Raw genomic sequence first — 288358 nt, 5'->3', positions numbered from 1 at the left:
TGTTACGTATCGTCAAGAACGCAGCTTCACCTTTCTGCACATTTAAGACCTGGTGGCAGGCTCATTCGGAGGGCTGATGTTTCACATAAATTGCTTGAATCCTGCTGTATTACGTAAAATCTCTTTGTCTGTGACTTGCACTTACTGAAAGGGATAGAAAAATTGTTGAGTGCTTAGTGAGACAAAAATAACAAATTCGAAAATCACATAAGCCAGCAAATTGAGGATGATTCTCGATGGAATCTATGGACGCAGCACACGAAAAAGCTTTACGTTAGCGAGAGAGGTGGGAACGGGCTATTTTCTAGTGACATATTTCATAATATTGGTTAGTTACCTGTCTCGCTTTAGAGCGGCATGGAGGAGGCTCCTCTGATGAGCTGACCTGTAGAAAACTATTGTTCCTTTTATGTTTTGACAATAAAATCGGAAAGTTAAAGACTGCAAGCTCATGAAAAGAGTGAGAATTACTCTCTTAATTTTTAGGTATAGGGCAAGCGGCCATTTTGCCATAGTCCAAGCCTGGGTAGCTCAGTTTGTAGAGCTCTTGCCCGCGAAAGGCAAAGGTCCCGAGTTCGAGTCTCGGTCCGACACACTGTTTTAATTTGCCAGGAATTTTTACACCCCACATTTCCATTAATAAGTGTATTGATACTTTGATCAGATAGTGTGGTGGAAGAAAGCCTCTCCGAGTGGGTGACAGATCATAGCCTCGGGGTCTTCAAGCCTTAATTGAGATACGACCATTTCTTTCCTTTATTGTTACATTTTCATCTGCTAACAATTTTTTTTTTTTTAGCAAATGGCCGTGTAACTTGTGAAGTATGAGATTAAAATCTTGAGGCATTCTGAGCCGATATTCACCGCTATAGTTAGAAACAAAACCTTTTTCTAATTTCAGTCGGCGAATTAAATGGTATAAAGTAATTCACCATCCTTACCACCTACAAACCCACCGGAGACGAAGAGGCTAGTGCAAGGCAGAGTACCGTGGTGAGCAGCATCAAAACAGCCTTTGGACTGAAGCCCATAACAACAACCGCGGAATACGATTTCTGGTTGTCAGTATCTTCGTATCCATAGCGAAGCCTTAGTTGTATTTTACGTGTGTTTTTACATCTTTATTTCGTAAGATATCAGACTTTCAGCTCTCAGTATTGTGTCCAGTGACGCAGCAGCATTCGTCAGCAGGTGGTCACACAGTGACACTGTAACAGACCAGTAATTCCGAAGTCCGTCTATCGAACAGACTAATAACGACGAGGTTTGCCCAGACCTCACGGCGTCCTTCCCGCATTTTTTCGTCACCAACCGCTGTCACGCTAATGCCTGGTACTGCTGCTATAAATCTCTCACTTTCCCTCTCTCGTGTGGAATTAACAGCTATAAAGAGGGGGAAAAAACAAGAGTTTTCTGCAAAGCGTGGGAGGGTGGGCAGCAAAGCGGAGAGCAGAGCAGGCGGACGCCGGCCATTCATCAGGCACGCGCGAAGAACTTCCGAGGCGCGTGCCGCGCACGGAAACTTCGGTCCTCTCCACACGCAAGAAATGCCCTCCAGCAACTGGGTGGAGGGTGACACGAGTGTCATCTCTCAGCGGTCATCCAGGCATGGTACTGTGTTGGTTAACTTGGCTGACGCAACGTAAGATAATTACTCTCAGAGCAAACGTAGAGCTGAAGACACAATGAAAGTAAAGCGAGAGTACCGCTTCAGCTTCACATCCAGTGGAAAGCGGTTTCTTAATGTTGTAATGTAGAGAGCAGTTCAAAATCATTCATCCGATTTCACAAAACTGTATCTTCTACACGAACGATGATACGAGCTTACAGTAGATTTTAATATATGGCTAGGACTACAAAAATATTATATTTTAAAAACATACCACCCGACTTTCCAGTGAGGTGACAAAGGCCATGGAACAACGACATGCAGATATTCAGATTATGGTTGTATCGCGAACACAAGGTAGTAGTCATTCTTTATCAGGCGAATCACGTGAAAAAATGTCCGATGTGATTATTGCCGCAAGATGGGAATAAAGATTTCGGAAGCGAAATGGTAGACACATGGGAAATTCCATTTCGGAAGTCGTTAGGGAATTCAATACTCCGAGATCCACAGTGTCAAAAGAGTGCTGACAACAACAAATTTCAGGCATTACCTGCCACTACAGACAATGCAGTGACCGGTGGTATTACACTACTGGCCATTAAAATTGCTACACCACGAAGATGACGTGCTACAGACGCGAAATTTAACCGACAGGAAGAAGATGCTGTGATATGCAAATGAATAGCTTTTCAGAGCATTCACAGAAGGTTGGCGCCGGTGGCGACACCTACAACGTGCTGACATGAGGGAAGTTTCCAACCGATTTCTCATACACAAACAGCAGTTGACCGGCGTTGCCTGGTGAAACGTTGTTGTGATGCCTCGTGTAAGGAGGAGAAATGCGTACCATCACGATTCCGACTTTGATAAAGGTCGGATTGTAGCCTATCGCGATTGCTTTTTATCGGATGGTGACATTGCTGCTCGCGTTGGTCGAGAATATGGAATCGGTGGGTTCAGGAGGGTAATACGGAACACCGTGCTGGATCCCAACGGCCTCGTATCACTAGCAGTCGAGATGGCAGGCATCTTATCCGCATGGTTATAACGGATCGTGCAGCCACGTCTCGATCCCTGAGTCAACAGATGGGGACGTTTGCAAGACAACAACCATCTGCACCAACAGTTCGACGACGTTCGCAGCAGCATGGACTATCAGCTCGGAGACCATGGCTGCGGTTACCCTTGATGCTGCATCACAGACAGGAGCGCCTGCGATGGTGTACGAATGGCAAAACGTCATTTTTTCGGATGAATCCAGATTCTGTTTACAGCATCGTGATGGTCGCATCCGTGTTTGGCGGCATCGCAGTGAACGCACATTGGAAGCGTATATTCGTCATCGCCATACTGACGTATCACCCGTCGTGATTGTATGGGTCCAATGGTTACACGTCTCGGTCACCTCTTGTTCGCATTGACGGCACTTTGAACAGTGGACGTTACATTTCAGATGTGTTACGACCCGTGGCTCTACCATTCATTCGATCCCTGCGAAACCCTACATTTCAGCAGGATAATGCACGACCGCATGTTGCAGGTCCTGTACCGGCCTTTCTGGATACAGAAAATGTTCGACTGCTGCCCTGGCCAGCACATTCTCCAGATCTCTCACCAATTCAAAACGTCTGGTCAATGGTGGCCGAGGAACTGGCTCGTCACAATACGCCAGTCACTACTCTTGATGGACTGTGGTATCGTGTTGAAGCTGCATGGGCAGCTGTACCTGTACACGCCATCCAAGCTCTGTTTGAGTCAATGCCCAGGCGTTTCAAGGCCGTTACTACGGCCAGAGGTGGTTGTTCTGGGTAATGATTTCTCAGGATCAATGCACCCAAATTGCGTGAAAATGTAATCACATGTAAGTTCTAGTATAATATATTTGCCCAATGAATACCCGTTTATCATCTGCATTTCTTCTTGCTGTAGCAATTTTAATGGCCAGTAGTGTAGTTAACAACCGAAACAAGCGATATTTGCGAAGAGTTGTCAGTGAAAACAGACAAGCGACACTGTATGATATAACCGCAGAAATCAATGTGGGACGTACGACGAACGTATCCGTTAAGACAGTGTAGCAAAATTTGGCGGTAACGGTCTATGGCTGTGGACGAGCGACGCGAGTACCTTTGCGAACTGCACGGGGTGACCATACAGCCTGGACCATAGACGGCTGGATAACCGAGGCCCGGTCAGGTGACCCCAGATTTCAGTTGGTAAGAGCTGACGGTAGTGTTCGAGCGTGGTGTAGATCCCACGAAGCCACAGACCGAAGGTTTCAACAAACCATTGTGGAAGCTGGCTGTGGCTTCATAACGGTATGGGCTGCGTTTACATGGAATGGACTGGGTTCTCTGATCCAACTGAACGGATCACTGACTGGAAATGCTTACGTTCGGTGAGTTGGAGACCATTTGCATCCATTTATGGACTTCATGTTGGCAAACAACGATGGAATTTTTATGGATGACAACGCCCCTTGTCACCGGTCCTCAACAGTTCGCGACTGATTTGAAGAACACTCTGGACATTTCGGTCGAATGATTTGGCCGTCCAGATCGCCGTACATGGATCTCATCGAACGTTTATGTGACATAATCAAGAGGTCAGTTTGTGCACAAACTCCTGCACTGCCAACACTTTCGCAATGATGGACGGCTGTAGAGGCAGTATGCCTCAGTATTTTGGCAGGGGTCTCCCAACGTCCATGAAACGTCGAGTTGCTGCACTACGCCAGAAATAGGAGCTCAGGCACGATATTAGGAGGTACTGACCTTTGACACATCAGTGTACAGGGATATTTGTTTTGTAGATGCAAACTTGCTCTGCTATTTGGAATTACGTTTAGGATCAATGTTTGCATTCGCCTTAGGAAATGCTCAATGTTCGGTGCACTGGACGCATGATGAAGACAACCGCAAATTCGGCCCATACATTTCCGAGTATCTGCTATTGGATATCGGTATGCCCCTTACGGTGTAGATGTTGCAGCGCCTTACTCTCGGGAAAATTCACGGCTCACAGGTGCTGAAAAGCAGAACACAAAATGCCTTTACTTGCTGCACAACTCCAAGGGTAAGAACAGCAAGATCAACACCAGTACCAGCATTTACACCAACAACAGCATCTGCTGCAGATGCTACAGCACCGACAGCTGCACAGTATCACAGAGGTAGTGTACATGTTAAACAGTCTTACGGGAATAAACTAACGGGAAATGTTCCTGTTTTAAAAGAGCGGTGCTATTTGCTAACAATGACCAGTAAGTGGAGGCAGGAGATGACCTGTCAACGCAAAATATTGAGCAACAGCATCTCCTCAGCCCTCCTAAGTCCAGTTCTAACACCTTACACAAATTAACTAACTAGGGATATTTTTGCGTTTATATCGAGAGTAGATGGAACAAAGTAGAATGACTTCTTCGGATGAAAAATTGGAAGTTAGTCCATAACTCAGTTCTAAATACGAAAAATGCTGTCATTAATATTCTTTCAGTTAACAGAATTCTAGTTAATGTAAAAGTGATGGGGCCTGAGGAGACGAACAAACTTGTGACGGTAAACAAATTTATGGCACATAGACTTCGAGGCTTACATAACTGGACAAGAGAGATATAGTAGAGGCTACGAATAGCCAATAGAAAATAAACAGGAGTCCAGCGATTTATACCAACGATCATACAAGACGGTACTCGAAATTACACGGTACTGTAAACTTGTCTGTTAATATTTGATTCACAACTGCTGCCTCTATTTGCACCCACCTATGGAATGCGATACGAAGTTCAGTCTTAGCTACCGCCAGTAATATAAGAATACAATACTGTTTAGGTTAGCACACGCTAACAATCAATACGACAGTCTTGTTCGTTGAAGAGTATCGTCAGACATAAAATTGCGCAGTACAGTGACCAACAAGTATCCATTGCCAAGGGAAACATTTAACTACCGACAAACAGTGTAAAACATACATCAAAACACGTAAAGTGTGCTAATTTGCAATGTACAGTAACACAATAATCACAAAGACACAGTCACTAAAGAACTGTGGACGAGAGTGAAACGCCTATGACACAGAAACTTCAAAGCTAAGTGTGATTCTGGAGACGTATCATGGGTATATCACTTCCTAGATAAAATAGCAATTACATTTGTCCCTTCTCCATAACTTGGATGTGGTAGAGCAAAGGGCCAATACCGGTTTCGGAAAGTCAGAGGTTAAATTTTTCAGAATAGATTTGTATTCCCGCTACACTTGGATGCATATTAACTTAGTGAAAATGTGGGAAAGAGCATAAACATGCTACGATCTCCGTCATAGACGTTGTGGCGATCGGAATCCATACGTTTTTATTTATTTCTAGACTGCTTGTCTATCGCCATCTTGAACTGACTCACACTGGATAATCAGACAGACCCCAACGAAAAATTAAAACTGTCGTCTGGATCGTCTTTTAGTCTCGATGCACAAGTAAAAATTGTCCCCAACTTAGAATCTTAATTTAAGTCTATTATACAGTCGTATGAAACATCGTCTATCACGAATTTTGTATCACTGCATGATTTCCTTTACATAGTAAAATAAATGAGGTTTTGATTTCAGAATGTCTTGGTAATCCTTTCTCAAGGGTATGAGTGCTAGAGGGTAGTCAAGGCAATTCATTTTACACTACAGGAACTAATAAAGAGACGAAGCAAAAACCTGTGGAAGTATTATTAGATTTTGCCATTTGCCCGGATGTCTTGTTGCCAGAGGTCCGTAGCCCAAAGGCAGAGCCAACGAACAGAGTCACATAGTATTAAAGTTTTATTAAAGCATCGGTATTAAGACGAAATTTTCGTTCCTACGTATGAAGGTCGTCATAACATAGACAAACCTACCAAATAAATTACTGATGACGTGGCAGGCGAGTTACTAATATTAACTATAATTAGAAGTGTAGGCCCCTTAGTTGGGAAATACTAACTGTGTACAGTTTTCTAAATACATAAACTATATTTTTCAGATTACTAGATTGTCAAATGCATATATATGTAAATCACCAAGCAAAACGCTTCGGTAAACAGTGTGAAGCTAAAAAGTACTTACGCTCACGCCAGAACATTTAATTTTTAAGAAATCTCGCACACACAAAAGCAGCGATTGTTGGACTGCTCCATGTATGAGAGAAACATAAAATTGTAAGTTTTGTATTGAATGTATATTTGTTAATGTCTATTAGTTTAACGTCTTTGTTCTTTGAGAATATATCGATGGTTCACTTTACAGAAAATCTCTGCTTATTCTTTTCTTTAAACTCACCATGATTTTTCAATGTATGTAAGCTTTGTTACAGGTGCGCTCTTCATCGCGGTATTTCGATTGTATTCGGGAGGCCATTAATGTGTTCGATTTCCGATCTGATAACTTTTTTACAAAATTTCACTGTTTTGCATTCATTTCCATTTTTTATATTATTCAGATAGGTCTCTTAGGAATTTTCATCGAAGATTCCGATTGCATGAAGGCAATCCGGGTCAAAGGTCAGTCAGGAAACCACCTTCGCGTAATCAAATCTTACGTCTCCTGAACACAATCGAGAACCGACGCTTCGGCGATCACCCATTAATTTTTCTCTCTTTCCAAGTCGTTCCAAAAACGGCAGAGCAGAACAGCCCTGAGTATGCAATCTAGTGTTATAGGTTGCATTATTTATCTTGTCAACAAACATTGCCAGATATTACCATCATTACTGTTATATTTGATTAAATGTATGTGAATAGCAAAATCTATAACAATACATGTATATAAGCCCCAAAGAAACTGGTATAGGCGTACAACAAGTGTCTGGCGTAGTTGTTAGAACGGCTGCTGCTGCTACAATTAAAGGTTATCAAGATTTAAGTGAGTCTGAACTTGGTAATATAGTCGGTGCCCGAGCGATGGCACAGAGCATCTCGAGAGAGCGATGGATTGGGGACTTCCTCGTACGACTATTTCACGAGTGTACCGCGAATATCAGGAACCCTGTAAAACATCAAGTCTCCTATATCGCTGCGGCCTTAAGAAGATCCTTCAAGAATAGGATGAACGACGACTGAAGATAGTCGTTCAACGTGACACAAGTGCAACCCTTCCGAAAATTGCTGCGTATTTCAGTGCTCGGCCAACAAGTGTCGGCATGCGAACCATTCAACGAAACATCATCGATAAGCACCTTCAGAACCGTAAGCCCTTCGTGTGTCCTTGATGGCTGCACGACACAGAGCTTAACGCCTCGCCTGGGCCTGTCAACAGCGACATTCTACTGTTGATGACTGGAAATATGTTGCCTGATCGAACGAGTCTCGTTCCAATTGTATCGAGCGGGTGGGCGTGTATGGGTATGAAGACAATCTCATTTATCCATGGACCCTACGTGTCAGCAGGGGAATATTCAAGCTGGTGGAGGCTCTGTAATGGTGTGGGGCGTGTGCCGTTGGGGTGTTATGGGACCCCTGATACGACTACACTTGATTGATAGGTGACACGTACTTAAGCATTCTGTCTGATCGTCTGCATCCATTCGTGTCCATTGTGCATTCCAACGGACTTGAGCAATTCCAGCAGGACAATACGACACACCACATGTCCAAAATTGCCACAGAGTGGCTATAGGAACATTCGTCTGAGTCTAAACACTTCTGCTGGCAACCAAACTCCCCAGACATGAACATTAATGAGCATACCTTGGATTCTTTGCAGCTTGCTGTTAAGAAGAGATCTCCACCCCCTCGTACGCTTACGGGTTTATGGTGTCAATTGCCTACTTCGGAAATTGGTTCATTCCATGCCACGATGTGTTGCGGCCCTTCTGCGTGGTCGCGGGGACCCTACACGATATTAGGTATGTGTACCAGTTTCTTTTGCTCTTCATTCTGCTTAATTTACACATATTTCTTCCGTATTTCTAACGAATTTCGCCCTGTTGTTTCATCTGACTTCTGAGAAATCTTGTAATTCTGCCAGTAGCTTACTATCGTTTCGAGAAAAAAAGACTTTCGCTGTAGACTGAGTCTACACTGTTTTCCATCATACGACCGTAGAGAGGACGTAAAATGTGTGTGTGGTATTGCACCGTGTGGCCCTGAAACACTATGTGGTTTACGCACTGAACAACGTAAATGTGAAACACACTGGGGTCATATTTTCAACGTAATCCAAGTCAACTAATACAAATACAGGGCTATTACAAATGATTGAAGCGATTTCATAAATTCACTGTAGCTCCATTCATTGACATATGGTCACGACACACTACAGATACGTAGAAAAACTCATAAACATTTGTTTGGCTGAAGCCGCACTTCAGGTTTCTGCCGCCAGCGCGCTCGAGAGCGCAGTGAGACAAAATGGCGACAGGAACCGAGAAAGTGTATGTCGTGCTTGAAATGCGCTCACATCAGTCAGTCATAACAGTGCAACGACACTTCAGGACGAAGTTCAACAAAGATCCACCAACTGCTAACTCCATTCGGCGATGGTATGCGCAGTTTAAAGCTTCTGGATGCCTCTGTAAGGGGAAATCAACGGGTCGGCCTGCAGTGAGCGAAGAAACGGTTCAACGCGTGCGGGCAAGTTTCACGCGTAGCCTGCGGAAGTCGACGACTAAAGCAAGCAGGGAGCTAAACGTACCACAGCCGACGGTTTGGAAAATCTAACGGAAAAGGCTAAAGCAGAAGCTTTACCGTTTACAATTGCTACAAGCCCTGACACCCGATGACAAAGTGAAACGCTTTGAATTTTCGGCGCGGTTGCAACAGCTCATGGAAGAGGATGCGTTCAGTGCGAAACTTGTTTTCAGTGATGAAGCAACATTTTTTTTTTAATGGTGAACTGAACAGACACAATGTGCGAATCTAGGCGGTAGAGAATCCTCACGCATTCGTGCAGCAAATTCGCAATTCACCAAAAGTTAACGTGTTTTCTGCAATCTCACGGTTTAAAGTTTGCGGCCCATTTTTCTTCTGCGGAAAAAACGTTACAGGAGACGTGTATCTGGACATGCTGGAAAATTGGCTCATGCCACAACTGGAGACCGACAGCGCCGACTTCATCTTTCAACAGGATGGTGCTTCACCGCACTTCCATCATGATGTTCGGCATTTCTTAAACAGGAGATTGGAAAACCGATGGATCGGTCGTGGTGGATATCATGATTAGCAATTCATGTCATGGCCTCCACGCTCTCCCGACTTAACCCCATGCGATTTCTTTCTGTGGGGTTATGTGAAAGATTCAGTGTTTAAACCTCCTCTATCAAGAAACGTGCCAGAACTGCGAGCTCGCATCAACGATGCTTGATGGGGACATGCTGCGCCGAGTGTGGGAGGAACTTGATTATCGGCTTGATGTCTGCCGCATCACTAAAGGGGCACATATCGAACATTTGTGAACGCCTAAAAAAACTTTTTGAGTTTCTGTATGTGTGTGCAAAGCATTGTGAAAATATCTCAAATAATAAAGTTATTGTAGAGCTGTGAAATCGCTTCAATCATTTGTAATAACCCTGTACTATCACGTCGTTCTCGGACTTTTCAGAGTGTCACCCCATTTCAGCATCATCCCGAAGCCTAGTGGTAATTTGGGTATCCTACACCAAAGTATTTTTATGCAGATAATTAGCCATGAATCCATTGTACTAAATTTGGTTGAAATTGTTCGAGGCGCTCCGGAGTTATTCATTTATGTCACGACTTTTCACTGCAAACTTTCAGTCATAGCGGTGCTAGGGCGGCCATGCTGCACAGTTAACTGTTATAGACAGCAAGTGATACGTGTGCCAATTTTGGTAGAAATTTCTTTGGGTATTACACAGATATAGTCATATGACGCCAGGTTTTTAAAAATTCTTATAGTTTTCAAAAAGTTATCTTTTCTTTTACCATTGTAGTTTCTGATGCTGGCCAATAGATGTACAAAACCGGTGACGATTAAAATCGTCTTTCTTCCTGTGTGTGTGTCCGGATATTGTCTAGAATTAACCACTGTTTAAAGTTACTACAGTAATGCGGAGCATTTTAGGAGCCCCTACTTATTACGTGGCAAAACATCTGGCTTCGCTTCTAAGCCCACTGTTAGGAAAACGTGAACATCACATTCGAAACTCAGAAGATTATATACAATGACTGAAGACTTTGCGTCTCGAACCAGCTGACATTTTAGTGAGTTTCGATGTGGTCTCTTTGTTCACACAAGTACCTTTGGTGGATTCATTACAACTCACAGGAACTAAGTTGGAGGAGGACATCTTACATCTTTTGAAACATTTGCTTACCTCGACGAACAATTTTTTGAGCAGCCCCCCCCCCCCGCCCCATGAACCATGGACCACGCCGTTGGTGGGGAGGCTTGCGTGCCTCAGCGATACAGGTAGCCGTACCATAGGTGCAACCACAACAGAGGGATATCTGTTAAGAGGCCACACAAACGTGTGGTTCCTGAAGAGGGGCAGCAGCCTTTCCAGTAATTGCAGGGGGAACAGTCTGGATGATTGACTGATCTGACCTTGTAACATTAAACCAAACAGCCTTCCTATGCTGGTACTGCGAACGGCAGAGAGCAAGGGGAAACTACAGCCGTAATTTTTTTAATTTTTCCCGATGGCATACAGCTTTACTCTGTGGTTACGTGATGATGGCGTCCTCTTGGGTAAAATATTCCGGAGGTAAAATAGTCCCCTATTCGGATCTTCGGGAGGGGACTACTCAGGAGAACGTCGTTATCACGAGAAAGAAAACTGGCGTTCTACGGATCAGAGCGTGGAATGTCAGATCCCCTAATCGGGCAAGTAGGTCAGAGAATTTAAAATGGGAAATGGATAGGTTAATGTAAGATATAGTGGGAATTAGTGAAGTTCGGTGGCAGGGGGAACAAGACTTCTGGTTAGGGTTATACGAAATCAAACAGGAATAATGCAGGAGTAAGTTTAATAACGAATAAAAAATAGGAGTGCGGTAAGCTACTACAAACAGCATAGTGAACGCATTATTGTGGTCAAGATAGACACGAAGCTCACACCTACCACAAAAGTACAAGTTTATATGCCAACTAGCTCTGCAGATGACGAAGATATTGATGACATGTATGATGAGATAAAAGAAATTATTCAGATAGTGAAGGGAGACGTAAATTTAATAGTCATGGGTGACTGGAATTCGATAGTAGGAAAAAGGAAGTGAACGAAATGTAGCAGGTGAATATGGAATGGGGTTAAGGAATGAAAGAGGAAGCCGCCTCTCTGAATTTTGCACTTAATCATAGCTAACACTAGGTTCAAGAATCATGCAAGAAAGTTGTATACATGGATGAGGCCTGGAGATACTGGAGGGTTTCAGATTAATTATATAATGGTAAGACAGAAATTTAGGAACCAGATTTTAAATTGTAAGACATTTCCAGGGACAGATGTGGAGTCTGACCACAATCGATTGATTATGAACTGTAGATTACAACCGAAGAAACTGCAAAAAGTGGGAATTTAAAGAGATGGGAGCTGGATAAACTGACCGAACAAGAGGTTGTAGAGAGTTTCAGGGAGAGCATTAGGGAACGATTGACAAGACTGGGGGAAAGAAATACAGTAGATGAAGAATGGGTAGCTTTGAGAGATGAAATAGTGAATGTAGCAGAGGATCAAGTAAGTAAAAATACGAGCGTTAGTAGAAATCATTGGGTAACTGAAGAAATACTCAATTTAACTGATGAAAGGAGAAAATATAAAAATGCAGTAAATGAATCAGGCAAAAAGAAATACAAACCTCTCATAAATGAGATCGAAATGGAATGCAAAATGGCTAAGCAGGGATGGCTAGAGGAAAAATGTAAGGATGTAGAGGCATATATCACTACGGGTAAGATAAATACTGCCTACAGGAAAATTAAAGAGACCTGTGGAGAAAAGAGAACCACTTGTATGAATATCAAGAGCTCAGATGAAATTTCAGTTCTAAGCAAAGAAGGGAAAGAAGAAAGGTGGAAGTAGTATGTAGAGGGTCTATACTAGGACGATGTACTTAAGGACAATATTATGGAAATGGAAGAGGATGTAGATGAGGATGAAATAGGAGATATGAGACTGGGTGTAGTTCTAAGCCGTACAAGGCCCCCTTGAGTAGACAACATTCTATTAGAACCAGTGATAGCCTTGGGTGAGCCAACCCTGACAAAACTCTACCATCTCGTGAGCAAGATGTGTAAGACAGGCGAAATCCCTCAGACTTCAAGAAGAATATAATAATTCCAATCCCAAAGAAAGCAGGTGTTGACAGATGTGAAAATTACCGAACTCTCAGTTTACTATGTCACAGCTGCAAAATACTAACACGTCTCCTTTACAGACGAATGGAAAAACTGGTAGAAGGCGACCTCGGGGAAGATCAATTTAGATTCAGTAGAAATGTTGGAACACGTGAGGCAATACTGACCCTGCGACATATCTTAGAAGATAGGCTAAGGAAATTCAAATCTACGTTTCTAGCATCTGTAGACTTAGAGAAAGCTTTTGACAATGTTGACTGGAATACTCTCTTTCAAATTCTGAAGGTGGCAGGGGTCAAATACAGGGAGCGAAAGGCTATTTACAATTTGTACAGAAACCAGATGGCAGTTATAAGAGTCGATGGGCATGAAAGGGAAACAGTGGTTGGGAAGGGAGTGGACAGGGTTGTACTATATCCCCGATGTTATTCAATCTGTGTATTGAGCAAGCAGTAAAGGTAACAAAAGAAAACTTCGGAGTAGGTATTAAAATCCACGGAGATGAAACAAAAACTTTGAGGTCCGCCGATGACATTGTAATTGTGTCAGAGATACCAAAGGAGCTGGAAGAGCAGCTGAACGGAATGGACAGTGTCTTGAAACGTGGATATAAGATGAACATCAACAAAAGCAAAACGAGGGTAACGGAATGTTGTCGAATTAAATCAGGCTATGTTGAGGTAATTAGGTTAGGAAATGAGACACTTAAGGTAGCAGATGAGTTCTGCTGTTTGGGGAGTAAAATAACTGACGATGGTCGAAGTAGAGAGGATATACAATGTAGACTGGCAATTGCAAGGAAAGAGTTCTGAAGAAGAGAAATTTGTGTCAGGAAGTCGTTTCTGAAAGTATTTGTATGAAATGTGGCCATGTATGGAAGTGAAACATGGACGATGAATAGTTGGGACAAGAAGAGAATAGAAGCTTTCGAAATGTGGTGCTACAGAAGAATGCTGAAGATTAGATGGCTAGATCGCATAACTAATGAGGAGGTATTGTATCGAATTCGGGAGAAGAGAGATTTGTGGCACATCTTGACTAGGAGAAGGGATCGGTTGGTATGACATCTTCTGAGGCATCAAGGGATCACCAATTTAGTATTGGAGGGCAGCGTGGACGGTAAAAATCGTAGAGGGAGACCAAGAGATGAATACACTAAGCAGATTTTGAAGAATGTAGGTTGCAATAGGTTCTGGGAGATGAAGAAGCTTGCACAGGATAGAGTAGCACGGGGAGCTGCATCAGACCAATCTATGGACTGAAGACAACAACAACCGCCTTTATATCATCTTATTTGTTATTCCCTTCTCCTTCTTACACTCGGTACAAACATTACGCACAACATTACGGTCTTCCACTACAGTACGTGCCACACGCTGGCCCCTGTTATAGACGTGGTCTTCTCTTTGATGGGCTAATGAGTGGCGGTCTCCCACTTGCCCCTAAGATCATCGGGATTAACACACTCCGACATTTAATGTCATCGTGGAGGCTGTTTACGTGCTATGGATGCATTAATTCGCACGGGGTACTGTTATGTGACTCATGGAAGGCTGTGTTGAATGCCTGGCAAAGCCAAGTTAATGATTTGCCCCATTTGCCCTGCAAGCTAGAATGACATATAATCAGAGCAGCTTTCGAATTCCTATTGATCAGTTCAGCGAATGACGTCTGAGGACAGTACGCCATGGTGATAAAATTCCTAACTCTATGACGAAAACACTAACTTCTAAATTCATGGGAAGCATATGCGAATGCCAGGGCGTTATAACTAACCTTTTCTTTAGGTGGCCCAAAGCCGGAAAATATGACGGACGCGTGTTAGATGACATTAGCCGCCTTCACGCCTCGGTTAGGTAACAACCACATGAAGCTGGTAAATGTATCCACAGCCACAAACACATAACGATGCCCATCCTTGGCGTGTGGGAAAGGTACTAAAAAAATCTTCGAAAATTTTATCAAGTGACCAGAATTTCCATCTGGATTACAAGCTGCCAAGCCTGGGGCGGGTCTCCGGTTTTCACATCTTACAATCCCAGCAGCTCCGCTCCAGACCACGGATATCACGTTTCATACCAATGACACACATTTCCGGACAGTAAAATTATGGCCATGCAGTTAGCAACTGCTCAGCTAATGTGAAATGGCCTTCTCTGGGCATATGAGAGATGATAATGACAAAACTAGTTGAAACGATTCCGTTACTTAAAAAGAATGTCTGCACACACCACTTCCTAGCATTGAAATGAAATTCTTGAGATCGATAAAAAGCAAAGCACATCTTCCAACAGATCATGAGGCCTTTATCGGACCATGAATCTCGAAGGCCGTCTCGTTTATTTTTCACGCTGACACTCAGACTAATAGGGACCGCTCCTCAACTTGATTTAACTCAGCACTGAATAACACCAACCGAGAGACTCACATGACAACTCCAGCTGCCCTAATGTTTTCTTATGGGCATTCTATGAATTTGTCACTGTGCAATCTCTGGACTATCATCGAAGTTTGGTTTTGTCAATGATTGCAATTGCTACAATAAGAAGTTTTACATACGTAGCAGTTCTGTCTATTTTGGTGCTCTGTTACACCGATGCATAAATTCTGCAGTGGTTGTTATGTCTTTCAGATTCTGTTATACAGGGTGATTCAAAAAGAATACTACAACTTTAGGAATTTAAAACTCTGCAACGTCAAAAGGCAGAGCTAAGCACTATCTGTCGGCGAATTAAGGGAGCTATAAAGTTTCATTTAGTTGTACATTTGTTCGCCATTTCAGCCAATAAAGTTTTTGGTCCCTTTTTCTTCGAAGGTGCTACTGTAACTGGACTACAGTATCTGGAGATGTTAGAGAATTGGCTGTTCCCTCAGCTCGAACAAGAAGCACAACAATTCATATTTCAGCAGGATGGAGCGCCACCACATTGGCACTTATCTGTCCGTAACTACCTGAACGTCAACTACCCGAGGCGATGGATCGGCCGCCAGGCAGCCCGTGACAGAGCACGTCATCACTGGCCTCCAAGAAGCCCTGATCTTACCCCCTGCGATTTTTTCTTATGGGGGTATGTTAAGGATATGGTGTTTCGGCCACCTCTCCCAGCCACCATTGATGATTTGAAACGAGAAATAACAGCAGCTATCCAAACTGTTACGCCTGATATGCTACAGAGAGTGTGGAACGAGTTGGAGTATCGGGTTGATATTGCTCGTGTGTCTGGAGGGGGCCATACTGAACATCTCTGAACTTGTTTTTGAGTGAAAAAAAAACTTTTTAAATACTCTTTGTAATGATGTATAACGGAAGGTTATATTATGTTTCTTTCATTAAATACACATTTTTAAAGTTGTGGTATTCTTTTTGAATCACCCTGTAGTATGTTATTTGAAAGGGGAGAGCTTGAAACTCTCGACGTCTCCGAAAAACATTACCAAGTGTTTAATTTATACTAATCTTATTTCTTGTTATTTACTTTGTGTTTATGATAATTAAATATAATTGTTTTGGAGTAATTAACTTGTTATTTGATTGCTTCAATCTCATTATTCCAAATGAAAATTTCGTTGCGCGAGAATTGTTTGGATGTTATCATTTCTAAAGGAACTGAACTTGTGCTTGAAGTGATAGTTAACAGGCAAGGTCGACTCGCGATTCTGTGTTCATTTTAAAGCTTAATATGTCGAGATTTGTTGTACTGTGTTTATGTTTTAGAAGTATCCGAAGTATCCGGAGTTATCAGCGCTTGCTGTGTCGCGTCCAGACCATTGGATGACGACCAGGCTTGAGTCCTGTTCCGGTTGCTCTACCAGTCATAGGTGATAGGTTGATTATTTAGTATCTACTCTTGTATTATCGAACTTTTAGTGCCGGCCGATGTGGCCGTGCGGTTCTAGGCGCTTCGGCCTGGAACCGCGTGACCGCTACGGTCGCAGGTTCGAATCCTGCCTCGGGCATGGATGTGTGTGTGGTGTCCTTGTGTTAGTTAGGTTTAAGTAGTTCTAAGTTCTAGGGGACTGATGACCACAGATGTTAAGTCCCATAGGGCTCAGAGCCATTTGAACCATTTTTGAACTTTTAGTTTTGTTGTTAATTCTACACCAGAGAACAATAAATTATTTGTAATGGTGAATGATTTTCAATTTTTCTGATCTAGTCTTTCCCTCTTCAAGTAACCACGAAAGGGTGACTGTGTTTCTGTTACCCAGGTTAACTCTTGGTGATACGACTGTGAAATGGAATTCCAAAGGAAAAACCACAGCTAAAACAAGATCAGGCAAACCCCATGTACAGACGGACAGGAATAGTAGGGTATTCAGGACGGTGGTGGTGAAAAATCGCATGAAATGTGTGGAAGGAATCACTCAGGAACATTAGCACCAGCAATCCAGCTGTTACAGTGACCATGTGTGTAGAATTAGAAATAACGTGGCGCAATGGTCGGGCAGCTCCTCATAAACCACACATAAATGGGATAGGTAAAATAATGTGAGCAGTGGTAGTAATGGGATGATTGTGTTTGACGGTTAACAACGCAGGTAAGGCACGTGTCGCACTGGACTGTGCATGTTCAGTACGGACTAGGCATCAGTACCGATTATTTACGGGTAGTGAACACTTAGTATTTGCATCAGAGGCCGAGGTCGACGTGCAATGAAAGACGTAACAGAGTTCCAAAGAGGGCAGATTGTGGGGGCCCGATTAGCTGGAGCATCAGTAACCAAGACAGCCAACTTATTGAATGTTTCAAGAGCAACTGTTTCAATAGTCATGACAGCCTACACAAAAAATGCAAAACTAATGGTGGGCGCAAATCAAAACTAAATGACAGTGATCGCCGTACGCTAACAGGAATTGCGTCAAAACAGCACAAAATTACGGCTTCTAAAGTGACTGCAGAGCTCACTAGCCTCTTCGTGACCCCGTATCTATCCTCACTGCCCGCCGAGAACTCAATAAAGCGAATATTCATGGACGAGCTGCTATACCGAAACTATTAGGGACGACAACCAACGCAAAGAATCGTAAAACATGGTGCCAGGAGAATAATTCCTGGACGGTTGCTCAGTGGAAACACGTCGTAATGTCTGACGAGTCAACGTTTTTGTTATTTCCAATATCGGGCAGGTTTTACGTCTGGAGAACCCCAAAGGAAGCCTGCAATCTTGATCTCTTGATTCCATCGGATAAGGATGGAGGTGGAAGGGTGATGGTGAGGGCAGCCATATCATGGTATTCTGCTCGTCCGATCATTACTCTCAAATGCTGTGTTTCAGCCAACGATCACGCGTACATTTTACCTAATCAGGTGCACCATATGATTCAAATGTTGTTCCCCAACAATTATGCCATGTTTCATTACGATAATGCACCCATTCACACAGCCAGGACCGTACGATACCGGTATGAGGAGCATGCAACTGAAATGCAGTGTCTTCCGTGGGTAGCACAGTCCCCGGCCTTTAACAGACTCCGGAGTAGATTTCGGTCCCCCTCGTCACTATAAGAGTCAGAAGAGGTTCTGATCGAAGAGTAGCATAACTTTCAAATGGAGACTTTACAGTCATTACATACCAGTGTTCCAAGAATAGTCACTTCTGTTTTACGGACAAATGGGGATCCAACTCCTTGTTAATAAACCATTCCCAAGTAAGTACAGGTGTTCACATTATTTTGCCTATCCCCTGTATCTGTAGTCATTTATAAGCGGTGCCACTGGACAGTGAATCACTGGAACCTAGTGATTTGGAGTGATTAATCACACTGCAGCCTGTGGAAATTCGGTGAAAGTGTTTAAAAGCTTTTCCTGCCGTCATGTTTAGTGCCAGCAGTGAACTACGGAGTAGGTGACGTTATGGTTTGAGGGTGGTTTTCATGGTTAGTGCGTGGTCCCTCTAATGCGATTAACGAATGCTAAAGACGAAAAGTTATGAACACGTTTTACAACATTAGTAAAAGTTCGGAGATGATGACTATTTGTATGAGCAATGAAACTGAACACTGTCATAAAGCATCATCTGGGAGGCAACGATTTGTGCTGAATGACTTTCCGGAAATGGACTATCTGATACTAGCGTCCGATATCACCACTTTCTCTGGTTTCTGCACTTGAGGAAGAATGAGCTGCCATTCCGCCACGGACATTCTGACACTTCATTAAAAGTGCCCCCAGCAGATTTCAAGCCCTCCTAAAGTTAAAGGTAAACTCACCCTATATTAATTCCCGCTAATACAACATCAGATCCTGCAGTGGATGTGAAGGGTTCGACCGTCGTCTGTTTGTCTTGCATTCAGTGGAGGGACCGTCGAACATTTGTGAAACGGTTATGAGAATATAGACCCTAAACGTAAAGTGAAGTACGTTCCCAGAAGTTGTATGCGCATGCGTGCAGAGAAGTACTCCTGTAACTCACGGTGGTCGTTATAAAAACAAAAACTTGGTAACCCAAGTTGCTGTCTTCATCCACGTTCAAAACAGATAGGTATTCAGCGATCGCAGGCCCTGCAGACCACGCGCTGTTTCCACAAACTGCCTCCATTCTTTCCTGTTTTGTGCCCGGTTCCTCCAGCTGTCTTCAGTTCCCAGGGCTGCTAGGTCTTTCGCCAGCTCGTCCATCCAGCGATGCCTTGGCCGTCCAATGGGGCGTTTGGTGTTTGCTTTCCGCGCTAGTGCCATCTTCGCCTGTCTTCCATCTGGCATACGGGCTACATGGCCCACCCATTGTATTCTTTTGCTCTTTATCTTCTGTTGGATAGTTGGTTGTCGCATCAGAAGGTAGATTACCTATTTTTCCCCCTTCCTCCATTCTCCGTTATCTAAAACTGATCCCCATACCTTCCTCATTACTTTTCTTTCAAATATTAATAGTTTTTCCCTTTCTCGCTTAGTCATGCTCCATGTTTCTGAACCATACAAGATACAGTCTTATAAAATCGGATGTACTTTTTTGATGCACCTTGTAGCTAAAAAGCTAGAGTAGACAATATCTGGAATATTCAATATCTCAGCTCAGTGATCCGAACTTCGTCAGGACATGACTACTGTAGCGGAGTAAAAGTCTAGACGCGTCTTTTTGCAATGTCTGTCTGTGGCTGTCAGTGGTCACAGCAAGCGTATTGTGTTTCGCCACCTGCTGCCGCGACTGAGAGGCGCACTACCGCGCGATACGGCCGTCATCAGATCAGAAGCGCCGCCGGGTGTCGGGTTTCGACAGCGATGCATCAGCGCCGCCGCCAACGCAACGGCGGACCGCGCTTTCCGTGCTGCACGCAACCCCGCAGGGCGCGCACGCACGGGAAGGCCGCGGGGGTCGTCAGTCACGCGGAGGAACAAACTCCACCATATCACCTGCCGCCGACGATTCATTGCTGGTCTCTGGTCTCACAACAGTACTGTGCCGCAACGTCAGGCGTCATAGCGCGGCGTTCCTAGGCTTCTTTATCTCTACAGGAGACGAGAGGTTCTTGAGGAAGTGGAGGAATTTTTCTAACTCTGATCTAGAATACATACACTACTGGCCATTAAAATTGCTGCACCGAAAAGAAATGCAGGTGATAAACGGGTATCCATTGGACAAATATATCACACTAGAACTGACATGTGATTACATTTTCACGCAAATGGGTGCCTAGATCCTGAGAAATCAGTACCCAGAACAACCACCTCTAGCCGTAATAACGGCCTTCATACGGCTGGGAACTGAGTCTAACAGATCTTGAATGAGTTGTGCAGGTATAGCTGCCCATGCAGCTTCAACACGATACCACAGTTCATCAAGAGTAGAGACTGGCGCATTGTGATGAGCCAGTTGCTCGCCCACCATTGACCAGACGTTTTCAGTTGGTGAGAGATCTGGAGAATGTGCTGGCCAGGGCTGCATTCCAACATTTTATGTATACAGAAAGGCCCGTACAGGACCTGCAACATGCGGTCGTGCATTATCCTGCTCAAATATAGGGTTTCGCAGGGATCGAATGAAGGGTACAGCCACGGGTCGTAACACATCTGAAATGTAACGTCAACTGTTCACAGTGCCGTCAGTTCGAACAAGAGGTGACCGAGACGTGTAACCAATGGCACCCCATACCATCACGGCGGGTGATACGTCAGTATTGCGATGACGAATACACGCTTCCAATGTTCGTTCACCGCGATGTCACCAAACACGGATGCGACCATCATGATGCTGTAAACAGAAGCTGGATTCATCCAAAACAATGACGTTTTGCCATTCGTACACACAGGGTCGTGGTTGGGTACACCATCGCAGGCGTTCCTGTCTGTGATGCAGCGCAAAGAGTAAACGCAGCCACGGTCTCCGAGCTGCAAACGCCACCATATGTTGACTCAGAGATCGAGACGTGGCTGCACGATGCGTTAGAGACAAGCAGATAAGATGCCTGTCATCTCGACTGCTAGTGATACGAGACCGTTGGGATTCAGCACAGCGTTTCTTATTACCCTCCTGAACCAACCGATTCCATATTCTGCTAACAGTCATTGGATCTCGACCAAGGCGAGTAGCAATGTCGCGATACGATAAACCGCAATCGTGATAGGCTACAATCCGACCTTTATCAAAGTCGGAAACGTGATGGTAAGCATTTCTCCTCCTTACACGAGGCATCACAACAACGTTTCACCAGGCAACACCGGTCAACTGCTGTTTGTGTATGAGAAATCAGTTGGAAACGTTCCTCATGTCAGCACATTGTAGGTGTCACCACCGGCGCCAACCGTGTGAAAGCTCTGAAAAGTGAATCATTTGCATATCACAGCATCTTCTTCCTGTCGCTTAAATTTCGCGTCTGTAGCACGTCATCTTCGTGGTGTAGCAATTTTAATGGCCAGTAGTGTAATAAAGAAAATGCGAATAAAACCACAACGTAATCAGTCAATAATCTAAACCTATTTTGTTTACGACGCGTTTCCGATGCTTCCCTGCATTATCGTGAAACAATTATGACGTGATGCTCAGGAACATTGTTCAAGCAACGTGAGGCAGAGGAGCATTGTCGAGGCATACGTCAAATACTTTTAGCGTCTTCGATAAGGTTTGCAAACAGTGCACGTATAGAAATTTAGTGCAGCGCTCTCTAAGAAACTCCACAACAAAACTGCACAGAACTGGATTTATCTCTTAATAGGTCCCAAAGCATTTCGTATTACTTCTTCACGTGAAGTATACTCTTGAACTGCCCCATGTCGGAGGAAAGGCTCCGAAAAAAAAAAAAGAAATGATACTCGGTTACCACTGAATTTCTTTCTTTATATTTTAAACACCCAGTCACAGGAACAACCTACCAAACATGAGTATGCGTTTGAAAATGAAATATGTAGGAAAAAGCTAAGCGCTTTCTATAAAAATAAAACTACTATAATAATGAAAGATATATGAGACAGGCGAAATACCCTCGGACTTAAAGAAAAATATAGTAATTCCAATCCCAAAGAAAGCGGGTGTTGACAGGTGTGAAAATTACCGGACTATCAGTTTAATAAGCCACGGCTGCAAAATACTACCACGAATTCTTTACAGACGAATGGAAAAACTGGTAGAAGCCGACCTCAGGGAAGATCAGTTTGGATTCCGTAGAAATGTTGGAACACGTGAGGCAATACTGACTCTACACCTTATATTAGAAAATAGATTAAGGAAAGGCAAACCTATGTTTCTAGCATTTGTAGACCTAGAGAAAACTTTTGACAATGTTGATTGGAATACTGTCTTTCAAAATCTGACGTTGGCAGGGGTAAAATACAGGGAGCGAAAAGCCATTTACAACTTGTACAGAAACCAGATGGCAATTATAAGAGTCGAGGGACATGAAAGGGAGGCAGTGGTTGGGGAGGGAGTGAGACAAGGTTGAAGCCTCTCTCCGATGTTATTCAATCTGTATACTGAGCAAGCAGTAAAGGAAACAAAAGACAAATTTGGAGTAGGAATTAAAACCCACGGAGAAGAAGTAAAAAGTTTGAGGTTCGCCGATGACATTGTGGTTCTATCAGAGGAGGCAGGGGACCTGGAAGAGCAGCTGAAGGAATGGACATGATCTTGAAAGGAGGGTATAAGATGAACATCAACAAAAGCAAAACGAGAATAATGGAATGTAGTCGAATGAAGTCGGGGGATGCTGCGGGAATTAGATTAGGAAATGAGACGCTTAAAGTAGTAAATGAGTATTGCTATTTGGGGAGCAAAATAACTGATAACGGTCGAGGTACAGAGGACAAAAAATGTAGACTGGCAATGGCACGGAAAGCATTTCTGAAAAAGGGACATTTGTTAACATCCAGAACAGATTTAAATGTCAGGGAGTCGTTTCTGAAAGTATTTGTATGGAGTGTAGCCATGTATGGAAGTGAAACATGGACTATAAACAGTTTAGACAGGAAGAGAATAGAAGCTTTCGAAATGTGGTGATATGGAAGAATGCTGAAAATTTGATGGGTAGATCACATAACTAATGAGGAGGTATTGAATAGAATAGGAGAGAAGAGAAATTTGTGGCACAGCTTGGCTAGAAGAAGGGTTCGGTTAGTAGGGCATATTCTGGGGCATCAAGGGATCACCAATTTAGTATTGGAGGGCAGCGTGGAGGGTAAAAATCGCAGAGGGAGACCAAGAGATGAATTCACTAAGCGGATTCAGAAGGCTGTAGGTTGCAGTATGTACTGGTAGATAGGGAACCTTTCACAGGATAGAGTAGCATGGAGAGCTGCATCAAACCAGTCTCTAGGCTGAAGACCACAACAACAACAACCGTCTGCTTGGTGGGAATCGTGGCAAAGGGACGCCAGATGAAAGCTTACCGTTTTGTGGGAATCCAACAAACTTTCTTACAATAAACCTAGCAGAGGACGCCAGATGAAAGTTAACTGTGTTATTGTGGAGGAGGGAATACTATACTTCTGCCTGTGCTTTCTTAAAACCCTCTGGCAACACTCGTATTTCTGTTTGGCGCAGCCCTCGTAATTTTTGTGGATTTTCTTGTTTCTATACCTGTCCACAACCAGGCGGATACCTGCGCGTGTCATCGACATCGGCATTAATAAAAGAGGTGGTCATTGCAACTAGCCCTGAATGGAAATGTCGCAACTGATAATTGGGGGAGGGGTACATGAGAGCGTTACCTAGAGAACAGAGCGTGCCCTATTTTGCACGTTACTAAGTAAGAGGCTGAAGGGCTCACACCCTGCGTGCTACATCTTTTTGTTATTTTTTAAAATCATTTCCTTCTATAAATGAATTACCTTAAATTGACTTCATTGAGATTTCAGGGTACGTTAAAGATTGATGATCATTCAAAATCTATTTATTTTAAACATAATCACTCGACTTTACAGCAATTACAGAAATTATTCCACTTTACAGAGATTACGTTTTTACAACTTAGAGCTTGTCTATCTTATATGCTAGTCGGCACGCACGTTTTTATTTTACGGTCAAGACGGAACTGCGTTTGGCCAAATGTGTACCACCAATTCTACCATAAATTCACATAGAACATCCACTGTATGAGAGGAGGATAACGGACAAACTGGGGACCAGACACATTGACACAGGGGTCGAAGGAGATGTAACTCGTGCTCACCGGCAACGAACGACCACGTGGAACTACATTACATCTGACTAGAAGTGGAGTGGAAACGACATTTAATTTAACTATGCCGTGAGGCAGCGAATTACGATGTGACCGTTCGATGTTATAATTTGGCTACCCAACGATCAACCACGTTCACTATTACTGGCATGGGGCACACCACGTGTTCTGAGACCCCTTCGCACAAAGACACAGTTCAATTTTTCGACCAAAATAAATCACTAGCGTTTGAATGTACTACTTTGAACTCGATTTGTGCGATAGATTTTATGCATTGGAACTACTGATGAGACTTTGTAGCTTACGACACCAAGTGGCTTTTTACATAGGATGGGAGCCTACTCTGTTTCCACACAAAATTTCCGAAATAAACGAGAAAGCAATCATTACGTATATTTATTTCCCTACATAATCTGTAGCTGGAAATAAAATAGTGTTAGTTCAAATATTCTAAAACGTTTCTTCCTGTGAACACCGAGACAGACCCACTGAGGGCACATCTGCTCACTTACCTGTTTCCTGTAGAACTAGGGAATATGGCGGGGACCCGGAGGTCTTCCTGGGCCCCGGTGGAGGGGATGGTCGAACCACATGGCCGTGACCAACCTCTCCACCCCAAATCATATGATACTGAAACGTCTTTGACTTCGACCTCGCCGGCCGGTGTGGCCGTGCGGTTCTCGGCGCTTCAGTCTGGAACCGCGTGACCGCTACGGTCGCAGGTTCGAATCCTGCCTCGGGCATCGATGTGTGTGATGTCCTTAGGTTAGCTAGGTTTAAGTAGTTCTAAGTTCTAGGGGACTCATAACCACAGATGTTAAGTCCCATAGTGCTCAGAGCCATTTGAACCATTTTGAACTTCGACCTGCCTGTGCTGTATCTCTAGCTCCTACCCAGGAGTAAGGTTGTCACTACTATACTACAGAACTACTTCTGCTGTTTCCCAACTAGTATTTGGCGACGCTTTATGGAATGGTGGGAGAGGGATTAGGAATGTTCACGTGCATGATATGCATTCAAGTACAAGTAAAACATGATAGCCGTCATATGGAAACATGTATAATGAAACCTAACACATTCTCCATCCGTCCACATGGGGTTCCGCTGCGCCCACGGCCGACCGCGTCGTGCAATAAACTGGCGGCCGAGCCGCTTCACTTTGTATTCCCGGTGTGAGCGAGCCACGAAACCTGCTGCTTATGGAGCGGTAACTACTGTACCGTTTCAATAGGACAAGACAACTGTGTAAAACAAGGAAAATGAGGAAGGCAAAAATAAAATCACTGGCGGTCTCTGAAGGCCGTGGAAGGTCAAATGTATTGATGGAATAAGAAATAATCAGATTCTGTAACGCGACGGCGAGAGAAAATGCGTTATAGCGAACGTAATGAATCGCAGAGATAGAACGGACGAACAAATATTACTACAACAGTCTTTGCAGAATAATGTAACTCAATGGATGGTTGAAGGAAATAGTTGCTGGAGAAGGCTTATATATCAATATTTTGGGTAAACATGAACTGCACTGACGAAACTTCAGAGGTTGTTCAGAGATATTTTCTGGGTACTTTGGTATAGCAGATCTGTGGTCTCTGCTGGTTCTCTACAGAATAATAACCCAGTTGCGATTTATTCCGTTTCGTTAACTCATTTACTTCTGTTTCTGTGAAAATATATTCATGACAGTGATAACGCCTGTAGTAAACAGTCACTATACTATACCAAACAAAACACAGAGTAATGTAACAACATTGTCCGGAAAACAAACCGAGACGCAGAGCCGAGCATTACTGAATGAAAACTTGAGAAACTAGACCCTTATGTTATTAGCTACTAGTATCGTGAAGGAACAACTTTGTTGTCAAACAAAACACAGCACATACCATCTACAATTCTGCTGTTGTGTGGGCGTTTTCAGTGCAATAGAGGTACAAAGATTACTCTGAGTAAGGAATCATACGAAATACAATGACTCTAACGAGCCACAGGTGACCATGGGTTCATTATAAATGTTAAGAAAGATACAGCTGAAAGTCCTGTCAGGTCGATCTACAAAGATCTTTTTCAAGGACGAACTTCATGCACATATTAGGCTTGTTATCAGTACGTCTTTAAAAGAACCGAGTGTCTCACTCAGTTTCCACTGATAGCTCTTCGTCGTTTTCAGATGATGCAACTGCCATGTGTTTGTTGCAGTAACAGAGATGTTATCAGCCTTGCAGCCGTCATTCATTTTGAAATACTGGGTGGTCACAATTAAACTGACCTTGTCCCGCGTGTTGCAGTGCGCTCGCTATACATCGCAGGACGCGGAAACCTCGTAGGTACGTCCGTCAATTGGTGCACTCGCGAAGAATGTTGAATAATATAATAGTTCCACTTTCTGCCATCAGATAAAAATGTGGTGCTGTAAACAGTAGGAACGTGAAATCTTTCATGTCCTGACGTCGGTGTGCTGTTTGTCGCTTAGCGACGCGTGCTGATTTCTTTTGTGAACTGACTTGGTATATGACCTGCTTCGAGAATCCTTCACTAACGGTTGCATCAGCTCTATAAAATTTCAAAACGTGTTACCAGCTAGATCCTCCGACAATCATAGTGACTTCTGGTGGTGGGAATAGCTGAAAGACCGTGGCTGTGAGGGATGTATCCGGACTCTTTCTGATCTGAAGGATAACATAGAAAGACATATCGCTCTGATTACACCGGATGAGTTGGGAACATGCCGCGTTAGGTGTACAGCATGTTGCTGATTTGGGAGACCGTACTGAACACATTAAATTTATTCGCAATCGCGAATATGAGCAATCATCAGTTCTAGAATGGAATGACGACAATAGAATTTTGGTGCCAGACCGGGATTCAAACCCGGATTTCCCGCTTAGCGCTATCCGTGCACTACTGATGGACAGATCCAACTTCCATAAATCGTCGAACATTTGTGTCGGCAACCTGTACTCGTACAGCCAATATGTATATTTCCGTACAGGCGAGACATTTTAAATGAAAGTATACTTATATGGATATGGTGTCTGTTCTTTCGGACATGTCCGAAAGAACAGACACCATTGATGACCTGCAGCCATCTAGAACGAAATTAGAATTATATATTAATACCTTCAGCTGCTGATAGGCATTGATATATATCAACTGGGACAGGTGAAAATGTATGCCCCGACCGGGACTCAAATCCGGCATCTCCTGCTTACATTGCAGATGCTCTATCCATGTGAGCCACCGAGGGCACAGATGACAGTACGACTTCAGGGACTATCTCGCGCACGCCTCCCGCGAGACCCATATTCTCACCTTATATGTCCACACATTAGATTCGTAGTGTCCCTACCCAACATACTCATTACTCGTGGAAGACATTCTTACCGAGTCCCGTAAGAGTTTGGGTAATTAGTGTGCATCCGCACAGAAGAAGAAGGTCATGGCGGGCCGGCCGTGCACAGCTGTGACTCCTGCAATGGCGGAGCGTGCGAACACACTCGTTCGAGATGATCGACGGATCACCATCAAACAACTCAGTGCTCAACTTGACATCTCTGTTGGTAGTGCTGTCACAATTGTTCACCAGTTGGGATATTCAAAGGTTTGTTCCAGCTGGGTCCCTCGTTGTCTAACCGAACACCATAAAGAGCAAAGGAGAACCATCTGTGCGGAATTGCTTGCTCGTCATGTGGCTGAGGCTGACAATTTCTTGTCAAAGATTGTTACAGGCGATGAAACATGGGTTCATCACTTGGAACCTGAAACAAAATGGCAATCAATGGAGTGGCGCCACACCCACTCCCCTCCCAAGAAAAAGTTTAAAACCATACCCTCAGCCTTAAAGTCATGGTTACAGTCTTCTGGGACGCTGAAGGGGTTATTCTGTTCGATGTCCTTCCCCATGGTCAAACGATCAACTCTGAAGTGTATTGTGCTACTCTTCAGAAATTGAAGAAACGACTTCAGCGTGTTCGTAGGCACAAAAATCTGAACGAACTTCTCCTTCTTCATGACAACACAAGACCTCACACAAGTCTTCGCACCCGAGAGGAGCTCACAAAACTTCAGTGGACTGTTCTTCCTCATGCACCCTACAGCCCCGATCTCGCACCGTCGGATTTCCATATGTTTGGCCCAATGAAGGACGCAATCCGTGGGAGGCACTACGCGGATGATGAAGAAGTTATTGATGCAGTACGACGTTGACTCCAACATCGACCGGTGGAATGGTACCGTGCAGGCATACAGGCCCTCATTTCAAGGTGGCGTAAGGCCGTATCATTGAATGGAGATTACGTTGAAAAATAGTGTTGTGTAGCTAAAAGATTGGGGAATAACCTGGTGTATTTCAATGCTGAATAAAACAACCCCTGTTTCAGAAAAAAATGTGTTGCATTACTTAATGAACTGCCCTCGTACACTGAACACATCGTGTAATTTGCGACCATATCCTAATAAACGAGGCAAAACTACCGTTATCAACTGCTTGATAGTTCCTTCCCTTTTCCAGCGCCCTCACTACATTCTGACTTCTTACAGCGCCATATTGTCACCTTGTGGCAGGAAGTGGTTCTACTATTTTCTTCAGTATACTCCATCAGCGCTCCAATTAATGGGCATATCTAAGATTTTTCAGTGTCCTGTAATGTATACAGATCGCAGTGCAGCACTATAAACACCACCTGTTTAATTATAACCACCCGGTAGAAATCGAATTCCATGCACTTTTACTCCTTCGATGTTCTCTATAATTGACTGAATTTTGCAGGTACATATCGCTGCAAGGATGCCTCAGACGGATGCAAGGTGGCAGAAACAAGTTAGTACATCTGGAAGTACGACATTGAGTTTGATCCGATGACGGCATGTGCCACCTGCGTGGGTGAGGGTGGGGCGGCTATAGTAGATGTACTGATAATAGTTCCAAGGTCGTAACGTAGTGGCATAGCTACCAGAGCGCCATCTGTGTCTGTCCTTTAGTAGGGAATGCTCACAGTCAGAAGACTCAGTGTGGTGCAAACGTACGAATGAAGCAGGCAACCATACCATGGAGAGATGCACTCGTGCGTCCTACAGCCAACCGAACGAGTTTCTCAGGAGTCAGATTGTGTCCTTCCGAGTGGCGTGATGGCACTTTCGGAGAACTGGCACACAAGTTGGCCGTGCTGCATCTGTTGTGGATCAGTCCAGGTATCAGAGATCATGTGAACATTCTTACATCTGGAGACAAGCTTTTGGACGTCCACGCAGCACAGTCGCCCGCCAGGATCGTCGTCTCGTAATGGCAACAGCTAGACTCACAGCTACCACAGCTTAGATACGAGGTGCATTCAAGTTCTAAGGCCTCCAATTTTTTTTCTAATTAACTACTCACCCGAAATCGATGAAACTGGCGTTACTTCTCGTCGTAATCGCCCTGCAAACGCACACATTTTTCACAACGCTGACGCCATGATTCCGTGGCAGCGGCTAAGGCTTCTTTAGGAGTCTGTGTTGACCACTGGAAAATCGCTGAGGCAATAGCAGCATGGCTGGTGAATGTGCGGCCACGGAGAGTGTCTTTCATTGTTGGAAAAAGCCAAAAGTCACTTGGAGCCAGGTCAGGTCAGTAGGGAGCATGAGGAATCGCGAAGAAACTGTTGCGTAATGTAAGCTCGATGTGCGGGTGCATTGTCTTGGTGAAACAGCACACGCGCAGCCCTTCCTGGATGTTTTTGTTGCAGTGCAGGAAGGAATTTGTTCTTCAAAACATTTTCGTAGGATGCACCTGTTACCGTAGTGTCCTTTGGAACGCAATGGGTAAGGATTACGCCCTCGCTGTCCCAGAACATGGACACCATCATTATTTCAGCACTGGCGGTTACCCGAAATTTTTTTGGTGGCGGTGAATCTGTGTGCTTCCATTGAGCTGACTGGCGCTTTGTTTCTGGATTGAAAAATGGCATCCACATCTCATCCATTGTCACAACCGACGAAAAGAAAGTCCCATTCGTGCTGTCGTTGCGCGTCAACATTGCTTGGCAACATGCCACACGGGCAGCTGTGTGGTCGTCCATCAGCATTCGTGGTACCCACCTGGATGACACTTCTCGCATTTTCAGGTCATCATGCAGGTTTTGTGCACAGAACCCACAGAAATGCCAACTCTGGAGGCGATCTGTTCAACAGTAATTCGGCGATCCCCCAAAACAATTCTCTCCACTTTCTCGATCATGTCGTCAGACGAGCTTGTGCGAGCCCGAGGTTGTTTCGGTTTGTTGTCACACGATGTTCTGCCTTCATTAAACTGTCGCACCCACGAACGCACTTTCGACACAGCCATAACTCCATCACCACATTTCTCCTTCTACTGTCGATGAATTTCAATTGGTTTCACACCACGCAAATTCAGAAAACGAATGATTGCACGCTGTTCAAGTAAGGAAAACATCGCCATTTTAAGTATTTAAAACAGTTCTCATTCTCGCCGCTGGCGGTAAAATTCCATCTGCCGTACGGTGCTGCCATCTCTGAGACGTATTGAAAATGAACGCGGCCTCATTTTAAAACAATGCGCATGTTTCTATCTCTTTCCAGACCAGAGAAAAAAAGTCGGAGGCCTTGAATACACCTCGTAGAAAGGCTTGTGAGATCATATGTGTCAACACGAACTTTTTCGAAACTGTTATTATCAGTGGGACCATGGGCACGCACACATCTAGTCCGTCTCCCATTCACGCCACAGCGAGACGTGCACAAGTCGACTTCTGCCGTGAGAGGATGGCTGTGAAGATCGGATGCCGCGCCGCGGTCTTCAGCGATGAAAGCAGGTTCTGCCCGAACGCAAGTGAAGGTAGTTTGCGCGTCCGGCGTAGATCTGGTGAGGGCTGTCTCGTAGAGTGCATTCGTCCTAGACACAATCGCCATATCCAAGGCCTTATGATCTGTGCTGCTCTAGCCTACAACTCTCGTTCACCTTTTGTGTTTCTGGAGCGGACACTGACCAGCGCTCGATAGGTGCAGAGTGTTCTTAGACTCATTCTTTTGTCATTCTTGCAACAGGAATGTGATGTGCTGTTGCATCAGAATAAAGCTCGCCCACACAGTACCCGTGAAACTCAATGTGTTCTGCAAGAACTGCCGCTGCACCTCTGGCCAGCACGCTCTCAGGACGTGTCTCCACTCGAGCACGTGTGGAATATGATGGGACGAGGTGTGACACATGCAGCTCGTCAACCAAAAACTCTTACAGGACTATGTGAACATATCGAGCAGGCGTGACGTATCTCAGGCCAGTATTCGCCATCTGTACGATCGACTGAATGCCAGAGTAAGTGCCTGCATTGGCGCCCGTACAGGCTACACCACGTACTGATATGAGTGTTTCAGCGCTGGTCCATACGTGGTCCCTCTGAATCTCTTGTGCTATTGATCTGTAAATGTAATCATTTCATGTACTCTATATGCGTTGTTGCAACAATAAATCTTGAGTGAGATGGAAATCCCTACACTTTCGGCAGTGTATGTAATTTTGTGCACTGAAACGCCAGAAAGGGAACATGGCGAAGAAATGTTACTTATTGAGCATATGCGGTCTACTAGGCTATAGCCATTGAAAAATATGTAGACGATTTCGGGGTGTACAGAGTACGAAATTTAGTACACAGTTCTCATCTCTGGTAGCAAGAATGACTATAACCCAGACGGGCATCGAGCCTGGATGGTAAAGTTTCCTGACCTGCCATAACGATGTGTAACTTACTTTCTGAAGTCACGACAATAATAAATGTGGGAAAAACGTGAACAGTAACTGTTGGTAAGGCTGCTTGCCGTTAATATGTTGCTGAATAGGCTCATACAGTGGCAGAGTGAGGGAAGCAGGTAATTGATTGGCTTTAGCAACGCAAAATCTAAGCATATGATAATCTTGAAAACATGAAGTTTATGGAGCTAATAGCTCTTCACTAACCTTTGTTCTCAGATACAAACTCGACGAACTGGCAAAAACAGATGAGTATACAGTCATTAGGCTATCACGTTACCACTACCACCTGGTCCCAATACTGCTGATTTTGGCCGAAGTTATACGATGGATTTCCCAGAATAATAAATAAACTACCCAGTCTGCATGTGAGCAGTCAACAACTAATCTGTTCCGGGAGTTATCTCAGACGTGGCTCTATCTCGAAGAGTAGAGTGCATGGTTTACAGTGGTTAGTAGCTGCATAGCAAAATTATATTTGTTTGAGTTTAGTCAGCTTGATAAAAAGAACGTCGCCAACAGCTGCACTCGGATGTAGTTATTGTCAAGAATTTATTCTTAACAACAAAATAATACCAAAGAAATCTCAAGATTTATAACACAGTTGCTGCAGTAGTAAGTTTCTAGTTTGGTATTGCTATTCTTCTGACTCTCAATCCATGTTCGCCTGTTGGAAGTATGCGTTTTCACTACCATTAACACGTATAAATCTGATTCTTGTGTTTGAAATAATATTGTTCATCATAAAACGTAATAAACGGTTCATCATATAACTAACGATTTGCTTCTCCATGAAGCGAAATGGGCGACAGCTTAGCTCTTTTGTTTGAGATCTCTGATAGAGCTTTGCTTCGGAGTCTCAACTCAATATAAAAAACGGTTCCTGGTTTTTCAGAATTTTGTGACTCGTTCAGGAAATGCATTTTACTAAACTTTCAGCATTTCACTTTAAAAATTTGCTACCGTTAATAAAAGTAACCTGAAACAGAAAGCAGACATTCTGGAACACATTACTGCCGTTCCACATTTGTACAACAGACTGTTTAGCAGTAAGACTGTGTTGAATGAAGTGTCAGGCTACAGACAGGTTCTGCCCAGGATGTGATAACTCTGTTGTACGCCTGCACCTGCCCTGCTGCCATGTCAGCCCTAACGTATTGTTAAACAGAGCGCATACATACCTTACACTAAGAAACCCCGTAGGTCGGGCCTCCGAGGTGTTATCCATGTCCAAAAACAATTGAATGACGTAATTTTATGAAATTTTATTCTACTGTAATGCTACTATTTATTACAGCATAACCTTAAATATTAACTTTAAGAGTTTAGGTGAAGATGATCCTCAACAGAGGAGAAACAGCTACCAATCAAAAAATTACTTCAATTCACTCTTTAATTCCCATGCTGTCTTAATGGTATTTGGCAGGTTAAATATATCTACGAAAAAGCATATGACTCCATTCTGAATTAATATTAAATATTTAACTTCTTTGTGAACGTTGGTTTTCGTCCTAGTATTACAATTTCGTGCTTTGAAATACTGCAATGGCAATGCAAGTATACAATGTGAAAAAGTAGAAAACTTTCGAGTTTCTCTAACGAGTCCCTACAAGATGCTCTCTAATACTAAGTATAATTTCTATAATCCACCTCAGTATTATGAATATACTATCACTGTAAACCGGGTTTTCACAAATAATAAAACTATAACCCAATGAACCACGGCCCTTGCCATTGGTGGGGAGGCTTGCACGCCTCAGCGATACAGACAGCCGTACGGTAGGTGCAACCAAAACGGAGGGGTATCTGTTGAGAGGCCAGACAAACGTGTGGTTCCTGAAGAGGGGCAGCAGCCTTTTCAGTAGTTGCAGGGGCAACAGTCTGGATAATAGACTGAGCTGGCCTTGTAACACTAACCAAAACGGCCTTGCTGTGCTGGTACTGCGAACGGCTGAAAGAAAGGGCAAACTACAGCTGTAATTTTTCCCGAGGGCATGCAGCTTTACTGTATGGTTAAATGATGATGGCGTCCTCTTGGGTAAAATATTCCGGAGGTAAAATAGTCCCCCATTCGGATCTCCGGGCAGGGACTACTCAAGAGGACGTCGTTATCAGGAGAAAGAAAAGTGGCGTTCTACGGAACGGAGCTTGGAATGTCAGATCCCTTAATCGGGCAGGTAGGTAAGAAAATTTAAAAGGGGAAATTGATAGGTTAATGTTAGATATAGTGGGAATTAGTGAAGTTCGGTGACAGGAGGAACAAGACTTTTGGTCATGTGAATACAGGGTTATATATAGAAAATCAAATAGGGGCAATGCAGGAGTAGGTTTAATAATCAATAAAAAATAGGAGTGGGGGTAAGCTAATACCAACAGCATAGTGAACGCATTATTGTGGCCACGATAGACACGAAGCCCCCGCTTACTACAGCAGTACAAGTTTATGTGCCAACTAGCTCTGCAGATGAATAAATTGATGAAATGTATGATGAGATAAAGAAATTATTCAGATACTGAAGGGAGACGAAAATTTAATAGTCACGGATGACTGTAATTCGATAGTAGGAAAAGGGAGAGAAAGAAATGTATTAGGTGAATATGGATTGGGTGTAAGAAATGAAAGACGAAGCCGCCTCCTAGAATTTTGCACAGAGCATAACTTAATCATAACTAACACTCGGTTCAAGAATCATGAAGAATTTTGTAAACATGAAAGAAGCCCGGAGATACTAGAAGGTATCAGATAGATTATATAATGGTAAGACAGAGATTCAGGAACCAGGTTTTAAATTGTAGTAGATTTCCAGGGGCAAATGTGGACTCTGACCATTATGTATTGGTTATGAACTATAGAGTAAAACTGAAGAAACTGCAAAAAGGTGGGAATTTAAGGATATGGGACCTGGATAAACTGACGAAACTAGAGGTTTACTGAGTTTCAGGGAGAGCGTAACGGAACAATTGCCGGAATGGGGGAAAGAAATACAGTAGAAGAAGAATGGATAGCTTTGAGGGATGAAATAGAGAAGACAGCAGAGGATCAAGTAGGTAAAAAGACGAGGGCTAGTATAAATCCTTGGGTAACAGAAGAAATATTGAATTCAATTGATGAAAGGAGTAAATATAAAAATTCAATAAATGAAGGAAGCAAAAAGGAATACAAACGTCTCAAAAATGAGATCGACAGGAAGTGCAAAATGGCTAAGCAGGGATGGCTAGAGGACATGTAAGGATATAGAGGCTTATCTCACTAGGTTTAAGATAGATACTGCCTACAAGAAAATTAAAGAGACCTTCGAAGAAAAGAGAACCAATATCAAGATCTCAGATGAAAACCCAGTTCGAAGCAAGGAAGGGAAAGCAGAAAGGTGGAAGGAGTATACAGAGGGCCTATGCAAGGGCGATGTACTTGAGGACAGTATTCTGGAAATGAAAGAGGAAGTAGATGAAGATGAAATAAGAGATATGATACTGCGTGAAGAGTTTGACAGAGCACTGAAAGACCTGAGGCGAAACAAGGCCCAAAGAGTAGACAACATTCCATTAAAACTACTGACAGCCTTGGGAGAGCCAGTCCTGACAAAACTCTACCATCTGGTGTGCAAGATGTATGAGACAGGCGAAATATGGCTCTGAGCACTACGGGACTTACCTGCTGAGGTCATCAGTCCCCTAGAACTTAGATCTACTTGAACCTAACTAACCTAAGGACATCACATACATCCATGCCCGAGGCAGGATTCGAACCTGCGACAGCAGTGGTCGCGCGGTTCCAGACTGTAGCGCCTAGAAACACTCGGCCAATCCGGCCGGCTACAGGCGAAATACCCTCAGACATCAAGATCAATATAGTAATTCCAATCTGAAAGAAAGCAGGTGTTGACAGATGTGAAAATAACGGAACTGTCAGTTTAATAAGTCGCGGTTGCAACATACTAACGCGAATTCTTTGCAGACGAATGGAAAAACTGGTAGAATGACCTCGGGGAAGAACAGTTTGGATTTCGTAAAAATATTGGATCACTTGAGGGAATACTGACCCTACGACTTATCTTAGAAGATAGATTAAGGAAAGGCAAACCTACGTTTCTAGCATTTGTAGACTTAGAGAAAGCTTTTGACAATGTTGACTGGAATACACTCTTTCAAATTCTGAAGGTGGCAGGGGTAAAATACAGGGAGAGAAAGGCTATTTACAATTTGTAGAAAAACCAGATGGCAGTTATAAGAGTCGAGGGACACGAAAGGGAAGCAGTGGTTGGGAAGGGATTGATGCCGGTTTGTAGCCTCTCCCCGATTTTATTCAATCTGTATATTGAGCAAGCAGTAAAAGAAACAAAAGAAAAATTCGGAGTAGATATTAAAATTCATGGATAAACTTTGAGGTTCGGCGATGACGTTGTAATTCTGTCAGAGACAGCAAAGGACATGGAAGAGCAGTTGAACGTAATGGACAATGTCTTGAAAGGAGGATATAAGATGAACGTCAACAAAAGCAAAACGAGGATAATGGAATGCAGTCCAGTTAAGTCGGGTGATGCTAGGGGAATTAGATTAGGAAATGAGACACTTAAAGTAGTAAAGAGGTTTTGCTATTTGGGGAGTAAAATAACTGATGATGGTTGAGGTAGAGAGGATATAAAATGCAGACTAGCGAAGGTAAGGAAAGCGTTTCTGAAGAAGAGAAATTTGTTAACATCGTTAAGTGTCAGGAAGTCGTTTCTAAAAGTATTTGTATGGAGTGTAGCCATGTATGGAAGCGAAACCTGGACGATAAGTAGTTTGGACAAGAAGAGAATAGAAGCTTTCGAAGTGTGGTGCTACAGAAGAATGCTGAAGATTAGATGGGTAGATCGCATAACTAATGAGGAGGTACTGAATAGGATTGGGGAGAAGAGAAGTTTGTAGCACAACTTGACTAGAAGAAGGGATCAGTCGGTAGGGCATGTTCTGAGGCATCAAGGGATCACCAATTTAGTATTGGAGGGCAGCGTAGAGGGTACAAATCGTAGAGGGAGACCAATAGATGAATACAGAAAGCAGATTCAGAAGGAAGTAGGTTGCAGTAGGTACTGGGAGATGATGAAGCTTGCACAGGATAGAGTAGCATTGAGAGCTACGTCAAACCAGTCTCAGGACTGAAGACCACAACAACAACAACAGCAACCCAATAGTGTTGGAAAACACAGACGTTAAACTGGTTTTATAATTTTTAAATAGTGTTTAGCAGTAAAAAGTCACACTGGAAGTGTAGCTCAACTTAGGTACTTCGATACTACCAGGATATCGTTTCCCTAATTCCTATTGTTATAGGTCACATGCAGTCAAAGATGTTCAACAGCGGAAGAAATTTAAAAGTGCCTACTTCTCGGTTTCATTGTTCAAAGACGCTAGATTTATAGCTTAGGGAGATCAGTCATGAAAAGTGGAATGTGTGTTCAGAGTCTTCTAAAAATTTAATGGTATCCAGTTTGACTTGAACCAAGTGTTAATGTTCCAGATTTTAACTGCCATTACAGTAATCTTTCAATGCAGTTGTAGAAATGAAAGAAGAAACAGATGAAGAGGGGATGAGAGATAAGATACTACGAAAAGTATTTCACAGAGCACTAAAAGACCTTAATCGAAACAAGGCTCGAGAGTAGACGACATTCTGTCATAACAGCTGATAACCTATGGAGAGCCAGCCATGACAAAACTGTTCCATTTGGAGGGCAAAGTAGTGTGAGACAAGTGAAATACCTTGGACTTCAAGAAGAACATAATATTTCCAAGTCCAAAGAAAGCAGTAGCTGACATATGTGAACATTACCGAACTATGAGTTCAATAAAGTGGTGGTAAGTTCCTATGGGACCAAACTGCTGAGGTCATCGGTCCCTAGGCGTACACACTACTTAACGTAGCTTAACCCTACTTGCGCTAAGAACAACACACACCTGTGCCCGATAGAGAACTCGAAACTCCAACGGGGAGAGCCGCGCGAACCGATTGAATGCACCCGAGTTTAATAAGTTTTGGTCGCAAAATACTGATAGGAATTGCTTTCAGAAGGATGAGAAAAGTGGGAGAAGTCGACCTCGGGAAAGATCAGTTATCTCGGAAAATGTAGCAATACTCGAGGCAATACTGACCCTGTGACTTATCTTAGAAGATAGGTTTAGGAAAGGCAAACGTACGGTTATCGCATTTGTAGACTCAAAGAAAGGTTTTGACAATGTTGAATGGAGCACATTCTTTGAAATTCTGAAGGCAACGGCGCTAAAATGTAGGGAGCGAAAAGCTGTTTACAACTTGTACAGAAACCAGGCTCCAGTTATAAGAGCCGGCCGCGGTGGTCTAGCGGTTCTGGCGCTGCTGTCCGGAACCGCGGGACTGCTACGGTCGCAGGTTCGAATCCTGCCTCGGGCATGGGTGTGTGTGATGTCCTTAGGTTAGTTAGGTTTAAGTAGTTCTATGATCTAGGGGACTTATGACCTGAGATGTTGAGTCCCATAGTGCTCAGAGCCATTTGAACCAGTTATAAGACTCGAGATATATGAAAGAGGAGCTTTGGTTGAGAAAGGAATGAGTCAGAGATGTAGTGTATCACCGATTTTATTCAATATATGCACTGAGAAAGCAGTAAAAGAAACCAAAGAAAAACTTGGACTAAGAATTAAAAATCAGGGAGAATAAATAAAATCTCTGAGGTTTTCCAATGACATTGTAATTCTGTGGAAGACAGCAAAGAACTTGGAAGAGCAGTTGGACGGATGGACAGCATCTTGAAAGGAGGATACAAGATGGACATCAACAAAGGCAAAACAAGGATAATGGAACGTAGTCGAATTAAATGAGGCGCTGCTGAGAGATTTAGATTAGGAAACGACACACTTAAAGCAGTAGTTGAATTTTGCTATTTTGGCAGCAACATAACTGATGATGGCTGAAGTATGGAGGACAAAAATGTGGACTCACTGGAGGAAACGCTTTTCTGAAGAAGTGAAAATTTTAACATCGAATATAGTTTTAAGTATCAAGATGTGTTTTCTGAAAGTATTTGTATGGAGTGTATCATGTATGGAAGTGAAACATGGACAATTAATAGTTTAGGAAAGAAGGAAATATAAGCTTTTGAAACGTAGTGCTACGGAAGAATGCTGAAGATTAGATGCGTAGATCACGTAACTAATGAGGCGGTACTGAATCGAAGTGTGGTGAAAAAAAATTTGTGGCACAACATGGCTATAAGATGGGACCGGTTTATACGACACATTCTAAGACATCAACCGCTCGCCAATTTGGTACTGGCAGGAAGTGTGGGGTGTGGGGGTGGGCGTAAAAATCGTAGAGGGAGTTGTTGTAGTTATTCGGAGATGAAGAGATCTGCACAGGATAGATGCATCAAACCAGTGTTTGGACAGAAGACTACAATAACAATAACAGCAACAACAACAAGGCAAGTGGAAGAAAACTTTCGTACAACTAAACAACAATAAATCGAAAATAGAAATATGTGGTACACCACAAATGATTTCTACGAACTATGAGTGCGAATTGTTATATGCTTGATGTGGAACACTCATTTTTCTTTCAGTTATGCAGATAACCTAACCTATAAACTAAGTCTAATAGCTATGGTGACATGTCTTGAGCCGGTGTCTTCCTGACGGCCGTGTCTTTCTTAGTCATGGCTCTTAAGCATTATTTTCTTCTACTGGCCATGGTGGATGATTCAGTATGTATCAGCTGCTCTGCCATCTTCTGCCAATGGCGTCCTTCCGATGCTTCACGTTCAAGAGGCTCCTCAATTCGATCCCGAGGTCGAGTGCACTCCGTGCCAGCAGCGCTACTATCGAGGAAACATCCTTGGTATCAACGGGAATCGAAGCTCTGTCGTCCACGTACTACTCACTCACGCTGACCACTTAGCTACGAGGGGAACTTATTTGTGCTTGATACATGTAATATTACCAGGCGCCTTGCCCGTTTTTTTTCCAACTTACTGCCTTTCGGGCCGTGTCCATCCAGGCACCTCAACAGTAATGTCAATTATGGCGATAAGAAAGTAAGGACAACACAACTTCCAGTCCTCGAGAGGAGAAAATCTCCTAGCCGGGCTGGAATCGACGCCTGGTCCCTTTCGCTTAGCAAACCGCCGCGCTGACCGCGCAGCTACCGGGACGGACATTCGCGTATGTTCCTGCATTATCACCATGTTTCTAAGGATGTCCACACTTTGTTCCACTCTACACTATGGGAGGTTTTCACTAGGTTTACAAATGCTATGTACGAAGCCCCATTATTCATTATTTTTCTCCAATTACTAATCGCAGGTCAAAATTAATTCACATGGTTCAAATGGCTCTGAGCACTATGAGACTTAACACCTGTGGTCATCAGTCCCTTAGAACTTAGAACTACTTAAGCCTAACCAACCTAAGGACATCACACACATCCATGCCCGAGGCAGGATTCGAACCTGCGACCGTAGCAGTCGCGCGGTTCCAGACTGAGCACCTAGAACCGCTAGACCACCGCGGCCGGCTCAAAATTAATTCTTCAGTACCTCCCTTCTCTCTTACCACAAACTTAGGTTTATCCTATATCCCTTCGGCCTCTCTTGCGTGCTTCATTTAGCTGTACATTTGTACTCCGAAGGTATTTTACGGCGTGTTACAGAGGGTACATCTTCCATCACAATCATTATTATCCACTTAGATTTCACCTGAATCACATACGGAAGAATGTCTGTTGGTAGGCTTCTTTACAAGGTAGGATTTATCTGAATACCATAGAGATCATTCGTGAAATCTGTGTGGCAAAATGTGGTCTGCTACTAGATGTTGCTTTGAGCGTGAGCTCTCGGACTTCTGAACAGTTGGCTTCTCCTCAGTATACAGGGTGAATCAGCTAAAAACTGCACCGTAAATATTGCAGAAATGGAATTTGCTGTTGAGGTGCGGTTCTCACATAATAGATTGTTCGTCAGGGGTTCGTATTTTTACCCAATAAATAGATTGTAATAACACTTGGAAAGTGTATTTTTCGTGCAAACATGTACACTTCTCAATGGAACTATGCCTATTAACACTAACAAACTAAAAATATGGTGAATTAGAATGGCAGTGGTTTTTTTTTTGTAGAATTCTAGTGCCAGTCGTTTAAGAGATATCGTATTTTGGAAAGTTTCCACAAGGACACTTGTTTGTGCAATTCAAAAAATTGTTCAAATGGCTCTGAGCACTATGCGACTTAACTTCTGAGGTCATCAGCCACCTAGGACTTAGAACTAATGAAACCCAACCAACCTAATGACATCACACACATCCAATGCCGAGGCAGGATTCGAACCTGCGACCGTAGCGGTCGTTCGGTTTCAGACTGTAGCGCCTAGAACCGCACGGCCACTACGGCCGGCTGTGCAATTCAACCTGCGCAGTTGATTACAGTGTGCTTCTGTGTTCCTTGGATCTCCTGTTTACATAGCAGACGCTCTATCCATCTGAGCCACCGAAGGCACAGAGGATAGTGCGACTGCAGGGACTTATCCCTTGCACACTCCCCGTGAGACCCACATTCCCAACTTAATGTCCACACACTACATTCGTAGTGCCCCTGCCCATTACACTCATCACTCGCGGCAGACAATCTTACCGAGTCCCGTAAGAGTTCGGGCAATACGTGTGCATCTGCACAGAAGAAGGAGCTCAATGGCAGCTTAGCTTTAACTATATGAAGGTGGTATCTATTCTTTCTGACATGTCCAATAGAACAGATACCATCTTCATATATTCAGGCAAGTGTACTATGCACTCTCCATCGGCACATATTCTATCCCTATCACATCTCTCTCCGACAATACCTGCGTGGAAACGATTATGAGAATCGTCTTAACTACTGTACGTGTGCATTAAGACAAGATACTTCAGATCTATCATGTATCTTGTTTTGTGATGAAGCCACATGTATCTATCGTGGCCACGTAGACCGAAGAAACGAATTATCGATCTGTTGAAAGTCCTCGTCGGATTCGTCAGGTGAAACGCCAGGGTCCATGCGTTATAAACGTGTGGTGTGGGATAGTGAACCATCAGCTCATTAGGTCGTTTTCCATAGCCGGAACATTGAACCCCCACAAGCGTCGCAGCTCCTAACGGACCACCTTCTACGAATGCTAGAAGACGGCCTTCTGCAAACTAGGAGTAATCTGTTGTGCCAACATGATGGCTGTGCAGCTCATAGTGCATGAAGTACGACAGCATGTCTTCACTAATTGCTTCCAAATCATTGGACTGGACGCAGAGGACCTGTACCTTGGCCGGTCTGTTGCCCAGATTTAACGCCTGTAGTCTTTTTTTCTGTGGAGAGCCATGAAAGACACTTTCTATAAGGACATACCAAGAACACACGATGATATGCAATGACGTAGTACTACAGCGTGCTCGGTCATACCCGCTGAAATGCTAGCACGTGTCCAGTATTCGTTCCAGTCCGGCATAGAAGCGTGTATTCCTGCTGCCGGTGGTCATTTTGAACACAACCTATGTTGGTCAATTATCTCGTTTAAATGATAATTAATTGAAACCCTCAGTTCCCGACAGGTGTTGTTGATATACCTCGATGGGGACAGCTGAAAATGTGTGTCCCGACCGGGACTCGAATCGGGGTCTCCTGCTTTCAAGGCAGACGCTCTATCCATCTGAGCCACAGAAGACACAGATCAATAGCGCGACTGCAGGGACTTATCCCCTGCACGCTTCCCGTGAGACCCACATTCCCAAATGTCCACAATTCTACATATGTAATGTACCTAATAGATACTTTCCCATCCACTCATTACTCGGGCACAGTTTGGCGATTCCCGCCAGAGTTCGGGCAACCTGTGCACATTAGCACAGACGAAGGTCAATGGCTGGGAAGCCTTTAACTATATATATGAAGATAGTAACTGTTCTCGAAAGGACAGATACCACTGATGACCGTTCAGCTTCTCTAGAATAAATGATAATTAATTGAAACCCTCAGCTGCCGCCAGGTGTTGTTGACATACCTCGATGGGGACAACTGAAAATGTGTGTCCCGACCGGGACTCGAATCCGAGATCTCCTGCTTTCATGGCAGACGCTCTATCCATCTGAGCCACAGAAGACACAGATCAATAGCGCGACTGCAGGGACTTATCCCCTGCACGCTTCCCGTGAGACCCACATTCCCAAATGTCCACAATTCTACATATGTAATGTACCTAATAGATACTTTCCCATCCACTCATTACTCGGGCACAGTTTGGCGATTCCCGCCAGAGTTCGGGCAACCTGTACACATTAGCACAGACGAAGGTCAATGGCTGGGAAGCCTTTAACTATATATATATGAAGATAGTAACTGTTCTCGAAAGGACAGATACCACTGATGACCGTTCAGCTTCTCTAGAATAAATGATAATTAATTGAAACCCTCAGCTGCCGCCAGGTGTTGTTGACATACCTCGATGGGGACAGCTGAAAATGTATGCCACGGCAGGGACTCGAACCCGAGATCTCCTGCTTACATGGCAGACGCTCTATCCATCTGAGCCACCGAGGACACAGTTGAATAGCACGACTGCAGGAATTTATCCCTTGCACGCTTCCCGTGAGACCCACATTTCCAATTAATTTTCAATTAATTATCATTGACTCTAGAGAAGCTGTACGGTCATCAATGGTATCTGTTCTTTCAAGAACAGTTACTATCTTCATATAAATTATATCGTTAATGGTGAGAATCCACTTGACTAGTGTATGCACTTGCCTTGTTCTGTAGTGTGGGCAACCATAGGTATTGTACAAGTGTCGATGTGGCTGCTTTTCAAAACACGATAACTCATAAATGGCGCACACTACAGTCCTGCAACAAACACCACCGGCGTTCTAATTTATCCTACTTTTAGTTTGTTGATATCAGTAGGCATTGTTCTATTTAAAACAGGGTATGTTAGCACAAAAAATACGCTTTATAATGATTATTGCAATCTGTTGGCTGACCTGCGACTACCAATCCACTCTGAGAAAACCCCAAGTGTATAGCAATTTTCCATTTCTGCAATATTTTCGGTTAAGGTTTTGGGTGATTCATCCTGTGTAACGTCTCTGTTGTAGCGACGGCCTCCGGAGTTAGTTAATAGACCGGCACATTAACAAGAGATAGAATAGCCGTCTACCCATTCGAAAAATTTTCTGAAAGTCAATAAAAATTATCCTTGTCACATAAAATGATGACGTAGTAGAACATAGACGTATGAGAGTAATCTTATAATATCAGTCCAAGAACAGTAGGTTGCTACGAAACTGTTTAGCATCAGGTCTCTGTGAAGATCTGTTCTTACCTGTGATGTAGTGGACAATTGGTCTTCATGTGTTAAGAAGATGGTATATGGCACGAGCTGTTCTGGATTTATAATTCTGCACTATTATTTCTTAGTAGCCACCTACGGAAATGTTCATGCTACGGCCAGCACGTTCGGTATTCCTACCACGTCTGACTCATGAGGTCTGATCCAATTCCTTCAAGGACAAGACAGATAGGCAACTTTTCTGAGAAAGGGAGACGCATTGCCATCAATACGTCACCAGGAAAACCACTTTGCTCAGACGTCGCCTCTCCCCCGTCCCTACGTCCCTCCCTTGAAACAAATAGCCGTCTGAAGAGGAAAATCCCGCTGTACAACGCTCCATGCTGTGATGAACTACAAGTAGATTATTTTTCGCAGAAATCTGCGATTCCAGGTTAGTAACTCAACAAATTATAAAACTCATTATTAATCTAACTTAACCGAAAATGGTGTTGTTTACTTAGGCATTCGTTACATTTCGTCATATCTCTCTCTTTTCTTATAACATGATTCTTTATTTATTGATGTGTCCTAATTTGTAATTTTCCGACAGTGTCCGCTGAGGAAGTGGAAGGTTGCTCCGAGGTAGTATGAGTTTAATACCCACGTTTTCAGAGAAATATCATATATTCACTCCCATTTTGAAACTGATACCTGACAGCATTTGAAAGATACTAAAAGTTGAATAAACACGAAATTATGTGACGTTTCTGTCTCCGTACTGCGTATCGGTGAACTATCTATGTTTTAAACTCGAAGGTGTTCCGTAATCAAAGATTATTTTAATAAATAACGGATATAATAATAATAATAGTATAATAACATATAGAACCCAAGGTCTATATTCAGGCTGAGTTAGGTTACAGGACAGTGACAGTTAATTATTTCATTCTTACCTCATTTTGTAGACTTGTCATTCATTTTAATATATTTTTTTAAATGTAACACATACACTACACACATGTGCAGCGCTTTCAGTCCAGGTGAGAAATGTAACAATAGGAAATCCTAGAGTACAGTGACTTCGTTGATTGTTCCGTATTGTAAATCAGTGTCATTATACACAGCTTGGGAGAAACTATACGTACGCAATGGTACTTACCCGCTTGCAGATCACATTGCCCTCGTAGGATGGCAGCTGGCCTGCCGCTGTAGCCGAGCGGTTCTAGGCGCTTCAGTCCAGAACCGCACTGCTGCTACGGTCGCAGGTTCGAATCCTGCCTCGGGCATGGATGTGTGTGATGTCCCAACGTTAGTTAGGTGTAAGTAGTTCTAAGTTCAGGGGACTGATGACCTCAGATGTTAAGTCCCATAGTGCTTAGAGCCATTTGAAACATTCTGATGGCAGCCGCAGTGGATACAGTACCCCCGCATTTGCTTTATGCAGTAATGGCTACCCGTCTTCTGAGAGGCTCCACTGCCTTCATCTACATCAACGCCTATCCTCCGCAAACCACTCTATCATGAGTGGTGGAGAGTGGGTACTTCTGGCACGATTATGATTATCTACTTTTCCAGTCAGCCGAACCTAGTGGCAATTGTTGGTGATAAATAGTGTATATATATTTTCGCACTGATAGGGCTATTACTCGCATGTAATCAGAAGCGTTTATGTGGTGATCTTTAGTTCTTTTCAGTTATTCATGAAGTAATGAAAAATTGTTATGAAGAGTCATTTGATATACTTACGGAGTCCGGAGAATTCGCTACAGGTAGAGCGGGAATTACGCAGATCGATATCAAAATTGTCAGAATCGGTCACGATATGTTTTTCGGCGATTGTAGGGAAGGGTTCGCAATAGCGACCAGGTGCAACCGATTCAAAACCGCAACAAACTAGTCTGGTGTCGAGTTACAAATTATAGAAGTGCGGGTAATGTTGCTCCAGTAAATGTCGCTTCCCATATTCCTACATGAGTGTCTGATCATCAGAAACACAGTGTGAAGAATTCTGCATTGTAGTTGTTTGCATCGGATTCACATCCGTATTTATCAGGGATTAAAGCGAGGATTATTGCACAAGAATCACATTCTGTAGATGGTTTCAAATAAAAATTGGACTTCATGTTGACGCCATTAGGATGACAATCACGTCTGGCGTGGGTTCATCCATTAGAAAGTTAGTGAACATAGTTTTTTATGAATAATTAAATGGTGAGCGGTATGCTTTATTTCTGCTACACGTACGGACAAGGTTGCCAGAAATATTCCACTAGAAACACTGTTGTTCATATTGCGGCACCAAGACGGGAGCACAGCAGATTTGCCCTTCGAGGCCAGGCGCATCGTAAATCACATGGCTAGGTTATCGTGGACATCATATTTAACTGCTCTCAATTATTTCTTTCGGGGATGCATCAAAGACACACTGCATCAACAGTGTCGCAAAACACGAGATTGCATGAAAACAGAAAACGAAAATTAATAATCGCGAATATATCAGTTTTCCCAGATGGAGATATTCTTTATGGTACTCAACGTATACAAAAGTAGATACGTTTTTACTTAGAACAAGGCGAAAACCCTTTGGACACGTATTTCCGGAAACAGAAACAGAAAGGTTACTACAAGTTTTAAAACCCACAAAAAATTTTTTTCGAATTAAAACTATAAAGCCAGTCTTTCCTCACTGTAACATTAAAAACACTTCAAGAATCCTGCAAATATTTTTTCTGTTCTTAAGAGTTATTCCGTTCGTCAGCTTCAGGAAGAGTTTTTGATGATATAGTCGCCACAAAATAGAATTGATGTATATATGGCAAAAATTCTTTTTAGACAAAATTATTTTTTCTGATAGCCTTCTTAAGAGGTTTTAGTGTTTTTCGTGGCCTCATTGGATTTTTCCGGCACGTTGGTCGTAATTTACCGAGCGAGGTGGCGGAGTGTTCAGCATACAGGATTCGCATTCTAGAGGGCGACGGTTCAAATCCCCTTCCGCTCATCCAGCTTTACATTTTCCGCGTTTTCCCTCAACCACTCCACTCAAATGCCGGGATCGTTCCTTTATAAGGCCAATACCGATCTCCATCCCCTAATCCGAGCTCGTACTCCGTCTGTCATGACCTCGACGTTGACGGGACGTTGAACGCTAATGTGCTTTTCTTTCTTCTTCTATGTAATTTAATGTTCACCTTTACGTATAGGATCGTCTAAAGCGCATTACACCAGAAGAAAGAAACGGACGTATCTCGCTTCAGGGTAAGAAACAGGGGCCCTAAGGCACGTCTGAAACACCGTGTATAGTGAATAGTACGTTCGTCGGAAGAAAGGATGCTTTGTGTGAGCCGACGAAGACACTTGTGGGAAGGGCCGCGAGGGCTGATACTACCTCGAAGATACTGTGGTAGCGCCGACAGGTGCAAGGAACAATCGGCGCCGATGGGACAACAAACAGGCTGTGTTGCGGAAAGGCGGAACACCGGCGAAAAGACTGGACTGCGCCTGGGGAGGCAGGAATAGATGCGGATGAGACGTAGACAGAGAGAGAGAGACAGAGAGGGAGAGAGAGAGAGAGAGAAAGGGGGTTGGGAGGGATGGAGGGACGGAAAGAGAGAGAGAGGAAGAGGGGCGAAAGGGAGGGAGGGAGGGATAGAGGAGGTTGCGACACTGAGCCCCAGACATAAACGGGGTTACTTGTCCGCCGTCGGAACGATTCTGTTTCGGCCTTACAGGGCCCTACCCTACTACACGCCGCAGAAAGCCATGTCGACGGGAAATCTAGTCTACGCAGAATATTGTTTAACAGAGTGGCAGAGATCTTGCGGAACTATCTTCGCTCTATCCCATCGTCTTACAGGCATGCATGTGGGTCAGTAGTTCTTTTCTTTACCATAATTGATCTCATAACGATACAGGCGTCATGAAGCTGCGTCAGGGACTGAATTGAAACTGCTTGACGCAATGATATTCTGAGGTGTAAATGCGTGCACGTCAGAATAAGACAGCCGGCCTATGGTCTCAGTCATCTAAAACTAAAATATAACAAGCTGCAAGTCTCTAAATCCACGGTGCTTACAGATAATGTGGTAGTTATTAAGCTGAACGGCATGTATTGTAAATATAGACCACAAAATTCGGTATTTTAGTGAGCACATCAAGGGAGTATCACAGGGCCAATACTAAGTGCAACATACGGGGGTTTCCATAAGTGTTAAAATACATGGTGAAACCTTCAGCTGTTACTTATTACGCCAAATTCGCTACTAGTCAAAAACAATGTCATCTCAGAGATAAAGGTACAGTACATGCTAGCCATTGCAGTATCAATTTACTACGAGGCACATTATAATCTTTGGTTCCAGGTAACCCCTGTGCATTAATGAGCTAGATCGCGAAATTCCATATTTACAAACGAAATACACCAATAAATGACGCATTACATATATATATATATATATATATGGGATCTCAGGATCCAATTCACGTTCTAGCTCACTAATGTACAGTGGTTACTTGGAACCAAAGATTACAATGTACCTCGTAGTAAACTGATACTGAAATTGCTAGTATGTTCTGTAGTTTTATCTCTGGCGTGGCATTGTCTTTGACTGTATCCTTGACTGTTTGGCCTAGTTACATCCGTCAGTGCGTTACAAGCTGTCGATGGGGACTTGTTTCTTGACGAATATTATCGTATACGGTGACTATTGTGAGAAATTTTTTACATACTATGGTGGGCTTAAAAGAGCAACTTACTTTTGTTCAATTTATGGTAAACTTTCCTGCCGTTTATGCCAGTAAGCGAAATAGTATTTTAACCTCATATTTGCCAGTGAACTGTATAATCTCTAATGGTTTGATTTAATCGTTATAGGCTAAGCTTGATAACGGTCATTGACCGAAAGTAGTAGCGTATTGTACATAATAAACGACAGCTGAAGGTTTCACTATGAAGTTTAACAATTATTTGGCGAACATACACAGTTTTAATAAGTGGCTCCTGGGTTACAAGAAACGACTACACGAAAACTAGAAGACGTAGAAGAAAATGACGCACACCAGTAGATAGGGTTTCTCTAGTAGTTTCGATTCGTAACATGCGTTGTGGCGTGGTTGCAAAGCAAGCGCACCGCGAGAGGGCTGGCGCGTCAGAATGTGCAGACAAATCATTGCCTCCATATTGCCGCACAATGTCGAATTTCTCGAAGTGGAAACTTAATGAACAGATGTGCAGAGTGGGCTGTTGTAATAACTGCGTCTGCTACTTGCATGAAATGGCTCTCACTTGCTGTCCCACAAGTACTGAAGTTCGCCACATAACAAATGATGTCCATATTGAGCACCTTGTAATCTGAGTTAAAAGCTAGGAGAGATGTTCCGTCCACTGATGTGTGTCTATTTTGTGAACGTTGAAAGGTCTCTGTTGGATTCCTTTCATGTTAATTTCTTAAATCTGTTGTCATTTACGGCATAAATTCCTCTTCTAAATTTACTGTGGTGTTTCTGACTCCATCTGGGAGGAGACTGAGCAGTGGAACGCGTTACTTATACACATAAACAAGAACGATCTGTCACACTACTACACTTTGAAACACAGTTTATATGTAATTCATGTCACACAGTCTCATACGGAACCTACATCCACTTTCTTTTATATACTGTATATGATAAGATACTGTCATCCCCCTTCCCTTCTGTGTGAAAGGATGAATGAGCAAATGTATTTCTAGTTGCATGCTTTATGGTAGCAGACAAGCCTGTCGGCTAGAGAACAGTAGGACGAACGCTGGAACAGGTAGCTACGCTTTCTAAAAGCAGAGAGGTTTCTATTCTTGGTATGGTCCTGTCCATCCCTTGTCATTTTTGTATAGGAAGCGACCTCTTTCGTCACTTCCGTTTGTGTCTGTGAGGTACCCTCGGTAGGGGCCCAGGCCACGCTGTCCGCAGCGAGTGTTTGAAGTGGTAAGATCTCTGTCTAAGCGTGTCTCTGCTAAGTCCGTAGGACAATGGATTCCTTAAGTTCAGCCTAACTGAAAATTTAATCACCTTTATTTCAGGTTTAGAACTAAAATATCTTATGTTTCTTAAATTGCAACACAGTGTAATTCGAGTGTGAAGTTCAGAATATCTTCCAGTAGTTACTTTGTCACTACTTTGTGAGTAAAGTGGAAACACGTGTTGATGATCCGTAACTCTAACTAAGATCATCAATCTTAAATGCGAATGCGCGTGAGATTATAACGTCTCGTCTTGACAATATTTTTCAATATAGCAACTTTTCTTTATCTTCAAGCCACATGGGGTGTACTTTGTGAGATCAGTACCATGTGCTTATACAATTGTTTGACCCATCAGGTTAATAGTAAGACGATAGTAACCACTTAGAGGTTTTTCTTTTGTAAACTGCGTTTCGATGGAATTTATTTTTATTATCAAAATTATTGTGGAGTTACACTCTTTGTGTAAACCAAGTTGACCACATGAAGCATGTGGTGTAAGCATCAAAGTAGCCCTCAGCCATTCTTTTCTGGAAGATTTCACAGAGAGTTAGTATGAATTTAGTATACCAGTGTGTGGTAATTTTATGACGGACAGGATTGCGCTACGAATGTAACTTCTTTGGGTGAAAATCGAATCGGTTGGGTGTGGTTATTTTCCTCTTGCATATGTTTCAAGGTTCTTCGTGTGTTATTTTATAAATGCAGTGTTGTATGCAGTCTCCCAATCTTGGCTCCATATTTGATGTGTTCCGTAAGATTACAAACTCACATTTTCACAATCCTAGATAAGGCACCAGTTTACTTATGAATCAAGTTTAATATGCTGAAATTTTAACGGAACAATGTTAAAATAAATGTCCAAATATAAACTGATTTATTTCCTTTTATTTAAATTCTTTATATATATATTATCGGTTGTCGTGAGATGACTATTAAAAGATTATAATTCACGTTAGTCCGGTTGGGAATTTGGTAAGCTAGACTGGATACCTGGTGAAACAGTTGCTCAGTAACGCAAGGTTATCTTCCCCAGATAGCTCATAGCTTTTAACGCGCTTTTATTGCCTTGAATATCAGCACCGCTTTCAGAACAACTTAATGTATCAACATTACAGCGTCTTGCAGTTTTCAAGCATGCGTCTTCTGAAACACTAGAAGTAATCATGAGTAGCTGCGCATGTTAAGCATCTGCTTTTGAAATCCCTTGTCAATGTGATTACAGCTACACACCATAAACCATGCGAACTATACAAGAAAAGTGCATCGAGACACATCTTCCTTCTGCAGCCCAACAAATAGGCGGCCACTGAGCACAGCATATCTACTGGCCATTCTATGGATTAAGGGAAAGTCGAGATACTGGCCACAGGTTCATCCAGTTGGGATCATTGGTCAATGAAGCAGTGGGAACAGAATAACCAGAAAAACTATTCAAACGAGACGAGGCTCTCCAGTTCGAGAAATCGTGGAAACCGCTCGCTTCACTTCTGTGTTGTCAGAAGAATAATTCTTGAAAGACATCGCTGCCTGGCATTCCAGTGTACGATACCCATACATATTTTGATAATTAATCGAGAAACTCGTAAGTCGGATGCACTGACATGGTGCTTCCTATGTTTCATTTTTAGACCCAAAGATGTAACCTATGACTGACGCTCTCTAGTGCCGACTGTCTTCTCTCTGACGCAGACACATTTCTTTGACGGTATATAATTTCGCCCAGCGGTTTCAGTTCAAGCACCAACTCATCTTGGAGGTGACTATACGGCTATCAACAAAAATGTCGAATAAAAAATATTGCTATTCGGAATGCATCCCCGAGAGATGATGGGACACGCCATCCACCATGAAAGCTTCAATAACCGCATTAATTCGCTCTGTTTTTCTAACAGGCCCAGATCACCATATACAATGGCGCCCACGTTGATGCTGTGTTGCACCACTTCACGAAAGCATTCGATACAGTTCCGTACTATTGTTTAGTGAACAAATTTTCAGTTTACCGAATACAGGATCAGATATGTGATTGGATTCAAAACATCCATGTTGATAAAACCAAACACCTCGTTCTAACGGAACAAAATTGACATATGTAAAAAAAATTCGTTTAGAATACACAAGGTATAAAAAACTCCTTATACAAACTTTCGCAGTGTCTAGAGGAGACAAAAATTATCACTTTTATAAGTGAAGAAAATGCCACATGTGCACCGCCTCCCTGCTAGGGTTCTCATGAATGTTTAGACGCTAGGGACGTTTCGAGATCTTGTTCAGCCAGCCTCGTGATATGTTGTTTTAGAAACGTTGCTGAAAATGTCGTTCCTATACATTAATGCACAACTGACATCTGTATGCTAATCATTGCCTAACACATTCGAAACAAACAGGTGTTTCACAAATAATGACAGCAGTTTTAGCCAAACGTTTGACCAGCTCCTCTGGAGTGTCTGAAGGTGTCTCATACATCAGATGCCCGCAGCTCGTGGTCGTGCGGTAGCGTTCTCGCTACCCGCGCCCGGGTTCCCGGGTTCGATTCCCGGCGGGGTCAGGGATTTTCTCTGCCTCGTGATGGCTGGGTGTTGTGTGATGTCCTTAGGTTAGTTAGGTTTAAGTAGTTCTAAGTTCTAGGGGACTGATGACCTTAGAAGTTAAGTCCCATAGTGCTCAGAGCCATTTGAACCTTCATACATCAGATGCTTCACTTTTCTGTCCCCCTGCCCCCACGCCACATATACATACACACACACACAGTCCACAACAGTGAGGGCGGGAGAACGTGATGGCCATGGTACTGGCCCACCCTTCCCAATCCAACAACTGGAGAAACAATTTTCTTCGTGTCCTCTGACGTCTACGGTAATGAAACTGTCTGGCTCATTAATATTGTGTGCGGGACTAATATTCCAATTCGGGATCTTTACCTTCGGCAGGAAAGTGCTTTTGAGATGAGGTACTGGCGGAAGTAAAGCTGTGAGGAGAAAGACAAGATAGTTTGAGTCTCAATACAGCTCACAGTTTTAAACTGCCAGGAAGTTTCATATCGGTCCACACTCCAATGACAAGTGAAAAATCTCAATCATTGGCAACGGAAATGTTTGGTTGTCCCCATCATACCTCACAGAACGATATGGTGATGCAGGTACATTCAGTGATACATGTAGATATTGTCTGCAAAGTGTGCTACTAACAACGTTGGTAATAAAGAAGCAATAAATGAAAACAACATGTCCGATGCTCAAGCCTGACTGCATGCACAGAGAAAATATAGAAACCGATAATGTTTTGCTTTCATTGTTTTGTGTATGTGTTGGGGAGGGTGGAGTGTCAGCGATGAAGTGTTTCATGAATGTTTGAAAGTACTTGTTAAGTATGCTGAATGTCGCTAAATGATCTAATTCTCAAATACTGGGTGAGTATATTCCAATTATTTGCACACAATGAGCTACGGAACTCAAGACAAACACACTGCTTCTGTGTGTAATTCTTCTGTTATTGCATTAAACTTTCAGCGTAAGGTAGTACCTCCCAATAAGCATATTGTGACGGAATTTTAAATTTTAAAACTTTGGTGAATAATTACGCTAATTAAGCTAATTATGTAAGTGTAGACAGGATATGGCTCAAATTCAAAGCTACAGTATCGACAGCAATAGATAGATTCATACCACATAAGTTAATAAGAGACGGGACTGATCCACCATGGTACACAAAACACGTCAGAGCACTGTTGCAGAAGCAACGAAAAAAAGCATGCCAAATTCAGAAGAACGCAAAATCCCCAAGACTGACTAAGTTTCACGGAAGCTCGAAATTTAGTGCGGACGTCAATGCGAGATGCTTTTGATAGTTTCCACAATGAAATATTGTCTCGAAATATGGTAGATAACCCAAAGACATTCTGGTCGTTTGTAAAGTACACCAGTGGCAAAAAACAGTCAATACCGTCAAAGCGCGATAGCGTTGGAAATGTTACCGATGACGGTGCCACTAAAGCGGAGTTACTAAATAAAGTTTTCCGTAATTCCTTCACAAAAGAGACGAAGTAAATACTCCAAAATTCGAAACTAGAACAGGTGCTGGCATAAGTGACATAAAAGTAGATATCTTATATGTTGCGAAACAACTCAAATCCCTTAAAAAAGGCAAGTCTTCCGGTCCAGATGGTATACCAATCAGGTTCCTCTCAGAGTATGGACACACAATGCGCCTATCTTAGCAATCATATACAACGGCTCACTTGACGAAAGAGCTGTTTCTAAAGACTGGAAAGTAGCACTGGTCACACCAATATTCAAGAAGGGAAATAGGAGTAACCCATTGAATTACAGGCCCGTATCACTGACCTCAATTTGCAGTAGGATTTTGGAGCATATACTGTACTGGAATATTATGAATCACCTCGAAGAAAATGACTTACTGATACAAAACCAACACAGACTCAGAAAATATCGTTCTTGTGCAACACAGCTAGCTCTTTATTCACATGAAGTAGTGAGTGCTGTCGACAAGGGATCTCAGATCGATTCCATGTTCCTAGATTTCCAGAAGGCTTTTGATACGGTTCTTCACGGACAACTATTAATCAAACTGCGTGCATTTGGGGTATCGTCTCAGTTGTGTGACTGGATTCGTGATTTCCTCACAGAGAGATCACAGTTCGTAGTGATGGACGGTAAATCATCGAGTAGAACAGAAGTGATATCTGGCGTTCCGCAACGTAGTATCATGGGCCCTCTGATGTTCCTGATTTATATAAATGATCTACGTGATAATCTGAGCAGCCCCCTTAGATTATTTTCAGATGATGCTGTAATTTACCGTCTAGTAAAATCATCAGACGATCAATTCGAATTACAAAACGATCTAGAGAGAATATTTGTTTGGTGCGAAACGTGGCAATTAGCACTAAACAAACAAAAGTGTGAAGTCATCCACATGGGTACTAAAAGAAATCCGATAAATTTTGGTAATACGATAAATCGCACAAATCTGAGGCTATTAATTCTATTAAATACCTAGGAATTACAATTACGAGCAACTTAAATTGGAAAGACCACATAGATAATATTGTGGGGAAGGCGAAACAAAGACTGCGGTTTGTTGGCTGAGCACTTAGAAGTTGCGACAAACCCACTAAAGAGACAGCCTATATTACACTTGTCCGTCCTCTGCTGGAATATTGTTGCGCGGTATGGGATCCTTACGAGGTAGGATTGACGGAGGTGCCGGCCGGGGTGGCCGAGCAACCAGGAGCTGATTTGTACATAAGGAGCACACGAACCATACCCGAGTTACGTGAGTACTCGCTTTTGGTGTGACAATGCAGATATTTGAAGGAATGTTCTCTCCTCATAGGTTTGCAAACGCTGTTATCTTGTTACTGTTGAATCACGTTTCACAAGTGTTGTGTCAGTGAAGTCCTCTTGGGTAGCTCTTTCCAGTGTCACAGAGAAACGTATAGAGTTCCATTCACAAACATGCCGGTGTCATAAATCGACAGACATAAACGTTAAAAATTACTTGCATACAAAAGTCACCTTTATTTTCCTTCCTTTCTTTTTGAGTCTCAACTTTCTGGCTGGTTCGAAGCAGCTCGCCACAAATTCCTCTCCTGTGCCAACCCTTTCATCTCGCAGTAGCACTTGCAAACTACTTCTTGAATTCAGAAAGAGATTTTCACTCTGCAGCGGAGTGTGCGCTGATGCTGATATGAAACTTTCTGGCAGATTAAAACTGTGTGCCGGACCGAGACTCGAACTGAGGACCTTTTCCTTTCGCGGGCAAGTGCTCTACCATCTTTTTTTTTTTTTTCGTTGCATCTGCTTGGGGCGGACGTCGTAAGACATCCATTGAAGTTCGTTGACGATCGATTAACTCAGTTTTTTTTTTTATTACAGGGGTCACGTAACCCTCTGACCGAACACGCTGAGCTACCGTGCCGGCTAACCATCTGAGCTACCCAAGCACGACTCACGCCCCGTCTTCACAGCTTTACATCTGCCAGTACCTCGTCTCCTACCTTCCAAACTTTACAGAAGCTCTCCTGCGAATCTTGCAGAATTAACACTCCTGAAAGAAAGGATATTATGGAGACATGGCTTAGCCACAGCCTAGGGGATGTTTCCATTCTCTGCACCGGAGTGTGCGCTGATATGAAACTTCCTGGCAGATTAAAACTGTGTGCCGGACCGAGACTCGAACTCGGGACCTTTGCCTTTCGCGGGCAAGTGCTCTACCATCTTTTCCTTTTGTTTAATTATTTATTTATTTTCAATAAAGATCACTCTGTTAAAAGGAACATGTAGATCATTTCATGGTATAGTGTGCGCATTACATATTGAGTGGTGAGAGAAGCATGAGGTTCTGAGCTAGACAAGCACGACTCACGCCCCGTCTTCCAGGAGTGCTACTTCTGCAAGGTTTGCAGGAGAGCTTCTGTAAAGTTTGAAAGGTGGGAGACGAGGTACTGGCAAATGTAAAGCTGTGAGGGCGGAGCGTGCGTCGTGCTTGGGTAGCTCAGATGGTAGAGCACTTGCCCGCGAACGGCAAAGTTCCCGAGTTCGACTGTCAGTCCGGCACACAGTTTTAATCTGCCTGAAAGTTTTACTTCTTGAATTATTTGCTGTATTCCATTCTCTGTCTCCAGACATAATTTCTACCCTCTTCAACGTAATGAAACTCTGAAACTCGCACATCGATATATACTTTAAAACAGAAACAAAAGACGCACCACGGAGGAATCATCCGTATGGGAGGATATCAGTAGACGTGACGAACATTAACAGACAAACAAATAATTACAGTTTCACAAAGACTTGATGATTTACTCAAGAGAAAAAGCTTCACAAATAAAGCAAGTCAATAACTCGTTGATTTACCCTGCCTCTAGGCAAGCAGTTATTCGCCCTGGTATTAATCGATATAGTTTTTGGATGACCTCCTCAGGGATATCTTGCAAAATTCTGTCCATCAGGCTCGTTACATCATAAAAATTCCGAGCCGGTAAGAGGACCCTGCCCACAATGCTACGAAGTTTCTCATATACAGAGAGATCGACCGAACTTTCTGGTCAAGGTTAGTGCGGCAAGCACGAAGGCAAGCACTAGAAATTCTCGCCGTCTGTCTGCGAGTATTATCTTGCCGGAGTTTAAGCCCAGGATATCTTGGGATGAAGGGCAACAAAACGGGGAGTAGAATATCGTCGACGTACCGCTGTCGACGTACCACGGATGTCAACCAAAGAATTTGTAGTGTGAAATGAAATGCACCCCTGTCTATGACTCCTCGTTGTCGGGACCTATGGTGGGGTAGAGTCAGGTAAATATACATACAAACAACCGTTAACTGTAAAAGGGAATAATGATTACGACGGGCATGCATGTCCGAATGAATAGTGCATAGTTGTTCTCAACAACACAGGCACGTCAATATCGTATTTATCCGAGACTTCCAATTAAAATGTCCTCCCCTGCAGGGGAATTACATTATGTGTGTACGAGTACAGGTTGTGGCGGGTGAACGAAGATGTTTGACAGTTTGGATCTGGTAGTGTGTCGTGCACGGATAGCCAAAGCGCTTAAGGCGACCGCTCGCGGGAAGACGAAAATCCGGGTTCGAGTCCCTGTCCGGCACAAATTTACACTGTCGTCATTCCTTTATACAGCTGATGGTTTTCCGTATTCGCAACTGCGAATACATCTGGGATATTTGATAACGGCTATAATCGGCGCAGTGTCCTATCCTTCAGATATGCACGCAAGTCCGAAGGAGCGTTGCATCGTTCTTAACAAAACAAACAGTGCAATATCGTAATCAGGCTGATATCCTATCACTGTCCGGGGCGTCTCTACATGCATCTTCGGCCCGCAATTTCATTAGATGGGGTAGACTTGTCTTCCGTGATGAACCTCGCTTCTACATCTACATCTGAGTCACCTAACGTTACTGCTGGATATATTTCGTAAACCATATCAAATACTGACGAACCGATTCCACAGACCTTACGAAAGGAGATGGGCTAGTGTAATTGTTTAATACAAACCATACAAAAATGCACGGAAGTATGTTTTTTAACACAAACCTACGTTTTTTTAAATGGAACCACGTTAGTTTTGTTAGCACATCTGAACATATAAACAAATACGTAATCAGTGCCGTTTGTTGCATTGTAAAATGTTAATTACATCCTGAGATATTGTAACCTAAAGTTGACGCTTGAAACCTCCGACGTTCAGTTGCGTGTTGTAACAAACAGTTGCAACATACATAGCGTTTCTACAGAATGATCTGCCAACGTTGCTCGAAAATGTCCCACTGGAAACGCGTCGACGTATGTGGTATCAGCATGATGGTGCACCTGCACATTCCGCAATTAACACTAGGCTGACCCTTGACAGGATGTTCGACGGGCGTTTCATAGGACGTGGAGGACGCATAAATTGGCCAGCCCGTTCTCCTGATCTTACACCTCTGGACTCCTTTCTGTGGGGTACGTTAAAGGATAATGTGTACCGTGATGTGCCTACAACCCCAGAGGATATGAAACAACGTATTGTGGCCGTCTGCGGCGACATTACACCAGATGTACTGCGGCGTGTACGACATTCATTACGCCGAGATTGTAGTTGTGTGCAGCAAATGATGGCCACCACATTGAACATCTATTGGCCTGACATGTCGGGACATACTCTATTCCACTCTGTAATTGAAAACGGAAACCACGTGTGTGCGTGTACCTCACCCCTCATGGTAGCGTACATGTGCGTCAGTGATAAAGACCAATAAAAAGGTGTTAGCATGTGGACGTAATGTGCTGTTCCAGTCTCTTCTGTACCTAAGGTCCATCACCGTTCCCTTTGGATCCCTACGTAATTCGGTGCTCTCCGATACACACGATCGAACAGCGGAAGAGTGGTACTGAAACGTCAACTTTAGGTTACAATATCTCCGGATGTAATTAACATTTTACAATGCAACAAACGGCAATGATTACGTATTTGTTTATATGTTCAGATGTGCTAACAGAACTAACGGGGTTCCATTTAAAAAAAAACGTAGGTTTGTGTTAAAAAACATACTTCCGTGCATTTTTTTATGGTTTGTATTAAGCAATTACACTAGCCCCTCTCCTCACGTTCGGTCTGTGGAATCGGTTCGTCAGTATTTGATGTGGTTTACGAAATACATCTAGCGGTAATGTTAGGTGACTCACCCTGTATACTCCGCTAGCACAAGCTGCAACAAAGTCATATTCCCCCTCCCCCTATGTTCCACTTGCGGATCGAATGAGGGAAAAACGACTGTCTGAACGCCTCAGTACGAGCTCTAATTTCCCTTATCTCTGAATGGTGATCATTGCGCGATTTGAAAGTTGGTGGTAATAATATATACTCTACGTCCTCGGTGAAGATCGGATTTCGGAATATAGCGAGCAGCCCCTTCCGTTTAGCGCGCCGTCTATTTGCAAGTGTGTCCGTCTTCAAACTTTCTATGAGATTTGTAACCCTCTCGCGATGACTAAATGTACCAGTCACGAATCTTGCCGCTCTTCTTTGGACCTTCTCAATCTCTTGAATCAGACCCAACCGTTAATTGTCCCATATAGACGAACAATACTCTACGACTGGTTGAACTAACGTATTGTAAGCTATTTCCTTTGTTGAAGGACTGCATCGCTTCAGGATTCTACCAATAAACCGCAATTTAGAGTTCACCTTACCCGATACTTGTGTAATCTGATCATTCCATTTGAGATCATTTCGAATAGCCACACCTAGATACTTGACGGATGTTACCACTTCCAAAGACTGGGCGTTTATTTTGTACTCGTACATTAATGGGGATTTTCGCCTTGTTATACGCAGTAGGTTACACGTACTAATATTTAGAGCTAACTGCCAGTCATTACACCACGCATTTATTTTCTGCAAATCCTCATTGATTTGTTCACAACTTTCGTGTGATACTACTTTTCTGTAGACTACAGCAACATTGGTAAACAGTCTAATGCCGCTGTCAATACCCTCAACCAGATCGTTTATATAAATAGTAAAAAGTAGCAGTCCTATTACGCTGCCCTGGGGCACACCTGGAGTTACGCTTGTTTCTGTTGAAGTCACCCCATTCAGGACGACATACTGCTCTGTGTCTGTTAGAAAACTTTCTATCCAACCGCATATGTCATCGGATAGACGGTTAGAGCGCACTTTTTGGAACAAGCGACAGTGCGGAACTGAGTCGAACGCCTTTCGAAAGTTGAGAAATATGGCATCAATCTGGGAGCCGGTATCTAGAGCCTGTCGTATATCATGCACTGAGAGGGCCAGCTGTGTATCGCATGACCGCTGTTTCCTAAAGCCGTGCTGGTTTCTGCAGATGAGCTCCTCAGAGTCTAGAAAGGTCATTATGTCTGAACACAAAATATGTTCTATGATTCTACAAAAAACCGATGTCAGTGAAATTGGCCGGTAATTATGTTCATCCTATTTTGTACCCTTTTTATAGATTGCTACGACCTGCGCCTTATTCCGGACTGTGGAACTTTCCACTGTTCCAATGATCTCTGATTGATGATGGATAAGAATGGTGCTATATTTGTAGCATAGTCAACATATAATCTTACGGGGATACCGTCTGGGCCAGATGCCTTCTTGGCGTCTAGGGATCTTAACTGTTTTACAATCACAGATACACTAAACGCTATGTCAGCCATCCCTGCATTTGTTCGATGATTGAAAGTGGGAATGGTGCTGCAGTTTTTGAAAGCTAGGTTTAGAATTTCGGCCTTTTATTTATCATCATCAGTTACATTACCCGAACTGAGCCCCACTGACCAGCGAAGACGTGTCTGGGAAGGTCACGTGCAATGGTGGGATACCAACGTAACTGTCGTCTACCATATGTCCCAACAACGATTTGTTCCATTTGTTTTTACAGCAGAACACCTTTGGTTTTCATTCGCGTCACCCTAACAGTATTGCGGTACGTCGACGATATTCTATGTCTCGTTTTCTTGCGCTCTACGCCAAGCAATCCTGGGCTTATATTTCAGCAAGATAATACCCGCTTGCACACGGTGACAGTTTATACTGCTTGTCTTTGTGCTTGCCAAACTGTACTTTGTCAGGTAAGATAGCCGGATCTCTGCCCAATTGAGAACGATCGGAGTATCATGGGCAGGGGCCTACAACTACCTCTGGATTTTGACGATCTAACGCCCCATTTGGACAAAAATTGGCACGATATCGCACAGGAGACAACCGAACAACTCTACCAATTAATGCCAAGTCGAATAAGTGTTTGCCTATGAACAGGGTGGACCAACGCGTTATTGGATTGCTCAAAAAAAAAAAAAAAAAAAATGCACTGAGCGCTATGAGACTTAATATCTGAGGTCATCAGTCCCCTAGAACTTAGAACTACTTAAACCTAACTAACCTATGGACATAACACACATCCATGCCCGAGGTAGGATTCGAACCTGCGACCGTAGCGGTCGTGCGGTTCCAGAATAAAGCGCCTAGAGGCGCTCGGCCACAACGGCCGGCTGGCTTGCCCAAATTGTGAAGTTATTTATCTTGAATAAATCATCCAATTCTTTTGAAATTGTAATTATTTGTTGGTCTGTACATGTACATCACATCTACCGAGTTCCGTCCCAGACAGATAATTCCTTCTGGTGCGTCACTTTTCTTTTTTTTACAATTGGAGCGTATTTACTCTTTCGTTATGTACATTGGTGTCCCCAGTTAGTTTCCACATGTTGAATGCATTATGGAATACCACGGCAATGCCAATTTCTTAAAGTAATAGAGTGTTTCACATATACTGTTTAATGAGGACGTTTCTAAAATGAGTCGTAATGTAAATGCCTAGCTGCAGTGCTCGCAAAACATTAATATAGATTGAAGCCACTTTGTGACAAATGCTCCACCTCCAGTCTCCTTCATTGAGGCGGTAGATTCCATACTGTTCACTCTCACACCCTTATACATTTGTACTGATTCGAGTACTCACCTTAGAGAAATCACAAAAAATTTTATACTTATAGGTGGGAGAGGGTATATCTTTAGTGTCACAGACTATACACTGTGGAAGTAATGAGAAAATATGTAAAACACTCGCTTGGTATTATGAGAATATGTATTTTTGAACTTGTACAAAATATATGTGTGGAAACAAAAATAAATACATCTCTGTGGCAATGCGGTGCAGGATTTGTGAAGAGTCTGTGTGAATACCGCATGCAGCGGGTGTGGAGGTCCGGTGACGGCAGAAGCGGCGCCCGGCAGCAGCTCCCCGCTCACTCCTTCTGCCACTGACAGTACTGAAACACGACAAACAGCAGGCGGGTTAGCCACTCAGCTGCCGAGGACGCCCTCAGCACAGTTGTCGGTGAAACAGTTAACTCGCGCGTCAGGGCGTTGGTTACCTGGGGCACTACTACTGTACGTAGCGGGTCAAGGCCATTCATCGAATAGTGACATAAATACACTCCTGGAAATGGAAAAAAGAACACATTGACACCGGTGTGTCAGACCCACCATACTTGCTCCGGACACTGCGAGAGGGCTGTACAAGCAATGATCACACGCACGGCACAGCGGACACACCAGGAACCGCGGTGTTGGCCGTCGAATGGCGCTAGCTGCGCAGCATTTGCGCACCGCCGCCGTCAGTGTCAGCCAGTTTGCCGTGGCATACGAAGCTCCATTGCAGTCTTTAACACTGGTAGCATGCCGCGACAGCGTGGACGTGAATCGTATGTGCAGTTGACGGACTTTGAGCGAGGGCGTATAGTGGGCATGCGGGAGGCCGGGTGGACGTACCGCCGAATTGCTCAACACGTGGGGCGTGAGGTCTCCACAGTACATCGATGTTGTCGCCAGTGGTCGGCGGAAGGTGCACGTGCCCGTCGACCTGGGACCGGACCGCAGCGACGCACGGATGCACGCCAAGACCTTAGGATCCTACGCAGTGCCGTAGGGGACCGCACCGCCACTTCCCAGCAAATTAGGGACACTGTTGCTCCTGGGGTATCGGCGAGGACCATTCGCAACCGTCTCCATGAAGCTGGGCTACTGTCCCGCACACCGTTAGGCCGTCTTCCGCTCACGCCCCAACATCGTGCAGCCCGCCTCCAGTGGTGTCGCGACAGGCGTGAATGGAGGGACGAATGGAGACGTGTCGTCTTCAGCGATGAGAGTCGCTTCTGCCTTGGTGCCAATGATGGTCGTATGCGTGTTTGGCGCCGTGCAGATGAGCGCCACAATCAGGACTGCATACGACCGAGGCACACAGGGCCAACACCCGGCATCATGGTGTGGGGAGCGATCTCGTACACTGGCCGTACACCACTGGTGATCGTCGAGGGGACACTGAATAGTGCACGGTACATCCAAACCGTCATCGAACCCATCGTTCTACCATTCCTAGACCGGCAAGGGAACTTGCTGTTCCAACAGGACAATGCACGTCCGCATGTATCCCGTGCCACCCAACGTGCTCTAGAAGGTGTAAGTCAACTACCCTGGCCAGCAAGATCTCCGGATCTGTCCCCCATTGAGCATGTTTGGGACTGGATGAAGCGTTGTCTCACGCGGTCTGCACGTCCAGCACGAACGCTGGTCCAACTGAGGCGCCAGGTGGAAATGGCATGGCAAGCCGTTCCACAGGACTACATCCAGCATCTCTACGATCGTCTCCATGGGAGAATAGCAGCCTGCATTGCTGCGAAAGGTGGATATACACTGTACTAGTGCCGACATTGTGCATGCTCTGTTGCCTGTGTCTATGTGCCTGTGGTTCTGTCAGTGTGATCATGTGATGTATCTGACCCCAGGAATGTGTCAATAAAGTTTCCCCTTCCTGGGACAATGAATTCACGGTGTTCGTATTTCAATTTCCAGGAGTGTAAAAGGAAAATGGAAATGTGACAAGACTAGCTATAGGCTGATTCTCGCGCTGTCTACTTCGGGACAAACTTGTTGATCAAAGCTACATCCTCTGTCAGAAATTTATGGTTCTTGGTCGCTCTTGTCAATGAACTAGTCATTGCTTCCGCTCTTTTTGCATTCTTAACACTCTGCCGGCCGCACGTCTCGTACAAATTTATTCGCTTGGCGGCTGCAGCACTAATTCGGGTTATTTGGCTTGTCGCCGGCTGCTTGTCACCTTTCCGTTGATGACAAGCTTCAAACACATTGACTTTTGCGCCATTTAATTTTCCGGAAATCCGCTATTTTGCCATATCGTTCCACAAACTCGAATTTTCTTTTCAAGTAACTTCTGTGCAAGCTACACTGTTACAATAAGAAGGTGTCAATATTTCCGTCATTGTTTCCGCTAAAGGCTATCCAGCGCCGGAATATATCTTGAATGAGGAAATGCATCCCGTACTCGAATCACACAGAATCCGAATGAGTGTGCCGTATTTCGCAATTTTCGACAGATTGTGAACTTTAAAATTTATTCGTCCACTCCACGGTATTATTCCTTCATCAGATGAGATGTTTTGACTTAGATTAAATGTTTCTTTAAACTTTTTGGAAAAATTATCAGTTACGAATTACACTTTGACAAGCCGGCCGGCACTATCCAATTTATTGTTGCTGTTGGAAAAATGTAAAAATGATAATATTTGTCTGAATCGACTGCGGGACATCGTTTTGCGAAATATCGGTGTGTCTATCAACGGATTCGTAGACTAATAAACATTGATCCTTGCTTTCCTTACAATTCCAGTTCTCGTCCCGTAACGTTAACAAATTTGGCAGTTTTAATCCACTTCCCTTCTATTGCAATTTTGAATGTAGTACTTTTTGGTTTCGTTGCAAATATATTGAAATAGATCGTTCCCCATATATAATTGTACGATATCCTCGACGCTCTGTGTATCTTTGAGAAATATGTTTGGACCCGGGGATCCTTAAAATTTATTAGTGGTCCTCGGTAAATCAAAGTCTGACCACTGTGCACCGTCTTCTTCGTCTGATTCAGCAGAATCAGTTGACAATCGTAGCGTTCGCCGAATTCTTCTTGGACGTATTTCACTATCTTCCTACGATTCTGTTTCACTTTAATTTTTTTCATATCCAATGTCTTCTTGTCGTACGGAACGTCAGACATGACCTCCGCGCATCCATCGTAAATAATCCTATTGTTTATTTCGTCCGCCATAATGAAAGTGTACAATTACTTATAAAAACAAAACACTTGTTGGCGTGTGTAACTTACTGTTACCTAAACAAAATACCAACAGAATGCAAAAGATACTAACGTGCTGTCGCCGGTCACTGCGCGTTACCATGTCCACGACACCACTCCTGTGTCGTCGGCAACCGCGCGATACCATGCAGACGACACCACTGTGGTGTCGCCGGCCGTTGACCGCTATTTCGCGCAGGACACCATTGTGGTTTCGTCGAACGGCATAGTGTTAAGTCAATCTGTGTTCTAAATTCAGGAAGAAAATGTCCTGTTTCCTAAGCATTTGTTACAGTAGACCTAAACACGGATAATAGTTAACAGTATCCTATTCGCATCGACAGCGCTTAAACCTGCCATAAACTTTTTTCTGCGCACGGCTTACTATGTGTTCACCTGCACTGAGTAAGGCGCTGCAGTTGTATAATGGGCGTTCAAAAAGAAATGAGACGGAGGCATAATTACAGAAACTAGAAGCTGAATGTTAGATTGACCCTGGTTGTTGAGACACTTGTCCCACTGTGACACAAGGCGGTGAATGGCTGTCTCATAAAATTCCCGGGGCTGTGATGTTAACCAGTTACGCACGTTCAGCAGGACGTCGTCGTCCGAGGTGAATCGTTTGCCCCTCAGATCGTTTGACCAAGATGGCCCCCTTCTGATTCAATTCCTGCAGCACGGAACAACAGTGAATGCCCAGCGTTGCTCGCTTACTGACCACCCTTCGCCAAGCGATCAAATTAAGACGACTAGGCAATCTCACCCCTGGGGTCATTCTGCTTCACGACAATGCAAAGCCTCATACGGCCAACAAAGTCGCGGCACTCCTGCAGGTATTCAAATGGGAGGTTCTCTGCCACCCTCCATACAGTCCGGACCTCTCTCCCTATAACTGAGCCATTTTTCGTCCCCATAGAAACGCTTTGAGCCGCAAACGACTCACCTCGGACGGCGACGTCCAGTTGTTCGTGTGGCACTGGTTAACAACGCAGCCCCGGCATTTACCGCCTTGTGTCCAGTGGGACAAGTGTCTCAACAGCCAGGGTCAATCTAACATTCAGCTTCTAGTTTCTGTAATTATGCCTCCTGCTCGTTTCTTTTTGAACACCCCTTATATTTCTGTACATTGTTGTTGTTGTTGTCTTCAGAGACTGGTTTGATGCAACTCTCCATGCTACTCTAACCTGTGCAAGCTGCTTCTAGTCCCAGTACGTACTGCAACCTACATCCTTCTGAATCTGCTCAGTGTATTCATCTCTTGGTCTCCCTCTACGATTTTTACCCTCCACGCTGCCCTCCAACATTAAATTGGTGATCCCTTGATGCCTCAGAACATGCCCTACCAACCGACCCCTTCTTCCAGTCAAGTTGTGCCACAAACTCCTCTTCTCCCAATTCTATTCAGTACCTCCTCTTTAGTTATGTGTTCTACCCATCTAATCTTCAGCATTCTTCTGTAGCACCACATTTATTTCTGCACATATATTTTTAGTAATTCGAAATATATCTTTGTAGATGGTAAAACTATTCACGTAGACTCAAACTGATATCTCGTTTCTGTGGACTTCAGCACGATGGACGCACCTTTCCATACTAGTCTATCCTAAGCAAGCCTCCTCATGTCTGCATGACTACCTCAGTCTTTATCCATTTAAACCTGCTCACTGTATTCAAACGTTGGTTTCGCCCTACAGTATTTGCCCTCACGCTGTTCTCTATTGCCAAACTGACAGTACTTTGCTGCCTCAGGATTCCCATCACCGATTTCTGATGACGATGATGGCAATGTTTGGTTTGTGGGGCGCTCAACCAAACGTTTATTAACGCCCGTAAAAATTCCTAATCTTTTCTCGGTGCAGCCATTTTCCATACGCCGTACGTCAAATGAAGTTGACAGAAAGGGCCAAACGGCTAAGCAGGAATAGCGAAAGGTTAAATGCAAGGTTGCAGAAGCATGAAAACTAGGAGAAAAATGGATGCTACCTGTGGAAAATTGAAGAGGTCTTTGGAGAAAAATGAAGTAACTGTATGAGTATCAAGAGATCAGATGACAATATGGTGTTGATCAAAGAAGGGAAAGCAGAAAGGTCGAAGGAATGTAAGGGGGGGCCAACACAGGGCAACAGGCCTCAGAACAATGTGGTAGAAAGAGAAGAGGAAGTAGGTGAGGATGAGATGAGGCATATAATACTGCGAGAATAATTTAAAGGAGTACTTAAAGTCCTGAGTGGGAGCAACGGACCTGGAATAGACGCGATTCCCTCAGAATAATTGAGATCCACAGGGGTGAGAGCCAACCATGACAAAATAATTCCACCTTGTATGTAGGTCGTAAGAGACAGACAATTTACTATAAGACTTCAGGAAGAATGAATAGCTTCAATTTCAAGCAAGGCAGTTGCTGGCAGGTGTGAATACTATCCAACCATAAGGTTAAGAATTCTAGGAAGCTAATTATCGACAAAAATTACATATATAAGACATGGCTGACGTTGGAGAAGGTCGCTTTGGGTTCTGGAGAAATGTAGAAACATACAAGGCAATATTGACTAGCGGGGGCTGTATGAGGGTACTGGGTGGTTTTGTAGGTTAGAGGGTCTCAGGAAACCACATAAAGGACGTCCATCTAAAAGGGGGCCAGTAAAACACAGTGAGGTAGTTGTAGAAACGATCGGTATTGTAGTTGTAAATTGTTGCGGCTGTGTTGGGAAAGAACCAGAGCTCCAAGCCCTAATAGAAAGCACTGAAGCTCAAATAGTTGTAGGTACAGAAAGCTGGCTTAAGCCGGAAATAAGGTCAGGCGAATTTTTTTCAAACGATCTAACAGTGTTCAGAAAGGGTAGATTAAATACAGTTGGTGGTGGAGTATTTATTGCTGTCACAAGTAGTTTACCTTGTAGTGAAATTGCAGTAGATAGTTCCTGCGAATTAGTATGAGTAGAGCTTGTACTTGGCAATCGGACTAAACTGTTAATTGGATCGTTCTACCGGCCCCGACTTAGAAGATGTAGTTGCCGATCAGTTCCACGAAAACTTGAGTCTCATTTCAAATAGGTACGCCACTCATACAATTATAGTCGCTGGCGGCTTCAGTCTACCCACGACATGCTGGAAAAGTTATACATTTAAAGCCAGCGGCAAGCATTAAACGTCATCCAAAATTATACTGAATGCTTTCTGAGAAAATTATTTTGAACAATTAGTTCATGACGCCGCTCGAAACGTAAATGGTAGCTAAAACATACTTGACCTCTTAGCAACAAATAATCCTGGACAAATACGGAGTATCATGGCGAATACAGGGATTAGCGACCACAAGGCAGTTGCTGCTGTGCTGAATACCGTAACACCCATAACCATCAAAAAGAAGCGCAAATAACATCTATTTTAAAAAAGCTGAGAAAAATGATCTTAACGCCTTTTTAAGAGACAATCTCGACTCGTTCCGATCTGATCACGTAAGCGTAGAAAAGATGTCAAATGATTTCACAGAGATATTATCGACGGCAATTGAGAGATATATACCCCATAAATTAATAAGTGATGGTACTGATCCCCATGGTACACAAAACGGGTCAGATCGCTGTTGCAGAAACAACGAAAAAAACATGCCAAATTTAAAATAACTCAAAATCCCGAAGATTGGCAATGTTTTGCATAAGTTCGAAATATAGTGCGTGCTTCAATGCGAGATGCTTTTAGTAAATTCCACAACGAAACTCTGTCTCGGAATGTAGCAGAAAACCCAAAGCGCACCAATGGCAAGACGCAACAATACCTTCACTGCGCGATAACAACGCTGAAGTCACTGATGACAGTGCCACGAAAGCAGAGTTATTAAACACGGTTTTCCGAAACACCTTCACCAAAAAAGACGAAGTAAATAATCCCGAATTCCAGTCAAGAAAAACTGAGAAGATGAGAAACATAGAAGTAGATATGCTTGCTGTTGCAAAGCAGCTTAAATCACTTAATAAAGGCAAGGCTTCCGGTCCACATATTATACCATTCAGGTTCCTGTCAGGCTATGCAGATGCAATAGATCCATAATTAGCAATTATATACAACCACTCACTCACGTTAAGTTCCGTACCTAAAGACTGGAAAGTTGCTCAAGTCACACCAATACCCAAAAAGGGAAATAGGAGTAATCCGCTGAATTACAGGCCCATAACACTAACTTCGATTTGCAGTAGGCTTTTGGAACATATATTGTATTCCAACATCATGAAGTACCTCGAAGAAAACGATTTACTCTCACATAGTCAGCACGGATTCAGAAAATATCGTTCTTGCGCAACACAACTAGCTCCCTATACTCATGAAGTAATGAGAGCTATTGACAGGGGATGTCAAATTGACTCCATATTTTTAGTTTCAGAAGGCTTTCGACACCGTTCCTCACAAGCGTCTTCTAATCAAGCTGTCTGCCCATGCAATAACACCTCAGTTGTGTGACTGGTTTCGTGATTTCCTGCCAGAAAGGTCAGAGTTCGTAGTGATAACGGAAAGTCATCGATTAAAACAGATGTAATATCCGACGATCCCCAAGGAAGTGTTATAGGCCCTCTATTGTTCCTGATCTACACTTCTGGAAATGGAAAAAAGAACACATTGACACCGGTGTGTCAGACCCACCATACTTGCTCCGGACACTGCGAGAGGGCTGTACAAGCAATGATCACACGCACGGCACAGCGGACACATCAGGAACCGCGGTTTGGCCGTCGAATGGCGTTAGCTGCGCAGCATTTGTGCACCGCCGCCGTCAGTGTCAGCCAGTTTGCCGTGGCATACGGAGCTCCATCGCAGTCTTTAACACTGGTAGCATGCCGCGACAGCGTGGACGTGAACCGTATGTGCAGTTGACGGACTTTGAGCGAGGGTGTATAGTGGGCATGCGGGAGGCCGGGTGGACGTACCGCCGAATTGCTCAACACGTGGGGCGTGAGGTCTCCACAGTACATCGATGTTGTCGCCAGTGGTCGGCGGAAGGTGCACGTGCCCGTCGACCTGGGACCGGACCGCAGCGACGCACGGATGCACGCCAAGACCGTAGGATCCTACGCAGAGCCGTAGGGGACCGCACCGCCACTTCCCAGCAAATTAGGGACACTGTTGCTCCTGGGGTATCGGCGAGGACCATTCGCAACCGTCTCCATGAAGCTGGGCTACGGTCCCGCACACCGTTAGGCCGTCTTCCGCTCACGCCCCAACATCGTGCAGCCCGCCTCCAGTGGTGTCGCGACAGGCGTGAATGGAGGGACGAATGGAGACGTGTCGTCTTCAGCGATGAGAGTCGCTTCTGCCTTGGTGCCAATGATGGTCGTATGCGTGTTTGGCGCCGTGCAGGTGAGTGCCACAATCAGGACTGCATACGACCGAGGCACACAGGGCCAACACCCGGCATCATGGTGTGGGGAGCGATCTCCTACACTGGCCGTACACCACTGGTGATCGTCGAGGGGACACTGAATAGTGCACGGTACATCCAAACCGTCATCGAACCCATCGTTCTACCATTCCTAGACCGGCAAGGGAACTTGCTGTTCCAACAGGACAATGCACGTCCACATGTATCCCGTGCCACCCAACGTGCCCTAGAAGGTTTAAGTCAACTACCCTGGCCAGCAAGATCTCCGGATCTGTCCCCCATTGAGCATGTTTGGGACTGGATGAAGCGTCGTCTCACGCGGTCTGCACGTCCAGCACGAACGCTGGTCCAACTGAGGCGCCAGGTGGAAATGGCATGGCAAGCCGTTCCACAGGACTACATCCAGCATCTCTACGATCGTCTCCATGGGAGAATAGCAGCCTGCATTGCTGCGAAAGGTGGATATACACTGTACTAGTGCCGACATTGTGCATGCTCTGTTACCTGTGTCTATGTGCCAGTGGTTCTGTCAGTGTGATCATGTGATGTATCTGACCCCAGGAATGTGTCAATAAAGTTTCCCCTTCCTGGGACAATGAATTCACGGTGTTCCTATTTCAATTTCCAGGAGTGTATATTAACGACATGGGAGACAATCTGAGTAGCCCTCTTAGATTATTTGCAGATGATGCTATCATTTATCGTCTTGTAAAGTCATACCCCCTTGTAAAGTCCTACCCCCATGAACCATGGACCTTGCCGTTGGTGGGGAGGCTTGCTTGCCTCATCGATACAGATGGCCGTAGCGTAGGTGCAAACACAACGGAGGGGTATCTTTGAGAGGCCAGACAAACGTGTAGTTCCTGAAGAGGGGCAGCAGCCTTTTCAGTGTTTGCAGGGGCAACAGTCTGGATGATTGACTGATCTGGCCTTGTAACACGAACCAAAACGGCCTTGCTGTGCTGGTACTGCGAACGGCTGAAAGCAAGGGGAAACTACAGCCGTAATTCTTACCGAGGGCATGCAGCTTTACTGTATGGTTAAATGATGATGGCGTCCTCTTGGGTAAAATATTCCGGAGGTAAAATAGTCCCCCATTCGGATCTCCGGGCGGGGACTACTCAAGAGGACGTCGTTATCAGTAGAAAGAAAACTGGCGTTCTACGGATTGGAGCGTGGAATGTCAGATCCCTCAATAGGGCAGGTAGGTTAGAAAATTTGAAAAGGGAAATTGATAGGTTAAAGTTAGATATAGTGGGAATTAGTAAAGTTCGGTGGCAGGAGGAACAAGACTTTTGGTCAGGTGAATACAGGTTTATAAATACAAAATGAAATAGGAGTAATGCCGGAGTAGGTTTAATAATTTATAAAAAAAATAGGAGTGCGGGTAAGCTACTACAAATAGAATAGTGAACGCATTATTGTGGCCAAGATAGACACGAAGCCCATGCCTACTACAGTAGTACAAGTTTATATGCCAACTGGCTCTGCAGATGATGAAGAAATTGATGAGATAAAAGAAATTATTCAGGTAGTGAAGGGAGACGAAAATTTAATAGTCATGGGTGACTGGAATTCGAGAGTAGGAAAAGGGAGAGAAGGAAACATAGTGGGTGAATATGGACTGGGGGAGAGAAATGAAACAGGAAGCCGTCTGGTAGAATGTTGCACAGAGCATAACTTAATAATAGCTAACACTTGGTTCAAGAATCATAAAAGAAGGTTGTATACATGGAAGAATCCTGGAGATAATAGAAGGTATCAGACAGATTATATTATGGTAAGACAGAGATTTAGGAACCAGGTTTTAAATTGTAAGACATTTCCAGGGGCAGATGTGGACTCTGACCACAATCTATTGGTTATGAACTGTAGATTAAAACAGAAGAAACTGCAAAAAGGTGGGAATTTAAGGAGATGGGACCTGGATAAACTGACTAAACCAGAGGTTGTACAGGGTTTCAGGGAGAGGATAAGGGAACAATTGACAGGAATGGGGGAACGAAATACAGTAGAAGAAGAATAGGTAGCTCTGAGGTATGAAGTAGTAAAGATGGCAGAAGTTCTAGTAGGTAAAAAGATGAGGGGTAGTAGAAATCCTTGGGTAACAGAAGAAGTACTGAATTTAATTGATGAAAAGAGAAAATATAGAAACGCAGTAAATGAACCAGGCAAAAAGGAATACAAACGTCTCAAAAATGAGATTGACAGGAAGTGCAAAATGGCTAAGCAGGTATGGATAGAGGACAAATGTAAGGATGTAGAGGCTTATCTCAGTAGGGGTAAGGGAGATTCGGCCTGCAGGAAAATTAAAGAGATCTTTGGAGGAAAGAGAACCACTTGCATGAATATCAAGAGCTCAGATGGAAACCCAGTTCTAAGCAAAGAAGGGAAAGCAGAAAGGTGGAAGGAGTATATAGAGGGTCTATACAAGGGCGATGTACTTGGGGACTAAATTATTGAAATTGAACAGGATGTAGATGAAGATGAAATGGGAGACACGATACTGCGTAAAGAGTTTGACAGTGCACTGAAAGACCTGAGTCGAAACAAGGCCCTGGGAGTAGACAACATTCTACTGGAACTATTGACGGCCTTGGGAGAGCCAGTCCTGACAAAACTCTATCATCTGGTGAGCAAGATGTATGAGACGGGTTAAATACCCAGAGACTTCAAGAAGAAATTAATAATTCCAATCCCAAAGAAAGCAGGTGTTGACAGATGTGAAAATTACCGAACTATCAGTTTAATAAGTCGCAGCTGCAAAATACTAACGCGAATTCTTTACACACGAATGGAAAAACTGGTAGAAGCCGACCTCGGGGAAGATCAGTTTGGATTCCGCAGAAACATTGAAACACGTGAGGCAATACTGACCCTACAACTTATCTTAGAAAATAGGTTAAGGAAAGGCAAACCTACGTTTCCAACATTTGTAGACTTAGAGAAAGCTTTTGACAATGTTGACTGGAATACTCTCTTTCAAATTCTAAAAATGGCAGGGGTAAAATACAGGGGGCGAAAGGCTATTTACAATTTGTACAGAAACCAGATGGCAGATATAAGAGTCGAGGGGCATGAAAGGGAAGCAGCGGTTGGTAAGGGAGTGAGACAGGGTTGTAGCCTGTCCCCAATGTTATTCAATCTGTATATTGAGCAAGCAGTAAAGGAAACAAAAGAAAAATTCTGAGTAGGTATTAAAATCCATGGAGAAGAAATAAAAATGTTGAGGTTCACCGATGACATTGTAATTCTGTCAGGGACAGCAAGGGACTTGGAAGAGCAGTTGAACGGAATGGACAGTGTCTTGAAACGAGGATATAAGATGAACATCAACAAAAGCAAAACGAGGATAATAGAATGTAGTCGAATTAAGTCGGGTGATGCTGAGGGAATAAAATTAGGAAATGAGACAATTAAAGTAGTAAAGGAGTTTTGCCATTTGGGGAGCAAAATAACTGATGATGGTCGAAGTAGAGAGGATATAAAATGTAGACTGGCAATCTCAAGGAAAGCATTTCTGAAGAAGAGAAATTTGTTAACATCGAGTATAGATTTAAGTGTAAGGAAGTCGTTTCTGAAAGTATTTGTATGGAGTGTAGCCATGTATGGAAGTGAAACATGGACGATAAATAGTTCGGACAAGAAGAGAATAGAAGCATTCGAAATGTGGTCCTACAGAAGAATGCTGAAGATTAGATGGGTAGACCACATAACTAATGAAGAGGTATTGAATATAATTGGGGAGAAGAGGAGTTTGAGGCACAACTTGACAGGAAGGAGGGACCGGTTGGTAGGACATGTTCTGAGGAATGAGGGGATCACAAATTTAGCATTGGAGGGCAGCGTGGAGGGTAAAAACCGTAGAGGGAGACCAAGAGGTGAATACACTAAGTAGATTCAGAAGGATGTAGGTTGCAGTAAGTACTGGGAGATGAAGAAGCTTGCACAGGAAAGAGTAGCATGGAGAGCTGCATCAAACCAGTCTCAGGACTGAAGACAACAACAACAACAAAGTCATTAGATGATCAAAACGAATTGCAAAATAATTTGAAACAGATATCTGTGTGCTGCGAAAAATGGTAATTGACTCTGAGTAAAGAAAAGTGTGAAGTTATTCACATGAGTACTAAAGGAAATCCGCTAAATTTCGACTATGCGATAAGTCACACAAATCTGAAGGCTGTGAATTCAATTAAATACTTAGGGATTACAATTACAAAAAACCTAAATTGTAACGATCACATAGATAATGATGTGGGTAGAGCAAACCAAAGACTGCGTTTAATTGGCAGAACACTTTGAAGGTGCAACAGATCTAATAAAGAGACTGCTTACACCACGCTTGTCCTTCCTGTTCTGGAGTATTGGTGCAGTGTGGGATCCGATTAGTTGGGACTGACGAATGATATTGAAAAAGTTCAAAGAATGGGCAGCTCGTTTTGTATTATCGTGAAATAGAGGAAATAGTGCAGCAGACATGATACGTGAATTGGAGTGACAATCATTAAAACAAGGCGTTTATCGTTGTGACGGGATGTTCTCATGAAATTTCAATCACCAGTTTTCTCCTCCGATTGCGAAAACATTCTGTTGGCACCCACCTGCGTAGGGAGAAATGATCATCACGATAAAATAAGGGAAATCAGGGATCGCACTGAAGAATGTAAGTGCTCGTTTTTCCCTCGCGCCGTTAGAGAGTGGAACGGTAAGAGATAGCTTGAAGGTGGTTCATTGAACCCTCTGTCAGGCACTTAATTGTGATTAGCAGAGTAATCACGTTGATGGAAATGTAGACTTTATGGCTTATGCTATAAGATAGGGTTAAGGAAAGGCAAACCTACAAAGATAGCATTTGTAGACCTAGGAAAAGCTTTTGGTTGTGTGCACAGGAATAAATCTCTTGAAATTTAAGGAGGTAGCAGGAATGTAATACAGTGATCGAAAGATTATTTACATCTTGTACAGAAACCAGACTTCATTTATAAGAGTTCAAAGAACGTAAAAAGAAGCCACAATTGAGAAGAAAGTGAGATTTTTAGCCGATCCACCAAGTTATTCAGTCTATGACACAGGAATCTGTGAAGGAAACCAAGTAGACATTGAAAATTGAATTAAAGTTCATGGAAAAGAGAAAAATATTATTGCAGTTTGAAGATGAATCTGTAATTCCGTTAGAGGCAACTAAGGACGTGGGAGAGCAGATGAACGGAACGGGTTTTGTCTTGAAAGAACATTGTAAGATTGACATCAAAGAAATAAAGAAACGGTTAATGGGATTTAGTTAGCTAAATATAATCAGACTATGCAGAAAGTATGAGATTGGAGAATGAGACACTAAAAGGAGTAGACGCGTTTTTTATTATTTGTGCAGCAAAATAACTAATAATGGACGAAGAAGGGAAGACGTAAACTAGAAACTGGAAATAGCAAGAAAAGCATTTCTGAAAAAGAGGAATCTCTTAATATCTAATAGAAATGTAAGTGGTAGGTAGTTTTTTTTTGGTGTATGTCAAGAGCTGACATATGACGCTACAGCAGAGCGCTGTAGAATAGGTTGGCAGATCGAATAACAAATTAGGTATGTATTCCTTTTCGCCTGCTTCATTTTCTGTATTTATATATTTTCGCCTTTCTTCAGTTGAAGTCAATATCTCCCGAGTTCACCATGGATTTCTACTAGGCCTTTTCTCTTTATCCTCATGATCCTCTGTCGCTTTCCCTATTGCATCTCTCAAAGCTACCCATTCGTCTTGTCTTGTATTCCTTTCCTCTGTTTCAATCTGACTTTGCCTCCTGTTGCCTCTGAAACTCAGTTTGTATCTCCTTAGGCTCATCTACATCCTGTCTCCTTAATTTCCTACCTTTTTTCAGTTTCAGTACAGTACTACTTTTACACTGACTTTGTCGTCTCATGTGACACGTAGTGGTCACCTCCACATTAGACAGTAATTCTGGTTACCTATGATCAGATAGTTACCTCTCGACGAGGATCTAAGGTTAACCTAATAGTAACTTCAGTACAGTACTCCTTTCACACTGGCTTGTTCGCCTCACGTGACGTGTTGTGATCAACTCCACATTAGATAGTGATCTGGATATCTTTGACCATATAGTTTACCTCTCAACGAGAAACTAAGGTTAATCTAATAGCAACTTCGGTACACTACTCCTTTCACACTGGTTTGTTCGCCTCACGTAACATGTAGAGGTCATCTCCACATTAGATAGTGATACCGGGTACCTTTGATCAGATAGTTTACCTCTCAACGAGGAAGTGAGGTTAGTCTAACAGCAACTTCAGTAAAACACTATATTTTTGCCGTCCCCGTATCCCACGCCATTCATGCATAACTGCTTCACATCTCAACCCATATATCATTTGACGAGAAAGGCATAACTATTTGCTGTTACGTCACCAACACGGGTATATTCCATATTCTTTCTACGACCAAGAGCGATATAGGAAAGCTTATCAATTTGATACAGTTAGAGCATCGGCCAAAACCAGTTCGTCCAACATAAGACTATCGTTTCAACTTCTCTGAATCATACGTACCTCGGTGATCTGGTCGCTGACGCACTCGAACATGAAGAATCCCAGTTCGCACTCATGACGTGGTCCTGCAGATGAAAGAATGAGACATGTCAAAAAGTAAATGTTCGTACTCTCTCGTCATTAACTGGATTGCTTGAAGCTAACAGAATAATTTCATTAAAAACATCACTTCAGAAGTTGCAGCTGTGAACTTTAGGATTACAAACGTTTTCACACAGTTTTAAACTAAGGAAGGCCACATCAGAGGAAACTTCTAAAATAAAAGTCATGTGTGTTCCGGAGCTTTTCAAGTTTATTTTTAGGCTAATAAAATTCTCGCAGGGTGTGCTAGTGGGCAGCTGTCTGGATCAGCGAACGATGGGAAAAGCTTTCGTTTTAAAAACACAGGAGAGATAGGGGCATCTGTCGAAATTTAACCGCTCTACGTGAAAGATTTCAGTTTGCAGAACTCCTCATGGAAAGCAGATTACTGTCTGATATTACAAAATCAACAGTCGGTCGAATCTGTCACCTGCCTTAGCAGCAAGCAGTTGCCTTAACATGATTGTAGATCCCAGCATGGTCTACAGGTAAGCGGTTCACGTTTCTTGGCCTCACCTTTGCAAGTCTTCCCGTATTACTAGCTTCTAAATAAATATACTTTTGCACGGAATACCTTCACCGTCTACAGCAATTCAAAATTTCCTTAAAGCCTTAACAGAAATTTTGAACTGCGCAACGAAACAGCGGAAAGCATGACAAATTGTTAAGATTCGGTATACCATTTCAAAGCGTGTCTTAGACATTGTACAACCGGTCTGTAATAGGCTACTCACGTTTTCTTCCAATAAAATCTCTGTCGATTCTTCCACTAATTCGTATCTCATTTAGAACTACGTTTTTAATAACCTCGACGTCAGTTATATTACATAATTTGTGTTGCTCCACTTTCAGGGTGAATATAGGTGGACCGAAGACCTCTCGTAAAAAGGACCACAATATCATATTGCGTTGCTTGGTTTTTTGAAGTACACAGCTTCACGTTTTTGAACATTCAAAGCTAGTTAACAATCACGATATCACTTCGAAATGTTTCCAGTTTATAAGTGAAAATTTTTACAAATATTTTCAGACATTACTTGACTATAGAGAATTAAATCATCCGCAGGAAATCTGAGGCTACTATTAACATTGCCATTGATGTACAACATGAACAGCATGGGTCCAGCACACATCTCTGGTCACATCTGAAGTTACTTATACATGAATCTCTCTCCAAGAAAGCATGCTGCGAGATATCTTCAGCCCAGTCTCAAATTTTATTCGTTACCCCTCACGACTGTTCTCTCGTTAGTAAGTGTTAGTGTAGTACTCAGTGAAAACCTTTTAGGAATTCAAGATCTGCCTTGATTTATAGCTTTCAGAATGCCACGTGAAGAAATCGCGTCACTAAAGTTTCTCAGATTGTGCTGTCTTTCGCGAAGCATGCCATACTGTTTTAGCTGCTTCTTTACTTTTAAGTTCAGACTGAACAACAGATGGATCGAGAGATATAGGATAGTATGTTTGTGAATCAGTTGCGCATCTGTTCTTGCAGACGAGTATCACCAGTGTTTGTTCTGAATTATGGGGCAAAGTTCATTGTTCGAAATATCTACAGCATACGGAGCTCAAGAGGACATAGTCACAAAGGAACATGTTTAAAAAAAATGAAAAAAAAATAACTGTACTACAATGGGCATCCTTGAGGTACGCTTTCTGAAGAAACTAGTGGAGATAAAGACCTGAAACTGTTACAGTGTACAGATGAAACATCATCCGCAAATCACATAAATATTTGTTACTGTACTTTATACGCTTTAAGTGCAATGATTTTTTGTTCTAAAAGAGAAAAAATTATAACTTCTATACATACCTTGGAGATTGTAAATTTGTTGTTGTTGTCATTACAGGTCCCATGTTTTATCTGATTAGTAGTTTTATTAAGAAGAGATTCTGAAAGTCTGATGTCTTAATCAATATTAGTTTTGAGGAAAGTGTACCAGGAGATCAAAAAATGTAGTTTTAAAAAACTGTATTAAAGTTTTAAATGCAAGAAACTAATGTACATTACCATATACAGACACTACTGAAACATTCGAGGACTACACTGTGACTCAGCTTCCACCTTTTTACTTTCTTTTCTTCTTTTCTTTGGTCGTATGTCTATACTGGCCTCCTTGGTACCAATTTCTTGCAGAAGTTTCAGTGCAACGGATAAGGCCCATGCCGAAGCTTTTTAGTTCTTTTTCGGTATTGATGCCGCCCTGTGTTCCCAAGAGTCTTAACACATCAGCCTTCTTTGACACGACAGCATCAAAGCACATCACTGTATCATAAACACCAAAGTTTAATGTTTCTTTTCTAACAAAAACACTTTTTGGTACCCTTGTCCAAATGACAGAATTCAAACTTTCACTCGGGTTCTGGGGTTACCATGGAGACAGTTTTCTGAGAGATCTTGTTAACTAATGTCTCTGAAAATGGGCTTCACAGAAAGCTGGATATTTTCGGAATTGAATGTTTGTTATTATAACTGGAGGCTGTAGCAGGGTTGTTGAATTTGCACCAGCTGTCAGGTCCCTGTTGGCAAAATTCCTGTTGTGGTTTCTCATCCTTAGGAATTTTGTGAAAGAATATGGCCCAGATAGATTTTCTCATTGCTTTTACATTGTTGCAGTTATTCCTAATTCTCATACCATAATAGTTCTGGATCCTGTCTATTTAATCCCTTGTCAGGGAACCTTTACCACTTGGCTTCATAAGTCGTGATCCCATTCTTTTCTGTACATGCACATTATACTCAGGTTTATTAATTTTCACTGTTGGCCCGTAAGTTTTACTTACTACCATTTTCTGATTAAGCCTTACGTCCCCTCCCCCAGATAATCTGTATACAGGACACGTCTTGGCTCAAAAAATGGCTCTGAGCACTATGGGACTCAACTGCTGTGGTCATTATTCCCCTAGAACTTAGAACTACTTAAACCTAACTAACCTAAGGACATCACACACATCCATGCCCAAGGCAGGATTCGAACCTGCGACCGTAGCAGTCGCACGGTTCCGGAATACGCGCCTAGAACCGCGAGACCACCACGGCCGACGGACACGTCTTGACTGCATAGACCTTTCGAAGATGTTGGCAACACAGCCTCCACTAGAACCATCATAGTCTTTTTTGCACACCTGTTGTGCAGTGGGATTTTTCCTACAGATGTCACAGATTATTTCAGTAACTATAACCTTTCTGGTATCAAAAGCAGTGGCTGACACAATGCTACTTAGGGATTTACGCCCACGGAATAACAGAGAATTGTGAAGGTGGTTCTGTGAACCCTCTGCCAGGCACTTAATTGTGATTTGCAGAGTATCCACGTAGATGTAGATGTATAAGTTTCTGCCGACTGCCATCAAAACCGGCACCAGTATGCCTTGGATCAGATTTCACATCATTCAAGTTAAGTACTTCTTTTGCTGCTTTCAACGTTGTAGATTCACTCACATCATGTACAATTGCACCAATGGTCTTGTTCCAAACATCAAACATTCTGGGTGGTGGGGGAATGTTCATCAATGCACAAAGAACTGCACCTGAACTTCATCCTTTCCCAACAGGTCTAAGTGCTTACGCAAATCTTACATTGTTTTCATACAGTCTGCTTCTGGTTACGTGAGAGGACGCTGTATTGGCAATAAATTTATATGTCAAACATTTTAAAACTAAATTATAAACAATCCCCTTGGTTTCCTCCACATCTTCGTGCAAAGTTACGTTTCCTCCACAGTTTTCACAACTGTGTTTTTCCATATGGTTATTTAATGACCTAACGGAAATCAGAATATTTGTGTCAGCAGAAGCAGAAACGCTATTCACACCATGTATTTCGCTGTCACCTGTTTGAGTGAGACTTGGAAAACCGTTGTCACCTCTCTGTTCATAACTAGCAGTTTAGTTGTTTACTCTTACATATTTATTTCTAAGAAACTAGGGCTTATATCCAAACTTCCTTATTCTAAAGCGTTACACAATTTCTTATTTACAATAGCATTACATTTCTATCGTCAAAACGTAGAAAACAACAAAGATGAAAAGTTGACAAACGACAGTCTATAATGCAAACATGCAGCCAAGCATCAAAATAACAACCGTCTCTTGCATTCCAAATAAGAATATCTCTGGACCATAAATGTTTGCTGTACTGTAGCCAACGCTCAGAAAGACGGAGCAAAAATGGGTGTGGCACTGGTTACCACACATACGAAAAAAGTAATATCTCGAAGCGAATCGTCAAATAAGCGCGAAACGAACGTCTTTTTGTAGCTAAATAATTGGTGCACTGAACAAGACTAAAAAGAACGATTTTTTTATTATGTTTGCGACTAAGTCCTCTTAAAGCAGAGGACAACTCAGACACTAATTTTCGCGGTTACATAGGCAGAGGAGCTTATATATATTTGTGCAGTTTGCGTTACTACTATTTCGTTCAGTACGATAACCTGTCTGTACGAAGCAAGAGAAGCGCTATCAGACTTGCGCTTTTCTGTGCAAAGTAATATAATTTTGACTCTCACAGATTCGCATCCAACATGCGTATAAACTACTTTAAGTCTAAGATCTAATGGGCATTGAGTCGCTTTTGTTTGGAAACAATAAAGCTGAAGATGCTACACAAATTTTCATAACGTGATTTTCAATGGAAAAAATAATTCTGATAACACAGGTGAGCTCTATTGCACTTGTGTCTTTAGAAGATAGTAAATGATACAGAATGCTGTTGTACTCATGAGAAAATATAAACGAAGTGCGAAAGAAATCGGGATATTTAGATTTGGGAGAAAGCAAGAGAAGTGGATCTTGAAGCTACTGTGAGGCAGGATGAAGTTAACGGTAATTGTCTTTCGCCTTGGTTTAGTTACTTAAATGCCCCATGGCTCGTCGTTATCGTCATCATAGGTAAGCATTTGACAGACACTGATGTCAGTCCTGCTTGACATTTTTCTATACATTACGATCTTCTGCTGTATACATCCATATAACTCCTTCATCACACCACTCCATCTATCATTAAGGTATCACCTCCGAATTTTCTTATTTCATGGTGTCCACAAAAGAGCTTCCAGCAACTCCTTTGCCTACTATTCCACTTTCGTTCCTTCCCATTCCCTTTCAGTACTCACATGCTTGCTTTCAGATGCTTGCTTTGGAAATCTCTGCTGAGTTTACCAACAGCAATTAGGCATTACCAACAACAATTAGGCAGCAGGTAATCGGTGTGATACACAGCGTGTCCCAGAAGGAAAGCTCAGTATGCATGGATATGACAGAAACGATCATTCGAAGCAAAAAAGTTCAGTAAACATGGCCTCTAAAGGACATGCCTTATGAGCTATAGGCACTGCTAAAGTGGAAGAGATGTGTTTCACAGTAGCAAAGTGCCCACAGCTCTTACGTCATGGACTTTAGAGCCCATGTTCACGTGTCATTTTGTTTTCTTGTTTTGGCCTATAGTACATGCTCTCGAAACATTGAAAGCAAAAAGGTTTGAGTAGAAGGGTTTGTTTCATACTATCGAAGATTAAGTGCTTATAGCCCTTAAAGTATACATTTTAGAGTCCATCTTTGCGCAGACCTTTTTGCTTCGAATCTTCGTTCCTGTCTTACGCCTGGATATGGCTATATCTTCTGGGACACCCTTTATAACAACGACATGGGAAGAGTCAGTTTTTGTGATGTTTAACAGAATTCCTTAATAAGGTGGCACGCTGACCATCCGGAAGTAATTTATATAAAATAAAATGAACTACGTGACAACACTGTGTCCATTGCCTTCTGGTCCACGCATCTCCTTCCCTGAGACAGAGAATCTGCAATACGCACAACTCGGTGCAGTTTTAACGAGGTCCACATGCAGTTTATGCTCTTATGATATACTCTCTAAAACTAAAATGGAACCTTGCTTATTGTGAGGATATAGAAACCAATGGCGAAATACACCGCTTTACTCAAAATATTCGTATAGTGAGCTACTCGTAAAGCGTAGCGCAGAGCCCACTAGTGTGCGAGACAAGGAGGTCAACCTGACACGGATCGAACGTGCGTGTCATATTAACGACCATGGCCTGATACACCGGCCGATCTGAGTGTGGTTTTTAGGCGGTTTCCCAAACTCGTTTAGGCACGCGCTGGGCTCGTCCACAAATTCCGCCTCAGAGTCAGGGAACGGAAACCTGCTACAAAGATAAATAATAAAATAAAGTTTTCCAAATCTGCGAGATAACGGACCCCACACTAAAGGGGATGAAACCTAGCAAAAAGAAAGATACGGGAAAGTTCGTGTAAGCATGTAAATTTGACAAATTGGTATAGTCAACACTTTAAAATATTCGTTATAACCGCTGCAAATTAAATGATGAAAGAAAGTAATAACAAACTGAGAAGCGCCGACAATTATTAGAAAGTATTTTTAATTGCTGGAGAGTCACTTTGTAGTAGATATAGAAGAGACATGCGGTACTTTTATTTAAGTAAGTGACACCAAATTTCAGTTTGGTATGTTGGATGTTTGAAGAAACATAAAGTAATAATTTCTCCGTCTTGTGGCAGCACTTTAGACCAACGGCCTCAATTATTTGTGCGATGTCTTCCAATCTTTGTCGTCCCTATCAGCTGTTACTCCACGACACCTCCGTCTACCGCCATGGAAATTACCTGCTGTTGTCCTACCACATGTTCTGTCATCGTGTTCCTTCTTCTGATCATTGTTCGCCTTACATTTCTTCGTTTCCACTTCTGAGGAAAATCACCTCATTTATTATATTACCAGCACACTTCACCATTAGCGTCCTTCTTTAACGCCACATCTCAAACGCTCCAGTCTGTTCTTTTCCAGTTTTTGAACAGATCATGATTTACTTCCACACAGCCATGAGTACTCTAAACGACTCTAAAATGGTTCTTCAAATTAAAGTTTACGTTTCATTCAGGAAGAGTTCTCTTAAGAACGCAAGTCCACTTTGTTTGTTCCCTTGTTCTTATATTCTCCAAGCCCAGTCCATTATGCTTAATTTGGCTTCCAAAGTGGGGCCTTACTCTTCGTATAGTTCTTACCCCCCCCCCCCCCCCCCCCCCCCCCACCACCACCTATTTTAACCTTATTTTGCCTGCATACTGACCTGCTAAGATCACTTAACAAATTCGGTACTTTTCATGAAGAGTTTATTACAAATCTGTCACAGTTGCGGTACTTCTATTTCGGCGGCTAGTTTCGGACCTACTGGTTCAGTCTCAAGCTTGACCTACTGACGCTGCACTGAAATTGTCTGATCTTAATGACAACCATCTGAATTTGGCAAAGACAGATGCTCCACCGCGCACAGTTCCCGCGTTGTTTGAAGCGCCATTGCGGGGCCCCTCCCGCCGGAGGCTCGAATCCTCCCTCGGCCGTGGGTGTGGATGTTGTTGCTAGCGTAAGTTAGTTTAAGTAGGGTGTCGGTCTAGAGACCGATGACCTCAGCAGTTTCGTCCCTTAGGAATTCGCACACATTTGAACATTTTTGAACGTATGCTCACTATACAAGTCAGAATCAAATAGTTTCATTGGTCTAAATGGCTCTGAGCACTATGGGACTTAACATATAGTTTCATTCTGACTTGTAATGTGAGCATATGTATGTTGTGACATTATCTGCCGTCAATGTGTGATACACGTATTCAGCACTTTTAGATGGTTGTCATTAAGATGAGGCACTTCCAGTGCAGCCTCAAAATGTCAGGCTTGAGACTAAACCAGCCGGTTTGAAATTAGTCGCCAAAATATACATAGGTACTGCAACTATGATAGATTTATAACACACCCTACATGAAATAAAAGGATTACTAGTCATACCTCAACAAAACGTTGAAATTGCATAACCAGATTTTTTGTTTCGCCTTTTTTTGCAATATTCCTTCATTTTCTCTCCGTGTAGGCTTTTGCTTTGATCTCTATGCGTTGTGAAAGGCTACATATATTTTCTGCCGTGAAAGCCTCGTAAATTTGATATTTTATTCTTAGAAAGGCTTTCTTGTGTTAATTACGAGTCTCTAATTATCTTTATTTGTAGTTATTGTCTTATATCTGTAGTCGATGCTATTCGATATTTCTTATTCCACTAATATAGAAATATTTTGTTTCGTTCGCCCGTTATCATTTGTTGCTAAGAGGTGACCAAAGAAGAGTAATCATCAATTTGCCATTACCTATCTCATTTTCTCTGTATTTTTGTAGATCTCTTAGTTATTTCTTATTTTCAAACCATCTGCGGTTTACTTGCACCAGTTACTCTTCTAATAGTCTTTCATTCAACTATCTGTGTTCTGTCCATTTCATAGCTTATAGTTAAGTATTCAGATGCGTGTAAACAATCTGGTGTTACCACTGTGCTGTAGTATTTTAATTCTTTTCTAAAGTATGTATTTCGTCGTCTAGATTTTTTTATGTCTGACCGTATCCTTTTTCCATTTTAAAAAAAACCCACATCTCTTGCTAATTCTTCTAATACACTATGCTGCATGGTTTCGACAAGATATTTAAATTTCCTAAAAGTTAATGTGTGTGAATTGTTAAGGGACCAAACTGCAGAGGTCATCGGTCCCTAGACTCACACACTACTTAAACTAACTTATGCTAAGAACAACACACACACCCATTCCCGAGGGAGGACTCAAACCTCCGGCGGGAGAGGCCGCGCAATCCGTGACATGACGCCTCAAACCGCGAGGCCACTTCTCGCGGTTAATTTTCAGAACTCGGTCTGTTTTACCTGTTGTATTACTACGTATGTTGATGCATTGTTTATATTTTACATGAAATCTGATTTTTGAATAGAAATTCTGTTATCATTTCTACGCGCTGTTATTTTCAGGAGATTTGTTTGAGTAACTGCATCTGTAAGAGTTTGTGACAGTATTGCAAAATGGCATGTAAAAGACAGGCAGCCTATTTTAATTTCATTCGAATTTCTTCTTAGTGGTGATAACCCCCCCCCCCCCCTCCTTCTCTAACACCAGTTCAATTTCAGGTGGCTGAGATACTTTTCCCGCCAACTATCGCTAGCCTGACTTGTGCTCATCCTCGTTACTTTCGCCTATATGTGGTTAACGCTCAGTCCATATTCTAAGCTCATTAAGCCATTCATTGTATTGTGCAGGTCCTGCAGCTCTTTATTACTTTCACTGAGAGTAGCCATATCATCAGCGAATTTCTACCTAGAGAGGTGGCGCAGCGATTATGGCACTGGACTCGTATTCTGGAGGAGGAGGGCTGAAACTTGCTTCTGGTCATCCAGGTTTAGGATTGCTGTGATTTTCCTAAATTGCTTCAGGCAAACGCCGGGATTGCTCCTTTGAAAATACACGACGCATTTTCTTCCCCATCGTTGACAGGATGCGAGCTTCTGCCCCGTCTCTAATGACCTCGAAGACGACGGTAGGTCGTTAAGCCGAATCTTCTTTCCTTCAGCGAATCTAATCGCTTTGGATATTCTTTGCCTGAAATTTAATGCTATTCCTGAACCTGTTTCTTACTTCTGACATTCCCCCCTACTGTTCTGTCTGTATAAAGACAGCATATCCGTGTTGTACAGCTTTCTAATAGGAGAGTTGGGCTGACTATCGCAAATTTTGGAAGTTTTATTTGGAGGCAGAGGGGAGGGTGGTCTGAGAGAGAGAGAGAGAGAGAGAGTGACGGAAAGAGAGAGAGAGGGACAGGGAGAGAGAGAGAGAGGGGGGACGGAAGGGAGGGAGGGAGGGTGGGAACCAGAGAGGGAGAGAGAGAGAGAGATGGGGAGGGAGACGGCAGACTTACCGCCATTGTCGGGCAGCAGCGACCTGCTGGCGGCCGAGCACCGCCTCACCGCGTCCGCCGTGGCGTTGAGGTACCGCGCATCTTTGGCGCCGTCAGAGAACAGCCGCATCGCGCCCAGCTCCGCCAGGGCCAGCTTGCTGCCCGTCTGCAAACAACAACAACTACAGTAACAACAGGTAGTCCCACCACCGCGTAATACTGTCCAGCACACAGTGTCGTAACAACAGGAAAACGTTTCGTAACAACCACCACCAGAAATATGCATCATCTGACCAAAAGTTTCCGGAGTAAGGACATTAGTGTGCGATGTATCCATCCTTCGCTTTATGATGGCTTGAAACCAGCTAGGGACTTTTTCAGTGAGGTGTCTGAGTGTCTATACGAACCGCAGCCCCCGCTTCCTCAAGAGTCGAAAATACACTACTGGCCATTAAAATTGCTACACAAATAAGAAATGCAAATGATAAACGCGTATTCATTGGACAAAAATATTATACTAGAATTGACATGTGATTACATTTTCACGCAATTTGGGTGCATAGATCCTGAGATATCAGACCACAGAACAACCACCTCTGGCCGTAATAACGGCGTTAATACGCCTGGGCATTGAGTTAAACAGAGCTTGGATGGCGTGAACAGGTACAGTTGCCCATGCAGCTTCAACACCATACCACAGTTCATCAAGAGTAGTGACTGGCGTATTGTTACGATTTAGATGCCCGGCAACCGTTGACCAGACGTTTTTAATTGGTGAGAGATCTGGAGAATGTGTTGGCCAGTCCAGCAGTCGAACATTTTCTGTATCTAGAAAGGCCCTTACAGGACCTGCAACATGTGGTTGTGCATTATCATGCTGAAATGTAGGGTTTCGCAGGGATCGAAAGAAGGGTAGAGCCACGAGTCGTAACACACCTGAAATGTAACGTCCACTGTTCAAACTGCCGTCGATGCGAATAAGTGGTGACCGAGACGTGTAACCAATGGCAACGCATACCACCACGCCGGGTGATAACGCTAGTATGGCGATGACGAATACACGCTTCAAATGTGCGTTCACTGCGATGTCGCCAAACACGGATGCGACCATAATGATGCTGTAAACAGAACCTGAATTCATCCGAAAAAATGTCGTTTCGTCATTCGTGCACCCAGGTTCGTCGTTGAGTTCACCATTGCAGACCCTCCTCTCTGTGGTACAGCGTCAACAGTAACCGCAGCCATGGTCTCCGAGCTGATAGACCATGCTCCTGCAAACGTCGTCGAACTGTTCGTGCAGATGGTTGTTGTCTTGCAAACGTCCCCAACAGTTGACTCAGGGATCGAGACGTGGATGCACGATCCGTTACAGCCATGCGGATAAGATGCCTGTCATCTCGACTGCTAGTGATACGAGGTCGTTGGAATCCAGCACGGCGATCCGTATTACCCTCCTAAACCCACCGATTCCATATTCTGCTAACAGACATTGGATCTTGACCAAAGCGAGCAGCAATGTCGCAATACGATAAACCGTAACCGCGATAGGCTACAATCCGACCTTTTTCAAAGTCGGAAACGTGATGGTACGCATTTCTCCTCCTTACATGAGGCGTCACAAAACGTTTCACCAGGCAACGCCGGTCAATTGCTGTTTGTGTATGAGAAATCGGTTGGAAACTTTCCTCATGTCAGCACGTTGTAGGCGTCGCCAGCGGCGCCAACCTTGTGTGAATGCTCTGTAAAGCTAATCATTTGCATATCACAGCATGTTCTTCCTGTCGGTTAAATTTCGCGTCAGTAGCACGTCATCTTCATGGTATAGCAATTTTAATGGCCATTTGTGTAGACAAGGTGGTGACAGTGGAAGCTGGGATCTGGAGTGCGATCTACGCTGTAGTTCATCCCAAAGGTGTTAATCTCAGTTCACGTCTGGACTCTGGGCATCCCAGTCCATTTCAGAAATGTTATTGTCAACAAACCATTGCCCCAAATACGCTCCTTTACGACAGGGTGTATTCTCACATTGACACAAACAATTACTATGTCCGAAATGTTCCTCTGATCTACACAGTACACAACCATGTAAAATGTGTTGATATACTTCCGTCATTAGCGTTTCCCTGAGCGCAATAAAGGGATCACAAACTTATACTAAAAACGCTGCCATACCGTAGCACCACCTGCTCTGTACTACATCGTTGCCACTTCACTTGATGTCAGTTCATGTTATCGTCACACTTGCCAAGCCGAATCACTTCTATCAGACTAACACATGGAATGGCGTGATTCATCACCCCAGATCACTCGTTTCCAGTAGCGTCACACTTTACAGCACCTCGAGCATCATTTACCACTCACTACAGAGATGTATTTCTTCGGAGGAGCTCCTCTATCGTTGTATCCATTTTTTAAACTCTTTGCACATAATCTTTGTGCTAGCTAGACTGCTAGAAGTACTCTAAAAAGCACTAACGATTCCCACCACTGACTTCATGTGAATTTTTACTACCACCATGGCGCAATGCTCGAAGGGCCCTATCCGTCAGAATACGAGGTCTGTTTGGTCTTAGTTCAGCTATGTTTTTTCCTTCGCGTTTCCACCACTTCACATTCACATAATTATTAGTCACCTTGGGCCGGTTTATCAGGGCTGGAACGTCCCTGACGAACGTGTTACTTCCAGCGCATTCCAACGACTAGTCCACGTTAGAAATCACGCTACATTCACCTGTTCTTTTGCTATACTGGCAGCACAATACTCCTCTCCTTCTATGCTGAAGGGTCGCCCTCTCTTGACATGCCTTATCACTTCCGCATTACTTACAGCTGTGCGGATACTTTTGATCACTTGGCATAAGTGCCTAGATTTCCGGTGCTAAAATAACTTAACATATAGAATTTCTGATTTTGGTACTACGTCTCATGGTACGAGCGTTGCTCAACAAGGAATTACCCTGTTCTTTCTTCTCTTTCACGCAGTTCTAACTTGATATTTTTTTCTACTTTTACGGTAGATGGAAGAGCAGTAGTGAACGATAAAAACAGCGTCTATGCGAGGCACTCATTGCGAGGAACGTGCTGTAATTGATTTTTGGTTGCGGGAAACGAAAGTATGCTCAGTATCCATAAACGTTTGTGCATTATTTGGTGGTGACACGGTTCACAGGAGTAGTGTTGGACGGTGGGTAAAGCGAGTTAGTGAATCAGAGACTCAGCTCTATGATCCGCCTCGATCTGGAGATGCAGCACCAACAATACTTCCAACGTGGTGAATCGACCAGCACATTGCAACTCGACAGTTGGGCCTACCGCTATCGATAAACATCGGAAAACCGTGTGCAACAATTCACTTTTGGACATTCGAAGGTATGCAGGGGATGGATTTCACGAAACCTCACGACAGAAACCAATCGTGAGACTTTTCCATCATGAATAGCTACACGTATTGAAAAATGGGTGTGTCACTTTTCGCAGGAATCAAAATGACTGTCGATTGAGCGGCACCGACCGCAATCACCAAAAAGGCAGCTGTCGCTTTTGGAAAAGTGATGGTGAAAAAATTTTGGGACAGTGGTGGTGCCATTGTTGTGGATGTGTTGCAAAAAGGGTCAGAGCATACTCAAAAAAACATTTCTCGTTGTTCGGTCTGAAAAGGATTGAAAAGAAATCTTGCTCCAATATGGCAGTGCACTACCACACACACTTCTCAGGAACGGGGAATACATCGATAAACTGGGTTGGACTCTATTGTCTTATGAACCTAGTGGCCGAGACCTGTGGATCTAAGAATCAGCTGTAGGACCAAACAAATCAAAATTGCGAAATAATTAGCAAAATGGACTGTGCAAAGGAAACAAGACCCATGACATCTGTGAGAAATGAAGAAAAAAAAAAGCGTCTGGAGCAAATATGTGAGGGAAGTACCAATAACCTGCTCTATGTGTGATTTTAAGTTTAGAAACAAACAAGTAAAATTAGTGAAGAAATATTATGGACTGTATAAATAGGTGACTTTTCTAAGTAGACAAGCAACATGTTATATCCTAAGCGATAAGGAATTAGTGATTGAATCCCTGGTAAAGTTTTGACTGAAATGCGTAAGTAACGTTCAAATGAATAAAAAAACATATAGGTCTTCCTCTAGCTATTTTGTGAATTATTTTGGAGTCTCATTAGTGCTTAAACGATCCCCTCCCGCTGCCCTGTGGTAACATTTCTACCACTGTTATAGCGTTAAAATGCGTAATTAACATGTTCTGAGAAAGAACTATTCTAGAGGTACGACAAATGTTGTGAGTAACTCTAATATCAAAATAAATATTCGTAATAACCGCGTCATTAGCAGAACGATTCGCGTCTTGCAAACATTTGCATATGCTACAGTTATGAATATTAGGCTAAACATAATGTAGAGGAGTTTGATAGGTAAGTAACAACTTTGTTTAGAAAAACAAAATAAGAATACCTATCAGTAATTGAATCTTGCTGTCACGATGTAATACACAACTATGTACTACACTGAAGCGCCAAAAAAACTGGTACAGGCATGCGTATTCAAATACGGAGTACAGAGATACGTAAACAGGCAAAATACGGCACTGCCGTCGGCAACGCCTGTATAAGACAACAAGGGCATTGTGCCGTTGTTAAGTCGCTTACTGTTGCGACATTGGCGGATTATCAAGATGTAAGTGAGTTTGAACGTGGTGTTACAGTGGGCGCACGAGCGATGGGACACAGCATCTCCAAGTTAGCGATGAAGTGGGGACTTTCCCGTAGCACAATTTCATGAGTGTGCCGTGAATATCAGGAATCCGGTAAAAAATCAAATCTCCGACACCCATGCGGCCGGAAAAAGTTTCTCCAAGAACAGAACCAAGGACGACTGATAAGAATCGTTCAACGTCACAGAAGTGCAACCCTTCCACAAATTACTGCAGATTTCAGTGCTGGGTCATCTACAAGTCTCAGCGTACGAAACAATCAACGAAACATCATCGATATGGACTGACGGAGCAGAAAGCCCACTCGTGTACCCTTGATGACCGCACGACACAAAGCTTTACACCTTACCTGGGCCTTTCATCACCAACACTGGATTGTTGATAACTGGAAACATGTTGCCTGGTGCCGGCCGGTGTGGCCGAGCGGTTGTAGGCGCTTCAGTCTGGAACCGCGCGGCCGCTAAAGTCACCGGTTCGAATCCTGCCTCGTGCATGGATGTGTGTGACGTCATTAGGTTAGTTAGGTTTAAGTAGTTCTAAGTTCTATGGGACTTATGATCTCAGATGTTCATTCCCATAGTGCTCAGAGCCATTTGAACCTTTTTTTTTTTTATTTTTGCCTGGTCGGACGAGTCTCGTTTCAAAATGTGTCGAGCGGATGGACGTGTACGGGTATGGAAACAACCTCTTTAATCCATGTAACCTGCATGTCAGCAGGGGACTCTTCAAGCTGGTGGAGTCTCTGTAATGGTACGGGGCGTGTGCAGTTCGAGTCATATGGGATTCCTGATACGTCTAGATACGATTCTGACAGGTTTCACGTGCGTAAGCATCCTTTCTGATCACCTGCATCCATTCATGTCCATTGTGCATTTCGACAGACTTGGGCAGTTCCAGCAGGACAATGCGACACCCCACACGTCCAGAATTGCTACAGAGTAGCTCCATGAACACTCTACTGAGTTTAAACACTTCTGCTGGGCGGTGAACTTTCCAGACATGAACATTATTGAGCATATCTGGGATGCCTTGCAACGTGCTGTTCGTAAGAGATGCCCACCTCCTCGTTTCCTTAAGGATTTATGGACAGCCCTGCAGGATTTATGGTGTCAGTTCTTTCCAGCACTACTTCAGACATTAGTCGACTCCATGCCATGCCGTGTTGTGGCACTTGTGGGTGTGCACGGGGACCCTACACAACATTAGGCAGGTGTACCAGTTTCTTCGGCTCTCCAGTGTATACAGCTTATAGCGTCAGACAGAAAATTCATTAAGTTGAGAGTTATTACTTTACAACCGTGTGTCACAACTGAATTACAGAAATTTTTCTTACCATTCGCGTTTGGCCACTATTATTTGCAAAGAATATTCAGTGGCCTGTAATATATACATATGTATGTTTAAACTATTTTGCTTTTGCTTTTGGGCACTTTACACGGTGGTCAGAAGCAGCATGGAAAGCCTGTAAGGGTACAGCAGGGACAACTGTGCTGAGAAACAATTGTTAAAAAGAAGTATCCGATACGTGTTATTTAGCATCGTTGTCAGTCAACCAGGTTGTCGCCCGCGCATATTCACGCACCCTGCCAGAGAGACCGTCGCCTTACGTGTTCGTTTGGTTTCCTCAGATTGATAAAAGCGTCATTTGCTCACCTACCTTCAATATATTACTTCCGAGAAATCCGCATCTTATCTAGTGATGAGCATTCGAACAAATGGTAACTCACGCACACACAGATGTCTGCTTTACCGCATTTTATCGCGTGAAAGTGCTTCATTTGCACGCGAATCGTCCTGATTAGTTAACTTCAATGCTATATAACTCGGAAACAGCACAACGTATGAAATCTTTTTTAAATCATTGTTTCTCAGCACGTGATGGTTGTATTCTGCAGCGCTGTGTTGACTTGTAATTGTTCAAAAAATGGCTCTGAGCACTATGGGACTCAACATCTGAGGTCATGAGTCCCCTAGAGCTTAGGACCACTTAAACCTAACTAACCTAAGGACATCACACACATCCATGCCCGAGGCAGGATTCGAACCTGCGACCTAGCGGTCGCGCGGTTCCAGACTGAAGCGTCTAGAGCTGCTCGGCCACAGCGGCCGGCCACTTATGATTGTATCTGTTAGATGAAGAAAGATTGATGGTAGAGGACAGCAAGGAGGGACAAGATGCATATATTAGAAAGCGAAGAGAATATAAATTTTGAATAAGGTTATTATTTCTTTAAGAGAAGAAGTTTGAGGTAAGGTTGCAGAATTGCTCAGCTAGTGTGTCGGAATGATCATTGTCAGCTAATTAACTTGCTCAGTGTTGAAAGAAAGACCACCCCACTTCCCAGAGCCATGCATCAACATATTAATTGATTAAGGTGCTTGACCTTTACAGAAAATCCCTGTTAACGTTGTACCCTATTTAAATTATAGTTCATGTTGTTAAGCATAGTATTGTTCAGACCTCTATTATGGTTGGTTCATTTGTGGGCTTGAAGGGACCAGACTCCTACATTATGTGTGAAGATCACGCAAAGATTTACTCTGTCTCTTTGAATACATACTTCATTCTAAAATCGTTGTCTTTGAATATCATGTCGTACTAATAGTTACGGACCCCATCCCATTGTTTATCATTACGTTTTACCTCATTGTACCATTTGGTATGATGCAGTTTGAGTATAGTTTGGAAATTTTATCAGGAATAGAAATCTAGCTTAGCCGCTGCTTGCTTGCTGCTTGCTGTTTGCTGTTGTGCTTTCGATAAACCTGCAACAATGTTGTCAAGATGCGAGGTAAGTGAAAATTTTCGGTCGCAGGTTCGAATCCTGCCTCGGGCATGGATGTGTGTAATGTCCTTACGTTAGTTAGGTTTAAGTAGTTCTAAGTTCTAGGGGACTGACGACCTCAGAAGTTAAGTGCCATAGTGCTCAGAGCCATTTGAACCATTTAAGTGGAAATTTTGATTAGGGCCTGGTAACTGTTTTACTTCAGTTTGGCATTAAATATAACGACAAGTTGCGTTCAGAACAGTTACAGTTCAGTTCAAATAACGTTCTGTTTAGGAAAAGATTGGCATACGAGTTTAAGCTGGATAACAGTTCGTGGGTACATAGTTTTGATAATACGCAGAATTTTATAGCCGGCCGCGGTGGTCTAGCGGTTCTAGGCGCGCAGTCCGGAACCGCGCGACTGCTACGGTCGCAGGTTCGAATCCTGCCTCGGGCATGGATGTGTGTGATGTCCTTAGGTTAGTTAGGTTTAAGTAGTTCTAAGTTCTAGGGGACTGATGACCACAGATGTTAAGTCCCATAGTGCTCAGAGCCATTTTTGTAGAATTTTATAGAGCGGGAGGTGAAACTGGACTAACTTTCAGACATAGGTAAATATAGTGGGGAGGTTACACAGTATTCATTATTTTTTCTCGAAAACTATGCAACTGGCAGCTTTGACTTTTATGTCAAAATGACGAGGGCAGTCACGAACGCTCTCCGACTTCCTAGAACAATCAGACGACGGACAGGGATTAAAATTTTGCTAAAGGATAAAAATGTCCCGTCGGGTGTTCTAGTGACCGCAGCCGGACGTAAACAAACAACAGGTGATGAAGAAAGCGAGAGCGCTCCACGCTCGGCGGTTACCTTCGCGTGTCGGCCTTGAGAAGCTCACGCCGTGGAGTGCAGCGGCCCGGCACTCACAGTCACGCAGCAGACACACTCACGGCCTCTCCCCATGCTCTGGCACATCTGAACATCGTAACACAACTCGTAACTAATGATTTCTGCTTCTCGTGCCTCTCTCATCATCTCCGAGAGATAACATATTTGTAGGGAGCTACTTGTGCTTCTTCCGAACTGTTTCCGAAACTGCAAGTAGGACCACAGCGATTGTTTTGAACTAACAAAACACTTCTCTTCTGTTGTTGACGTGCTGAGGCGTCCAGAGCGAGGTTCGTCATAGGCATCCTGTCGGCCATGTTGGAAGAGCTTGTACCACTTGTAAAACTTTTTTTTTTTTACTTAGAGCAGACTCGCCGCATGGCATTGTCAACATTTCAAGTGTTTCATGGCATTTGATTCCACTTTTCCCAGAAAATTTGGTGCAGATTCTTTGCTCCATTTTTTATAATGAACGAAAATAGCCGAGCGCACTAAAGCACGTCTAACCTTTCCATCTGTCAAAAACAAACGAAACGTACTGTACACTTGAAACTGTGAACATACGCTAGGGACATGTGTACCAACTGTGTAAGTAGCTTGAATAAAAGGTCGCTATGTATAAGAAGCGTGAAGCGCACTTTGAATGTATCCTGATGGCTGAAAGAGCCACGCGAACTTTGAATAAGAAAATGCTATCTGACAGTGAAATCAAGGCAAAAGATTGGGTCGCCACCAACTCTAGCCACACGACAAATAGGAGGCTGCGCTGAGTCGGAAAATTACATAATTTATTCATAAAAAAACTCACAAAAGAACATTCATTGTAAAGTCACTGATACAGAATGAGGTGTAACTACTAATATGATCCAGGCATTGTTTACGTGAATCAAATACTGAATAAAGTAAAAAGTGCGTGAACGCTGTGCATTAGCGCAGCTTGTAGCAACATTCCTGGAACCAATATCTATTCCAAAGCACTTATTTGAAATAAAAAAGGGACACTAATTATTGTACCTGTGCGCATGGAAACGCTGTCGATGGGCTGACAAGGAAAACTACAAAGTAAACGGCGTAGGTAACGGAGGTTTAGCATCGGTACACTGGATAAGATTGCAGATAAAATTATTTATTCCTTAAAACAGTGATGCAATGCATCTATAGACAGCTGTTTCCTGGTAACTAAGTACCATTGCTTGTGAAACGCTGTAAATTTCATAACAGACTCGTGTGCACACGTGGTTCGCGGGGACACAACATCTACGTACCGTGGCCAAATTTTAGTAACATCAAACCACGCAGTCGCAAACAATTAACATTTTACAAAGGACACATTTTAATACACAAAGGATAATGGCAGAGGGCCAACAAACTCTAATATTAAACCATGTGGATGGTTTCCATCGGACATAAACTGACGAGACATGAAAATTCACAAAGAAGCAAAAATTACCAGGTTCGTAAAAGATAGAAAGGATACACACGCAGTTGCAAGCACACAAACATTCACACTGAACCGAGGGCGCTTCAACATATGCAACACCTTTGTGCTACGTTCTTCTTACGGATCAAAGTCAAGTCTGCATTAGGAATCAAACTGAAAGTCTGCAAAACCCTTGCATTCCTTACTGCGACACAGCAAATCAATCTTTATAAGATGAAACGCGAGACCAAAAGCTAAAAGCTCCCCTCTTGCTATGAGACAACGCACCACCCGGTTAAGTCAACTCACCCTTCTTCGAAGAATGTTCGGCTGCAGACCCTCGGCGAGCTGGAAGCAAACTGCCCGTCTCACACACTCCCCGTCCCCCACGCGACACCGTGGCCGGGAAAACCCATAGATGAGGATTCCGCCACCAACCTAACACCGGTACCTTCGACACAACTGGAGAAAACCTCTTTGCCTTCCTCAAAACTACAAGGGTTGACCATTCCTTACGACTACCGCTGATTCTCTGCAGCAGACTAAACCACTGTATAGCAAAATGAAACATACCCACATTCATTAACTCACGCATGCCAGAGAGTTCTGTATCATTGTAAAGCAAATAAAATGATAATGAAAGGGGACTACAGGACCCTTTCACAACATAACAGAAAAAAATATCGCTAATGGAATATACGTTGCTCGTACAATTTGAAAACTCATCTCACTTTTTGAACAACCCTCGTAAAAAGGAGGCAGGGTGTGTTGTGTTGTCAGCAGAGAAGCAGTAAAAGCAGGATGAGTCGGTGAGGAGGGCTCACTGGGCTAGTCACCGGATGTCATCTCACTGAAAAAATTATTCTTGGACATTTGAATCCTTCTAAAGCTGCCCGAATGAACTGTTGGCGACGTCATTATGGATACTCTGATGGAAAACGAAGACCAGGTGGCCTACATGCATTCACGTACAGGCATTGTCGAGCATTGCGCAGAGTAATTGTAAAAAATGTCATGAAAATCATCGGAAGGAATCAGTCGTGAGTTCCGAAATGCTGCTAACAGTCCACGAAGCACAATAACTCTGCATAAAAAGATAAACACAGCCTTTCGAAAATCATTCACCAAAGATGACGAAGTAAATTTCCAGAATTTGAATCAATAACAGCTGCCAACATGAGTACTTAGAAGAAGATATTCTCGGAGTATTGAAGCAACATACATCACTTAACAAAAGCAAGTCTTCTGGTCCAGACTGTATACCAAATAGCTTCCTTTCAGCGTGTGCCACGCAATAGCTCCATACTTAACAACCATATACAACCGTTCTCTTGTCGAAAGATCCGTAACCGAAGACAGGAAAGTTGCCCAGGTCGCTCCAACATTCAAAAAAAGTAGTAGGAGTAATGCACTAAATTACAGGCCCATATCATTAAAGTCGATATGTAGCTGGATTTTGGTACATGTATTGTGTTTCAATATTACGAACTACGTCAAGGAAAATGGACTATTGAAGCACAGTCAAGACGTATTCAGAAAACATCGTTTCTGTGAAACACAGCTAGCTCTTTACTCACACAAATGGTTCAGTGTTATCGACAATGGGTTTCAAACTGATTCCGTATTTATAAATTTCCGGAAGGCTTTTGACCTCAGAATCAGCTTGTAATCAAATGGCGTTCTTATGGAATATAGTCTGAGATATGCGACTGCATTCGTGATTTCCTATCAGAGAGGTCACAGAACGTAGCAGCCCAGGGAGAATATTCGAGTAAAACACAAGTAATTTGTGGCGTTCCTCAAGGTAGTCTTATGGGCCCTCTGCTGTTCCTCATCTATATGAACGGTTTAGGAGACAACCTGAGCAGCTGTCTTAGGTTGTTTGCAGATGATGCTGTCGTTGTCGTCTAGTAAACTCCAGAAGATCAAAACAAATTACAAAACGATTTAGAAAATATATCTGAATGGTGCGAAAATTGGCAAGTAATCCTAAATTATGGAAAGTGTGATGTCATCCAAATGAGTGCTAAAAGAAATTCGTTAAACCTCAGTTACACGATAAATCAGCCTAATATGAAGGCCGCAAATTCAACTAAATACCTAGGAATTACAATTACAAATAAACTAAATTGAAATGAAAACGCAGAAAATGTCGTGAGCACGGCATACAAAAGACTGCATTTTTTTGGCAAAACACTTAGAAAATGTAAGAGAGCTACTAAAAAGGACTGCCTACTCTACGCTTGTCCGTCCATTTTTTGGAGCATTGCTGCGCGGTCTGGGATCCCAAAGAGATAGTATTAACGGAGTACACTGTGAAAGTTTTGTATTATCTCGAAATAGGAGAAGGAGTGTCACGGACATGATACAGGATCTAGGATGGACACCATTAAAACAAAGACTTTTCCGTTGCGGTGGAATCTTCTCACGGAATTTCAGTCAGCAAATTTCTCTTCCGAATGCAAAAATTCCTGACCGCGACTAATACAGGGAGAAATGAGCATCATTGTAAAATAAGGGAAATCAGAGGTCGCGCGGAAAGAAATACAGTATGTCATCAAAAGTATACGGACACCCCCAAAAACATACGTTATTCACATTAGATGCATTCAGCTGCCACCTACTGCCAGGTACTCCTTATCAGCGATCTCATTAGCCCTTAGACATCGTGAGAGAACAGAATGGGGCGCTCCGCGGAACTCACGGACCTCGAGCGTGGTCGGGTGATTGGGTGTTACATGTGTCATACGTCTGTACGCGAGATTTCCACACTCCTAAACATTCCTAGGCCCACTGTTTCCGATGTGATAGTGAAGTGGAAACGTGAGGGGACACGGAAATCACAAAAGCGTACAGGCCGACCTCGTCTGTAGACTGACAGAGACCGCCGACAGTTGAAGGGGGTCGTAATTTGTAAAAGGCAGAGATCTGTCCAGAGCATCACACAGGAATTCCAAACTGCATCAGGATCCACTGCAAGTAGTATGAAAGTTAGGCGGGAGGTGAGAAAACTTGGATTTCATGGTCGAGCGGCTGCTCATAAGCCACAAATCACGCCCGTAAGCGCTAAACGACGCCTCGCTTGGTGTAGTGGTGTAGGGAGCGTAAATATTGGACGATTGAACATTGGGGAAACGTTGCCTGGAGTGATGGCGAATCACGGTACATAATGTAGCGGTCCGATGCCAGGGTGTGGGTATGCCGATTGCCCGGTGAACGTCATCTGCCATCTTGTGTAGTGCCAACAGTAAAATTCGGAGGCTGTGGTGTTTTGGTGTGGTCATGTTTCTCATGGAGGGTGCTTGCACCCCTTGTTGTTTTGCGTGGCACTATCACAGCACAGGCCTACATTGATGTTTTAGACTCCTTCTTGCGTCCCACTGTTGAGGAGCAGTTCGGGGATGGTGATTGCCTCTTTCCGCACGATCGAGCACCTGTTCATAATGGACTGCCTTTGGCGGAGTGATTACATGACAATAACATCCCTGTAATGGACTGGCCTGCTCGTAGTCCTGGCCTGAATCGTATAGAACACCTTTGAGATGTTTTAGAACGCAGATTTCGTGCCAGGCCTCACCGACCGACTTCGATACCTCTCCTCAGTGCAGCACTCCGTGAAGAATGGGTTGCTATTCGCCAAGAAAACTTCCAGCACCTGATTGAACATATGCTTGCGAGAGTGGAAGCTTCCATCAAGGCTAAGGGTGGGCCAACACCATACTGAATTCCAGCATTACCGATGGAGGGCGCCAAAAACTTGGAAGTCATTTTCAGACAGGTTTCGGGATACTTTTGTTCGTTTTTTCCGTGAACTGTTAAAGAGTAGCATAGTAGAGAACAGTATCCATGTACATGTAGATATAGGTGTAGAAAAGGAATTGGCCAGAGCGGTCGAGCAGCCCCAATTACGCCAAACGTCTATTTAGTCAGCACACTGCGACGCTTGAGGCGGTGTGAAGATGAAGGCTCGGGACCCGCGGACGACTGGAAGCGAATGATTTGAGGTGATTAGTCACGCTAAGTCTTGTGGCGACACAGTTCAGTGATTTATGTTGGGGGAATCCCTGGAGAACATTCGGTGGCCATTATTTTTAGTATCAGCATGACTGTTCACTCTGCATAAAGCAACATTTGTGAAGCAATACTTTGTGGAAAATAACGTTCCTGAAATAGACCAAGTTGCTCAGGGTCCCGTCTTGTGGGAACGCCTGTATGGTAATGAGAACGTCCAGGAACCCAGCGACCAACATTACAACCTTCTAGGTTTTTGGCTCTCGAGGAAGAATAATCTTCCATGCTACTTATTTATTTATTTACACGTCAAGCTCCGTAGGACCACATTGAGGAGCAAATCTCCAAGGTCATGGAACGTGTCAGTACATGAAACTACAGCATAAAAGTAATAACAGATGAAAATAAGATGTTTATAACCCAGAAAACGTCAATCCATAAGTTTAAGTAAACACAGACAACAATAGAACAAGAATCAGCTTAATTTTTCATGGAAATCCTAGACAGAATAGAAGGTGTGTCCCATGAGGAATCTCTCCAGTTTCGATTTGAAAGCACGTGGATTACTGCTAAGATTTTTGACTTCTTGTGGTAACTTATTAAAATGGATGAAGCAGTATACCGCACACCTTCTTGCACAAGGCTCAAGAAAGTCCGATAGAAATGCAGGCTGGATTTCTGCCGAGTATTAACCACTTATTGCCCGAAACGCCCGTTTCTGAGCCAAAAATATCTTTCTAAGAAGGGAAGAGTTACCCCAAAATATAATACCATACGACATAAGTGAATGAAAATAAGCGTACTAGACTAATTTTCGTGTCGAGCCATCATTTACTTCAGATACCTTTCGAATGTTAACAATGGCTGCATTAAGTATTTGTACAAGATCCTGAACGTGGGATTTCCACGACAGTTTACTATCTATCTAAACACCTTGAAATTTGAACTGTTCAGTTTCAATTATCATATGCCCATTCTGTGAAATTAAAACGTCAGGTTTTGTTGATTCGTATGTTACAAACTGTAAAAATCGCTTCTTACTGTGATTTAGTGTTAGTTTATTTTCTAGAAGCCGTGATCTGATATGATGACCTGCACTATCTGAAAACGAGTCAATGTTGCACACTGCATCCTTTACTATCAACCTAGAGTCTTCAGCGAACAGAAAAATTTTAGAGTTTTACCTGTAAAACTAATGGCAAATCATTTATATAAATAAGGACCAGGAGTGGCCCCAACACAGATCCCTGGGGCACCCTCCATTTGACCATACCCTACTCAGACCCCACATCACTGGGATTCTCAGCACTGTGAAAAATGACCTTTTGCTGTGTGTTGTTAAAGTAAGAGTTGAATAAATTGTAAAATACTCCCTGTATTCCGTAATGGTCCATCTTCTGGAGCAATATTTTGTGATCAACACAATCAAACGCCTTAGTTACACCAAAAAATATGCCTAGCGTTTGAAAACTTTTCTTTAACCCATCCAGTACCTCACAGAGAAAAGAGAATATAGCAGTTCCAGTTGTTAAGCGACTTCTAAAGCCGAACTGTGCACTTGATAGCATATCGTGTGATATAAGATGTCCAATTTTCCTTACATACACAGAATTTTAATAACCATAGCGAACACTGATAGCATAGAAATAGGTCTAAAATTGTCTACATTATGGATTTCTCCTTTTTTATAAACGGCTTTACTACTGAGTACTTCAGTCTTTCAGGAAACTGACCATTCCGAAAGGAAAAATTACAAAACTGGCTAAGTACAGGGGTAACATGTGCAGCACATACTTTAATATGGTGCTAGGCACTCCAACATATCCATTGCACATACGTTCAGACACTTCACTGCAAGCGTCCCCAGGAGAGTTCAAGGCATCATAAACGCGGATGGCAGAGAGACCACTAATATGTGTCCCAGTACATTTGATCAGATAGTGTATATAAGGCACTACATCTCCTGGCTTCCCCTGTTTCTCGTACCTGGATTACCGCACTTGACGTTTGGACAGGTGTGGCGGCAACGTGGTTACATATATGAAAGAGAACACCGATCCTGCCCTAATTCCTGGAACAAGATTTGGCGCTTCCTCTGTGAAAACCATCAGATTTCGTCTCGACCTCGAGAGAATGAAATCGTCTACAATTTGAATGCACGGGAAATAAGTGTTGCATGTTTTTATTCTTCTTACTACATTACGCCATCTCGACGTCTTCCTCATCTTGGGTGTAAGGAATTAGAAATTTTAGATACCTAACTTATGATATCAGTTGGAAGTTACCTTTACTATTAGAGGTGGCCCATTTTGTCATTGACTGTATACAATAACGTTCTTTGGTACATTAACTTTTGATAAATATTTTTGATTACATGGAACTGATTGTCTATTGGAATGCAAATGTCTGGAATACGAATAATTCGATATCAAATATTTAATTTTGCATTAACAAATGGAAATAAACGGAAAAAGGAAAAGGAAACTGCGAAACAGAACTCATTAGTCTCTCTCTCCATGAGAAAAAACAGTGTGTGATATATCTTGACAATCTAGAATAATAAGTTGTGTGTTACAAACTTTAAATAGTATTTACATTACAAATTAAAATATGTTTACTCAGTACTGTCCAGCAGCACCAGCTCAGCTACAGTTATTTAAAAATGAAAATAAATAGTTACAATCGCAAGAAAGTTTTTTTGTGAGGTTACCGGTTTCGGTCTGTTGTAGACCATTTTCAGATCTCACATCTTGATGGTAGATGGCAGCCTTTAACGGAGTAGGCACAACGACTCCACGAATCTGACTGCTCAGCAGCAGTTAGCGTTCGTGGAGTCGTAGGGACCGCTCCTTTAACGGCCACCATCTACCATCATGATGTGAGGTCTGAAGATGGTCTACAACAGGCCGAAACCGCTAACCTCACAAAACAAAACACTTTCTTGCTGTCACGACTATTCATTTTCATTTTTTTAAGTAATAATGAAACCGCTGTGCTCCAAGAGATATGTTCTCAAAAATTAGTTTCATGAAAGTTGATCACGAATGAAGGTTTATTTCGATGGACAACTCGACGGCTGCATGTATTACACGCCGGCCAGTACCCTTCACGTAGCAGCGGCAGGCTGAGGACACTGGAAACAGACGGCATCAGATTGAGGCCGCCTCTGGCGACACCGTTATTAGTCTGTCCAGGTGACCGGGTCCGCGGCCGTCACACAGTTGTCCACTCACCGAGGGCTCTGCAAGAAAAGGACCGCGGCAGGGATCGCACACGCGGCCCCGTGGCCCAGTTGCCTCTGGTTGCAGACATGCGGTGACTTTTCGCGGCGTCCACGGCTGCGCAACCCGCCTGCAGGTGGCACCATTGCGCAACCAGGGACAGCAGCCCACCGACCCGTCCTGCTTGCGCCTGCCTCCCTGTGTTTACCTACAGTGTCTACGCGAGACGCTTTCTCTGCTTACCTGCAGGCGGCCGTGGGGTCCCTTGCGGAAGAGGCAGCTCACCATGCACTGCAACAAAAGAAAGACATGAGTTTCAGAAACGTACATTATCTCCACAACAGACGACCAGAGCAGCGGCTCAGCTGAGTTATTCGCTTAACAGGTAACAAGTTAAAGATTTTCCCAACGCAATAAGAGCAACTTCTGGTAATCCCATCAACGTTAATCGATATACAGGTTGTTACAAAAAGGTACGGCCAAACTTTCAGGAAACATTCCTCACACACAAAGAAAGAAAATATGTTATCTGGACATGTGTCCGGAAACGCTTACTTTTCATGTTAGGGCTCATTTTGTTACTTCTCTTCAAATCACATTAATCATGGAATGGAAACACACAGCAACAGAACGTACCACCGTGACTTCAAACACTTTGTTACAGGAAATGTTCAAAACGTCCTCCGTTAGCGAGGATACATGCATCCACCCTCCGTCGCATGGAATCCCTGATGCGCTGATGCAGCCCTGGAGAATGGCGTACTGTATCACAGCCGTCCACAATACGAGCACGAAGAAAATGGTTCAAATGGCTCTGAGCACTATGGGACTTAACACCTATGGTCATCAGTCCCCTAGAACTTAGAACTACTTAAACCTAACCAACCTAAGGACATCACACAACACCCAATCATCACGAGGCAGAGAAAATCCCTGACCCCGCCGGGAATCGAACCCGGGAACCCGGTCGCGCAGACTCCAGCACGAAGAGTCTCTACATTTGGTACCGGGGTTTCGTAGACAAGAGCTTTAAAATGCCCCCATAAATGAAAGTCAAGAGGGTTGAGGTCAGGAGAGCGTGGAGGACTTGGAATTGGTTCAGCTCTACCCATCCATCGGTCACCGAATCTGTTGTTGAGGAGCGTACGAACACTTCGACTGAAATGTGCAGGAGCTCCATCGTGCATGAGTCACATGTTGTGTCGTACTTGTAAAGGCACATGTTCTAGCAGTACAGGTAGAGTATCCCGTATGAAATCATGATAACGTGCTCCATTGAGCGTATGTGTAAGAACATGGGTCCTAATCAAGACATCACCAACAATGCCTGCCCAAACGTTCACAGAATATCTGTGTTGATGACGTGATTGCACAACTGCGTGCGGATTCTCGTCAGCCCACACATGTTGATTGTGAAAATTTACAATTTGATCACGTTGGAATGAAGCCTCATCCGTAAAGAGAACATTTGCACTGAAATGAGGATTGAAAACATTGATGGATGAACCATACGCAGAAGTGTACCCGTGGAGGCCAATCAGCTGCTGATAGTGCCTGCACACGCTGTACATGGTACGGAAACAACTGGTTCTCCCGTAGCACTCTCCATACAGTGACGCGGTCAACCTTACCTTGTACAGCAGCAACTTCTCTGACGCTGACATTAGGGTTATCGTCAACTGTACGAAGAATTGCCTCGTCCATTGCAGGTGTCCTCGTCGTTCTAGGTCTTCCCCAGTCGCGAGTCATAGGCTGGAATGTTCCGTGCTCCCAAAGACGCCGATCAATTGGTTCGAACGTCTTCCTGTTGGGACACCTTCGTTCTGGAAATCTGTCTCGATACAAACGTACCGCGCCACGGCTATTGCCCCGTGCTAATCCATACATCAAATGGGCATCCGCCAACTCCGCATTTCCAAACATTGCACTGACTGCAAAACCACGTTCGTGATGAACACTAACCCGTTGATGCTACGTACTGATGCGCTTGATGCTTCTACTGTATAGCAATGAGTCGCATGTCAACACAAGCACCAAAGTCAACATTACCTTCCTTCAATTGGGCCAACTGGCGGTGAATCGAGGAAGTACAGTACATACTTACAATGCTAAAATGAGCTCTAACATGGAAATTAAGCTTTTCCGGACACATGTCCACATAACATCTTTTCTTTATTTGTGTGTGAGGAATGTTTCCTGAAAGTTTGGCCGTACCTTTTTGTAACACCCTGTATACCTGCAACAGTATGCTTACCAATATGTTCAACAACGCCGTGCACAAAAACGGGACTTTTCGGCCCTCACATCTCCGGTTTTATTAATGATAGAAAGTTAGGGTCAAGTGTTTTGGATAGCGCTTGGGTTAGGGACCATTTCTATGTCCAACAGCAAATGGAGCTAATCGGTTGATTCTTTTCGCATTTCATGCGGTCTACTGTGTGCTTGATAGGACTGACGGAGGCACCATTAGTTCAAATAGCCCGAAATTAAGCCCATCGAACATTTATGTGGCATAGTGGAGAGATTCGTTCGTGTACAAACTCCTGCCCCTGCAACACTTTCGCAGTTATGGACGGCTATAGAGGCAGCATGGCTCGGTGCTTCTGCAGGGGACTTCCAGCGACTTATTGAGCCCATACCATGTCGAGCTGCTGTACTAAGCCGGTAAAAAGACGTCCGACACGTTACTACGTGGTATCCGATGACTTATGCTATCTCAGTGTATGTTGTCCCCGTGACAATATTCTGGTCGTTGTTGTATTCTGAACTACTCACAACATCTCCTGTTAATGCCGGCCGAAGTGGCCGTGCGGTTACAGGCGCTACAGTTTGGAACCGCACGACCGCTACGGTCGCAGGTTCGAATCCTGCCTCGGGCATGGATGTGTGTGGTGTCCTTAGGTTAGTTAGGTTTAAGTAGTACTAAGTTCTAGGGGACTTATGACCACAGCAGTTGAGTCCCATAGTGCTCAGAGCCATTTGAACCATTTTTTTTGATCAACTATCGTAAAGACAAACGGTGTGAGGTGTATTGGTCTGTTTACAACTCCATTGCATATTGCTAAGTTGGGGATCAATTATTAATCTTTGCATTAAGATATGATGGTCTTCATATTATATTTTGCAAGTAAAATCCGTAATCCTAGTGTGCCAGACGGTGCTCTCGCTCCTGCTGGTACCTCCAGAGGACCACATAGCAGATTTTGTTACCTACGAAATCAGCAGTACATCAGTGTACCTCTCCCGAGATCACGTAAGCACCCATTTTGTTTGCTATCCGCCGTTAGAAAATGCGCCGAAGGATTTCCTAGAGTCCATAATAATGATATGAATGGCAATCCCCTATTATCTAGATCTCGAGTATATCTCTCGAACAAGAACATATGTTTCCAGAATGAGATATTCACTCTGCAGCGGAGTGTGCGCTGGTAAGAAACTTCCTGGCAGATTAAAACTGTGTGCCCGACCGAGACTCGAACTCGGGAGGCAAAGGTCCCGAGTTCGAGTCTCGGTCGGGCACACAGTTTTAATCTGCCAGGAAGTTTCATACCAGCGCACACTCCGCTGCAGAGTGAAAATCTCATTCTGGAAACATCCCCCAGGCTGTGGCTAAGCCATGTCTCCGCAATATCCTTTCTTTCAGGAGTGCTAGTTCTGCATGGATCGCAGGAGAGCTTCTGTAAAGTTTGGAAGGTAGGAGACGAAGTACTGGCAGAAGTAAAGCTGTGAGTACCGGGCGTGAGTCGTGCTTCTGTAGCTCAGATGGTAGAGCACTTGCCCGCGATAGGCAAAGGTCCCGAGTTCGAGTCTCGGTCGGGCACACAGTTTTAATCTGCCAGGAAGTTTCAAGAACATATGTGTCAAATATGATGACAAGCACACAGAAAAGGTTGAGCTGGTTAAATTCTTAATATGTTCGGGGGGAGGGAGTGGGGGAGGGGGGGGGGGGAGAGATACAAAAGAACTGCTGAAACGACTAGACAAACCTTCATTTGCATTTCGGTTCCTGTCAGACTTAGGTGATAGAAAAAGAAAGAAAGCTAACATAAGTCGCTTACTTTCGTTCAATAGTGTCATACAGGGCCATTATTTGACGGTAACTCATCAAGGTAAGCTTGTAATACGACCCATTTTCTTAGTAGTCTCAAGAACGTCGAGCAGAGGATCATTAATGGAGGTGTGGGTACTAACTACAGCTTCCTATATTAACTTTGTCATAAATAATATGTCCCCTCTTCAGATCAATAGCTTAGTGCATGGAATCAATAATAGAAACAAAAATTACTTTCATAAAGATAAAAAATCTCTTGATTTTTTCCACAAATGCGTATGATATTCAGTAACACAAATATTCAATAACTTGGCAGCAGCAGAGAAAAGTGTAGCTACTAATAAAGAGGAACAAAAAGGGTTTACTGGTGGTCAGCTCCTTTTACACCAATCACGAATTTCTTAATAGTATTACCTGATGTGCTTTATTCACGTAAGTATTATCGAAAATCTTTTAGCACATCTTCAGTGCAGTAGTGTGACCATGGAAGTACGTGTTATAAACTGAGTTTCTGTGTAATGATGTGAGGCTGAACTAGACTACGCTTCTGTATATTGCATATTTACGTGTATTGTGGCCAGTTTGCTATTGCCAGTTAAATGAAAAATTTCCAGATAATTTTGCCATCCATTTAACTTTGAGTTTTTATAATCAACATTATTATATCTCCTATCTGGTATATATGCACTCAAAAAAAAAAAAAAGAAAAAAAAAAAAAAAAAAAAAAAAAAAAAAAAGAGCACCACGAAGGAACTGTCCGAATAGAAAGAAAATCGGTAGATGTGACGTACATATATACAAAGAAATGATTAAAACTTCGGAAGAATGGGATGATTTATGCATGAGGAAGAGCTTCACAAATTTAGCAAGTCGATAACGCGGTGGTCCCCCTCTGGTTCTTGTTGTTGTTGTAGTGATCTTCAGTCAGAAGAATGGTATGATGTTAGTGTCCGTGTTATCCTATCCTGTGCAAGCCTTTTCATCTCGTAGTGCAACCTAAAGTCTTTTGAATCTGCTTAGTGTATTCATCCCTTGGTCTCCCTCTACTATTTTTAACCTCCGTGCTTCGCTCCAATACTAAATTAGTGATCCCTTGAAGCCTCAGAACGTGTCCTACCAACCGATCCCTTCTTAGTCAAGTTGTGCGACCAGTTCCTCTTTTCCCCAATTCTATTCCGTACCCCCACATTAGTTACGTGATCTACCCATCTAATCTTCAGCATTTCTCCCCAATTCTATTCCGTACCTCCACATTAGTTACGTGATCTACCCATTTAATCTTCAGCATTCTTCTGTAGCACCACAATTCGAAAGCTTCTGTTCTCTTCTTGTCCAAACTATTTATCGTCCACGTTTCACTTCCATATATGGTTACATTTTATATTAAAACTTTCAGAAAAGACTTCCTGACAGTTAAATCTATACTCGATGTCAACAAATTTCTCTTCTTCAGAAATGCTTTTCTGGCCATTACCAGTCAATATATGAGGGCTATCCACAAAGTACATTACGTTTTGGAATTAAAAATAAATAAAGTATTGGAAAATTTTGTTATTATATACAGATGAAAGCCACACTTAAATACTACATTTCTACATAGTTGCCATTTAAATGAAGGCACTTATCGTAGCGATGGACGAGCTTGGATATTCCTTCGTCGTAAAATTCGGCCGCCTGCGCCTTCAACCACGTGGTTACCTCTTTTGGGACAGAAAAGGTGTGATTTTTGTGGATTTCCTGGAAAGAGGCACTACAATAAACTCTCAAAGGTATTGCCAAACTCTGCACAGCCTCATAAGAGCAATACAAAACAAACGCAGGAGAAAGTTGGGCTCAAAGATCTTGCTGATTCACGACAACGCCCGGGCCCACACGGCAAATGCCACTCGTGAAGTTCTCGAATCTTTTAAGTGGGAGTTGTTTCCTCATCCGCCGTATAGTCCCGACCTGGCACTGAGCGACTTCCACTTATTCCCAGCAATGAAGAAGTGGTTGGCTATGCAGCGTTTTGATGACGACGCACAGCTTCAAGAAGAGATAACCACGAGGTTGAAGGTGCAGGCGGCCGAATTTTACGACAAAGGAATTTCCAAGCTCGTCCATCGCTACGATAAGTGCCTTAATTTAAATGGCAACTATGTAGAAAAGTAGTATTTAAGTGTGGCTTTCATCTGTATATAATAAAAAAAATTCCAATACTTTATTTATTTTTAATTCCAAAACGTAATGTACTTTGTGGATAGCCCTCGTATTATATCCTCTCCACTTCGAGCATCATCAGTTATGTTTCTGCCCAAATAGAAAAACTCATGTACTACTTAGAGTGTTTCACTTCCTAATCTAATTCCATCAGCATTACGTGATTTAATTCGACTACATTCCACCATACTCTTTTTTCTTTTGTTGGTGTTCGGCTTACGAGCATATCCCCCTTTCACGACACTGTCCATTCCGTTCAACTGCTCTTCGAAGTCCTTTGCTGTCACTGACAGACTTACAATGCCATCGGCAAATCTCGAAGTTTTCATTTCGTCTCTCAGGACTTTAATTCCTAGTTCAATTTCTTTTGTTTCCTTTACTGCTTGCTAAATACACAGATTGAGCAGCATCGAAGATAGGCTAAAACCCTGTTTCACTCCATTCTCAACCGCTGCTTCCCTTTCATGCCTCTCGACTCTTATAACTGAAATCTGCTTTCCGTACAAATCGTAAAAAGTCTTTCGCTCCCTGTTTTTTAAATTTTTTTGTAATCTCATTTTGTTTGCTTTTGTTCGTTGCATCTGTTGGGGGCGAACGTCGTAAGACATCCGTTTAAGTTCGTTGATGATCGATTAACCCAGCTTTTTTATTACAGAGGGCGCGTAACCCTATGACCGAACACGTTGAGCTACCGTTCCGGCCCCTGTAGTTGACCCCTGCATCCCGTAGAATTTGAGAGAGAGTATTCCAGTCAACACTTTCAAAAGCCTTTTCTAAGTCTACAAACGCTAGAAACGTTGGTTTGCTTTTCCTTAACCTATCTTCTATGAGAAGTGGAACTGGCAGTTTTTCCTTACGTGTACCTGTATTTCGCAGGAAACCAAACTGATCATCACCGAAGTCGGCTTCTACCAGGTTTTCCATTCTTCGGTAAAGAATTCGTGTTAGTATTTTGCAGCCGTAACTTATTAAACTGATAGTTCGGCAGTTTCCACACCTGTCAGCACCTACTTTCTTTGGAATTGGAATTATTATATTCTTCTTCAAGTCTGACGCTATTTCACCTGTGTCATACATCTGGTATTCATTTATTTATTTACACGTCTAGTTCCGTAGGGCCAAATTGAGGAGGAAATCTCCGAAGTCATTTAACGTGTTAGTTCATGAAATTACAAAATAAAAGTAATAACACATAAAATGAAACGTTTATGTACCAAAAGAAAAGTCAAGTCATAAGTTTAAGTAAACACAATCAACAATATGACATATGAATCAGCTTAATTTTTCAAGGAACTCGATCAACAGAATAGAAGGAGAGACCCATGAGTGAACCCTTCAGTTTCGATTTGAAAGCGCTTGGAATACTGCTAATATTTTTTAACTCTTGTGGTAGCTATTTAAAATGGATGCAGCAGTATACTACACACCTTTCTGTACAAGAGTTAAGGAAGCGATCCAAATGCAGATTGGATTTCTGCCTAGTATTAACTGAGTGAAACTGCTAATTCTTTAGAATAAGCTGATATTGTTAGCAAGAAACGACAGTAACGTATGTATGTATTGAGCGGCCAATGTCAGAATATCCAGACTAGCGAACAGGGGTCGACAAGAGCTTCGTGACCTTACACCACTTATTGGCCGAACCGCCCGTTTCTGAGCCAAAAGTAGCCTTTGAGAATGGGAAGAGTTACCCCAAAATATAATACCATACGACATAAGCGAATGAAAGTAAGCAAAGCAGACTAATTTTCGTGTCGAACGATGATTTACTTCAGATGCCGTTCGAATAGTTAAAGTGGCAGCATTAAGTCTCTGAACAAGATCCTGAATGTGGTCTTCCCACGACAGTTCACTGTCTATCTGATCACCTAAAAATTTGAATTGTTCAGTTTCACTAACCATATGGCCATTCTGTGAAATTAAAATTTCAGATTTTGTTGAATTGTGGGTTAGAAATTGTAAAAACTGTGTCTTACTGTGAGCATTAGTTCATTTTCTACAAGACATGAACTCATGTCATGAATTGCACTATTTGAAACAGAGCCAATGTTGCACACTACATCCTTTACTACCAGGCTAGTGTTATCAGCAAACAGAATTATTTTAGAATTACCTGCAACACGAGAGGGCATATTATTTATATAAATAAGGAAGAGCAGTGGCCCCAACACTGCTCCCTGGGGCACCCCCCCCCCCCCCCCACCGCATTTGACCGTACCCCACTCAGACCGGAAGCGCAGCTGACGGAAGAGTTTTGTCATGGATGGCTCTCCCAAGGCAATCGGTAGGTCCAGCGGAAATGGTCTTTATGGAAGCAGTTATTCGGCTCGGAATTGACTTACAGACGTGTTGGATGTCCTGAGTGATATCGTGCCATGTTCTCTCCGTCTCCAGACAGGTCTGTTCTGCTCATCAGAAGTCAGTTCAAAGTGTGAGTCATCACTGAAGTCAATTCTACTCCAAATAGTGCGATTACTGACCAGAGACGCCAAGACGGCGCTGGGACACCAACCTGACTGTCGCCGACCATACGGCCGGACACGTGGAAGCGACGGTCTGCGGTGACATTTCATTTCATAGAAGGATCCGTTCGGTCGTCATCCACTTTACAGCTCGGTACATCGACGATATTCTACGCCCTGTTTTGCTGCCTCTCACGGTAAACCATCTGGGCTGGCATTTCAGCAAGATAATGCCCCACCCCACACGGCGAAAATTTCTACTGCTCTTTTTCGTGAATACTAAACCCCACCGTGGCCGACAAAGTCGCCGTCTGTCTCCCCACTTGAGAATGTTTGGAGCATTATGGGCAGGGACCTCCTACCAGTTTTGAAGCTTGAGGATCTAAAGTACCAGCTGGAAAGAATTTAGAACTACACACCTCAGGAGGACATCTAACAACTCTGTCAGTGAATGCCAAGCCGAATAACTGATTGCGTATTTGCCAGAGTTGGACCAATGCGATGTCGACTATTTCACTTTATGGAGCTCTTTCTCTTAAATAAGTCTTCCAGTTTTTTCTAAATTTCTAATCATTTTTTTCTGTACATTTACATCACGTCTATCGATTTCCCTCTGATTTGAATAATTCGTTCTTAGAATACTTTTTCTTTTCTTAGGGTGCATATTATGAATTCTTGAGGATCTCCTCAACTTCAGTCTATAGCGCAAATATAATCCAATGAAAAGGGAAAAGTAAGGTTCATATTGCCGATGCCGCTTTTTCTTATTTTCCTTTTTCAAATTCTGAAATTAGCTGTCGCATACAAACACAAACTGTGTACTTCTTTACGTCCGTCGTGCAGGAAGTTGTACTCGAACCTTTCTTCCTTACATGTTTCGTAGACAAAATTGTTTCCCTTTAGAAAGTAATTGCAATTAGTTGTAAAAGAATGTGTTGTATTCAAAGTTTCTTAGGTAATTTATTTATATACTCTTGTTTCTGAATCACATCTATACGAGCTCGAAGTACTTACGTTGCTACAGTACAATACACACACCTATTGAAAGCCGTAGGCGGCCTTACAAAGAAGCTGATATAAATTGCGCTAAACCAATGAAAAGAACAATTTTATTAGAAAAGAGTTGCTTGTATTCATGAAGAACACCTTATATTTATATGTGTGCCCTTCATACTGACGCTTGCGTTGCATTATGGAGTGTGGAAAGACTGTGTTCCCTTTTGGGCTCGTTCGCACTCAAATAGCATTTCAGAATTTCCCAGTAGGTACTCCACCTAATCAGGGAGAGTTATATGTTCATTATATTTTAGCTTGCAGAGAAGCGCTGTATTTAGTCGAAAAACGGGAGGTTAAGTAGCAGACAAATGCCAGCAATTAACGACGCCATTAAGTTACTTGAAGCAGGTAGCAGACTCAAGTTTTACTGTTAGACTGAAACTTTCGATGAAGTTTAATCCGCTTTGGATTTTCCTCCAGCCTGACCGTAAATTAGCGAGTAATGAGCACAGGAGAAGGTCGTAAGCTAGAGAGATGGGGGCATTCCGGTTTTGCAAACCATTTGCGGATTACAGCTCCGATGCGAAAGTCTTGAGCAGTTTTGAACTTGGGCTTTCGCTACAAATATCTCGACGTTTTTATAGTGCCTCTGGATGAACAGTACGTAAATGAGAAGCTGTTAACTCGAATAAGAGAGACAGAAAAAAATCAGATAAACTCTGCACACCAATGTATGATAGCAACCATTTTCTCCTTCTTGAAAACTGTGCAAGAAATAAATCTCATGAAAATCGCTGCAGGTCCATAAATGACTTCAGTGGCTTTTAGATTCAAATTGATCGTCTTACTGCCGTTAGACTCAGTTATAATCTTTAATATCACGTAACAGTACCTAAGGACGGTACTTTGTCGCAGGAGAAGCAAGTCTTACTGTTTTATTATTTTATACGGAAAACATTTGAGATAATTTTTTATGTAATTGTCATTGCCAGTTTCAGTTGGATCAGGGCATCTTCAGATTTACAACTAAAACAACTAAAATACTGGACTGGTGATACCGTCGCTGTCAGCTGTGTGTATCGCAACATCTCAGAAGACACAAAATGTTCCGCAATTATAACAGTATGGCAGAGACTTGACTTCACCGTTATAATACAATGGCAGCGCCATATCATATTCTAATTTATGTGTTCTTTTATTTACTAGTGTCTTGATAGCGTCTGGTATACAGTGTGAGCAAGCCGCCCCTATAAATGGGTTTTATGCTACCTGCAACGCCTTAAAAACCACTGGCTATATTTTCCCTTCTCTCGCTCACTATGTGCAAACTACTAGACCTCCAGGAAAAAAAAAAAAAAAAAACAACAGGACGTCTTTGTACGATACCAGATACTCAAGAAAAACTCATTTGAAGGTCACTTTTTCTTACATTTGAACAATTCGAAAAGTATTGCCTCTAGAGAAAACGTATCCCAGTTCGAAACTCATACATTAAATTTCCTACAAAAACTTCCTGTTCATTCTTTCTGATGAACTAACAGCATGTAGTGAGTGAGAGGGAATGAAAACCTTGCTCGTGATATGTGAAAGCGTTGTGGGTTGCATAAAACCCATAGGTAGGGGCAGCTGAATCATGCTGTATATACAGGGTATAACAAGGGGGATATTACATTTTCAGTTGGTTACACTGCTAAGATACAGACGATCTCGCACTGTCTACCACGTGTGATCGGTCCCACATAGTATCCCATTCAGTCCAAAATGGAACATTGGCAACTGCAGTGGCGTAATGAGGCAGTGGATTAGCCCTGTCATGTGTACAGCGTTGGAGCTGTCCGAAGCGCAATGCGCCTTGAACGGGAGTACCATTTCTGTGTTCCACAAAGTAGAACAATGTCCAAGAGGGTAAAACAGTGGCGTGGGACGGGTTCTGCAAACTGTGTGAAGCACAAGGGTCCTGAAATGACTGTCAGAACGCCGGAAAATATCCCATGAGTTCGAGTTCTGCAACGAAGCCCACAGCGATCTGTCGGACGCCATTCCAGAACACTATCAAACCCGCGCACCCCTCTGCAGAGTATATTATTGTGAAAAAGTATTTAAAATTTCAGCCTTATAAGCTGCAATTGGCTCACCAGTTACGGCCGGGAGGCAAACGGGAGTAAGCACTATTTCTGCAGAACGTTACTGGACGGAATTGACTAGGATGACGTTTTTCTCAAACATTTTTTGCTGTCTTATGAAGCAAACTTCCGTCGGAATGGGTTTTTCAATAATCAAAACTTGCGATATTTCACGGGCACAAACCCGCAGCACATTCATGAGAAGATCTAGGGCAGCTCAAAGTGCTACGTCATATGGCATGCTGCTGAACAGTTTCTTCATTCCACAGCTGCAGGGATATTGCCATCTGAACGGGATCTATTTTCAGGATGATTGGACTACAGTCCATATGGCCTGTAATTCAGTCACTTCTTCATCGATTACTCTCAGATTTGTGAGATATTCCATGGCCAGCGAGGTCAGCTCATGTTTCAGCCCCTGGTTATTTCTGTGGGACCAAATGTTTTTCACTGCTTCTCCAAAGTACCGATGAGTTGAAAGCCGGAATCTAGAAAAAGGTAGAGGCCATTCCTCAAGAAGAGATTGAGAATTTTTCCGAATGTTGACACATTGGTCTTACACTACGAAAATCTTTGACTTGCGGTGGTAGTACCACATGTATACGTTCCCGAAGAGTTTTAGGAGTGAATGGATAAGACAGTGTGTGGTTAGCCGTGAAGCAGTACGTCGCAGAAAGCACTTGTGCTGTGCTGTGGGGCTTGGTTAGCCGAGGCGGCTACGGGAGATGTCTTGCTGTCGTGCTGCGTACTGTACTGGGACCTGGTAGTTGAATGGTATCCGAATCAGCATTACCATGAACAGTGCTGACTGAACTGGAATTAACTACGAAACCTTACTGGATTACATCGGCAGAGTTAAACTTCCAGGAGGGAAGTAGAAAGAACATATACGAGGGTTATTGGGAAAGTAAGGAACGATCGGTCGCGAAATGGAAAAAACAGTGAAAATCTGATGAAGCTTTGCACAGATGCGTTGCGCACTGTGTCTAGTACGTCCGTCGATAGCACCATGTCACTGTTTTCAGTTCTGAGCTCACAGTGAGAACCTAAAGATGGCTGGAAATTAGCGTCTCCCACCAAGTATGAGGGTCTGGCGAAAGATTTCACCTGAAGCTATGCAATCCAAGCAACATAACTGTCCTGCGGTTCGTTCTACACGACAATTCTCGGCCGCACTCTGCAGAGCAATAAAGATGCTCCTGCAGCGTTTTCGATGGGAAGTGTTTGATCACTCACAATACAGCCCGTAATTAGCTGCCCCTGAGGTTCATCACTGCTCAAATGAACTGCTGGCTATGAAGACAATATTTTGACACAGACAACGAGCTGCAGTCCAGAGTAGAAAACTGTGGAAAAGTACTGGCGGCTTTCTTCTATAACGAGGTAACTGAAAAGTTGGTACAACGCTACGACAGATGTCTAAGTCTGAGTGGCGACTGTGTAGAGAAGTAGCTGGAAGGTGTAGCTAACCGTTACAAATAAACCAGTTTTGATTTTCACTGTGGTTTCCATTTCGCGACCTGTCGTTCCTTACCTTGCGAATAACTGTGATGGGGTTTTATGGGACCAAAGACTGCTGAGGCCATCGGTCCCTATGCTTACGCACAACTTAATCTAAGTTAAACTAACTTACGCTAAGTAACACACCCATGTCCGCGGGAGGACTCGAACCTTCGACGAGGGGGGTGGGGGGTGGTGGGTGGGGGAAGCCGCGCTGACCGTGGCAAGACCCTCAGACCGCGCGCTTACCCCGCGCGGATATATATGATGCTATGAACGAAAAATGACGTAAAAACATGACCATAGCATAAGGCAAATGATTCTGTACACTTAATTTAGCTGTGAGAACGACAGGTCAGAATTTGGGTTTTGATACAGCGTGGATCGTGTTCAACTCACCCCAACCAGCAGGCGGTCTTCGTCCGACATTTCTGCACTCCTTGTGCGCCTGGCTGCTACTGACTTGGCGTATTCTGCAACACAGCACGTATACGATCTGTAAGTACTCGAGGAGTAAACGACAAATAATACAGGATAATACATCAGATGTTAAATGTACATCACATTCTTGCAAAGCCTTATTGTTCATATGGTAAGACATTAGATCATTCTCACGTTGCAGCAACACACTGTAAAGAGTCCAAACTTTCACCAGTGACCGTTACTTCTGATCTCGAAGTTTTGCTTAATTACGGCACCTCATGGATAAATCAGGATCCAAACACTTTGTCTGAAGATGACAAAAAATTTGTCGATATCGTGGTTCAAGATGACACTCACACTGGGCCGATAATCAGTGAAGATGCTTTGAGCGTCATTCGCGATAAAACAAACTTTATGATGTATAGTTACAATTGCATCTTAATTTTACTGGCGTAAGATCCATATTTACATCTACCTCCACCGTTTGCGAATTATTGCGAAATCCACGGCAGAGAGCGCTTCTCCATGTACCACTTACTCGGGCTTTTCTCCTTCCCTTCGCATATGGAACACGGGGAGAATGATTACTTAAATGCCTCTATGCGCGCTTTAATCACAGTAAGCTGCCCGGTCTTCTAGAGAGCAATACTTAATGCTCTTTTCTGAATGTTTTAAGTACGCATGGAGAGTTAGGGTTTAACTACAAGCACCTGCCAATTCAGCTTCATGAGCATCTCCGCGAAACTCTCTCATGAGTAAAACAGAGCTGTGAGTGTAGGTGTTGTCCCTATTTGTACACGTCTAGTTTCTCGTGACAGTCCTATGTGGTATAGTTCCCTCACACGTGAGCCATATTATAAGTTAGACCGCAGAAGTGTTTCGTAAGTAGTAACTTTTGCAGATTGGTTGCAGATTCCCAGTATCCTGAAAATGAACAGAATTTTGCCAGCTACCTATCCTGCTATGTAGCCTATATGGCCTCTGTACTTCGTATTACAAGGGGCGTTCAATACGTAATGGAACGCGTCTGTTTTATCGATAAATTTCCAGTGAAAAAAATATGGATTCTATTGTGGAACTTCGGGGGAAACTCCCGCCTGAGCCCCTATGGTTTTATGAGGTTCCGATAGGTGGCGGCAGCATACGTGGCCTTCAAAATGTCTTCTGTCACGGAGATGCGTTCCAGACAGAGAACTGTCACAGATTTTTTTTGGCGGGAAACCAGAACATCGCAGATATTCATAGGCGTTTGCAGAATGTCAACGGGGGTGGCAGTTATCAAAAGCTGCGCGAGCCGTTGGGCGAGGTGTCTGTCATCACTCCAACAATATGGCACAAACCTTTTAGATCTCCCGCACGCCAGCCATGCTCACAAAACTGTAACTCGTGAAGTGTTGGAACGTGCTCTCATTCGGAGTGATTGCCGGATCACAATCAAATACCTCAGCGTTGAACTGGCTGTCTCTGCTAGAACTTCAGACATACTGGTCCACACTCAAAGGTTTGCGCCCTCTGGGATCGTTGCGGTCTAAAATAAGAGCATGAAGAGCAACGAAGGACCATCTGTACTGAACTGCTTGTGCGTTACAGGACTGATAGTGACAATTTTTTGTCCAACGTCGTCACTGACGATGAAACATGGGTTCATCGTTTCGAACCGGAAAGAAAATGGCAGTCCATGGAGTGGCACCACATCGCCTCTCCTACAAAGACAAAGTTCAAAGCCACACCCTGAGCCAGTAAAGTCATGGCGACGGTCTTCTGGGACTGCGAAGGTTTGTTGTCCTCCCGGATGATACAACGGTCGACTCTGCGGAGTATCGCACTATCTTCAGTAAATCGACCATTAGTGTGTTACCATTCGGGTATACATGTCCTTAATGTAAGGTGGAGTAAGGTCAACGCATTTAATGGAGATTATGTTGAGAAAAAGAGTTTTAATGCCAGAAGACTAGGGAACTGTTGTAGAATTTTAGAACATGTTTTTTGCTCGAGTATCATGTCGTTTTTGGAAACCCAGAACCTACTATGTAGGAATCAACATGGATGCCGGAAACAGCGATCGTGTGAGACCCAACTCGCTTTATTTGTTCATGAGACCCAGTAAATATTAGATACAGGCTCCCAGGTAGATGCTATTTTTCTTGACTTCCGGAAGGCGTTCGATACAGTTCCGCACTGTCGCCTGATAAACAAAGTAAGAGCCTACGGAATATCAGACCAGCTGTGTGGCTGGATTGAAGAGTTTTTAGCAAACAGAACACACCATGTTGTTATCAATGGAGAGACGTCTACAGACGTTAAAGTAACCTCTGGCGTGCCACAGGGGAGTGTTGTGGGACCATTGCTTTTCACAATATATATAAATGACCTAGTAGATAGTGTCGTAAGTTCCATGCGGAATTTCGCGGATGATGCTGTAGTATACAGAGAAGTTGCAGCATTAGAAAACTGTAGCGAAATGCAGGAAGATCTGCAGCGGATAGGCACTTGGTGCAGGGAGTGGCAACTGACCCTTAACATAGACAAATGTAATGTATTACGAATACATAGAAAGAAGGATCCTTTAATGTATGATTATATGATAGCAGAACAAACACTGGTAGCAGTTACTTCTGTAAAATATCTGGGAGTATACGTGCGGAACGATTTGAAGTGGAATGATCATATAAAATTAATTGTTGGTAAGGCGGGTACCAGGTTGAGATTCATTGGGAGAGTGCTTAGAAAATGTAGTCCATCAACAAAGGAGGTGGCTTACAAAACACTCGTTCGACCTATACTTGAGTATTGCTCATCAGTGTGGGATCCGTACCAGATCGGTTTGACGGAGGAGATAGAGAAGATCCAAAGAAGAGCTGCGCGTTTCGTCACAGGGTTATTTGGTAACCGTGATAGCGTTACGGAGATGTTCAATAAACTCAAGTGGCAGACTCTGCAAGAGAGGCGCTCTGCATCGCGGTGTAGCTTGCTCGCCAGGTTTCGAGAGGGTGCGTTTCTGGATGAGGTATCGAATATATTGCTTCCCCCTACTTATACCTCCCGAGGAGATCACGAATGTAAAATTAGAGAGATTAGAGCGCGCACGGAGGCTTTCAGACAGTCGTTCTTCCCGCGAACCATACGCGACTGGAACAGGAAAGGGAGGTAATGACAGTGGCACTTAAAGTGCCCTCCGCCACACACCGTTGGGTGGCTTGCGGAGTATAAATGTAGATGTAGATGTAGAACATGATGTATTGGAATCCTGAATAAATCCAACCTATTTCCAGAAGATATTGTGTTGTATTAGTTGTTGAACTCCCTTCGTACTACGAATTGCTGCATCCACGTATTTACTTGTGTTAGCTGTTTGCATTGCCTCATGGGATACAAATTTCCTGCCTTTGGAGAAGCGCAGAATTTTATACATCTTAACACTTAAAACAAGTTGTCTACTATCCACCATTTTCAAACCTTGTCATGATCAGACTAAAAAATACTTAAAATTAAATTTCTACGTAGATTATGAAATTACAAACTAATAGGAAATAACGGGAGGTAGATCAGACCCGTGGAGAACTAGGAAAATGAGCGAGAGGTTAGTAGGTATTTAGCAAGAAAACTGGGAATACTTTACTCCGGACTGTAAGCATCAGTTGAGACGAAAAATGGTACAGGCTATAAACATCGTAAAATAAAAGGTGAACCCCACCTGCACTGGCAGAATTTTAGGAGTTTGTTCATCGATATTTTCTGAGAGTTTTGATACAGATGAAACTTGGTCTCTGGTGGCTCATTGCAGAATACTCCGTTTGGTTTGATTTCTAATCCTCATCTATCTTTGTATCCTCATCGTGTCCCAGAAGGAATGGTAAACATACAAGGATGCGACATGAAAGATTATCTGAAGCAAAATCTTCATATTGTCGGACGCCATATTCCGAATGGTTCTATTCACGGCCGACACTTGCTGTGGACAGCAATAATATCCGCTTTGCTTTTCGCCCTGGAGCATGCATTCAGCACTGTCCGGCTCTACCTTGGTTACGTTTATCCAGCCGTGTTAGTAGTTCACTAACAGTGATACACAGCAATATGGACAGTGTTATTGACGAAGAGGTTGTCGTTATGCAACTCGTGTATGGGTTTCATTGAATGTAATGGAGGCGTACCACAACGATGCTGTGTTGAGCCCTGTTCTCTCACCGACGGCCGCCACAGCACAGTACTTCTGGATCTGTTGTCGCTTTCCTCGCTGTTATATCTCGTACAGTTGGGAGACTGCATATAATAGTCCTTTGCTTTGATATGACGCTATTTTGACAAAAATAAATGTTATGTGGGGTAACAAACTGATTAAACGACAGAAGCATAATTACTCTGCAACGAGCCAGCGTAGACGACGGGTCAGCTCTACGAAAATGTTCCTGAACAATATTTGAAATTCGCCGGTGACGTTCCGGTTTACCGTGTCTACCACAGATAACTGTAGACGCTGGTCGTGCAGAACGAGCACGGAGGGACGCCAGCCGCCGCTAGAACGCCGACTCACCCCTGAGGATGGCGTCCTTGAGCTCCTCGGCGCAGAGCCCCATGTCGTCCTGCACACCGCTGGACGCCGTCGTGGGGCACCACGGCGCCTGCGAAGCGAAAAACAAAACTCTGAAACACTTGGTCACCGAATACGAGGACATGTAGTTCAAATTTCTGTGTCAGTATGCTACGTATTACACTCTATTTTGCAGCGTTAATCAGTTCCACATGCTGTCTACCTAACGATTATTGGCAAGTTTCTGAAGCATTGTTGTGTATAAACATTGTTTAAAAATTTCAGCTCCCATCCCCTCTTCTTGTTGGGAGCACGTGGCATCCCTCAAGACTGAGTGTGTTTCAGTTCCATGTTAGCCGGCCGCGGTGGCCGTGCGGTTCTAGGCGCTGCAGTCCGGAACCGCGAGGCTGCTACGGTCGCAGGTTCGAATTCTGCCTCGGGCATGGATGTGTGTGATGTCCTTACGTTAGTTAGGTTTAAGTAGTTCTAAGTTCTAGGGGACTGATGACCTAAGACGTTAAGTCCCATAGTGCTCAGAGCCATTTGAACCTTTTTCAGTTCCATGTTGCCAATGAATGAATTAAATGAAGAAGAATTTATAGAAAATTTTTCTTTATATCTCAGTGTTATCTAAACAAATTACATGTGTGGCATAAATATTGTCTTTATGTGCAACTCATACCGACGTCCCACCTTAATCTGACACTTTATCTTTTCAACAGGTGGCTCACAATGTGATTCTTAAAGCGACAATGACGTTTACATCATACAGACGACATTACTTATAATATAAGTAATGTTTGGATTATTGTTAAACTACACTGTACTCAATATCTGATTTAGTATTTCGTAATATCAAAGGAGAATAGTGGATCTATGTACGCATGTAGTTCAGGTTAATAATGTATTAACTAACCATCGTATACACGAAGATACCAGTGCTAATGTTGTCGGAGAAGAAACTCAGAAACACAGTCACGGTGGTAAGTTGGTTATCATAGCAGACTGCTACATGGAGGGTCGTGAATTCAAAACTCGCCTGAACTCTAAGATTTTAATTTCTATATTCTAGATATATCCAAAAAATAGTTCAAATGGCTCTGAGCACTATGGGACTTAACATCTATGGTCATCAGTCCCCTAGAACTCAGAACTACTTAAACCTAACTAACCAAAGGACATCAGACAACACCCAGTCATCACGAGGCAGAGAAAATCCCTGACCCCGCCGGGAATCGAACCCGGGAACCCGAGCGTGAGAAGCGAGAACGCTACCGCACGACTACGAGCTGCGGACGATATATCCACAAATGTCAATATATATTGTACTGGAACGTTCTGTAACTGTACATGTACCGTATGTTTCTAGCAGGAGGCAGTTCACTCCGCGACTGCCTTGTTAAAAAGTAAGGAAAAGTTATGATTTTGGTTTCAGGGCTCCAAGATTTTGTCATAGTCTCCTGCCAACTGAATACAATACACACAACGTTCGTGCGGCCGCGTGAAAATATTACAAAAGTTCTTCGTTGGGATGCTGTTCAACACGCCCGTCACATCAACGTGAATGCTGCCGACATGGTCAAAGCCTTCTCCGTTCTTATGAATTTCTGCAATTTGTTGTTTTGTGGTAGGTTCGTGTCGATTACACCACGTTCAGTCACTCGTCTTAATTTTTCCCAGAAAAGAATTGCGCTCCTGTCGAATAGCAGCAGCGTCGACACGTTGTCGTTGTTGCTCGGAAGTCAAAATGTACAAGACAAACTTTTCACACACCTTTATCTTTTCCAAAACATGCTACAGAATGTCGTGAAGACTTCGTCTACAGACGTTGCTCATTGCGATTTGTGACACAACTTTGACACACTACGACCCAACGTCCACTACCTGACACTAGCTCCTCACAGCTGACTAGTCCAATGCCCGTATGTTGTTGACAGTTGTTAGTTAAAGCCGTCACCGTAGACTCTGCGCTGAAATTTGCTAAATAAAATTCATTGTTGGGTGGGGCACTGAAACTCAGGTGTGAGAGCTAAGCTCGCCGAATAACCTTACAACTGCCCTGATTTAACCGCTGAGACGCGTCTGCCCTTGTAGGAATCTGTGACCCTCGACAGTGATTACTTCCAGCAGCACGTTGCTGTTCGCGACAGCTGATTCTGGCAGTGAGCAATTTTTCCTGAACGAGATACACTCGGTACGTGATGCAACTAGAGAAGCCAAGCCATATACAGGGTGAAAAGTATTTAAACCGACAAACTTTGGTAGGTTGTAGGGGGTCTCAAAACAAATATTTTTCCCTAATGTCATTTTTTCCTATGAGGATTATTTAAACCGGTGGAGGCCGTATTACGCTTTTCAGTTGTTAGAGGCTGTAATACGATCTTCAGTTGTTAGAGGGCTTATTATGCTCTTCAGTTGTAGGCAACTGCTGTCCACCAGTGTAGTAGTGCATTGTCTCTGTTTACTAATGGAGCGATACACCTGGAGTGAGTACATCGATATGGTTGGTGCGCACTACGTAGCGCACCACAATGGACGAGCTTCACAGCGGGTTTATCAACAACAGTATCCTAATTGCCGTATCCTGCATCATACGACCTTTGCTGCTGTGTACCAACGTCTCCATGAGACCGGGTCATTTAGCAGATTACTTGGACAGGGATGCTGACACACGGTAAGAACGCTGCAATTTGAGGAAGCTGTCTTGCAGCATATGGAGGGGGACCTTTCAATCAGCACTCGCGCAATTGCACGTAACATGGGGACAAATCAGACGAATGTAAGAACAGTCCTTCGAGAGCAGTTGTTATGTCCATTTCACTTACAGCGTATCCACAACCTGGAACCGCTAGATTATCCACGCAGAGCATAGTTTTCTCAGTGGTGCCTGGAACAGTATGAAATGGATCCTACATTTCCATCCTCTGTGTTCCTTACCGATGAAACAACATTCGGGCGTGATGGAGTTTTCAACATGCACAATTCGCATGTTTGGAGTGAGGATAAACCACAAGCCACAGTTACTAGCGCTCATCAAGTGCGGTTCTTTGTTAATGTGTGGGTCGGTGTTGTTGGGGACTGTTTAATTGGGCCGTATCTGATGCCTAGGCCATTAAATGGCAGGCACTATTACAATTTTCCCTCCAGAGCATCGCCAGAATTGCTGGAAGACGTCCCGCTCCCTGCAAGACAACGCATGTGGTTCCAACATGACGGGGCGCCGGCACATTTCAGTCCTCGTGTGCGTCGATTCCTGGACCTACGGTTCCCACAATCGTGGATTGGCAGAGGTGGTCCTGTACCATGGCCTGCTCGATCCCCAGATATGTCCCTCCTGGACCTTTTTTGTGTGGGGAGAGATGTGCAATCCTGTTTACGCCAGTCATGTTGCATCAGAAGAGGATCTGGTTGCCCGGATAGTAGCAGCAGCAGGAACAATTCAGGATACTCCTGGGGTTTTTTCCCGTGTCAGACAGAACATGATCCGACAGTGTAACCTTTGTTTACGTGTCAATGAAGGCATTTTTGAAAATCTTCTGTAATTGAAAATTGGGTTGTGTTAATGTGTTGTCTCTTGGTCATAAAAATGGAAAAGTATTTGTTGCTTTAATTACTTTGCTGCCAGAGGAATCTTCCTCTACCTTTTTAAATATTCCTCATAGGAAAAAATGACATTAGGGAAAAATTTTTTTTTTGATGTCCCCTACAACCTCCCAGAGTTTGTCGATTTACATAATTTTCACCCTGTAGAAGAAGACACCTAGCAGGCTCTTCCCAGGCTCTTCTATGGGAAGAATGGAAGCAGGACAGTCGCGAACTGATGTGGCCCTATGGCTTAATGTGAATCATTCTGCTGTTTTTCTGATGTGGCGACAGTTTATAGAGATCGAAACTGTATCCCGAAGTCAGGGCGGGGCCGCCCACATGTAACATCAGAAAGAGAGAACAGTTATTTGGATGTAAGGGTCCGGCGGTACCGCCTTAGCACTGCACATCAACTGGTATCTGATCTCGCAGCATGTAGTGGACGCGTTTTAACGCGGCAAACGTGGTGAAGAAGGCTTCAGCAAGTGGCCTGTATTGTCACAGACCTCCTGTTTGTGTACCCGTGGCGTGTCTCCACAGAAAGGGGCGTCTAGAATGATGCCGTCAACATGCCACGTGGGTCGAACAGTGGGCCAATGTTGTTTTCACAAACGAGTTCCGATTTGGTCTGACAGTGATTCTCGGCGGATTAGCATCTGGAGGGGAGGTGCAGCACGATTTCGGGATCCAACCGTTGTGGAAAAAGACCGATATCGAGGAGGATTCATGATGGTGTCGGCAGGGATTGTATTGATCACTCGAACACCTCTTCATGAAATTGTACGGTTAAATCGGCAACGTTTAACTGCTGTCAGTTATCGTGACAAGATGTTCGGATCTCATGTGCGGTTGTTGCGACTTCCTGTGGGTCCAAACTTCGTATTGCTGGTCGATATTGCTCGACCTCATAGAGCACGCGTCCGCAGCTCGTGGTCGTGCGGTAGCGTTCTCGTTTCCCACGCCCGGGTTCCCGGGTTCGATTCCCGGCGGGGTCAGGGATTTTCTATGCCTCGTGATGACTAGGTGTTGTGTGCTGTCCTTAGGTTAGTTAGGTTTAAGTAGTTCTAAGTTCTAGGGGACTGATGACCATAGATGTTAAGTCCCATAGTGCTCAGAGCCTTAGAGCACGCGTTGTTGATGTTTTCTTGAAAACAGATGATATTGAGCGCATGGCGTAGCCTGCTCGGTTTCCATGTTATAATCCCATAGAGTACGTCTGGGATTCACTAGAGACACGGGTTTCTTCACGTCAGCACCCACCAACCACTCTCCAAGGCTTAAGAGCAGCGCTTCAGGAGGAATGGGCGTTGTCGCCTCAATATCTACATCTACATCTACATTGATACTCCGCAAGCCTCCCAACGGTGTGTGGCGGAGGGCACTTTACGTGCCACTGTCATTACCTCCCTTTCCTGTTCCAGTCGCGTATGGTTCGCGGGAAGAACGACTGTCTGAAAGTCTCCGTGCGCGCTCTAATCTCTCTAATTTTACATTCGTGATCTCCTCGGGAGGTATAAGTAGGGGGAAGCAATATATTCGATACCTCATCCAGAAACGCACCCTCTCGAAACCTGGCGAGCAAGCTACACCGCGATGCAGAGCGCCTCTCTTGCAGAGTCTGCCACTTGAGTTTATTAAACATCTCCGTAACGCTATCACGGTTACCAAATAACCCGGTGACGAAACGCGCCGCTCATCTTTGGATCTTCTCTACCTCCTCCGTCAACCCGAACTGGTACGGATCCCACACTGATGAGCAATACTCAAGTATAGGTCGAACGAGTGTTTTGTAAGCCACCTCCTTTGTTGATGGACTACATTTTCTAAGCACTCTCCCAATGAATCTCAACCTGGTACCCGCCTTACCAACAATTAATTTTATATGATCATTCCACTTCAAATCGTTCCGCACGCATACTCCCAGATATTTTACAGACGTAACTGCTACCAGTGTTTGTTCCGCTATCATATAATCATACAATAAAGGATCCTTCTTTCTATGTATTCGCAATACATTACATTTGTCTATGTTAAGGGTCAGTTGCCACTCCCTGCACCAAGTGCCTATCCGCTGCAGATCTTCCTGTATTTCGCTACAATTTTCTAATGCAGCAACTTCTCTGTATACTACAGCATCATCCGCGAAAAGCCGCATGGAACTTCCGACACTATCTACTAAGTCATTTATATATATTGTGAAAAGCAATGGTCCCATAACACTCCCCTGTGGCACGCCAGAGGTTACTTTAACGTCTGTAGACGTCTCTCCATTGATAACAACATGGTGTGTTCTGTTTGCTAAAAACTCTTCAATCCAGCCACACAGCTGGTCTGATATTCCGTAGGCTCTTACTTTGTTTATCAGGCGACAGTGCGGAACTGCATCGAACGCCTTCCGGAAGTCAAGAAAAATAGCATCTACCTGGGAGCCTGTATCTAATATTTTCTGGGTCTCATGAACAAATAAGGCGAGTTGGGTCTCACACGATCGCTGTTTCCGGAATCCATGTTGATTCCTACATAGTAGATTCTGGGTTTCCAGAAATGACATGATACGCGAGCAAAAAACATGTTCTAAAATTCTACAAGAGATCGACGTAAGAGATATAGGTCTATAGTTTTGCGCATCTGCTCGACGACCCTTCTTGAAGACTGGGACTATCTGTGCTCTTTTCCAATCATTTGGAATCCTCCGTTCCTCTAGAGATTTGCGGTACACGGCTGTTAGAAGGGGGGCAAGTTCTTTCGCGTACTCTGTGTAGAATCGAATTGGTATCCCGTCAGGTCCAGTGGACTTTCCTCTATTGAGTGATTCCAGTTGCTTTTCTATTCCTTGGACACTTATTTCGATGTCAGCCATTTTTTCGTTTGTGCGAGGATTTAGAGAAGGATCTGCAGTGAGGTCTTCCTCTGTGAAACAGCTTTGGAAAAAGGTGTTTAGTATTTCAGCTTTACGCGTGTCATCCTCTGTTTCAATGCCATCATCATCCCGTAGTGTCTGGATATGCTGTTTCGAGCCACTTACTGATTTAACGTAAGACCAGAACTTCCTAGGATTTTCTGTCAAGTCGGTACATAGAATTTTACTTTCGAATTCAATGAACGCTTCACGCATAGCCCTCCTTACGCTAACTTTGACATCGTTTAGCTTCTGTTTGTCTGAGAGGTTTTGGCTGCGTTTAAACTTGGAGTGGAGCTCTCTTTGCTTTCGCAGTAGTTTCCTAACTTTGTTGTTGTACCACGGTGGGTTTTTCCCGTCCCTCACAGTTTTACTCGGCACGTACCTGTCTAAAACGCATTTTACGATTGCCTTGAACTTTTTCCATAAACACTCAACATTGTCAGTGTCGGAACAGAAATTTTCGTTTTGATCTGTTAGGTAGTCTGAAATCTGCCTTCTATTACTCTTGCTAAACAGATAAACCTTCCTCCCTTTTTTTATATTCCTATTAACTTCCATATTCAGGGATGCTGCAACGGCCTTATGATCACTGATTCCCTGTTCTGTACATACAGAGTCGAAAAGTTCGGGTGTGTTTGTTATCAGTAGGTCCAAGATGTTATCTCCACGAGTCGGTTCTCTGTTTAATTGCTCGAGGTAATTTTCGGATAGTGCACTCAGTATAATGTCACTCGATGCTCTGTCCCTACCACCCGTCCTAAACATCTGAGTGTCCCAGTCTATATCTGGTAAATTGAAATCTCCACCTAAGACTATAACATGCTGAGAAAATTTATGTGAAATGTATTCCAAATTTTCTCTCAGTTGTTCTGCCACTAATGCTGCTGAGTCGGGAGGTCGGTAAAAGGAGCCAATTATTAACGTAGTTCGGTTGTTTAGTGTAACCTCCACCCATAATAATTCACAGGAACTATCCACTTCTACTTCACTACAGGATAAACTACTACTAACAGCGACGAACACTCCACCACCGGTTGCATGCAATCTATCCTTTCTAAACACCGTCTGTACCTTTGTAAAAATTTCGGCAGAATTTATCTCTGGCTTAAGCCAGCTTTCTGTACCTATAACGATTTCAGCTTCGGTGCTTTCTATCAGCGCTTGAAGTTCCGGTACTTTACCAACGCAGCTTCGACAGCTGACAATTACAATACCGATTGCTGCTTGGTCCCCGCATGTCCTGACTTTGCCCCGCACCCGTTGAGGCTGTTGCCCTTTCTGTACTTGCCCAAGGCCATCTAACCTAAAAAACCGCCCAGCCCACGCCACACAACCCCTGCTACCCGTGTAGCCGCTTGTTGCGTGTAGTGGACTCCTGACCTATCCAGCGGAACCCGAAACCCCACCACCCTATGGCGCAAGTCGTGGAATCTGCAGCCCACACGGTCGCAGAACCGTCTCAGCCTCTGATTCAGACCCTCCACTCGGCTCTGTACCAAAGGTCCGCAGTCAGTCCTGTCGACGATGCTGCAGATGGTGAGCTCTGCTTTCATCCCGCTAGCGGGACTGGCAGTCTTCACCAAATCAGATAGCCGCCGGAAGCCAGAGAGGATTTCCTCCGATCCATAGCGACACACATCATTGGTGCCGACATGAGCGACCACCTGCAGATGGGTGCACCCTGTACCCTTCATGGCATCCGGAAGGATCCTTTCCACATCTGGAATGACTCCCCCCGGTATGCACACGGAGTGCACATTGGTTTTCTTCCCCTCTCTTGCTGCCATTTCCCTAAGGGGCCCCATTACGCGCCTGACGTTGGAGCTCCCAACTACCAGTAAGCCCACCCTCTGCGACCGCCCGGATCTTGCAGACTGAGGGGCAACCTCTGGAACAGGACAAGCAGCCATGTCAGGCCGAAGATCAGTATCAGCCTGAGACAGAGCCTGAAACCGGTTCGTCAGACAAACTGGAGAGGCTTTCCGTTCAGCCCTCCGGAATGTCTTTCGCCCCCTGCCACACCTTGAAACGACCTCCCACTCTACCACAGGTGAGGGATCAGCCTCAATGCGGGCAGTATCCCGGGCAACCACAGTCGTAGTCCGATCAGGGGATGCGTGGGACGAGCTGGCCGTCCCCGACAAACCCCCATCCGGACCCCCCCAGTGATGCCCATTGGCAACAGCCTCAAGCTGTGTGACCGAAGCCAACACTGCCTGAAGCTGGGAGCGAAGGGATGCCAACTCAGCCTGCATCTGAACACAGCAGTTGCAGTTGAGATTGATGGCTTCATTCACAGCATGTCCCGTCGCTTGTCAGGCTTGTATTGCTGCCAGAGCGTACAGCGCATTAACCAGTTGTCGGAATGTGTGTGTAAATCCGTTACGTTGTAAAAAACTAAGATCGTTTTTGTCTACCGTTATGCATGTTGCAGTTGTTTACGTTGTGTATTTTTTCTATTGTTTCTAGTTTACTATCACTTGATTATACTGATTTGTGACAAAATAGCCGGCCGATGTGGCCGTGCGGTTCTAAGCGCTGCAGACTGGAACCGCGAGACCGCTACGGTCGCAGGTTCGAATCCTACCTCGGGCATGGATGTGTGTGGTGTCCTTAGGTTAGTTAGGTTTAACTAGTTCTAAGTTCTAGGGGACTAATGACCTCAGAAGTTGAGTCCCATAGTGCTCAGAGCCATTTGTGACAAAATAAACACAACCTTGGAAAGTTTCCGTTTGTTGCTTTACTTTTGGACAGCAGTGTATTTACATGACGCGCGGAAATATTCTGCTCGCCGTGGTGACAGAACCGGTCTCTCTCTCTCTCTCTCTCTCTCTCTCTCTCTCTCTCTCTCTAGAAATAAGTTCGCATATTACCGAAAAGTTTCGTGTATTTTGCCAGAAGCATCTAATACACGAATTTTTACTTTTAGAGCAGAAAGCTTATTGTAAACCATATCACTGATTTCTGAGCCCAGATAGTACGGGTATTTATTATATTTATGTATCAGAAAGATTGCTGCTTGTCAGAAACCTAGGACTAGTATGTAAGTCCGCGAAGGACCCAACCATCGTAAAAGGAAAAACTGGCATTGTGAAAGATTTTCAGTGAAAGTAACTTCCCTGCAAAGCATAATGGGAATAGAATTGTAGCAGGGGCTGCACGCAATCCCATATATTCGGAAAAATGTTATATGATTTCGACCAGAATGAAATTTAGATTACATTCACTATTCACGCTATGGAAACTAAAATAAAGTTAAAGAAGTTTCTCTGAAAATATTCCTGCTACCTCTCCCTTTACATCATTTGTCAACAGCTTAGCCGGCCGGTGCGGCCGAGCGGTTCTAGGCGCTACAGTCTGGAACCGCGAGACCGCTACGGTCGCAGGTTCTAATCCTGCCTCGGGCATGGATGTGTGTGATGTCCTTAGGTTAGTTAGGTTTAAGTAGTTCTAAGTTCTAGGGGATTGATGACCTCAGAATTTAAGTCCCATAGTACCCTGAGCCAAATAATTACATTAACTAAAAATAATAATATCTATGTAAGCCGCACATCATGTTTATCTGTGTATGCAACATCCAGTTCACCTGAAGATGGCATGAAAGGCCGAAGGCCGGTTCACGAATAAATAAATATAATTTTGCAGCAAATTAGAAAGTGACTTCCTATAGAATATTATTATCATGCTCTGCCAAGCACCGACGGAAAATTCATTTAATATTCTATAAGCTTCATTAGCGTGTACAGCTTTTTAAAGCAGAAGGCGTACATTTTGAACAAAAATTATCGTTTTCTGCTCTTCAACATTAGCCTGTCCTTTATCAAGATGTTAGGTGACGTATTATTTGAAGTAAGTCATTGTAGGAAAGAATTTTCTCTTTAGAATTCCACGATTCAGCCCTTGCTTCGTTGCTTTCCTACCTCTTCATCAGTGATAGCTGAGTCACACTCTTTTTACTTGTATGTTAATCGTATTCAAACGTATGGACGTGATTGTCCTAAGAATTACACTACAGCCATTTCAGTCATTAACGATGACGTTTGTTTTGTGTTAAGATACGTATACGGTCTGCACGTCAAACTAATTTCATAGAATTTGCAGGTAATCGTTACATCTCACGAAAATAATATCAGTCAACATTTTCTTCGATTGAATCCTGTTACCGTATCAAACAGTAAAGTATCTCGCCATAATCTTGGACTGGTCGGAACACACTGTTAACTATGCCAGAGATCCTTCACTTTCTCACATGCAATTAAAGTTTTGAAAAAATATTTCTGCCAAAAATGAAACTAAAATAAGTCTAACCACCTGTTCAATCGAACGTTTACTACTTCTAACTAACTGAAGAAGTCCAACGCACTGAAGCCAGTAGACTACTCGAGCTAACCATGAATGCTTGCATTCATCGTATGTTTTGGCCAGATGAGTCTCCCTTATGGACAACTGTTGTGGATACGATGGGAAAAGTTGAGCGGTTTCTACAAGCGCTGTGTTATCAGTTTCATAGTTACTGGATTGTTAGCTCGAGTGGTCTGACGGTTTCGTTATGTTTGTCATTTTCAGTTATTTCATAGTAGAGGAAATTCTCCTGCACAAGTGATTGTACCACTTTTCGTTTTATTTTAGGTAAAAATATTTTCCCAAATTTTTAACTCCCTGCATGCCAATAAAGGATTTCCAGTCGTATCAGGTACGACAGAACATACCATAATAGCATTATCTGTGCTAATACATGCGAAACCATGTTTGGTCATATTCATAACTTTACATATCCTCTTTCCATTTTAACCATACATCTGTGGAACGAATTTCTCTGTGTCTGACCGAAATCACACTGCGCTCAAAAGAAATTGTTGTTATTATGGGTTCAGCTTTCTTAAATTCAGCTTCAACGTTCTCCCAGCACTCTTTCTCTCTATTTCCTTCAGTTTATTATCGCTTCTCTACTGATTGTTCTTTGTCTCTTCTGCTAACGATTTTCTTTAATAACCTCTCTTCCCTTGACCTGTTTCTTTCTTCTCTAGATATGATTGTTTCTGCACTGTTGCCTTCTATTTCTTTTCCTATACCATTAACTTATTTTTCCAAGAGCGATACATTATGGTATATGCCCTTTTGTGAGTTACAGATGAGAGAGATCTGCTGGGGTGTATCCCACTACTTGGACTTTGAATCTGATATTCACCTGCTGTGATTAAAAGTCAGTTAAGATTGATTTCCATCAGCGATTTCAGCGTGAGCAGAGCAGGAACAATTGCAGCCACCCTCGTAAGTAGCTCATTTAACAGAATTTAGGCGGACAGTTCTATGCTCCTCTTAAGGGGTCAAAAAGCAAGGTAATCAGGTCTTATTGAAAAATAGCAGTTTTTCATTCGTATGAAGTAATATTCGGATGACTTAATTTCACTCGCAAGTCAAGCGCCCCTTCCAGCAAGATGGCCTCGTTGTTTCTTGCGCACTATGGAAAAAGTATTCAGCAGAACTGTTGCCCAGTGCGGTCATTTTTCAATCCCGACAGCGGTTCGTCAAGATTCATTGCCTGCGGCATGCTCACGGACGACACATCACTTACTAACAGCGGAGACACGCCTTTTGCAGACTCGCTGGCGCCAGTCCCAAAAGACAACTCAGGAAGTTGTGAGAGTTTTGCCAGTCGATGGTAGGGGAGAAACGAGTATCTGCTCATGTTTCATAGGCTAACACCAAGACTAGAGTCCTTATTGACCGCTAATATATGACGTGGTCATTTCTGAGACTCGTAAGACGAGAAGAGGGTAGCCGCAAAGAAAATTTCCCTGTTTCGATAGGTAAAACAAATAAGCAGAAGCCCTGGTTGACTGACGCGGGTTTTGGTGGGATTGTTTTTGTTGGGGCGCCAGAGTTAGAGAAGTGAAAGACAGGAGAAGATTTTTGATTTTGGAGAGCGGCACAGAGAACATTCTCGTCTAGAAGGTGGTAGAGATTGGAGTTCATTTCGAAGAGCATCGGACAAGAGCAGCTTTCTGGTTATGAGATTGATGGATAGCAACAGGTCTTTACTTCGAGATCCAAGGTGGCAGGTAGAATGGTTTTTTTCACTACAGTGCTAGGATTTATTGGAAGATAGCATAGAATGAAGTTTAGGAAACATTTGATCATCTCACATTCGTTTCACGTCAGCAGTCACGTTTCTTTATGTTTCATTTCAATTCCTTCGAGATTCGGGACTAATTTTTTGTTACAGTGAATCTTGATTTACCATTGACATGCTCGTTAAGCAGCGGGGTGCACGGATTAATTCTGGAGCAAGTCTAACTTCTCCTCAATACCATGGGTAATACAATTATTTCTGACACTCCATTAAATTCGTGTCAGTCGATTTCTCTGGTAGCGGCGTGTCTTGTACAATGTGTTTCCCAGAATGTTGCAGACCACCAAACGAACATTACTTGTAACTGAGACAGTTTAACACTTCATGTATATCTTGTTATTTTTGAATGGAGACGTCCGTCACGTTAAGTTTATCTGTCTTTCCATGTGTGTAAATTTTGGGAAAATAAATGAACTGTAATCGAATTCCTCTGAATGTCATCCGGTAAATGGTTAACCCCATAGCACTTGTATAAACTCGTAGATTAATCAAGCCCGTCAGCCGAACTTATTTGTGAGGGACCTCGTTTATCATAACAATATTGTGGTGCAAATTTTCTTTTAAATCAAGGGAACTTCACAGCAAACATAAACATAGCCAACGCCTTACAGACAAACAAAAATTACGCGAAGCGAAATGTAATGTAAGGAGGGCCATGCGAGAGGCGTTCAATGAATTCGAAAGTAAAGTTCTATGTACTGACTTGGCAGAAAATCCAAAGAAATTTTGGTCTTATGTCAAAGCGGTAGGTGGATCAAAACAATATTTCCAGACACTCTGTGACCAAAATGGTACTGAATCTGAGGATGACAGACTAAAGGCCTAAATACTAAATGTCTTTTTCCAAAGCTGTTTCACAGAGGAAGACTGCACTGTAGTTCCTTCTCTAGAATGTCGCGCAGATGACAAAATGATAGATATCGAAATAGACGACAGAGGGATAGAGAAACAATTAACATCGCTTAAAAGAGGAAAGGCCGACGGACCTGATGGGATACCAGTTCGATTTTACACAGAGTACGCGAAGGAATTTGCCCCCCTTCTTGCAGCGGTGTGCCATAGTTCTCTAGAAGAGCGTAGCGTTCCAAAGGATTGGAAAAGGGCACAGGTCATCCCTGTTTTCAAGAAGGGACGTCGAACAGATGTGCAGAACTATATACATATATCTCTAACGTCGATCAGTTGTAGAATTTTGGAACTCTTATAATGTTCGAGTATAATGACTTTTCTGGAAACTAGAAATCTACTCTGTAGGAATCAGCACGGGTTTAAAAAAAGACGATCGTGTGAAACCCAGCTCGCGCTATTCGTCCACGAGACTCAGAGGGACACGGGTTCCCAGGTAGATGCCGTGTTTCTTGACTTCCGCAAGGCGTTCGATACAGTTCCCCACAGTCGTTTAATGAACAAAGTAAGAGCATATGGACTATAAGACGAATTGTGTGATTGGATTGGAGAGTTCCTAGATAACAGAACGCAGCATGTCATTCTCAATGGAGAGAAGTCTTTCGAAGTGAGAGTGATTTCAGGTGTGCCACAGGGGAGTGTCGTAGGACCGTTGCTCTTCAAAATATACGTAAATGACCTTGTGGATGACATCGGAAGTTCACTGAGGCTTTTTGCGTATGATACTGTGGTATTTAGAGAGGTTGTAACAATGGAAAATTGTACTGAAATGCAGGAGGGTCTGCAGCGAATTGACGCATGGTGCAGGGAATGGCAATTGAATCTCAATGTAGACAAGTGTAATGTGCTGCGAATACATAGAAAGAAAGATCCCATATCATTTGGCTACAATAGAGCAGGTCAGCAACTGGAAGCAGTTAATTCCATAAATTATCTGGGAGTAGGCATTAGGAGTGATTTAAAATGTAATGATCATATAAAGTTGATCGTCAGTAAAGCAGATGCCAGACTGAGATTCATTGGAAGAATCCTAAGGAAATGCAGTCCGAAAACAAAGGAAGTAGGTTACAGTACGCTTGTCCGCCCACTGCTTGAATACTGCTCATCAGTGTGGGATCAGACCAGATAGGGTCGATAGAAGAGATAGAGAAGATCCAACGGAGAGCAGCGCGCTTCTTTGCAGGATGATTTAGTAATCGCGAAAGCGTTACGGATATGATAGATAAACTTCAGTGGAAGACTCTGCAGGAGAGACGCTCAGTAGCTCGGTACGGGCTTTTGTTGAAGCTTGGAGAACATACCTTCGTCGAGGAGTTAAGCAGTATATTGCTCCCTCCTACGTACAAATCGCGAAGAGACCATGAGGATAAAATCAGAGAGATTAGAGCCCACACCGAGGCATACCGACAATCCTTCTTTCCACGAACAATACGAGACTGGAATAGAGGAGAGAACCGATAGAGGTACTCAAGGTACCCTCCGCCACACACCGTCAGGTGGCTTGCGGAGTATGCATGTAGATGTAGATGTAGATGTAGTTTTCTGTCGGTCCACAAGCCAGAGGATAAAGTCCTTTATATTTATATTGACCATTGGTGTGACTCTTGTTAAGTCATTAGCAGCATCAATGACAACTTACTTTCACTTACTTCCTCCCCACATAGTAGTAGAAAGGTTTCATTCAGTTCACCTAGCCAGAATAACAAATTGTGCATGTCGTTTGATAAACGAGGATAATAGATAAAAAGATTACAAGGTGTATATGGAAAAAGCTGACTGACTGAAAAGTGGAGTTGAAGAAGAATATAACAAAATTCCCACTTAATGAATTGTTAGCAATAGTCTATTTCGCTAATGGCTCTACTTATTCATTTCAGCAAAGAGTTTTCACCGAATTTTGTACCCCAGATTTCTTAGTATCACAAGAATAAGATGAAAAGAACTAACGTGGAAAGCCACACCGATTCCTTTGCAGAGAATTCAATTTGATCTCCATGCTTCTCCCAAATGTGTTCTACATTCAACCACCAAAGTTTTCTGTTAGTAGTCCATCCATCCTTATAAATGTTTCCTCCGGGCTTTCTGGATTTCCCCGATTTACTTCCGGCTAATAAAGGGTGGTTTCGCTTAGAAATACTGTTATCTCTACATCACTAATTGTTTCCAGCTGATTATGATGCCCGTATACAAGGATCGATGTTGAAGTTAAAGTGCGATCATGATTCCATCTGCGGTCTAGAAGACCATCGAACACAGGGAACCATATCAACTTATGCACCGTCCAGTCAGACTTGCTAAATTAATAATAATAACAACACACGATTACCCGATGCGGCATGCGACGACTTCCTGATTCGCATCTTGTTAAGGAATCAATGCAGATAATTGTGTAGTGAAACAAAGACAAAATAAGTACTTAATTGTTGGCATATTGTTGTTATATAATTGTGTTGCTCCTTAACGTTGATTAATGCCAGGACATATGCATATTTTGATGTTTTGTTCACGCTGCATATTCTGTCATTGTGGATCGTACCTATCACATCATAATGAGCACTATGGGACTTAACATCTGAGGTCATCAGTCTCCTAGAACTTAGAACTATTTAAAGCTAACTAACCTAAGGACATCACACACATCCATGCCCGAGTCAGGATTCGAACCTGCGACCGTAGCGGTCGCACGGTTCCAGACTGAAGCGCCTAGAACCGCTCTGCCGCACCGGTCGGCTAAACTATTGACAAATGAGGTAAAGGGAGAGGTAGCAGGAATATTTGCAGAGAAACCTCTTTAACTTTATTTTTGTTTCCACAACGTGAATAGTGAATGTAATCTAAATTTCATTCTGGTCGAAATCATATAACATATTTCCGAATATATGGGATTGCTTATTTTTAAACATAGGCCGCACCCCCTATTGATCAGTTAGAGGAACAATTTTGGTAGAACAACTGCACAACATTTGGTACTGAGTCACTCACACGCTCTTTCTGTACCGTTGCTTTTGTTGATATTCAAACACTTGTGGAGTTAGTGCTACACATTTCGGTTAGTTTTTGTCTCTTGTGTTTCCCACCCAGTCTAACTACAATCGGACACTTAATATATACAATCATCCTGCCTATTTTACTGATAAAGGTTTGTCTTGCATTTCTTACTTTGCGCATTTGTCCGCTGGTCCACTTCCTCCGTTACCTGAACAGCAAATTTAAATGGTTTTCAATAGCCACACGTTGTGAATACTTTCATCATTTTCAATTCGTTTTACGAAAAGTTTTATTTATACAGGATAGGCAAAGTACTCTGGCAAACAATTTTAAAAATCCAGGTAAATGTGAGGAGCTCTTGTACGTCGAGGATTACACACGAACTTAATTATGTATACAGATAGTTCATGCCGAGGATTCCACAGAAACTTAATTATGTATACAGATAGTTAATCCATTCTAATTATCGAATCGAAGATCTAGATGGTTTTTTCTGTTATAAATGTAGATGCTGGCAAGCTATTGATACAGAGAACTCAGAGAGTTCCGAGGATGACAAAAAAATTACAAATTGACAGTTTCGTATTTTTCCTTTCCTTGTGCCGTGAAAACTTGCTTCTTGCCAAATTTCCTGGTTCTAGGTGAAATGGAAGTACCCACTAGGATTTGATGAGTGAGTTTGCGAGTGTAATAGTATGTGACGTATCTTTTGACAGCTCTGGCTTAGAAGCTTCGCTTTCATACACCACCAAGGGACGAAGATCCGTATGTCTATGAAATAATTTTCAACTCCAGACGTGTACCATTTCCTGAGAAAATGGGTTTTTAGCGGTAGCACTGACAGGCAGAGAAACAACAAACTGTTCCTGTAAGGATTCCGGTTTTATCGATGGACATACAGAACCGTAAAAAGGATAATGTGGTCTAAAATATTATTATTACCTAATGACCATGTTATTTTTACCTATTCATAATACGAGCAGAATTTAGAACATACATGCTGCAAAACTTAGCCGTAGATTTCAAGCGGAAGATATCGCATTTAGTTCGTACTTTCAAGCGAAGGACCATTTGAGAACTAAACTAAACATAAATGATGAAAATGGACACCAAAAAGATAAGACAATAGGACATTGAACACTGTCGAGAAATGATTTTTAACACTTGTAGGTTGGGCACTCTCGGATAAAATGACTCGGAAGGAACCGAACGTTTACAATATAGCTGACAGAAAACAGGACAATAAACTGAAATGAAAATAGTATTCAAATAAATAATACGAGGTTTTCAATGTTCTTACTGCTGTGCGAACCAAATGATGAAGAAATGCGTAAGAGCCCTCACTATATGGGAGAAATAGTTCTTCTTAAAGATGGAATCGGCCCACAAGCATTTAATGATGATGATGATGATGATGATGACGACTTAAGAAGTCCTCACCAATGGCAGTGAATTTGTTGTGTTTGAATCATGACACACAAGAGAACATTTTATGTAAAACTTGTATGATGGAGGCACTTCGTGATTACAGAAGCGGTTCTTGGTTCCCACAGTTGAGAAAAGCGAAACTTTCCTACAACAGTTAAGCGTCGCTGCTACTTTAACGTTACAAGCACTAGCCCAACAAGTGTTAGTCACAACTCTCCAGCTTTATGAGATGTACAAGAGTACCAAGGGAAGAAGGTTCACTTCAGTTTTTGTTTCAGAAGTGCCATTACGAGATGCTTCCGACGAGTCTATTCACGAGAGCCCAAGACGTTCGTTCGTTTTTATTTCTCCGGCTGCGGCATCACCTTCAGAGGAGTGACTCCTGGCGAGCGTCGTTTAACTACCTCTAACGTTTACTGGAAAAAGGCCACTTGTTGCGCAATGAGCACACAGTCCGTGGAAAGCCACGGCTCAAAACCGCAGCACCAGCAACAGCGCTGCCAGACGCCCCGGCCTAGAGACAGCCGCAGAATGCTGTGCTGCTTGCTGTTCCGTATCTCCTAATCACATCCATAGACGGGACGAATTTATTGAGAAAAACACGTCAATTTTTATCAGGATAGTTCCTCCCGACTGCAAGTCTCGCTGTAAGACATCGTCGCTTCTGCAGGCAGCTTTGTCAAAGAAGGTAATTTTATTGCTGGAGAACACAAATGAAATGAAATTGAGATTACTTTAAAGACAGTTCTGCGTCTAGCAAAATAGTCAAATAAAGTATTCTTGAATAATATGTGCAGTATCTTAAACGGGATAAGTATTAGCCACAGAAGAGTGATTTATGTGTAGTATCTTAAACGGGATAAGTATTAGCCACAGAAGAGTGATTTAATGCGTGAGCAGGTGGTCATAATAAAATCAGATAAAGCAATGGTGATAAGCATTATATTTCATGTAACTCTTCAGGCTTTCCCTGCGAGATTTTGACATGTGGAATAATCGGGTCTACTGCGAGCGGGCGCGGACGGCAAAGAGAGCACCCAGCGCCCTCTGGGCATAAATACTGGACAAGATCCTCCAACACGACAGTCTCAGGTAGCACCTGAAGAAGGCAACGAGTTACGTGGCCGAAATATAGCGCCAGAGCGACACAAACATCCGGCAGTAGACACGATTATTCCACATGTCATTATATTTCATCATTGTATTGAAAATTAATTAGAGAAATCAAATACAAGAGAAAATGTTGAAAAGTATAGGAAAACAAGTTTTAATGATTTTGTATAGTGATTAATTTTGTTTAAATACACGCTAAGATGAGATAAAAACTAAGCACCAAAGATGGATTATCCGAATGCGACGGAAAACAATACAATGATCCAAATGGTTCAAATGGCTCTGAGCACTATGGGACTTAACATCTTAGGTCACCAGTCCCCTAGAACTCAGAACTACTTAAACCGAACTAACCTAAGGACACCACATACATCCATGCTCGAGGCAGGATTAGAACCTGCGACCGTAGCAGCCCCGTGGTTCCGGACTGTAGCGCCTAGAACCGCACGACCACCGCGGCCGGCAATACAATGATGAACATGTGTAGACAAACTAATGATATCAATCTCACAAAAACTGGATGATTCATTCAACTGGAAGAAAAATTCACAAACTGAACAAGTCTATAAGGCTGTGGTCCATCTGTGCCCTTATGCAAGCAATTATTCGTCCTGAAATTTATTGATGGAATTTCTGGGTCTCTTCCTGAGGGATATCATGACAAATTCTCTCCAGCTGGCGCTCTAGATCGAGAAAATCCCGAGATGGTTGGGAGTGGGCCCTGTCCATAATGCTTCAGACGTTCTCATTTCGGGAGATATACTGCGACATTGCTGGCCAAGGTAGGCCAGACAAGGAATAGAAACTCTCGCCGTGTGGGGACGGGCATTAGCTTGCTGACATGCAAGCCCAGGATACCTTGCCGTGAAGGGCAACAAAACGGGGAGTACAAAGTCGTCGACAAACCACTGAGCAGTGAGGGGCCGCGGATGAAAACCAAAGGGGTCCTGCTATGAAAAGAGATTCAAACCAGACTGTCACTCCTCGTTATCAGGCCGTATGACGATGATATCCCGCCAGTGTCCGGGGTGTCTCCAGACGCGTCTTCAGCCTGGAGTCTCATTGACTGGTGTAGAAATGTCTCCAGTGATGAGTCCAGTTTCTCACTGGGTCCCAATGACCGTACATAACTGCCTTCTGCAGTTACCATCTAATAAAGACATGCAGTTATAGATACTGGATGCTATGTGTTCTTCAGCGCGAAGGCTAGTATGATGCAGCTCCCCAAGCTACTACGAGGGTTGGCACTTTAATAGTGGCAACTATTTTTTTACAGCTCGTACATAATAGATACGTGTTTCAAAGTTCTACTGACCTTCAAAGTAGTCACCAGCATTGTGTATAACCCGTTGCCAGCGATGTGGAAGTCGTAGGATAGTCTCAGCAGTGCCAGCTCTGTTGACAGTTCCAGCAGTGCGGTCTATAGCCCGACGAATTTGTAACAGTTCTAATGCGAATGTCGTGAAGTGTTTCCTTCAGTTAAGAAATCGAGTTGAACTCACGAGGTCTCAAGTCAGGGGAGTGTAGTAGGTGCTATAGCACTTATCAGCCCCATCAGTCAAACAAATCAGTAACAGCTTGCACTTGTACGTTTTTGAGCATTGTGCTGCAAAATGATGGTCAGGCCCTGCAGAAAGTGCCATCACTTGTGTCTCTAAGCTGGCCGTAGGTTGTGTTCCAAAAATGAACAGCATAGAGACAGAAGTGATGACATTTTCTGCAGGGCTTGACAATCATTTTTCAGGAGAATGCTCAAGCACATACAGTGAAAGCTGTTACTGTTTTCAGAATGAGATTTTCACTCTGCAGTGGAGTGTGCGCTGATATGAAACTTCCTGGCAGATTAAAACTGTGTGCCCGACAGAGACTCGAACTCGGGACCTTTGCCTTTCGCGGGCAAGTGCTCTACCATCTGAGCGACCGAGGAACGAATCACGCCCGGTACTCACAGCTTTATTTCTGCCAGTATCTCGTCTCCTACCTTCCAAACTTTACAGAAGCTCTCCTGCGAACCATGCAGAACTAGCACTCCTGAAAGAAAGGATATTGCGGAGACATGGCGTAGCCACAGTCTGGGGGATGTTTCCAGAATGAGATTTTCACTCTGCAGCAGAGTGAGCGCTGATATGAAACTTCCTGGCAGATTAAAACTGTGTGCCCGACCGAGACTCGAACTCGGGACCTTTGCCTTTCGCGGGCAAGTGGTCTACCATCTGAGCTACCGAAGCACGACTCACGCCCGGTACTCACTGCTTTACTTCTGCCAGGATCTCGTCTCCTACCTTCCAAACTTTACAGAAGCTCTCCTGCGAACCATGCGGAACTTGCACTCGTGAAAGAAAGGATATTGCGGAGACATGGCTTAGCCACAGCCTGGGGGATGTTTCCAGAAAACCGGGCGTGAGTCGTGCTTCGGTAGCTCAGATGGTACAGCACTTGCCCACGAAAGGCAAAGGTCCCGAGTTCGAGTCTCGGTCGGGCGCACAGTTTTAATCTACCGGGAAGTTTGTTACTGATTTGTTTGACTGATGAGGCTACTAAGTGCTATACCACCTGTTGCATTCCCCTGAGTTAAGCCCTCGTAAGTTCAACACGATTACTAAACTGAAGGAAACACTTCACGGCATTCGCTTCAGAAATGCTACAAATTAGTCGGAGAATAGACCGCGCCACTCGAACTGTCAACACAACGACTTCCACATCGCTGGCAACGGTTTTCACACAATGCTGGTGACTTCTTTGAAGGTCAGCAAAACTTTGAAACACGTATCTATTATACGAGCTGTAAATAAATAATTTGCCACTATTAAAGTTCCAACCCTCGTACACGTACATCCTCTTCTTTGGAATCTCGGAGATGTGCGATAGTACCAGTGACAGGCGTGCACCAACTTCTGCTAACTCCTAGATTCTACTTTATCTCCGTAATCCTTGCCTTTCATTGTCTTGTAATTGTTGTTGTTTGGCACATTAGTGCTACTGCTGTTATTATAATAAAATAATAATGTTACACAACGTAATCAAACGCACATCAATACAAATTTATAAAAATTATTTCAAGGCTAAAAAATTATATTATGAGACGTACGTAGGTAAGGTAACCGATGTGGGCACTTTCAAATGCCCAGACTAACGTCAAAGCAGAAGGTGTAAAATAAATGCACCTGGAGGTGATATTTCGAACACGTTGCAAGCATTTTTTTCTTGAATTACAAACACAATTTTTTCCTCTCTTTTCTTTTGTCTGTTGCCCTACATAATCACGATGGATATAATCTTACAGTTGTATACTTGCTAATTAATAAAAGTAATAGCACCTTAGTCACAGTTCAGAAAATCTGCTGTCGACTTTTTTGTCAACATTGTGATCTTCAGTGTGAAGGCTTCTTTGACGCAGCTCCCCAAGCTAGTACATCCTGTGCAAGTCGTTCTCAGTTCTCTTGCATCGTACATCCATTTGAATTTTCTTACTGAAGTCATGCCGCAGTGTCCCGCTGCGCTCTTCACTACTTAAACTGAAACATCCCCTTAGAAAAATCTATGAATGACTGTGCTGATAAACCTGTTACATTATTTGCTTTTCGAACTGCTGAGCAAAACTGAACTACTCAGTCATTACTCTCTTTACTTATTCTGATCAACACTAAACTGACACACAATATTTTTAGCGCAACGCAATCTGACTTTTCATAATCCCTACAAAAGAACGGCCATGACTAACAATAACCTATACCTTTCATGAATCACTTATCTCACAAAAATCTTCGTTACTCAAACTACTGCAGTACAGCGAGCGCCAATACTGCCAGCTAAATAAAAGATTCTAACTACCGAAATCACTAACTACTGATAGGCATAGTTAGCAAATGAAAGATTTTGATAAAGAACAAACAATGTATTTATCTTAATAGTGTTCAAAAGCCATAATATATATATCAGTTCATGACATCCAGTCTTACAAATTTACTGTCTCTGATGGACACACGTCCAGATCACCCGCTCTCAAAACTCCGCCATCTCTCTCCCCACATCCACCACTGCTGGCGGCTTCCTCCAACTGCGCAACGCTACGCGCCGTTAACATCCAACTGCCCAACACTACAATAGCGACTATTCCAACAATGCCACACAGCCACAGACTGCACACAGCACAGCCAGTGATTTTCATACAGAGCGCTACATGGCGTTACCAATATAAAAACCTAAACAGTCTACTTACAAAACATTCGGACCATTCCTTGATGTGTCGTATCAAACTATCCCTTCTTTGAATCATTTCCAACCGAAAATTACGCTTCGCTGCACTTTCTATCAGCAACTCTTTAGTTACACTCTGAAGCGGAAAAAAAACAGGTACGGGATAGTGATATTCACATATGCAGATGGTGGTAGTATGGGGTACACAACATATAGAAGAGCAGTGGTGCAGCTATCATTTATATTCAGGTGATTCATGTCAAAAATTACGGCCGCATGACGGAAATTCGAATAGTTCAAACGGCTCTCAGCACTATGGAACTTAATATCTGAGGTCATCAGTCCGCTAGACTTAGAACTACTTAAACCTAACTAACCTATGGACATGACACACATCCATTCCCGAGCCAGGATTCAAATCTGCCATCGTAATAGCAGCGCGGCTCCGGACTAAAGCGGCTAGAACCGCTCGGTCACAGCGGCCGAATGATGGGAATTTACAGACTTTGAACACGGAGTGGTAGTTGGAGCTAGGCGCGTACGTCATTCCGTTTCGGCAGTCTTTAGGAAATTCACTATTCCAAGATCCACAGCGTCAAGAGTGTGCCAAGAATAAAAAATTTCAGGCATTACGTAGAGTTGTCAGTGCTGTCAGACAAGCAAGACTGCATAAAAAAGCCGCAGAAATCAGTGCGGGCCGTATGATGAACGTATCCGTTAGGAGAGCGCGGCGAAAGCTGTCGTTAATGGTCTATGGCGGCACCCGACCAACACGAGTGCCTTTGCTAACAGCACGATATCACCCGCAGTGCTTCACCTGGGCTCGTGGCCATATCAGTTGCACCATTAGGTGACTGTAAAACCGAGGCCTGGACAGATTAGTCCCGATTCCAAATGGTAAGAGCTGATGATATAGATCGGGTGTCGCGCAGACCCCACTAACAAATTCAGATTCGATTCATACTGCGCATAATAAAAGCTCATGGCCAGAGGTGTAATGTGGCAAAGCACCAGAATGCACTTCTCAGCCGTTGTCGAGAAAATCGACAGTTAAGAGAAACTGTTGCAGTGAAATACTCTCTACGATTAATAATTTTCCACAGCGCCGTGGCGCAGCGGTAAGCACTCTGGTTTGTAATCCGAAGGTCTCCGGGTCGAATCTCCCCCACCATGCAATTTTCTTTTTTTAGTATTTGTTTTTTGTAATTCAAATGTGTATACACACACATACACACACACACACACAGACATATATATATATATATATATATATATATATATATATATATATATATATATATTTCCCGGCAATCAGTTGCAACAATTATGCATATAATAAGTTGTTGAATGTCGTTTGTCGTGGAAAAACTGGCGACTTCGAACATCATTATGTTTTCCGCAAATGTTATTAATTGTCTTCATAATGTTAACCACGTATAGTTAACGGAAGACGTAGAAACGATATTCCGAAACGAATACGTATAGCGTAAGTCAGACGTTCGAATTAGAATAGAGACCCCACGAACACAAATTCGCTGTGGCAGGTATGAAATATAAACTCCGTTACTCGCTCGTTACACTTGAAGGACAGATGTTGAATAGGCCGAAACGAGCCACCGCATAACAGCGTAGTTGCCTGCTAACTTTGAAAGAAGGTAGATGCGGCCCCTAGCGCAACTTATAACATCGTCGAAAATCAGTGCGGACGGGAGAGCTTTCGTACACCCTGTTAAAAAAACGGAAAAATGGAGGCGGTACAATTGGAGAGCGATCCGCCTTCACCAACATGCATAAGCAATTCATTAATATATATATATATATATATATATATATATATATTTGAATTACAAAAAACTAATAATAAAAAAATCGCATGGCGCGAGATTCGATCCGGCGACCTTCGGATTACGAACCCAAGCGCTTACCGCTGCGCCACGACGCTGTAAAAAATTATTAATCGTAGAGAGTATTTCACCGCAACGGTTTCTTTTAACTGTCGATTTTCTCGACAACGGCTGAGAAGTGCATCTTGGTGCTTTGCCACATTACACCTCTGGCCATGAGCTTTTATTATGCGCAGTATGAATCGAATCTGAATTTCGCAATTGGCGGCCTCCCCTTGTAAGTCACAGACCCAAGTGGTCAACAAGGCACTTTGCACGTCAGTAGTGACTCCATAATGGTGTGGGCTGTATTTACATGGAATGTATTCGTCCTCTGGTCCAACTGAATCGATCATGGACTGGAAATGGTTATGTTTGCCTACTTGTAGACCATTTTTAGTCAGTTATGGATTTCATATTCCTAAACAATGATAGAACTTTTGCGTACGACAGTGCGCCATGTCACCGGACCATAATTGTCAACGACTGGTTTGAAGAACATTCTGGACAATTGGAGCGAACGTTTTCTCCACCAAGTCGTCCGACATGAATCCCATCGATCATTTGTAGGACACAATCGAGACGTCAGTTCCAACACAAAATCGTGCCCCGGTAACACTTCCGCAGTTGTTGACGGCTATAGAGGCAACATTGCTGTAGGGGACTTCCAACGACTTGTTGAGTACACGCCTCTCGAGTTGCTGCACTGCGCCAGGCAAAAGTGGCCCCGACATGATATTGAGAGGTATCGCACGACTTTTCTCACCTCAGTGTACAATCTGCCCACCTAATTGCCAGTTTTCTCCTGTGGTACCACATTTCAAAAACTTACATTCAGTTCTTGTGCAAACTGTTTGTCGCCCACGTTTCACTTCCATGCAAAGCTATTCTCCACGCAAATATCTCCAGGAGAGACGTTCTAGTATTTAAATTTGTACTCGGTGTTAGTAAATTTCTCTTCTTTGGAAACGATCTTCCTGCCATCGCTGCTCTGCGTCCTATATACATCTACTTCTACCATCAACAGTTATTTTGGTGCGCAAAATGAAAAACCCATCCATTACTTGTAGCATACAACTTCCTAATGTTATTACCTCGTAATAACCTGATTTAATTCGATTTGAGTACATTACCCTTGCTTCAAGTTCGTTGGTGTTCATCACATAAACAATTTTCAAGACACTTTTCACTCCGTTTATCTGCTCTTCAGAGTCATTTGTCGTCATCGGCAAAGCTCAATATTTTTACTTCTTCTCATGATTTTTAATTCCCTTTACAATTTTTCCATCTTTTCCTTTACTGCTTGCTCGGTTTACTGATTGAATAACGTGGGCAGTAGACATAATCGCTGACTCACTCCTCAGCTACTGCTTCCCTTTCATGTCCTCTGAATCTTGTAACTACACATTAGTTTCTGATCAACCTTTCACTCTATGTATCAGATCAGTGGCAAATATAGATTTTAAATCAGCATTTTGATGTCAAAATTGTCGTAATTTTCTCTCAATCTATAAGAGGAAGGCAAATGGAAACCGAACACAAGCCACAACGGTACCATGGAATGGTCCCATTCAAAAGTAACTTCCATACGCGTTAAGACAGTTACCCCACTAGGAAACGAGACAATCAGTTCGCGATTCTCAGAATCCGATGAGCCGCTGACAGCTCTACAACTGCATCCAATCCCGCAGTTCCTCCTCTGACTGAAACCGACGTCCATGCATGTCTTCCTTCACGTCGTCATTTAAGATGTCAAAATCACGGGATTAAGGGTCCAGCCTAGGAGGAACTGGACGAGCAGAGGGCTCCAGCAGTCGGAAAATAAGGTCATCATGACGTTACTGGAAGTTATATGGAGAGCTTTCAAGTTTTTTGGCGGAGGAAGATGATGAATGCTTCCACTGTTGGGTTTGCTGTTTGCCGTCGGGCTGTCAGAATGTTATCGGACTGAAACATCCTGTTATATCCCCACGCTGCCAATCCATCGGAGGCTTCAGCGTTTTGGTAGAGAACCACTGTAAAATCCTCTGTACAGCCCAGATCTTTGACCATGTGACTTACACATCTTTAGCGACCTCAAGAAAGACATGCATTGGCGTCAGTTTGAGTAGAACGATCGAACGAGGAACTGCAAATGTGGATGGCGTTGCGGATCTATCAGCGGACGACCGCATTCGACGGAATAGGAGTTAATCGTCTCATCTGCAAGTACGATAAATGTCTTAAAGCGTATGGTGATTAATTTTGAACGGAACCATTCCATGGTCCGGTTGTGGAAGGTGTTCGATTTTACCATGACAACCCCACATACTCAAACTATACAGGGTGGAGAAAAATTGTCATGAAATTTTGACACTGGATAGCTGATGCCAGTAGGAACCAAACTTCCTAATGTTGTGTAGGTCGACAACGCACAACTTTTAAACTACGGAAACTTGGCGCCACGCGCTCCGATTTGCCGCGGGATTGCCCTATTGCCGAATGCTTTGGACAACGCTTGACCGCGAATGCTTTCCTTGACGGAGATCGCGATGCACCCAAGGCGGCCAGCACTATAGGTGGTAGCGCGCCAGCCTTCCACTCTGGGGGACTGGGTGCGAATCCGCTGGGGTCTCGCCACATCGATTGCAGTTTCATAGTAAGATGTACCGGGAACAAACCTGTCAAAAGATGTTACTTCGCGTACAGAAACTCTTTCACAAATTGTGTCGGCCCTGAAAAAGTTTTATTTTTTTCGTAGTTATGACATTGTTTACTTCAAGCAGGTGCTCGAACTGGCGACCCTATGTCGCGACACCAGCTTACGTACGTCGATCGGTGCTCTGCCGAACTGTTTCAAAGGTTCCTGGCATTGTCCTTATGTCATTGGCGGTATGTTGAATGCCACCCATTATTTCGTCTTGGGTGCTAGGTGGTTCGTGTCTGGGTGGATGAACTAGAACCTTGAAGAATTCCCACAGGGAAAATTCCGCTGGCGTGAGGTCTGGTGATCGCGGGGTCCACGTCCTGCGAGCACCTGTGCCAATTACCCGGCCGTCGAAGAGTTCATTTAAAAATCCGCGCACAGCGCGACTGTTATGAGCGGGCGGCCCTTGCTGCTGCAACATCTTTCAGCAGGCTGGGTAGAGATTCTTGCAAAAAGTGCAGGTAATTTGCCCCGGTAAGTCGAGGAGGTAGACTGACCGGCCCAATCAGATGGTCACCCACAGTCCCTGCTTAAATGTTGAGCGAAAATCGTTCCTGGTGTCTGTGGACGTACGTGATGTGAAGATTTCCCCTTGCACAGTAATGAACGTTTCAAGTGTTGTATAGGACATCCCGATGGAAGGTGCACTCGTCAGTAAACAACACAACGCAACACGCTGCAGAAACCACCGGCAAGCCGGCCGGAGTGGCCGAGCGGTTCTAGGCGCTTCAGTCTGGAACCCCGCCACCGCTGCTGTCGCAGGTTCGAATCCTGCCTCGGGAATGGATGTGTGTGGCGTCCTTAGGTTAGTTAGGTTTAAGTAGTTCTATGTTCTAGGGGACTGATGACCTCAGATGTTAAGTCTACTAGTACTCAGAGCCATTTGAACCAAACCACCGGCAAAACCCTAGCCTGCGTTCATACTCCACCACAGGATTTAGGTCTTGAACAGGGTGGAAACTAAATGGACGCTGGCCGTCATCCATCAAAACCTCCCAGAGTAACCGATCAGTGACACTCATGTCGTGTCCAACCGCTCGAGCACAAGTCGTTGGTGCTTCCTCGTAGCACTCGAGAACAATCTCTTCAAATGCAGTATCCCGTCGTGTTCGAGGTCTTCCAGCATCACCATGATATCCTGTTAACGAGCCTGTTTCTCCAAGTCACCGGTTAATTGCTGTAAACGTTTGCCAGTTCGGTGGCGTCTTGTTGGGTATCGTTCCTCATAGAACTGTCGAGATTCGTGCGCATTACCGTCGGCTAGTCCATTAATAAAAAACATATTTCGTCGTTCTTCAAACGAGTACTGTGCCACCATACTTACTGTATGACTAAATCGCACGTGACGTGTGTGTGCTCCGAAGAGAAGCTTACGTGTGAATGCCTCTGACACGAGGTGGAGACAAACAGCAAGACCTATTCTACACCTGTGCATATCACGTTGGGGCAGTCACGGTGAGAGGGACGTTTGTATGTGTGAACCGACAACCATAGCGCTGCCCGCCAACCGACGAACGGCAACAGAGCAATCCCATGGCCAATCGGAGCGCGTGTCGCCAGGTTTCCGTATTTTAATAATGGTGTTTTATCGACCTACACAACATAAGTAATTTTGGTTCCTACTGGCAGCAGCTATCCAGGGTTAAAATTTCGTGACAATTTTTCTCCACCCTGTGTACGTAGGTTTGCTTTTTTTCAGTCTATGTTCTATGAAGAATTGTTTAGTCCTTGTTAGTATTTTGCAACCATGATTTATTCAACTGATGTTTCGGTGATACGATTAACCACACGTGCCTTGATTCGTGTTAGGTCTTTCAGTAGTCTGTCAATTTTTTTTCTTAGTATCACATTTCCCAACTGATTCACGTCTATTTCCTTTTCTCTTTCCAGTATATTGACCCCAAGTCTGTTTTCTCTGCATAGTGTTTCCATATATTCTTTCATCCTTGCAGTCTCCCTTTCTTTGTTTAATACTTGCTTTCCACCTCAGCTGTTGACAGGAATACAGCTTTTTCTGTTTTCTCCAATCACTGTGTAATGTATAAGTACGATACATCTTCTTTTCCTTATTCATGCTTCGACAGCGTTCCATTTCTTGTCTAGTAATTTCTGCGTTGCCACTCCTGTCTGTCTCATTTTTACACTTCTGCTTTCCTATATGCCTAATTAGTGTTCATCATTTTCGTTATTTCTCCTCTTGTCATGGTGAGCAAGATGTATGAAACAGGCGAAATACCCTCAGACTTCAAGAAGAATATAATAATTCCAATCCCAAAGAAAGCAGGTGTTGACAGATGTGAAAATTACCAAACAATCAGTTTAATAAGCCACAGTTGCAAAATACAACACGAATTCTTTACAGACGAATGGAAAAACTAGTAGAAGCCTACCTCGGTGAAGATCAGTTTGGATTCCGTAGAAATACTGGAACACGTGAGGCAATACTGACCTTACGACTTACCTTAGAAGAAGGAATAAGGAAAGGCAAACGTACGTTTCTAGCATTTGAAGACTTAGAGAAAACTTTTGACAATGTTGCCTGGAATACTCTCTTTCAAATTCTAAATGGGGCAGGGGTAAAATACAGGGAGCGAAAGGCTATTTACAATTTGTACAGAAACCAGATGGCAGTTATAAGAGTCGAGGGACATGAAAGGGAAGCAGTGCTTGGAAAGGGAGTAAGACAGGGTTGTAGCCTCTCCCCGATGTTATTCAATCTGTATATTGAGCACGCAGTAAAGGAAACAAAAGAAAAATTCGGAGTAGGTATTAAAATCCATGGAGAAGAAATAAAAACTTTCAGGTTCGCCGATGACACTGTAATTCTGTCAGAGACAGCAAAGGACTTGGAAGAGCAGTTGAAGGGAATGGACAGTGTCTTGAAAGGAGGACATAAGATGAACATCAACAAAAGCAAAACGAGGATAATGGAATGTAGTCGAATTAAGTCGGGTGATGCTGAGGGAATTAGATTAGGAAATGAGGCACTTAAAGTAGTGAAGGAGTTTTGCTATTTGGGGAGCAAAATAACTGATGATGGTCGAAGTAGAGAAGATATAAAATGTAGACTGGCAATGGCAAGGAAATAGTTTCTGAAGAAGAGAAATTTGTTAACATCGAGTATAGATTTAAGTGTCAGGAAGTCGTTTCTGAAAGTATTTGTATGGAGTGTAGCCGTGTATGGATGTGAAACATGGACGACAAATAGTTTGGACAAGAAAAGAATAGAAGCTTTCGAAATGTGGTGCTACAGAAGAATGCTGAAGATTAGATGGGAAGGTCACATAACTAATGAGGAAGTATTGAATAGGATTGGGGAGAAGAGAAGTTTGTGGCACAACTTGACCAGAAGAAGGGATCGGTTGGTAGGACTTGTTCTGAGGCATCAAGGGATCACCAATTTAGTATTGGAGGGCAGCGTGGAGGGTAAAAATCGTAGAGGGAGACCAAGAGACGAATGCACTAAGCAGATTCAGAAGGATGTAGGTTGCAGTAGGTACTGGGAGATGAAGCAGCTTGCACAGGATAGAGTAGCATGGAGAGCTGCATCAAACCAGTCTCAGGACTGAAGACCATAACAACAACAACCGCTTCTCATTTAACTTATATTTATGTTATCCAACTATTTCTAGAAGTAACTCTCTTTTTTCTCTTCCATTCTACTTCATCTTCACCATTTCATCACTAGCAGCTATTCATTCATCTTAAATTGAACTCCTCTCCACAGTTCCACTCAGTTTTGAAGCTAGCTCCCTCTGAAACTGTAAACATTCTTCTTATCCAGCTCCTGTGTCCTTAATTTCATGTTCAGTGACTGGTTTACCTTTGGTAGCAGTACTATCGAATACTAGAGTGCTGATCATATACGACTGCTCTATCGCGAAAGGGGAACACCACGAAACGGTTCACTGTTGTGCAAATAATATTCCACTCGCGAGCAGTTGTGGCGAAAAGTTTCACTGCCAAATAAACGTGCACGCTCAGGCGGCATTAATCGACGTGGCTCTGGGAACGGCACCTACTAGCCAGGTGTGTGTGTGCTGCTGCCAAAGCGGAAGACACGTTTGCGGAGGACGCGCTCTCCGGGCGATTGCGCCACAACCGTCCCGCTTCCAGGATCCGCCGTTTCCTCCAGCGTACGCACGCTTGGCGAAGCATTGTCCGTCGCAGACAGGGCGTACCGCCTACAAACCTTACGCAATGGCCGCGGCTTTCGTCCGCTAATTAGCGAACTGTGCTCTCTCCCAAGCCACTACTAGCCGAGCATGTTGATAGCGGTGCTTTTGTTTCTCTCAGGAGAACACGTGGCCGGCCACCGCACGTCCGTCCAGAGGGCAGAAAGGGGGAGGGTCAGGGGTCAGTGGCCCCTGTCTCCACTCGCCGCCGTCAGCGACAGGTAATTAGCGCGCTCTGCGGCGACTGCTCCTGACACGCACCCCAGGTGAACTGGGCGCTTGGAACTGAGAAAAGGAAAGTTTCCACTTGTCGCTTCTCAGCTGTTACTTTGTTCGCCTGCAGATTTTATAGTTCATGTGCCTCTGCTCCTCTGTGCACAAAAAGTGCAGGATTTATTTGCAAATTACACGTTAATGTTGTTCTCCAGCTGTGACTCGCAGTGGTGAAGCAACACGTATTCAGTATAAGTTTAATCGTAAAAACGGAGAAAGAGGTCTATCGGTAACATGGACAGAAGAAAAAAATATTGTAATCACTTGCAACTTCGACGAGTGAACAGCGTACGGAGCGGTAATCAGTGTCACCTATGCACTTGCCTTCAGACAAAAGTGTTCACTATTTCTATCGACTAATTACTTATTGATTGTCGTACAGAATATTACATAATATATATATATATATATATAAAATTAGTTAATTTAATTATCGCGAATGGACCCAGAAGGATCACGCAAAGCTTTCTGACGTCGTTTCTTCCATACTTCTTTCATTCGTTCTCCATGTTTTCTTTTTCTTTCTTCTGTCCATTTTGTTCCTGGTCTCTTTAGTGCTTCCTTCTCCGACAATACAATCCACTTTTCCACCTTATTTCTAAAAGTTTTTCTATCTTTGACATCTTTAAGTTCAATATTTGCTTTTTGTAAATCTAATTTTACTTGGCTAATCCATGGTGTTGTTGATTTGACTTTTTCTATGTAAGTGAGAATTCTGTTGGTGAGTCGTGTGGGGGGAAGTCTAGTGACATGTCCATAAAATTTTAATCTTCGTCTTCTTATGTCTGCTGCCAGGTTTGATATAGTTTCTGTGGTTCTTCTTGATTGTATCCGGTATCCTTCTTCTGTTAATTTTGGACTTAAAATCTTTCTCATAATTTTGCGTTCTTCTTTTAGTATTTTTTCTAAATCACATTTTGTGTGGAGTGTGAGCGTTTCACTAGCATATAGTGCTGCTGGCTTGATTACTGCGCAGTAGTGTCTGATTTTTGTGTTCGAGGAGATGCATTTTTTATTGTATATTTCATGTGTCATACCATATGCTCTCTTCATTTTCTGTTGTCTGATCTTCTGTGCAACTTTCTCTCCTCCGGTTGGCTCCAAAATTTCATCTAGGTATTTAAAATGTTTTACTCTATTTATTTTTCCATATTTTGTGTTCAAACTGTGTATATGGAATTTCGTACAGAAAAATTCTGTCTTTTGAAACGAAATTTGTAAACCTACTTTATCCGCGCATTCCTTAAGGATCTCTATTTGTTTGGTGGCGATTTCTTCATCATCTGCAAGTATGGCCAAGTCGTCCGCGAATACTAAACAAGATATCTCCACGTTGTCTTTGGTTCTACCAAGATGGATTGGTTTCCAGTAGGATTGAGTTTTTAATTCTTTTTCCCATTCCTTAATGACTTTATCCAGGACTATATTAAACGGAAGTGGAGATAGCCCGTCACCTTGACGTACTCCAGTTTTTATGAGAAAAGGTTCAGAGATTTCTCCCCTGAATTTAACTTTAGATACAGTGTCTGTCAGTGATTCTTTGATAAGCCTTAGTGTTTTGGAGTCAAGTCCAAGTTCCTCTAAAATGTTAAACAAAGATTGCCGGTCAATTGAGTCATAGGCTTTCTTAAAATCTACAAATGTACAAATTATGGGGGCATTTCTAATTGCTTTGTGTTTTAATATTGTCTTTATATATATATATATATATATATATATATATATATATATATATATATACCGTGCCTGTTCTTTCGCTGATGTCCGAAAGAACAGACACCACATATCGTATATTTATGTATTTCATTAACAGTATAGAGTAATCCACCGCCTTGATATGTAATGTAGATCGGATGCTTCTAAATCTGACCGCAAAGGCTTCTTTTTGTTACAATCTTATTGGTAAGCAGTTGTTGATCCTAGTTTAAATAATATAAAGAACATAATATACAAAAATTTCTATAAGGTTACAGAGAATTGGATGCTTAATAATATATAGTGTATATTAATTAATGGACGGATGACCTATGATCGGCCGGCCGAAGTGGCCGTGCGGTTAAAGGCGCTGCAGTCTGGAACCGCAAGACCGCTACGGTCGCAGGTTCGAATCCTGCCTCGGGCATGGATGTTTGTGATGTCCTTAGGTTAGTTAGGCTTAACTAGTTCTAAGTTCTAGGGGACTAATGACGTCAGCAGTTGAGTCCCATAGTGCTCAGCGCCATTTGAACCATTTTTTTTTTTTTTTTTTACCTATGATCTCTTCAGTGCGGATGCACACCAAGCTCCAACGCTTACGGAAATCGCAGAGATGCCTCGAGTAATAATGAACAGGGCCACTATATCAGTAGTGTATAGTGTAAATCGGGAATTTGGGTCTGACGGGAGGCGAGCTACAACAGTCCGTGCAAGTGTGGTGACCACTGCGTCTGGATGGTGTAGTGGTCAGTGCATCAGCCTAATAAACACGAGATCCGTGTTCGAATCCGGTTGTGGTACAAATTTTTAAATTTCTCAATTATCTAAATGAACGTCCACTGGCGGCTAATGTTTTCAATTCTTTTGCATCTTAATTCAAAAGTACCTACCAGGTTTCAGAAGATGACTACGTATAACTTCAAGCAGAAAGACACATACTAGTGGATTGAGAGTCTCTCAAAGTTTCGATTCGCAGTACATGCAATAGTGTGATTGCAGAGCGCTCATTAGGGGGCAGCCACGTCCGGGCACACAAAAAATCCTGATAAGTGGGAGTATGACTCGCACACCGAGGTTCCCGTTCAAACTTAATCAAATGTATAGATAGTTCACATATCCCAGGAAACATAATTTCGACGATTTAGGGCCATTGTAGATACTGATACAGGCAAGTTATCAAAAAATTGTCACATAAATGGCCGTATCTTTTGATTAAATTAAAGTAGAATCTTAAATTTTTTATAGCGCCGTAGATTTTAGAAGGTAACGTAAATTTAAACTTGACTTGTCGATCCGTTCTTGAGACTCTGATAACAAATGACAAAAAAATCGTGTGATATAATTATAAATTAAAATTTATCGGCATTTTTGACTTTGGTTGTAGTGTGAAAGCTTGCTTCTTGCCAAATTTCATGATTCTAGATAAACGTTAACTACCCTATATGTTTTGATGAGTGAGTGTGCGAATATCAAAATATGTTACTTAAACCGCCGAATCTTTTGGTTACATTGATTGATAAGCTAACACGTATTGGGCAGCCGAGGAACCATAGACATTAGTGTCCGACAAAAAATTTCAACTTTAAAACGTCTAACCATTCCTGACAAAAACGGTTTTTAACAGTCGGTCAGAAAGACAGAGAGACAGACGGTCAATAAAGTCATCCTATAAGTGCGCCGTTTTTACCGATAGAAGTACAGATCTTTAAAAATCATTCGGTCCATACTGATGGATCGAACTAGTTCTCTCCTGCAAATAGGAAACCAAATTTAGCAGACTGACGAAGCAGACCGTGGGTCGTTGCACCTTCCCCAGACGGCAGCAACAGCATCACTGGCTTGATTTTCAGCCCGTACTGAACTTCGCCGCGTCACAAACGGTGCCCACGTTCAGTACCTGTCAAAAACTTGAAGAGAAACTCTACCTACCAGTATGTTTGTATGTTCTGTGTGTCTTCTAATTTTGCTGCAGTTGTCGTCTAAAACTCCAGGAGTACTTACGAATAACCCTGTACAAGATATCTGCTGTATATAGTGTCGACTTACGAGATACTTCGCCTCAGGATGAGAAACACGAAAAAATATATTCCGTCTTCAGAACGTAGGTGCAGGCGCAAAATATTTTGGTGCCAGTTGGGTCTGTCAGCAGCTCAGATTTCACTAGGCTTGCCCTGCACCTCGATAGGTATGGGAAAGGGAGGCTGGCAAAGCTTATAGGTGACAGTGTAGTGGGAAGTGGTGGGATCACTCACGGAAAATTTCCAGTAGTAGTTGGTGTTAGAGGTGCACCTTTTCCAGATTAAAGTCAGCTAATAGCTATACTTGCTTAAAGGAAGTCCCTCTGACTATAGGCTCACCTTCTGAGGATGTCATGATTCCAAGTAGAGAAGGAATTATCATATTTCATCAAAGTATAAGAGGTATTCGAGATAAAGTTAATGAACTGCTTACAGATGTTATTTCTGACATTATTGTTGTGCCGGAGAACCACTTACATAATTTGACAATGCAGAGGCTTCCTTTACCAGGATACAGAGTAGCTGGCTGTTTCTCAAGGAGTTCCTTGTGGGGTGGGGGAGTGACTATTTACGTAAAAAAACAGTATTCCATTTGAGTCCGTAGACCTATCACGGCACTGCACTGAACAGATATTTGAATGTTGTGAAGGGGCAGTTGAATTTAGTGAAACTAAACTTCTAAGTGTTTTTGTTTATAGGTCCCCTAACTTTGACTTCCGAGCATTTCTGCTCAAGCTATGGAGGGCTCTTGATTCACTTTGTAGGAAGTACCAGATATTAGTTATATGTCGTGATTTCAATATAAATTTTGTATATGGTGCTGCACGAAAATGGATGTTGGTAGATGTCATAAATTCATTTGATCTGATGCAGACGGTGTTTTTTCCAACTAGGGTAGAGGGGAACAGTAGCACAGCCATGACAATATTTTTAAACATTCTTTGTTACTAGATGGGCATTCTGTTAGTAAAAGCGTGTTTGGCCTAGCAGACCATGGTGCACAAATTTTAAAACTATATGGCTTTTGTAATCAAACAAGTGTCACATGTAATTACAAACTATGTATGAAAGGGTAAATAGGCTGTTTAGGTTTTTATATTGGTAACACCACGTAGCGCTCTGTATGAAAATCACTACCTGTGCAGTGTGCAGTCTGTGGCTGGTTGGCATTGTTGGAATATTCGCTATTGTAGTGTTGAGCAATTGGAGATGAGCCGTCAGCAGTGGTGGATGTGGAGAGAGAGATGCCAGAGTTTTGAGCGGACGATCTGGACATGTGTCCGTCAGAAAAAGGAAATTTATTTAATTGGATGTCACAAAATTTTGTAAAGATATAATGACTTTTGAACGCTATTAAGGCAAACACATTGTTTGTTCTCTATCAAAATCTTTCCTTTGCTAACTACACCTATCAGTAGTCAGTGCCATCAGTAGTTTGAATCTTTTATTTAGCTGGCAGTATTGGCGCTCGCTGTATTGCAGTAGTTCGAGTAACGAAGATTTTTGTGAGGTAAATGATTCATGAAGGTTATTGTTAGTCAGGGCCATTCTTTTGTAGTCAGATTGCGTTGCGCTAAAAATATTGTGTGTCAGCTTAATGATGATCAGAACAAGTAAAGAGAGAGGTGTCTGAGTACGTTCAGTTTTACTCAGTTGTCTTTGTATAAAATAACGTAGAAGTTTACCAGCACAGTAGTTCATAATTTTTCTAAGGGAACGTTTCAAAAATTAATCCAACAGCAATAGAGAGATTTTTAAACGTTGTCAAGTAACAAGAGTGGCAGGATGTTAATAGGGCCGGTAGCGTAGATGATTAATATAACGCCTTCCCTAACACATTTCTTATACTCTTTGAGAGTTGCTTTCCATTAGAACGTTCTAAACAGTGTACGAACAGTAATAGGCAGCCCTGGTGGCTAACTAGTGGGGTAAAGATATCATGTAGCACAAAGCGGGAATTATATCAAAATGTTAAAAGTAGTGACAATCAAGCTGCAGTGTCCCATTACAAAAAATATTGTAAGGTGCTTAAAAATGTTATTAGGAAGGCAAAGAGTATGTGGTATGCAAATAGAATAGCTCATTCACAGGATGAAATTAAAACCATATGGTCAGTAGTGAAGGAAGTGTCTGATCAGCAGCACAAGGTCGACGATATAAAGTCAGTTGGCAGTAAAAGTATTTCTGTTACTGATGAGATATATGTACAGTATTTAACAATCTTTTTCTTAGCATTGCTGGTGAATTAAATAAAAATTTAGCTTCTACGGGGAATCATATAACTTACTTGGAAAATGCCTTTCCGAGATTGATGTCTGAAATACTTCTCTATGATACAGGCAAGGGGGAGATTTAGTCAATAATTAAGTCACTGAAGACTAAGGACTCTCATAGATATGATAGAGTGCCTAGCAGAATATTAAAGTACTGTGCTGCACATGTTAGCCCTGTATTTAGCCATATTTATAATTCTTCCTCTAGGAATCGTCAGTTTCCTGTACGATAAAGGTACTCAGTAGTAAAGCCGCTTTATAAAAAGGGAGAAAGGGATCATGTAGACAGTTTTAGACTTATGTCTATGCATCAGAGTTCGCTAAAGTTATTGAAAAAGCTGTGTATGTAAGGAAAATTAATCATTTTATATCACACGGTTTGGTATCAAATGTACAGTTCGGCTTTAGAAGTTGCTTAAAAATTGAAAACGCTATATTCTCTTCTCTCTTTGAGGTACTGGATGGGTTAAAGAAAAGATTTCGAACGCTAGGCGTACTTTATGATATAACTAATGCATTTGATTGTATTGATCACTAAATACTGCTCCAGAAGTTGGACCATTACGTTATACGGGGAGTAGCTTACAATTGGCTTACCTCTTACTTTAACAACAGACAGCAAAAGGTCATTATTCACAATGTTGAGAATGGCTGAATGTGGGGTCTGATTGGGGTACAGTCAAATGGGAGGTGTCCCAGGGATCAGTGTTGGGGCCACTCCAGTTCCTTATTTATATGAATGATATGGCCTCTAGTATTACGGGTAACTCTAATATATTTCAGTTTGCTGATGACACTAGTTTGGTAGTAAAGGATGTAATGTGCAACATTGGCTCGGTTTCAAATAGAGTAGTTCATGACCTACGTTCATGGCTTGTAGAAAATAAACTAATGCTAGATCACAGTGAGACTCAGTGTTTACAGTTTCTAACACACAAATTAACAAAACCTGACGTTTTAATTTCACAGAATAGGCGTATGATTAGTGAAACTGAACAGTTCAAATTTCTAGGTGTTCAGATAGTAAACTGTCGTGGAAATCCCACGTTCAGGATCTTGGTCAAAGACTTAATGCTGCCACTTCTACTATTCGAACGGTATCTGAAGTGTGCGATCGTTCGTCACGAAAATTTGTCTACTTTGCGGACTTTCATTTTCTTATGTTGAATAGTATTATATTCTGGGGTAACTCTTGTCATTCTTAAAGGATATTTTTGGCTCAGAAACGGGCGGTTCGGGCAATAAGTAGCGTATGTCCACGAACGTCTTGTTGACCCCTGTTCACGATTCTGGGTATTTTGACATTGGCCTCTCAATATATATATTCCTGACTGTCATTCCTTGTTAACAATATTAGCTTATTCCAAAGAATAAGCAGCTTTCACTCAGTTAATACTTGGCAGAAATCAAACCTGCATTAGGATCAGGCTTCCTTAATTCTTGTGCAGAAAGGTGTGCAGTATACTGCTGCATCCATTTTAAATAATCTGCCACTCGAATTCAAAAATCTTAGCAGTAATCCACGTGCTTTCAATTCGAAACCGAAGAGTTTCCTCATGGGTCACTTCTTGTATTCTGTCGAGGATTTCCTTAAAAAAGTAAGCTGAATCTTGTCGTATTGGTGATTGCGTTTACTTAAACTTGTGGACTGACTTTTTTTCCGGTACATAAACATTTTATTTTTGTCTGTTATTACTTTTATGTTGCAATTTCCTGTACTGACACGTTCCATGACCTTGGAGATTTGCTCCTCAATTTGGTCCTACGGAACTAGACGTGTAAATAATTTTAAAAAAATCTTCATTCTTCGGCATTGTTACTGATTGCAGCGTTACTTCTAGTTAATAAGTCGTAAAAATATACAGATTTCTGTTCACTCAGTCACACACTATGCCTTCACTGTCAGTGCGCAACGAAATCCTAATCTTCGTTTTCTTTTTCTGTGTACATGAACTGACTGAATGATTTGTAACTCTCTGACCTAGTTGGCAGACAACATAGGTTCAAATGATTCAAATGGCTCTGAGCACTATGGGACTTAACATCTGAGGTCACCAGTCCCCTAGATGTAGAACTACTGAAAGCTAACTAACCCAAGGACAGAACACACATCCATGCCCGAGGCAGGATTCGAACCCGCGACCGTAGCAGCAGGGCGGTTCAGGATTGAGGTGCCTAGAAATTCTCGGCCACATCGACCGGACGAATTCTGTAATAAAGGATCAGATTGCCTTCTCTGGAATCACTTTTTAACCAAGTGAGTGATTAAGATACAACAACTGCACGTGGGAGAACCTCGGGTCAGACATTCCTTCGACAGTCCATGTATGGATTTTCCCTCTCTTCCCTAAATCACCAACCAAATAATGCGATGATTGCTTTCAAGAGGACGCGACGTTTACTTTGCCCGTCCGAGGCACCATCCTGTTTCTAATTACCTTGTTCTGCAGGACGCTACATCTTAACCCTCCTTTCCAAGGCATAACACTCATGTTACTGTCTCAGTGTCAATTGACGTAGTCCCCTGCAAACTTAAACAAAGTCTGTGCCCGTTATTGAAAAAGAAACTACCCTTATGTGACTATATTGCCGGAAAAAATGCAACATCCTCAAAGATAAGGGCATTTTATTGACATGTGAGATGAAATATACTTCATCATTGTAGGATTACATGATAACAGATTCATACCAAATGAAACCTGCAGGTCACAGTAAAGGCTGCCCCAAAGATATTGAGCTCATGTTTTCCAGTTCGACAATGGTTCTTATGGGCCCCAGCCAACAACTAAGTTCTCTCTTCATCACGTCCCATAAGTGTTCAATTGGCGAGAGATCTGCTGATGGTTTGACCATGGCAGTTGTTGTACATACTGAAGGGCACGTTGCCTCGAAGCAGCTGTTTGTGGACGTGGATTATCCTACTGAAAAAGCGCGTCATCTTCATGCCGAAGAAATGGCAATAGCAAGGGGATAATAGCCCGCTCAAAGTAGTGAGGTGCTCTTTACTTTACACTGCACAAACATTAAATATCACCACGAATTGTAACTGATGTGCCCCACACCATGACGCCTGGGATCGGACCTATGTGCCGTGGACGAATAGACTCTGGAACAGTCAGCTCAGCATGTCTGCGCCATACAATTCCAACTCGTGTAGGCACACCTGCTGAAATGCTGACATCTTTAAAATTGTATGTTTTACACGTAAAAAAAAACAATGAACGAAGTATTCTATTGTATTTTATATATTCTTTGACTTAATTTTAAAAAAATAATTGTTACCGATATTAAAGTTTATTTACCACAGTGTATAAACAATCCTTGAAACTATATAACTTAGTAAATGTATGAGCTGATACAGGTCACACTAATGTACACTCCTGGAAATGGAAAAAAGAACACATTGACACCGGTGTGTCAGACCCACCATACTTGCTCCGGACACAGCGAGAGGGCTGTACAAGCAATGATCACAAGCACGGCACAGCGGACACACCAGGAACCGCGGTGTTGGTCGTCGAATGGCGCTAGCTGCGCAGCATTTGTGCACCGCCGCCGTCAGTGTCAGCCAGTTTGCCGTGGCATACGGAGCTCCATCGCAGTCTTTAACAATGGTAGCATGCCGCGACAGCGTGGACGTGAACCGTATGTGCAGTTGACGGACTTTGAGCGAGGGCGTATAGTGGGCATGCGGGAGGCTGGGTGGACGTACCGCCGAATTGCTCAACACGTGGGGCGTGAGGTCTCCACAGTACATCGATGTTGTCGCCAGTGGTCGGCGGAAGGTCCACGTGCCTGTCGACCTGGGACCGGACCGCAGCGACGCACGGATGCACGCCAAGACCGTAGGATCCTACGCAGTGCCGTAGGGGACCGCACCGCCACTTCCCAGCAAATTAGGGACACTGTTGCTCCTGGGGTATCGGCGAGGACCATTCGCAACCGTCTCCATGAAGCTGGGCTACGGTCCCGCACACCGTTAGGCCGTCTTCCGCTCACGCCCCTACATCGTGCAGCCCGCCTCCAGTGGTGTCGCAACAGGCGTGAATGGAGGGGCGAATGGAGACGTGTCGTCTTCAGCGATGAGAGTCGCTTCTGCCTTGGTGCCAATGATGGTCGTACGCTTGTTTGGCGCCGTGCAGGTGAGCGCCACAATCAGGACTGCATACGACCGAGGCACACAGGGCCAATACCCGGCATCATGGTGTGGGGAGCGATCTCCTACACTGGCCGTACACCACTGGTGATCGTCGAGGGGACACTGAATAGTGCACGGTACATCCAAACCGTCATCGAACCCATCGTTCTACCATTCCTAGACCGGCAAGGGAACTTGCTGTTCCAACAGGACAATGCACGTCCGCATGTATCCCGTGCCACCCAACGTGCCCTAGAAGGTGTAAGTCAACTACCCTGGCCAGCAAGATCTCCGGATCTGTCCCCCATTGAGCATGTTTGGGACTGGATGAAGCGTCGTCTCACGCGGTCTGCACGTCCAGCACGAACGCTGGTCCAACTGAGGCGCTAGGTGGAAATGGCATGGCAAGCCATTCCACAGGACTACATCCAGCATCTCTACGATCGTCTCCATGGGAGAATAGCAGCCTGCATTGCTGCGAAAGGTGGATATACACTGTATTAGTGCCGACATTGTGCATGCTCTGTTGCCTGTGTCTATGTGCCTGTGGTTCTGTCAGTGTGATCATGTGATGTATCTGACCCCAGGAATGTGTCAATAAATTTTCCCCTTCCTGGGACAATGAATTCACGGTGTTCTTATTTCAATTTCCAGGAGTGTATATTGCAGAGCGAAGCAATGTGTTCCTACAATGTAGTGATCCCACGACATACAGAAGGTGATTGATGTAGCTGTTTTCATACACCTGGTGCCGTGTGCTACCACAAGGCATCAGTGGTACATAGACATGGTAAAACATATTCCGAAAATCTTTGGGATGGCCCTAAGTTGGTGGTAAATGTTCTTTCCAAGGACCAAAAATGACAGATGAATCTTGTAGTCATTATATTTCACAAGCCCCTGCCATAAACTACTTTGGTGTTAACCATAATTCCCAATAGTCATTAAAACACCGTGTTTGGTGGGATGTATCCTTCACACAGTCGTGAAGGCTCACAACAAACAGACACTACAGCAGGTGCAATAGACTGCCATTAGATGCCAGGAGCGTACAGAAGAGGTAACATATATTCCCTTAAACGCTGTAATTAAGTGTATTTAGGGGAAGTACGCTATGTTATGAAAAGTATTCGGACAGCTGGCTGAAAATGACTTACAAGTGCGTGGCGTTCTCCATCGGTAATGCTGGAATTCAATATGGTGTTGGTGCACTCTTAGCCTTGTGACAGCTTCCACTCTCGCAAGCATACGTTCAATAATGGGCTGGTAGGTTTCTTGGGGAATGGCAGCCCTTTTTCGCGGAGTGCTGCACTGAGGAGAGGTATCGATGTCGGTCGGTGAGGCATGGCACGAAGTCGGCGTTCCAAAACACCCTAAAGGTGCTCTATAGGATTCAGGTCACGACTCTGTGCAGGCCAGCCCATTACAGGGATGTTATTGTCATGTAACCATTCCGCCACAGGAAGTGATTATGAACAGATGCTCGATCGTGTAGAAAGATCCAATCGCCATCCCCGAATTGCTCTTCAACGGTGGGAAGCAGTAAGGTGCTTAAAACATCAGTGTAGGCCTGTGCTGTGATAGTGCCACGCAAAAGAACAAGGGGTGCAAGCCCCCTCCATAAAAAACACGACCACAACATGACACTACCGCCTCCGAATTTTACTGTTGGCACTACACACGATGGCAGATGACCTTCACCGGGCATTCGCGATACCCACACCCTACCATCGAATACATTGTGTACTGTGATCCGTAATTCCACACAACGTTTTCCCACTGTTCAGTTCTCCAATGTTTACGTTCATTACATCATGCGAGGCGACGTTTGGCCTCTACCGGCGGTCTCTGTCAGTCAACAGATGAGGTCGGCCTGTACGCTTTTGTGTTGTAAGTGTCCCTTCACGTTTCCACTTCACTATCACATCTGAAACAGTTGACCTACGGATGTTTAGCTGTGTGGAAATCTCGCGTACACACGTATGACACAAGTGACCCAATCACCTGACCACGTTCGAAGTTTTATCTGGACGATAAATAATTTGCCCGCCGCTCGTGGTGTCGCGGTAGTGTTCTCGCTTCCTTAGCAAGTGGTCCCGGGTTTGATTCCAGGCGGGGTCAGGGATTTTCATCTGCCTCGAGATGCCTGTGTCGTCTTCATCATCATCATGCATCCCCATTACGCGTGGGGGAATGCAGCGGCAAACCATCTCCATTAGAACCTTGCCTAGTGCAGAGATGCGGGTCTCCCGCTTCGTTCCCCTACGCTGTGTCAAGAAGCATGGAACTTCATCATCATAATTAATTTAACTAGCAAACTCCGGGAGGTTGTGTGGGATGATGCAAAGATTTTTTCTATTGTTTTTCCCTGTGAGGATAAAATGAAACACAAATTTTAATTCTTTATTACCAGGAGACAACGACATTAACACCGCAATTATTTCAGTTACGGTAGAGGTTCAAAAAATGCCTTCATATAGCGCGTAAACAGAAGATACACCGGTGCGTCACGTTCCGTTCGACACGTCGAAGACTGCAAGACAGTATTTGTAAAATGAAGTGCTAACAAAATGTCAATTTGGTTTTCAGAATGGCTTTTCAACAGAAAATACTATATATGCTTTCGCTGATCAAATATTAAATGCATTGAATTTCCATGGGGATATTTTGTAATCTCTGAAAAGCTTGTGATAGTATGAATCACTTTCATATGTGGGTAATTCATCATTAAGAGAAAAAGTATTCATTGTACGAAAGAAGAATAATAGCTGGAGCCCACCCAAGATCATCTTGCAGTGAAGGAACTGGGGATATTCTCAGTACCTTTGCAATACGCATATTCACTTATGAAATTTGTTATTAATAACCCATCCCCTTTCAAAAATAACAGAAAAATGCATAGCTACAACACTAGAAGAAAGGATTATCTTCACTATTCTGACTTTGGTACAGAAAGTGGTGAATTTTGCTGCCACAAAAATCTTTGATCATTTGCCAAATAGCATTAAAACTCAGACTGACAGCCAACCAACATATCAAAACAAAAGAATTTCTGAATGTCAACTCCTACTACTCAACAGATGAATTTTTAGATATGAAATAGTAACTGTATTAAAAATAACTATTCTTTTGTGTAAAGAAAACTTACTTAAAGTGACACGGTCTACGAAATGTCGTTTTCATGATCCATGGAACAAGTGTTAACGTATGTATTTAGCTATGTTTTTAATTCCTAATGCTGTTGCTACTGGCCGGGCAATGATATCCTCCTCTCATTCAATAGGATTTTTTAAACAAGGTCGTACATCTCTCTACACACAGAAAAGTACAGAGGGGTCAAATCAGCCACGGTACAGGACCACCACCACTGCCAATCAAGTTTCCTGGAAACTGTGGGTTCAAAAATCGACGCACGGGATGACTGAAACGTGCTTTCTGGGGCCACATACGTTGTTTTGTAGTGAATGGCATGTCATCCAGCACCTCTGCTAAAATAATGGTTCAAACGGCTCTGAGCACTATTGGACTTAACTTCTGAGGTCATCAGTCCCCTAGAACTTAGAACTACTTAAACCTACCTAACCTAAGGACATCACACACATCCATGCCCGAGGCAGGATTCGAAACTGCGACCGTAGCGGTCGCGCGGTTTCAGACTGTAGCGCCTAGAACCGCTCGTCCACTACGGCCGGCATCTCTGCTAAAGCTCTGGCGATGAAACTCATTAAAATTCTATGCATTGTAGAAAATTTAATTTCATTTCAAATAAGATATAGCATGTGTCTTAAGAAATGAAAACAGTTAAATAATTAATTTTTAACTTATTATTCCGTGACAGGCAGTACAAAGAACTTACATGTTGCTTCTTACGCGACCCGACAGAGAACGATAAGTGAGTTTTGAAATAACGGTTGAAGCTAAATATAAATTAAAAGATGACGTTGAAGATGGGTAGTCTCTCAGGCTCGACTTATTAATAATATAAATTCGCATTTAGGGATAATTGTATTATAGTTTTTTATTCCTTTGACGTTAAATACCGTGTTTGCAAAACGGAACATTTTGTGACATAATATAGTTTTCTGAGTAAAAAAGTAATGCCAATACCTTAGCTATTAGGCATATCATTCAGAAACGCAAGAGTTTTATAGAGAGACATATTTAGTATCCACAGACTATGTCGAGGCTTCAGTTAGTTAAATAGAGAGAAGTTGTGGGAGATAACGAAAAAAGGGGGAATACCGATGCATATAATAATCGTAGTTGGAAGCAAGTACCGAGGATCAGAAACTACCACTACAGGAAATGGAAAATCTAAGCTCAGGACAAATTTAGGAGTACATCAAGGTTGTAGTAAGTACATCACTCCCTCAGCAGTTGGTCTAACTTGGCAGCCAATGACTGCCAACTGTTTCCTTTGCCGAAAGAACATCTCGCACTTCAGCGACGGTGGCGAGGTGAAAGAACAGGCGGAAAACTTTCTCAGCGACATGCTGGAGAACTGGTTTCATAATTATAACAGCGCCTCCGAAAATATATAGACATAAATGGCGTTTACGTGGAAAACTAAGAAAATTAAAGATTTCTGAAACGGCGGAGCGGGTTGTGATGTGAAAAGGTACTGGGACCACAAAATTAAATACGTTAGAACAGCATTTTATTGACAAGAAAATTAAACACTATAAATGAGAAAATACACAGTTAAATAAAATCCTGGAAATGAATGAGAGTAAAACGATAATTAAAAGAAAAGCACAAAGTGCGCATAGTTCATAGGCCAAAATGATATTATCAAATAATTTACACACTACATAGCTGTAAAGAAATTACTAATCGGCGTTCCTCTTTAACAGATAATTCGAGAAAATGACTGACTACATTAAGCAACTGAACAAAAATATTAAGGTCCAGTGACGAATTTCTTCCACTGCTAAGCTAAAACACTTTAATGTAAAAAGCATTTCCAGTAAAGGTCGTTAACAGAGAAATGTTTCAAAAGATCCATAAATAAAATCCAGTTAATGCAGTTCACTGACATGAGTTTCTTGAAACATATACCGACTGCTTAAAAATTGCATGAAAAAAAGCTTTGATAACAGTGAATTGCCAGTCAAGTTCAAGCAAACAGTTATTCTTAGCTGTCGCACAAACAGCTTAAAGGCCCAATAATAAATTTCTACCTCGGCGAAGCCAAAAAAACGTTTAAAAATATTAAGCAGTTGCAGTACAAGTGGTTAACGAAGAATGACGGATCAATACTAAGCAAAAACAGCTTAAGGCCCAATGATAAGTGTCTACCAAGGCAAAGCCACTTCAATTTTACGTAAGACTTTCATTAAGGAAGACGTTTACTCGCCAATAAAGACTAGTTTACAGCTATCTGGGTTTGTCCCTGATAAAGAATTAAATAATGGCTAATCTGTTCTTTAATACTCACATGTAGGCAGAATTAAACACTATTCTGCCGGCCGGTGTGGCCGAGCGGTTCTAGGCGCTTCAGTCTGGAATCACGCGACCATTACGGTCGCAGGTTAGAATCCTGCCTTGGGCATGGATGTGTGTGATGTCATTAGGTTAGTTTGGTTTAAGTAGTTCTAAGTTATAGGGGACTGATGACCATCGATGTTAAGTCCCATAGTGCTCAGAGCCATTTGAACCAAACACTATTCTACTCAAACTCCGAGCGTTTATAATTAGACTGACGGGGTTTGACGAGCTGCAACATCAGGGTGCTGAAACATCGTAGATACGTTCACTAATCGGTGCACTCGCGGAATTTACTGAAAAAATATAGTTCCACTTTCTGCCACCATGTGAACTCATAGCTCTGTAAGCAACCAGGATGTGAAGTGTTTCCTGTTTTGATGCCAATATGCTGTTTTCCTAATGGCTGCTGCTGCTGCTGATGATGATGATGTTTGGTTTGTGGGGCGCTCAACTGTGCGGTTATCAGCACCCGTACAAATGCCCAACCTTTGCTAAGTCCAATCTCGCCACTTTCATGAATGACGATGAAATGATGAGGACAACACAAACACCCTCTCATCTCGAGGCAAGTGAAAATCTCCTAATGGCGTCACGTGTCGATCTATTTTGTGCAGTGACTATTGGTGTAAACGTTTAAGAAGATCGAAGTGTTCCGGACGAAACGCAGTAGCTGTTAAGAAAGAGATACCGTGCACTGCTGGAAAAGTTGTTGTATCGGAACGTTAGCAGTAGCAGGGTTGCATTGTGGAAATGCCGTAGACAGAAACAGTTGTGAAGAGGCACTATGTCACAATTCGGCTGTGGAATTTGATCACGAAGTTTAAAGAAACACGAGAACTAGGTTGTGCAGGAGGCAGTGATAGGCGACCCATTGTCACAGCAATTGTAGATGAAGATGCTGCAGCTACAGCCTCAAATTCTGGAGCCAGTGCGCGAACTTTGTCACGGACACTGATTCTCCCCTGGATAACTGTTCAAAAGATTTTGCAAGCGCATTTTACACTGGTGTCCCTACAATACACAGATTGTGCACCAAACAGAGCCACAAGATAGGCTACAACGTCGTAACTTTTCCGTTCGTTTCCAGGCACGCATGGAAATGGATGACATGCACCTAGGAAATGTGCATTGGACGGACGAGGCTCATTTTATTCTGGATAATGCCGCGAGTGCACAGAACTGTAGCATATGGAGTTCTACTCTGCCGTATGTTGCTTCAAGATTACGTGACTTCGTGGTGTGGTTTCACAAGCTCCTTCATGATCGGTCAGATTTTTTTCGAGGAAATGACACCTCGCGCGTGTTTTCTTCGGTAACCACAGCATCATCTCTAGGCATTTTCAAGACATGTGGCCTTCCAAATCCCCCGACCTAAATCCATGTGACTTCTGGTTGTGGGGATGTCTGAAAGATCGTGTCTATCAGCGATGTATCCAAACTCCTACTGATCTGAAGGATAGCATACGACGACCGATCACTCTGCTTGCACTGGATGTGCTGCGAGCAACTGTTGACCATGCAGTGTTACGGATACAGTATGTTGTAGAGTCAGGGGACAATACTGAACACATGCTGTAACTTGTGGTCATGTCCTAATAAGCGTGCGAGAACCGTCGTTACTGTGTGTTTATGTGTTTGATCGTTCCTCCCCTTTTTCTACACTCACACCAAAGTATTGCTGCCCACGTGCCATAGTTTCACGTGGAAGCAGAAAGTAGAACAGTTTTTTTTTCAGTATACGCCACGAAGGCGCCGATTAATGAACATCCTGCGATGTGTACAGCCCGCACTACAGCACTCGGAACGTCGTCAGTTTAATTACAAGCTGGACTGTACGGCTGGTTCCGGCGGAGGTTCGAGGCCTCTCTCGGGCATGGGTGTGTGTGTTTTTCCTTAGGATAATTTAGGTTAAGCAGTGTGTATGCTTAGGGACTGATGACCTTAGCATTTAAGTCCCATTATATTTCACACACATTTTAACAATTTAATCACAATCAACTGGTATTAAACACTAATGCATGAAACAAGTTCAACATGCACTGGACTCTTTAAACAATATTCTAATTAAATACAGAACGTTAATGAATTGAGCCAATTGGGGAAGAACTAAGCATTAAACACTATACTAATAAAATGCCAAAACAATCAGTGAATAGGAAAAAAAATCTCGCAAGCAGTGAGTAGATAACGTGCCTGACGGATAGCTTACAGTTAACCTTAACAGTAAATATGTGGAACATTACTTTAATAAAATACAAAATGTTGTGGCTCTACCCTCTTGTAATGTTTTCTGGTTCCTAGGCAGATGAGGAGAGCGTGGTATCTACATCTACATCTACGTGATTACTCTGTTATTCACAATAAAGTGCCTCTCTACCGTTCCACTCTCGAACGGCACGCGGGAAAAACGAGCACTTAAATCTTTCTGTTCGAGCCCTGATTTCTCTTATTTTATCGTGATGATCATTTCTCCCTATGTAGGTGGGTGCCAACAGAATGTTTTCACAACCGGAGGAGAAAAGTGGTGATTGAAATTTAACGAGGAGATCCCGTCGCAACGAAAAACGGCTTTGTTTTAATGATTGCCACTCCAATTCACGTATCATCTCTGTGACACTATCTCCCCTATTTCGTGATAATACAAAACGAGCTGCCCTTCTTTGTACTTTTTCGATGTCATCCGTCAGTTCCACCTGATGCGGATCCCACACTGCACAGCAATACTCAAGAATTGGGCGGACAAGCGTGGTGCAAGCAGTCTCTTTAGTAGACCTGTTGCACCTTCTAAGTGTTCTGTCAATGAATCGCAGTCTTTAGTTTGCTCTACCCACAATATTATCTATGTGATCGTTATAATTTAGGTTAATTGTAGTTGTTATCCCTAAGTATTTAGTTGAATTTACAACCTTTAGATTTGTATGACTTATCGCGTATCGAAATTTAGCTGATTTCTTTTAGTACTCATGTGAATAACTTCACACTTTTCCTTATTCAGGGTGTAAGTAGGCTGTTTAGGTTTTTTTTATTGGTAACGCCACGTAGCGCTCTGTATGAAAATCACTGGCTGTGCTGTGTGCGGTCTGTGGCTGGTTTGCATTGTTGTTGGCTATTGTAGTGTTGGGCAGCTGGATGCTAACAGCGCGTAGCGTTGCGCAGTTGGAGGTGAGCCGCCAGCAGTGGTGGATGTGGGGAAGTGAGATGGCGGATTTTTGAGAGCGGATAATCTGGATGTGTGTCCATCAGAAACAGTGCATTTGTAAGAACGGATGTCACGAACTGATATATATATTATGACTTTTGAACACTATTAAGGTAAATACATTGTTTGTTCTCTATCAAAATCTTTCATTTGCTAACTATGCCTATCAGTAGTTAGTGCCTTCAGTAGTTTGAATCTTTTATTTAGCTGGCAGTAGTGGCGCTCGCTGTATTGCAGTAGTTCGAGTAACGAAGATTTTTGTGAGGTAAGTGATTTGTGAAACCAGATGGCAGTTATAAGAGTCGAGGGGCATGAAAGGGAAGCAGTGGTTGCGAAGGGAGTGAGACAGGGCTGTATCCCCAATGTTACTCAATCTGTATGTTGAGAAAGCAGTGAAGGAAACAAAAGAAAAATTCGGAGTAGGTATTAAAATCTATGGAGAAGAGATAAAAACTTTGAGGTTCGCCGATGACATTGTAATTGTATCAGAGACAGCAAAGGACTTGGAAGAGCAGTTGAACGGAATGGACAGTGTTTTGAAAGGAGGGCATAAGATGAACATCAATAACAGCAAAACGAGGATAATGGAATGTAGTCGAATTGAATTGGGTGATGCTGTGCTGAGAGAATTAGATTAGGAAATGAGACACTTACAGTAGTAAAGGAGTTTTGCTATTTGGGGAGCAAAATAACTGATGATGGTCGAAGTAGAGAGGATATAAAATGTAGACTGGCAATGGCAAGGAAAGCATTTCTGAAGAAGAGAAATTTGTTAACATCGAGTACAGATGAGAGTAGTAAGAGAGAGTAGTAAGTGTCAAGAAGTCGTTTCTGAAAGTATTTGTATGGAGTGAAACATGGACGATAAATAGTTTGGACAAGAAGAGAATAGAAGCTTTCGAAATGTGGTGCTACAGAAGAATGCTGAAGATTAGATGGGTAGATCACATAACTAATGAGGAAGTATTGAATAGGATTGGGGAGAATGGAAGTTTGTTGCACAACTTGACTAGAAGAAGGGATCGGTTGGTAGGACATGTTCTGAGGCATCAAGGGATCACCAATTTAGTATTGAAGGGCAGCGTGGAGGGTAGAAATCGTAGAGGGAGACCAGGAGTTGAATACACTAAGCAAATTCAGAAGGATGTAGGTTGCGGTAGGTACTGGGAGATGAAGAGGCTTGTGCAGGATAGAGTAGCATGGAGAGCTGCATCAAACCAGTCTCAGGACTGAAGACCACAACAACAACAACAACATAGGTTAATGTTAGTCAGGGCCATTATTTTGTAGGGATTATTGAAAGTCAGATTGCGTTGTGCTAAAAAATATTGTGTGTCAGTTTAAGCAGTCATGTATAATTTTTCGTAGAGGACGTTTCATAAGGGTCATTTGCCACTTTTCGTACCATGATAGGTGGGTGGCCGGTTTCCTCTCACCACAACACAAAATGCACACATTGTTAACATACATTTTGTTACAGAAACCAATTGAGTACTTTACTTCGGTGACGTCCACGTTCTGTGGTTAACAACAACCAAATATAATGTACTAATTCTCGAATCTCATCCGTGTCCAAATCACAACAATATACAATGACTAACGTTCCATCACAGCTAGCTTAGGTGCGAGGCGACGACTATTACTGCGGAAGACTAGAGCACAGAGCAACGTATTGAGGTGCAGTGCGAACTGAGTCCCGATGCGATGTACCGAGGTACTGAGGGAGGGATTGAGACAGCTTGGTCGGCGGCGACTGGCCTATATGCACGCTGGCCAGGGGGAGCTATCGGCGCGTAGCCTGGGGGCGTGACTTGGTCTTCTCTTGTCATGGGCGCGCCTAGTTCAGCGCCTGCTATACAACGTTTCCTAGTGTCAACCAGTGTGCTGGCGGAGGCGTACGCCAGCACAGAAGGCAGTGAGTTAAAGAAGTCTGGCGAGCATGGGATAAGTAATAAGCCAAGCAGGCAACTTACTGAATGATTGGACAGAAAGCACGCCTTGCATGCACAAACAAGTCAGTAACAGGACGAGTAGACAACAAAATCGACATCTACCAAACCTTCGCCACAAACCGCGAATATGTGTCCAGAATATCAGCCAGACAGCCCAGTACCAAAAGACAAATGAGCGCCTTTGGCTCACAACAGTGGACCATAGGAACGACACAAATACCTTTTGGACCCGAAAGGAACCAGGATACAGCGGCTCACACACAGGTTGGGAACAAAATGTACTGCTCATTACAAAAGGCGTGACTAAGTAGTGCACAATAAGGGCATGTAAGGTGTTCCCCGAGCAGGCTCGCTTCCTTAATCAGTCGAGGAGCTGTCCCTTACGTAAACCAACTGGTGGGATGCGCCAGTAACACTCCACATACCAGGCCGCCGCCTTCATTCCACACCTCCAACTGCCCCCTGCTGCAGCAAGTCACTTTCCCTTAGCTAGGCGAGCATACCTTTCTACCGCCGTCCGCTGCTGCTAACGCGCCTGCTTGCGGACAGGCGTCTTCTGGTCACCCAGAACGTGCCAGAGACAAACACAGGACAGTTGTAATCGATAATAGGCCACCAGGGATGTCGCGTGCACACATCACAGTTTCCTTATACAGTTTCATTCTGTATTTCACATAAATACACTTTATATTTGGGGTCATGATAATACATCGTATGATTAACTGACCCTGAGCGTTACTGAAAATGTTCCTACATTTTTGCTTGTAGAAGGGTGTTGTGTTTTCTCTCATCACAATCATACAGTGAAAATGTTCTTCATTTACTCGTATCCCCCTTTGTGAGGATGGGCTGACAACCTTCAAGTACCCACTCTTCAGCTATTTCCATAGATGATTACCAATCGTAATTTTTTATGGCAAAATGATGGTGATACGGAGTATACTGTTCTTCTTAGGAGCTTTTCTTGCGTGATTGTCTACAGAAGTTTAATAATAGGGAAAAAGTACATTTGTGCCATCAGCTGTAAAATTTTATATTTTTTTCTCTGCTGTTTTTAATTATTACCATCATTTTCAAGGAGAAAAGCATCATACATCAAGGGATCATTTGCATATTTTCCTTGTATTTGAGGCAGAGAAATGTGGAAAATATAAGCCAGACTACTATGACAATTATATGTGTTCTGTATCTGTACGGCTCGTATATAATGAAAATGTGTGGTTGATCCATTGATGTACAGTGGTTTTCTCCATGAGCATTACTGTAATAATCGAAACTGGTAGAGAATAGACATAAAATTGTACAGCTGACGGCACAAATATGCTTTTTGCTGAATATATCCTTTTCGATGTGCAGATGATATGATGGAGGCTCCTGGCTACTGTTGGATGGTGTTGAAATGTGGATGGTATTGGCGATAATGTTATATGGGAAAGAATACAGATGCATGAGTCAATACATTTTTACCACTGCCAACAGCGAGACATAACATCGCAACGTGTTGCGGTGAGGAAAGTATGTAACAAGAGCAGAGATGAATGTAGAACAAGTCTAACGGCGATAGGGACCGTCAATTGACGACACACACTGACGTCAGTGAGTTTGAAAAAGGGGCAGATTATTATCGCATGCGACCATATATGTTAGAAAACTTTCAGAATGTCGGTTCAGCAAGTAAAGGGTGACTTTGGTCCTCATGTTGAATGGATAGAGTTCGCTGCCTTGCGAAAGAGCTTGCAAGGGCTACTTGCACCAATCTCCAGCCAAAACTAACTTTGAATACAAAATTGTTAAGCACGATGAGTGACGTACTGAAAGTGCAATTAGTTAAAATGCAGAATATATGTTATGTTCCATTCTACACTATACTTTCTTCCTCCCACCACACACGGACAAACGCTTTGCACAGTGATTGGAAGGCTTGTGTAGTTGTTATTAGAAACTGTACAGTACACGGTTTATCGTGTACTGTAACATACTTTGCTCCTTTCGTGGCCATTTTGAGGAGTAAACATAAGTCTGTTTACTGTTTGCTCGGACAATGGTGACGTTTGCTGCAATACTCGTACTGGTAGGAATATGTTTCCTGGTTCCAATAATTGTTTGTGTACACACAACTTCCTCTGGACACCCATGTCTTTAGTGTCTATTCATTTTGTAACTGGAAGAAATTCCTGTCGCCATAGTGGCATTTCGCCAAGTGTGCAAGACACAATATATTACGTCATATGTCTACGAATAGTGAAAAAATTGTTCTGCATATATCATATTTTAACAGAGCGTGTATTTTAGTTCTGCAACTGCGGACTGGAACTACTTCCAGCCTTGTGCGTATACCAGACCAGTGGTCTCTGAGAAACACGCGAATTCGATTAAAAATTATAGTACGTTAGCATTCTAAGAGTTATGTTGTATAAACAGGTTCGACGCCTGGAGCATTTGTCCAGAAAGCCTTGATTCCATTCAGTGAATTTCATTAGGAGTAAAATGACGTTATCATTCGCCGCTCAGGTGCGATATAACTCGGAACAAAGTGAGCCAGAGCATTTCGTTTACCCATCTTCTTTGTAACGATCACACCCATCTATACACAGTCAACGATTTCTAGGAAATGAGCTTAATGTGAGGCATGTTTCCATCTGTGTCACCTGCTGAGGGAAGCACTGCTACCTTTGAATGAGTCACGGCATTCTTAGAATCTTCTCCCTCATAGTTTGCTGTTGTTGGTGTCCTGACTGAAAAGAAATTTTTATTACAGCGCTTTGCTTTGTTCACAGCAGTGCGACAGTTCACAGTATTAACATAAGTTTCAGTAAACACTTTTCATGGACTAACGATACGAAAGTGAAATAAGTCAGGTATTCAGACATGATAACATAAATGATAAGTCCTCCTCTGGTGTCTGAGCAATAAAACATAAGTAAACTATTCAAGCGTCGTAGCGTTTTCTAGTGCAAACTTGGCAAATTCAAGGAATGTTTAATTTGGTAATGGAGCTACTAAGGGGAGAGCGGGGGGAGGGGGTTGGTGGTAAAGATTGTAGTAGGAGAGCAACGTTGGAGAGCAGGTGCATGAGGTTGTAGGCTGTAGTTCTTATGAAGAGACGTAAACACTTGCAAGAGGTATACTTGTGTGGAGAACTGCATCGAACCAGTCTTTAGACTGCAGGCAACAAAAACAACCACCTGCTAAATACGAAAGATGTAGGAGATTGGCAGCCAGCACGCGTTAATATATGTAAGTTTGGTAACATGTAATGCGGTATGTAATATCGTCGTGTCCTCTGATTTTTCATACTTAATGCCGTTCAGTAATAGGGCTGGTGGAAAGAAAGGTTAACGATCCTTCAGAAGTGAAGCGATCAGGAGCAGAGTTCTAGATTAGTTGGAACTGATGAGGGATGAGCCTCATCAGTATTTGTTATACATTCTTGTGAGAAAACAAGGAAGATTTAAATCAGAGTATAAGAAAGTGGAGTTGAAATTCGTACCTTCTAAAGGTGAGTCCAGTGTCTAAAGTAATGCCAACTCGTCCACTGTGGTTCTCTACCATATGACTGAAGAAGTGGCGGCCGCGGTGGTCGCGCGGTTCTAGGCGCTTCAGTCCGGAACCGCGTGACTGATACGTTCGCAGGCTCGAATCCTGCCTCGGGCATGGATGTCTGTGATGTCTTTAGGTTAGTTAGGTTTAAGTAGTTCTAAGTTCTAGGGACTGATGACCTCAGATGTTAAGTCCCATAGTGCTCAGAGCCATTTGACTGAAGGAGTAGGTGTGGACTTGCCATCTAATATTCAGCTGGTATAAGACTGTTGTTAATGACGGATTGGTTAACTATAAACTGAGGGGTGGATTATGGGACGAATAGAGTTAACCAAATTGTGTATAGATGAAGTACTGGTGCTATTCGTAAAGTAACGTCCGATAGGTCGCGAAATGGAAACGACAGGGGAAATCCGATGAAGCTCTTCACAAATGTGGTGGGCACTGTCTCCTGTGTGCCTGTCGATCGCGTCACGTCGCTCTTATCAGTTCTGAGCGCACAGTGAGCACATAAACATGGCTACAACAGTAGTGTCTCCCACCAAGTATATGTACCTGGTGTGAAATTTCGCCTGATTTCGTGCAACCCCACATCACGTGTCATGTCTTTCCTTGTACATGAAAATTCACGGCAGCACATTGCAGTGACTATGAGGACACCCCTGCAGCGTTTTCGATGGGAAGTGTCCAAGGAATAGAAAAGCAACTGGAATCACTCAACAGAGGTAAGTCCATTGGACCTGACGGGATACCAATTCGATTCTACACAGAGTACGCGAAAGAACTTGCCCCCCTTCTAACAACCGTGCACCGCAAGTCTCTAGAGGAGCGGAAGGTTCCAAATGATTGGAAAAGAGCACAGGTAGTCCCAGTCTTCAAGAAGGGTCGTCGAGCAGATGCGCAAAACTATAGACCTATATCTCAGACGTCGATCTGTTGTAGAATTTTAGAACATGTTTTTTGCTCGCGTATCATGTCGTTTTTGGAAACCCAGAATCTACTATGTAGGAATCAACATGGATGCCGGAAAAAGCGATCGTGTGAGACCCAACTCGCTTTATTTGTTCATGAGACCCAGAAAATATTAGATACAGGCTCCCAGGTAGATGCTATTTTCCTTGACTTCCGGAAGGCGTTCGATACAGTTCCGCACTGTCGCCTGATAAACAAAGTAAGAGCCTACGGAATATCAGACCAGCTGTGTGGCTGGATTGAAGAGTTTTTAGCAAACAGAACACAGCATGTTGTTATCAATGGAGTCACGTCTACAGACGTTAATGTAACCTCTGGCGTGCCACAGGGAGTGTTATGGGACCATTGCTTTTCACAATATATGTAAATGACCTAGTAGATAGTGTCGGAAGTTCCATGCGGCTTTACGCGGATGATGCTGTAGTATTCAGAGAAGTTGCAGCATTAGAAAATTATAGCGAAATGCAGGAAGATCTGCAGCGGATAGGCACTTGGTGCAGGGAGTGGCAACTGACCCTTAACATAGACAAATGTAATGTATTGCGAATACATAGAAAGAAGGATCCTTTATTGTATGATTATATGATAGCGGAACAAACACTTGTAGCAGTTACTTCTGTAAAATATCTGGAAGTATGCGTGCAGAACGATTTGAAGTGGAATGATCATATAAAATTAATTGTTGGTAAGGCGGGTACCAGGTTGAGATTCATTGGGAGAGTCCTTAGAAAATGTAGTCCATTAACAAAGGAGGTGGCTTTCAAAACACTCGTTCGACCTATACTTGAGTATTGCTCATCAGTGTGGGATCCGTACCAGATCGGGTTGACGGAAGGGATAGAGAAGATCCAAAGAAGAGCGGCGCGTTTCGTCACAGGGTTATTTGGTAACCGTGATAGCGTTACGGAGATATTTAACAAACTCAAGTGGCAGACTCTGCAAGAGAGGCGCTCTGTATCGCGGTGTAGCTTGATGTCCAGGTTTCGAGAGGGTGCGTTTCTGGATGAGGTATCGAATATATTGCTTCCCCCTACTTATACCTCCCGAGGAGATCACGAATGTAATATTAGAGAGATTAGGGCGCGCACGGACGCTTTCAGACAGTCGTTCTTCCCGCGAACCATACGCGACTGGAACAGGAAAAGGAGGTAATGACAGTGGCACGTAAAGTGCCCTCCGCCACACACCGTTGGGTGGCTTGCGGAGTATAAATGTAGATGTAGATGTAGATTACCCACCATACCGTCGGCACTTGGTTCCATCTGATGTTCTGCTGGCTCTGAAGTTTTGCCACAGACAATGGAATGCAGACAAGCGTAGAGAAGTGGTGGAAGGCGACTGCCTTCTACAACGAGGGTACTGGATTTTTGTACAACGCTACGACACATGTCTAAGACGGAGCGGCGACTGTGCATGAAAGTGGAGAAATAGCTGGAAGTTGTAGAAAACTTTTGCAAATAATTTTTTTTAATTTTTACCTGTTTTCCATTACGCGATGGATCGGACTTTACTTTCCGAATAGCTCTCGCGTAAACTACTTCGAACATTGTACAGTCGCCATAACTCCACGTCGTCCTCTGCACGAGGAACTATTGAACGTTATAATTAGAGGGTCGATATGAGCAAAGCAGTCTAAATCAGCGTAGAGCTTCCGTACGGATTCAGAAGCAACATTAATCAGAATTCGTTTGAAAAAAGACAAAGCTTGTGTAGTGCACTCAGTCAGTTACATTCAGAGAAACCAGACCTCGTAGAACTACCAACGTTTATTCCGTAAAAGTACAATTCACGTAACAAGCTGCAACTAAGCCTCAACATTTTATCATCGACCTATGCACGAATGGAACGGGTCACGTAACGGTGCGTGCTACTTACGGTAGCTGATTCCGTAATATACTTGTATACAAATTCTACAGAATTGAAATACAGTTTACGCACGTTTTCACTGAATATCGTTTGTATCAAACCCACATTTATTTATATCAAATGAAGGGAGCGCCAAAGGAGCCAACTTGTTTTCATCTCAACTTTTTCCACGTGCATATGATCATGAGAGATCAATAGGAAGTGCGGATGATAAATGTAAAATACGCTTGCGAGTAAACATGGTCTCTAGTTTATATTTGAAATACAAATGGTAAGTCACATGCTGGGAACAACTAAATGGAATAGGAAACAACAAAATCTTTGTAAGATAAAACCGCGAGGGGATGATGTCCTAGTTACTGTTACGAAAATCAAGTGGGGGAAGAGTGAACGTATACACTGAAGTGCCAAAGAAACTGGTATAGCCATGCGTATTCAAATACATAGAAATGTAAACGGGCAGAATACGGCGCTGCGGTCGGCAACGCCTATATAACACAACAAGTGTCTGCCGCAGCTGTTAGTTCTGTTACTGCTGCTACAATCGCAGGTTATCAAAATTTCAGTGAGTCTGAACGTGGTGTTACAGTCGGCGCATGAGCGATGCGACACATGTCCGAGGTAGCGATGAAGTGGGGATATCCCGTACGACCATTTCACGAGTGTACCGTGCATATCAGGCATCAGGTAAAATATCAAATCTCTGAAATCGCTGCTGCCGGAAAACTATCCTGCAAGAACAGGACCAAAACGACTGAAGAGAATCGTACAACGTGACAGAAATGCAAGACTTCGACAGATTGCTGCAGATTTCAATGCTGGGGAAACAGTAAGTGTAAGTGTGTGAAACATCACTGATATGGGCTTTCGGAGCCGAAGGCCCTCTCGTGTACCCTTAATGACTGCACGACACAAAGACTTTACGCCTTGCCTGGGCCCGTCAACACCGACATTGGATTGTTGATGACCGGAAACACGTTGCCTGGTCGGACGAGTCTCCTTTCAAATTGTATAGAGCGGATGGGTGTGTGCGGGTATGTAGACAACCTCATGAATCCATGAACTCCGCATGACAGTAGGGGACTGTTCAAGCTGGTGGAGGCTCTTTAATGGTGTAGGGCGTGTGCACTTGGAGTGATACGGGACCCCTGACACCTCTAGAGATGGCTGACAGGCGACACGTACGTAATCATCCTGTCTGATGAAGTGCATTCATTCACGTCCATTGTGCAATTCCAGCAGGACAATGCGACACTCCACACGCCAAGAAATGCTTCAGACTGACTCCAGGAACAGTCTTCTGATTTTAAACACCTCCTCTGGTCACCAAACTCCCCAGACAAGAATATTATTGAGCATATCTGGGATGCCTTGCAACGTGCTGTTCAGAAGAGATCTCCACCCCCTCGTACTCTTACGGATTTATGGACAGCACTGCAGGATTCATGGTATCAGTTCGCTCCAATACTACTTCTTTCACTAATCGAGTCGATGTCACGTCGTGTTAAGGCTCTTCTGTGTGCTCACGGGGGCCCTACACGATATTTGGCAGGTGTACCAGATTCTTTGGCTCTTCAGTGTAGGTACCGGTGAACAACTGATGAAAGAACTAATGAATTTCTTTAACGCATTCCTCATAATTTGAAATATACCACTCGGCCTAATAGAAAGTGGATGTACGGAGTCAAAAATAGAAGCAGATCAATGTTGTTGCCTAAGGGTGAAGGTCGTAGAGAACGACGAAGACAAGAGAACGCCTCAATCCAATAGCGAATGCGGGCGACGCACCGAACGCACCTGACCGCACCCCGTCGCTTGTAGCGGCTGCATTAGCATTCCACGGCCGCTCACTGACAGAGAGCGGGCCGTGTGAGACAGCGGGCTGTCATTAGGAGCGGGTCGCCTTTCCCACTGGGGGCCGCAGTTGTCTGTGACGTAACGGTCGCTTTCTCTGGCGGCGCCGGCAGGCCTGGAGACGGGCCAGCTACAGCACTGTAGCCCGGTGTCTGGTCGCTTCCTCACGGCGCACCAGTCGCTAGGCAACCGGCCGACACTCTCGCTTTCACTTCCGACCAGTCCGGCCCCCTGCCCCAGTTCACTCGTCCTGTTTGCGCTCCCTTCGTCCAGTACCCTCATCGTATCATACGCTCTTTGACCGAAAGTACCCCGTTACAAGTTTATAAAGCGTAATTGACCGCACGTGTCACGAGTCGCGGATCCCGTCAATATGAAAAGAAACGGGAAGTAGTATGACGTCGTTATGTTGCCCTCGACGGCGAGTGTTCACTAGAGGCAAGGAGTGCCACCGGGAAGCGTTGTAGGACCGCTGTTGTTCTATGTATATATAGTGCGACCTATTGTTGGGTAAATGATAATTAATTAAAACCCTCCGCAGCCCGCATCTCGTGGTCGTGCGGTAGCGTTCTCGCTTCCCACGCCCGGGTTCCCGGGTTCGATTCCCGGCGGGGTCAGGTGTTTTCTCTGTCTCGTGATGGCTGGGTGTTGTGTGCTGTCCTTAGGTTAGTTAGGTTTAAGTAGTTCTAAGTTCTAGGGGACTGATGACCATAGATGTTAAGTCCCATAGTGCTCAGAGCCAAAACCCTCCGCTGCTGATAGGTGTTGTTGATATACCTCGATGGGGATCTCCTGCTTACATGGCTTACATTCATCTGAGCCACCGAGGACGCAGATGAATAGCGCGACTGCAGGGACTTATCCCTTGCACGCCTCCCGTGAGACCCACATTCCCAACTGTCCACAATCTGCATACATTTTCAGCTGTCCTCATCGAGGAATATCAACAACACCTGTCGGCAGCTGAGGGTTTCAATTAATTATCGTTTATTCTAGAGACGCTGCACGGTCATCTATCGTATCTGTTCTTTCCAACCGAGCGAGGTGGCGCAGTGGTTAGCACACTGGACTCGCATTCGGGAGGACGACGGTTCAATCCCGCGTCCGGCCATCCTGATTTAGGTTCTCCGTGATTTCCCTAAATCGCTCCAGGCAAATGCTGGGATGGTTCCTTTGAAAGGGCACGGCCGACTTCCTTCCCCGTCCTCCCCTAATCCGATGAGACCGATGACCTCGCTGTTTGGTCTCTTCCCCCAAACAATCCAAATGTTCTTTCCAGAAGAGTTACTGTATTCATATACCATTATTGAGTACTTCTCAAGTGACTGGGATCTGTAGCAGACATCGAAGCAATCCAAAGGCGGGCTGCTAGTTTTGTTCCCGGTAGGTTCGAGCAACCCGCGAGTGTTACGGAAATGCTTCAGGAAGTCAAATGGGAATCCTGGAGGGAAGGAGAATTTATTTCATAGGAACAGTAATGAGACAATTTAGAGAATCGGCATTTGAAACCGATTGTTGAACGGTTCTACAGCGGAGAACATACATTGCACGTAAGAACCGCGACGGTAAGACACAATTAGGGCTCATACGGAGGCATGCGGACAATCACCTTTCCCTCAATCCATATGCGATTGGAACAGGAATGAAAATGACTATTAGTGCCACAGGTTGGACTCCACCATACGCCATACTGTAGCTGGCGGAGTATCTATGTAGATGTAGATGTAGAGATGCAGTAACAGCAAAATGAGTCAGTCAGGGCAGCTCAGTGGCTTCGAGCGCGGACTAGCCGTTGGCTGTCACTTGTGTAACAATTTCATGATAGACATACAGTAGTTCTAAAGCTGCCCGAGCCCGTTATCGGTTCTAGGCGCGCAGTCGGGAACCGCGCGACTGCTACGGTCGCAGGTTCGAATCCTGCCTCGGGCATGGATGTGTGTGATGTCCTTAGGTTAGTTAGGTTTAAGTAGTTCTATGTTCTAGGGGACTGATGACCACAGATGTTAAGTCCCATAGTGCTCAGAACCATTTTTTAACCCGTTATAAACCTGACTGTGAAATAGAAACGCAGAGAAAGAACCGCAACTCTACCATTACCAGGCAGACCTCACGCATTGACAACCGTATCTAAATCGAGAGCAGGTAAGCCTCACGTATTGCTGGACAGAGACCGTCGAGCATTGCTGAGGGCGTATGTAAAAAAAACAGCATGGAATTAGTGGAAGGGTTCACTCGTGATTTCCGAAGTGCTCTCGGCATTCCAGCTGACACAATGACTGTGCATACATGGTTATAAACGTTAGAGTGGAAGGGTCGAGTCAGTTCTCGTAACGCACACATTTCTGTAGTCACCGAGCGGGTGGCTTAGCGGTTAGCACACTAGACTCGTATTCAGTAGGACGAGGGCACAAATCTCCAGACTTAGGTTTTAAGTAACTTCCGTAAATCGCTCCAGGCAGATACATGGATGTATCCATCAATAACGTCATGACCGATTTCCTTCCCCATCATTCTCTAAGACGAGCTTGTGCTCTTTTCTGTATTCAGTGCTAAGCGATGCTTGTGGAGGTGTAAAGAAGGAAGCCACTGAATGGTGGATGAGTGGAAACAAGTGGTTTGGAGTGATGAGCCATGCCATATCCTATGGGAATCCAATGGAAGAATTTAGCGAATACCTGGAGATCCTCACTTGCCGACATGTGTAGTGTCAGTAGGCGAAGTTCACAGGAGGAAGTGTATCGGTGAAGAGTTGTTTTCGTGGCTACGTTGCGGCCCCCTTATTGCGCTTAAGGAAACGTTAAATGCAGACAGATGTTGTCACATTTTACAGCATTTTGTACGGCGTACAGTTCGTTCGGAAACGATAATTGTGTCAGCATGACAATGCACTCCGTCATAGAGCAGTGTCAATGAGGCAATGCCGTTTGGTCAATAATCTTCGTGAAATGGACTGGTCTTTCCAGAGTCTCGACGTGAACCCAATGGAACGTCGACTTCGCTCTACACCCCAGCGCCGTATATCACCACTTTCTCTGGATTCGGCTCTTGAGGAAGAATGGGCTAGTATTCCTCCACAGGGGTACAGAAACCTCATTGGTATTGTCCATAGTACTGTGACGTCAGCAGAGAAGCAGTGACAGCAGGATGTACACACTCCATATTAATGCGTACATCTACATCTACTCTTATGTAGATACTCCGCAAGCTACCACGCGGTGCGTGTGGAGGGTACCACGTACCAATACTAGCCGTTCCCTCCCCTGTTCCACACGGAAATAGAACGAGATCAAAAACTAATGTCTGAATGCCTCCGTATGAGCGCTAACTTCTCGTATCTCGTCTTCGCAGGCCTTACGCTCAATGTATGTTGGTGGCTGTATAATCGGTCGGCAGTCAGCTTCAGATGCCGGTTTTCTAAAATTTCTCAATAGTGTTTCCCGAAAAGAACGTTGCCTTCCCTCCAGGGATTCCAATTTCAGTTCACGAAGCATCACCGTAGCACTTACGTGTTTGTAGAACTAACCGGTAACAAATCTAGCAGCCCGCCACTGAATTTTTTTGATGCCTTCCTTCAATCTGACCTGATACCCATCCCAAACACGCGAACAGTACTTACGAATAGCTCGCACCACCGTCTCCTTTGCATGTGAACCACACTTCCCTAAAATCTCGCGATAAACCGGAGTCGCCCATTCACCTTCCCTACCGCTGTTCTCACATTTTCGTTCCATTTAATATCGCTTTGCAGCGTTACGCCCAGGTATTTAAACCACTTGACGTGACACTTCCAGTATTGTACCCTAACAATACAGGTTTGACTTTCCTACTCATCCGCATTAACTTACATTTTTCCACATTCAGGGGTAGCAGCCATTCACCGCACCAAATGAAAATTTTGTGTCTTCCTACAGTCACTCAATTTCGACACTTTACCGTACACCACAGCGTCATCAGGAAACAACCGCAGATTGCAGTCCACCCTGTCTACCAAATCATTTATGTATATAGAGAACAACAACGGTCCTATTAACTTCCCTGAGGCACACCTGATGTCACCCCTGTCTCCGATGAACATTCACCGTCGAGGACAACATACTGGGTTCTATTACTTAAGAAGTCTTTGAGCCAGTCACACATCTGGGAGCCTATTCCTTATACATGTACCTTCGTGTGCAGTGGGGAACCGTGTCAGATGCTTTTCGGAAATCTAGAAATATGGGACCTGCCTGTTGCCCTTCACCCATAGTTTGCACTGTATCCAGAAAGTATGGATCAGATAGTGTATGCTGGGACAAAAGTGACTCGACTACATCGGTTTCACCGAGTTAAAGACTACCTCGTCAATTGTGCTGTTAAAACACTTCGGCTTTACTTATTAGTTCAATAAGTCTTTTGAGATCATTGTCTGTGCTACTTCCGATAAAGAAGCAGTGATTTCAGATTAATAATTACTGTATATACTTTTGGAAGGTTCACTTTTTTATACCTTCACCCACTTTAGGTTAATGTGTCGGCAGCAACGGATAGACGGTCGGTGGTATTATGTATAATGCACCTACAACGAGGAAGAGCAGGTGAGGGCTGATATGGGAGAAACAGATATGCAGGTAATGCATCCGAATTTCATATAAAATTAAGCCGATGCTATACATTCAGAGATCTTAAAATAAGGGAGATTTGTAGGAACTGGAAGTTTACTTCATCTTGCGTCAAAAAATATGTCAACCAGGAGAATTAAAATAAGATTTCTAGAAACATCACACTATTGGAAAACACACGAAAGAATGTGACAATTACTCACGCTTTTAAAGTACACACGGGGATAATAGAAAAACAGGAAGTTTTGAAAATTACTACATAAAGACCATTTTTGGTCCAGGAAAGCGGAAGACATCGAAAATTCGATAGAAAAAGAATTTCGGAATGGGCATGTTTATGGAAGTGGTGCAAATAAAGAGAACACGTAAGTGTTCAATAAAATGTACGCTGTGATTAGCACGATAAAGGAAGAGCAGATAAACGCATGGAAAATAATTGACAGGAGAGTTGAGAAATCAAAATTCCGTAACACACTGGAATTTAAATTTTACTTAATGCAGAATACGCCAGAGATACAAAGCTAATATACTGGCGCAGACGAAGAATTCCTCCTTCAACAAAAGAGCTTTACTGGTCTATAATGCGGAGAAGGAATTAAATACATTTTCCTGGAACCGTACATCGGGAGCAAATAATTTCGTGGAAGGAGAACACAGAATAATCAGGACCGAAAGGCAATGGAACAATTTGATTGCTTTGGTGTACCGGGAAGTAAAACTTCAGCGACGAAAAAGTTTCGCAATGACGACGCACTTCAAAGAGTAAATGAGGAACATCTTTAACGAAAAATCCTACCTCGAGAGAAGAAAAAGGTCTGTTGTACAAGCGCCAAGGAACATAAAATTAAAACTCGAAGGAGGAGAAGGAAGAGGAAGAGGAGAGGTGACAGAGCACAGGAACGAACCAAAACGTGAAAATGAAGGACAAGTTATTAGTGATACTGAATATAGCTGAGCGAAGCCTGGAAATAAGGTTTTGCCTGTATCAGGTACACTAAATGATCCCTACTGTGAAACACTGTACTCGTTGAATACATCGCTTAGAATTTTTAATATCAACATTCCTACTTTAACTAAAGCCGTATGAAATTATTTTATGCAAAGCATATCAGACATCACTGTTACGCACAGCATCTACACTCCTGGAAATTGAAATAATAACACCGTGAATTCATTGTCCCAGGAAGGGGAAACTTTATTGACACATTCCTGGGGTCAGATACATCACATGATCACACTGACAGAACCACAGGCACATAGACACAGGCAACAGAGCATGCACAAAGTCGGCACTAGTACAGTGTATATCCACCTTTCGTAGCAATGCAGGCTGCTATTCTCCCATGGAGACGATCGTAGAGATGCTGGATGTAGTCCTATGGAACGGCTTGCCATGCCATTTCCACCTGGCGCCTCAGTTGGACGTGCAGACCGCGTGAGACGCCGCTTCATCCAGTCCCAAATATGCTCAATGGGGGACAGATCCGGAGATCTTGCTGGCCAGGGTAGTTGCCTTACACCTTCTAGAGCACGTTGGGTGGCACGGGATACATGCGGACGTGCATTGTCCTGTTGGAACAGCAAGTTCCCTTGCCGGTCTAGGAATGGTAGAACGATGGGTTCGATGACGGTTTGGATGTACCGTGCACTATTCAGTGTCCCCTCGACGATCACCAGTAGTGTATGGCCAGTGTAGGAGATCGCTCCCCACACCATGATGCCGGGTGTTGGCCCTGTGTGCCTCGGTCGTATGCAGTCCTGATTGTGGCGCTCACCTGCACGGCGCCAAACTCGCATACGACCATCATTGGCACCAAGGCAGAAGCGACTCTCATCGCTGAAGACGACACGTCTCCATTCGTCCCTCCATTCACGCCTGTCGCGACACCACTGGAGGCGGGCTGCACGATGTTGGGGCGTGAGCGGAAGACGGCCTAACGGTGTGCGGGACCGTAGCCCAACTTCATGGAGACGGTTGCGAATGGTCCTCGCCGATACCCCAGGAGCAACAGTGTCCCTAATTTGCTGGGAAGTGGCGGTGCGGTCCCCTGCGGCACTGCGTAGGATCCTACGGTCTTGGCGTGCATCCGTGCGTCGCTGCGGTCCGGTCCCAGGTCGACGGGCACGTGCACCTTCCGCCGACCACTGGCGACAACATCGATGTACTGTGGAGACCTCACGCCCCACGTGTTGAGCAATTCGGCGGTACGTCCACCCGGCCTCCCGCATGCCCACTATACGCCCTCGCTCAAAGTCCGTCAACTGCACATACGGTTCACGTCCACGCTGTCGCGGCATGCTACCAGTGTTAAAGACTGCGATGGAGCTCCGTATGCCACGGAAAACTGGCTGACACTGACGGCGGCGGTGCACAAATGCTGCGCAGCTAGCGCCATTCGACGGCCAACACCGCGGTTCCTGGTGTGTCCGCTGTGCCGTGCGTGTGATCATTGCTTGTACAGCCCTCTCGCAGTGTCCGGAGCAAGTATGGTGGGTCTGACACACCGGTGTCAATGTGTTCTTTTTTCCATTTCCAGGAGTGTATTTTCGTCTCTTCTGATCTAGAGTTTCCTGAAACCAATTTCATGTAATCACACACTAAAGACCATACCTCAGTGGTAGGTGTATTTAATTAACAAGGTACTCAACATTCAATGAAGTAGCAGTATTACACAGTGGACGCTGAGGTGACCAGTCATGGGATAGCAATATGCACTTATACTGTTGGCGGTGGTATCACTCACTTAAGGTATAAAAGGGCAGGGTATTGTCATTCCACGTCATTACGGTCGCACGACGCAAATTAACAGACTTTTAAAGGGGAACGCTAGTTGGAGCTACATCTATGGGACATTCCATTTCCGAAATCATTAGGGAATTCAGTTTTCCGATATCCACAGTGTCTACAGTGTGTCGAGGGTACCAATTTTCAGCTGTTACCTATCTTCTCTGACATCGCAGTGACCGACGGCCTTCACTTATCGTTGCCTAGAACTGTCAGTGCTAACAAACAAGCAACACTGCGTGAAATAACCACATAAATCAATGTGAGACGCACGACGACCGTATCCATTAGGACAGTGCGGCGAAATTTGGCGTCAGTGGGCTAAGGCACCAGACGACCGACGCGGGTGCCTTTGCCAACAGCACAACATATCCTACAGCGCCTCGCCTGGACTAGTGGCCGCATCTGTTGGACCCCAGAAGATTAGAAATTGTGGCCTGGTGGGATGAATTCCGATTTCAGTTAGTAAGAGCTGATGGTAGGGTTCGAGTGTGGCGCAGACCCCATGCAACCATCGACCCAAGTTGTCAACAAAGCACTGTGCGAGTTGATGGTGACCACATAACCGTGTGGGCTGTGTTCCCATGGAGTGGACTGGTTCTTCCGGCAATGTTCGGCTACTGGGAGTCCATTTGCAGAGTCTTGAGGACTTCATGTTCCCAAACTACGATATAATTTTTATGGATGACAATGTGCTTTGTCACTTGGTCACACTTGTTCACGATTGATTTGAGGACCATCCTGGACAAATCCAGCGAATGATTTTGCCACCCAGACCTCCCGACATGAATCACATCGAACATCAGTCGGACATTATCAAGAGGTCAGTTCACCACCAGCAACACTTCGGCAATTGTGGGGGCCTACAGAGACTGCATGGCTCAATATTTCTTCAGGCGACTTCCACCGACTTGTTGTGTTTATTCCACGTCGAGCTTGCGAACTGCGCCAGACAAAAGGAGGTTCAACGCGACTTCAGGAAGTATCTCACGACTTTTGTCACCTCAGTGCACTGGACACATAGCAACAAATACGCGCATGTGAAGTTAAATGAAATGCAGTAATACAGACTCAACGGGATTGGGAAATTCAGTCATAGTGTGAATTTACTGCGAGTGTTGTCTGTATTTACTGCTATCATGAATTTTTCTTTCCCATTTTCTGGCTCTCTCTGTTCAGCAGGTCTCCGTCCCACAAGCCTCTGATCGTTGTTGCCTAATGAACATTTTCCTTCAATATGCTTGGTAGGCGTCATCTGTATGTTCTACCTTCTAGAGTCCGTTTCTAAACTCATTTTGGCCACACCCTTTCAAGATGGCCAAACCCAAGTAGCTGTTCTTTTGTTTGCATTGATTATCGGCTTTATGGCTACTATATTATCTCTTATTATATTAGCAGAATGGGTGATGATACTATCACGGCACAACAAAGGCGAATATGTTTTTTTGGAAGAGTTAGGGATGTAAAAGCTTTTTGACTTAACTGCCAGCTTCAAAGATATTTAAATCCAAACAGCTTTCATTGTCCGCATTTTTACTCGTTTTAATTAATACCAGGGTCATGTACTGCAATGCATCGAGTCGAGGAAAGTAACATGATATATGATGTCACGTGGTTTTGGGGGAGAAATGATCTTTCTGGGGGAAAAATCAATCCTCCCGCACCCCGAAACAAAAAAAAAGTTTTACATGCTTCCCCAGGAAACTGAAATACTGTCAATTTTATCCACCCTGAAAAAAATTTTTGCTATTGCATGTATGCTCCTCGACCATATGATGTATACTTTTACTATGGCTGGCGAATCTTCCGGATTTTTGTCACAGGGTCAAGAACTTAAGGCTGTATGTTCCAATATGCAGGTGTGCCAACTCCTTGCAGGTAATACGGGTTACTGCGCTAAAGAACTCGTAAAAAACCACGAATATGTTACCATGTTATTGATTTAAATGTCTTTGACCCTCCCAGATAAGTGGGAAAGCTTCTCGTACATAGCTACCTCTACTTAGGATACATTCACCTTTTTTGATAGGAGCGGTTTTCATTTTGGTCCCAACTTTTACTACACCATAATTCTGGCATTAGACCCCCATAGCTTTGAAATCGATGTAGATTTTTGTCGACTTGGGCGAAGATTGTTTCGGTATAGGATTTCTTATTGGCTTTCGAACAATGTTGCTTATTTCGAGGAAACAATAAAGCTTTCACGAAATAACAGGACGGCCATTAATCACATGAATTTTTCTACCTTACTGCAAAATTTAAACCGATTCGCTAACGTATGAAATATAGAAATTGCGTGCTTCAAAAATCTCTCAAAAACGTGTTTTTTACACATGAAATCCAAACGAAGCAAGATTTGCCATACGGTTAAATATTACTTTAAGACCAAAGACCGATACACCGGTGAACAAATTTGTACCATCAGTCTCGTTGTAGTCCGAAGATATTTACTGGTGATTCTTTTTGCACGTAAAATCCATACGAGGTTCGGTGTTTTTGACGTAAAATCCGAAGGTACACATACAAATAGTGGCATCAGCTGAGCCTTAATTTCAGCCCAACCAGAATCTTTCGCAAAGGGAATTAATCGAGTCGCAGTATCTGCCTTGACTGCAGCTCCGGTTCGTCGTCCAAACCTTGCTTAACATACCAAAAGACAGCTATAGTACGACAGATGTTAGAATGGCTGTACAAATAGCCTCTAGACTGGACGAAACTGAAAACTTTTTAACCCATGTTTCTAGCTTAGACAGAAACCGCAAATGTGCGAGCGGTGAAGTACACGATTGAGTCTCTAACTGAAAAAAATTATGCTCCAACAGTTATGAATGTGTGCTCTCACAGACAGTTGAGTTACGTTATTGCTTTTTTCTTTCGATCTATTTTTTATGTCAACTTTGGTGCTGCTGGCTGACAGCGATTTTCCGATGTATATGAAATTGTTATATTTCTCAATTGTAGTCTGTTTGATGCCTAAATCTCCAACATTTCATTCACCTACTGTTAGATATTCTTTTTTACATGTTGCCATTTCTCATCGTCCGAATTCTTCCATCATCTTTCGTAGCGAGTACAGGGTGACAATTATTGAACTATATGAAATAAAATCGTCGTAATTTCTGAACGGTTTGCGTTAGGACGTTCAAACCGCACGGTTGGCCACGGAGCATGATCAGTATTAGTATCCGTATGCGCACGCGCTTTGTTGTAATCGGCCACTTTGATTTGTATGAGTTCGTCAATAAGCAAAATTGACACATTTGGGGGACTGAATATCCGCATTTTGCGATCGAGAAGTCTCTTCACTCTCAACAGGTGCAGTGTCCATTCACGGAATAATCGGTGCGATATTCCTTGATGGCACGGTGACTACAAACGGTGAACGAAGGTTTTGGAAGATAATCTCATAACCATTATCCAAAATGACCCTGATTTCGAGAAGATGTGGTTGATGCAGGACGGAGCTTGACCGCGTCGAAGCAGGAGAGTGATGTCCTGGAGGAGCAATTTGGGGACAGCATTCTGGCCCTGGGATACCCAGAGGCCGCTGGCGTGGGCCTGGATTGACCACCATCTTCTCCGGATCTGGTGGGGTTGTATTAAAGACAAGGTGTACAGCAACAACCCCAAAACCATTGCTCAGCTGAAAACAGCCGTTCAGGGCGTCATCGACAGCATCAATGTTCCGACACTTCAGCGGGTCATGCTGAATTCCGCTATTCGTCTTCTGCGCCACATCATCGCCAATGATACCACGCGTATCGAACATGTCATAACCTAAATCAGAATATCTGTAGTGACGTTTACATGTTGAATAAAGTGTGTACACTCCGTAGTTTGTAACTAATTTACGTTTCCTTTGTTTTCATATAGGTCAGTAACTGTCACCCAGGAAGATAGTCCTCATTTCCAGCTACATTAATCCGATCATTAGCGAAGAGAAGGCTATAGACTACAGAGTTTATCTTCAGTGGATGTTCTTACTCCGCAGAACATTATCCTCCATCTCTTGAGGGCGTCCTCTAAGTAGATTTTATATAAGATTGGGATGATACGTCGTTCTTGTCAAAGTTCGCAGTACTTTGGAGACGTGGAATTGCTGGGAATGACGTTCTTCTTTTTCAGAAATTTCCACCCGTTGGAATTTGTCACTCTAGCTGTGCGCCTCTGTTGCATATGCCTAGAATCGGGTATGCTGAATCCCTGTAGTCGCTATCTAGGACAAGCAGCAATCGCATGGTAATCTATGCGAAAATGGGGAAGAAGTACCTGGAAATGAATGTGCAGGTGTGTAAGTGGCACAGCGCCAGATGGCTGGCCTAATGAGCGCCATACGTAAACGGTCAGCACTGGCAGTGCAAAGCGCCGGTTTCTTTGAACAGTTCCGCGTCGCAGCGGCGGCAGTCTCCACTTGTGTAAAGCGCCTCTAGGGCGACCTCTTCTCCGTGACCTCCGCTACCTGCTGCAGCGAGGTTGCGACCACAGCGGCGTCGTATCGCCAGTCGACACAAATCTCTCCAGATACAGTTGCTCGTTTACGGACGACTTTACACTGATAGCTACGATGCTCTCAAAATGAAACAAGTTAGTAGCTCGAATAATTTTCTGGAGTAGGTGTCTATTGGTACATACGATTACTTCCTTCAAGAACCTTACTTCCTGGAGGACTGCAGTTTCAACATGCTTGTTCCCTATCCCCTACGGTACTTAATCTGCGCTATAATGGAAATCTATGAGAAATTTGGGAAGGGAACTAAATTTCAGGAGAAACTAATAAAAATTTCCATGCCAGCTGATGTTACTGTAATTCTATCAGAGACTGCAAAAGATATGGAAGATGAGAAGGTAGGAGTGAATAGTGTTTTGAAAAGTGTTATAAGGTGAGTATAAACGAAAGTAGACCACGGATTATGTAATACAGTCAAATCATACACGGCCATGCCGAGAGAGCCAGATTATGAAACGAGACATTAAACATGGACGTAACTGAGAAGTAGAAAGGGCTTAAATGCAGAGCAAAAATTGCAAGGAAAGCATTTATGAGAAACATAAATTTGCTAACGTTGACAGTAAATTTAAGCTTTACCAATTATCTGGAGTTTTTTGTGTGTGGGGGGGGGGAGGGGGGAGGGGGCGTGCATTGCCTCAAAAGGAAGTGAAACGTGAGAGGTAACTAGTTCAGACAGAAAGATAACATACAGTATTTTCATTCAACTGGAACAAGGTTACCTGAAAATTATTTTATTTGCTTCATAGGCCATAATTGTTACATTGACTCACAACGAGCTTGTTTCGGCGGCACTGCCATTTTCAAGTTTTCCCGCTTTTACGTTACAATCCTTAGTACACGTACCTTACCTCAATACATTTTCTATGTAGTATTACGTTATGCTGTACTTACCGTCTAGGTGAAACGACCTCTATGATGCATACTGGTGCCAGTTTTCTGTCTGGCAATATGTCGTTACTATAAATCACGCAGTTGTTTTTGTATTCGACTTACAGTAACTTTATATAGCACTTTCTGATAGTTTTCACTGCAGTGATGTTTTGTGTTTACGGAGGATATTATATCACGGAAGTTCAGGGGTGTTGCTTGAGTTTCAGAAGTTGTAAATTTGTAGTTGTGTGAAACTTAATGGTATCTATTCTTTTATTTTCCCTGTAGGTTCATTTTCATCCTTTTCTGTTATTTCAATAAACTTTTCTAAGTGTCTTTATGTTTCAAATCTGTTTGTTCGTTAACGATGTCGTTCAGATATTTTTTAGAATGTGTGTAAATTTCGGATTGTTCTAAAATGTTCATAGTGTGACCATTAGGTATTTTACGTAGAATTTTTAAAGCATTTTCGATTTACTTAACACTATGTAAAATCACTAAACGTCTAATAAAAAAGTACTACGCGATTTATAATGACGACATATTACCAGACAGAAAACTTGTTCAAGAATGCGTTATGGAGTTCATTCCATATAGACGTAAATACAGTACTATGTAATATTACATTGAAGAACCATGGAAGTAAGTATGTGTGCTACATCAGTTATAACATGTCAACAGGAACGCTTGCGAATGGCAGAGCAGCCGAAGTGATCTCGTTGTAAATAAAGATAATCTTCACGAGTTAAATGAAACAATTATCAGAAGACACCTTCTTTGTGACAATTATTTCATTATATTTAACTTAAGCCATTAGAATGCACACTGAAGGAAATTTATATTCCAGTCTGTCGAAAGGTGGTGAGATTAGCAAGTGGCGCACTGAGTGGCGAAGAATGGAGGCTGGTGAAGGAGGAACAGGGGATTTAATGGCGGAGCAAGTGAGCGATCTGTTGTTCGAGGGGACAGAGAGAGCAGAATTAGCTGATTTGTCTAGCGGTGACAGGTTTCAGTGCGGCCTCCAATGATCACCGGAAGCCATGATAAACAACGCGGCTGTTTACGATACGTCACTGTTAGTGGGAATTCGTTACGGTATATGTTATTAGATTCACTTTCGATTCACTAGAAATGTTTTATTAAATAAGTTGCATCTTATGAGCTGTGATCGATAAATTGCACTAGTGTGGTTTCATTGTCCTCTTATTAGTCATTAGTAGTATATGATGATACAGATAGTTATGGGGTTGACCTCCAGTAAGTGGTATAAGTATTACTAGTATATGACAGCATATAATAAATCGTTTTATGTGTAGTCTGAACTCGTCAGTATATAGCTACATTATTTTATTCCAGTTGTTTCGAGGGCATTGCATTGGTATTATACCGTGATTATACGTGCATAACATGAAATATTGACCTCCGTTTAGCACATTACTTTTTCACGATTATATGCCGTATATACTTTGCTCACTAGTTTAAGTTAATATGGTGTGCACTGTTCTCTTACTTTATTCCTTACTTTATCTGTAACTACATGTAACTTCCTGTACTGGTTGGTATTGTTATTGTTATGTTATTACTTATTAGCACTGTATACCACTGTATAAGACTTGCACCACGCCACTTATTTGGTAATCTATTTCATACTGGTACCATTGTAGACTGTGCAGGGGGCCTGAAGATAGCGTAGTAAAACGCTGAAACTGGTTGCCAAATAAAATAAGGTAGGAAATTTGACGGCTGAAAGGTGTTTAATTTGAAATCCTCTATGTACGAGATGGTTCGTTGTATCGACTCTCAGCATGATTCGGGTTTTGAAATCTGAAATGCTTTACTAGCCACAGATTCATTGAATTATTTGGCCTATAAGTAAAACCACCGAGAAAACGGCGAGGACCGAGAGAAAGAGAGAAACGTCTGCTACCTGTAATAGAAGAGAACGGGCATTTGCACCTGGCTCCAGAACGATTCTGCTGCCGCCGACGTACGTTTCGCGTAGCGACCGCGAGGACAAGAGATACTAGGGCTCATGCCGAGGCATATACACGGTCGTTTTCCCTTCACTCCCTATGCTGGTGGAACAGGAAAGGAAATGACTAATAATGGCACACGGTGTCCTCCGCCATGCATCATACGGTGGCTTGCAGAGTGTGTATGTAGATGTATATGCCAATGTAGAGGATTCTACACAACATGAAACCGGGAGTGTTTTTTCCTTGCAAACCTGCTACTATACATTTTCGCCTCTGTTATAGTGGAGGGGCAGTAGGTTGCTTGAACCTTTTGTGTTCCATCCGGCGTTTCCAGTTTGAACCCCTGCAACAAAACTAAACACACTTTGTAATGGGTGGCGACTTTTGATTAAACAGCTATTTAATGAACCATGAAAAATAGTTAATTTAAAATAATCACCTAGTTACTGTTTCCGACAAATCACTTCGTTGATGCTCTTTGGTTTGTCGGGTGGTGCGATTATCACAAATACAGAAAAAAAAAAAAAAAAAAAAAAAATGGCTCTGAGCACTATGGGACTTAACTACTTAGGTCATCAGTCCCCTAGAACTTAGAACTACTTAAACCTAACTAACCTAAGGACATCACACACATCCATGCCCGAGGCAGGATTCGAACATGCGACCGTAGCGGTCACGCGGTTCCAAACTGAAGCGCTTAGAACCGCACGGCCACACAGGCCGGCTATCACAAATACACATGTATATAAAACCTTAATAGCTTCACAACTGAACCAAAAATCTGAGTACTTCAAAATGTCCCGTTATTGTACTGGTGCTTCGCTAGTAAAGAACGGCAGGGCTAAAGAACTGCATGTCTTTACCTAAATGGCGAGACTTGTGTCCTTTGCTAGTGTGCCATTTACACCCTGTGCCAGTCACCTTCTGAACCGTCAGAGGTACTGCTTCTTGCATCACGCACACGACGAGTGATGCGTGGGTCTACTTATTTGTTTTGAGTAGGCTGTCTAAACATTTGACATGTTCCGTCACGCATAGTCGTGTCACGGAGTCAAACTGGTTTGGGAGACCAGAAAATCGGTCCACCTGCACTCTGGAATCCACCGGGATTTCAGAGGCTCATAGGGAAGTACCTGCGCTCCGAATTAGCCGAACGCATACTTCCGGGGGCGCTCTTTTAATAACAGATTATCGCTGCCAAAGACTGCAGCCGCCCGGCGCGTCGTGGTGTGCCGCCCTGACCAGCAGAAGGGTAAAGCATTCGCTGCTACTGCCTAGGTCTCCAATATATGCTTCTCTGCACCCAGTTCTTTGGAACCATACTTTTCTTTATGGAATAGTAGAGTATAGATGCTTGATATTAGCGTAGTTTTTGGGAGATACCACGAATTCACATGTATGGAGTCAGGTAAGGCAATTAGTTCTGGTTAGAGTCACGTGTTGTTCCCCAGCTGATCACTTTGTTAACCATAGGGCCCATATTATTGAACGCGTTTGGAAAAAAAAGAATGTTTGTGTGGTGTTTTCTTTAGCCATCTATTGTCATGTGATGTTAAGAATGAATAAATGAGTTGTTATTTAGATCACAACTCTGACCAGCGATCTGATTAAGATTACCTTTGCCATTTTATTAAAGCCTTGATTATAATCGATAGAGCAGAACCTTGCAAAGTAAGGCTCTAAATTTTCAAGTGAAAACTCTTAAAAATTTTCTGGTTCAATGAACGTTGCCAACATTCTACAACTTTATCGTTTATGTCTACGTATCTGCAGCGCTCTGCTAGAGGGCTCCGAATTGTAGCATGTAATATTGCGGAGTGTAGCCCGGCTATGCCGGTGCATGAGAAGCAACTTGCTGTAATCGAGTTTAGAATTCGAAGAGTTCGTCCACACATGGAGCACTGTCTCTTTCAGCAGTACAATGGTGCCACATCTGTAAAAATCGGACGCCTTTAGTGCACTGATTTTCAGCTGTTTTCAAAATTTTAAGAACATCTTCGAGGACTGCATTGTGATAGTGAGGTTAGGTCGCGTCTCCATTAACGGAGGTAAACATTCTACAGAGATGGTATCGAAAAACGTCTCTCTCATTGGAAGAAATGTGTTCGTTGCATGGTGACTACTTTGAGAAATCAATGTATAGACGTGAAGAACAACTATGTAGACTGTTAATAATGTTTGTCTGATTCAAAAAGCTTTAAGAGTTTTCTCATTAAAAATTCCGGAGGCGTTCCTTTTCAGCACGCCTTCGTCTTTTTAAAATTATAAAAAATTTTCAATTTGTTTGATACGACACTGGGTGAGTTTTGTCTGTGACTCAGCTACAGATCCCAAGTGAATCAATATCCTCCTCAGACTTTAAAAACTGGTGTCAAATACCATTTCAATAACGTACTATTTAACATAATCTACACTTAACAAGTTAATTAAAATAGTCTGATAAACAGATGAACCGATTTTGGACATCATAGAAACACGATCAGGTGCGGTAGACAATGTGTTTTCGGAAACACTAACCTTTAATAAGGAGAGAACACAGGTATCTGGAAACATATGGTTTGAGGTAGTTCTGAATTTTGCTGGAAAATGGAATCAGCCTCATGATCGAACATAGGAACACAAATTTTCAGAATGAAGCGTAGTGGAGTGAATATCAGAATTCATTTCATATTCCAGAAACACAAATTTTCAGAATGAAGCTTAGTGGAGTGAATATGAAAATTTATTTTAGATACCAGAACGTTAGTTGACTTGAATGACTCCAACAGTATAAGGATGATTGAGGCATGTTGATACTCAGAGACTATAACAATGAAGAGAGATGAATTTTTACACATGTTCAGAGCTAATAAGAGTTTCTTAGAGAACCCGATACCGCAAAATGAATGGATTCTGTACAGCGTGTCCCTGGAAGGATGGTCAGTATTCAGGGATACGACAGGACCGATCATTCGAAGCCAAATGCCTAGGAAATATAGACAGTAAAATATCTGCCAGGAGCTATTAGCAGTTCTTGATTTTCGATACTGGGAAACCAATCTCCTCTGCAGCCAACTCTTTGCTTTTCGTATTACGACCCAAAACAGTAAAAAAATTTCTAGGAGATATGGCCTCTAAAATGCATGCCTTAAGAAATATGAGGACTTGTTCATTGGAAGAGTTGTGCTTCAAAGCAACGAAGATGACATGTGCTCATAGCTCGTAAGGTATGAAGCTCAGAGCCCATGTTTACTGACATTTTTGTTTTGATGTGTGCTACCACCACTCAAAATACGGAAAGCAAGAAGCCTGTAGTAGAAGAGATTCGTTTCACACTATAGAAAGTGAAATATGCCTATAGGTCTTAAGGTATGCGTTTTAGAACCTGTATTTACTAGACTTTTTCTTCGAGTGATCGTTCGTGTCGTACACCGGAATGTTGACCATCGGTCCTGAGACACCCTATATAACAAATGCGAAAAAGAAGAAACGTCATTAAGATAATTTTTCAGTAAATACCCGATATGCGAATGATGTAGTAATAACCTCTAGTACTAAGTGAGTGTGGTTGCCAAAACTCAGACTCCAAGAACTCCATGATAAAATAAATATAATAAAAAAGAAAGTAATAAATGTTAAAACATAAAACATTTACCGTGTGTGTACAATTCATTCGACTGATCTTCAATGATATCATACAGTACAGTCGAAGAAGCCTCTTCCTGTCATGATGTTTGGAATGCAAAGAAATCTGTGTCACGTTCTCTCTCAAGTGGGCGACTAGGTTCAAAGAGAAAAATAAACACATGGTCACATAGGCGCCAGTTACCTGTTATGCAAGAAACAGCTCTGAAGTATACCTCGCCCGTGTGTCCATGACACCTCTTGCGTAACCGAGAAACCCGCTGCTGTAACGGTTACAGTTTCCTCGAGAGTTTTCCCAGAGGGCCAATTTTCCGCGCTCACGAACTGTGTTCGTTGCCTTTACGGTATTTCTAAAAAGAAGCGTATGAGAAATGTGATCCATGAGTTTGTTCCATGGTTTCATATCCTATGTAATTAAACCAATCAGGGGGGACTATAACATGGATACGATACACCGGCTATATTGTTGTAATCTGTGTAAAATAGGAAGAATTACGGAACACTTTTGATTCAAATAATAGTTTTTGAGCATAAAGTGTCAATGGAGAGACAAGCAAAGAAAAATACGCAGCAAAAGTGAGTTTAACGGCAAACTTAAAACTCACGAGAGTCAATTTTCTGTACTCGTTGACTATGTTCGTTTCTTTCGTGGTGCTAATAAAAAGAAGGCTATGAGAAATCTGATCCGTGAGTTTGTTCCTAGTTACATATCCTTTGCAGTTAAATAAGTCAGGGGGAAATATATCAATGATATGATACTCCCGCTGTATTGCCGTAGTGTGTGTGAATTAGGAAGAACTACAAAATACTTTTAATAGATCGAACAGTTTTGGAACACAGAATATGAATGAAGAGAAAACTGAAGAGAGATGCGAAGCAAAAGTGAGATTAACGACAAACTTAACATCAAAAGAGAGGACTATGTAGTGCACAAAGTGACGGCATTCTGCTATCTTGAAAGGAAAGTAAATGACGATCGAAAAAATGAGCTTATAAGAAGCAAAGTAGGCAAGGCGCACAGTAGATGGGTGCACACAAGAACTGCCACATTTTATACTTGCACTTTTACTACTGGTTTTCGATGAGATTAAGTTTTAGATCACTTTATGTAAACCATTGAATTTCTGGCATGCATCCGCGTAAATATTATTTCTTCCACTCATATTTCGGCCCCATATCGTCCGGCCATCCTCAGGGTGAGTCCGAAAGTCATCTTACTACATGTAGGGGAGCGTACTTCGCCTAGAACTATTATTTCGCCCCTGTCATGTCCTTTGCCCTGGATGATACGTGTAAAGAACAACTAGCGACAAAGAGCCACGTGAGTTCTAATGTGTCCCATTTTCTCGTCACGGACATTTCTCGAGATGTGTATGGTAGAAATTAATGCGTTACACGGCCTTCTCGTGGAACGTCTGCACTCGGAATATCAATATTAAATCTGTTCGTGATGCATAATGCCTCTCTCGCAGTGTCTACCAACAGAGTGTCTTAAGGATTTCACGAAGTTCCGCCCTTACTAAACAATGTTTGACGAAGTATATCGCTCTCCGAAGCAGCTCATCATCTCTATTGATGCAACTTGGTACGGGTCCCCAGCAGGTGAGCTGTTCTCAAAGCTGCGATTTACAAATATCATGTAAACTACTTCTTTTGTGGATAAGCTACATTTCATTTCGACTCTTCCTTTGAATTTCAGGCTGGCATCTGATTTTCCTAGAAATAGCTTTAGGAAGTCATTCTGCTTCAGTTCGTTCCGGACGCATGCTTACAGTATTGTAGGATTGTTACTGTTTCCATTGATTTATCAACAATAGCGAAACCGAACGGTCATGGACCCCTTCGACTATTTATACGCATCACGTCACATTTATTGGAGTTGAGCGTCAACAGACAATTGCTGCACTGGTCTCGGATTCTCACAGGTCTTCCTGCTTCTGGCTATGGTCTGCTAGTGCTCCAATATTTTTATAGACAATTGTATCGGCCGCGTCCATTCGACGCATTGACTCCGAGCGCAATTTTCAAATCAGGTATTCATTTAGGGGGGGTAGAACGTCAAACAGGCCGACTTGGAGCGGGAGAGGCACCACAGGACACTTTAATTTCCGCTGTCTATACCTTTACAAATAAATTCCTAAGACTTTGTCAGCATTACCAGGAAGGATTCAGAATTTACACTCGTAGCAGTGGAAGATCAAAAACATAACAATTTTTTTCTTACATGTGAAATTTCATCATTTTTTTCACTTGGTGTTGGCTGCATTTGTTGCTGTAGATACACTTTTATTCATAAATAAGAGAAATTCTTCAATGAATTTTGCACGGCATACAAACCATACGTACAGGTGTGCGAAACTCTAGAATTTATCTAGAATCTATTAAAAACTGTTGTCAAAATTGAGATAATTAACTATAAAATTTGAGTTCTTATGAACATGAAGTTTAAAATATAACAGTTCATTCATTTTTACATAAATTAAATAAATTCTGGAGTTTCATACGCCTGTAACTATGTTTGTATTATGTGTGAAAGTCGTCGAAGAATCTCTCTTACTTATGGAGAAATGTGTACTTATAGTGTGAATCCTGATCCTTCCTAGTCACGCTGACAATGAATTTATTTGTTAAAGTGTAAGCAGTGGAAATTAAAATGTCCTGTGGTGCCTCTCTTGCTTCACATCGGCTCGTTTGACGTCCTATCCCACCTTAAGGATATGCTGTTTGGCATGAGCACTAAATTGCGCGTCATTTATGTTGGCAGCCGAGTTTAGGTTCGTTCTGCGCATCTGACGTCAAAAAATACAGTCAGCCAATGAACAGAGAACGACGTTGCCAGATCTCGACTGCAGAGCAGAGCAGGGACCAGTGTTTTCAGTTTTAGAAGCGTTCAGTCATAAATAAAGTAATAGAACAAAAGGAATGTCTTGATAGCAGACTTTGTTTTATAGAAAGTTTGGAAAAACCATTTTTTATACCAATTGCTTCATTTTCTATTAATTAATTAAACCAAACAAGCAATAAGACTCCTAATTCAGGCGATAGCAAGGAAAGGTGTTTGTATCAATTTCACGAACCGCTTTTTCGCAATAAAGAACAGCGGTAATTGTTTATTTCCTATTGTACTTCGACGAAGTACGAGTAATTCATAGGCATACCAACAGTGTTTGTCAGAATTTTGCGTGACCTGTTAGAGTCCTTATGGAGAGACATAGCACGACGAGCTGCGCTAGCGTAACGGTTAAGGCGTTGGGTGAGTAAGCGAAAGGTAAAGAGTTCAAACCTTGTGCGATGCTAAGTATTTTCTTTATTTAAAAACAATATCGAAGTGTCTTACTTCACGAATTTTATTCGTTTGAATGCAATTTTTGAAATTTCTAGTGCTTTGTCTCTTCATTAACTCTTTCGCTGCTGCAGTCAGGTGCTCTCCACATTCCGTGCTGTGCGCGATTTTGTCATCACTGCACTGCTCGCCTGTGCAGACACATGGTGTTCCCACTGCTTTGACACACTTATCATTCGATTTCACAAAAACTATTTGGCCTAAAAATTAGATTTTTACACATCTTCTTGACTGATACCTTCCCCCATAAATGACTTAATATTGTTTCGATGTTCAACCCAGTTATTGTGCAGCATTAAATGTAGAAAACCATTGCACGAAATTTTGAAGAGTTTGCAGAGGTAAAAGTCCATAGCGTATACTTTCCGTATGGTCGATTTTGGTTGCCACAATGTTGAGAATGAAATGTGGACAAGGTACCTAAATTTCATATAAAATTTACCGTATAACAATATCTCATTTAATGTAAGTACCACATAGGTGTCGTATCTAATATTGAGAAATATTCCGTCTTTCGCGACTGTAATAAAAGTTTTATTTACACTGGGCCCGTTTGACTTTATTTTAAAGCACTTTAATCAGTCAAAGTAAGTGGGTTAAGGTATCAGTCAAGAAGATGTGTAAAAATCTAATTTTTGGGCCAAATAGTTTTTGTGGAATCGAATGATAAGTGTGTCAAAGCAGTCGGAAACACCATGTGTCAGCACAGGCGAGCAGTGCAGTGACAAAATCGCGCACAGTGCGGAATGCGGGGAGCACGTCTCTGTAACAGCGAAAGGGTTAATGCGGCCATGGTGGCTTAACTTCATAAACTGCGCGCTCCCCCCTAAACGTAAGCTTGCGAACTATACTATACTATGGCGCTGCTTCTCTTGGCGCTTGCGTCGTGTGCAACTGGCAACGCAGCAATCTCCCGCGTCTGGGCGGGCATGCGCGAGCCGCCAAGATAAAAGAATTCAACTATAGTTATTTTTAATATGTTTACCGAAGGAAACGAGAGCTTTTTTTCTTTCTTTTATCTATCTTGCTCGGCGACTGTCCGTTTCTTTCAGACACAATTCGGACCCAGTCATCCACCTAACAAAGGAAAGCAGTCTATACGGTCACCCGCAGAGCAGTTGTTAATGCAGTCGTCCACATCCACTCGAGTGCGTGACGATGTGGTTGCACTGTCATGCTCGCCAGCGTGCATCCACAGAAAAACATCACTACTTGGAAATCTGACTGTCGTAAACGCTGAGATTAGGTCACAGCAGTCTACGACTGTTGTTCAAATTATGATTGTGGGAAACAAGAAGAGGATACAAATTACACACCGAGTACAGCCGACCGTAAAGTGGGACAGTTGTTAAGGAAGAGAGATGTAACACAAGGAGAAACAAGTTTTTGTTACTCCTCGAGAGTCAGCTGTTTTGACATTCGCGGCAGGTAATTACGGAGCGGGTGTCTGTGTTGAACAGTGCCTATTGTTCTCTCAAGTGCTCTTTTCCTTCGTGACATTTACTTGTAAACCGCAAAGTGAACCATTGCGATTAGTTTAGAGTTTTTCCAGCACTATTTATGTGCTTTCACTATCGTTCTGGTGTTTGAAGTGAGAATGTAGTAACAATTTGTCTGATCTCGGTTCGAACATTCTCTATAAAGGCACAGTACGTTTCTCATAAGGTTTATTATATAGAAGTCAGCGTTAACGTCAACTTTGAAGAAATCACTTGTTTCGACAGGGAGCTTTAGACAACACTAACTGGTCATGAAACTCAAACAGAATATATATTCCGTAGTTGTGGTTTCTGAGACCGAGTAAGACAGAGCGTATGAAAATTTTATGGAATCATTTATATTAGATTTAGTTAATTTCTCACACTTACAGAGATTTCAAACTTTCTTTGGGACGCTATAGAAAAATGCAGGTGCTTAGCGATTCTCAAACCCAAGGCTTAGAAATTGTTTCGTCTTTACCTCTCTCAGATACACTGTGCGTTTAACGATCTCATTTTGTTTTGGCTATCGGAAGGAGAGTTGCTGAAATAGCGGCTGAGAGACAATGTTTTCACAGTCGATTGTTCTCAGTCATTCATAGGTTTTCACTACGAAATTGTGTGTCGGTCATAAATGTACCATTTTTTGCACTCTTTTGCGAAAATTAACCGGAATAATTGTAACTTGTTCCTGGCACTGGACTTCAGATTCTTCAGCATGAGTTCCTTCACTGAATGTTCATTCTGAAGTAACAAAAATGATAACGATTAATTGACGGCAGTTCAAGAAACTGGTAAGTTTGCTGTGCTTTTAGAAGCTAGATGTGGCATCTGACGTAATGATAAGTGCAACAATAATCTGCTGGAAAATCGCAGTATTCCTCAGCTTTAGGAAAAACAATGTTGGGCTACCATACTTTTATTATTTGGTGCTCAGCAGACGGTGACCAACTGCTGATAAAACCTCCCAGTTTTTTTCTACATTGGCAGCTGTCAGTGTGTTCTCTCTGATTAGTGAAAACTTCCGACTTACTGATAGCTAGGGCATCTAGTTCAGTAGAGGGACCACCGTTCGAGACATATGATATTCCTAATGAACGTAAATCCTTGGGCATATTCATGGATTAGAACGTCAGAAACAAAATTACGTGCCTGTCAGGGAGCTTAGATGTTCTCTGAGTCGGTTACAGAGCTGCGTTTCCTTATGCACTAAGTTATCGCGTAATGATCTTATCTCGACATTCGTTTAATTCGCGAACGCTATCATGAAAGTTAATACATTGTGACTCGCTACCCGCTCAGACGAGACAGACGATGATATCTCGGTCGTTCAGCTATTCGCCGTTTACTGAGATCATCGCTTTAAACACTTTCTTCCTCAGAAAAAAAAACAGCTGCGTGGTGAGTATTATGATTATTCCATCAGAATGAATTGCGCGGCTCGTGGTCTTGCGGTAGCGTTCTCCCTTCCCGCGCACGGGGTCCCTGGTTCGATTCCCGGCGGGGTCAGGGATTTTCTCTGCCTCGAGATGACTGGGTGTTGTGTGTCTTTCATCCTCATTCACTCGCAAGTCGCCGTAGTGGCGTTAAAGAACTTGTGGATCGGCGGCCGAACCGCCCCGCGAGGGATTTTCTCTGCCTCGAGATGACTGGGTGTTGTGTGTCTTTCATCATCATTTCATCCTTATTCACTCTCAAGTCGCCGTAGTGGCGTTAAAGAACTTTTGGAGGGGCGGCCGAACCGCCCCGCGAGGGGTCTCTCGGCCGCCAATGTCATACGCTCATCATCATCATTACCGTAATGAAATGGAGCGAAAATGCAGTTAGATATGGAAAGTGTTGACAGAGAGTGGGAGAATGTCGAGGTGAACGGCGCACAATCCCAGCAGAGAGAGAGGGTCATGCGCGCCGAGAGCAACCGGTTCGTGGCCCGTTTAACACACACTCAGCAGCTTCTTACTGGGTCAGTGCTAACCAGGCTTACGACAAGGGGTTTCAGCAGAAGTGCAGAGTCCCTTTACTCCTTAGACGCAGGTAGTCTACATACAGAGTGTCTTTCTTGAATGGGATCTTTCAGAATCACTGCGAACCAAAGAAATATTTCTCCGTTTGCACTATACGTGTTTCCAATATTGTAATCGGCATTCGGGAGACTGTTCTGGGTGTGGTTTCACTGAAATGAATGGTCCTAATCGGACTGATACAAAGTCTGCAATACATTTTAAAAAATGTGATAGTATTGGTTGAAATCTGGCTAAAGAATTGTGATCATGTGTACAACTGGTATGAATTTAGGAAACTGTAAGCAATCTCTGTGTAACCTGCAATAATTTTCCGTACCACACATACCAGATTTTAAGATTTATTATTGGGTAAGAGCTACATTACGAAAGCAATGAACGTACGAAACGAACGTCGAAAGTAGTAAATGGTACAGCAGTTAGTTTCAGATGATATTTATCGCATATCACGTTTTCTGTCACTGTGCAGTTCATTAAATGTAAGTTAAAACCCGAAAATCACTTTTATATGCACGTAGTTCCGACTGGACCGAGATGGTAAACTCAAGTTTCGACTGCATTATTCATGTCAGAGGTTCAGTTGGTCAACTCAGCCTCAGACATGAATGGTCCAGTTGGGAGTATGTGGCACAACTGTTTCCTTTTGGAATCAAATCTTATAAGAATGTGGAAGGTCCAAAACCAAAACTGATACGAGGCGATGAAAGTGTGGCATTCAAGAGGTTTTTTCTAATTAATGGAAATGCGGACATTTATTTCTGACAGGAAAAAAGGCCAGTAAAAATGTTTGATTACGTTAACACAACATTATGTAAGTCTGGTTAGCTAAAAGAAGGTTAATAGAAATATTCTAAATTTTTAACAGTAATTTCTGGTGTAAGTTACGTCTCGGATCAGTTTCAGTGATACAGCGGTAGAATAACACTAAGATTCTTGGAGATTATGCACATAAATGCAAAAACTAGTGGCGCTAAACTGTTACATGGGAGCTATTTTTATTGATTGAACTGTTCGGTTAGTTTTGAAAAGAATGTTTCGTATTATACTATATTTTCATGTTTCCATTGACTTCAGATCGTCCAAACTGTTACTGAATTTCAGTTCCCCTTTTCAGCCCACAACTCGTGTGAGTGTGCAGAGTGACTGAGAAAGAATGTAAATTTGGTCGTTTCAGCTTGCGCGGTTGATGAATTTCGCTATATGTTACTATTGTACCGTTCTCAGTTCTTCAGTACAAATAGATTCATTGAAATTAAATTCTAATGCAAGCACCTTTCAATAGAGACATTTATACTGAATAATTCTGAAACGAAAAGTTTCGCTATTCGAGAGGTATCTGTGCAGCTTTTCGGAAACTAGATAGCGAAAACTGAATGTTTTTTCAGATAAAAACGTTTTGCTGGTGAAATTTTCACGGGTTATGGGCCGAGTAGCAGCGTGTCGGGAATCGAAATTTTAACGAGTTTCTTACTCGCCCTTAAACGAAGACGAGAGTGAAACACGTAGAAATGTTTATTGAAGACGAAGTTACTACTTCACCGATAAACGCAGATTTCATCAGTGAAATTCGCAGTCATTGCCGAATGAAAATGTTTTGTTATAATGGAAAGAGCGTGAACAAATACACCCATCTCGTGATTGCAATTCCAACGATGGATTTTTTTGTATAAATATTCCAGTTAACTCGTTCTCGTACTGTTTGTTTTATCACATGATGTGTACGCATGAATTTGTTTTCGAACAGTTTTGTGCAGTCAACCGAGTGCAGTATTGTAGTAGGGAGTACAAATTACGTCAACGGGCCTTTAAAGAACATGTTTTCCCTTTAGTCATTTTGACGAGAATTTCTGATCACAGCACTGAAGCAGAGGGAGACAGAATGGATGAGATATGACTGTACATTGAAAAGTACCCCGATTCATTTTCTATTGATCCTAACCATTTCCTGGTACTTATTGCAGATTCCATACCCGACAATAGGTTTTACTTGTCAAAAAAGGGAAGTTGGGTCCGACTTAGACTCCGCGTTGGGGACAATTATGTATATATATTATTTCTAACAGGAGTTTGCTTGTGTGAGCACTATGATGTTCCAACCAGCGGTAGCCATGGCTGCTACATGTACAAACATTCAAATCTGCAACGAAAAACAATGCTAATAATTTGAATATTCCTCAAACAGAAGGTCGGGCAAATAAAAGTGACCCAGAGAACAGGGTTCCAGGATGTAGTGAAACACAGCAGGGGAAAGGAGATACAGTACTAACATGACAACAGCAGATGTTGAAAGTGACCACCATTCATCTCTTGGCAGTTTTGGGCCCTGGTCAGAAAGTTGCTGAAGGCGGATCGAAACTGGACTGCTCGAATTGCTGCAGGATTCGTCCGAAATGTTTTGCCACAGTTCATGAAGACTATGGCGGTTGTTGCGATACATCCTCCACCTGAGGGCTTCCCACACAGAGTAATCGCACACTGACAGGTGACCTGAGCGGCCAGTTAGGACCGCGATCAGACTGACCTCTGATATAACTCTCTCAGGATTGAAGATTATACAAATGTGCTCCAAGGCTCGGCCGGCTGTGTGGGCAGTTGCTACATCCTGTTGAAAGTACCTATACGTCTTTTCCTCCTCCGTTAGTACCACCAGAAATTCGTGTTCACTCGTATGCCACTCTCCCAGGCCACTTTTGTTTGCCCCGCCCTGCATAAAACGTGAAATAGATGATATTCTTGGATGTGTATGGAAAACCACTCAAGCCAAGGTTCAGAATGTCTGATAGTTATTTCTGCGTGACATTTATAATACTCTGATGAACATGTTGGTGGTCATTTTCTTAATATGTGGCTTTCCTTGTACAAATAAATAATTAGAGACCCTACGCTTTTTCCCGTAACTGGGAAACGATGTGTCTGTACTCTTGATCGTAAATATCCGATTTGGCATTGTTCTGAAATAGTATATTGTATTGTAACCGGGGACCTAGAAACGACGGAGAGGCTCCGTCCCCGCCGCAGCCGCAGTGGTCCATAACCCCACGACGACTACCGCAGTCCACTTCACCCCTCCGCCGCCCCACACCGAAACCAGGGCTATTGTGCGGTTGTGCTCCCGGTGGACCCCCCAGGGAACGTCTCACACCAGACGAGTGTAACCATAATGTTTGCGTGGTAGAGTAATGGTGGTGTACGCGTACGTGGAGAACTTGTTTGCGCCGACATAGTGTAACTGAGGCGGAATAAGGGGAACCAGCCCGCATTCGCCGAGGCAGACGGAAAACCGCCTAAAAACCATCCACAGACTGGCCGGTTCACCGGACCTCGACACAAATCCGCCGGGCGGATTCGTGCAGGGGACCGACGCTCCTTCCTTCCCGGAAAGCCGTGCGTTAGACCGCACGGTCAATCGGGAGGGCATCAGAACCTGAGATGGATATCATTGCAGGTTTTACAAGTCCAACGTCTCAGTGCTGCATCAGGTAACGAGAGACTCGTTACTTCAGTTTTAATGTTTGCGAACAGAGCATTCGGCGCAGCTAAGGCGGTGAATGCCCTCCGTGGTGAGCGGTGGCACCTTACCTGCAGCACCGCGACGGCAGAGGCGAGGCAGAGCGCCAAGACGAAGACGAGCTGCGGGGCCTGCATGCTGCACCGGACTGTCGCGCGGACGGCTGCGGCTGCAGCGGAGCGCGCCAACAAGTAGGCCAGTGGCTGGAGGGGAGCCGCGCTGGAGGGGCAGCCAGACTCAGGAGACCGAGATGCGTAACAAGGCAGGCAGCTGTCTGCCGTCTGCCTCCCACTTAGTACTCGGTTACACTACACATTCTGTAACTTGCTGGGTAAACGAGTCGTCTGTAGGTTAGAGAAGCACGTGCTCTCTGCAGTCCCTCAGGGGTCAGTCTTCGGTGCACTGCTTTTTCTCTGTATGAGTTATGTCATCTCCGTCTATGACTTATATGTTGACGACTTCGAGTTGTATCTAAGCCCGTGCATCAGTTCATCGTGTCTGGTACGAACAACGACCATTCCGCGTTATAGCGACGGGCACAAAACCTGGCTCTTGAGCTAATCCCCAAAACTCTGTATGTTCATCTTTTTAGAGATGGTTGCTGGACTCAGCTGTTCGATACAAGATGTTAAATGAAACACCTTTCAGAAGTCCAGTTTCCAACCTTATTTTATTTGGCAACCAGTTTCAGCGTGTTACTACACCATCTTCAGGCCCCTGACCGACGTGTTGGAAGAGTCTACCTCAGTGATGATGGTTGAAGTGATCGCTATAGCAAAAATCTAGTAGTACAATATTGCTTACCCCTGTTTCAATCACAACAGATGTAGAATCTTCCTACACGTCCGTCAGGGGCCTGAAGATAGCGTAGTAACACGCTGAAACAGGTTGCCAAATAAAATAAGGTTGGAAACTGGACTGATGAAAGGTGTTTGATTTGACATCCTAAACCCCAAGAAGTCAAAGGTAGATCAGAGGGTGCTGCAATTTGCAACCGCGTGACCGCTACGATCGCAGGTTCGAATCCCGCCTCGGGCATGGATGTGTGTGATGTCCTTAGGTTAGTTAGGTTTAAGTAGTTCTAAGTTCTAGGGCCTGATGACTTCAGAAGTTAAGTCCCATAGTGCTCAGAGCGATTTGAACCATTTTTGTAGATCAGAGGGTATTTTTGTGAAACAGTTTGTGCAAAACTGCTTAATGCTCCATCAAAAATCAGTGGAGAATATCGGTATAATATTGCATGAGCGTAAGGATAAGAAAGCCCGTCCGGTTAGCCGTGTGGTCTAGTGCACGGCTCTCTGGGCGGGAAGGAGCGCCCATCCCCGGCACGAATCCGCCCTTCGGATTTGTGTCGAGGTCCGGTGGACCGACCAGTCTGTGGATGGTTTTTAGGCGGTTTTCCATCTGCCTCGGCGAATGCGAGCTGGTTCAGCTTGTTCCGCCTCAGTTACACTATGTCGGCGATTGCTGCACTAACAAGTTCTCCACGTACGCGTACACCACCATTACTCTACCACGCAAACATAGGGGTTACACTCGTCTGATTTGAGACGTTCCCTGGGGATCTGCCACACATCGTCACCTATCCTGCTTCACAGGGCGGCCATGCATCCACACTCCACGTTTTGTGCTGGGGGAGTTGACGTCCAACATATTGTCGCCTATTCGTCATTTCCATATCCTCCAACGCCTTCCCTTACGTAATTACGACACTAGCACGCGGAGCAGCGACCAGCTTTGTCGTTTCGTAGATGCTCGTTCCCAGGCGCCAGACCACAACACTCTGCCTTCCGTCAAAGTCGTTTACGTCAGTGGATTTCCCTATTCACATCCCACACAGTTGCTACGATGATTACCTATTCTTCTCTGCTCTGCTTGCGTACTTCCCTTAGTGCATCACGTGCTATCAGCGCTATCAGTTGGAATTCCCTGTCGCGGTCGACGGTGGTCGTCAGTGTACTTGCATCTCAAATAAAACAAAGTGCAGTCTCTAGTCCGACTAAATCTTGACTACTGTGATATTGTTCGACACAACCCAAGTTCGGAAACTTCACACCACTCAACCGAGCCACAAATGCTTACTTACGATATGTGTGTAACAGTAGGTTATTTCATGATGTCAGCCCCGTTCCACATCTGTATCTACGTGCTCTGCAAGCCACCTTAGGGTGTGTTTCGGAGGGCACTTTGTGCACCACTGTCAGGCTACGTGTTAGATCGAAACCCCTTAATTTTACGTTTATGGTCTTTTCTTGATGCTCGTAGGACTGTTTCAGGAACGTACGCTCTCGGACGCAGCAGACTATTCCGTGATTCACAAGGCCTCTCTCGCAGCGCCGGCCGGTGTGGCCAAGCGGTTCTAGGCGCTACAGTCTGGAACCGCGCGACTGCTACGGTCGCAGGTTCGAATCCTGCCTCGGGCATGGATGTGTGTGATGTCCTTAGGTTAGTTAGGTTTAAGTAGTTCTAAGTTCTAGGGGACTGATGACCTTAGAAGTTAAGTCCCATAGTGCTCAGAGCCGTTTGAACCATCGCCGCATCTTCCACTGAAGCTGACTGAGGAACTCCTTGAGGGTTCCTCGCTAAATATACGAACCTGTAAGGAAATGCACTGCTCTTCTTTGGATTTTCTCTGTTCCCTGCATCAGTTCTGTTCGGTACAGGTTGGAGACTGGAGAGGAATGTTCAAGTATTGGTCCAACAAGTGTTTTACAGGTTACCTCCTCGGTGGATTGGCTACGTTTCCTGGGGATTTTTCCAATGAATCAATGTGCCTTACCTCCGATTACTTTTATGCTGACGTTCCACTTCATATCATTCAGCGGACATACTAATAGGTAGTTTATAGAAGTGACTAATTCCAGTGATTGTTCTGCAGTTGCGTATTCATAATCTATCTTTCTGGTTATTTATGAACAATTCGTTATAGTGATATATGTTGAAGGTCAGTTGACAGTCCTTACATCAAGCGTCGATCCTCTGCATTTCTATGCAACTTTGCAGCCTTATGGCGTCTCTGTGTATAACAGCATCATTCTCGAAGACCTTCATAGAATTTCTGAGGTTATCCATCACGTCACTTATAAATATTACGAGAATTTATGGTCCGATGGCACTTCCTTGGGACTAACATGAAGTTACTTTTACGTCTCAAGATTTTTGCACGTTGAGAATGAAGTGCTGTATTCTGTTTGTAAGGAACTCTTCAGTTCGATTACACACCTAGTCAGATACCCCGTACACTCGTACTTTTTCATTAGCCGTCGAGCAGGCGCACTGGGATATAGAGTACTCTGCATTTACTTTTTTGCTAGTGGCAACATTGCTTTTTATCAGAGATTACTGGCACATAGCATTCCTCTATTGTTGCCCTCGGTACCGATTGTTATCGTTAGTTTCACTCTGTTGCTCTCTGTGTACCTTTGGAGCCGTGAACCTGTTGGCAGAACGCTACTGGTGTACAAAGTACCCCACACGCCTCCCCTGTAAGTCAATATACATTTTCTATGTACGTGCAAACGTGCCATAGATATTTGTGTCAGTCCAGTAGTTTGAGAAAAAAAACTAATTAGTTTTTTACCTGTTGAGGGGAATGACGCCAGAAGAAATAGCCAAAATTCCGCAGGAGTTGTCGGATGTGTCAGGTAATCCAGATCATAAACTATGCAGCAATTGCATGGGGCATCGGACAAGGAGGTAAAAGTAATTCAAGGGAAATAGCATGGCAGTCATTCTGAACAAGACATGATGTCTGTTACTGAAGGTGACAATAGCGATTCGAGAGAAAATGGAAATCTGGAGTTTTTTATTGGCAGAGAGAACTTTACAAAGTGGAGAAAAATTGAATACTTCAACCAGAGTAAAGTTAGAAATAAGAATATTGTGAAAGTGTTTTGCGGTCCTTGACACAGTGCAGACGGCATGAGTAACGAAGTTTCTGCTTTCCATAAAATAATGGACAACAGTGTGGTAGGTAATATCGCCGCCGCGTCGGATTAGCCGAGCGGTCTAAGGCGCTACAGTCATGGGCTGTGCGGCTGGTCCCAGCGGAGGTTCGAGTCCTCCCTCGGGCATGGATGTGTCTGTTTGTCCTTAGGATAATTTAGGTTAAGTAGTGTGTAAGCTTAGGGACTGATGACCTTACCAGTTAAGTCCCATAAGATTAAAAAAAAAAAAAAAGGTAATATCGTCACTCATACAAATTTGTATATACGGAAGAAAAGTGATTCATTACAATGCTCTCGTGACAGAGGTGCAAAGGAGACATTATCAACTGAAATACTGCTTTACTGGGATGTTTATATCTGATTCGAATAAAGGAAGGACATCACATTAACGCACTCGAACTATGGAACTCTGACAGTAAAGGAATGCAATTTCTAAGAGCATGTATAAGTTACAAGAGATTTTTGTTCTTACTGCGATGTATGTGATTTGATGACAAGGACATAAGAGCAGAAAGAGAAAAACAGACAAACCAGATGTCATTCGTCCTTTCTTGCTGCCGTTCGCTCTCAGCTGTAGAAATTCGTACAGCCTCAGGCCTTGTGTTACTACGGATGATAATCTATGGGCTTTCCGCCGGCGCTGAAGTTTCATACGATACATTCCCAGTAAACCTGCAAAATATGAAATCCTGATCTTTGCTATGCCCAACTCAAAAACTTCTTGTACAAGTGACTTGGATGTATACTCTGCAAAACAAAAGCATGCCCCATATCAGACCTTAAACAAGCCAAGCAACATAGTGATGCACCTGATTCCTGACATCAAAGGTAGCAATAACTTAATTAATTAATTTAATAACTGGGATACCAGTTACCCTTTGGCGACATCTCTCCCAAAGAAGCAGTTCACTTGTCTTGGAATGCTGAAGAAGGACAAAAGACAAATGCCTCTTGAATCTCAGGACAGCAAAAATCGAAAATTTGGGACTTCAATTTTTGGATTTCAATAAGGCGTCACTCTCACATCATACATACCAAAAAAAAAAAAATCAATGATATTGAGGGAGGACAAGTTACTCTCTCAACTATTTGTCATATACGCAAAATTATTAAAGATTTTGTTACAAACTGATGCACCTTGAACGAGACTCTAGAAAGTAAACGGCCTGAGCCTGGTAGGGCGCTAAAAGCAAGAGGCAATTTTATGGTTCTTAGCTCGAAGAAACGCCATGTAGGGAGTTGAAAGCAATTGGCGGTGAGCCCATCCCTCAGTAAAACTTACTGCCATACAGGGCAGACAGAGCAGCCCCTCACCATGACAGATCTCCAGCAGAACAATGCCGTGGCACCTGCACTGGCGCCAGCCAAAGCCTGGACTGGAGGCAACAGACTAAAGGAATGCATCTACACAATGGAGTCATAAATCTGCCATTGTGTGCAGAGCCACAAGTAATAAATTTCACATGTTTTCGTGTTCGTTGATTCTGCAAATAGGCCTGTGAGCGACTTCCAATAGCCACCTCAGTTGTATAAGAAACTCTGGCATCTGGGAAACGTTTGGATATAGAATCTTTATTACACCTTATAGCTAGGACTAACAAGCTCCAAGGCACAGGCGATTTTGATAAAGATCATTGAGATTGTATCTGTTCACTTTGTAACCAACCAGTTACTACGGGTTATTCCTTATCATTGGTAATGGAAATACTTATTGCTTATGAAATCAACGTGAGAAGAATAGGGTCGCCACCGACTCAAACCATACAACTAATCAAAGATTTGGTCGAGTCGGAAAATAAATTAATTTGATCACAGACCAAAAACTCACAAAAATGCATACATTGTGAGGTCGCTCACAGTAGATACGATGTAATTAATAGTATTGCCCGTGCGCTGTTCACGACAGTCAAACATTTAAAATAAAACAGAAAATGCATGAACACTGCATAAGATCAGCTCCCAGCAACACACCTGAAAATATGACTTAATCTAAAGCATTTGTTATAAAATACAAGAGGAGACTAATCACTGGACCTGTGCATAAGGAAACGCATTGGATGTGCTAATGGGAAAGCTACAAGGTGAGTGGCTTAGGCGCAAAAACGTAATCTCGGAACACAAGAGAAAATTGTAGATATAATCATTTATTCCTAAACTAAGGGTGTGAGGCATGTACACGATTCCTGTTAACACGTGGTTTGTGGAGGCACAATTTCTAGGTATAGTGCCAAATTCCAACAATATCACATCATACAATCATGTTAACATTTTCTAAAACAAACATGCGATCGGACAGTTAGTGATGCCGGTAGCCCAACAACTATAATGTTCTACCACGTGGTTGGCTCCCCACGGACGAAAGACACGGAAAGTAAGGAAAATTTACGGGAAGGCAAGGCTCTAAATATTTAGAAAGGTGAAAGCTTATACAGGCACAGCTGCAGGCAAACAGACATTCATACAGAAGCGAGTGCTCACTTCTTATCGACACCTTTGTGTGGCGCTCTTCCGGAGGATCCAAGTCTGCTACAGAAATTTGCTAAAAGAAAAATCTGCCAAAGTTTTGCATTCCTTTCTGCGACAAGGCAAAGCAATCTTCCAGATTTGAAAAGCGAGACCAAAGGCTAACAGCTCTCCCCTCGCCAAGTAACAACGCGCCACGCGGTCAGTCTAACTCACCCTTCTTCGACTGGAGCACAGCTGTGGACGCTTCCCGTACCGGCGGCAGACTGCCTCCCGCTTCTCCAGCCTCTTCCACGCTCCGCGTGGCCCGGAAAACCCCAAGATGCCATTTCCGCCACCAACCTAACGCAGGTGGTTTTCTCACAAGTTGCGGAAACCTCTTTGCCGACTTGACCACTACGAGAGTTGGCTATTCTGTGCAACTGCTGCTGAATCTGTACGACTATCGCAGACTTTCTGCAGCAGACTACGCCACCGTCTAGCAACGTGACACACAACCACATTCATTGAATCACACTACTATGAGAGTAAAGAGAATAGAGAAACAAGGAAAAGAAAGAGAAATGGTAATGAAAATGGGCTACCGGACTAATGAAAGGTGGCTACAGGACCCTTTCAACTTGTTGGCGTGGGAAGAGACACGACTTCAGATTAAACCATCTTCCCCCTCCGTGAAAACATAAAAAACCAGTAATTGGGGGTTTCTTTTTTTTCCAGAAACGCAGCTTTCATAACTCTTGCGCTGGTTCAACATCAGTTTGTGCTGTCGTATGGGAGGGGCGTTTTAGCTCCTCTAGAGCCCTGTGATTCGCTCAAGATGGCATGAAGGTGGTGTCGTTCGTACACTTTGTGGAAAAAAGGATTTTTTCCTGAATAGGTGCCAGGTACTCGGGCGCTGGTATTTGGTCTGGTAAGAACACATCTGGTCGATGCTCTGGCATCTGTGGTTGGTGCTTGGGTTCTGTCTTGAGACTGACTTCACTTGCGAGTAGTTTGGATTGGGGAGTCTAAGGTGAAGTTCTTACTGTACTGACAGTCTGACTTCAAACGTATCGGACTACTCATTTGCCGAGGGCGCACTAATTCGTTTTTGGTTTACCAGTCTTGACGTTTGGTATCCTTGTGTGCTCCGTCATATACGTGAGCCAAATTGGTCCTTGGTACGAGCAGCGAAGGGTGTGTAACACACTGAAATCTACCATGATTTGAGGGCTCTGGTAGAGAGTGTAAAATCTCTTTACATTCGATGAGTTATTCAGATACAATTCTACCCTTGAATGACGTTTACTAATTTTCTATCTTCATACTCGCAGAATCCATGCGAAAAGTAGTTCATACAATAGCTATGCCATGAGCGCATAAGTATTCTTTGTAGTACTCTCTCTGGTGGTTGTTAAAAAAAAAAAAAAAAAAAAAAAAAAAAAAAAGGGAGCTTCCGAGATTGTCTTCGTGCCGATTAGCCTGAGTTTGGCTTGGAAGAACTGTAATCTGATTATCGAGATTTATAACAAAAGATAACTGATACGAACTGTACGATTAAAATGGGATATATATATATATATATATATATATATATATATATATATATATATATATATATTGCTCCTTTATACGAAAGGTGTGTATTTGACAATTGAGAATTAATGATATTCATCGATGTATTGCGTAGTTGTTAATCAGAAGGGAACTTCCGAAAGACTGGATACGAACCTGCATTTAATAATCCAAGAGCTCCATTACTTCTTCGGAAGGTTAAACTTCATCAAAGCCAAATATCCGCTTGATATGAGGTTTCCCGACTGATTATACAACGCTCCCAAAATTACGAGGCATTTTATTTGTACAGATTAGCAGACTGCCGCAAAGCACGAGCCTGCAGAGAAGAAGAATCATCGCCTGATTTCATTCTAACAAGGAAAATTTCAGAATCATTTTGAGTGACTGAGATATGACTGTGTTTCCTATCATGAATGATTGATTGCTCGAACGAATTGAGAGCTACAGAATTACGTAGATAGGAGGAAAAATTACAAGAGTAAATTCCGATTCGTCTGCCTGGTCGCTAGACCGTGAGATTTTTGCGTTTCTTTTGTGGCCGCGATCGATTCACTGGTGCCACCTCAGGTCTCGCCTCCGCCGCACGCATCTCGCCAGCTGTGAGTTACATCGCCACACAAAGCAAACAGCGTAACGTGCTGCCGCTCCGGCCTTGTCAGGGAGTACAGATCTCAATTGCCACTTGCTCTCAGCTGCACCTGCATAACGAAAATTTCTGTAGATTTGAACAATCGAAGTCTGCTCAGTGTCAGATCAGTTCAGATTGCGTTATCGACATTTTTAGGGCCAAAGTACGTGACTCACTTCTGCAAACCAGGATCCTTGTCCATTCTGGTCTTAAACCACCTGTTAGTTGTTTACGGTATTCGATCAATAACTTGTTTATCATAATTTATGTCTTTTTTTTTTCTTTTGAAAAATAATTGTCGTCAGAACTTTAGTAAATTTTGCTTCCTTCCTGATCATTTTTATAGCCTCCAGAGCGTTAACTTTCAATATTGCTATCAACGATACATGAACTACCGAAATTTGATGATAAAACAAACAAGATTGAAATTATGATGGACTATAACATGATAAAATGGGGAGGTGACATGCTGCATCAATTATGCAATCAGTACAATGTCTCGTGCATATTGAGGTGAAGGCCAATGTGTGTCTTGACTCTCTCATGAGTGCAACACAGATCAGTACACAGATCTTGTTTTCCACAAATTCAAAGAACCCACATTATGCAACAACAATGTTTTCGAAGAATTTAGCAATGGCACTGCTGAAGACCCATCTGACTGAAAGATCCAAGTAATGTGTCCGACTGGTGACATTTCGGCAGTCTTAACTAAATATCTAGAACTCCTGTAAAAGAAAGACCTATCTCCATCTACTTCTCAAGAATCAGTAAACAAGAAACGTGGGACGTGTGTGATTTGTGGACGAACAAAAGGTGAAGCGAGAATCATTGTGTTCAATAGGCTTACATTGTAGGGGACATGTACACAACTGAAAATAAAGTAAGTAAACCTTAAGCGAAACACTTTGTACTAACTTTCCATGACATATTTAAATTTCACCCTAAAAAGTACCAATAATCAAGCAGGTTCACAAAAAATATAGAATTATATTGGTCAGCAACAGTATTCAAGAAATAAACCTCATTTTTCCTAACGTGTGAGACTGTGATATGTAAATCATCTGCTGCGGTATAAAATACCCCTGCTCGAGGGTTAGGCGGCAGTGCGGGTTGTATCGAACGCCTTCTGGAAGGCGGGGAACTCCAGCACATATTGTGACTCTCGTGGACGAACGGAGTGAGCTGAGGTAAAGACGATCGTTATTTTCGGGGCCCGTGTTCATTGCTACTGAGGAGATTTTCAGTCTCCAGAAATATCGTAATACGCGAGCATGCTAAGACTGAGCGAATGTGACCGGGCGGGCTACTTGATTTCCTAGCGATCTGTTTCCTCCGTAAGTTTCTTTGTTATCAGCTGCTCTCCTCACGTATCAAACGCCTATTGATACGCCCAGCATCTTGGCTGTACCTTCAAACAGTACTAAATCTTTTTATGGCTAATTCTCCATTTCAGCTATACTGCTCTGGGACAAACTCCTCTGTATCCGAAGATTTTATCTGTCGGAATATTCGAGCTGTTTCTTTTTTGTCCGACGATGTACCAGTACGTGTGCCACATTCTCAACACTATCCAAGCACTTCTCGTACCACTTTCTGTTTTCTGCCTTCTATCTCATGTGCTAAATTGCACTTTTATTTTTAGCTCTTTCTCTGAGCAGTCAACGCTATCTCCACATTTGATTCTTTCCGTACTGATTTCTTACATTTCTTTTACGTGACAATACTCACATTCAGCACGGTCATCATGAGGTAATTGTTTAACTCATTATTAAACTCCATATATTTCTATACCTGTTACCTTCCATGGGAAGACCAATTTACTCAGTCACACACTATGTATAAATCTGTATCTGTCGCTGTCAGTGCGCAACGAAATATTAATCTGTTTTTTTTTTTTCTTTTCCTATGTACATGAACTGACTGAATGATTTGTAACTCTCTGACAGTATTGGCAGACGACAACGGTTTGTGCAGAAGAGACACATAGTTAATAGGTGGTTACGAAGTAAAGGAGGACTATCTTGCATATCAACAGAACTTGATGCAAGGTCTGTCAGCTGGCCCTGAACATAAAATAATGTAATATTTTTCGTGTAAATAGAAGAAGAGACGTGATTCCGTTTCACGACATAATCGATAGTCATACATAGTAATTAGCCATATCGTAAACGGACAGCGAATAAATTTTCAAATGCCAGGATTACTAAAATCCTTTATTCCAATAGGTTACCGGTTTCGGCACAACACTAAAGACTGTTTAATGATGCAAACATTGATCTGAAGATGGCAAGAGATAATTTACGGAAACGATCATCTGAATGAGTGACGGGTTTAAGCGATATTGGCAGCTGAATATTTATATAGTGTTCATACTAAGCCTACTATAGATCGCCCCCGCGGTTACAATGTCAGAAATGCATATCGATAAATATTTCAAACGGTTCGACTATAACGGCCGTTCAGTTATTCTAAAAATCTGTTTACTGTTGAGTATCGAACAACCACGCAATAATTCACCCCGTCAGGATGGAAAAGTACCAGAATGAAGGAGGCATGAGGCCGGAACAATAAATCCGAAGGCATGCGGAGTACAGAAGCAGTTGTTGATTAAAAAGAAAATATGAATTACGTTGTAGAGCGTCAGTGATCGGCCTATATTCGCAAGACTGATGTCAATCTCCTTTTGCTTCAGGACAGACTGCTTAATATTGATAATAAACTTAAAATTCTTTGTCTTACGTGAAGTATAGTTAGGAATCACGTTGTTGTTGTTGTTGTGGTCTTCAGTCCGAGACTGGTTTGATGCAGCTCTCCACGCTACTCTATCCTGTGCAAGCTTCTTCATCTCCCAGTACCTACTGCAGACTACATCCTTCTGAATCTACTTAGCGTATTCATCTCTTGGTCTCCCTCTACGATTTTTAACGTCCACGCTGCCCTCCAATGCTAAATTTGTGATCCCTTGATGCCTCAGAACATGTCCTACCAACCGAACCCTACTTCTTGTCAAGTTGTGCCACAAACACCACTTCTCCCCAATTCTATTCAATACCTCCTCATTAGTTATGTGATCTACCCATCTAATCTTCAGCATTCTTCTGTAGCACCAAATTTCGGAAGCTTCTATTCTCTTCTTGTCTAAACTATTTATCGTCCACGTTTCACTTCCATATATGGCTACACACCATACAAATACATTCAAAAGCGACTTCCTGACATTTAAATCTATACTAGATGTTAACAAATTTCTCTTCTTTAGAAACGCTTTCCTTGCCATTGCCAGTCTACATTTTATATCCTCTCTACTTCGACCATCATCAGTTATTTTGCTCCCCAAATAGCAAAACTCCTTTACTACTTTAAGTTTCTCATTTCCTAATCTAATTCCCTCAGCATCACCCGACTTAATTCGACTACATTCCATTATTCTCGTTTTGCTTTTGTTGATGTTCATCTTATACCCTCCTTTCAAGACACTGTCCATTCCGTTCAACTGCTCTTCCAAGCCCTTTACTGTCTCTGACAGAATAACAATGTCATTGGCGAACCTCAAAGTTTTTATGTCTTCTCCCTGGATTTTAATACGTACTCCGTACTTTTCTTTTGTTTCCTTTACTGCTTGCTCAATAGACAGATTGAATAACATCGGGGAGAGGCTACAACCCTGTCTCACTCCCTTCCCAACCACTGCTTCACTTTCATGCCCCTCGACTCTTATAACTGCCATCTGGTTTCTGTACAAATTGTAAATAGCCTTTCGCTCCCTCTATTTTATCCCTGCCACCTTCAGAATGTGAAAGAGAGTATTCCAGTCAACACTGTCAAAAGCTTTCTCTAAGTCTACAAATGCTAGAAAGGTAGGTTTACCTTTCCTTAATCTTTCTTCTAAGATTAGTCGTAGGGTCTGTATTGCCTCACGTGTTCCAAACTGATCTTCCCCGAGGTCGGCTTCTATCAATTTTTCCATTCGTCTGTAAAGAATTCGCGTTAGTATTTTGCAGTTGTGACTTATTAAACTAATAGTTCTGTAATTTTCACATCTGTCAACACCTGCTTTCTTTGGGATTGGAATTATTATATTTTTCTTGAAGTCTGAGGGTATTTCGCCTGTCTCATACATCTTGCTCACCAGATGGCAGTTTTTTAGGAATCACAAGAGGCAGTACATGTATACAGTGGCTTCAGAAAATATCTGAAAAATTAATAATCAGGGTTTTACTGTTTTTCTTGGACATAACATGAGGACTGAGCAACTCTCTGAAGAAGTCATTTCGAATCTATTATAATACACGGAAGTTTGCTTTCCATTTAAGGCTTGAGGTGCATTGTAGGGATAGATAATTCTTCTTTGCATATATTACTTTCATTTGACTGGAGAGTTGTAACTTATGCCATTGTAGGAATTACGTCTCTTTAGGCAGCCAGATGCGAATTTTGGGCTCCAGTGAGACTGCAAGTACTGGATGCGTTGCCCGTAATCGATGATTGTTAGGCTCCTTATCGTGGACGGTTCACCAAAGTTAGGGTATTAGAACTGTTATCTGGCTTGAAGAGGGCACTCGCGATCTGAATATAGGAGTTATATGAGTAAAAGCCAATCATGCAGGTCATTTAATACGAAAGCCGCACACATTTTAGAGCTCCTGACCACAGAGACCTTATAAATTAGAGCTATGTGAAAGCGTGATTCACCAGCACAACAAATCCCGTGAAAAACTCTTAAGAGTATATTCGTCGGCGTGGACCCTTCCCAAATTGAACTGACACAAGAGTAAGACGAAGTCTGAAGAAGGCTTGTTTTTCACCTTGCCGATTTCTTTCGGCAGCGCTAGAGCCACACGGGAATGCTTAATAAATGCCAGTTGTAGACGATGCAACGACGACGTTGTCGATTGTTGAAAGACTTTCAAAACATTATGTGCCAGTACAAGTCGTGAACCGCATAGTTTCTTCAGACGTGTTTGCCCATAATGACCACGTCGTAAAAATTGGAGGAGTTCGGATGTACACAACGCAAAAAAAATCTTTCTGTTGACATACCATCCGCCAACTGAACTTTAAGTAAAGAAATGGCATGAGTGCCGATGCGACTGCACTATTAATGCTGCCATCTATGATGTTTGGTTTGTTGGGCTCTGAACTGCGTGGTTATCAGCGCCCGTACAAATTCCCAACTTTTCCTCAGTCCAATTTAGCCACTTTCATGAATGATAATGCAGTGACGAGGACAACACAAACACCCAGTCATCTCGACCCAGGTGAAAATCCCAGACTGCGCCGGGAATCGAACCCGAGACCCTGTGTTCGGGAAGCGAGAACGCGACCGATGCTGTCTGCTATACAGCAGGCCTTCATAGTCGTCCTTATGCAGTGAGATGCTGCACCCGAACATAACATCGTCTACCTCACCCGATAGAATATTCCAGCCTTTCTCTGAATAGCGACTCATCATACACGGACAGGTGCATCTGATATCTGCTCGTCAAACACTGTATCGACAATCATAATACTTTTAAGGTGTACCCAAAAGCGACCGATGCTGTCTGCTATACAGCAGACCTTCACAGTCGTCCTTATGCAGTGAGATGCTGCACCCGAACATAACATCGTCTACCTTACCCGATAGAATATTCCAGCCTTTCTCTGAATAGCGACTCATCATACACGGACAGGTGCATCTGATATCTGCTCGTCAAACACTGTATCGACAATTATAATACTTTTGACGTGTACCCAAAAGCATAATTTGAAGATATCTGTACCACACTCACTTTGGGAAATTACTTTGTTGAGGTATTGTCTGGTGTTGCTCATGAGGGAGGGATATAAAGTGTCGTACATCAGTGGAACATCCTAATCCGTAACAGCCAGAGTGAGCCTCAGGAATTCCTGATGCATTTCTCGTTTATGGCGCCCCGGACGTGAAACGGTTTTTAGTCAATGGTACGCCATTTTTATTGACGCTGAACCGTTTCTTGTGTGACAGTTCTGGAAAACCACTCATACACTATCTAATCAAACGAATCCGGACAGCTATTTGTGGACACTAATAAGGGGTTCATCCACCGTTCGCCTTTATGAATGGCAGTCGACTCGTCGTCAAGAACCGAAACCAAAGGGTAATGATGTTGCACGTTGGGGTCTGAAGCGAAGTCGAGTTCTAACTCAAACCCAAAAGTGCTACATTTTCTTCAGATATGGAATCTGAGCAGGCCAGTTCATTTCAGGAATGTTATTGTCCACAAATCATTGCGTCACAGATACTGTTTTTTGAAAGGGTGCATTGTCATGCTGATACAAGCACCGCCTTCTAACTGTTCATCTAATCCACTAAGTACACAACTCTGTAAAATGTGTTAACATCCTTCCGTATTTAGCGTTTTCTTAAGCGTAATAAGAGGACCTCAACCTTACCAAGCACAACACCTCCCTACCTTAGCAGCACCTGCTCCGTACGACGCTGTTGGCACTATACCTGACGGCAGGTGACGTTCCCCAGGCATTCGTCAAACACAAATCCTTCCACTGGACTGTCGTAGGGTTTAGTGCGAGTCATTACTCTAAGTCCCTTATTCACATTAAAAAAAATTCCCGTTCCATCGTGGCAGGATGTTACGGCAACCGGTTTAAAGGTTTTTCGGAACTGAAACAGTCTCGGTTGTGAAATATTTTTTTTAATGTCAATGTCGCGTTTCACTTTTTTAGGGAATCATCAGATCGTTTACAAAAAAGAAGAAATGAATGAATTAGATACAAATGAAGGAAAAGGGCATGGTCCTACCTTGCACGGCTACGCAGAGAACACGAACTAAAAGTAATAAAAACTGCCGGCGGCGGTGGTCTCGCGGTTCTAGGCGCGCAGTCCGGAACCGCGCGACTGCTACGGTCGCAGGTTCGAATCCTGCCTCGGGCATGGATGTGTGTGATGTCCTTAGGTTAGTTAGGTTTAAGTAGTTCTAAGTTCTAGGGGACTGATGACCACAGCTGTTAAGTCTCTTAGTGCTCAGAGCCATTTGAACCATTTTTAATAAAAACTTGCGTAAAAGTAGGTGGATGCGAGACCCCTCAGTCACAAAACCACTTGTATTGTAATGTAATCACCAAGGTAACCGGATACATAATCCCTATGTCATGAAACATCTGAACCATGAAATGGACATAGTGAAAAGAGAGAAACAGCCAGAGTAATACAGAGAAAGTAGAATATGTGCCGAAAAAATTTACCACGTTTACCGTATGTTATCTTGAGCACACCAGTCCGCTCCGCCGTCGCAGTACACGACAGGGCCATGATTACAAAGCGGCGGTACAAACCACACTCGGTACCTTGTCTGTACTGGTGCCCACACAAACATTACTACGAAAAGTTGAGATACAGGCGCCGTGTATAGTGCGGCAAGAAGAACCCATGTGGTGTGCAGGACCGACTTAAGGCACATCAAAAAATAAAAAAATAAACAGAAGTGTGTAAATTAGAAAATTAAAATAGATACAATCAAACCAATGGAGACACTTAAAACTCTAGAGTAAACTAAAATAAAAGTACCCCCATATAAAGCATAGGTATAAAGATTACATGAACGAATCATGTCATTAAAACTCCGTCGCAGGGAGTAAAACAGCTGAATTTTGGAGTACATTCACAGCATATGCATTCGGAATCGATAAAACTTCAAGATACCAGGATCGGGGGCAGTATTAAGCATCGCAGACAAGAGCTATAAATATTCTGTCGTTAAAATAAAGAAAAATTGGTCAAATGGCTCTAAGCACTATGGGACTTAACATCTGAGGTCATCAGTCCCCTAGACTTAGAACTACTTAAATCTAACTAACCTGAGGACATCACACACAGCCATGCCCGAGGCAGAATTCGAACCTGCGACCGTCGCAGCAGCACGGTTCCGGACTGAAGCGCCTAGAACCTCTCGGCCACATAGGCCGGCAAAAATAAAGAAACATAAACTATAAAACGTAAAGTGGTAAATCCATCTACGACAAAATGTCGTTAAAAATTCCTCTTTAAAATATTGTTACCCCAACTTCCCACACAAAAACTAACAAACTGAAAGTGATACTGTCGACATAAAATAATCATTTCAGCAACATTCGGAACACTGGTGACATTGCATCACAATATATTTGCATACTGCTAATCTGTTGATCGTTCATCAACCTGCTTTTGTCAACATGGATGATGATTTCCAGCTCCTTTAGTAGGTACAGCTTCTTCCCCTTCTGAGCAAGGTATAGTATCATCAGGTTTTCTAACGTAGGGGACTGGTTCCGTTGGTCTTTAGGTACTCAGCAAATGCGGAATTTTGATTAATCTGACCTTTCTTATTTAAAAAGTGCTCCCTAAACCTCGTCTTTATCCCGTGTTATTTGGTGTCAACAACGCTTTTGACACGGTTCCACGCCGTCGTTAAGCAAATGATATACGAGCTTACCTTCTATCATACCGGATTTGTGATTGGATTGAGGACTTCCTTGCAGACAGAACTTAAAGCGTTGGTCTTAAGGGAAAAATCTCCGGAATATATATGCAAGAACTGTAGTACAATAAGAAAGTGTGATAGGACTGATACAGTTTACAATATATAAAGTGAAGAGCCAAAGAAACTGGTACATCTGTCTAATATCGTGTTGGGCCCTGCGAACACGCAGAAGTGCCGCAACACGACGTGGTATGGACTCGACTAATGCCTGAAGTAATGCGGGAGGGAATCCACTCTATGAATCCTGCACGGCTGTCCATAAATCTGTAAGAGTGCAAGGGCGTGGAGATCTCTTCCGAACAGCACGTTGCAAGGCATCCCAGAAATGCTCAATAATGTTCATGTCTGAGGAGTTTGGTCGCCAGCGGAAGCGTTTGAACCCAGAAGAGTGTTCCTGGAGCCACTCTGCATTGTCCTGCTGGAATTCCCCTTGTCCATCAGAATGCACAATGAATGGATGCAGGTGATCAGACAGGACGCTTACGTGCGTGTCACCTGTCAGAGGCGTATCGAGATGTATCGGGGTCCCATATCACACCACCTGCGCACGCCCCACAGCATTACTGAGCCTCCATCAGCTTCAACAGTTCCCTGCTGACATGCAGGTTCCCTGGATTCGTGAGGTTGTCTCCATACACGTGCACGTTCATCCGCTCGGTACAATTTGAGACGAGACTCGTACGACCAGACAACACGTTTCCAGTCATCAACAGCCCTATATCGGCGTTGACGGGCCAGGCAAGGGGTTAAGGTTTGTGTCGTGCAGTCATCAAGGGCACACGAGGGGGCCTTCGGCTCCGAAAGCCCATGTCGATGATTCCAGAATGAAATTTTCACTCTGCAGCGGAGTGTGTGCTGATGTGAAACTTCCTTGCACATTAAAACTCTGTGCAGGACCGAGACACCAACTCAGGATCTTTGCTTTTCGCGGGCAAGTGATCTACCTACTGAGCTTCCTAGGCACGACCCGGCCTCACAGATAGCTAGTAGAGCACTTGCCTGCGACAGGCAATGGTCCCGAGTACGAGTATCGATCCAGGCAGGAAGTTTCATATCGATGATGTTTCGTTGAATGGCACGCACGCTGACAGCTGTTGATGGTCCAGCACTGAAACCTGCAACAATTAGCCGAAGGGTTTGCACTTCTGTCAGGTTGAACGATTCTCTTCAGTCGTTGTTGGTCTCGTTCTTGCAGGATCTTATTCCGGCCGCACCGACGTCGGAGATTTGGTGTTCTACCGGATTCCTGATATTCGCGATACACTCGTGAAATGGTCGTACGGGAAAATCCCCGCTTCAGCGCCACCTCGGACATGCTGTATCCTATCAATCGCGCGCCTACTATAACACCACGTTCAAACTCACTTACATCTTGATAACCTGCCTTTGTAGCAGAAGTAACCGATCTAACAAATGAGCCAAACACTTTTTGCCTTATGTAGTCGTTGACGACTATAGCTGCCGTATTCCGGTTGTTTACGTATCTCTTGTATTTGAATACACATGTCTATACCAATTTCTTTGGCGCTTAAGTGTATAAATGGTGTTAGAATAACGTCGGATGCCACATGAGGCTGTTCGCTGTTGATACAGTTGACTATAAGGTGGCAGCAACGCCAGATGATTATAACGAGCTACAGGAAGACCTACAGAGGGTTAAAGATTAGTGTACGAAATGACAGTTGACTCTGAACTCGAACAAGTGTAACGTAGCGCTCATAAACAGTCGAAGAGATCCACTACTGTACGATTGCATTATCAGGGAAACCTGTATATACCGTAAGATATTTAGGAGTAACTTTCCGGAGTTATCTACTGTGGAATGACCACTTAATACAAACTGAAGCAAAGGCGGACACCAGGCTGAGATTCAGTGGACGAGTGATAATAAAACGTAATTCACCCACGAAATAAGTGGCTTACATAATACTTGTCTGACCGAATCGTGAGCATTGCTCAAAGCTCCGGGGGCTCTTAACCTCAATAGGCTGGACTGATGAAAGAGATAAAGAAGACTCAACAAAGAGCAGGGCGTTTCGTACGAGATCGTTTAGTCACAACGAGAGCTTTATGGAGACGCTGAGGCTCCAGTGGCAGTAGCTACAACAGAGGTGTTGTGCTTCACGGGAAGATTTACCATGGAAATACAAAGAGAGTAAGTCGAGGGATGAGTCTGGACACACATCACCTCTCGCGAAGTGACCATAACAAGAAAATCAAAAAAATTAGATCTACAAGAGAGGCTGGCCGACAGTAATTCTTTGCATACGCAATTAGTAAATGGCTCAGGGAAGAGGGGAAAAGAGTGTGAGTGGTACTGGAAGTGGCCTCTGCTACACGCTGTAAAATGACTTTTGGAGTATATAGATGGTTCAAATAGTTCAAATGGCTCTGAGCACTATGGGACTAAACATCTGTGGTCATCAGTCCCCTAGAACTTAGAACTACTTAAACCTAACTAACCTAAGGACATCAGACACATCCATGCCCGAGGCAGGATTCGAACCTGCGACCGTAGCAGTCGCGCGGTTCCGGACTGAGCGCCTAGAACCGCTAGACTACCGCGGCCGGTGTATATAGATGTATATCCATTGAAGGGCCATGGAGTTTCCAGCCAAATACCAGGAGAGCTGATGGTTTGTAACAGGGAACACTAATCTGTAATATTCGCAGCGAGGAGAGGAAGGGGAAAATGGGTTTCAGCACCGGCATGTGCCTCACAACAAATCGATACCTCCCGAAAATTTTGGAAAGAATCGGGTAATGGAAACTACTTTTAATTTCCTTCTGGATCAATAAAACCCAGACAAAGAAAATGTGAGATTCTTTTACAAGAGTAAAGTAGACGACTTGTTCGACATGTTCAGGGTACCTATGCCACATGCACTCGTGCAATAGCCTGCGGGCCACAGAGCCGCACCTCTTATGCGCAGGCAACAGTCACGTGTTGTCCACGAGAGGCGACGATAGCGCCCATTACGGCAGTTTCTGGAAGCTCGCATTGGTGTCGCCGTCAGCACATCGCAAATACTTGCGATCTTTACATCGCTGTTTGGCAGGGATACCGAAAGTTCCTTGGTTTACGAGAGATTATCAGCGGTCGGTGGAATACTGTAGTAGGCTCGCAATCATTGTTCAACGTAAGTTATTTTTCTAGAGTGCTGTTACTCATTTTTTCACGTTCTGTTCTTCCGTCACATAATCCCGACTCAAATAGCTGCAGAAGTCCTGCGATACAGAAATTTCTGTGGAAGACACTTCTCGATATTTGAATGTCGTCTCACAATCTTTTTATTTCTGGACTGTACGCGAATAACTGCTCAGCACTTTCCTTTTATGATTCAGATCATTATGTGACCACAACAATAATACCTGAAAGTGACTAAATTCACTGAAAACTAAATAAGGTGGAAAAAATAGCCAATGCTACGTTGTAGAAAAATATTTGTAACAAGATTTCAAAACATACCTCGCTTATTAATATGAATTTTTTGTTCCATCTCAAACCATTTCCCAGTTTTCCTCCGAAAGGTTCTGTTACTCTCGTAATCTGCCTTCACATTTAAGTACCGCACTGCGCAGTAAAAGTTCGTGTCCCTTAAGCTGCACCGATAAAAAACCCGCCAGTGACGTGACTTGAGTATGAGTCAGATCACGTAGAAACTTCTGAAAAGTTTAATTTGCGTACATTATGATTACGGTTTTGAAAAATACGTTTTGCTAACGCTTCTACTCGTACTTCTAATTAATAACTCATTTTATTTCTATGTAAGGGACACACTGCTTCTAAAGTAGCTATCTTCACTGTCTCATCCATTAGAAAACAACCAATTTCATTGCGTATGATTACAGTAGCAAATGATTTCCATCAGGTTTCGACTCAAGATAAAGAAACTGAAGTGACTTCTCATCCATAACTGACTGTATTGAGAACTTATGGGAAGGTGTTGAGTGAATGTAGGGGGATACGAAACGCGTCTGACGAAGTTTCTAGTTGGTCTGATAATGGCAGCTAGCTCTAAATGAAGAAAAATGAATATTAATGCAAATTTGTAGGAAAAACAAACTCGTGATATGTGGATACAGCATTAATAGTATTCTGCGTGACACAACGCAAAGTTGCGAAGCGATATGAAATGGAACGAGCATGTGACGATTGTGAGAGTGAAGACAAATGGTTGACTTCGGGTTGTTTGCGTAACTTTAGGAGGGTGTGGTTCATTTGTAAAGGAAGGAAGGCGACGTTCTTTCCGAGGAACAGAGTTGAGAAAAAAAGCATTTGAAGCAGAACGAGCTACCTGACTCTTAAATAAAACGCAGCGTAAGGAAGCAGGATCTGGTAGCTTTCCTCTATAAGTTTACCCTACAGGGCGTTTCCGTAAGAGCTGCAAAAATGAAACAGGGCTTAGAGAATGCTGCACTGAACAATTTGAGGCAGGGAACCTGGAGTCGGAGAAGCCAGCTTAAGGAGATATGGAAGTAAACATACCTACGGCACTGTCTAGCGTTATTGTTTCCCAGCTTATTTACAACTAACACTCCTACAAGTTTACACTTATTGTGTTGTTTATTTGCATGCACATTATTTATTTCCGGCGAGGATACAAGGAGGACGAGCCGGATTACTAGGAAGTCATGATTTAGGTTTTGTTAACTTTACTTGTGCATACGGGGCTCTGCTGTATCGTATTTAAATTTTCCGCATGACACAACGTGCTATGAATCAACTACAGGCCCATTTATTACTCAGTGCTATTCAGAGACGTACTTTACAACGCGAAGGAGCAGTTCTGGTACAGTTTCGCTAAACTCACTGGCATGCACCTCGTGTCTGAGGAAGTACGTTGCAACACTCTCGCTACTGAAAGGCTGACCTGAATCACCTTGATTACTTCCTATGTGGATGTATAAAGTTACAGAGTGACAGCTATTGAACTATACAAAAAGAAACTAAATTAGTTACAAAATACGGTCTTCACACACTTTATTCAACATGTAAATATTACTACATATATTCGGATTTCGGTTATGACACGTTCGATATGTCTGCAATCATTGGTGATGATTGGCGCAGACGAATAGCGAAGTTCTGCATGATCCCCTGAACTGTCGGAACATCTATGTTGTCGATGACCTCTTCAATGGCTGTTTTCAGCTTAGCAATGTTTTTGGGGCTATTGGTGTCCACCTAGTCTTCAATATAGGACCACAAAAAGAAGTCGCATTTGTTCAGATCCGGAAAATGGAGGGGCCAATAGAAGCCCCACCAAAATGTGGTCCACAAAGTGCTCCTCCAGGGGATCAAACACTTTCTTGCTTCCATGGGGTCGTGCTCCGTCTTGCATACACCACATCTTGTCGAAATCAGGGTCAGTTTGGATAATGGGGGTGAAATCATCTTCCAAAACTTTCACGTAACGTTCGGTAGTCACGGTGCCATCAAGCAATATCACGCCGATTATTCCGTGACTGGACTTTGCACACCACACTGTCACCCGTTGAGTCTGAAGAGACTTTTCGGTCGCGAAATGCGGATTCTCGGTCCCCCAGATGCGTCAATTTTGCTTATTGACGAACCCATCCAAATGAAAGTGGCCTTCGTCGCTAAACCAAACCATACAGCGCATACTAATTCCCGTCATGCCCTGCGGAAAACCCTGCAGTTTGAACATCCTATCGCAAACCGTTCAGAAGTAATGACGTTTTCATTTCATATAGTTCAATAATTGTCACTATGCACTAGTGTATGAGACCCCAGTTGACACGGAGATGGAATTACTTGACAGAATTGTAACTGAAAGTGATGTGATTCGAAACACACAGAGTTATTTGTCAGGGTAAGTCTGAATCTTGTTCGCCAATGTCATGCATCCATTGAGGTTGATGGCCGTTAATTTCAACACATTTTGTAAGATGCAGAGTACAAATGGTATGTTCATTGTGTCAGTAATGGTATTTGCAGTTAACTGTAACTAATGTAAATAACAAAGTAGACAGCAATGTCATTTTATTCCTTTTATCTCCTTAAGCTGGCTTCTCTGACCCCAGGTTCCCTAACTCAAATTTTTCAGTGGAGCATTATCTATGTCCTGTTAAATTTTGCACGCTCTTACAAAAACACCCTGTATAAAAATTTTAAATGAAATTCCCCCGCCGCTTATTTATTAACGTATGTGAAGGTTATTGACAAGAACTACTGCAGTGATTTTGATAACGTTTTCGCTAACAGACAGACTGATTCGTGAGGAAGGCTTCTGTAAATCACCACATATTACAAAAAAACCGACCGGCTGTAGACACCTACTGCTACCCGTGCGAAGTCAGGACGGATTTCCAGTACTGCATTAAAATCTATATGGCAGAAATAAAACATTGCGAGAGAATGGAGCTGATGCTTAACGAACTAGCTAAGAATCAGAGTTCCAAAACCAAATTACAGCTTGATTAACAGCTTTTCCTTAAACTGCTACAGTCAGAAGCAACAGTTCCATCCGTCACTACATTGAATCATACTTACGTCTAATATATTTGATGGGTTAGGCTTACAGATAGTGAACTTCTCATTTACGACTGTGTCATGGATATAGGAACAACACCTGGATCCGTGAGAAGCATAAGATGGGACGATTGTGAGGGAGGACAAAGTTAATATTGGGATAACTGAAAACTTAGAAAAGCAGAGTCGACGCAATAATTGTTGTCAAACTTACTGTCTATAAAGTTTTTCATATCGCATAGTACAGTCATAAATTTATTAGTTAACAATTCCGTTTTCTGCTTTGGCTATTTTGGGATAAGACATTTATTTTCACACTAAATAAATCACTATGATCAAAATGCAGTCAAGAGGGAAATTTGAATTGTCTTTTACAGACACCCAGTTTCACTTAGGAGGTAATCACAGATAGAATCTAGAGACATCTTGGGAAGTTGTCACTGTGAATATGAAAAACGAAATTAATCGAGCTTGATCAAAAGAAATGCTGCCCGTTGAGCAGAAGACTTTAATAATTCTGTAGTAGCAATAAGGTTGCTGACAGCATCTAGTGGAAAGTTTTCGAAACCAGTTTTTCTTTTTTTTTTTTTTTTTTTTTTTTTTTTTTTTTTTTTTTTTTTTGCAAGAAGGCTAACTTTTAGAGGCAAGTCTGATAAGGGTTTGCTCGTTCTTTTCTTGTTTACTCGTTTTTCGTCTGTGGACTTTGATAACTACGTGAGGCTCTTTACAAAGCAAACTAACGAATAAGCCTTGACGTTCTTGCAGCTCTTGTAGATAAGAAACAAGAAAAAGTTTCACTACTCTTGATGGAACGTACTGCCCATTACAGTTATGTAACGTAGTTACAGACGTCATAACCTGAATTAAAAAGAAACAGCTACGCTGGAAATGGAAATGAGCGTATGGCGTCAGTGGCTGGGAGTTCCCAGGCGGTAAGTTGGCCGCCAAGTGAAAGTGTTATTCAGTGCGACCCCACATTGGGCGATTTGCGTGTCGACAATGGGGATGAAATGATGATGCGGACACCCAGTCTCTGAGTGGAGAAAATCTTCCACCCTAGCCGGGAATCGAACCTTGTCCCCCACGCGTTCAGCTAATGGGTCGGACACAGCTACGCTACAGATGGCCTACCATTAACTGCTGAATTAGCATACAGAAATTATTGGATTTAAGACTCATGAAAAAATACAGACGTGAATTTGCTCTATGCATCTATTAAAAGCAAGAACTTACAAGCTGACAGAACACTGATGATTGATTTATATGCATGTAATTAGGTAATGGGAGGGAGCTAAATGACGCAGTTACTTAGAGAAATTTTTTTAAGAGACTTAAGTTGCGGTTCACGGGTACATCTGGCTACTGAAACAACTATATAGTGCTAATAACGTGCTACATGATTGCGGGGCATCCAATCACATATCTAAGAATACACGTGAAATGTACACGTACCCTTGTAGATGATGTCGTCAAGTAAGGCACAGGCGTGGCTACCTCGAAAGTGAGTAACCAAAAAGTCATGAAACTTAGAACCTTGAAATTCTGGTTACAAGAGAGCTGCCGATAGTCAGAAAGAATATTCAACAACACCAGGCAATAAGTTATAATGAAAGGATTTGGTGATTTCAGCAGTACTGCCACCTCTCAACTTACATGTGGCATCTAAAGAGCATCAGTGATCGATGTAATGAAATTTCATGAAACTCAGGTAGTTACTTAGTAACCATCGATAGCTGTAAGGGTTGTGTAACGAGAAGACATCATACTTTGAATAAGTGGAGTGATGGTTCAGGTGCCAGTCCACTCATCTAGATTCGTAGCGATCCAGATTGATGTTTACCGGTGTTCCACCAAATCTCTTAAGAGAAATGTCGGAATGGTTCTTTTAAAAAGGACTCGGCTGATTTCCTTCCAGCTTCTCCAAAACCCGATCTTTTCCTCCGTCACTAATGCTCATGTCATCGGCGGGACGTTTTGTTTCGTTACCATGAGAGTCGAATGCTTAATTATGAATTTTTGCTTTTAATTATTTTTGGCAGAATACTGCCGGACATCACACAAAAGTACGTCAACAAAGGCTACTATTCATAAGAGAGAAACTGACACCAGTTTTTCAGAACTCCGCAGGTTAGAACTAGCGCTACAACGTGTCCCCGGTTCTCGCCCCCCACCTGGCCTTAATTTACGTTAATTTCTTCCGTCTCAGCATTTCTTGATAGTTTTTTAGTTTTCTACATCTTCCATTTTCTTACCTCTCCATTTGTTGCCGTCCGCTCCTACCTCTCTTACGAGCTATCCACTTATCTTCTCACTCTTATTAACTATTACTCGATGTAACGCAGTAATCTCTGTCTTGTATGTTACTCCGTCTTCCATCATTAAGCTCTCAGGTTTTCAAATCTCGTCCGGTGAAGTCCTCAGTAATCAGTCTTTCCTTCTCATCCCGTATTGTAAGACTCAACTGACCCGCGGTTCTGGGTGATTATTCCGAAATCTACCGCTTGTCCCACACCTCTCCAGTCCTTTTCCTTCAACCCTCTTCCTTCCCCTTAAAACATTCTGACACAAGAAGCAGTCTCTGGTTTCGGAAGCTTGCTTAATCATAAACTTCTTTTATGTGTGTGTTCCGCCTCCGCTTGGCGAGTAGATTTTTTATCTGTCCAGTTACATTACATCGACAGAAATAAAAATAAACTTTCCTTCGTTTCTTAAATTCTCTTGTGAAGTACGAAATTAAGAAGTGCAAGAAGGAATGAGCGAGCAGAGGCTTCTTGTAAAAGTCTTGCTATAAGAAAGGAATTGTTACTGAGAAATCCGCTTTGACATCCAAGAATAATTGTCTTCTTTCTAAGAAGACACAGGAATGATAAATCCTAGAACAAAACACTAACAGTGGGCCATAGTTGAGAGAGATTAGTAATTTCGTCTCAAGCGAAAACTATTAGAGAAAGAACGAGGTGTATGGGCACTTTGTTTCATTTTTCAAATCGTTGCAACCCGATTATGAGAGATTAAAATAGAGCAAGGTCTGTCAGTTATCCATTAAGAGCATCAGATACCAAAAATAGCAACCGGCCGGTGTGGCCGAGCGGTTCTAGGCTCTTCAGTCTGGAACGGCGCGACCGCTCCGGTCGCAGGTTCGAATCCTGCCTGGGGCATGGATGTGTGTGATGTCCTTAGGTTGGTTAGGTTTAACTAGTTCTAAGTTCTAGGGGACTGATGACCCCAGCTGTTAAGTCCCATGGTGCTCAGAGCAATTTGAACCATTTTTGAACTAAAAATAGTAAATTTATTCACGGCTGTGACGGTGAATTCCTTGGCCACATGTTTTGCAGTACGTGAAATAAACTTCAGTAAGGCCTCCAGAATTATTGTTGGACGGGATCAAACGCGAGCCAGTGACAACGAATGACTTGCTTATAGTTTTTCCAGAACGATAAACATCGTCTGCCGTGCTGGTCGCCTCCACACGTGTGCCACCAGCTCTCTGTCAATGTGTATACAGGGGAACACGCGCTCATTGCGAAGTGATTCGTCATTCAGTCCGTACCTACATTTTGTAACGGAACATACCTAGACTAGATTTATAAGTTTTAAACGCACACCTGTCGTCGACAAGTGGGTTGTGCGAAGACGACACGGTCTGGAAGACTTCTGATATTTTACCTTGTTCCGCACACTTTGTTTCCAGGTGGACAGAAATATTCTATGCACTTAATGGATGTGACATGTAATGTTTAACATAGACAACACCCAATGGTGACAGTAATCTTTCCACATAGCTTTGTAAATAATTATATCGCCTTGTTACAATCCTTATTCGGTCACGATTGCTGTCTTTGAATATGTAGATCACTGCTGCCCGCGTCATCTGTACTTGTAACTTCCGAGGCGATACACTAGAATTTTAAAGTCACTCTTTTTGTTCACTCAGTAAAAGTGCTAACATATTGTTCTGATCTGACGCTATTGTGGTACATTCCCAGACAGCCGATATTTATACATGCCAAAGCAGGTTTCTGGGGGTGCTGCTGTTGCAGAAATGACGTATTCTGCGTGACGAAGTACTCTTTCTTTCAGTAACTAGCCAGGCAGGTGGACGGCTACATTCTCAGCGTATTTCATGTCACAATGCTGAGCCATGGTATCGCTACGAGTGGTCCTCTTTACGGCATCGAGCTCTCTTGCTTATACCCATGCCATTAAAAGGACTACGTATTAAAACTACTTAAGAGCTGTCTGTCATTTGGAAAGTTATTCTCAATTTTGCAGTAACGCTGATTTTGAAAAAGGCTTTCTTGTTTGTCCAACACACTAGCTTTGTTGACAAATCGAAAATTACATACAAATTGTCTTAAAATATATTATATAACCATGACACTGGCAAGAGTTACAAATCAACTTGCGAGTTTACTTATTAATAAATTCACACATTTCTTCATTTTACAAACAGTACATCAGTAAAACCTTGTTCGATGTTTGCCTCTTGGATTTTGTCTTGTGTTTTTCTGTAGAATCCCTACACAACATCCAACACTAATCTCCAAGCATTGAATTATTCCATCGTCCTTGATACCTCCTCTCCATATCTGAAACAACCTGGTGGAAACTCTCTCCTTGTCACTCACTGACTGCCCCCAGGCTGCCGGTAAATACATCCAAACCTCAAAACAGAAAATGTTATTTTTAGACTCAAGCTGCACAACAATGTCCTCATCTTCTGTTGCATGTTGTTCAGCTTTCTGACATACTCAAGGTGTTTATTTTTTTCCCAGAGCATTGCCGATGATTTCTTTAAATGCATTTCAATGATTTTTCTCTTTAGAAGTCATAGTAACTTCAACTTTTCTGTTTCTAACCAGAGCTCTGATATGAGAACCTACGAAGATTTGGCTTCCAAAATAGCGGGAAACTTGTCACTGACATATCTTCAACTATCAGTGTCTTGATGGAAATGAAATGAGCGTTTGGCGTCAGTGGCCGGGAGGCCCCTCGCGGGGCAGGTCCGGCCGCCATATCGCAGGTCTTATTACATTCGGCGCCACATTGGGCGACCTGCACGCCGGATGGGGATGAAATGATGATGAACACAACACAACACCCAGTCCCTGAGCGGAGAAAAATCTCCGACCCAGCCGGGAATCGAACCCGGGCCCAGAGGACGGCAATCCGTCACGCTGACCACTCAGCTACTGGGGCGGACAGTGTCTTGATCAAGAGCTTTCACAAACTGTTTCATTACACAAAGTTTTATATGAAGAGGTTACGAAGGAAATTTCCTATGATCTACTAGGCTACGCCTTATTGAGCTGTTAGTACCTGGTGTTAACCATTCGCTTTTGGGCCATTGTCTTTTTTTCAAATGTTTAACTCTTCCGCTGGTTGCCCGCTCGCAGAAATAACATGGATACTTTGTGAATCTCTGTTGTTGCCCTAATGTCATATAGGCTGCTTGCAAATCTCCATACAACAAAGACTGATCTTCAGCATATTTAATTTTCTCCTAAATTGTCGTAATTCTCCTTCGACCGCACTGGGTATGCTGATGGAACTGAAGACAGAACATTAACACTGTCTGGTCGCACACACTTAAGAGTTCTTTTACTAACATCGACGAATAGTATATAATTATATGTCATATTTACACAAAACGCAGGTCGTTTATTGATCTGGAATGTTTTTTACAAAGAAAGTGGTTTAAATGGATCTGAGCACTATGAGACTTAACTTCTGAGGTCAGCAGTCCCCTAGAACTTAGAACTACTTAAACCTAACTAACCTAAGGACATCACACACATCCATGCCGGAGACAGGATTTGAACCTGCGATCGTAGCGGTCGCGCAGCTCCAGACTGATGAGTCTGGAACCGCTCGGTCACAACGGCCGGCGAATGTTTTTACAATAAACTAGATTTTCTTCATCACTGAAGTACTGCAAGAGACCTTTTTCTCTGTTCTTGTAAAAAGACGCTAACGTATCACCGGCAACTAAGTTGTTTCCTGTAACCTCGAACCTAACAGCTCAGCTGCATCGTTTGGGAGGTTTAAATCCCTTACTGTATCACTTAGCTTGGCCTTTGATAATAGATCTGGGGCATTTAATATTTCAGGAACGAATTCGTCGGACAAGAGTGACGACGATAACTGTTAATGGCTCTGTCTGCAAATGGGTTCAAAAAATGGTTCAAATGGCTCTGAGCACTATGGGACTTAACATATGAGGTCATCAGTCCCCTAGAACGTAGAACTACTTAAACCTAACTAACGTAAGGATATCTCACACATCCATGCCAGAGGCAGATTCGAACCTGCAACCGTAGCAGTCGCGCGGTTCCCGACTGAAGCACCTAGGACCCCTCGGCCACCGAGGACGGCTGAAAATTTGTCAAACGGCTCTTAGCACTATGAGACTTAACTTCTGAGGTCATCAGTCCCCTAGAACTTGGAACTACTTAAACCTAACTAACCTAAGGACATCACACACATCCATGCCCGAAGCAGGATTCGAACCTGCGACCGTAGCGGTCGCGCGGTTACAGACTGTAGCGCCTAGAACCGCTCCTCTGTCTGCAGTTCACTACCGTTTGTAGGTGGCTTTGCTATGGGAATGCCAGGGCCATGTGGCAGTGGTCTCATAGCGGATGGCAAGTTTGGGTACAGATGTAACAATCAGTAATGTGATTTTGAGATTCACGCCACAGAATTGACATTCCAAAGTTTTGTAATGGTTTCTTTCACCTTGTCAAATTTCGTAATTTTTCACATAAGCACTGCGCACAGTATGACGAGCCCAAATGACAATCGAGTTCGAAATTCGAATCCGAAATAAGCCCTGTGAGCTTTTGTTACAAATAATGTATTGTTTCTCATCTTCCTCACAATAAAAATACCTTAAATGTAGCAAGATGAATTTCGATTATTTACTGAACACCTCCTTTGCGTTAGTCTGTACTGAAATACATACGATAAGGCCAACAAATTGGTAGTATTATATATTAATTTCTTCCTTTGTAAAATAACTGTTGCGGCCATTATAGATATATTCACAATACAAAATCACGTAAACAGCTAGGAATCTGCTGCCATCTGTCTTAAAACAGTAAATTTATGCTTTTGAGTAGATTTATTCCAATAGATGGCGATGTTGCCATGGTAAAATTTTCATGCTCACATAAATGACAGTAAAATAAATAGAAATTGAAGATAATAATTTTTAGAGAAATTATGATCGTTACTATTATATGGGCTACATTTTTAGAATGAGGGCATGTAAATTTCTATAAAAATACGTCAAAATCTAAAACAGCAAAATCACTATTGACCTGCTTTACTGAATCGATGTCTGTCTCCATTTTGTCTGCAGCTGAGCCTACATCATCATTCCGTTTCATAGCATTGGCAATTGTCATACGTAGGTATTTGTATCAGCTAACTAATTCCAGATGGGACTTATTAAAACTGTAGTCAAAATCATTCTGTGTCTTCTAAAGTGCAGAAGTTTACGTTTCTGAACGTTTGAAGCAAGCTGCAAATCTCTGCAACACTTTAAAATATTCCTTTACTCAGTATTTTGTTATAGGTAAGTGCATTACCTACTAAGAGTGGGAGATTACTTTAATACGATCTGCCAACTCACTAACATGCAACATGAAAAGGCAGGGTTGAAAACAGTGAATACAAGTGTCAGACCCATAGTCTCTGACGCCATTAGATCGTACTTCTGTTGTTGGTGCTGTTAGGGGTTGAGGTGGAAGTAGGGTGACGTCAGAATAACACAGGCCAACGACGTAGATACTTTTTTGTAGTAAATATCTTATGTTCTTTACGGTGGGAAGTCTAAATATGATACTTAAAAAACCGTATCACCCTCCATTTCTTCACATTTTACAGTTAAATTTATTAAATTAAGTGATTTTTTAAAGAATTTAACAGCTTTTATAAAGTTAAAATAATTTAAAAAGGAGTTGTAATGAATGTAGATGACGTTGTAGCACTGCTGAAAAACATTTTCGGGCAAGAAAAGTTCTATTCTATTTTTCTGTTAACAGATAGTGTTTTGTTTACTGTCAACCTAACCTTACTTTCCGGTTTCCTCTACGTGTGCCTAGTACAATGTCTAATAGTGGTTGTAAAAACTCCGCTGACAGTTTTGTTTATGTCTGTGGTGAATTTGTGATTAAAAAAACCAAAGAAACATTACAGACTTTGTGAAGAAGTACATCTATCATGCTTTGGATCTAAACTTGGTGATCAAGATAAATCGTGGGCCCCACATAAGGTATGTTATATGTGTGTTGAAAATCTGAGAAAATGGCCCAAAAAAGAGAAAAAAGCCTTTAGCTTTGCTGTTCCTATGATATGGAGGAAGCCAAGAAATCATTCCAATGATTGCTGCTTTTGCAGTGTTGATATTATTGGTCATAATTCGAAAAACAAGAAGGTAATGAGCTACCCTAAACTTCTGTCTGCCATCGAACCAGTAAGGCATTGTCTCGATTTGTCGGTTCCTGAACCACCAAATGTTTTAAATTCTATTCCAACACAAACATTTTCTGGTGAACTATGTGATTTAGATAAACCACATGACGATGAATTCCATTGTAATACAGAAAGTCTAGAGCCCAAATTGTCTACTGAGACTGAACTTAAAGATTTTGTTAGGAATCTGGGCTTAACGAAAGAAATAGCTGAATTACTTGGCTATAGATTAAAAGAAAAGAACTTATTGGCAGTTGTAACCAACATATACATGTATAGAAAGAGAGAGCAGCAATTTTCCAAGTTTTTTCAACAGGAAGATGATTTAGTGTACTGCTCAGACAGTCCTGATCTAATGAATGAGTTTGGTATTGAAAAAAAAGAAGACTGGTGGCTGTTTATTAATTCATCCAAAACTAGTTTAAAGGCTGTTTTATTACACAATGGTAACATGTATGTATTGTTGGACATTCTGTAGATATGAAAGAAAGCTGTGAAAACCTAGAAATAGTGCTAAATAAAATAGGCTATTCTGCTCATGGTTGGATGATATGTGGCGATTTAAAAGTAATATGCATGCTCCTTGGTCAGCAAGGTGACTTTACCAAATTTGCATGTTTCTTGTGTGAATGGGACAGTAGAGTTACGGATTAACACTGGTGCAGAAAGAACTGGCCTGTCCTCATAGTCTTTAAAACCTGGTGAGAACATTCTACCCAAAAACGTTGTAGATCCAAAAAACGTACTCTTCCCACCACTACATATAAAGTTAGGCCTAGTGAAACAGTTTGCAAAGGATTTACCTAAAGATGAATCGTGTTTTAAGTATCTCTGCCAAAAGTTTTCACACCTTTCAGAAGCTAAACTAACAGAAGGCGTCTTTGTCGGACCTGACATTAGATAACTGATGTTTGATGTTAACTCTGAATCCACAATGACCTTAAATGAGAAAGAAGCTTGGGTATCATTGAAGCAAATCGTTACAAAGTTCTTAGGACATGAAAAAGCCCCATAATATGTTGCTGTTATAGCTACAATGTTAAAGAACTTTAAAACTTTAGGATGTTTTATGAGCCTGAAAGTTCACTTTTTGAACAATCACCTTGATTAGTCCCCGGACAATGTGGGAGATCTTAGTGAGGAGCAAGGAGAGCGTTTTCACCATAACATTAAGGTTATGGAAAAACACTATCAAGGTCGCTGGAACACCAGCATGATGGGGGACTACTGTTGTTCACCTTACCGAGAAGTTCAGCAAGCAAGTCATTGCAGAAAAAGCTACACAAGAAGCTCTGAAGAAAAAAAGAGAAAGAAAATACAAAGCAATTCCTGCTGCAAGTGAAACCTCTATTTACACATATCACTGGTTTAAGTAGCTGCCGGCCGAGTGGCCGTGCGGTTCTAGGCGCTTCAGCCTGGAACCGCGTGAACGCTACGGTCGCAGGTTTGAATCCTGCCTCGGGCATGGATGTGTGTGATGTCCTTAGGTTAGTTAGGTTTAAGTAGTTCTAAGTTCTAGGGGACTGATGACCACGGATGTTAAGTCCCATAGTGCTCAGAGCCATTTGACCCATTTTTAAGTAGCTACCGCCGGCCGTAGTGGCCGTGCGGTTCTAGGCGCTACAGTCTGGACCCGCGAAATCACAGCGGTCGCAGGTTCGAATCCTGCCTCGGGCATGGATGTGTGTGGTGTCCTTAGGTTACTTAAACCTAACTACGTTCTAGGGGACTGAAGACCTCAGAAGTTTAGTCCCATAGTGCTCAGAGCCATTTGAACCATTTAAGTAGCTACCTGTAAATACAAATCACGTTTATGTTGAAACAAAGCGTTTCATTAATTTCCCCATTTACCGTATAGCATAGGATTTTTACACCATTTAGTAAAAAGCATATTGCTCGAAAACTATGGGTGATACAAAAAAACTAAGGCTATATTTGTATTCAGCTCATAACAATCTATAAAGATCAACTATCAAAGTACAAAAAAAAGTTTAAGAAAAATTTTTTTAATTGGCCTCTGTATTCGATAACATTAGATATTAGCGTCAAAACGATAGTTTGGAAAGGCTCTATACTCAATTATGACAGTACAAATGGGTCTTATTTCCAAGATTATTCGAAAAGAAGTCTGCAAACATTATATAATGTCTTTATGGTCTGCGAATGGCATTCATCATACTATACACATATGCGCTTGTTTAGGTTAAGTGACTGAGGAATCGATACCATGTTTAGAATGTAGTCAAATGGAGTATTTGTTGCTTTGGACATTCCAGAGTTACACAGAGTTTCATTCTCTTAAGTATTCAACTATTATTTCTCTTGGTAGACAAACTAAATGTTCTGTTTTTATCAAGTTTTGCGTTAAATTGTTATTGCAATGAATCTATAAAAGAAAATACTATGTAATTAATGTCGTGTACTTTATTCATCAACATGTAAAAAAGTCAACTTTTATTTTGCAATTTTGGATGGTTTGACTCTTCCTCCTTTTTAATATAAGATTTGGGATGAAAGAGTAACGTCGAATAATCAGCTGGTACGTTTTACTTTATTGCTATTTCATAATATATATCTTTTATTCGCAAGACACTGGTTCTTTCTACCATTTGTATAGGTATAATAGAATGATAATTCATATGCAATAATCAATCCAATCTTTTTAGATGGAACGATAATATCGTCACTAACCATTCCAGAAATACTGGTGTCCAAAACTAAACCAAGAAGCTGCTTCTTTGCCACCCTGTGTCTAATTCACAACATAATAATACAAACTGTCGACAGATGTTGCTACGATCGTGTTCTGCACGGAAGAGAGCATTCCGATTAACAGACAACCACGCCAACATGTCAGGGCTCCTATCAAGCGGGGTAGTGTTCGCAGGGTAGTCCCACATCAATAATCGCTGTGTGCACAGCCACAGATGGTGCTGTATGGGACAGAGAAGGCGCCTACAGGTTCTCTGCAGGAGAATGGAAGCAGGAGAGTCGCAAACTGATGTGGCCCGATGGCTTAATGTAAATCGTTCAGTTGTTTCTCGGATGAGGCGACAGTTTATAGAGATAGAACTGTACCCCGGAGACCAGGATAGGGCCGACCGCGTGTGACATCAGCTGCACGGGTACGACGGTACCGCCTTAGTACTGCCCTGCAACTGGCATCTGACCTCGCAGCTTCCCCTGGACACGTCGTATCGAGGCAAACGGTGTACAGAAGGTTTCAACAGAGTGGCCTTTATTGTAGGAGACCTGTTGTCTGTTTACCTCTAGCGCGTCTTCATAGAAGGGAACGTCTAGAGTGGAGCCGCCAACATGCCACATGGACGATCTAGCGGTAGGCCAATGTTCTTTTCACAGGTAAGTCCCGATATGGTCTGGAGAGTGATTTTCGACAGACTCGCATCTGGAGGGAACGTGGAACATGATCTTAGGACCGCATCATTATTGAAAGAGACCGATATCGAGTAGGATGTCTAATAGATGGACAAGGGTAATGTTGCCCATTCGAAGACCTCTTCATGGGATTGTACGGGCGATTCAGCAAGATTTAATTGCTGTCAGGTACCACGAGGAGATGTTGCGATCTCACGTTTGTTGCGAGGTGCTGTGGGCCCAGACGTTATACTGATGGACGATAATGCCAGACTTCACAGAACACAGGTGGATGATGTTTTTTTTCGAAACGGAAGATACTGCGCGTATGGCGTAGCCTGCTCGCTCTCCCGGTTTCAGTCCCATAGAGCATGTCTGGGATGCACTAGAGAGACGAGTTGCATCACGGCACCATCCTCCAACCACTCTCCAAGAGCTTATGAGCAGCTATGCAGGAAGAATGGGCGTTATTACCTCAACATGAGGTTCATGACATCACTCACAGCATGTCCCGTGATTCTTAGGCCTGTATTGTTGCCAGAAGTTCACATCCCACACTGAGCGCACTAACCAGTTGTCAGACTGTGTTTGCAAATCGGTGAAGCTGGAAGAAAACGAAGGAAATTTTTGTCTACCGTTATGCATGTTGCAGTTGATTACGTTCTGTATCCTTTACATTGTTTCTACTTTACTCTCACGGGTTTATACTGTTTTCTGGCCAAATAACTGCTACCTTGCAAAATTTCCAGTTGTTACTTCAATTTTGGAAACCATTGCAATCGAGACCGTGATAACTGATACGAAATCACCAGTCAATGAAGTTAAGTGACGGAGTCTATCACTATGCAACACACTGTTTTTAATCCCTTTGTGTCAAATTCTGGACAATGTCTCTCTATTTGAAAGACGTCATCATCCCGCACTACGCTGTCGCAATGTTCCCTAAACGTTTCGAGCACCGCCGGTGTAGGTCTTGGTACTTGAGAGTCTTAGAGCTTCAAAGCTCTGGCTACAGATGGCTATCGAGGTCAGCGATTAACGGCCGACCACGCTGCGTAAACAGACGCATCCACAGAGCGAGCTGCGGTGCAGCGGTCTCCGTGTGGAGCTCCACACGTGATCCACGCTCTTCACTGACTGCGAATGATGCGGTGGTAGCACCACGAAGCAACTTGTTATGAAGACGGACTTTCCGATTTTCCTCAGACACCTGAAGAATGATGTGTGGTTATATTTTAAACTTATTTAGTTTACTGTGTAATAACCGCTCGTTTCTGCAGTCTGCAGGTAGAGCTATACAGAATTACATTAAATTAATGGAACATAATTGACAGACTGTACTAATCAAAATTCCTGGAGTTTCTTGTTTCAATAGATATCTATATCTACATCTACATCCATACTCCGCAAGCCACCTGACGGTGTGTGGCGGAGGGTACCTTGAGTACCTCTATCGGTTCTCCCTTCTATTCCAGTCTCGTATTGTTCGTGGAAAGAAGGATTGTCGGTATGCCTCTGTGTGGGCTCTAATCTCTCTGATTTTATCCTCATGGTCTCTTCGCGAGATATACGTAGGAGGGAGCAATATACTGCTTGACTCTTCGGTGAAGGTACGTTCTCGAAATTTTGACAAAAGCCCGTACCGAGCTACTGAGCGACTCTCCTGCAGAGTCTTCCACAGGAGTTTATCTATCATCTCCGTAACGCTTTCGCGATTACTAAATGATCCTGTAACGAAGCGCGCTGCTCTCCGTTGGATCTTCTCTATATCTTCTATCAACCCTATCTGGTACGGATCCCACACTGTTGAGCAGTATTCAAGCAGTGGGCGAACAAGCGTACTGTAACCTACTTCCTTTGTTTTCGGATTGCATTTCCTTAGGATTCTTCCAATGAATCTCAGTCTGGCATCTGCTTTACCGACGATCAACATTATATGATCATTCCATTTTAAATCACTCCTAATGCGTACTCCTAGATAATTTATGGTATTAACTGCTTCCAGTTGCTGACCTGCTATATTGTAGCTAAATGATAAGAGATCTTTCTTTCTGTGTATTCGCAGCACATTACACTTGTCTACATTGAGATTCAATTGCCATTCCCTGCACCATGCGTCAATTCGCTGCAGATCCTCCTGCATTTCAGTACAATTTTCCATTGTTACAACCTCTCGATACACCACAGCATCATCCGCAAAAAGCCTCAGTGAACTTCCGATGTCATCCAAAAGGTCATTTATGTATATTGTGAATAGCAACGGTCCTATGACACTCCCCTGCGGCACACCTGAAATCACTCTTACTTCAGAAGACTTCTCTCCATTGAGAATGACATGCTGCGTCCTGTTATCCTGTTACGTTTTAACCAGTTTTCTTCGATATTAAACCCTCTTAAAATCTGTGTATGAAACTCGACATATACATCTACATCTACATGGTTACTCTGCAATCACACTTAAGTCATTGGCAGAGGGTTCATTGAACTATTTTCGTGCTACTTCTCTACCATTCCACTCTCGAATGGCACGTGGGAAAAAGGAATACCTAAATCCGTTCGAGATCTGATTTCTCTTATTTTACTATGATGATCATTTCTCCCTACGTAGGTGGGTATCAACAAAATATTTATGCTTTCGGAAGAAAAAGTTGGTGATTCAAATTTCGTAAATACATCTCGCAGCAAAGAAAACAGCCTTTGTTTCAGTGACTGCCACCCCAACTCACGTATCATATCAGTGGCACACTCACCCCTATTGCGCGATAACATGAAACGAGCTGCCCTTCGTTGCACTTTTTCGATGTCCTCCGTCAACCCTACCTGGTAAGGATCCCATACCGCGCAGCAATATTCCAGCAGAGGACGGACGAGCGTAATCAAAGCACAGTCTTTGTTTCGCTTTCCCCACAATATTATCTATGTGGTCTTTCCAATTTAAGTTGCTCATAGTTGTAATTCCCTTAGATTTGTGCGATTTATCGTATACCCAAAATTTATCGGATTTCTTTTAGTACGCTAGTACTCTAGTAAATATGCGATGCAGCTGTTAATGAAGGTAATACACCTAGGTTTCTAAGTGCAACAAATAACATTAGGTACAGGATGACAGTTATTGAACTACATGGATTAAAACCGTCATAACTTCTCAACGGTTTGTGCCAGAGCGTTCAAACTGCACGGTTGGCAGCGGAACATGAAGTGAATTAGTATTCGCATGCATGCCTTGTTTTAGCGACGAAGCCCACTTTCATTTGGATGGGTTCGACAATAAGCAAAATTGGCTCATCTGGGGGACTGAGAATCCGCATTTCGCAATGTAGTAGTTTCTTCACTCTCAACGGGTGACTGTGGTGTGCAATGTGTAGTCGCCGAATATTCGGTGCGCTGTTCCATAATGGCACAGTGACTACCGAACGGTACATGAAGATTTTGGAAGATGATTTCATGCCCATTATTCAAAGTGCCCCTAATTTCGAAAAGATGTGTGTAGAGAAGGGCAACGGTAAGTCTCTTCATGAATATGGAATTCCGTTGTTCCGAACAATCATGAGTAGAATTAGGGTTGGAGATTTACTACGATGTCTTTGATTTGATGATAAGGCTACACACTAGACGAGAAAAGAAATCTCGAAAAATAAAAGAGAAGCTGTAGGAGCTGTATTTGAGATGTTCGTTGAAACTTGTATTTCATGTTGTGTAGTAGGTGATAATTTTACAGTGGACGAGCATCTGTGCACATTTAGCGTAAGGTGTGGTGTCAAAGTGCATATACCACCTAAACCAGGAAACATGGGATAAAAATATGGGCGGTTGTAGACCCTGAGGCAAAGTACATAGTAAATGGATAAACGTATAGAGGGGAGTAGGCAGCGTCAGAGAGACCCAGCAGGGCAGGACTGTGGTTAATGACATGGTAGAACACTTGAGAGGAGTAAAGCAACAGGACTGATAATTTCCTCTGTAGCTATGAACTTGGCCAAGAGCTGGAGAGAGAACTTCTACCTTTTGAGATAGCTCCGCTCTAATCGTTAGTACATACGAAATGAAAATTCTGCCATACAACGCTACAGAAGTTTTTTCCAGAACCGTCGGGATAACCGGTAAAATGCTAATTGCATCCCTTGATTTAAGGAAACGGAAAAGTCGTCATTCTACTGTCGACACAGCGTGAAATGTGAAACATTCAAGAGCTGTCCAGATGAAAAGAAAAAGTCACAGGTTTTTTTTATTTTGCAACAGCACAAAATCTGGAGTAGACACTGTCACCATGATGGCAAGGCAGTATTTAACTAAATGAGCTACGAGGATTCGCCTCTTGCTGGCGTTTATTTTTTATTTTTTTATTTTTTGACGTGATAGAAATGGCAGCCATCAGTGCCCGTAATCTGTACACGAACATAATTTCTATGGGTGAAGAAAAGAACAGAGCAAGTAGGAAGTTTGTAAGAGACCTTGCTAAAGGAATTGCTGCACCCGAAATAAGAAGACGATTACGGAAATCACAGAAAGGAACCAAGACCATAACAGATGCAGTAAACGTAAGTGCATTTCAACATCTGGTAGGATTTTAAGCAACAATTTTGAAAGAGAAGTGAATGGGGGAGAAGAGGTCAAGATGTGGCTCGTGTCCACGTGAGAAAGAAGAAAAACAAAACAAGCATGGAATAACAGTGGTGACTTTTTATGTAGTGGTCGGTGATGAGCAAATTATAATAAATATATTGATCATTCTGTGAAGCAGGGCTGTGAACAGTTGAAATTAACACTAGAGGGAAAAAGCTGTGAATGTTTCCTGTAATACTTATTCTACAATTTTTTTCAGTGTGGGACAGAATTTCGTAGGTCGACGATTCTTCATCCATCTATTAACGTTGTTGTATGGATGAATAAAAAATTTTTTCGTGGTTGACAAGTATTATAACTGTCAGTTTGTGTTGTAACAAGGCTTTCAGGATGGGATGTTGAAAAGAGAACTGAGATTTCGACACGCCACTGTGTTAGAAATTCATGGTGGTCGTCATTCTATTCGAGTTACCTCATCATTACAGGTGAACTCACAGTATTTTCTGAGACACAAGAACTGATGTGTTTCAGTGATACTGGGCAGTGGATTTGTAGGCCCCGCTGCCACCCTTCTATCTCACTTTTCTGATGAGACCATTGCAGTACATAATGTACCAAAGAGAAGCTAAGCAAGTTAGCACAAACACACACACAGGTACATACAGGAGTTCGGCAAAAGTATGGAAAAACAGAGAGAAATGTATGGTTGAACCTAAATGTAGATGCTGTCCAAGCCTGCAGGTTGCGTTGTTGTATTTGATCACGAACGGCACCTCTGCAATGTCTTCAATACGTTGCAAGAGTCAGTGGTGGTCATAGAAGTGTTTTAGGTAGTTGTGAGTGCGTTATGTCGGGGCCAAGTGAATTCGAAAGTGGTGAGATTGTTGGTGCTCGAATGGGGGGGGGGGGGGGGGGGGAGAGGAGGGGAGGGGTTGCTCCCGTGTCCAAGTTCGCCGAAGTGTTTGGTGTTTCAAGAGGCACCGTATCGAAAGTTTACACAGCATGCAGGGAAAGCGGAAAAACATCATCTACTATGTCATAATGTCGACGAAAATGTGTGTTGCATGGTAGTGGCGGACGGTCATTCAAGAGGACTGTGACGAAAAATAAAGAAGACGACAGCCCAAAAGTTACAGCAGAACTCGGTGTTGCACTCGCGAACCATGTCATCACCAGAACAACATGAAGACAGCTCCAAAAGCAGGGAATTGGAGGGCGAACTACAATTCCAAAACCTCACATGGGTGATGCAAATGCCTGTAATATGAAAACGCGATGAAGAAGCCATGAAACAGCACTGTGCTCCAAAGGTTCATTCTGAGAGATTTCTTCCTCAAATTCAGGCTATGTTTCACACCAGTAGACTTCTCTTGGCCAGGAGGGCCCTCTTCTAGTCTGCTCTCTGTGCCCTTCTTGTTTCGTTCGTCACGGGCTATTTCATTTCCAGGGCAGCAGAATTTCTGAGCCCGCATTTAAGTATCAAGCTTCTCAGTGTTCTCATGTCGGCTGCTTCTCGTTAGCTTTGTCTGTCTCTAGTTTATTCTCAGTCCATAATCTATACTCAGACTGTTCATTCCATTCAATGGATCTTGTAATTCTTCCACACTGTCGCTGAGTGTAGCTATGTCATCATTGAATCTTATCGTTGATATCTTTTCACCCTGAATTTTAATCCCAGTTTCTCTCATTTCCTTTACTGCTTTTTCGATATATGGCTTGAACACCGTCTCTGTATTACACCCTTTTTTATCCTACCACTCCCTTCTTGGTTTTCCAATCTTATTGTTCCCTCTTGCTTCTTGCACATATCGTGTATCATCCGTCTTCCCTGTAGCGTACTCCTGTTTTCCTGAGAATTTCGAACGTTTTTTCTAGATGGACAAATCCTACGAGCATATCTTGAATTTTCTTCAGCCCTGCTTCTACTGTCGAGCGCAGTCAGACCTGATTTTATGGTGCCCTTCCCTAAACTGATCTTCATATTGCAGATTCTCAGTTTTCTTTCCCGTTCTTCAGTATATTATTCTTGACAGTTGCTTGGATGTGTGACGTGTTACTCTGAGTGTGCCCTTCCTATCTTTGGAATTGTGCGGATCATATTCTTCTTGCGGGAAGGGGGTTAATAATAAGGAACAGGTTATTAGAAATACTGTTTGCTGTCTTCTACAAGGGCGTGATAACTATTTTCGTGGTCAGCTAGAAAGCGATGGAGAATATACTGACCACATTTTCCAGTCTGCAGTTCCACATTCTTGTCTTGCCCACTGAAAGAAATGTTTCTATTCTCTGTTTACTCAGCGGATCAGGAACTATGATTATAAATGAAGATTTTGAGTTCTAATTGATAGATATATCTGATAAACAGTCCCACGCGCAACGTAGTAATATTGCTGATGATAATAGTAATCAAAAATATGACGTCTCTATCATAAACAGCACTATGAGCAATTCAGAGTCGACCTCTACGATAAGTTCAAATTAAATGGTCTTTCACACCGACTTCTGATAATCAAAGTTAATTGCTCGCTACAAAAGCGGAAAATAATGTTGCCACTTACCACGCGTTTTTGTTAACATTAAGGGCGGAGCACAAACAGTTACTTCCGCGAAATCTTAGCTATTCACGACGGTGCGAGTTCACTTTCTATGATTACTAAAAACATGCGTTTAGTAGCGGCCGAGTTGTGTCGTCACTCGAGGCAGCGCGTAAGCCGGCTTTGGACTGACGCGGACTGTATGGCAGCCGGGCGCGAAGTGAAGTCCCTCGCTGCGTCTCAAACAGCCGCGGGGAGTGACCACTCGGTTAGAGGCGCTATGTCACGGATTGCGCGGCCTCTCCCGGCGGAGGTTCGAGTCCTTCCTCGGGCATGGGTGTGTGTGTTGTTCTTAGAGTAAGTAAGTTTAAGTAGTGTGTAAGTCTAGGGGCCGATGACCTCAGGAATTTTGTCCCTTTGGAATTCACACACTCACGTCTCTCAGGCGGTATTTATATATGGGCGCAGCGGACGGCCAAGGGACCACCTGCTGTCATCCGCTCTATGGCCCCGGTATAGCCTCTAAATGCCACTTTCTCGGAGACATAATATTTTAGAACACTGTCATGATTCAATTTTGAATATTCTTAATTTTTGTGTAAATGGAGCTCAGTAGGCTTTTATCGCAGAAAAAATTTTAGCTCGACTGCATTTAAACTTTGCCGTCTAGAACTTTTAGAACGGAACTGACAGTAGAACATGACCTCTAAGCCGGCCGAAGTGGCCGTGCGCTTAAAGGCGCTGCAGTCTGGAACCGCAAGACCGCTACGGTCGCAGGTTCGAATCCTGCCTCGGGCGTGGATGTTTGTGATGTCCTTAGGTTAGTTAGGTTTAACTAGTTCTAAGTTCTAGGGGACTAATGACCTCAGCAGTAGAGTCCCATAGTGCTCAGAGCCATTTGAACCATTTGAACCATGACCTCTAAACTTCAACTTTAAGAGACCTTGTATTGACTCTAGTATTTAATGGATTTCATCAGGTACTGAAATCAAAACTTTCTATCATTAATATAAATGATACTTAATCTACTAAAAGTAAGAACGTTTTGTTCCAAGTTTAGTTTTCATTAAATTATTCGAAAACTATTAGAGGTAGCTTAATTGTTCACAAAGTTACTGTTTTTATATCAAACTGAAGCTTCACACAAATTTTCATCTTTCTAAGTTTAATATTTAGCCCTTCAATTTTTCTTAAAAACGTGGATTCTGACTAAAATCTTGTTCCGGTCAAGTTGAGACCTGTACCAGTTAATTTGCACATACATTCGCACATTCTGATCAATTTTTGGCTTTCTAGATTTGTTATTTAGCAACACGTACTTTTTCTTAAAATCATATATTTAGGGACAGATATGCACCTGAGCACTCTTTGATTTGAACATTAATATACTGAAGCACTCGTTGACAAAGTTGGGAAAAGCTTCTTTAATTTAATTTCATTCTTAAATTACGGCGAACTACTTGTTCGCTACGCACAGTAGCGTTATGATGACGTGACCCTAGTAGAAGTGAACTGGGCAAGTCCCGCCACACTCGCTCGTCTTTGCATCTCTGAAATGATACAGCGCTTGTTTCTCCACATTCTGAAAGTCTTATGATATATTGCCAGTCTCATAGAGTCTACACACCAACTTCAATATTCGTTCGGTTGTCATTTCCACCAATGTCTTGAGAAATTTCGACGAAATGTCGTCTATCCCTTCTGCTTTTTTTGTTCTCAAATCTTCTAGAGTTCTTTTAAATTCTAAGTTTAATACGGGATCCCCTGTGTCTTTCTTAATGACTCAAATTTCTTCTTCTATCAAGTCATCAGACAAGTTCCTCATAGTGGCCTTCAGTTACTCTTTCCACATATCCGCTCATTCCTCTGCGGTTAACAGTGGAATTCATACTGAACTCTTAACGTCATCAACCTTGCTTTCAATTTGACCAAAGTTCGTTTCGACCTTTCTGAATCCTGAGTCAGTCCCTCCAAATATCATTTCTTTTTTAATTGCTTCAGATTTTTCCTGCAGCCATTTCACCTTAGCTGTCCTCCACTTCATATTTACTTCTTCTTCAGTGATTTATATTGCTGTATTCCTGTCTTACCCTGAAATTTGTATGCTCCATCCTTCCGTCGAACAACAGAAATATTTCTTCGGTCAACTGAAGTATTTCATCTTCGCAGTTAACTTCCTGTACCTATGTTTGTCCCTCCAACATCTGTGATTGCTATTTTTAGAGCTGTTGATTCCTCTTCAACTGAACTGCCTACTGTGATACATCTTACCACAGTATTCAGATCCTTAGATACCTTCAAATGCGTTTCGTCATTCCTCACTACTTTAACACTCCACTTCCTTCCACACGATTCTCTGAACTTCATTCTACTCTTCATGATCACTAAATTAGGATCATTGTCTATATCTGCTCCTGGGTACGCCTTGCAGTGTACCATCTTATCTCAAAATCTCTTTCTGACCATGATTTAATCCAGCTGGAACCTTACCGTGTCTCTGGGGCACTTCGAAGTACACTTCCTCCTCATGTGATTCTTGAACAGAGTATTCACTCTTACCATCTGCAATTTATTGTAGGACTCAGTTTTTTTTCTCTCTCATTCCTACTGCCCAGCCGGTGTCCACCCGTGTATCCCTTTCTTCGGTTCCGCTACAATCACGATCCAGTCCCCCATGATTGTTAGATTACCACCTTCCTTTACATACTGAATTACGCGTTCAGTATCCTCATATATTTCCTTACTATTTTCATCTTCTGCTTGCGATGTTGGCAGGTATACCTGAACGATCGTTATTGGCGTTGGTTTGCCATCAGACCTGATGAGAACAACCCTGTCACTGAAGTTTTCACACTTTTCTCTACCATACTTTCATATTCATTACGAATCCCACTCTCTTTATAACATTTTCTACCGCCGTTGATAGTACTCTATATTTCTCTGACCAGAAATCCTTTATCTTCTTTTTATTTCGCTTCATTTACCGCCAATACATCTAGATAAAGCCTTTACTTTTCCCTTTTCACATTTTCTAGTTTTCCTACAACGATCACTTCCACGTGCCTACTCGTAGAATTTTATCCCTTCGTCGGTCGTAGGTTACAGGAAGACAGGTGTGTATCAGATTTACGAATGAAATTGGAAAATGATATCCTGTGCTCTCCTTTCTTACACTACCGAAGCATTACGATGAAATGTTACTTGCTCTTTGGAAATGATCAGGAGAGTTTTTAATTTGCTTCCCCCAGCTAATACCCTAGTGCCCGCATCTCGTGGTCGTGCGGTAGCGTTTTCGCTTCCCACGCGCGGGTTCCCGGGTTCGATTCCCGGCGGGGTCAGGGATTTTCTCTGCCTCGTGATGGCTGGGTGTTATGTGCTGTCCTTAGGTTAGTTAGGTTTAAGTAGTTCTAAGTTCTAGGGGACTTATGACCACAGCAGTTGAGTCCCATAGTGCTCAGAGCCATTTGAACCATTTTTTTAATACCCTAGTCTCTCATCCGAACAATGTGCCTAGTAGAACGAAACTTAAAATACAGCAAATCCAAATAAAGGCTTTAAACGAAAAACTGTTTGCACCATTATCATCTCTCACAGGTTATTTGTGTCCTCAGACATTGACTCTTACTTTTTTTTAAAAATAAGATCATATGTTGTCGTTCGCTTAGTATTAACCTTGTAAGATAAGTTTAACATTCGAAGTTATAACTAAAGAATGAGAAATGAGAGCATGATTCCCGTAATGATGTCGAAAATTCAGCGTAGCTTCGAACTACGACGGATCTCGTAATATGAAGTGAAGTCTGTGTCGCGCAACACGCTAGTAAACTTGCACAAGCTCTCGAGATGCGCTATTGAGATGTTGATGAATGAGCAAAGATCATCTAGCGGAATGAGCCTGCAGCGTTCAGTACGAGCGCTGCAAATTAAATTTCAGTCCTAGGACCGCGCGTAAACTGCATTAGGGTTATCCTTGTTAAGCAAAGTTTTGAGAGGAGAGTAAACTCTGATCCAGTTTTGTAGCGCATCGTAAACCAGGGGGCGCTCGCTCCGGCGGCAACAGCTGCACCCTTACTGGTTTATTAAATCTAAAATTGGTTACACTGAAGATTCTAGAACAACGACGTTTTTGTCTTCCACGTGAGCATTTGTTGGCGAGATGTTTCTTAGGTATGTCTTAACTTCCATGAAGCTTTCGTTACAGTTCCTCACGTACCCTAATGCAAAAAATACGTATATACGGCATGTACGAAGAGGTATCGTATTACACTGAAAAAGTGTTACCAAACAGTACTCACTATGTTGTTTTTAAATGAGAGGATTCGTCAGCAGCAAAGTTATCAGGTCTGACTACGTATTATATGTAATGATTTGTTGAACTACCATTCTACATATTGCCTTAACAAAAAAATTCTTGAACATTGTTAGCAAAGGTAAGGATTTGTATCGGTCTACATCATCTCTTTCTGTTTCTAGAATCACTGTGTGTGATTCTGTCCCATCCTGCTGTGAGCAGTCAGTCCAGACATTTCACTGTAATGTGTATTGGTTTTCAGTGATTTAAGTGCAATAACTGAGCCACAGGAAGCAATAATTTTGTAAGAAACAACACTGTACAGTCGTTGACACGTGATTCCTTAATCGTACCACACTTACATACCATATCTTAAATACTATGAAAGAGGAAGCTGGATGGAATCATAGTTGGTGGTCACACTGTATAATTAAGGCAATTTATTGACATGGCGCCTTAAAGAAACTGAGAATTACAGATTTTGGACGAGCCACTAGATAAAGCTTTGCAAACACAGTTAGAAACCCAACTGACTCAGTACTCAAACAGTCCCTTACTAAGAAAACAGAATTACTGACAAACTTGAGAAATTCAAACTCCCATATAGGATTTCCCTGAAAACACATATAATAAAACAATTACAAGTAAAGGGTGACTCAATGACAAAAGGAAACAAATTCATGTACATACAGGTTACATGCAATATGTATTTATATATCCATCAGCTTAAACCACCTTGGTGAAGGGAAGATGGTGTTATATGTGTTTTCAGCGAAATCCTACATGGCAGTTTGTATTTCTGAAGTTTGTCAGTAATTTTGTAAGAAACAACACTTTACAGTCGTTGACACGTGATTCCTTAATCGTACAACACTTACATACCATATCTTAAATACTATGAAAGAGTATCGGAAGGCGATATGTGAACAACTCCCGATAGTGACCAGATTCTTAAACACTGCCTGGGATGACATTTCACTCCCCTCCAAGGCGCTGGCACAATCAAAAGTTTCTGCCCGAATCACAAAGACATTCCAAAAACTCTGAAACATAGAAACACTCCGCAGAGCCTTTGACTTACATGGGCAGTTGTATTAATAGAGTGCAGGCTTTAAAAACGGCAACATAAAATCATTTGATTGCAAGAGACACAAAGCACTAGTAAAACTTCTGAGAAAACTTTCAAATAACGGCCACCATTTAATTAAGCCAACTGAACTCTTCCACCCTGTCTTAAGGTTCGACTATGAAAGTCTTACCATAATAAAAACGTTTAAATGGCTCTGAGTGTGTCGGTGAACAAACACAATTACGACGACTTACTTCATATCAGGTACACAATACGAGGGAGCGGGTTCTACAGCTTCACCGCTTCCATTCAAATTTTGTTCCCAGCGAAGTCACAGAACTTGTATCTCCAAGCTGCCCATGTCCGCAAACCGCCCAACCAATATCACACACAACGCAACGTGTAACGGTCATCACGCTCGTTCGGCAGCCGTTGATACTCGTCTCCCCGCGAATGTCACGAGATCTCGAAGGTTACCCGTCGAGGGCTCACAACCAACTCGCTTCGCCAGCCAACCCGGAAGATAAGACAAGTGAAAAGCAAAGGTAACTTAGCTCAACCACAATCGATCTCAACGATGTATGAACAAAATATCACTGGCGCCAGCTCGCCACGGCTCAGTCGTACCTATCATACGTTAGCAGCAAATGTTTATTTTCCTTAATGAGATTTGTTTTCTGGAATTTTCTCCACACAGAAATTGCCGGTGGCTGGTCTTGCGGTGGTGCCTGAAAATACGATTCTCCGAATCTGACATTTGTCCCTGGCTAACAATTACTACAATAAGGTGTATAAGTAGTCATTGAAAATTCAAAGCACGATAACCTCCTCAACGGAAGGGGAATGGGCTTCAAAGAACACAAGTTTTGTTATTTGATATAAGCAGAGAAAACAAATATTATGCGTCCTCCAAACTAGTTCAAGCGTTCTCTTTCAACAGTGTTCAGATAATGGTATGATACGACACACGACGAACATTAATAGCCGGCCCGAGTGGTCGAGCGGTTCTAGGCGCTACAGTCTGGAATCAAGCGACCGCTACCGTCGCAGTTTCGAATCCTGCCTCAGGTATGGATGTGTGTGATGTCCTTAGGTTAGTTAGGTTTAAGTAGTTCTAAGTTCTAGGGGACTGATGACCAGAGCAGTTAAGTCCCATAGTGCTCAGAGCCATTTGAAACTTTTTTTTTTAATATTAATAGTCTCAGTCACTGACTAAAATAAAGAAAACCTTAAAGATTTATGGGACTCTAAAGTCTCACACAATAATAATTCTCACGTCGTTTAGAATTCCATGACACGTTTAGAGATATTAAAAGGGGCGATGAAAAAGTTTCTATTCGAAGGCCGTACGGTCCAGAATCGGTATGCCAATCAGGCTAAATTTCCGGAAGCATAGAAGCAACCATCCCACCGACACATCCCGGTGAAGATACGTGTTTGGTAGAAAACGATGTCCTCCTGCATGAAGAAGTCCGTACTGCCTGCTGCTTGTACTCGTCCGACAGGAAGCGTCGACCGTTCAAGACCTTCTTTATGGGTCTGAAGGGGTGATAATCGCATGGTGGAAGATCAGGACTACAGGGCGTGTGCTCGAGCGTCTCCCACCTGCCTTGTCGTAACTTCTGCTTTACGAAATTTGCGATATCAGGGCGTGGATTGTCACGAAGCAGCGAGCACCCACTTGTCGCTCACGATTTCAGAACGGTGATTTTCGACAGACATGCTGCTCCATACTCATTCTCCATTCTCCGATGCATTTCTACCGGTGTCTGTCCTTCGGCAGCCGAGAAAATAATGACAGGATGTTGGTTCTGTCTGGGCACATTTGATAATGACGTCGACACAGTTCACATTTCCGCACGTTGGAAAGTAGCTAATGTCACAATAATCGCTTGCATACATGTCGGTGCTCATATACCCGCACCGGAATCGTGCACGCACGCTGCGCAACGTCCTGAAACGCAAACTTTTTCATCGCCCTTTATATGTTTGGAGGCTGCAATTAATTAGTCGTACAGTCACCGCAGAGATGTGTTTCTTGTGCGATTCCCACACTCACAAAATATACACTACTGGCCATTAAAATTGCTGCACCAAGAAGATATGCAGATGATAAAAGGGTATTCATTGGACAAATATATTATACTAGAACTGACATATGATTACATTTTCGCGCAATATCGGTGAACAGATCCTGAGAAATCAGTACCCAGAACAACCACCTCTGGCCGTAATAACGGCCTTGATACGCCTGGGCATTGAGTCAAACAGAGCTTGGATGGCGTGTACAGGTACAGTTTCCCATGCAGCTTCAACACGATACCACAGTTCGTCAAGAGTAGTGACTGGCGTATTGTGCCGAGCCATTTGCTCGGCCATCGTTGACCAGACGTTTTCAATTGGTGAGAGATCTGGTGAATGTGCTGGCCAGGGCAGCAGTCGAACATTTTCTGTAACCAGAAAAGCCCGTACAGGACCTGCAACATGCGGTCGTGCATTATCCTGCTGAAATGTAGGGTTTCGCAGGGATCGAAAAAGGGTAGAGCCACGGGTCGTAACACATCTTAAATGTAACGTCCACTGTTCAAAGTGCCGTCAGTGCGAACAAGAGGTCACCGAGAAGTGTAACCAATGGCACCCCATACCACCACGCCGGGTGATACGCCAGTATGGCGATGACGAATACACGCTTCCAATGTGCGTTCACCGCGATGTCGCCAGACACGGATGCGACCATCATGATGCTGTAAACAGAACCTGGATTCATCCGAAAAAATGACGCTTTGCCATTCGTGCACCCAGGTTCGTCGTTGAGAACATCATCGAAGGCGCTCCTCTCTGTGATGCAGCGTCAAGGGTAACCGCAGCCATGGTCTCCAAGCTGATAGTCCATGCTGCTGCAAACGTCGTCGAACTCTTCGTGCAGATGGTTGTTGTCTTGCAAACGTCCCCATCTGTTGACTCAGGGATCGAGACATGGCTGCACGACCCGTTACAGCCATGCGGATAAGATGCCTGTCATCTCGACTGCTGGTGATAACGAGGCCGTTGGGCGGCATTCCGTATTACCCTCCTGAACCCACCGATTCCATATTTTGCTAACAGTCACTGGATCTCGACCAACGAGAGCAGAAATGTCGCGATACGATGAACTGCAATCGCGATAGGCTACAATCCGACCTTTATCAAAGTCGGAAACGAGATGGTACGCATTTCTCCTCCTTACACGAGGCATCACAACAACGTTTCACCAGGCAACGCCGGTCAACTGCTGTTTGTGTATGAGAAATGGGTAGGAAACTTTCCTCATGTCAGCACGTTGTAGGTGTCGCCACCGTCACCAACCCTGTGTGAATGCTCTGAAAAGCTAATCATTTGCATATAACAGCATCTTCTTCCTGTCGGTTAAATTTCTCGTTTGTAGCACGTCATCTTCGTGGTGCAGCAATTTTAATTGCCAGTGGTGTATAAAGCTCACAAGGTCCGTTGGTTACGGATCACTTACGATGAATCCTCCAGAATCTTTAACAGGATGAATGAAAACCAAACTTCGGCCCGAGAAAAGATGTGTTACAGCTGCACGACTATATTCATCATTGATGAACATGACTCTCTCCACCAACCTCATTACTCAGTACGGGATCGGAAATTTACGGCAAGATAGCATTGATGTGTGAATTCGGCAGTAAGTTCTCCGGCCGAGAGCGATGAGTAATGCACCAGATGGCAAGCGCGAGCTGCAGGTGTTACAGGGAAAAGTAAACAGGGTTTAACGTCCAGTCGAAGACGTCATTAGTGACGGTGTATGCTCGGATTAGAGGACGATTGGGAAGAAGCTGCCCCGTCAGTTGCCTTACGCAATTTGAGTAATGTGTAGACGGAATGCGAACTGAGCTGTCCTACGGACTGGGAGATCAATTTCTTTCACCACTGCGCCACCTCGATCCTTACAGATCACCGCGGGAAATACACTGCTTGCTCTGATGATTTTGTGTCGTGAGAAGCCAACGTCAGAAGAACCACTTGAAGAACCTGCGTGTTCAGTGTGGTTACTTAGCATGCGTTATGTAAAATATAATAGTACGACGATGTCTGCAAGAATATCATTAGCCTTCGTCTTGTAATTTAGTTTTATTCCAATCGTCCTGCTCCCGAGCGAGCATCGTTTGGTGATGTGCTTTTTATGAGACGGGCCATGCCATCATTAGCAGTGATAGTGTTTAAACTGTGCTAGAAAAGCGTTCATGATGTTCATCTTTGGGTAAAAATGACAGAAATATTGGTTGGCTTGACAGACAGTAATTTTATGTGGAGCAGCCAAATGGAAACCAAACACCCGCCACAACGGGACCATGGAATGGCTCCATTCAAAGGTAATCACCAGGCACATTAAGACATTTATCCCAGTGGGAGATGAGGCTATCGCGTTGTGTTTGGCAAAGCGCTGCCGGTCGCTCACGAGATCCACAACTGCACCGGCTCTGCCACTTCCTCATCCAACTGAAACGGACGTCCATGCATGTTCTCCTTCAGCCGCCAAAGATATGAAAATCATGTGGTGGAAGATTTGGGCTGCACCGAGGAAACTGCAGTTCTTCAGAGCCAAATTGATGAATTGTATCCTTCGTTCTATTGGCACCGTGGGGGCAGGCGTTACCGTGCCACAGGATGGATCTGTCCCACCGCATTCCGACAGCCCGAGAGCAAAGTGCAAAGCCAAAAGTAGAAACATCCCACGTCTCTCCCGTCGAAGACATCTAAAGCTGTTCACATAAGTGCAGCGGGCCTCTGCTCGTCGAATTCCTCGAGCTTGGAACTACAGTCACTGTGCAGCGCCATGAGGACACTTTACAGTAACGAGTGCTGTCGCCCCAAACTAACAATTGGACAAAGGATACGCTTCAGGTGTTTGGTTGGGAAACACTGCAACACCCTCCGTACAGCCAGGATCCTTCTCCATGTGATTGTCATATCTTTGGCGACCTGAAGAACGATATTCCTGTACGTTGGTTTCAGTCGGATGACGAAGTGCAGGAGTAGGTGCGGTTGTGATCCCTGAACGGTCGACTGTGGTGTGAGAAACAGAAATTGATCCTATCGTCTCCGACTGGGTTAAATGTCTTAACGCTTATGGCGTTTACTTTTGAATGGTACCATTCCACGCTCCCGCTTCAGCGGGTGTTCGGTTTTCATTTGCTCATTATCTGCTACTTTAACGTGTTACAGTGCTTGTGACACATTTGATGGAATGTCAACTATATGTCGTCTATTCTGTTTTCTCAGGTAATGTTTTTCTAGACATTTACAGAGGAGAACTTGTGTACATCTTTAGTGCTTTTTTCAGAATTATTACGTTGAGCAATTTCTTCAACGTGTTTGATTTGTCCATTCAAGTGCTATTAATATTACATTAATGAGTTTTAGGTTAGGACCGCCAGTATGCCATTGAATAAAGGCAGTATTTTTTCTACTAGACGCGTTTCGCCTCAGTTTATTAAGGCTTCATCAGGGGCCCGAAGTACCCACAAATTGTTCTGCTATTGTAAATGTGAGCTAGAAACAGTTCTTACCAAGGCACATTTTGCCCAATGTATGTATTATTACTGACTGTAGGTGTTGACATTGTTCTACATGTGCACACGCTACACTGCTGGTGAAGCTGTTATTCAGCCTGCGGTACTGAAAACATTTTTCAGCGCTAGACACAATCAGTACACTGTCTTTATCCATCTTGACTTGCTTATGTTATGTTGTGTTTCCAACTATGAAATGTTGCTTGTGATTTCTATAGTTAAATGTTATATTTATGTTTTGAAAATGAAGAAACCACAGAACAGTTGTTTAATTTTTCGAAATGGACTTGTATAGTTGCTGCTGCCCCAAAAGAAGAACTCTTATATTTGTGTGTGTGTGTGTGTGTGTGTGTGTGTTTGTCATCTCTTTGGCCAGGCTTTGTAATGAGTAGTATAGTCGAATTCTTTTATCTTGGCGGCTCGCGCATGCCCGCCCAGACGGGGCAGATTGCTGCGTTGCCAGTTGCAAACGACGCACGCGCCAAGAGAAGCAACGCCATAGTACAGTATAGTTCGCAAACTTACGTTTAGGAGGGAGCGCGCAGTTTATTAAGTAAAGCCACCATGGCCGCATTATCCCTTTCGCTGCTACAGAAACATGCTCCCCGCATTCCGCGCGATTTTGTCATCACTGCACTGCTCGCCCGTGCTGACACATGGTGTTCCGACCGCTTTGACACACTTATCATTCGATTTCACAAAAACTATTTGGCCTAAAAATTTGATTTTTACACATCTTTTTGACTGATACCTTCGCCCCATAAATGACTTAATTTTTTTTCGATGTTCAACGCAGTTATTGTGCAGCATTAAATGTAGTAAACCATTGCACGAAATTTGGAAGAGTTTGCAGAGGTAAAAAGTCCATAGCGTATACTTCCCGTATGGTCGATTTTAGTTGCCACAATGTTGATAATGAAATGTGGACAATATACCTAAATTTCATATAAAATTTACTGTGTAACAATATCTCATTTAAGTACCAGATAGGTGTCGTATGTAATACTGAGAAATATTCCGTCTTTCGTGACTGTAATAAAAGTTTTATTTATACCAGAGTCATTTCCCTTTTTTCTAAAAAGTTCTGATTAAAATTGGCGAAGTACACAAAATTGAACTGTGGACATAATAAAACGTAGAAACTAAAATATATTGTGAGTGAGGCGCAATGCGCAAAAAATTTGTGTTTGTCACAACGGACAGCAAATACTTGCAAAAATATAGATCAGTTGACGAAAACATTGAATATGATGATGTTGCCAAAGCAGCTAAGCAAAGAATTGCGTCAGACAATCAAGTAGATCGGCAACGTATGAGCCGGAATTCTGCTCTAAATAATACTTTTAATACTGACGCAAAAAATATATATTTCGATATGAATAGTAGAACAGCGACTGCAGACGAGAAGATACACAAACAAACCAGATAACATGAATATCGTATGTGTGCCTTTTCATTGTTTTTAATTGCTGTGAAAAGAAATATTGGAGGACAAAATTAGAAAAACCGAAAACTTATTATGATTATAATGAAGAGACAAAGAACTAGAAATTTCAAAAAATTACATTCAAAAGAATAAAATTCATGATATAAGACACTTCGATATTGTTTTTAATTAAACGAAATATTAAGCACAGAACATGGTTTGAGCTGAGAACCTTTCGCTTAGCAGTCAAACACTTTTTTTTTTTTTTTTTTTGCATATTGTTCGTTGTTGATCGTTGCTTTAGGTCGTTGCTTATATCCGTTCAAGTTCGTGTGTTGATCCCGCCACTCAGTTTTTTTTTATTACAGAGGCGAAGCAGCTCTCTGACCGAACACGCTGAGCTACCGTTCCGGCATCACCTTAACCATTACGCTAACGCAGCTTGTCATTCAAATAAACTCCTGGAGGACTGTAAAATATCACGCAAAATACCGACAAACACTGTTGGTATGACTATGAATTATTCACGTTTCTTCGAAGTACAATAGGAAATAAACAATTACCGCTGTTCTTTATTGCGAAAAAGCGGTTCGCGAGAATGATACGAACACCTTTCCTTGCTATCTTCTGAATTATGAGGCTTATTGCTTGTTTGGTTTAATTAATTAATAGAATATGAAACATATGCTATAAAGAATGCTTTTTCCTAACTTTCTATAAAAGAAAGTCTGCTATCAAGACATTGCTTTTGTTCAATTACTTTATTTATGACTGAACGTTTCTAAAACTGAAGCCACTCGTCTATGGTCTGCACTGCAGTCAAGCTCTGGCAACGTCGTTCTCTGTTCATTGGCTGACTGTGTTTTGTGACGTCTTATGCGCAGAACGAACCCAAATTCGGCCGCCGTCGTAATGACGCACACTTTAGTTGAAATACAGCCCATAGTTGGCAACACTACATGACACAGAAAAGTTAACATGGTGCAATAATATGTCTGCAGTTTGTGTCCTGTGCCCAAAACTGTATTTAGTGTTGCAGGCAGAATAACAGCTTCACCAGCAATATAAACACAGCACATGTAGAACGATATCAGCACACACTGTAAGTAATAAACCTTATACTGAGCAAAATGAGCTGGAGTCAGAACTGTAACTTTGCAACATACATCTGTAAGAGCAGAATATGTAAGCTGAAAGTACCACATACAGCCCTCTCTGCTGTATGCATAAGTATTTCAGGTTATTGAGGATTCTTTAGTAAACTGAGCCACGGCAAGTTTGGGAAAATAAATATTGCCCATATTCATTTCCACACAGATGGCACTAACCTAAAAGTGATTAAAAATGTAACAATAAGAAGCAAGTGGCATGTCAGTGATTGTATCAGTTTATAGCACTGTCAAGATAGCGTCTAGTTACCGAGTTATCTCTCCTGTGCAAGTCATGGATCCACAGATTTTCATTTTAAAGACAGGACGGCATCTGTAGAAAACTGCTTCGTTGCTGATACAGTTTGTAGAGTCTGAAGTCGTATTAGAAAGGTGCACGTGCCTCTGTATTATGCTTCTTACAGGCCGCAGCTTGGGTTACCTCCCATTGCTTGTTGGTATGATGCCAGTTATGAGACTGAGTCACAAGGAAACTGTCGTATCCTTCCCACTCGTCTCTTACAGGGTGCCTAGGAAGCTGTTTTCACTGACAGCTAGACAACATAGAAGCAAATCATATCAATGGAGATTACTACAGTAATTGAACTGCCAATACTTAACATTGTATTTACAACGAGCAGTCCCAAGCAGTTGTCGACTTGCCAATAATCAATGTCCTTCGCTGTATACAATTTCCGTGCAAATTAATCTCACAATTTCATATGGGTCACAAGTCACGGCTCTTCTAGTGCCGGTTTACTAGTGCACCTCTTCTACTGTGTGCGTCCTCCACTACAGGTCTACAAGTGCGCCCTAGGCTAGACGGCGCGTCACTTTCATTCTCTTCGTATAGCTGCTGCTCCAGTCGTGGTGACGTCCTAGTCAGCGTGCTATTGCCTGACGTTGTCTCACAACCCACGTATTGTTCTTGATCTTCATGCCGGCGTTTGTCGTTACGCCGGAACAGAAACTTTTGTAGGTGTAGCAATAGTAGTCTTTACTGTGGGATTCAGAAATAATCACAAGTGGCACATCTCCCATTATTGTGTTTACAGCTATAAAACATCGTATTCTTTGCCCAACCTAAGTCATCACTAGGAACTACAGTAAACATATTATGTTAGTACTGTAAACAATATGTAGTACTATTTGCAATAATAGTAATAACAATAACAATAATAAAATCAGTAACGAGGACGGTAGCTGATACATACAGCTGTATCGAAAATCCTCTGAATTTGCTTGACATTGCTTCAGTTTAAGCCCAAAGCTATGACAAACACATTTCCATGTATGTTTCTACTCTGCTTAAAACCTCACTACAAACTGTGCAGCCTCTATCGATCGTAATTTTTATGAGTAGTTTGTAACAGCAACAAAACATTACCTGAATGTATTAAAGGTATCAAGGTCCATGGGCCAGATTCCCACTGATATCTAACGTTTCGGCACACTCTGGCTACTCACAAAAATGGCTCTGAGCACTATGGGACTTAACATCTGAGGTCATCAGTCCCCTAGAACTTACAACTACTTAAACCTAACTAACCTAAGAACATCACACACATCCATGCCCGAGGCAGGATTCGAACCTGCGACCGTAGCGGTCGGGCGGTTCCAGACTGAAGCGCCTAGAACTGCTTGGCCACACCGGCCGGCACTCTGGCTACTCAGTACAAGATTTCTTTCAGTCACTGATGAACGCATTTTTAGGCCGTAGATTAGGACTACAGCTGTATTATAATAAATAATCAATCCATAAGATTACCTGTCATCCGACACCGCACGTGGGAGTGCAAACTAATGTAGTTACAAAATATGTGGAACGTTAAAGAGGAGTAAAAGACGATTCTGTGGATATGTGAACATGATTTGGAGATGAAAAGTGTTAGAAAGTGCAGCGCTGAGAGGGTTTATTTTAGAAAAAACAGTAAACAATTAGTAACTGTTACAGTTTTAATCGTACATATCGTAGATAAGAGACCGATCTGTTAATTTGTAGCACCAGTCTGTACGCACTGTCTGAGTTAGCACGTTTCACCACTTTATTAATTAAACTGTGGAGGCATTTGAATTGAAATTTTGATAAAAATCCGCATAATTTTTAATCTAAGACAGGTACACTAATAAAAGGCAGTATCTTTTGGAAGACGTAGACACAAACTATTTACAACATTTAGTTTAAGTGATTTATGTCTCTAATTCCAATTCTTATTATTGTTTATTAATTTGCTTTGTTTTGCCCATAATTCATGAAGTTGGGATATTAATTCTAATTGTGGTAGTGGAAACAGCAGGACAACTCCTATGAGACAAACGGGCCACACGTGTCTGTAGAACATTTACTGAATGTTTAGAGATCATGACGTGAATTTGAACGCTTCTATAAAAATTTAAATTTGTTTAAAATTAATTAGTGAGAACACTGCTGCATGTAGAAACAAGTACGACGTATCAGTCATGTCTACATTTTTAAAGTGCAGTTAACAGAGCATTGAGACTAATGATTGGATTTTTATATAAAAAATTGTAAGAGTTTGGTGAAAGCTTGAGGTCATTACGTGATGCAGAGGCAAGCATTTTCTGGAGGAGGGTTTCACCGAAGGGATAAAATGGCGGTGGCCATCTGGCTCGTTCGCACTGTTCCAGAAGGAGTTGGAGAGCCAAGACCTATGTTGGTTTGGGTGATGTTTTAGCCATAAAAACAGACAGCTGTGGCTTAGAGTTATCGTCAGTGAGTCAGAGTTTAATACAGCCTGTTAGTGAGGACAAGATTTACTTTCGTCACTGATTGGCACTTGTGATTACTACATCTTTGAGTTACAGCGAATTTAGTTTCGAAGAACTTAGCTGTGAACATTGCTGGTGTTTTTTTTCAGATATATTATTCTAATATATTGACGTCTACAGCCACTTTCACTTCACTTAATTATATAGTAGAGGTTATCTTAAGAGTACGAGTTTTATACGATTTAAGAACAATAAACATTGTTTATTAAATACTAATTAACTCTTTAATGAGAATGTTACCTGCTTCCAAGAAATGTAAGACTGAAACATATAACAGCCATCTGAAGCTTGATTTGTAAGAAACACTAAACTGTCATTGTTTGATACAAATAAACTTTTTTAAACCATACTTGCGGCTGATTGCTGTTTCATTTATAAAACTTATAATATTACAGCCACAGTTCTCAAAATGTCAATTTACAACAAAATAGTGGAAAATCTTAACCATCTGCAGTTGGAGTACATTATTTAGTTTTACTATAATTATGATAAATCCAACGTTATTTCAGCCTTGTTTAGGACATTAGAGCCAATTCCAGTATTTTAACTATTTGTTGTTAAAGAGACTATAACTCGAAAATGATAATCCATTAGATGATGCCACTTAGATAGCCACAGTCGGCAAGATAAACAGCAAATGGAAGATATAATGACAGACTTTTTTATACTACATATGTTGCATCATGTTTTCCTAGTGGCTATAATAAAATTAACTGAAGTACTGCAACGTACCACAACTGGAAAATGCCTAACACATTTTCCGTTAAGGGTCGACTATATTGTGTCTTTATGTACAGAACAGGGGATTAAATTACTTACTTAAACTAATCTAAAGAAAATTGATTGTAGTTGGCCTCATACCCAAGCAAACAGTGTGGTAAGTTCCTATTTCTAAGATGAGCCAGACAGCAGGTATTTGTACTATTGACCATCCCTGTACATGGATATGTTAATCAGCTTTACAACTCTTTTCCAATGATGAATTTGGCTGCTTGGACTTTTCTATGAAAATGCATGTCCTTTAAGTAAGATTTCTTGTCCGTTTACATGAAATCTGTGATGATAACCTTTTTTATATTCAGACAAATTGGGAACACTGTCAAAATTGAAAGTAATTAATGAAAGCATATTTCTTTTCATGCCTAAAGAAAAAGTCAGATATGAAATAACAAATCCTCTGCTACCAAATTTTTGAGCTCAACTGAAACTCACACATCTAATCTCCCATTCCACTCATTTGTTAGCAATATTAATGTGCGACTCACAAGCCCAATAAGCAACAGCACAGTATGTTAAAGAATGTTTGCACTGACAAATAATTGTGGACTACCAAATGTACATATAAAACTATGAAGATTACAGAGAACTTACATATCTGAACAAATGTATTACTTGCATTTTATATGTATACCATTATTCCCACAAATGAAGCAATTAAAATTAATAAAGGAACTTTGTTAAAACATAAAAACCTGTACTCTGGTAGGATGATGTAGTATTAGTAATACTTAAGCAATACTGCCATTTAATTATTTTTCTTTTAATAGTAGAATATACTATAAAAATGGCAGTGTAGCCATGAACAATTCTCTCTGTGGAACAATGGAGGCATTTTCGCAAGTTTTATCGAATGTAAATATGTGTCTGAAAACCTAGCAGTTAAATATAAAATGCTCTATTCTCAAAACACACCCTAACGGCCACTACTCCTCCACTTAAATGGAACAAGGCAGGTGTTAAAAATGTAGCCTGAGGAATAAATTATCTAAACCCAAAAACAAAGACGATGTTGTATGATTAATTTATTGGATTTGAAAATAAGAAATAATAACGGTACATAATCGGGATGTAAACGCAACCGACAACTACTGAGCCACACATTACTATGAAGTCTAGCTGTTCATATAAACATAAAATAGCGTCTATATACCCTCCATAGTACAGCCCTGAAATAAGTTTTACTGTCGTCCCCTCAGATGTATAAAAATTTGCTACAGCAATTGGTTTTAAGCTTTCAATTATATATATAAGTTAAACCAAAAGCTGAAAGCAATAACACAATACGAAAGGAAAACATAAATCCGTTTATAACAATATAAATTTTAAGTCTAACATCTCAGTCAAAACGGTGATATAACTTGGAAAGAATAATGTAGTCTAATACGTCGCTTCAGAAGATATTAAAACATGATTTCATATCAAACGAAATACTGTGAAACTGGGATACATAATATTAAGCGCAAAGAAAGAGACAAACAATATGTGGGACAAACAGACCTAAACTTTAATAGAAGACTGAAAGGTAATTTCACGGCCGCATTTTGTGCTAAGCCAACTTTTATTTTACGCCTCGTCAATAATAAACATTCTGTGAAAAACGTTGAAGAAAATTTACAGATTTTTTGCATGACTCCAAACAGTGTACTAATGAATACTGTAGAAGAAATGGAAATCTAGACCACAAGAATAATAACTAAACGAACAAATTTACTTCAAGGAAAATCACATTTATGATTTGTTTTCTGATTTACTTTAAGACAAGTGTTTTCTGGTTTTGACGATAGTAGACTGCTTCTGTCAAAGCTTTCTGGCATCCACAGGCGTGAGGAATATATATCAACGGTGAATTTCAAACAGTAACACTGATCAATTGCTTCATTGGTCATGCTGTTTGTACAGCGTGTTCTAGCAGGAATGCTCAGTATACAGAGATATGACAGGAAAGAACATTCGAAGCAAAAATGTCTAGTAAGAAACATGGGCTCCAGAATGCGTACCTTAAAAAAGATGAGTAAATACCTAAGAACCTTGAGCACTTGTTCATCTTCGTTAGCATGAAACACATCTCTTCTATTGAACAAGTGTTCATAACTCTCAACGTAGGCATTTTAGAACCCCCTTTACCAGACAATTTTTTCTTCTTTTGGTCCATAATACTTCCTCCCAAAATCCGGAAAACGAAGAGCTTGGAAGACAGTCTCGAAGACGATGCAGCACTTAAAAACTCTTAAGGTAAGCATATTAGAGCAAATGTTTACTAGAATATTTTGTTTCGAATGATCCTTCCTGTCGTATCCCTGAATGTTGACCATTCCTCCTGAGACACCATATGAATAATCGCCGTCGCCGCCATGGAAATTGCATTGTTCGTACATGACATCTTCATTCGATTACTATCGATGGACATCGCCGTGGAAACCGTGGACCCCACCCTCGCTACAGCCAATAGATCACAGACCTCCTGCTCACGTCTCTAACGACTGACACCGCCCTGACGAGTTGTAGAAAACATTGAGATGTCAAATTTGTGTGGTTTAGCGAGCTATACAAGCAATGTATATGGCGTTTTCGTACGTTTGTCGATGTTACGTCTATAATACTCAAACTGCGTTCCATGTGAGACACATGTTGAGTAACTTATGCTTTACACAGTCAAACCTCTGTCGTTTATGCAGCACACCTCTTATCAGTATTTACAAAAGGTAAAATTGATGTTCGCGTAAATTTTATACCAAAATATTGTGAACTTTGAATGCATAGCACTAACTTTAAGTCATATCTCATGTTCGCTTTCTTACTACGAAACCACACTGCATTAAAGGCATAATTTCAGACTGGATTGTAAACGAGACTAGTCTTTGCATAATGTTTAAGAAATACTGTTTTTATTTCACTATTCTCACGGAAAGTTTAAATGAATAATGTTAACGAAACAGCCGGTGGCGTAAGAGAGTGAGCTGACAGTGAGAACGCATAGATGGTTTTCGTAGGACAATTCGGGGCTATTTTCCTGATTCACAGGCCCAGGTGTTCAATATTGATCTGTTCGCCTCGGCTTTCCCAACATCAAAGCAGTACGATGTAGACATCGTTAACCCCCTGTGACCTTTATACGGAAGTGAGAGAAAAAATATATTCCAACATTCCACATTGCGAGCGTCTGCTAAAATTTCCTACATTAGGAATTTAGTTGGAGAAGGATTGATGAGGAAGTTATATGTGCAAGTGTGGATAATGAATATTGGGAAGGGTCAAGAAGTAGAATATAAGTGATAGGACGGTTATGTAATTGTGGTTAAGCAAAGATAGGATGGCTCGGAGTCCTCATTTTAAAAAGGAAGATGTAGGAAGGTATATAACTGAAACTTCATGGCAGATTAAAAGTGTGTGCCAGACTGAGACTCGGATTCGGGACCTTTGCCTTTCGAAGGAAAGTGCTCAAGCTGTGAGGACGGGTCGTGAGTCGAGCTTGGGTAGCTCAGATAGTAGAGCACTTACCCACGAAAGGCTAAGGTCCCGAGTTCGAGTCTCGGTCCGGCACACGGTTTTAATCTGCGAGGTAGTTCCATATCAGCGCATACTCCACTGCAGAGAGAAAATCTGATTCAGGTTTATAACATTAGATGAGCAAATCTCAGGAATAATTTTTGGATTGGAATGTATGCATTTGTACTGAAAGTAGGACATGATAGTAGACGTGCGGCTGCAAACCAGGTTTTCCAAAGGTGGGGGATACAGCGGAGTATTGGGATTGCGTTCTGAGGTTTTGAGTTCTTCTGTTTCACCACATCTCAAATGCTTCGATTCTCTTCTTTTACGGTTTTATCAAAGTCCATGTTTTTCTACCATACAATGCTGTGTTCCAAACTTGCAGTCTCAAAAATTTCTTTCTCGAATTAAGGCGTATGTTTGATACTAGCAGGCGTCTATTGGCCAGGAATGCCCTCTTTGCTAGTACTGGTCTGCTTCTTATGTCCTCCCTGCTCCGTCCATCGTCAGTTATTTTGTTGCCTAGGTCGTAGAATTCCTTAACATCATCAACTTCGTGACCATTAATATTGTTGTTAAGTTTCTCACTGATCCCGTTTCTGATACTTCTCATTTCTTTCGTCTTTCTTCGATTTACTCTACATCATACTCATTACTTATTTTAGTAGTCATTCGGTTCAGCGAATCCTGTAATTCTTCTTCACTTTCGCTGAGAATAGCAATGTCATCAGCGAATCGCATCATTGACATTCTTTCACCTTGAATTTTAATTCCACTCCTGAATCTTTCATTTCAACCATTGCTTCTTCGATATACAGATTGAACAGTAGGCGCGAAAGACTACATCCCTGTCTTGACGCCTTTTTATTCCGAGGACATCGTTCATGACCTTACCCTCTCTGGGTTCCCTTTTGGCTCTTGTACGTATTGAATATTACTCGTATAGCGTACCCATACTTTTTGAGAATTTCGAACATCTTGCGCCGTTTGACACAGACGAACTCTTTCTCCAGGTCGACAAATCCTGTGGACATTTATCGACTTTTCTTTAGCCTTGCTTTCATTATCAACCGCAATTTCACAACTGACTCTCTGGCGCCTTTACCGAAACTAAAGCGAAACTTACCGTCACCTAATACATGTTCAGTTTTCCGTTCTTCTCTATGTGATTCTTGCCATAACTTGCATGTATCAGCTGATGCGTTCATTGTGAGATAATTCGCTCACTTCCAGCTCTTGCAGTATTCGGAATTGTGAAGTACAGGACTGGCGAAAGCATTCCAACTATTTCACGACATGCAAAACACTTACCAGCTGGTACAGGGCAAGAACGGTGGGATGTGGCGAACGGGTGCACACTACTGGCAATTCAAATTGCTACACCAAGAAGAAATGCAGATGATAAACGAGTATTCATTGGACAAATATATTATACTAGAACTGACATGTGATAACATTTTCACGCAAATTGGGTGCATAGATCCTGAGAAATCAGTACACAGAACAATCACCTCTGGCCGTAATAACGGCCATGATACGCTGGGCATTGAGTCAAACAGAGCTTGGATGGTGTGTACAGGTACAGCTGCCCATGCAGCTTCAACACGGTACCACAGTTCATCAAATGGTTCAAATGGCTCTGAGCACTATGGGACTTAACTGCTGTGGTCATCAGTCGCCTAGAACTTAGAACTACTTAAATCTAACTAACCTAAGGACATCACACACATCCATGCCCGAGGCAGGATTCGAACCTGCGACCGTAGCGGTCATGCGGTTCCGGACTGTAGCGCCTAGAACCGCACGGCCACTCCGGCTGGCATCAAGAGTAGTGACTGGCGTATTGTGACGAGCAGTTGCTCGGCCACCATTGACCAGACGTTTTCAGTTGGTGAAAGATCTGTAGATGGTGCTGGCCAGGGCAGCAGTCGAACATTTTCTGTATCCAGAAAGGCCCGTACAGGACCTGCAACAAGCGGTCGTGTATTATCCTGCTGAAATGTAGGGCTTCGCAGGGATCGAATGATGGGTACAGCCACGGGTCGTAACACATCTGAAATGTAACATCAACTGTTCAATGTGCCGTCAATGCGAACAAGAGCTGACCGAGACGTGTAACCAATGGCACCCCATACCATCACCCCGGGTGAGACGCCAGTATGGCGATGACGAATACACACTTCCAATGTGGGTTCACCACGATGTCGCCAAACACAGATGTGACCATCATGATGCTGTAAACAGAACCTGGATTCATCGGAAAAAATGACATGTTGCCATTCGTGCACCCTGGTTCGTTGTTGAGTACACCATCGCAGGCCCTCCTGTCTGTGATGCAGTGTCAAGTGCAACCGCAGCCATGGTCTCCGAGTTGATAGTCCATGCTGCAGCAAACGTCGTCGAACTGTTCGTGCAGATGGTTGTTGTCTTGCAAACGTCCCATCTGTTGACTCAGGGATCGAGACGTGGCTGCACGATCCGTTACAGCCATGCGGATAAGATGCCTGTTATCTCGACTGCTAGTTATGAAGCTTCTAGGATCCAGCATGGTGTTCTGTGGTGTGCATACTGTAAGACCTTCGGTACACACACCATAAGATTATTTGACTTGTCGCTCTAACGAAATAGGCGAGTGTCCGCAATATCTCTCGTGGTCTTATCGTGGCGTGTTTATCTTCTGCCTTTAGGTCAGACAATAGAAATGCCACTTGCACGCTTAGAGTAGCAGATTGATGGTGAGCAACTTTAAACAGAACTTGATTAATTTTCACACACATTTATTAAAATAATAACAATCATAAACCTTACTTAACTTGATTCTGGATGCTATTTACAATTGACAATCTGAAATTCCTTTGGTCTTGGTACGTTAATCTTATTTTCACAGATCTCTGATACTTGACGAAGTGTCTATTCATTATTCTTCATGGATATGTACAGGGATATGGTAATCTTACTAAGCGCAGACTGAAACTTGACTGCAGACTAATGCAGACTGACTAATCTGAGGTCTGTACACTCGTTATATTACCTCAAGTGGTCAGGTATCACCGCGCGAGTGTGATCCGCGAGGAGAAAAGGTTCTATGTTAGCAGCAATCTCATTGGCTGCGTTACATATTAATACGCGGATCGGCGGAAACAGAATTTGGTCTGTCTCTAAGACAGCGCCATCTCGTAGTGCGGAGACGGACGAGCGCTGCGCCTGCGCTGTTGGGCTTAGCGGGGCGCGCTCTATTGTGAAAGTTGTGTACGCGCTGACTACGCGGAACTATGTACACAAGACGTTCCATATTACCCTCCTGAACCTACCGATTCCATATTCTGCTAACAGTCATTGGATCTCGACCAACGCGAGCAGCAATGTTGCGAAACGATAAACTGCAATCGCGATAGGCTACAATCCGACCTTTATCAAAGTCGGAAACGTGATGGTACACATTTCTCCTCCTTACACGAGGTATCACAACAACGTTTCACCAGGTAACGCCGGTCAACTGCTGTTTGTGTATAAGAAATCGGTTGGAAACTTTCCTCATGTCAGCACGTTGTAGGTGTCGCCACCAGCGCCAACCTTGTGTGACTACTCTGAAAAGCTAATCATTTGCATAGCACAGCATCTTCTTCCTGTCGGTTAAATTTCGCGTCTGTAGCACGTCATCTTCGTGGTGTTGCAATTTTGATGGAGAGTAGTGTAATTCTCGCACTTACCAGCTTTTGCGGTCTTCGGAATTGAGAGGTTCAGGATTGGCGAATGCATTCAAACTATTTCGTGACATGCAAAACACTTACCAGCTGGTACAGGGCACGGACGGTGTATCTCAAAAGAAAAGGAAAATATATATATATTTTACATGTAACCTTCATTGGAAATATTCGGCCCTAGTATGTTTTATATTCAAAGATTTAGCGAAAATGTTGATTAACTTGTTGAGTTCGTACACGAAACTGTTGCGAAAGCTTGCTGTAACGCACGCCGGACGGCAGTGCCTGCCCCCCCCCACACCTGTGATTTCGCACTCTCTCCGGCGCCGTCTCCGTTCCCGCCGCACTCGCGGGTGCTGTTGGGAAACGACACTTGCCGCCGCCTGTTCAGAAGACTTCCTGCGGCGATGCAACTTCGCGGCGGCCCGCCCACCGCGTCTCCAGCGCGCCGTGTCGCTTTGGTTTTACGACACGCGCCACACCGCTGTAATTACAGCCGCCTCTGCGGTAACGAACTTCATAAAATGTGGACGCGGCAACGACCAATTACTCCAGTGCCACACTGAGACCATCCGAAGCTGTAATATGGCAACGGCTGGGGAAGGCGGCGCGGCACGTCTGCCGTTTCTCTGCCGCACGTGCTTATATAGCTGACGGCAAGGAATGCGGCGGTATCGAGGCGTAGCTGTAATTTATAACGGCACTGAAATACGGCGCTTCGCCCTCTCAGAAAAAGTGCATTACGCCCGTAACTGTTCATGGTATATCTATAAATGACCTACCAAACAATGTTTCAAACTCGTTCAGGGCTGTTGCGAATGGCACAAGTGTGCACGTAGTTGCCGACACTGATTTTTTTTCCTTTTTAGAGAGACAAAATTGCTAACGATCTGTCTTTGGCACCGTATCTACTGTACATAATGTACAGAAACAAATGAAAAATCTCTTACGTTGTAACTATAAGAATGGCGCCTATTGGAATCAGTCACAACCTTTATGCATACGGGACTATCTGATTTATGTGTTTTATGCTGGTACGACCGCATCATTTTAGATCTGGGGAAAGCAGATGAAATAATGAGAATTTGTCAAATGAATCCTTGGCAAGTGAATTCACCACAATGGAAGGCCACGGAAACCTCGGCCACCAAACAGGTGCATAATATTAGTCAAGTCGAGTACGGAGATCATAGGACGGATGGCTTTTGTCTAATAAGATGGCGAATCAATAACAAGAAATTTGTTGAAATTTTGTGCGGCATCAGGACACGTACACACTTTAATCTGACGATGATTGTAATGTGTCTTTGCGTGGCGAGTTCCCCGACCAGCCAACCATATTTATGTCACAAACATTTTCATTAACTCGACCGACATATGAAAACGATACAAACAGATACGCAGGAGAATGTATGTGAAGTTTCTTTGGCTGGGGCTGTGGTTATACTGCCTTCGCTTATCGTTTAAACCCGAGGGACCACTTGTAAAACAGCACTACAATCTCGAGAGAGGGCGCCAAAATTTTTAAATCCATCCACCTATCGATTCATAAAAGAGAATCTGCGCTATTTGTCACGGATTTTTTCGTTATCGTAAAAATCATAGGCACTTAACCATCAAAAGCTACAGCAGACATGTTCTGTATCGCTGAGAGACCAACTTTCAGTACTCAAAGTCTCCATGTGCCCACACGATTCAACAAAAATTTGGTGCCTCCAACATACCTATCGCCGGCCGCAGTGACCGAGCGGTTCTAGGCGCTACTGTCTGGAACCGCGTGACCGATACGGTCGCAGGTTCGAATCCTGCCTTGGGCGTGTTCTACGCTCTAGGGGACTGATGACCTGTGCAGTTAAGTCCCATAGTGCTCAGAGCCATTTGAACCATTTGAACCAACATACCTATCAATGAGTACGTGGTGAACATTAGACAATAGCTGACGATTTGAAAGGAAACTACAAGCAGATAATCAATAACATTATGGATTATTTACTTTTTACTTCCTAATTTCGAGTCACTGTTGTCTCGTCATCATGTGGTGGGTGTTTATGGAGTGGGCACTTAAGTGTCGTGTTTACAAACCATGCTCACAACTCCCTGGATTTCACTACATCATCATAATTCCAGTGACTAGCTGCTTACGGTATACAGTATAAATTTCCAATAAGCACCAGCCAGCTGATCATGAACCCACAGTGGCTGAATGTTGGCTAGTGGGATACTAAAATGTCTTATTTTGCATACGAATCATCCACTATTTAACCACTGTCACAGCATTCAGCTTCCAGACTGGCAAACACAACACTAAATTACATAAGATCAGGCAAAATATTGGGCTGCTGACAATCCTTCCTTCCTCTTGCCGTCTGACGGCAGATCAGGAAGGGCTAGGCGTAAATGATTCAGTTACACACTCAGTCTTCAACCACAAACCGTTAAGCCACTTGCGCAGAACTAAAGTTTTAAGTGAACACGCATTGACTTTCAGTATCTAATTTACGTTCAGTAATACTTGAAACGTCCCCTTAGAAAACTTAATGAATTACTGTGCCGATAAACCTCCTACTTTATTTGATTTTCAAACAGCTGAGCAGAACTGAACGTACTCAGGCATTTCTCTCTTTACTTATTCTGATCAACACTAAACTGACACACAATATTTTTGGCGCAACGCAATCTGACTTTTAATAATCCCTACAAATGAATGGCCCTGACTAACAATAACCTATACCTTTCAAAAATCACTTACCTCACAAAAATCTTCGTTACTCGAACTACTGCAATACAACAAGCGCCAATACTGCTAGCTAAATAAGAGATTCTAACTACTGAAGGCACTAACTACTGATAGGCATAGTTAGCAAATGAAAGATTTTGATAGAGAACAAGCACTGTATTTACCTTAATAGTGTTCAAAAGTCTATATATATATATATATATATATATATATATATATATATATATGTTGTGTCGGTAGCTGGGCCGACACCGTGAAGTTGAGATGGCTGAAAAGGCAAGCTAGACTAACGCAGACGGGCGTGAAGTACTGGAACAGGATACGTAATTAATGTTAGGAAGAAAAGTACGGAGCAGGTTTAATACTTAACTTTACTCATTGATTGAGGTACATCGATCTTGACGATACACAGGAGGCTTTAAGTACAATCACTGTATGGCTAATGGCGCCTTGCTAGTTCGTAGCCATTAACTTAGCTGATGGCTATTCTGTCTCTCGGCTAATGAGAGAGAAAGGCTTCGTACATCTGGTCGGTAGCTAGGTTCTCGTACAACTGGGGCGAGTGCTCTCTCGTATCACGAGACCTGCCTTGGTGGTGGCGCTAGGTCTGCGATTACACAGTGGCGACACGCGGGTCCGACATGTACTAAATGGACCGCGGCCGATTTAAGCTACCACCTAGCAAGTGTGGTGTCTGGCGGTGACACCACATTCCTCCCCCGCAAATCGGCGAACGGTCGTGTGATAAGGCTTCCGCCCGCCGTGGGGAGGACCACATGTTGACGTATGCGATGAGGTGGCGAGCCTAACAACAGGCGAGGCTGTGCCACCCGCACCCGGCCATTCGGTCCGAGGGGAGCTAGGAAACGCCTGAAAAACTAGTCCAGGGTGCACGTCAACATGCGGTGTATGCGCCCGTAAAGAGACAGGAGGGACCGAAGGATCAACCTCCATTGCGTCGGGGTAGCCGACGCGCGATGACGTCATGTGGTCCGGAGCGGGCGGGAGTTCCATGGCGGAGGACAGCTGGTCACGGGAAGCGATCGGCGGCGCGTGACCCTGGGAGGCGCTTGGCGGCTGCAACGAAGCGTCGAATGCGGGCGGCGCCGGCGGGAGAACAAGCGGCGGCGGCGGCGGCTGCTGCTGCTGCGGCGGCGGCGGCGCGTCGCCATGGGGCAAAATGGAAGGCATCGTCGGTAACACCTGGGGATGAGGCGAGCCAGTAGATGGGTCCCCAGGGCGCTGACCGGACGGCACCGTCGCTGAAAGCAGACGGGGAGCGGCAGAACCCGAGCGACGACAGAGGCGCAGCTGATTGAGATGCCGACGCACCTCACCAGAGGCCCCCAAAACCAAATACATCGCGCGGCCGAGGCAGCGAAGAATGCGCCCTGCGAGCCAACGCCGTGAACCTCGATAGTTGCGATAAAATACAACGTCGCCTGGAGCAAAAGCGGGAGTCTGCCGCTGCACAGGAACCTGATGCGGCGGATGCAGCAAAGACATCAAGGTGCGGTGAGGACGACCGTGGAGCAACTCAGCCGGCGAGCGACCATCTCGGGGCTGAGAGCGATACGAAGACAAAAAGAGCAACAATGCGTCCTTACGAGAATGCGACTCTTTCAATTTCAACATCTGTGACTTGAAAGTCCGGACCAATCGTTCAGCGGCACCGTTAGACTGAGGCGAAAACGGCGCGGATGTCAGATGTTGAATACCATTGGCCTGGCAGAATGACTGAAATTCTGCGGACATGAATTGTGGGCCATTGTCGGAAACAATAGTCTGCGGCAGACCTTCAATGCAAAAAATAGCAGACAACGCTTGGATGGTGGCGGAGGACGTCGTGGAAGACATCCGGACAACAAAAGGAAAATTACTGAAGGCGTCGACCAGAACCAACCATCGAGCATTCCAGAGTGGACCAGCAAAATCAATGTGCAAGCGTTGCCAAGGGGAAGTGGCTTTTGGCCACGCAAAGACCTTCCGCGGCGGTGCGGACTGTTGTTCGGCACACGCCGGGCACGAAGAACACATATTCGTAATCGCAGCATCGATTCCGAACCAAGTACAGTGCTGACGAGCAAGTTGTTTCGTTCGCACTATACCCCAATGTCCTTGGTGAAGAAGCCGTAAAGCAGAGGACTGTAACGAACGTGGGACCACGACTCTGGACTGATCATTATCAGAACGCAACAACAAAACACCACGTCGAACAAAAAGTCTCTCCTTGTGAGCAAAAAATCGGCGAACCAACGGATCCTCGATCCGAGACTTTGACAAAGGCCATTGCGTAGCAACAAAACGCAAAACAGTAGCAAGGACAGGGTCAGCAGCTGTGGCTGTAGCGACACGACGAAAATCAATCGGAAACGATTCGACCACTTCATCGGTTTCCGAATCAATGAACATGCAAGCAAGTTCGGAAGAATCGAATGCTTTATCCTCAGCAACAGGCAAACGGGACAACGCATCGGCGTTTCCGTGCTTAGCAGTGGACCGATACAAGATATCGTAGCGGTACTGCGAGAGGAAAATAGACCAGCGAATGAATTTCTGCGCTGTACGTGGAGGTACAGGCTTGGTCGGATGAAAAAGCGATGTCAAAGGTTTGTGGTCTGTGATGATGGTAAAGTGACGACCATACAAGAAATCATGGAACTTAGTAACACCAAACACGAGAGCCAAAGCTTCTTTCTCTATCTGTGAATAATTTCTTTGCGCAGACGAGAGCAATTTGGACGCAAAGGCAATAGGGCGATCATGGGAGCCAACTTTGTGCGCAAGCACAGCACCGATCCCGAAATCCGATGCATCTACCATCAACAAAAGGGGTTTCTGGGGATCGAATGGCGTAAGGCAAGTATTAGAAAGCAACGCCGATTTCAACTGGCGAAAGGCGCGTTCACATTCCGTCGTCCAGACGAACGGAACACCTTTACGGCGTAAGCGATGAAGCGGAGCTGAAATGGAAGAGGCATTGCGCACAAATTTATTGTAATAATTAATTTTACCCAACACACTCTGTAGCTGTTTCACATTGTGAGGGGAAGGCAATTCTTGTATGGCACGGAGGTGCTCTGGACTCGGATGGATGCCTTGGGCATTAATGACATGTCCCAGGTAAGGTAAGTCACGAGCAAAAAACACACATTTGTCCTTCCTCAAGCGAAGACCATTTTGCCGCAAGACCTGAAATAATGTTCGTAAGTTCGCAAGATGATCTTCTTCTGTCTGTCCGGAGATCACTATATCGTCCAGATAGTTTGCTGCAGTAGGGACCGACGCACAAATGGTTTGTAAATATTGCTGAAACAAGGCAGGGGCGGATGCACACCCGAATGGCAGTCTTTTGAAGCGGTACAATCCAAGATGCGTGTTAACCACCAATACGCGCTGGGATTCGTCGTCCACCGGTATTTGCAAGTACGCATCGGCTAGGTCCAACTTTGAAAAATATTTTCCCGGGCACAGTTTAACAAAAAGATCTTCCGGGCGGGGCAAAGGAAAAGTAGCAGTCACTAGCTGAGGATTCACTGTGGCCTTGAAGTCCACGCAAAGTCTCAATTTTCCTGAAGGTTTTGGCAAAATTACTAAGGGTGAGGCCCAGAGAGAAGCTTGCACACGTTCAATTACACCCTGTGATTCGAGATCGTGTAACAATCTTGCGACCTCATCACGCAATGCGTGGGGAACATTGCGCGCCCTGAAAAATTTCGGTTGCGCGTTTACCTTCAGTTCTAAATGTGCTTCATAGTTTTTAGCGCAACCTAAGCCCGGTGCAAAAATGTCTGCAAATTCGTCACACAGCCGAGAAACACTGTCTGTAGGCACAGTCTGATTCACTGATAGGACCTGATTTACAATAGACATGTTAAACAACTGAAACAGATCTAGACCAAACAAGTTCACTGCAGAAGAAGAACGAAGAACGTAAAATGACACAAGTTTTGTTTGTCCCTTGTATGTTGCAAGAAGGCTGCACTGTCCTAACACAGGAATTGTCTGTCCGGAATATGTAGTTAGCTTAACATTTGCAGAACGCAACGGAGGTTTGCCCAGTTGTTTGTACGTGTCATGATTGAGCAATGAAACTGCAGCTCCGGTATCGAGCTGGAATGGTATCACTTTGCCTTCAAAGTCTAAGTCCACAAAAAGTTTATTGTTCTGCTGACGACAAGAGCGACTGTTTTGTGCAATTGGAACAGACACTGGTACAGAATCACTTGCTAATTGACGTGATTTCCGGCGACGTCGACGCACAGTTTTTGTGGGACGATCACAGTCACTGTTAGAGAAAGTGTCACTGGACGAAGCGGAATTAACGACATGAATGTCCATAGGCGAAGGTCCACGAGCCTGAGTGTCCCTGGTTCGATTCCGGCGCGAAGCAAAGGGCCTGGAATGATTGTGATTGTCTGATCTGAGCTTTTTCTGGCAAACACTTTGAACATGTCCTTTCTTATTGCAGAAAAAGCAAATAGCTTGGCGTGACGGGCAATGTTCACGCGAATGTCTAGTAGCACACCGCGGGCACGATTTCACTACATTTGTGGGCTGGCGCGGCACACGTGGCTTAGTGCGCGGCGGCAGCTGTGCGGACGTGTGCGAGGGCAGTTGACCGGGCCGCGCAGCTCGAGAGCGCCCGGCGGGCCGGTTAATGTTACACACAGCTGGCGAAGTTTCAAAAGATTCCTGAGCACAGTCAAGTGTGTCCTGTCTATCCAATATGTCTATCACTTGTTGAAGGGAGGGATTAACTAGTTTCAAAATTTGCTCCCGTATGCGAACATCAGAAACGTTCTGTGCAATTGCATCACGCACCATTGTATCTGAATAAGAAAGACCACAGTCACATTCAAAGGCACAGTCCCTAGTAAGTCCTTGCAATGTTGCTACCCACTCCCTATTAGTTTGACCGGCCGTACGTTTTGTACGAAAGAACGAATACCGTTTTGCAACCACATTAACTGTTTCTTTGAAATAGACATCTAATGCAGACAAAATTTCCTCGTAGGACAGAGTTGCTACGTCTCGTCGGGGAAACAATTTCACTATCACACGGTATGTGGACACACCGACACAAGAAAGCAAAAACGGCTGCCGCTCATTACCTTGAATTCTGTAGGCTGCTAGATGAAAGTTGAACTGGCGAGACCACTCGTGCCAGGTCTCATCGGCTGCCACGTATGGTCGAAAAGGAGGTGCAACAGCGTTTAGTGGCAGCGGTAGCGAAGAAGCGGCGGCGGCCGCATCGGTTTGAATGGTACGTTGACCCTGGACGAGCTGTCCAAGGGCATCCAGTAACGCCTGCGTCTGCTGATTCTGCAAGCGATAAAATTCGGACAGTACATCTGGAGAATGTGGCGAAGCCATGACACAATTAAATGTAAGCAATCAGAAAGAACTCTTTTCCCTCGTCGCCAATGTTGTGTTGGTAGCTGGGCCGACACCGTGAAGTTGAGATGGCTGAAAAGGCAAGCTAGACTAACGCAGACGGGCGTGAAGTACTGGAACAGGATACGTAATTAATGTTAGGAAGAAAAGTACGGAGCAGGTTTAATACTTAACTTTACTCATTGATTGAGGTACATCGATCTTGACGATACACAGGAGGCTTTAAGTACAATCACTGTATGGCTAATGGCGCCTTGCTAGTTCGTAGCCATTAACTTAGCTGATGGCTATTCTGTCTCTCGTATCACGAGACCTGCCTTGGTGGTGGCGCTAGGTCTGCGATTACACAGTGGCGACACGCGGGTCCGACATGTACTAAATGGACCGCGGCCGATTTAAGCTACCACCTAGCAAGTGTGGTGTCTGGCGGTGACACCACAATATATATATATATATATATATATATATATATATATATATATATATATATATATGATATCCAATATTACAAATTTACTCTTTCTGATGGACACACGTCCAGATCGTCCGCTCTCAAAATTCCGCCATCTCTCTCCCCACATCCACCTTTGCTGGCGGCTCACCGCCA

General features: G+C 43.0%; 1 protein-coding gene across 1 annotated transcript; it reads right to left on the bottom strand.

The window, feature by feature from the left end:
- Positions 1 to 62735: 62735 nt before the first annotated feature.
- On the bottom strand, positions 62736 to 212961 carry LOC124616125 (general odorant-binding protein 70). The gene is made up of 7 exons (XM_047144392.1): positions 212877 to 212961; positions 122833 to 122920; positions 118275 to 118348; positions 104788 to 104835; positions 87531 to 87675; positions 77665 to 77729; positions 62736 to 62852 (listed from the first exon to the last, which is right to left on the bottom strand). Exons 1-7 carry the CDS (start codon positions 212940 to 212942, stop codon positions 62829 to 62831), a joined length of 510 nt encoding a protein of 169 aa, XP_047000348.1. The 5' UTR covers positions 212943 to 212961; the 3' UTR covers positions 62736 to 62828.
- Between the last annotated feature and the right edge of the window lie 75397 nt (positions 212962 to 288358).

This window comes from Schistocerca americana, chromosome 5 (assembly GCF_021461395.2).
Source record: "Schistocerca americana isolate TAMUIC-IGC-003095 chromosome 5, iqSchAmer2.1, whole genome shotgun sequence".
NCBI classification, from domain to species: domain Eukaryota; kingdom Metazoa; phylum Arthropoda; class Insecta; order Orthoptera; family Acrididae; genus Schistocerca; species Schistocerca americana.
This window is presented reverse-complemented; position numbering and strand designations above follow the sequence as displayed.

Coding starts and splice junctions, on each gene's coding strand:
- LOC124616125 (XM_047144392.1), bottom strand. CDS start 212,942: ATGCAGGCCCCGCAGCTCGTCTTCGTCTTGGCGCTCTGCCTCGCCTCT. Junction 104,836..118,274: donor AAGACCGCCTGCTGGTTGGG/GTGAGTTGAACA, acceptor CTTTTGTTGCAG/TGCATGGTGAGCTGCCTCTT. Junction 62,853..77,664: donor TCAGCGACCAGATCACCGAG/GTACGTATGATT, acceptor GTCGTGTTTCAG/TACTGTCAGTGGCAGAAGGA.